The sequence below is a fragment of the Ictalurus punctatus genome, chromosome 23 (assembly GCF_001660625.3).
Source record: "Ictalurus punctatus breed USDA103 chromosome 23, Coco_2.0, whole genome shotgun sequence".
Lineage (NCBI taxonomy): Eukaryota > Metazoa > Chordata > Actinopteri > Siluriformes > Ictaluridae > Ictalurus > Ictalurus punctatus.
The window spans coordinates 8060001-8275000 of record NC_030438.2 but is presented as its reverse complement, the minus strand read 5'-3'; the positions used below and the strand labels follow the sequence as shown (position 1 = coordinate 8275000).

General features: G+C 41.5%; 3 protein-coding genes and 1 long non-coding RNA gene across 13 annotated transcripts in view; 2 read left to right on the top strand and 2 right to left on the bottom strand.

The window, feature by feature from the left end:
* Positions 1 to 22290, top strand: part of LOC108256608 (uncharacterized) — a 36883-nt gene extending 14593 nt beyond the window's left edge. The window contains exons 2-3 of the long non-coding RNA XR_001810331.3: positions 6026 to 6362; positions 22154 to 22290. This is a non-coding gene — a long non-coding RNA (uncharacterized LOC108256608). The remainder of the gene's footprint in view (positions 1 to 6025; positions 6363 to 22153) is intronic.
* A 39428-nt stretch (positions 22291 to 61718) lies between these two features.
* LOC108256606 (trichohyalin) lies at positions 61719 to 201759 on the bottom strand. 8 transcript variants are annotated; one of them, XM_017453659.3, is made up of 21 exons: positions 201592 to 201759; positions 197199 to 197362; positions 184295 to 184453; positions 180937 to 181068; positions 173545 to 173618; positions 160648 to 160783; positions 160146 to 160226; positions 125048 to 125131; positions 124086 to 124253; positions 123927 to 124010; positions 123392 to 123559; positions 121573 to 121794; positions 119792 to 120022; positions 118874 to 119050; positions 116049 to 116250; positions 110307 to 110430; positions 103459 to 103591; positions 81014 to 81123; positions 79643 to 79717; positions 69809 to 69899; positions 61719 to 63937 (listed from the first exon to the last, which is right to left on the bottom strand). In XM_017453659.3, the coding sequence occupies exons 3-21, from the start codon at positions 184451 to 184453 to the stop codon at positions 63695 to 63697; spliced, it is 2694 nt and encodes an 897-aa protein (XP_017309148.2). In that variant the 5' UTR covers positions 197199 to 197362; positions 201592 to 201759; the 3' UTR covers positions 61719 to 63694. The 8 variants fall into 8 exon arrangements, 6 of the variants coding, with proteins under 6 accessions (XP_017309148.2, XP_017309145.2, XP_017309146.2 ...); XM_017453656.3 differs by lacking the exons at positions 197199 to 197362; positions 201592 to 201759 and adding an exon at positions 185949 to 186449; XM_017453657.3 differs by lacking the exons at positions 197199 to 197362; positions 201592 to 201759 and adding an exon at positions 185949 to 186448 and having other exon boundaries at positions 184304 to 184453.
* On the top strand, positions 186610 to 192452 carry pex2 (peroxisomal biogenesis factor 2). Of its 2 annotated transcripts, XM_047150089.2 has the most exons (3): positions 186610 to 186713; positions 190971 to 191733; positions 191959 to 192452. In XM_047150089.2, the coding sequence occupies exons 1-3, from the start codon at positions 186710 to 186712 to the stop codon at positions 192164 to 192166; spliced, it is 975 nt and encodes a 324-aa protein (XP_047006045.1). In that variant the 5' UTR covers positions 186610 to 186709; the 3' UTR covers positions 192167 to 192452. The 2 variants fall into 2 exon arrangements, with proteins under 2 accessions (XP_047006045.1, XP_017309151.1); XM_017453662.3 differs by having other exon boundaries at positions 190971 to 192452.
* An 11087-nt stretch (positions 201760 to 212846) lies between the features above and the next one.
* zfhx4 (zinc finger homeobox 4) overlaps positions 212847 to 215000 on the bottom strand; it is a 74205-nt gene continuing 72051 nt past the window's right edge. For both annotated transcript variants that reach the window (XM_053674741.1, XM_053674742.1), the window contains one exon: positions 212847 to 215000. This exon is cut by the window's right edge and continues 2422 nt beyond it. The gene's annotated coding sequence lies outside the window, so the exon portion shown is untranslated.

The window sequence follows — 215000 nt, the reverse complement described above, 5'->3', positions numbered from 1 at the left end:
TGCTGCTACTACTACTACTACTATTATTACTACTTCTATTACTACTACTACTACTATTACTACTACTATTGTTATTACTACTACTATTACTACTACTACTACTATTATTATTACTATTACTACTGCTACTATTACTACTACTACTACTATTATTATTACTATTACTACTGCTACTGTTACTACTACTACTACTATTACTACTACTACTATTATTATTACTATTACTACTGCTACTATTACTACTACTACTACTATTATTATTACTATTACTACTGCTACTGTTACTACTACTACTACTATTACTACTACTACTATTATTAATACTATTACTACTGCTACTATTACTACTACTACTACTATTATTATTACTATTACTACTGCTACTGTTACTACTACTACTACTATTACTGCTACTACTATTATTATTACTACTATTATTACTGCTACTACTACTACTATTACTACTATTACCATTATTACTACTACTACTACTACTATTACTACTAGTACTACTACTACTATTATTATTACTATTACTACTGCTACTGTTACTACTACTACTATTACTGCTACTACTATTATTACTGCTATTACTACTACTATTACTACTATTACCATTATTACTACTACTACTACTACTACTATTACTACTAGTACTACTACTATTATTATTACTACTACTACTACTACTAATACTGCTACTATTACTACTATTGCTACTATTATTATTACTACTATTACTACTACTATTATTATTACTACTACTATTACTACTACTATTACTACAGCTCCACCCCTTTTTCTTGCCTCACAAATCCGTGTGACTTATGTCTGTTAAACGATAAAGGTTATGGGCGGGGCTGCTTTTCTTATGACTTAAGAATACTATTAGATATGAATTGTCTCTTGCATTTGAACGAATGGAACCGTGATGTGTCGTCCTCCTTGGTTTCGGGTCAGAGAGGGTCTGAGCGACGTGGTCTCAGTCTGCGTCCGAGCGAACTCGAGTGTGTGAAAGTGATTCAATTCGAAATCGACTCATCTGAAGTAAGTGAATCAACCATACAGTGCGTTTTGGGTTGCTGAGGTTTTTATTTATTTATTTATTTATTTATTTATTTATTTATTTATTTATTTTTGTGGATGTGATCTGATAAAATGAGACAGTGATGAGCTCCAACACGACACACAAAAAAAGCTCAAATAAATTAAAAGCTTGTTAGTTCTATAATTATCTGTTCATTTTATTTCGCACCAGCTCTTTGACGGATTATTTTTTTTTGTGTGTTTTCTGCACACTTGGGGTTACCATCGACGTATTTCTACCCAATCGACGAAAGAGATTTACAAGGAAGATTTCATTTCATTTTTGCTTTCACAAACAAACCGACGTTTCAAATTCGCTCTGTTTTGGTCTCGACAAACGTACTAATTCATGCGAGAGCGCTGTAAGAACTCGGCATGACTCAAGCGAAAACCCGTTATGTCGTCTCTTTTGTTCGTTCATTTGAATTTGTATGAGCGTTCGATGATCAGCATTACTTACTGTACTTACATTACTTACTGCTGTAAACACTACAAACTTGTCCTTTTAAAACCATGTATGGCATTTATTTTATAATACATAGATGCAATACATAGATGCAATAAAAATGAAGCAGAGAGAGAGAGTGAGAGAGAGAGAGAAAGTGAGAGATTAAGAGAGGGGCTCAGCTGTGAGCAGCATCGGGCCAGATGACAGTAAATTGAAGAAAGCACAATATGAGCAGGTTTGAAGGCTCTTGAGTGACTTGCAGAGACGGCCGAGATGTGTCGGCTCAGGAGCTCGCACGCTTCCATTCTCCTGTCACCATCAGGCTCTAATGACTGACAGGTCATCGATTTAGACTTGGACATTAGTCAAGAAATCATCACAACTGCGGCGCTGATTGCGTTCGAACCTGTTTGCAAACAGTGCAAATCAAGCCAGTCATATATTTTTTGTTAAAAAATAAAATTCTGGGTTAAACAGTTGAGCTTTAGCAGTTAATTAATGCATGTTCCATTAATAGACCACGTTTGAAATTCAGGGGGAAAAAAAAAGTTCAACTTCAGTGCTTGTGTTTCGCTAATTCCCTCCTGACAGCGCTGCCTAGGAACTCGCAGAAGATTACGGTTTTCTCTTTAATTATGGCAGCTCATTTGCATATCTTTATAAATCGTGATGTATGGTAATATGCGTTTCCATAGTATTGTGTAACTCGGGCAGTTAATGTGCCCTGAAAATGTCAGCAAATATTAGTTTTTTGTTGTTTTTTTTTTTTTCTGTCGTAGCACTGCGTTAAGGGAAAGAAATCTTTTTTTAAAAAGGATTAATTGTCTTCTTTTACATTTGATATCATAAATCAAGCAGTGCATATTTTGGATGTAGTGTAACCTCCTGAGCCGAACACAAATATTAGACATTATCCCTGGTTCTTTTGACACGTCTGGACGTACAAATGAAATTGGCGCGTAATACATTCTTAATAAACATATGAAATCCTTAAGGGTTCTTTGGTTGCCGCTTTGAGGGAACCCTTAAAGTTTCTATATAGAAACCAATTGAATGGCTTTTTAGAAGGTAAGGAACTCCAATGAATCCTTGAAGAACCCTTGAAGAACCTTCCCCCCTTAGACTGTACAGCAGGTATTAATTTGGGTAAGTATGTGGTATTAACTCCACATTACTGCTCATCATTTTCTTCATAATAACTAGAACCTGTCAGGAGTTTAAAGGAGACCTATATTAAGCCTTTTTTACAAGATGTCATACAAGTCTCAGGTGTATCCAGAAGGTGTCTGTGGCTCAAAATACCCCACGGATCGTTGGTTATACCGTGATGTAAATGGCGCTTTTTGGGTGGAAGATAAACCACGCCGTTTTCGTGTGCGTCTCTTTAAATGCAAATGAGCTGCTGCTCCCCATCCCCTTTCCAGAAAGGAATAGCTGGTGCTTTCAGATACCACGTCGACAACGTTAGCCGTGAAATCTGCTAACGAGCTTGTTCGGGAAAAGGTGATTTTTGCAAACGTTTACGAAATATAAAGTGCAATCCTTGTGTCTTCTGGATATGAAGTTGGATCACAACGAGTCGGTACTGGTCCATGCTTGAGAATCAAGTTTTTAGCGAATCCTGCATTGCATTGACCCGCGATCATACAGCAGTCTGGTGTAAAATGATTTATTTGGTATTTTATTTGGAGCACATTTTCCTTCAAAAATAAAACTTCTCCAGGGCGTCTTCAGTGGCTCTGGTGCCGGGAGAACATCGAGACTCTTATGTTCATTCTTAAAGCCAACAACAAAACACGTACGAAGCCGAGACGTTCTTCTTATCACCGTAGCTGCTCCAGCTGCCCCAGAGAACGTGGCTGACTGTGTGCGGCTCACCCAGGGGCAGAGCTATGCTAATAGGGCAGAGTCCCTGGACGGGGCTTGTTCCGATATGAAAACGGCTCATTTTGATACGGTTTATGATTTTATTGGGAATATAAAAAAGGAACGGATGGATTTTCACCATTATAGAGTGGTTGTGTACAAGCTCCGCTGACAGACGTTTATCTTTAAACACCGTTTAAAAGTGAATTTTGCATAATAGGTCCCCTTTAACGTTTAGCTCTTGGTACCTGGGTTCTTCAAAGGTTGGTTGAATAATTAAGGGTTCTCCGCCTCCTAGGCAGGTTTTAGGGTTTTGGAACCCTTTTACAGTAGAGTAGCTCATAGCTGCATGTATAATTTATGTGTAAGTACATGGGTATTAGAGGCTTTTTTTTAATGAATTATTCTACACAGTTAGTCAAAAGTTTTTTGGAATTTCTTATCTTTTATTACAGCTTAATCGTTATTATTTCTACAGAACAAACAATGAGGACTGTAAATCTGTGTGGAATTCATTACCTACTTGCTTTCAGATCCTAATGCGACTCTAAAGGAGAGCTTTGTTAAAGACGTGTGTGAGCGCTGCCGTGTGTGTGTGTGTGCGTGTGTGTGTGTCCTCTCGCAAAATATGGCGTAAACTCCCACACGACTTTAAGGCGTGTACATGTCTATAATGCGACTAAAACAGGAATACTCCACACGTCTTAATTCGATTTGTGTTTACTTCGAGTATGACTATAGCCAGATTAAGGTCATCAGAAATTGCTGTTTACATGCTAGTTTCTTAATCAGAGTATCATCATAATCGGGTTAATATCGGGATATCGTCGTCCGTGTAAACGTATTGATTGTCAGTGTGTACCGATTATAATTACTTTCATGGTGCAGAGTTTGATAACCATAAAGCATCACGTGTGTAAAAATGGCACTCGGGTACGTTTCATTAAAAAGCATGGCGAGCGAGTGAAACCAAGTCCAGCCAGAACGAAAAGGAACATCTCTTGTATCTGCTTTCATCAGTTCTGCTCCTTTTTGTACATGATGCACATCTTCGGGGTGGACTATTAGTCTCTGTCACTTTCAAAGGAAAGCAATGAATCAAACGACGACAAAAAGAACACGCTCTTAAGCTAAACAGGAAGCTTGAAATCCATCTGAAAACACAGCTCAGGTATCGACGTTACTTCAGCTCTCTGCGTCGGCTTTGATCCTTGCATTACGCTCCGTATTCACGTCCTCGTAAATGATTTTATTCCATAAAGGGACGTCGGAGTGGAAAATATCTTTAGATCAAGCGATTGCTCTGGATTGCTCTCCTCATTATGCATATCAAGTGCATCAATCTCGGGGAAGGCGCATTTCAAGTGGGAGACGCCGGAGAGGGCGTTTTGATGCCGCCGGGCCTCCGTGGCGCTTTGACCGATCACAATAGGGCTCTGAGGTAGAAAGGTTCAGTTCCATACCTGACCATGCTGGTTTAAGAAGGCCAAGTTTCATTTTCAGGAGGAGAGAAGAGCGCACGGCAGAATGTGATTTTGCACTCAAGTGCTCTCTCTGTATGGTGTTTTTTTGTTGTTCTCCGTACAGTTCATGTGACCCATCTGCTGTGCCATTGTAAGTAAATGCACCTCCAGCTCTGGAGTGGCCAGGTTTATTTTCTCCATCACTGCCAAGAAGGCCATCTTTAAAAAAAACCCAAAACAATGCCGTTAATAGAGATGGGCTCTATTCTGCCGACGACCCTTCCAGCGCAGGATAAATGGGTTTTTCCTATAGATCGCTACAGAATGAAAGGATATGTTCTCTTTTTAATTGCAGTTTCTTTTCATCTCTGCAAATGCTCCCTAACTGACTGCTAATTGATGTTGCTAGTCAAGATGACTCCCGGACAAGATCTACGACGAACGTGGAGAAAGTCAAGGCCGTTTCTAGCTTAAAAGCTGTATGAGCAGTCGCAGTCGCTTAGGGACTCCCGAGCCACCAAGGGGCTCTATAAGAATGTAGGATTGTTTTATTTATTTATTTATTTATTTATTTTCTTGAGAAAGAAGGAATTTTGGCTGGACATTGCTGAAGATTACTTTGTTGTACTGTACTGTTCCGGCCATTCTAGAGGTTATCAGGACGATTGCGTAATAATTGTGTTTGAACAGCTAATGTTCTCCCCGCACGCTTAGAATAAAGCGAATAACGACGTCTTGTAGTAAAAGCCGTGTGTAGATGTGTTTGTAGGCCAATCCGAACGGAAAATTCCCATTTATGTTGATAAATGCAAATCAGCTGTAAATTACCACGTAAGTGACTGGATTTACATTTAGCTCCGCCTACAGAGCTCACAGTGAAACGAATAAACAGTGAAAGAACGCCTTCTAAGCACAACATGCACTAATATTTTTCTGCTACGATTTATGAATGAATTCGTATCCAATGTGCGATTCAGTGCCATGATGATGTATATCTGGTGGGAAATAATTTGCATTAATCTACCTATGCTAGCATCATTTCTTTTGCTAGTTTAGGCTTTCAATGTCTGTTAGGTGACTTTTAATAATCTTGTCAACACTACATTTAAAAGAAATGAACTTGCTCGAACAAGTAGCAAAATCTTTTTATAATATCCAACAGAATTCAGAGCTCCTCGACCGCCTACAGCATGAGAACCGACCGCTCGTGGCCACAGAATCCTGCAGCTCTCCGGGGGCTGCAGTCCAGTGAAGCTATCGATCGGCATGTCAGGGCAAAGAGCGCATTTTCTAGCAGCCGCCATGCCGACGAAGCCAGCGGAGACACGAGCGTTATCTGTGGTGCAGACAGTGGCCTGGAGCAGACCTGAAAAATCCCAGAGCTAGAGCTAGCACAGAGACGGAATGCGGCACGAAGCCTCAACCTTCACCGCAGTTCTGCTGAAAACGAACAAAGCCATCTTCTAGAAATCTGCAGCTCGTGCTTCCTTGTGAAACAGGTAGCAGGTTTGTTTTCATACGCCTTGTAAAAGTTTGACATTTTTCTATTTGATATAGTTCTGAAAATTACTGAGCTGAATGCTGTTTCGCTTTTGCAAGTATCTCAACCAGAAATAACGATATAAAGAAGAAGAAAATCACCATTTGACAGATTTTATTAACATTCCACTGAAATACATCGTCCCTCCCTTTCTCTTTATAACCTGACCGGCTGATGGAGAAACTGTATTACCGATAAAATTGTAAAGAATCATGAAACGTCTCATCACTCGACTCGTCTCCATTCACGCTAATGCCGTGTGACGTTTAAAAACGTCGCCTGCTGTCGTTCGTGCAGATTGTGTAAGAGTCCGCGTTGGTGATGGTTTGATGCCGCATGTGCGTCACGGATCTTTTGCCACCGTGTTTGTTGAACCGGCTCTTTACCGGAAGAACATGCCAAATCAAGGTAACCTGACTAGCTAGAACTTTGACTAAATAGTTACGCTGGGCATCGAGTGCTTAACCTCGCTGTGGAAAACTAGCGATTTGAGGAGGACATGAACCTTTAGATGCTTTTACTTCATTCTAGTTCATATTTGGACTTCTTTCTTTTTTTTAATTCACCCTACAGTTCTTGTCTTTACTTTGCTGTCATGGTGTGAGCGTGCAGACGACTAGACGACTCCGATCTGGCTAAATACCGATTTCGACGACTTTAAAAGCGTGTATTTTTAATTGTGGGAAAAATAAATAAAATCTGAGCTCTGACTCCTAGCAAATTACACACAAAATGGGGGGGGGGGGGGGGGGGGGGGGGGGGGGGGGGGCATGAAAAAAAATCTGGACGTATTAAATCCATCAATTTTATTTAATATGATGTGTATACAATATATGTCAAATATATGACATTCATGTTCAGATACTTCCAAGCTCCATACGAACGGACGTAGGAGGCCGAGAGGGCCCGTATTATGAGTTTGGATACGGTTACAAATGGAAAATGGCGAGATTATGAGAAAACGAGTGTAAAAGTGAGAAACAGAGAGATGGAGTCAGGGCCAGGCTCATTAGCAGTCTGCAGCAAGTCACAGTTCGGCCATGGCCACGGTGGCACTGCTGATTATCCACACACAGAGCTGCAGGCTGGACATCACTGCTATAAAATGACTCTCTTAATAAGCCAAGCAGCTCGTCAACCCAGCCGAGGGGCTAATGGCGTCCTGCTGGTGGTGTGCTTTCATCACGTGTGATTGTTCTTTATCTTCCTCTTCTCCTCCTCCTCCTCCTCCTCCTCTTCTTCTTCCCTCTTCTTTTATTCCAAACTTGTGGATAAACAAGCCCTGGACCTTGTCTCCGCATCACTAGCAGCATCATTATAAAACTCCTAAAATGGGTTCTCATGCTGCCTCGACCGGCGAGCTGACCAACAGATGAAGTGTTAACTGAGCATGCGGGTTAATGGCATGTGCACCCAAAATGCTTTCACACTGAGTAAAGGAATATTTTTTTCGTTTTTTCCTCTTAACCGAATACACATTCCTCGCCGGATACGGATGAAAAGAGCGTCTGGGGAACTCGAGGCCCGGCCGATTCTGGGGTCGCGCACTCACTATTCAACCACGTCTTGTCTCTCTGAGAGGACACCAGAGATGCCACCCATTCCTAATGTCACGGGGACACGAGCTCGGCGTATTGCGAGACGATGATCATTGCCGAGCAGACGCGACGCAGCGCAGGACGAAGCAGGAATTTCCACACCAGGCTACAAGCGCAAACAAAAAGAAAAGCAAATAAGTGCTAAGAAAAGATATTTGAAATGACCATGATGGCATGATCCCTTTTTTTTTCCTTTTCTTTCTCATGTTTTTCTGCTGCATATATTCAATTCATCTAAATCCACAAATGAAACTCAGGTGAGTATCCTGCAGTGCCTGACCTTTATCTTCGTGCAAAAATAAAAACCAGATCGGACACACGGACAAATGGAAGCAAAAAAAACCAACCCATTCATCCATGGAATGTTAATGAAATGCAAAAGCAGACGATTCCTCGCAACATTACGCCGAAGAGCAATAAACAAAATTGTCTATACATAAAGACACCCCGTAATTACGGCATAATTTGGAGCCTCCTCCAGTCCGTGGAAATGTTTTGAGTGATGATAATGCGCCGCTCTGGACCTGACTTTCCTACACCGACAGTTCCACGCCGCATAAATCAACGCTGTGTTCTGTTTATTTGCAATTACGCATGCGATTATGGCCTGTCATCACCGTCGCTCCTTATCGAGGCCCAAACCCTGCCGCCTCTTCGCTAAACGCCACTAAAACGCTAACACGAGACAGCGGATTCCTTATTAAATTCATCTTTTTTCCATTTTCCAGAGTGCTTTTTGATGATTTGCAGTAGGAAGAAGAGTCAAACTCGTGTGTGTCTGTAATTAGCCGGAGTAATTAAGTTTAATTCGTACTTCCCATTAAAAAGGCAGCGGAGTTGTTGGGTTTAATTAACGCGCCTCTCCGGTTTTAATCCTTCTTGGTAACACAGACATGTTTGTGGCCGTGTCGAGCCAAACAGCACATGACAACAGTACCCAAAGGCAAGGAGGAATGGCCGAGGTCGCGCCTCATCTCCACTGCAGCATTAATTATTTTGCACACAGTGTTTAATAACCTCTCCAGTGCCCCCAAAAGGCTTCCAAAACCCTCTCTCACTCACCGTATCCACTTCTTCATTTAAAAAAAAAAAAACAACGTAATTTAAACGCATCGGTTCGAACGACGCGAGCTCGGGATCTGCGGATGGCGGACGAAACGGACGCCCTTTTTGTTTTTAATGTGCGTTAAAAACAGAAATGACCGCCCTCTACAATGCGAGTAAATCACTCGCTAGGCGACTTAAAAAATGTCTTTAATCAGCTAATGGCTAGTAAATTGTCAGATTTTACTCAACTGTGTTTCGAGTTAGATGCAAAGATGTCGTTTCAGTCCGCTTCACACACCGTCTCCTAGCTGCGAGGACCTGGACCTGGACCTGGAACAGACACTGCTGCTGAAGCAACCCTACAGAGAGGAGATGCAACGCATTCTTCATCTTGTTCAGATTCTTCTTCTTCCAGCTGCGAAAGAGCCTTCAGTGCCCGAAATTCATTTAGTCTCTAGTTAGGTTTTTTTTTCTTCCCATTTTGGTTAATTTAGTTTAGTATACTTTTTTTTTCTTCTTTCAATTTTAGTTTTTATTAGCGGTAATAATTTTGATTTAAAGTTGTGATATTATTGATAAATCAAATTTACTGGAAGTGGCTGCACTTCCTGACAGCATTTGACTCTTTTGTTATTTTCCTGCCATGTGCAAATAAGTATAAATAACACAAATCTATCCACGCAAGCTAATTCGCTCATTAGCCCGCTATGCAAGAGCTGAAAGTAAATGGATTTGTTATTGAGCGGGATGATGGTGTAAAGGGAGGTTAAGTGTTTCGGGCGGGTGAGTGTTAGTCTCTCGGAGCTGTGTGTAAAGCTGAGCATCGACTGAGGCGACTCCCGGAGGACCTGGGGTCAGCTGTAAGCACTCGTATACAGCTTCCTGCTTTAAACCAATAACAGTCACTGTTAAGAAACGGTGAGGGAACCTTTAATTACAACTCGACTCGGGTCGTGTTTAAACTCCGGCGTTTTTTAGCGGAGAAAACCGGCCGCACCGCACCACGCCGAAGATACTCGATGAATAGATCGATATAGATTTAGAGTGAAACGAGCAAAGCTTCAGCTCTCATCATGGAAAACACAACCGATATCTTTACATTGATCGACTCTAAAAGGTCAAGCGCTGCCCGGCTCGCGTAATCCAGTTACCCACACGCTCCCCGTGCTGTTCAGAGGCATTTCGAGAAGCACTAAGTCGAGCTTGCTTACGCGAGGACCCGTGCAGAATTTCCAAAGTCCCTCTCATCCTCTCGCCTCGCTTTGAACCCGTCCGTCTTGGTCCTCTCTCTGAGGCTTCTCGCTCTTCCTGCTCGCCGACTACAAAGGCCGAATTTTGATGTGGCTGCACAGCTGGAACACTGCAATCTGAACGTCACAGCTGGATGAGAGCGAGGCTATTGGCCATCCCAGCGTCCCTTCTTAAGTTTACAGTACGGCGTGGCTCAGAACACGTTCACGTTCACAAGGTGTCAGTGTGTACAGACACGTCCGAGATCCTCAAAAGCAATAAAGGTGACTGTAAATGAGAAAAGAACGGAAACGACACTCAAACAGTCCAAAACAGGACGATGTTGCTGATTGGCTGTAAGATTGCTGTGGTCTTGCGAGTCGTTTGTTCTCTTAGTACACTCGTTAAATAAATCAGCCATGTTATCTGATGTTCTTATCTTTCCTGAGCTCGTTCCCCTGAACGTGCCATTTTTAAACCAATATTAATTACCCAAACTGCTAATGAAATTAATCTAGAACCATCTACGTATGTTAAGCCTACTTAAGAATGCAGGGTCTATGAATATGCGTGAATATACAAATAAATTCCTCATTCATCCTGCCCTCCCAAATAGCTAGCTCTATACTATATTATACTAACTGCTATTAAACGTTCGCATTTCTCTCAATTTCAGTATCTGACTCATTTTCGCTTTTGCGTCACTTATTTTTTAAATAAAGGGGAGGAGCCCTGGAAAAGCACAACCTTGGCTAGCCAAAGAGCTTAGCACACAGGTTCTAGGATGTCATACCAGAATCGTGTGCGTATCAGACCCCCCTCCAAGAAAAAGCCTTCACATTTTTATGGTTACAGTTTGTGCGTCGCACGAGCCGTTTTTTTCCTCTCTCTAAGTTCTGTTTCATTTAATTCTTGCTGCAAAAGTCCACCTCTCTGTTATCTGAACTCTTATCACACTCTCAGAGCCGAACTCTACAAACTGAAAGAGGAAACTCCGTGGCCCTAGATGACCCTCCCACAGGAAGTGAAACGCAGGAGAGGAATTTTAGCTGGTCAGTGAAAGCCGTCTCATCCCCTCAGACAGTGGCGGGTTAGATGCGTAACACGACGTTTTAGGAATCTGATCGTGTACGGGAGTCTCACACTGAAAGGCCAAATTCTTTTACATTTCAGAACGCTTTGAGCGAGCACATTAAATAATAAGCGGCTTCTCGGACGGGCTTCAGCGCCGAGTGACTCGGACACACACTGTTTTTAAAGCCTTGTACACACACTCTGGGTCGGGTCAGAGGCCGGGCCTGTAAGCAAGACTGTATCGATTCTCCGTTATTCCAGCAGGGCAGGAATAGCATTAGCCTGGTTCTGCTCGAACACACACACACACACACACACACACACACACACACACACACACACACACACACACACACACACACACACAGCCTCCTTTTCAGAGGAAGTCCTAGTGAGGCACTAACAGCCAAGTATGATCCACGGCTCACCTTTTGTTCATCAGGTCATTTTCACGACCGCAGAATTGAGAATCTGCTCCAGTTTTGGAGAAAGAAATGACCAAGAAATGATCACGATTATATTTTTTATTTATTTAATTTTTTTCAAAACCAGAATAGTTTACTTACACAAATGAAGAAACGGAGAGATTTGTCTCGGCTGATTTTACAATAGAAGCCTGTATAAATCTTTGAATCAGAATAAATAAGTGTTTAAATTCAAATGAGTCCAATTAATCAAGCAGGAATTATTTTAGGGGTTTAAATAATAACTATACTCGCACTTCGACTCGAAACAAAGCCAGCTACCAGATGGAGGTGGAAGGAATTTAACTGTATTTTGTTAATCGACTTAAATATCATTTTATAGGTTTACATAATTACATTTCTATTTAAAAAGAAAAATATATAAAAATCTTTATTTCTCACATTTTCATTCAGGCTTTGTGGTTTTTTTGTTTTTTTTTTAACTCCAGAAATTATGAATTTGAATCATTTTTTACTAAAATTAGTACATTTAAGTACTAATCTGACTCAGTACAGTTTTAGAAATATTTAGAACACTTGAGAGAAGAGAGGAGAAACCCTTAAGTATCCAAAGAACCCGTGAAGGACCCTTTATTTTTTCCCCTAACTTAAAATACCTAATTTAGCTATCTTGGTAGCTGGTACACCCGTATTTTATTAAAGGTTCCGTACGGGTTCTTTAAAGGGTTCATTGGATAATGAAAGGCTTTTAGGTTCCACAAAGGAAACCTTGGAAACCTTTCTGACAGAGAAAGACTGTTTAAGGGTTCCAGAGATCCAACTGAAGAACCCTTCGGGCTTCAAACGTATTTCAAGACAGTCCTTTTGCTTACCAAATTATGATTTTGAGAGAATACCCTAAATTTCCACTTAAGTGTAATGTTCGTTTTCGTTCCTCAGAGTGAGCTTGTGATCTAGCGAGAGAAAGTCATTGAAATCCAATCTCTAACGTTAACCAGTTAGCTATGTCTGGCTACCGTCTGGCATCTTTCGGAAGCGACATGAGAGCCGGAGACATGCGAAATTGTTTTTATATCATCACCGCATGCATGTGCCACTTTTCAGGCCGAGCAGAATCCAGGATTAAACCACAACATGACCTCAGTCAGTCAGACGCGAGCCACAAACTCAGAGCGATCAAAAAAGCCCGTGAGACTCGAACACACAGAGGACGGTTCGGTTTTTCTCTACACGCCACCGTGTCAGAGCCGTGCTGCTTAATCACACGTTTCCACAATAACCATGCAGTTTTCTGTCTTTGGCTTTCTGAGTTGTTTTTTTTTCCTTTTTATAACCAGGCGAGTGTGGTGGAAAACGTTCCCAAACAAGAACTCGGCGTTTTCCCAAAATCTGGAGGAATACCGTCGCGCCACATGCCTCTCCACACTACTCCGCTTCCTGGGGGTCCTAAAGGAATCCTGTCTGAAAATGCTTGTGCTTTCCCCAAAGAGGCAAACTAATAAAACCTTTAGGGTTCTAGATTCAACCATTAAAAAAAAACAAAACTCCAGCCCTATTTGGACTGGATTAGTTTTACACGAGAATTTGTTGTATGTTGTATGAACGTGAGTTTTGGAAACTAGCCAGCGAGTTAGCTGCTCGATTTTTATTTTATTTATTTTTGTAATGTTTGCCATAACAACCACCATTTTGTTCATCATTGGCTAAACATTTCTAGGTATCACGTCCTCATCTAATTGTTTTGAATACGACCGGTTCAACATGTTTACTGACATGACAACCCATGCTCGGACGTAGCCCCGCCCCTAAATCATTTTAATTCAATACCATACTGAGAGATTTTCTGGATTAAATGGAAACCGAATTGGTCTGTAATACCAACGTAGAAGGGGGGGGGGGGGGGGGGTGAAGTTCAGGGGGTCTTTAAATAAATTTTCCACACTGAGACCAACTATCTACAAAAGTAAAATCGAAAAGTGTGGAAAGAGAAATGAAAAGTCTTTAGCAGAGGTTTAAATGAACTTATTAATTCAAATCAAACTCTATACACTTGATTATAGTTATATAATTATTAGCTAGAATGAAGTGATGATGATGATGATGATGATGAAAGGCACTACATTACAGTTTCTTTTTTTGCATGCGTGTGTGTGTGTGTGTGATCTTCCTTCTCTTTGATGTTGTAAGCTTTTTTTTTCAGATAATGTACAGAGGATAAAAATACGACAGCGTGTAATCTGGCACTTATCCCACGAGAGCAGAATTCCAACGTGTGACACATGTCAAGAGGAGAGACACACGTAGAGAGGGGAAAGAAAAATCTTAAATCTTGAAAGAAATGCGATGCTTCTTTCTAACTGAGCTCAGTGCACCGACTCATCACTTATCACTTAAAAAGAAAAGAAAAGCTGGAGGTTTTAAACGCGGAGTGAAATTCAGGGTTTTCATTAAAAATGATAAATACTGCGTGCGGGAGATGGGGAGACGGGTCGGAGATGGTGATTAGAGAACCGTGATGAGCTGTCGTTTACCTAAGGCTTTCACCTATTTTTATTTATTTATTTATTTTACTTTTTGAACAACTTAAACGATGTTCTCTGTGACAAATTCTTTAATATATGTGTATTAGAAACATGTGCTTAATGCACGAGTCTGAAATCAAGCCACTAATCCAGCTGACTTTTCGAGTGCTTGCAGTATACATTTGTCCAAATGTATAAAATGTGTGTGTACAGGATCTGTGGGAAAAAAGTGAGAGAGAGAGAAAGCGGTCGAGAGAGGGAGAGTGTGTTAATGATATATCTTCCTACATTGGGCCTGTGATTCCAATTTGGAGGCTGTCAGTGGAGGGTGATGGAGTGTCGGAGCTCGAGGCTTGATATGTGTGGAAAGGGCAGCATCTATAGAGCTCAGCAGTGCCTTTTATTACACACTCACACACACACACACACACACACACACACACACACACGAAATGTCATGAACATACACTGAGGCCCACACACGCTGTCATGGCCCACACACACACGCACGCACGCACGTCAGGCCTTTCACATGCTACACACACGTCCATTCGGAGAAAAGCAGCAGCCAAAGTGAACACAAAATAAACCATGCTTTGAGAACGCCAGTTAATTGAAATGTGGAAAAGGTGGCAATATTTTTGCTACGTGACGTCATTGGGTGCCCCAGGCTGGGCGTGGTCCGAGGCGTGTTTATAATTCGAGATGAGCAATATGAATATAATTATCGCTATCGTGATAAATTGTCACTGTGTACTGGGGTTATACTGTGGGGGGGGCTACATATGAGCATTTCTGTTGTGAAACACACCGAGCCAATCTCATCCAGTATGCAAATAATTCGATGAGGATATGATGCCTGCAAATTTTTAGCCGCGTGACCTGCATGCTAAGCTAGGGGGGATGTTACGGAAAAACGGTATGAATTTCGAGGCTAGTTTGCTAGCAGTTAGCTAGCCGGCTAGCTATTCGGGTTGTCTGAACATTTCAATGTTCCAAAATTGACGTGCTTTCTAACCGGGTAAATTTATGAACTTTGGAAGTGTGAGCCAATAGAAAACTAGGGCAGAGCTTTGACAACATATTTTTGGAGAAGAACGCAGAAGGTAGGAACCGCTAATTATCGTATTTTGCTCCACCCTGACGAAGATGCTCGCGAGACGGACATCACGTGTGCTCGCTGTTTAATAAAGGAGGCCCGGACGAAGCAAATTCGGCAAAACGTTTTCAACGATAATGTGACATAGTGACAGACGGAGCACGCCGTCCCTGCTGTCCGTATGGATGAGGGCGTGTCCGGGGAACGGCGGTGCTGACATGCAACGCCATGGAGTTTACTGATTTAATGATTCTCGTGGTGCGGGTTAATTGCAGCACATGCTCGAGGAGCTTCATTATGGAGGCAGATGAAAGGAGAAGACCTGGGCCTTGTGCGACACCTCCTCGTTCTCCTCCTAGTCCTCCTCGTCCTCCTCCTCCTCCTCCTCATCCTTGTGTGGCTGCTTGAGATGTTAATACAGCGGTGTTTGTTGTCTCTCTCTCTCTCTCTCTCTCTCTCTCACACACACACACACACACACACACACACACACACACACACACACACACACACACACTAAAATGGCTAACAAGTGGTGAAAGTTGAGCTAAGCTATCTCCCCCCCACCATTAATATGCAATCAAAGATTTGATAATCATCTCTGGTCACATTTTATTCTTCATATCTTTCTATGCGTTTTATTTATTTCCATATTAACATGACTGACTTTCTGTGTGTGTGTGTGTGTGTGTGTGTGTGTGTGTGTGTGTGTGTGTGTGAGCGCTCGTCAGTACAAATCGTATATTTATAAATAGGGTTGGCTGCTTTGACAAAATAATATCGATATTGTGATGGAATTAAATTGCAGCACACATTAATGAGAGATTGCGGGTCTCGCAGTGGCTTTTAATAACGTTTTCATATCTTCATAACAATTTAAAAACTGGAGAAGCAGTTGAACGGATCGAGTTTTCTGCTTTTTTTTTTGTAAAATTGTAAAATGCTACTTTTTTTGGTAGATATTAATGAAAAGTATCGTTAAAATAAAGTTTCAAGAATTGTATTTAAATGCAACAAATATTCGATAACGTACGATAAAACATCCGTCGTCATGTCTTCGAATATCACAATTACGATATTTTCAGATTCGCAGCGATAATATAAGCTTTGAAACGAAGATAACAGACCTTCTTAGGGTATATCATTTTGTGTTTTAATTATTAATTATTAACTATATAACTTTAATTATTAGTTTTATGGAGTAATCAGGACATTTACAACTTTACCAGTTTATGAGTTTATATTTTGGAGGCGGGGCCTAAGGGGCAGGATCATCATGTGGTCATGTCGTGTCCGTAATTTTCTTCCGAATTGCGTCTGCGGAGACTAACCTGACGCCTTGACGTCTTTTCAAATAGAAATTGAAAGCTACGCGTTTTTATTCCACACAGGAGGCCGGACGGAGCGAGCTAAAAAATTTTACGAAATGTTATTTATTTATTTATTTATTTATCTTCCATTCAGACTTCCTTGAATTCCAGCGTCATCTACATTTTCTACAGGAAACCTTCTGCCTCCTTCAGTACAAAATCTAGCATGTTTACGACTAGACTCTGCGTCTCTTCCACGTTCACACCAGACGAACATGATGCAGTTTTCCTAAGAAGTTCAACCGCAAAATCCAAAAAGAAAACGTAACCCCGTATTCCTAAACGTTTCTGAAACGAAAGAAAACGAGCAGCATTTTCGCAGAGACCTGTCAAAACCTCTCTCTCCGTAACAGACGCTCCTCGTTTAGCAATTAGTTCGGTGAAGTTTTTAGGCGGTGATGGGGAGGAGGAAAGGAAAGGAGAGGAGAGATGAATGAGAGAGAGAGATCTAGAGAGGAGGGTTGAAGCTCGTCTCTCTGGCTGTTGGGCCTCAGCAGTGCCCCGAGGCAGTGGAGACAATAACTGACACATTTCCTAAGCGGGCATAGTGATGCCCCGTCTCCTGCTCCACAGCCTGGGCTCGGACCTGATCCCCTAGAGCTCAACACACTCCCTTTTATCCCATATCCATCAGAGAGAGCTGACAGCCTGGCCCAGAGGGGCCTGCAGACACTCACTCACACACACACACACACACACACACACACACACAACCCAAACACCATCATCGAGTCGTGCTAGGTGTGCTGACATCTTTATGATAAACACAATATGCAGAAAACTGCATATTAAAGAATACAAATGATGATTATGTCCACAGGGCACTGGGACAACACTAACCGATATGATGGATGGGTGCGCAGGAAGGTTTTATGGGTTGTGCGGGGGGGGGCAGAAACAAAAGGAGATGAAATTGCAAAGCAGGGAAAGGGGAGGAAATCACTTTCGGGTTATGAAAATCATTCGCCGCTCGGCAGAGAGATAAGAGGAAGAGGAGGAAATAAGAATGGAAATAGCATTGCCTGGAATTATTTAATTGAAAAAAAAAAGTGGTGTGATAAATTCCCGCGAATCAACCATTTATCAAAAAGGGGGAAAAATACGAAACGCTACCCAGAAAAGCAGGTTTTGGGGCGCGTTTTCTTGGGATCGTCAGATCCTACACTGGCGTTCTGTTGAATTTCCGGATTCTGATTGGTCAGAAGGCGTTAACGAATCTTCTCTGACAAATCACAGGTTTATATTAATGCACTCATTCTAATAGGCTATGTTATCGTTTCTATAGCAACAGCTCGTTCACAGGGAATTAATAGGGAATTAATACTTATCATTTTATTGTTTGTTTTGTTGTTGTAAAAGTCTAAAATAAAAGAGCGGCCAGATTTCAGGTGGTGATGCGTGTTTTGACGTCACACACAAACGTCATGTTTTATTATAGACTTGTGTAACGTCACTTTGTTTTGCTGATCTAGACGGAGATGTACAGTTAACGTTTACGGAAAGAGTCTCCCAATGTCAAAGGTGAAGATTTCAGTTTTCTGATATGTTCAGGATGGCGGATTTTGTACTTTTGTGGGGTTACTTTTTGGTAACATGACGAGCTGCGTTTATAAAAATAAATAAATAAATTTTAAAAATCTCATTAAGGTTAATAGAAAAATGACGCTGGTCAAGGGGGATCGAATGTTTATAGCTGCTATAATGTAAGTGATAAGAAATAACAAACCCTAAGAGACAAAAAGTGTGGGTTTTTAAAATTATAACAAAAAAATTGTAATTGTTGGTAAATTACGCTGGTATAAGAGGAATAAAACACTTTGTGTTTCTTACTTCACAGCCGCTGCTACTGTATCCCGGGGTTCGGGGGGGGAGTAATGGGGGGGACGACCGTAAGAGCATTAACAAGGACAATTTAGTAACCGAGCCATAAATTGTACTCATGCAGGTCTCTCTTATTGCCAGGCTTTAACAGTGTGAATGAGTGAGTGAGTGAGAGAGGGAGGACACCGAGGCGCATGCACAGGCCTTATTTAACCCTCACCCCCCCACCCCCATACATTAATGATCTTAATGATGAGAAAGGTGAACATCCTCGCAAAGTCAGGCCACCCTAATGCACCTCCGAGGCTCGGCCGCCGCACTTTATGATGATGTTCTGTGCAATTAATCAAAGTGGCATTTATTGCTTATGCCAGACATATTAAATTGTTCCCTTGTCCTTTGGACTCAGGGGCTGCCGGAGCGCCATTACGAGCTCGACAATTGCTAAAGCTCATTTCCTGTTTTTGCTACAGGTCACAAATAATCTTTAAGAAATAAAAGAAGGTGCGTGCATTCTTTTTTTTTTCTTCTCCCCCCCCCGTCCCTCTCTGATTATAGCGTAAAAGTATATCGGATGCAGGACTGAATCGTTGGAATCCAAGGAATCATTTTTTTTGATACGATACATATACATATTCACACGCAAATGCGGACATGAGAGGGGAAAAAAAGAAGAAAACAACTGTAACGTATAACATTTGTTCCATGTGTGATGGAAAAAAGGGCTTTTCTTTTTCTTCTTCTCCTCCTCCTTTTTTATTTATTTTTTCCTCGGAGGCTCTGACGCTGCCGATTGTCTTTTTCACAGCCACAAAACAGCTCATTACGGGAGAAATCATGCTCCAGCGTGGCGTGTGGTAAAACAAGCCATTAGCACACAAACAACGAGATAATATATAATCACGCTCGTAAACGTGGGCAGCTGGGTTAAGCACAAAGGCTTTGGTGAGATGTGATGACAGCAGCGCCTCCTCTGCTCTTCTAATGCTGTACCTTCAGATCCAAAGTGTGTTTCTTTTCTTCTTCAAGATACTTCATGTAAGGAATACAGGGAAAAATCTTTACGTAGGGAAAATAATCAACGTTACTGTTACCACCTCGAAGTAGCGTCCTAATAATGGCATGTATGAAGTGTTTTATTCCTCTTGTACCACACCATTAAGCCAACGATCACGCAAAACAATTCGTTCCTGTTTCTTTTTTTACTTGTCTTATAGCAGCTATAAACGCTCGTTCCCTCATCAGCCTCTTTTTTTTCCTCCACAAAGAAGCACTACTGTCAGAGCCGCTGTTCTACAAAATTTAATCAACACCAGGCCCAATCCAGAATTCAGCCAGTGTTGTATAAGTACAGCAAGGTGATAACTACGGCGTTCTTAAAGCTGCAGTGTGTAACATCAGGGCGGTGTCATTTCAGACACGGTGTATCATTTTTATTAAATCGACACCACAACTTGAATTCTTCTTAAATGCTTTCTTTTGCTTTAGCATGCAGAAATGTTCTCCTGCGAGTCGATCACATTAACACTCTAACGAATTCCTAAATCTCTAAAAGTGACACACACGCTTTAAACTTAATTCAAATAAGGAACAATATAAACAAAAGTATTATTGATTTATGTAGCATAACTGTTTTTAACATGTTTTCTTGAACTCGATGCTCAATAATGACCTCGATAGTACATTTTGTAGGCAACGTATGCTCCACGAAAAAGAATCGTCCATCCTCGCCTTTTCTTAATGTTTTTTTTTTTTAATGTCATTTTTAAATCGCAGCCTTTAACGAAGTGTGGCTGAATCCCAAACAGCTCCAGATTCACTATATTTGCTCACTACACAGTGCACTATATGGGCCCTGTAGGACCCCATTTGAGCCATAAAACTGCATATATTTTTAGGATGCGCGCTTTCTCTTTAGTTTGCGAATTACGAATATTTAATTTTTTTATTGAACAAGTACAAAGAGATTCAGTGATTCTGATTTCAGCAGATATAAAAACAAACGAGTTTGCTTGTTTTTGTGTTAAAGTCTCCAATCATGAAATCCCGGAGGGACTGTCTGATTAACCCCAAATAAAGATCAGCTGTTTTCTGTAGGATTTTCTTGACATCATCTTGGCTTTTGTCTGCATTCGAAGCCCTGGTCCACAAAGAGCTCACAAAGCATGTACAGGATCTCCAATGTTGAAAGATATCGATCAGGAGACGGGGACAAAGGCATTTCCAAAAACTTTTTTAGAAGTACCACGGAACAGCATGAAGGCCGTCATCAACAAGTGGAGAAAATGGGGCAAACCAGTGACATTACCAAGAACTGACAAAAGGACAAGAAGGATACTCATCAGCGAAGCTACCAAGAGATCTACAGCAACATTAGAGGAGCTGCAAGAACATCTGGCAAGTGCTAATCACTCCCTGCCAATCTCTCCTGATCTTCACACATCTGGGCTAGGGGGTAGGAAGGCTAGACAGAAGCTCTTTCTCACAAATCACCTCAAACCATGTGACAAAATGTGATCTAAAATGTCCCTTTAGAGCAAAAATAAGGCAGTTTATCTTCTAAAATACACCATACCCATGGTGAAGCATGGTGGTGGCAGCATCATGCCATAGTTCTGCTTCTCTTCAGCTATGACTGTGGCTCTAGTCCAGATAGAGGGAATCATGGATATCTCCAAAATACCAATCTGTTGTAGCACAAAACCTGCAGGCCTCAGACGGATGAAGATGAAGAAACATGTCACCTTCCAGCATAATAACCACTCGAAGCACACGTTCAGGTTCAGACAGTGTCAGACCTGCAGACGTTCATCCTATCAGCATTAAATACGGATCAGAAGCATATGGATAATAAAAAATGACTATAGAGGTGGATGCACACCAGCGAGTATTTAAAATTTGTATTCCCCCTTCCTGCTACTCCATGAGTAGTTGGACTTCTATGATCTAACTTGCAGCTGCAGGCTTTTGTCGCGGGGGGAGACAATTATTTCAGCGGGACAGTCGGTTAGTTAGTCCAGCCATCAGGGTGGCATCTGCTGTCCTGCTGTGCTGCCGATTGTGTCTGATGATGAATGTCGCAATCAGGACCATCAAAATGGGGGACCCCCTGCTGTTTTTAATTGCCAGAGCTGAGCACTGGCCCATTTGTTATTACGCCGAGGTTATTACCTCACACCGAGTGTATTAACAGGTGAAGATAATTGATGAGAAGTAACCCCCCACCCCTCCCGCACCCCTGCCCAGCGCTCTTTCAAAGGGACCCGGTGTAATTATGACATAATAAATGTACAGGACGGCAGCAGTGGGGGGCAGCATTAGACAAGTAAAAAAAAGGACCCAGCATCAAGCCTTACCGAGAAGTGCAGCAGTGCTGAGAATAATACTCGCTTATCGGGTATCTGATAGGGGCTGCGTAATTAGAACTACAATGCGTGTAATTAAAAAAAGAATGCATTTTTCTCTCTCGCGCTCTCTTTTAGGAGAAATGTATGCCTACTGTTCCCACAATTCATTGATTTGCCTTTGTTTTTTTTTTCTTTTCCCTCGGTTGCTTTAATTAAGATCCCAAAGAACCAGAAGAGGTCAGGGATATTTCTGACGTGTGCGTTCTCCTATCAAGGAAATGAAAATCTGGGTGGTCTGCAGCACACGAGGAAGGGATTTGAATCTCTCCGTGGAAACGCCGCCGGGATGTCTGCTTCGCCTCACCCGACCATCAAAACAGACCAAAATAAAACTGGACTGACCAGATTCTGAGGGGGCGAGCACGAAGGCGTTGAGAGAGCAGGCTGTCGGCCCACGACTGGCGAGAGATATATTTATATATTTATATTTATATATACATATATATGAAGCGTCAGCAGCTTAAGAAAACAAACGTGATTTTTTCCAAATTATTTAGCAAGCGTAGATAATAATTACCAGCGGTGAGACGTGTGGTGCTGGAAGAGACCCAGGCACAACAGAATTCATGGGAGGATGTGGCCGTCGCCGCCTCCGCACCAAAATCCTGTAATTACTAAAGCTCAATTCTCTTCTTCTGCTTCCACCTTTTTATTTTACAGCCATCTCTGGCGAGAGCCAAGGTAAACCCAAGAGCTAATTGGCTGTGTACTGCACATCTTTTAACGCATTAAAGATGTGCACTAGACCGAAACGTGCTAGGCTATGCTATGCCGTGCTAGCACAGCCAAATAAACACGGTCATTAGTGCTCAGCCTGAGTATCCTCCTCCAGTTATCCTATCCTTCTTTCCTTTCTCTGTCTGAGATCTGACTGAGTGACTGCCGTGACTGTGGAGGGCAGGAACATGACAAAAGCAGCAGCGATGACAAAGTCTGAGGTCTTGTGCAGCTCAACGGGACGCCTAGCTGTCAAGAACCTCGGAGTGTGTCTCTGTGTGCACTCCACGTTAATGAAAGGAGCGCCTTTTCAGTGTGTGGGGGGGTGTAGCAGACGGAAGGACAGTCGAGGCCTCGACAGTCAGCACAGCTGTGTGCACTGGACTGGAAATCATTACCTTTGCTTTGTGTGTGTGTGTCTGTGTGTGTAGTATGTTTTCTATTGTCGCCTATACATTAGGCACAGAAATGGGCATTTCTTTTATATATATATATATGTACACACACACAGAGTACATCCATGTGTAACATCAGACAGCCATTTATGAGAAGTCAGACTCAACTAAACACAACACACACTCGGTATTTCACAAAATATGGATTTTGCATGCAATTTGTTTTGTGCCCTCGGTGTCAGCCCCCATGAGATCAGATCATCATGACCCGAGTGCCACGTTACATTTGAATATTTTTGACGAATCCTCATTTCCCGCAAGCAAAGTTCCTTCAGGAACAATTGCAGTGACCTTGACCGTATGAAATGTTTTTTCCTCATATAATTATCAGCTGTGTAACGTACAATTGCATTTGCACATCCACACGAATGACGGGTTACGTCTTTATTCCCGACAAGCGGACGTGCCTCGGAGTGATATCCGAGCGGAATTCATGAATACGTCCCGCTAATTATAGCGATCTTGCAAATGATCTCCTTAAATATTAATCCACATCACTTTACACAGATCGCTGCGAGTCGTTCTGTCAAGGAGAACGCCGCGTTCGCGTTCGGACTCGTCGCGTAAGCTTGAGGAAGGAACGCTCGACAGGAGCGGACGAAATCCGGGAACCGTATGGGGGGAAAAACGGTTACGTTTACAAACGACACGGCCTCGCCTTTTACCCTTTCATGATCACTCGTAAAGTGAAGAGATATTAAGGTTACGATAATGCGGGTTTGTGTGATACAGGATGTTTTGTTCAGTTCGGGGCAAGAAGATATCACACACATGTTCAGTTTCATGGTTAATATGTGCAGCTTCTCATCTCGCACTCGTTTGGACTCATCTCGCATTTAAGAAGCATAGGAAAGTTGCGTATAAATATGTTCATAGGTCAAATGGATGTCAAGATTTCCACAAGATGTGGAAAAGTTTCGGATTTTATGTTGATAAATGCCAGTTACATTACCAGTACATTACCAAGTGCAGTTAGCACCTGTACGTTTAGCCACGCTTTAAAAAAAAATCCCATAAAAGGCAAAGCTCACAGACAAGTGAAAAGCAGTAAATGACTACTAAATGGTTTAAGAGCACCTCATGAGCACGGCATGCGCTGAATCTTCCAGTAATGTAGCTCGGCCACTGCAGCGCGTCGCCTAACGTCAACACACACTAAGTTATCGCCTTATTGTTGTCCTAATAGAATGGCTAGCCTTATTTGTGTTAACTTACGGATTTGTTTTGGATGACTTTTGTTCACGTCATTAAGATGAACTGAAAATGGTGTGAAATCAATTTAAACTTCACACCGCAATCCAGTCAGTATATAAAACCACTCTGAGGTTGACGTTAGCGTTAGAGTTTACACAAACTCGAGAGAGGATGGATTTTCCTGGACATATAAACGCTTCTTATTTACAAATAAATTAGTTTGTATAAAGCGTGACGGATGAGGCACGCTCTCGTTCATTTCCAACATTTTTAAAACTTTTTTTGTGCATAAATTGTAAAGTAGAGTTACATTTTCACTTGTTTTTTTTTTTTCTTCCCTCCATTCCAAACCCAGAGTGGATTCAAACTTTTTTTTTTTGCACTCAACTGTAACGTTTCAGCTTTAACAACACTTTTGGTTTGAATATCGGATTCCGATTTACATGCGAGTGCATGAAGTGGCGATTTTTATGTATTCAGAGAGTTACACAGCGGTGTGAGTGAACGGAAGCGGTTCTGCTTGTCATCCTGTCCGTGATTGATAAGCTCGCCAGTGCAGCGAACAGAGAGAGAGACACGTCTAAACTGTTCAGCTACGCCTCGCACCGTCATGCGTACAGAATGGACTGGGCACAGACCGGTACTGCGCTCTCGCTCGGCACTGTGTAGCGAATATGTTTTGAAATGTTGTGCTGAAAAGACGCTTATTAGACGTCAGCATTCTGCTCGGGTGCGTTTTTTTTTTTTGTGCAGCCGCAAGAACAACTTGGTATTATTATTATTATTATTATTATTATTATTATTACTAATATGGTAGGAGATAAACTTATTTATTTATTTATTTATTTCTGTTCTTGGCCATATGCGAAATAAATAATTGCTGATGAGGGTAAAATATTGTCCCAGCATAATTTTCAAGCCACTTTAGTCCAAAATTACACTTACATCATTATTATCTAATTTATTTATTATAATTTGATTTTAATTTGTATTTATTGATATATTTTATATTGTGAACACTCTATTTTTCAATCTTTTAATGATTTATAAAACATAATTTTTCTATTTAGGAAAATTTCCCCCTTATACGCCCCACCATCCATCAACCCCCCCCCCCCCCCCCCCCCCCCCCCCCCACGGGCCCACCTGACTCTTTCTGGGGTTTTTTTCCCATTTTGTACTGATTTTTCATTTTTTATTTTGAGCATTTCTTTACATTTCTTCTTTTTTATTTTACAAACTCTATCGTTATGATTCGATTGACCTTTTTTTGTTCTGTTTCTCATGTTGTTTCTTAATGATTTTTGATTTTATTAAAATAATTACCATTGCTGCTCATATATCCGTACTTGATTCTTTTTATCTTTTTAATTTCCTTGTGAATAATTTTATAATAATACTTAAAAACGTTTGTAGAGTGTTTGTTTGTTTGTTTGTTTGTTTGTTTGTTTGTTTGTTTATTTATTAGATCTGAAAAGCCAACATGGATCAGGTACACAAGGATAAAACACTAAACACAGAAGGAGTCAGGAAGTAATAGTGTGTATGTGGGTGAACGGGGGCACTAAGTGTATTTTCTGCTTACCGGTAAAATGCATCAAAACATATTATTCTACATCAAAAAAGGCAACAAGTGCATGGCACATGACTTTTTCCCTCTTCTTAAGTGCCAATATTTTTGATGTCAGGCAATTATGATGCCATCAAAGCAACGTGGATTGATTTGATTCATCAGCGGCATTGAGAGAGAGCGAGAGAGTGAGGGGGGGGGGGGGGAGTGCGCTGGTGTACTTATTGAAATGAGGCCATCTAAGTTGCCTTGGCTGCTTTTCAAACTAAAGAGAAATGCAAATGCGGTCATAGATGAGTGCCTGAGACATCAGCGGGTTAATGGAGGTCTGAATATCGCTGTCCAAAACGATGTTATCCATGAAAGACTAAATCAATCATAAACAACGAGCGAAAAGAAAAGGCGCTGGCTTTAGAGCCAATTAAAAGCAGGGTGACATCACGAAAAAATACTTCTTTCCATAAATTAAGTGGCCTGCCATGATTGTTTTCTTGTTTACTACGTCGGCGAGGCGGTGTTTGATGTATGCACGGGGCACTGTGGGCGATGTTTTATGATCATTATTATTCAAATGAGCTACGCTGTTTTTGAAGGTCTCAAATCACTGCACATGAACGCCGAAGTCCAGAATTACAAATGGCTTTCCATGCAAATGAAGAGCACGGCTCACTCACTCGACCGACTTCATTTGGCGAAAAGCAGCACGAACGCAGATTGAACGTTCAACTATTTGGAATAACATTAACGAGACAAAGTTTCATGTTTACCCCTTCCAAAAAAAAACAAAAAAAAAACAACTAAATAAAAAAATAATAAACTGCTTTGGAAAGTGACGAGTAAACTGTGCTCTGGTCCGGGGGACGAAGTGTGAGAAAGCTCTGATGACTTGTTGCTAAAATGTATTGCTTTAATGAGCCACTGAACCCCTGTGACGCTGCAGCAGCAAAACACACCACAAACGAGCAAAGTTCAAGTAAAAGAACGGATTTATTGCAATGAAGTTGTGCCGGGATTAATGCCACCTCCACTGCAACACTCACTTCAGTATAAATAGATTGCTGCTCACGTGATTATCTAAAGGCCGACGCCGTGTGGAGGAAAAAAAAACCCTGTGAAAGTACAAAACACAATAAGCACTTTAATATTTAGGGGAAAATAGTATCTGATGTGTGTGTGTATATCAATTAAAAATAAAAAACACCTTGGCATTAGTAGTAGCGAAGTGCGAGGAAGTGGATCAAACGGCTAATTTCATCCAGCGTTTCTGTCCGAGGAGAACCTTCACCTCGGGTCTGACGGGCTTTTTATTTCAGAGATGATATTGTGAACACCTGATTGGTCCAGAGTTCCAGGCAGCTTTAGTCACCATCTAAAGAATGTAGACGAAACCACTTACGTTTACCGTGAAATCCTCCAATGTGCAGCAATTCCAAACAAAATGTTCTGAAAGACATCTGTACAGTACTTTTACAGAATTGATCAATGATTCTCATTTTTTTCATTGAAATGTTAAGAATTATTTGCTTTCTTTGATTAGCCCTTTTATGTATTTGAGTATTTCATCTGAATAAAGTTATTATACTTAGGTTATGATGTATATCTGCCAGGATACACTCATAACTGACAAGTATTTAAGACGTTTCGTTGGTTTGTTTGAGTCGGATGTGGTGGAATTGGTTGCCTGGTTGGATATTTTGCTGGATTGTTGGTTGGTGCATTGATTGTTTTTTTTGTATTGGTCAACTGGTTAATTCATTGGTTGTTTGATTTGATAGGTGGATGGATTGATGGTAGGTTGGTTTGATTGAAAGTTAGATGGATGGATGTTGGGTTTGTTGCATGGCGGGATGAATGGTTGGTTGGTTTGATGGTTGGATGGTGGATTGGGTGGTTGAATGGATAGCTGGAGGGTGGGTTGGTGGTTTGTTTTGGTTGGTTTGGTTGGATGGTTGGTTGGTTTGTTGGGTGGATGGTGGATTGGGTGGTTGAATGGATAGATGGAGGGTGGGTGGGTGTTTTGGTTGGTTTGGTTGGATGGTTGGTTGGTTTGTTGGGTGGATGGTGGATTGGGTAGTTGGATGGTTGTTTGATTTGGCTGGATGGATGGTTGGTTGGATAGATGGAGGGTGGGTGGGTGTTTTGGATGGATGGTTGGTTGTTTGGACGGATTGTTAGTTAGATGGTTGGTTGGTTGGATGTATGGATAGATGGCAGGTGGGTGGGTGTTTTGGATGGATGATTGGTTTGTTGGGTGTTCTGTTGGTTGGATGGTGGATTGGGTGGGTGGTTGGTTGGATGGATGGTTGTTTGGATGGTTGGTTGATTGGATGGTGGATTGGGTGGTTGGTTGGTTGGTTGGTTGATTGGATGGTGGATTGGGTGGTTGGATGGATGGCTGGATGATTGGTTGTTTGGTTTGATAGTTGGTTGGATTGATTGAGGGTGGTTGGGTGTTTTGGATGGATGGTTGGTTGTTTGGACGGATTGTTAGATTGTTTATTCGATGGATGGATGGATGGATGTTTGGTTGGTCCTGGCTGGTCTTAATGTGTCTATGAGTAAACAAAATGCACTATATATTGCTCCTAAGAATACCGTAGTCACTAATGCTATAATTTGCTAGAACACTTTCTCTGGCATGATATCCATACCACAAGTCATAATGCTGGAGCCTCGTTTAGAATGCATCACATCACCACCGTCTACAGTGTTCTTGTAAATTGACATTATAAAATCTTGTAGTTGTGGTATATACTATAAAGTGCTGTGCATGTAACTGTAATGACTTCTCAGCATTTATACAGACATATTCTAGACAGTATAACATCGTATACAGTACATAACATGTTTATAAAGGAGTTTATAACGCGTCATGAATACTGGATTCAGAGGATTCATGCAAGTTCCAGTACCGGTACATTTCAGAAAGATGTGTTGGTGAGAAATGACGTATCAGAACGGCAGAACCTGTCTGAACCCAGGTGTTTGACAGGAATAAGAGATGAGGTCCTAGTGCCAGCACTATGCAGCTCCACGGACAATCCGACCTGCACAATATAAGACCGTTATCACCGTCTGAACTCGCGCTGTCCCAATGTTATGCCTCACTTGAGCATTCTGTCTGTTTGTAGCTCATTTGCTAGCTGCAGCCTCAGTGATGCAGAGAGGAGAATCAACAAAAACCAAAAAAACAAGACTGAGATCTGTAATTACACGGCTGTGAGGATTTCAGCCACCAAAGTAAACGAGGAATCACACAAGGAGGAGATTTAACCAGTGGATGATAATCTTCCATCACCCCCAGTGCACACACGCACACACACACACCCTGACTAATTCAGCTCATATGTTGATTGGGTACTCATTGTGTGGCTTGAATGTGGTCTTTGTTCACGAGAGCGTTAATTGAGTTCGACAGCATGGCTTTCTGAATCCTATGGCTGTGTTATTCATTTAAAATTCTACACGGATAAAAAGCAATTAATTCCATTACACAGGGAACGATTTTCCGAGTTGTTTATTCCTTTCTTGTTGTAATTTTTGCCGGAGGACATACAAGAAAGAACAGCGTTAATATGGATTACAGGATGTCGAGGCGTCGAGCACGTTAGCTGGATCCTGTGCAGAACGCACAAACAAATGATTGTCTATTCCTACTGTAATTATACTATGTACCTACCGTTTGGTGCTCTAAATCTGCACAGATGAGTCAGTATCCTTAGGTCTAAACATCAGAATAGTAAACTCAACAGAGTGGTGAAAACGGTCAGTTGTGTAGTATGTCTAGCACCTCCATCTTTGCCATATCGTATTTTCTCAACACTACAGGCTACGCAAAGTGCACCGTCAAACTAGCGAAACTCGCTTCACGAACCTTTTGACACGTGGACAAACAAGGCCGTCTTCATCACCGAAACGGAAGACGTCTGTGACCGTCGAAACGCGTCACCGTGTGGACTTTACAAACTATAAAACGAAAGGAGGAACAAAAAATAAAAAGTGCTTTAAAATATAAATATTAAAAGCTATCTTCTGCGATGGTTGTGGGGGGAATACAATAATACAATATCATGAGATAAAAAAGTAAAAGGGAACTAGCGTGTCATAGACTGCTCTTTCAGTGAGAAATCTAAAAGGTAATTTCACGGATAAAAGGGACTCTAATGCATGGCAGTAATGTGGAGGCGATGGAACAAAGGCAAACTTTCATCTCTTTAAGCTTGGATGGAGAAAACCTTTGATGCTTTGAAAATGATAATAAAAAAAAAAGAAATCTCGGTCTGTGCCGCCGAACACAATGCAGCGCCTCCAGCACTTAATACAGCTGCACGGGCCATCGAGAGAAGGGGGAAAAGCTACAAATTGTGACACTTAGGGTGGCTAAATTATACCCCGAAAAAACACAGAGATGCAGGGTATAAAGAATCTCATTATAGTTAAGATTAGCTCAAATTTATAGAAGCTGAAAGAGAATTTACAATAAATTATAGCTTGTATTTCACGTTCGCGATGTCGCAACTCGGCTCTCACATACTGCAAACGAGTGAGGAATAAAACACTCGTGCGTCATGCCGTTACAGGACAATAATCAACACAGAGTGGTTGTCGTGTTGGTGAGAAACCTTAAAGAAGCATAAACTCCTCTGTCCTGAAGATGTCGGAAAACGTAAACGTTACAGAAAGTGCTGACACTGGAGACTCCTTCCATAAGTAGATGTCTCCTTATGGAAAATTGATTGCGTGAATGAGCTGTTACTATAGAAACGACAACGTATTAGAACGAGAGCTGTGATTCGTAGCTGCATTGCTGTCAGAGTTATTTAAAAAAAATTCATTTGTGACCAATCGGAATGGAGAGTTCAAGAGCGCTGCGGTGTGATAGAAGTAGAACCTATACATGATGTCGACATTCAGGTAGGAGGCCTCATGCGTATGATTTTGTATCTGATCTAAAGGACGGTCCATGTGTCTGACACGGCAGATGGTCTGAAAGTCTAAGTGCATTCCCTCGTGAACCCTTGACTCCGGCACGCATCGAAATAACCCATTAGCTGTGTAATGTGTTTAGCTAGCACGAAAGCCCCGATACCTTTTTCTTTTTTTTCTTTTTCACCCCCCCTCCCTCTCATAATTCACCTCCGTCCTCTCAGAAACACAGCCTAACGCTCCATTTCCAATTATTCAAACCATTTCCTCTGAGCGCCGTGTCCCTCCGCTCGATCTTCATCACCACCTCGCAGGGCCGGAGGCCATGGCTCGACGTAGCTTCGTGTAGCTAACAAGAGAGATGCCCGTGGCAGCGTCCCATAAGAAGGCCATTTAGCAAGTCTGATTTATCGTCATCGGGTTTGTTTTGTTGCTAAAAAGGAAAGAAAAAAAGGAGCGAAAAATTAACATCATAAAATGAAGAGGAAAGTGGAGGGGGAAAAAAAAACGAAAACTCTCCAGTCTTTTCTCAGGCTAAGAACAGAGCGGGTAATAGTTGAGTTTGGAATTTTAGACCGCGAGAGAGCAAGTGCTTATCGTGAAGATAAATGAATTAATATTCACCATTTGAGATGAAATTGGCTGGAGGTGATTTTATGATTTTTTTTTTTTTTTTGAGTTTAAATAAAAACGTCAAGTGCAAAGCTCTGTGCTTTTTAATGTTATTCCAATGGATCGACCCGCACATAAAAAAGAACAGAGCCACTTGTATTCCAGTCAAGGGCATTATCATCACGTCCTGTATCTCGGTGTTCAATGCAAATTTGGGGTTGAGTGATATTTTCAGCGCATACTGGCCATTACAGTAAGTGCTGTCTGAGTCCGGCTGAAAGAAAACGCTCCAGCAGCCTCGAAAATGTGCTTTATTCTTGAAAATGCACAAAAATAACGCGTTAACGAGTTCATATTTTAATAATAACAGCAACACACTTTTTTTGTCATTTATTACAAATACATATGAATAGAAATTCATAACAACAGCTTGGCTTTACAAGCAAACTGGTTAAACAACGTACGAGAGGGATTTGTTTACATTTTTTAAATGCATACAATACAGTGCTGTGAAAAAGTATTTGCCCCATCCTGATTTTCTTCTGTATTTGTGTACATGTTTCAGAAATTAAAACAGAATCTAAGATAAAAACAAAGGCAACCTGAGTAAACACACAAAATACAGTTTTTAAATGCTAACTTTTCTGCTTCCATATATAACGTTATAAAATACTGACTGGGCCTGTGTGAAAATGTATTTGCCCCCATAGTTACTAATTCCACAAATCTGTGAAACTGCATTCATAATGGGGTTCAGCTGGAGTAGACGCAACCAGGCCTGATTACTGCAAAGCGTGTTCACATCTACACTTAAATAGAACTCTCTCAACAGCATGAAGTTGCTTAAAAGGTCTTACGCAGTAACACACTATGGCAAAGTTGAAAGAAATTCCAGAAATGATGAGGAAGAAGGTGATTGAAATACATCAGTCTGGGAAGGGTTACAAAGCTATTTCAAAGGCTCTGGGACTCCAAAGTACCACAATGAGAGCCGTTATCTCCAAATGGAAAAACTCGGCATGGTAGTGAACCCTTTATGTTCCCAGAAGTGTCCGACCTTCCAAAATTCCTCCAAGAGCACGGCGACGACTCATCCAGGAAGTCACAAAAGAGCCAAGGACAAAATCAAAGGAAGGCCTACAGGCCTGTCTTGCATCAATAAAGGTCACTGTTCATGACGCCACTATCAGAAAGACACTGGGCAAAAATGGCTTCCATGGAAGAGTGGCGAGGTGAAAACCACTGCTAACCCAGAAGAACATTAAGGCTCGTCTGAATTTTCTCCTAAACATACCTTGATGATCCTCAAACCTTTTGGGAGAATGTTAAGTGGACTGATGAGATGAAAGTGGAACTGTTTAGAAGATAAGTGTCCCATTACATCTGGCGTAAACCAAACGCAGAATTCCACAAAAAGAACATCAGACCTACGGTCAAGCATGGTGGAGGCAGTGTGATGGCGTGGAGATGCTTTGCTGCTTCAGGTTCTGGGCAGCTTGCAGTAACTGAAGGAAACATGAATTCTGCTCTCTACCAGAAAATCCTAAAGGAGAATGTCCGGTCTTCAGTCCGTAAGTTGAAACTCAAGCGCGACTGGATTACGCAGCAAGACAATGATCCAAAGCTTAGGAGTTAGTTCTAGTCCTAGAAGTAAGTGAAGACTGATCTCCAGTTATCCGAAGCGGTTAGTTGCGGTTATTGCTGCTAAAGGTGGCATAACCAGAGTTTAAATTTAAGGGGGCACTTAGTTTTTCACATTAATGATGGGTGTTGGACAACTTTATTTTTGCGTCAATGAAAAAAAATGATAAATAACTGTATTGTGTGTTTACTCAGGTTGCCTTTGTTTTATGTTGTATTTTCTTTGAAGATCTAAAATTATTTAGCGTGTGAGACACAAAAACAGAAGAAATCAGGATTGGGATCACAGCGCTGTATATCAATGAAAAGTATTCGTACATATTTAATTGTTTAATACATTATTCTCATCTGTGGTTTATTAAACTGCAGAGAAAAGCCAATACTCAAAATATTCCTGAAAAAGAAATAATTTGTTGTATTTTGCCCAATAAGTGCTGGAGTAGAAAGAGGAAGACGAAGGTTATTTTACTTTGTTGGTTTAAAAAAAGCACGAAAGCAGCTCATATGAACTATTCCTTTATTTTCTTGAATAATTGCAGCTTTGAAGAGAGGAAGTGTATTTAAAAAAAAAAAAAAAAAATCTTCCTCCAACTTTTTAAAAACTTTTTCTAAGTTTTAATTATTGAGGATTTACAATAAAATTTGCTTTGGTCTACAAAGAGACACATTTTTAAAAAGGACCTGTGGATTTGAGTGGACCAAATAAAAAAAAAATATATTTTTTTAAAAGTTGAAAAAGTTCATGCTGGCTCTGATAGAAGGGAGTCAGAACACAAAGAGCATCACAGCTTGCTGAGTATGGAGCTGCGTAACTGCAGAGCAGTCAGAGTGTCCATGCTCACCTCCTGTCCACCACCAAAAGCATCTCCAATGGGCACGTGAGCATCAGAACTGGACCATGGTGCACTATGGGAAGAAGGCGAGCCGGCGGAGGGAGTGTGATGCTCTGGGCAATGTTCTGCTGGGAAAACTTGAGTCCTGAATTCATGGTTAAGACATTGGCCTTCTGACCAGAAGGTTGTGTGTTCAAATGTTAGTATCGCCTCCGATCCACGGAGGTCCCACCTCGCAACTTACAGGACTTGCTCCTGTACGTCTTGGTGCCAGACACCACAGCACACCTTCAGAGGTCTTGTGGAGTCCATGTCTCGACGATTCAGGGCTGTTTTGGTGCCTCAAGTAGGACCTACACGATATTATGCAGGTGGTTTTAATGTTGTGGCTTATTGGTGCATATAATATACTACATGAACACGAATACAACTCAATAACATGCATAGTAAGTACATACAAACACACTTTTACCATCGAGAAACTCCGACTCAAGTTAAAATGCATTAATCCAAGGCTTTAGTAGATATCAGTGCAAAAGTAACAAACATTGATAAAATATGTGCAGTTAAATAGAGATCTTATCCATGGAATATTTACCTGATTTATATTTCCCAGCATGAATAATAAAGGGCCCAGTGTCGAACCTTGAGGGACGACAGGAGATTCACAATGACTAGGAAATAGGAAAGTACAATTTCATGTGTAAATACTGCATATTTGCAACCGTGCACCTCCGAGACACAACTCGATCACTCACTGATACCATGCCCACACTCTGTCTGACACATTCTAACCCCTTTTAATTGTCCCAAAGGTGCGAGAGCTACAGAGGGCTCAGCCTAGTGAAAATAATGCATTATTTATTCCAATCTGCCACGTCCACTCCAGGTCTGCGAGCCCAGCTTATAGATTAATGAGGTCATATTAACATTCGCCTCACAGCCCGGAACAAGACGACTGTTGATCAAAATTAGATTAGGCCTTCCTAGATTAAGCACATTTACGCCAGTCCTTGCTCAGGTACTTTTCTTCTAGCAGCACATAATGGCATTGCACAATGCATAATGCGTCTCCCATTACAAGCTGCATTTAAAAAATCAAATAAAACCATGTAATTTTTGTCCAAAAAGTAAGAAACACTCACGAAATGCATCATTATGGCCAGAAACGTCCGCCGTTTAAGGCATTAAGGTAATTTACCAATGTCAAGTGGAAAGTGTAATGGCTTTGATGGATTTTTGTTTCGCTCATGGTCCATGGCTGCTAATATATTTTTACAGTCTTTTCTTGTGTACTTAAGCCATTAAAGAGTTGAAATGTAAGAAAATTGTCTGTCAATTTGTCAGTTATTTGCTCGCTAAATGTTGTAGCACTTACTGTCATTTGTAGTGATCAATACTTAATAAATTATGATTTTCACCTCAGTTTAAGACATGGGTGTTAAGCACCTACCCAGTCCCTAAGGAGCATGGCCTGATGGAGGCTCTAATTCGGCTAAAGTGAGGAGTTAAGCTCTGGACAAGTCCAGCAGAGACGTTTTTCTCCAAATTGCGTTTGTAAATTCACTTGGGTTGAAACAGAACTCACCCCCTGACTTTCATTAAAAACGCAGAGCTGTGAGCCAGACAGAAGGCGGTGAAAAAGGAGCCGGGTATTCAGACCGGACTCGGAGAGTTGTTTGTACGCCTCAGTCGAAGCATCAAGCGTCGTAATGCGGTGAAATGATCGCCGAATTGGCCGTAGTGAATTATAAGGGCTAACGTCAACGCGCTTGGCATTTCCCCTCCTCACCGAGAAACACCGAGACCGGTGTCGAATCCAATTAAACACATTAGCTAAACAGTATAATTATTGCTTAGCCATATTTTCAGTCCGGATCTGTTCATTACGAACACTAAAAACGCCATCGTGCAGTAGTTTGCGGAAAAGGTTATGCAGATTGATGGAACGTTATTTGTCCTGCTGGAGAAAAATGTCATGAGAACAATTAGATGACTTTTTTTTCATCCCCTTCGTTCTCCGTTAGCAGTATAGTGTTTTAATTTGTTGATTAAACGAGAGCACGGGAACCATGCTTTGGGATGACACGGCTGCTCGGTATTCTTGAGGCTCTTCCTCGGTCTGTTAATAAACCCTATATTTGGAACGACTGCTTCAAAAGCCTTAGTGTACCTTAGGTTAATAAGAGGAGGTTCTTAACATAACTGAAGCTGAACTTAATAATAATAGATTTGAACCAACTATGAAAACTTTTATCAGTTGGAAGCGAGGACGTTTAAAATCCAATGAATATCTCCGGTTATGTGTGAAAGAAAATGAGCATTTCGAGCGTACAGGATCCAGAGAGCGTGCAATTTCTCAGAGAGAAAGATTTTCAGAAAGAAAGCAGGTCCCCAGCTGTCGAGTTCTGCAATAACGTCATGTTCAGTACAATGTTATATCATCGGCTCTAGATCATCTTCGCTGCGCTATAACTGCGATGTCGTTGCTGTTCTTTTCCGACACTGTACGGCTGAAAAGTTTGCGCACCCCTGATCGTCACACCCGTGTGTTCTTGGAACGTCCCATTCCAGGTGTATTCCCGCTTTGCTGTTATAATGCGCTCCGGTCTTCTGGGAAGGCTTTCCACTTGATTTTAGGGCGTGGCCGTGGGGGTTTGTCTTCATAGAGCTACAAGAGCGTTAGTGAGGATGAGCTCAGGTACTGATGTTGGGATGGTGAGGAGGCTCCAGTTCATTTCCAGTCCATCCCAAACATGTTCAGAGGGGTTGAGGTCAGGGATCTGTGCAGGACACTCAAGTTCTTCTACCTTCTTCCAACCTCAACACACCACGTCTTCATGGAGCTCATTGTCATGCTGGAACAGGTCTGGGCCTCTTACTGTAGTTCCAGTGAAGGAAATTGTATGTAAAGGTACAGCGTTCAGAGATTCTATACAATTGTGTGCGTCTGATGATGCTGTTAAATACAGACATAAGGACAAGTGTTTTTTTTTCTGACAAAGTCAATGTAAACTGTGAACTTTGTGCAGCGAAAATGTCAGAAACGATGAGGTGTGAACTCTCAGTTATGACACTTAAGCCGCTATTAGTGGAAATGTGTTTTAACACGCAGCCAATCGTTGACTAATTTCTTTCATTTTTTCTGGGACATGTGACTTAATTTGCATAGACTAGCATACTTTCTGCCATGTGGACATTTTAAGAGGTGTTAAAATGGAAATTAAATCAACCCTCTAATGACGGCAGAGTGATGAGACCTGTTCCACTGTCGGGGGGGGGGACCCTTTCACACTATAGTCAATCATAACCTCCAGCATAGCTCAAGGTTCAAGATTTTCAGTGCAACACCATTTGGAAGTAATCAGAAACCTGTTCAGAGACAAGACCGTGCAAATAATGCTCCTGTGAGCTCCTATCAAAACGGCGTTGTTGTTTGGCAAGCTCGAAAAAGTGTTCGAATTGCAAAAGGAGGGAAGGAGAAATAACTGCAATTTACACTCATTTTCACCTTTTTGTTGCAAGTGTTGCTCTGTCCTGGGATTGGCGCGGCCGGAGAGACGGGGCTATTCTCCGAGGAGCGGCCATGTGTGTCAGGACAATGGCTCGAAGCTCACACCAGGCCCCGAGTGTCACACCTGCTGAGAGAAAAAATGACACACTTCATTCTGCTCTGCTGTCCGCCTGGCATTTTCACTGTCTCCTAAACAAAGGCTGGAGAGGGAGAAAAATAGAAATTGCCTGCTCCGAGGTGAGCAAGAGGAAATATTTCCAGCATTGGAGGGAGGACAATAACCTTTTTGTGCGCTCTATGCTGGTACATAGACAAAGCCTGCAAAACAAACGCGCTTTTACTCGGCAAGACGAACAGAGATGGGAAGACAAGCTAGAAATTCTGTTTCAGACGTGTTACACGGTCACATTTATTTATTTATTTTTTTGTTTTGGTACGATTCAAAACGAAGCTTCTTAATTTCCCAAAAGAGAGCAAGATAGCATCTCAAGGAATTCGCGTACAAATCTATCAGCTCCGAATATCAGAGACGGAGACGTGGGAATTTTAACGTGTGGGAGACAGTCAATTAAATTGTGAAGCCAGGCTAAAGAGGAGTGATTATGGCGTGACCTTTCACAGTGCATAAAAACGCTGAGCGTCTCCCCTGCTCTCGATAGAGCCGTGAGATGGCGGCGATGCGTCCCAGAGGTGGAATGAATTCCAAAAATGAGCTTTTGGGGGGGGGGGCGTGGACGCGAGATGCGGCTGTGTAAATTTATGTACAAACAAACGTTTAGGAAAGGAAAATGTCAGCCATATACAGAGCACGTTGTCATGCAGTTTATGAATCTTGTGAATTAGATAGCTAGGTTAGGACTAGTTCCGATGATACCCTTCTGTGGTTTTTAATTTATTTAGTTTTCACTCACTGGCTAGCTCTCCACGATGGGAAATCAGCTAGCAATCGAGAACGGGCAAAAGCTAACACGTACTTCCTCTGACACTAAGTTTAGGGCGTGCCATCTTGCTTCTGGTTGCCATATTTTCCGCACAATCCCTAAGACATAATACCCATCACTGTAATCTCTTTGCTGCTACGTTCACTTTTTAAAAAACATTTCACATTTTCAGCATTCGGCTAGGTTGTATGATCAGAGTTCTCACGTTAGCTAACAGTGTGTATTCCTGCCCCGACCCTGGTGTTCTCGGGAAAGGCTCCAGATCCACTGCGACCTTGACCAGGATAAAACGCTTACTAGAAATAAATGATTGTATGAATGAAAATACCATCATATGCTAGCTTTCATAACAGAACAGTACATTGTTGATCAGCATCTACATCCATCTTAGAGATGAACCAGATTCATGGTTTCAGTGTGTGTGTGTAAGAGAGAGAATATGCTTCAGGAAGTCCCATTTTAAAGCCTGTAACTCCATTCTTCTCGGTTCCTCTCTTAGGACGGAGAAAATCCTCACACATATACCCAACTCCGAGTTGTGTCTATGCTTAATCCTCCATAACACGTGTTCTAATAATATAATCCCTTTACTTAAATGGAAAAGCAATTTATCAGTATTGTTTAACTCTGTGGCAAGGGTGTTTTTTTTTTTCTTTTGGGGAGGTTAAGTTGTAGCAGAAAGCACATCGACCTCCGGGGACGTTTAGCTCTTCTTGAAACGAGCTGATTAGCGTGATATTGTTATGCAGATAAGCGCTGACTCCGATCTCCTTTCCTCTCCTGGTTTTAAGCTTTGGTGTTAAGTCTGAGAATGCTCGTCTGCGGCCGCTCCCCGGTTGTATGCGGACGCTTTGGGTTTCATCCGTCACTGCCACCGTTTAGGCTTCTGGTGATGGAGCTCCGTTTATGAGCAGATAGTCCGGTGACATTCAATGTGTAACCTATCTACAGCGGTACCGAGAGCAGGGAAGAAAAAAAGGGCAGTGGGTCAAACCTGGATGCTCAGCTTCACTGGTCACTCGAGAACAAGAGGACACACAAGAGACAGAAGCTAAGATGGAAGAACCGAACCAAATGCAGGCCTTCGCTTGTCGTGTGAGCTCAGAGGAAAGGGGGGGAAAAAAAAATAAAAAGAGAAGCCATGACCGTTTTGACAAATTCCTCCCCACTTCACTGTCATTTCACATGACAGGTAATTCATTACAGAGTTCTTCGCCAGCCGTATAGGCGGGCCTCTGTCCTCCATACCTCCTTGTCTCAGTTGGAGATGTCCGGCTTGGCAAAACTGACACGTTTGTAGAGGATGTAATCAGCGGCATAGTTGGTGGGCTTATTACTGGCTGAGCACATAATGGGCCTAAACGTCTATATTAACACATCATATCACTCCCCCTATCACGCCGGTAAATGATATATAAAAACCATGCATAATTATCCTGCCTGCAATGAACTGTCATTAGTACATTTCACATCGAGGAGAAATCTCATTTCCCTGGCCCTCCACCCCAAATCACATTCATAGCCTGGGACCGATGCGTACCTGAGGAGCAGCTGGGGGATGAGACGAAGTCCAGGAGAGGCAGCTAGGAAAAGATAGCAAAAAAATATTATGCTAATGCTTCCATGTCCTTCCACTGTGGGCTAATCAGAGCAGCCCTGAATTAAAGGGCCAGATAATTAATTCCGGAGTACTAGGTTATTGACTTCAGCTATTGTTTCTGCAGGGAAAAAAGTACAGAAAAGGATTCAGCCCTTTTTCAGTGTTTAACAAGACAGATAAGGCAGGCCTAGACTCGCCTGCCAAGGGCCGCTGGAAATTAGAGCACGGACTCGGAAAGGTGGGGGGTGGGGGGGGGGGGGGGGGGGGGGGGGGTGTGAGCGTGCTAGAAAGTGTGTCCTTAGAGTGTCCTTCCATTTTGAGAGAAAGAACTGCCCATGATTTGTTCGGGCAAGCAAAGTGGACTTGGGGAAAGGATGTACTTTTTTACACTTTCTATAAAAGGAAATTAGAGATGGAAGAGTAACACGTTAATTAAATCTCTTAATGATTCAAAGTGTAATTGCAGAGCAAAGCGATAGACCTGCTTCATCGTGGATGCTTCTCCATCATCCAGAAGTCTTTCTGTGTGCCTGACATTACCATAGTCAGTTGACAATATCGGCATCAGAAGACTTCTATATTATTAAAATTCACTGGGTCTGGTGCCTTTTTGATTGTGTGTGACATAAAGACACACACTGTGGCCGCAGGACTTGGAGCATCGAGTGTGTCTACCAGGAACTGGGCTTCAAAAGGTTGCGGATTGAAGTTCTTCAGTGAGCAACGGAGTGGGAGGCGGAGAGCACCTCCACACAATCCTATAATCCACCGTCCACGCTCTGTCAAATGCAAACCTGCCTGCGCCTCCCCAGCTGGGCAGCGCCAGGCTGAATTATTCATCTGTGCCAAGGGGTGAGAAGTCAAATAAGCCCGTTTTGTCAGCAGTGGGCAGCGGCGTTGATGGGAGGGGAAGAAGAAGCTGCTGGAAGCCACGACGGGCCACCGCTGCCCGAGTTCTGGCTACCGCCGACAACTTCGACATGGAGAGAGAGGTAGACGAGAGAAGAGAGAGGGAGACAGAGACTGTAATGAGAGCAGTTCTCATGCATTATTCAAGCAGGGGAGGACATTTCACAAAGAAATATAGAAACACCGGGCAGATTTTTGACAAGGCAGGCCTGCAATCATGCACACTGCTCTCCCAGAGGAGCGACGAAAACTCTGGCAAGTAGAAGAGACAGCGATACGGATGCCGGCCCCAACTAAAGCTGACGGCTTCTCAAATGAAATGACATTTACCTAAGCATCGCGCTGAGCTTAGCCTCGACAAACTCTCTGTTTACACCTGCTAATGTTGCTTAGCAGGTATTTACTCTGAGGCATCAGTGCTGCATTGCTACAGAAGGAGAAATCCCAGATTCAGGATATTTTTACCAGCTGTTTAAGCTGAAGATGCGCATTACCTGAAATATTTGCATATATTAAGAGCAGTGAATGCAGGATATTGCATCTGACCAAACTGAAAGCGGATTACAGGCTGAAAGCGTCTGGCGGCGTGAATGCTCGCTTAGATGCAATTTGCGCAAAATGCTTTCAATAGAAAAGCTGATTGACTACCAGAGGAAATTTAATAAATGGGAAAAAATGACAAACATAGTGGAGGAAAAATGCCAAAAATAACAATGAGCGAGAGGACAGGCGAGCGAGCTGTTTAAAGCCTGGTAGGAATGCAAAAGACAGAAATAAATAACTCTGTAGAAATGCTGAAATTTTATTTTCTGTCTGATTTCACCGTTTCTTGTATTTGAGCATCTATTATTTTAGTCATTTACAATGCAAGTTGGAAAACAGGCAACTGTAAAGGCACGTTGTGTTCCCCAGCGCACCTGCAGAGGTACTACAGTGGTTCCTAAGATCCAAAACGCTACAACGGACACTAGTCTTTTAACGTGGGCTACGAGTAGGACCTCATAGGAAGCCAAGAACCCTTCACTATCCAAATTTTCTAAGAGTGCATTTTTGTTCCCCATGGCACCTTCAAAAAGGCAACACAGAGGTCCCTAAGGTCTGGTTAGGTTCTATGTAAAACCATACAACCGACAACTTCCCGTCAAACACCGTTCCAAGAAGAAAGCCTCCGGAAACTAAATGTTCTAAGAATATATTTTTGTTCCTTGTGCCACCTTCAGCATGTACCACAGTCGTTCCTGAAACCCTACAAAGGTTTTCCTTTCAAAGTGGGTTCCAAGTAGAACCCCTTAGGAAGCCAGAAACCCTTAACATACCAAAGAACTCTTAAGAAACCCTATTTATAGTTTTTTTTCCTTCCCCATGGCACCTTCAGAGGTACCAGAGTAGTAATTATGTTCTAAGTAAAGCCCTACAACAGACAATTTAGTTTTCCAAGTCTGATGTAATTGGAGCCCTTTTTGAAAGGGAATAACTTTTCAAAGAAAACACCTTAATTTCTGAGTCCATTTTTGGCACCTTCCAAGGTACCACAGTTGTTGTTATGGTTCCAAGTAGAACCCCTTAGGAAGTTAAAAAACCCTCAAGAAACTCAATCTTCTACTTGTTTTGTTTCCCAAGGCAGCTTAAAACATTCCACAGTGGTTTGTAAAACCTGATTATTTATTACAGATGACGTTCCTCCTAAAGAAAGTTCCAAATAGAACTCTCTAGGGTGCTAAAAACCCTTAACTATCCCAAGAAATCTTAAGAGTATATTTTCCAAGAGTATGTTTTTGTTCCCCGGAGGCGCCTTGAAAGGTACTACACTGGTTCCCGTGGTCCAGTTAGCTTCTTTGTGAAACCTTGTAACAGATGACTTCCTTTTCAAAGAACTTGTTATAAAAATAGATCAGAATTCTTTGGGTAGATAATGGGTTTTTAGATTTCTGAGAGTACACATTGTTCCCTAAGCCACCTTCAAAAAGGTACCACAGTGGTTCCTAAGGTACAGTTATGTTCCACAAACAGCTTCCCCTTTCAACGAGGGTTCCCCTTTCCAGAAGAACCCTTTCCAGAGAACTCTTGAACACTATGTACTAAGAGTGTACATGTAATTTTCCCAGGTGAACCCTTTTTATACAGAGGTATAAATCATGTGGATTTTGCCCAATGATTAGGTACGTAGTGGTATGATACTTATCTGAATTCAGAAATATCTGGACCCTGATTGTGTACACGGGCTCATTTCCTGTTGCGTCACCGTACTGTGAGGGTAGGATGAGGTTCTCTGGAGGTTACATGACAGTAAGCAGCTCAACATTGGTTTTTATTTGAAAAGATCAAAAGGGGTCATGGATTTGTTACCGCACCACACGTTACTGCACCATGTGGTGGAAAAGAGCTTCGAGTGACGACTCAAAAAGGTACAGGTTAGTCAATTATTCCTGAGAGATAGATAGTAAAGGGGTCCCACCCTGGGGCATTTCGAATTCCTAAAAGAAGGAACAATATGACCGTATGAATTTCAGGGCGTCTTTATATAAAAATGGCATTTTGTCAATTTCCTCTCTTCTGTCTGTGGAGAAATGGTGGTCACATATCAGCTGGTTTTCTAATGGTGGGGAAAAGAAGCGCCCGAGTAGAATGCATCAGGATGCCATTAGGCGTTTCATTTCGCGTGGGTTGTTTAACGTGGGCCGCAACGCATACGTCAGTCGCCTTTACTGCAGAATAAAATACATCCATCCTCTGATAGATCACATGCATTCACATCCCTGCTAATACACCTGCACTTTAGCTCTCTTTCTATTAGTGAAGTGCGCAAGGAGATGGAGCTCCATCAGAGAATAACACACACACACACACACACACACACACACACACACACACACACACACACACACACACACACACACACACACACACACACACGTACGTACCTGTAGGCGAGGATGGAGATGAGGAAGGAAAAGTAAACAGTAATGCAATTATTCCTTGAAGTGTCCTATAGATATGTAGTGTGCTTTAATCATCTGCTGTATTAAATTGCTTTTTAATGTTAGAAAATCTGAATCCAGAGAGACTATAGTAATGAATCTGTAGAGGTTCTATTCTGCTCCCTTCCCCCCCTCCATTTTATTTGTCCTCCGTCTAAAGGTTTTTCAAGGTTAAGAAACAGTTGAGTTGTTAGGAGAGCATAATGTTTTCCGAAAACGTCTATTCCATCTACTTAGCAGCTGCCAAAAAGGGAAAAACGGGGATCATGAACTGAACTCGGAAAACCCAATGGGTAAGACCATATAGTGATTCTACACACACATGCTTATGCAGGGAGAAGGAGGGAGAGAGAGAGAGAGGAGAGAGAGAGAGAGAGAGAAGGAGGGAGGGAGAGATGCAGTTCTCATAGATAGCACCAACGATATGGCTAACATGAAACAGATTTTCTGCTGGATTTCATTTGGCGAATTATAAAATCAGACTGAAGAATGTCTACACTTCCAAAATATTATCGGTGAGCAGAAAACTGAGGCAGGACGAAAGCTGAAGCAGACGGTCGCTTGATAAGCCTCGTTCAGTTAATAATTAGTAATCATAACAGAGATTTTTTTTTTAACTTGTAGTCTGCAGGGTCAGGATGACGCATAGCAAGAGTATGGAGGTAATTAAATTGAATAAATTACTGGATAAAAGTGAATCGAGCAAAGCTGGGAGAAAAAAACCCCGAAACTTTCTTGGAGTCTGTCCATCTCATCCATCCATCCAACTAACCTCATCTATTCATTGAATCCCATTCATTCATCTATCTAATTCAATCCATCCAATCCATCCATCCAATCCATCCATCCATCCAATTCCATTCATCCAATTCAATCCATCCATTCATCCATCCATCCATCTCCAGTCATCCATCCAATTAAATCCATCCATCCATCCAATTCCAATCATCCATCCATCCAATTCCACCCATTCAATTCGATCCATCCATCCATCCATCCATCCATTCAATTCGATCCATCCATCCATCCATCCATCCATCCATCCATCCATTCAATTCGATCCATCCATCCATCCATCCATCTCCAGTCATCCATCCAATTAAATCCATCCATCCATCTAATTCCATTCATCCACCCATTCAATTCCATCCATCCATCCATCCATCCATCTAATTCCATTCATCCATCCATCCAATTCAATTATCCAATTCAATCCATCCATTCAATTGGATCCATCCCATTCCGTTCATACAACCCATTTTGTCCCACGGATTCCAGTTCATCCCTCCCCATATCCATCCCTTTCAGCCCATTCTTCTAATCCATCCATCCACCCCATCCCATGCATTCCACTCCACTCATTTATTCATTCATGCATTCCACTCCATCTACTGATCCCACCCCATGCATCCTATTCCATCCATTCATTTCATCTCATCTCATCTCATCTCGTCCCATCCATCCATATATCTATCCAGCCACATATGAAACTTTCCAAAAGAGGTGAGATCAGAGACAAGTCAAAGCTCCATGTTTTGTTGAAAGGTTTATCCAGCAGACGGGTTCATCAGTGTAAACATGAACCCCGGAAATCTCCCGCTGAGAGAACTCTGTATGTAAAATAATTAATTGTATAAAAAATAGTTGGCTACTTATTAAAACTTTTTGCTTTTCCTTCTTTTTTCTTCTTCTCCAGGTTGTAGGGCGTGCGATTGTGATTAAATGACCCTTTAAAGTGAACATGTGCCCTCCCCTGTTAGATTATTCTTGACATGCTTTAAAGCTGCTGTCTTTCCCTCGCAACGCTGCTTTGTTTTCCGGGGGGTCTTTGAGTAAACTCCCACCGGAAGAGGAGAAGAGGATCCAAACTGGAGGCGCACTAGACGTCAAACCACCTGACAGCATTCTAATTGAAATGACAGATTATTTAAATGTGTGGGATAATCATTAAAACTCTCTGCAGCTCCTCAGCATCTGTTATCGGTGCTGAAAATACCGCGACATCTTAAAGAGCGCCGCGAATAAGTATGCTACGAGTCTGTTCGATCATCACATATGCACTCGCAGGTCTTTGGGAATCTGGCTGGAAGAGAATAGTGGGAGTCGTCCAAAAGAGCAGGTCAAACCCTGATGATTCACTATGTACTGGAGCTCCAGTTCTGATAAACATGGTGGAACAGGGAACGTCTGAGAACGTCTGAGGAGTCAGAGCCTCGGGCTCGATCAGAGCAGAATTAGGGCCTATTAAACACCATATGTTTTTGTGCAAGCGGAAAACCAATGGAAAGCAGACTTCTCCTGGCTACGGGATCTTATTTGCCCGGTCGACCGACGTGAAAGCTCTGCTGAAAGATGTCCAAATAATGCATTTAGAGATCTTTCAAATATGAACTGACGGCTACTGATTACTTTAATATGGCACTAATCGCGGTGACCGTGCCCAAATCAAACTTTAGAGTGCAATCCGAGGCCATTAGACAAGGACTGGGTTATGTGCTCTGTGTGTGTGTGTGTGTGTGTGTGTGTGCGTGTGTTTTGTTGTGTGTTGTTTACTACCCAACTTGACAATAAATGAAAGGTACATTAGAATTCACTGGAGGCCTCAAAAGCCTCAATTTAAATGACCTACTGGGACACATTAAGCGTGATGATTGAGACAACAATAGATCTAACGAGCACGGAAATGTGTTTGATTCATTTCGGTCATTAGTCTATTATTGGTGCCTGCGCCTGTAATTTTTGTTTATTTGTTCCACATGCCTCTCACTGGGAGCTGTGCGTTTTCAGAGATTTGTTGATTTGTCTTTCATTATCTGACCCCGACACGTTCCACCACACAAATCTCACGCCGTCACAATTGACCCACCGTGACCAGCTGCTTTTTCCTGACGGACATTCGACTCGAGGCTCCATTTCTGATGGCGGAATTGCTTTTCTGCCTGCCTATCAATCTCTCTCTCTCTCTCTCTCTCTCTCTCTCTCTCTCTCTCTCTCTCTCTCTCTCCCTCTTTCTCTGTCTCTTAATTTAAAGTCTCTTAAACAATCCAACAGTATGGTGGCTGAATTACAGACATCGGCATTTTTGCGGCCTCACGGCTGTTGCTTGTGACTGTAAACGCTCCGGTGAGGGACTCGTCGTTTGGACGAATGTTCCTCAGCTTTTATTGTCATTCAGCCGAGGTAAATATTTCACCGTGGTATTGAGCGGCACACCGTGCTCTCCTAGACGCATCAGAAATGTATATCGAAGGGGGTATTTTATTAAGAGCAACGTCCATAATGTTGGTGAGAAAGAGGTGAAATCTGACATGGAATGGGAAATTGTAGGAAAATGCAATGTGTGTGATGCAATTCCTCAATATATAGCCATCAAGTGTACTGTAATTTTCCAGGATGGATGACAGTAGGAGAGAGCTCTATCTAAAACACGGCTGTTAATAGCCTGCTAGCACATTCACATTCGTAATTATGCTCGTCTCCCGGGAATCTGTCAGGCACGGGAATGTACATTGGGATTTTTACATTTATGCCATGGGGAGAAGAAAAATGACCTGAGGTTGGAATAAAGACAGGTGACAAATTAAAGGAAAAGTTGGTGGGTCTGTTCCGTTATACCATTTTGGGGGTGGGGGGGGGGGGGGGGGGGGGGGGGGGTTGGTTGTGGTGTTTATTTATTCTTGCCGGCTTGATTAGTGTCCCCTCTCTCCTTGATGCGTCACTGCAAATCAATACAAAGTTCTTCTGACCAATCACCTTTATCCTATGATGAAATGTTTCATCATGGTGGGCGTGGTCTCTTCCAGCATGGCTCCGCCCCCAGACACAGGGCATGAGTGATCATAGATGAGGATGTAAAATGATTAATGTAAATGATATGCTATGGCCTTCATATTCATGTGCTTATAACAGCTCGAGTGACCTTGGTGTGTCGTTGTAACACGCTTTAACCCTGTCCTGCCTGGGTGAAATTAGAACACGAGAGGTGTATTTACGCACACGTTTACAACACATTGTATGAAATATATATATATTTTTTTTATCAGTGCAGAAGTAAATAGTTAATGTCTGTGTATACATTTATTTCCAGCAGTTTTTACTTAAAATTCAATCGTTTCTCCGCTCAAGTAGATTTTACTTTACATTTAGAAGAAGCGTTGAGGAGCTTGGTTTATTTAGGAATTTTATTTAAAGTCTATTGAATGAAGCTCCTCATGAAGCTGGGTGAGAAGATGCCATGAGTCCTCATGGAATAATGTTGATGATTTTAATGCAAAATAGTTTTGATTTGTTTTAACACTTTTTATGGCCGGTGACTTGTTCCACTCCAACACTGTATCATAGTCTTTCAGTGTCACAATGTCTTTGTTATTGGTTAATGGCAAATAAATAAATAAATAAATAAATAAATAAATAGATAGATAGATAAATAAGGCCTCCTATGCACAGGGTGTACAAACCTTTGGCTGGTAGTGTTTACATGATTTGACCTGACAACTAATTACATCTCATTTTAACGCTTTAACAGCTGTTATATTAAAAAAAGTAAATAAAACAGAATAGGAGTCAGCAACAATTATTTATTTTTATTAGAACAGTTCTACATATTTACAAATTTGTACACAAGATAAAGAAAAAAAATATTATAATGGTAATTTAAATGATTTAGTGGCATAAAAAAAACCAAAATAAAAGCAAAACTTGTGTGTGTGTGTGTATATATATATATATATATATATATATATATATATATATATATATATATATATATATATATATATAAACTGGACCCCAAAATGTTATTTCTTTTAGATCTGACTAGGGCGGGACGATATGACAAAAATATCAAATCACGATACTCGAGGACGTTTCTACAGCAGTAACCTAAACAAAAAATTGTGAAGTTTGAGGATACTTTACTGCCTATAATAAAGGCAAAGAATATTAAGTAAAAAAAAATTAATTGCGTCAAATCAAAGACGTCCATTCAGTACAATTTAATTTGTAATGAGTAAAAATGTAAAAACATAAAAAAAAATTTTTTTTAAATGCATCACCATACCAACGATATCTCGGGAAAATGTTTCGGCGTGATCATTTATCACGATATCGATATTATAGCAATATATCGCCCAGCTCTAGGTTTGACCTACATTTTTACACAGTTACACACACACAAATGCAGGTAATGTGTAACGGCAATAAAAAAAAAAAAGGAGAAAAAGTGTATAAAAAATATATAATTAAAAAAACAGCAATTTTGAGATGCATGTGAAAAATGCAGGTTTAAAGAAAATTATTTATATTTTTATTTCGTATTACCCCGTCCTCCGTCCTTGTATAAAAATGTACAGAAGGCTAAAATGGTGGTTACGCGATATGCCTTTTTTTGTTTCTCCTCCCAAAATTAGAATGCACCACGAGGAATGATGTCACGGAGTTTTGTTGAAAGATTTCTCTAACCTTCACCTCGTGTCTGTCGCGTGTCAGAAGTGATTTTATCCAGACATCAGAGCGACACCGATCCTGCACGAGCCTGTCTCTCTGCTCACGCTCCAGATTATTACTGAACATGTTTCATACACTCTCCACAGTCACGACTCAATTCTGCTGAATTAAATCCTCATAACATAAAAATGTAGAATCGGAGAAGAAGAGTTATTTTGCTGTCCGAAGGAATTATGCGACGGGTCTCGGCGTGTGACGCAGCAGTGGTTCTACACCATTAACGGTATAAAGTAGAAAGACTGAAACGTCGTTTAATGAACGTAAGTTCCTGAGAAAAACGCACAACCTTGAAGAATCGAGTCTAAATCTCCACAATTGTAACGGTCCTCTCACGACCCCGGTCCGAACATTTACGCTTATGACTTCTGACTGAATGTTCCGGTGTCGTATCGTATGGATGTCATTACCGAATACGATTTATGATGAAACCCTAAACACACGGTATCGAATTTCACAAATAAAGGAACGCCAAATGGTTCGGGTGACTATTAGTTAAAGGTGTGCACTTCTCACAGAGGGTTAGACTTAAAATAAATAAATAAATAAATAAATAAAAGCTGAACAGTAAGTCATTATGCTCCATTATGCACAGTAATATGACGGTTGTCAAAGCTTTCATCGAGATCGGCAGGATAAATGGCGTCTCGGAGCACATTTACAATAATGCGCTTTTTATCTGCATGCTTAATGTTTACCATTTCTTTCCTTCTATTCAATCTGGAAGGTAATAAAGAAAACAAAGTATTCAATCTAGGAGATGAGATGAGGTTTAATTCAGACACTAAAATGGCAGTGTGGAGGCTCAGGGGTCCAATGAAGTGCTACGGGGAAGGGCATCGGGTTTAAACCTGGCTTCCGCTCCTCACCAATAGAGGGCAGCAGATGAGTGGAAGTGAAGGGAGGACTGGCGAGACGGAGGGAGAGAGAGAGAGAGAGAGAGAGAGAGAGAGAGAGCTGTTTTGAGACAGCTGACATGAACAAGGCTTCATTAGAGCATTTTGTATGTATTCATGTCATGTGACTTGTTTGTATAAAAACAGCAATTCCACAACAACAAATAAAACCAACCCTTGGGATATATTTGGTGGAAGTGTGCAACAAAGTCCATGTTGTAATGTCATCATTAGCCCTCTACTGTAGGAATTATTACATTTACCTCAAGAATGTTTTATGGATTTTTATTACTTGAATTAATTCAAGTAAGTAATTGGTAGTTGGGAAATTGTTGCCGTATGGTGGAAAGTATCATATAGTCAAAAATAACACAATCTATACAATTCCAATTACTGCATTTTTAAGAGTTTCTTTTTTTGCCACCTAGTAAGAATGTAACAGTTATATCTTTACAGGAATTACAGATGTAAAGTATGTGGATGGATTTAATCACTCAAAACACATACACAAATTAGATCCAAACATGTTAGGGGTGAAATATCTTTTAAATCTTTTTTTATTTCACTTGAAACATAAAATTTTGATAATAAGGTGCAAAATGTTTACAATAAGAAAAAGTTTTTCTTATTTTGGATGTTTAAAAAGAAAAAAAAAAGTAAATATACTATTAGAGAAACCTAGTGTGCGAAGCCTTTTTTACTATGTAGGCCTGTTTCAATTCAGGAACGCAGATACTACACGTCCTTTATCGCATGTTGTTGCCATATGGCAACGATTACATTTGACCATTTAACAGAATAATCAAAATATATAAACTTGTTTAAATGACAAAAAAAAAACACTATCTGAGATACGTTAGCATTTAAGTTTTTTCCTTTAAGTAATTTTGCCTAAATATTGAAAAATTCATCGTATTTTGAGAGCCCTCTGATGACCATCATGCCATGTGACTACTACAGAAAAGGAAATGCGAACAGTACTTCCTGGTCATGTGATCTGCCTTTTTTTATGTCAAGGCTAAAAGACCCCTTTTTCCAATTACATGGGAAAATAGTAGTAGTTTTTTATTATTATTATAAAATGTATTTTTTAAAAATTTTTAAGGGTAAATGTGCTTTTTTTATTATATGGGTCATCAATTATGGTGAAATTTTCTCAAGAATACATGAAAAAGTCCTTAAAATGAAGCGAAAAGACTCAAAAATATGTGAAAAGTCTTCAACAGGAAATGAAGCATCCACAAAAGGAAGTGTGACATCCTCAATGGGACGTGAAAACTCAATAAAAAAAATAAAATAAAGGAAGTGAAATGTCCCCAAAGGGAAGAGGAAATTTCCTCAAAATTAAATGCAAATGTCTCAAAAGGAAGTGGAACTGTCACAAAAAAAAAGAAGTCCTCAACAGGAAGTGAAGCATCCTTAAAAAAAGAAGAAAAAAAAAAGAAGTGGAAATGTCCTCAAAAGGAAGTGAAAACATCAAGGAGGCGGAGGTGAAGTGAAGTGATGGAGTTTTCCGTCTCTGAGAACCGCAGCGACGACATGCCCCTCTGAGACGAGCGGTAAAAAAAATACAAACAGGAAATGATGTCAAGAGCAGGATCACGGTCTGATATTCATCCCACACTCGACGTAAAAGCCTCCAGATGTCGGCGCGTCCCAGTCAGCGCTGCTCTTATTACCGCCCTGGCAATCCTTCAGAAATCTGGTGTAGCTTCAAGTCTTTTTCCATCACATTTACATAATTTCATACATATTGTATGTTGGCGTGCTACAACTTTTAGTAGTGGTCACATTTAATTTGAGGGCTTTTGTTTAAAAAAAAAAAAAAAAAAAAGTAGTAGTATTTGTTTTAATAATTCATTCCATTTCTACACAACTTCAGATGCATATTAAGCAAATCCTGAATCTTACATCTTGCATGTGAGACTTTGCGAAGGAGCTCAGTGTGCACGCCGTGTCGCTGATTAAAAATTCAATATTATTTGCACATGTTGCTATTGTCATAACGAGTATTTCATAAAGTGCCGTAATTAAAGAGGCTCCTCTACCTGGAGCTCCTCAGGCACAAAGAGCGGAGACTGGAGACGCACACGAAGCAAAACAGCGTGCGCTAATTCCCCACGGATAATGACTACGAGTCCTGGCCAGCTAATTAAAATGAACGATTCAAATGAGCAGTTCTGACTGGCATGCTAGGTTATGAGGGACACAAAAAGAAGGAAGGAAGGAAGGAAGGAAGGAAGGAAGGAAAGACGACACGAGCGGATAGAAAGAAATAAAACTAAAAACAAGTCAGTGCAAAAGGAAAGAAAGAAACAAGAATGAAAGAAAGATGAGCAAAGAAGAAAGAATGAGCGAAGCATGCAAGAAAGGAAAGACGTAAACATGGAAAAAAAATCAAAGAAAGGATGGATGCAAAGTAGATAGATAGATGACAAGAAAGAAATTGCCTGAGGTTCGCAAAATTGGTGCTTGGCCCCCTGCTTTTGGCCCTGATGAACTGTGACGAGATTTCGCAGACGATCTGCGTTCAGATGCCTCGTGCGAACAGAACAGTCATGAAAGTGAAGAAAGGAGACGGAGGGAAGAAAGAGAGGAGGGAGGGAGGGAAGGATGGAAGCATGGGGATGGAGGAGAGATTTGATAGCAGAGGTTGTGGTCAGGCATCCCGCCAGCGCCGACCGCCGCTCCCTTCAGCTCTCCTGGCGGTGCGAGTGCACCTTATTCATAACCTACACTTCCCTGACTATTAAGTCCTGGCTTCCTGCCAAGGCAAACTTCTCAAGCGTGCCAAAATCTAATGCCCCGCTCTTCTTCTTCTTTTTTTTTTTTTTTTGGGGTATGTTGTGCAGAACCCAGGGAGGGCTTCGGCAGGGTCTACTAAACTCCCATCATTCAGCAAGGGCTATCTGCAGCCTCGCACCCTTCCTCGCCCTCATTCGTATGAAGATGTCTGCGGCGCGCCACCTCATGAACCTTAAACATGCAGAGAGATACAGACGGTAAACAGGCCACGGTGTGAGGAGACCGTGTGGAAATGGGAATGCACGGGGCCTCGTCAGGGCTTTGATGACTATCCGAGTCACTGATGGAGTTCTCATACAGGGTCCGTCATCCGTCCTGCCGAGTGCAATTCTTCATGCTTTTACTTATTTATTTATTTATTTGACAGATCAGTCCAAATGAACTTTCAAGCCATCACTTATTTTTTCTTGTTGAATGTACCAGAGTGTTCGTAGAGGTCAGAGGCAATTTCAGAGCAGCCTGCTCTAATAGCCCGTGCTGTTGGAGTTAACCGTCTTTAAAAGTACGGGGGGGGGGGGGGTTCGGGGGTAGAAGGGCTCAAACAGCCAGCTATCACCGCTCGAGAGCATCAGATACAGAGATGAGCTCGATGAGATAGTGATCGCTTGGTTTTCCCCAAGATTGGAGCTGAACGCCACTGGATCAGAGCCAGCTGAGATACAGATTATAGTAACGCAGCAATGCTTCCAACCAAACAGTACTGTACTGTACGTTCGAGCCGAATGCAAACCTTTGGAATGAAGAAATGTACTTTATTTAGCGTGCTGGCTTTTCACACGTGTTCCTTCATGTTTACAAATAATACAAATACAGATATGGTCAGAATAACGTGTGCTTACAGTTTACATCGATTCCTATTGTATTTTCCGTCTGTTCTCACTCTGTCGAGAAACATATTCTCATGCTAGTACAAATCGGCTGTGCTCCAAGAATACACGGACACTAAAGCCCTAAAGACATCCAGCGGTGACGCACCTCACTCACTTTCTGTAAACGCCAATCTACTCTAACTAGTCCACCGTGTTGGCATGTGGAAGAAAACGGAGAACCCGGAGGACACGGGCAGAACATGATGACCTCCACGCAGATGGTAACCGAGCTCTGGCTCGATCTGGCTGACCCTGGAGCTGCGAGGCTATGTGCGAACAGCGTAAATGATTTAACGTACGGGTTGAACTGAAATCTGCGAAAAGGTTTGGATTTATTAAAGCAAGCAGGTCAGCGTATAAGCTTCTTGTACTCAGTGGATTCAAGATGAACACAAGCGCAGTCCAGGTAGCAGTCCGGCCCGTGTCAGATGCTGCAGATAATAATGGGCCGACTACATCTATAACGCGATATATTTACTGTTTGTAAACTTCAACAACAACAAGACAACCTCTTCACGGTTTTTATTCTGACACGAAAGGAAAACATCTAACAAATCAGACAACCTGCCTGCTTAAACAGGAAAATACTCTAGGTCTTAAAATAAAGAATATGATGATAGGCTAGGGTGCGCGTTTGCCTCGCTCCTCCAGGGTTCGATTCCTGCCTCTGTCCGATGTGTGCGGGTTTCCTCCGGGTACCCCGGTTTCTAACCCCCAGTCCAAAGACATGCGCTGCAGGCTGGTTGGCATGGCTGAATTGTCCGCGGTGTGTGAATGTGTGTGTGATTGTGCCCTGCGATGGGTCGGCACCCCGTCCGGGTGGGTCCGATGACTTGCACATGTAAACGTGACATTTTATCTGGAAAAAAAGCATGTCGCCATAGCAACGTGTTAAAAAGTGATACGGACAAAAACCGTATAGTAGATGAAGGACAGATCTGGAGACGAAACTTCTCCAATTTGTTTATCTATTTTTCGTCAATCTTTGCATTAACGGGATTACTTGATGCTTGAATACGACCGAGGGCCACCGGCATGCACAAACGTACATAAAGAAATAAACGTGCGTATAATCGAAACTCGCTGCTCACGTCCCTTCATTTTTTTTTTTCTTTCCTATCTCCGTCGTTCTGGCTTCTAAATCCATTTGAACACCCCGAGGCGCGTCAGAAACGCACAAACGGCGCACGTGTAAGCACAGATACTGTCTTAATAGGTGTGAGAATTCTCATCGCGACTCAAGAGAAAGCTTTATTGCTGCAAACGTTCAAATCATTTTAATTCCACACGCCGTCACGCCGGGTCGCTTTGATCGTCACGTAATGAAGCGAGGACGCGAGAGATGCGTAATTGCGTTTGCAAATACAAGACACCTTTCTAGCGGTGGCTGCTTTCTGAGGTTTACGGGTCTCGTTGGGACGGGTCTGATCAGAAAGATGCTGTTTTTACCTCACACTTTGAGCTGTGTGTAACTAACCCCTGAACAGTCTTGAGAGAAACGGTGGTATGGTGTACAAGCGAGTAGAAAAATCTCATTCGCTTTCGCTAGCGGAATATGGTTTTGCGATATGTCTAAATACCGGTATCGGTCCGATACGGTATTCGTTTACTCGTACACGTAAAAAAAAAAAAGAGCATCCGATAGAATGTAACGTAAACCTAGAGCGTGTCGTTGTGCTAACGAACAGCTGATCTGGATGTATTTAACGGCGAACGACCAAAGACCAAAAACTGTGGTCTGAAATTATCAAGAGGATAAACTACAGCAAACATCTTCATGTTGAATAGAAAGCTCGAAGATGGCCGACCTGAGCACGCGGCGCAATATCAGTGAGCACAGTCGTTTAAAAAAATAATAAAAAACGAGCGCAAGGTGCCGTGAATTGTGCACGCAGTGATATTTGATTGTGAGAGCAGTTCATGTCAGCGAGCACTGAAACACTTCCATTCACCAGCGTCTACGTTTTGCACGTGAATCAAGGTGTACATTCGTGGTGCTTATTTTTAACCAACACACTTGCCGATACAGCTCCGTGCTCTCAAGATGGCCGTCCTCGCGCTCTCTGTTTACGCTTTAACATCCTAAACGTGAAACTCGAGGAGTGTGAGGACTTCATTACTAGGAGAACACGACGAGAACCAACATAAACAGAGCAAAATACAATAGTTCCACGATGAAACGGGGTAGGTTACTCGGTATTCACGCAGCCCGAAATAATAGAAAGATTTTTCTCAGGTGAAATAGCCGATAATATTATTGCGCATAAACAGACTGTACTCGCAGACCTGCGAGATCTTTTAATGAACTGAGACTCCAGCCGAAGTCTTTTTACGTTCCAGCGTGGTTCGAGTGACTCAAATCAAAGACGGCTACACTCCGAAGCAGCTTCGCTGTCGTCTAATAGTGACATCAGAGGCGTCAGACAGGCTCCTGACCTCACGTGACACCTTTATTTTGTGGAGATTACTCTGCCACTGATGCCACTCTGTATGCTAATGAAGACGGAGAAGAACTAAAACGATGGCTCCCAGCGGCGTCGTGTACATCAGCAGCTGCGGTTTAAAAAGCGAGACGACGATGAGGAATCCGTCTTTGAGGACGCTTTTGCATCTCACACACAAACACTCCTGTACACGTACACACGTTTCTAAACACACCCTCCCCATCCCTGAATAACCCCAATTAGGCCCGACAGGGATGAATATCTCCACACGACCGAACCGAGCCCTTCTCAGCCCGTCATTAGCGCCAAATTGAATTTTACGGTTTTAATAACGTGAAGAAAGAACGGGACAACTCTGCGATCGTCATCTCTGTCGGGCCGCTCCCGTCTCCTCCGAGCGGCCTCCTGGGAGATTTCCGTATTCAGACCGAATCTTTCAAGGTTGAATAAAAGAAATGGCGGTGGGTCCCCGAGCGAGGGGAAGTGATCATCGCGTTCACCTTCAAACTCCTCTTTGATGTGGCAGAGTCAATTTTTAATCAGGCCGCATCAGGCCGGGGCTTCATTTCTCCTTACAAAGTCCTATTACTCGGCCACTTTCTGCAAGGAGGTGATAAGGACAATGCTCTCCTTCTCCCGTTCATAGAGCCCCACGTATGATGAGTCCCTTTGGAGAGGCTTGATAAAAAAGAAAAAAAAGGGGGAGTGAGAACAGAAAGGTCACCTCTCTTTCACGATTAACCCTTTTCTGTCTACCACGCCGTCTGACTCGTTTCGTGTGGACACGCGAGGGTTAAATTTCTGCTTAACGGCTAGCGCACCACCCCGAGTCGGTCTCAATCGAACACGCCGATTTCCAGACTTTCGAAATGAACTTGATCTCAACACGTGACCACGTTAAGAGCTTGAGTTTACCTCCAGAATGAGGAGGAGGAAGAAGAATCGGGAAGCATGCACATCCATTCCTTCACTCCACAAAAACATGGATGTGACCTGTGCAGGGAACCGGAGCATCTCTCTCCGCTAATCAGCCTCAGACAGCGTCTCCTCATACGCCTCGAAAACGGGCGGGGTCCGTGACCTGGTCTACGAGGTCATGCCGGGGGGAGAAAAAAAAAAAGATGCAGGAAGAGATCACGGAGGGGGATGAGACGCATCTCTTCAGCCGCATTAAGAATCCCATGGGGTGCGTACGCTTCCCACCTTCCCCGTCTGTTCACCTCTACGCCCCTTTAAAACCTTTAAAAAAATAAAGCCAATTTAAAAAGCGCACTAATGGATTTTGCTGAACTGCAGTTCAGAGTCCGGGCTCGCCGGTGGCGTTGCTTTATAACGGAGCTCTTAGAAAAAAAATTTAAAAATTTTTTCTTAACATTCCTTTTTCATTCCCCCCAACAATTTAACACGAGATATTATGTATTCATGTAACGGAGTTTCCGCAATGAGCTTCTTCGCCTCCAGGTCTTCCACCATCATCTTTATCACAAAGACAAATTTACATTTCATTTCTACAAGTTTTTTTTAAAATAATCCCAAGGTACTTTTTTTTTTTTTTTTTTTTTTAAAAAACAACATTTTATTAATAAACAGCAGTTAGAGTTAACTCTCCCTCTAATAATGTCGTTATTATGAATGAGGGACAAAAATAAAGCATTTACAGCAGCTGTACCGAAAAATTTTGATATCTTTTAATGCTTAACGATTAATGACTAGTTTATAGTTATAAATAATTTGAGGTGGTTATTTATTTATTTTATTTTGTAGTGGTGTTAAGACACATACCCCTTTCTGATTTTTATCGTCAACTTTTCTTTTTTCGTTTGTTGTCACTAATCGGATCGGAGAGGAGAAACAAAACAAAAAATCTACAAACGTCTGTGAAAACTCTTTCCTTTCCGAGCTAATATCTCTAGCCGTCTAGCTAGTCTCTGGTCCGGTGAGCTGCCTTCAGCTAAATCCTTTACAGAAATGCATTCTATTGGAGCGCTAATGCTAAGCACAACTATTTTATTTTTATTTATTTCCATATGTCGACCGGTTCTGCTACAGTATTACGTTTTCGGGTTTATCCGTCGGAGATTCTCGCTAAAGCCCCCATGAAATAAAAATGGTAGTTTTGTGGCTTTTAGTAATATGTCGGCCTTAAGCGTATCTATAAGCTAGTGCGCTCCAAAACAATGAGGAAATGTGCATTTAGAAGATATATACGTTCAAAACGTACAGCCTCTCTACTGATAGATATACGGATCGACAATTTCAATGACATGGGTCTGAACTTCGGCTTCTCGTCGGATTTTCCGTCCGATCAAACGCTCGCTAAGATCTGAAGTGTCCCGCCCACAACATATAGTATACGTGGTACTAATGGTCAAGTACGGCTTAGCCCGGGTTGTGAGGTAAGCCGAACGCTATTGGCTATTTAAAAAGGAGGAGGAGCAACTCGATGTGTCCCAAACTGACTTCCTGTTTCAGTGGAAATTACGTCAACACATCAAATGGCGCTGCGCGTTTCACGGGGACTTGAACAACGCAATCTCTCAACAAGGAGCGGCTGAATGTTTGTAGGATTTCTATAGAATTATCACTGCAACAAGCAGATTATTTTTTTGGAGCCAATCAAAATTCAATTGAAATGGGTTTTCCTTCATCTTTGAAGTATGTTTTAATGGTATTTTAGGTATACACGTTAGTAACAACAAGTACGAGGCTCGTTTGCGGCGGAGTCCTCGCGGTCAGCGCAGTTAGCGTCGAGTTGGACTTGTTTTTATTGCTGAGATGCTGTGATGGGTTTGACTTGTGCCAGTTGGTGAGTCCTGGTTTTAGTCGCTGGTTTGTTGTGAAGGTTTAATGTTTATGGAAATGTCTGACACTCGCACTGAGCACGCAGTGAGCTTGATAACTCGACACACTCTCTCTTTTTAAAAAAAAAAAATTTTGGCCAGAAGCAGTCTAATTACCTACAGAAATGGATTGGACTGCAGGGAAACACTTGACATAAAAAAAAAACCCACATAAACAAAATAAAAAACACGGAGGCACCTCCATCCACACGTCTTGTCTTAATCTCATTTGAAACAGGCACACCCGAGGTGAGAAAACGCACACGTGTGTAATGCAATTTGCACCAGGCCGTCTGGAGCAAGAGCCCTGGAGTTATTTTCATTTTCAACACGGAAAATAAACTAATGCGGCATAATCACGCGGGTAATTGTCAGGTCGTGGCTGCTGAAGGCCCGCGGTTCGGGTACGGCGTTTTTGAGCGCTGCGGAAAACAAGACTCGGGGTGCCATCGTGCTCGGAGAGACCACACACACTCGAAACCACATGTTCATTAACTCCAATTATGGGAGGATGTCGGAAAGATTGGAGACACCAGAAGCGAGCTCTGGATTCTTTTTGTACCCCCCCAAAAAAAAGCTCTGAAAATGAGCATTTGTACTCTGGTTGGAGGGGTGAGGTCTCGAATTAATCCCTACACTGAGCTCCAATGAGTTAAAAGCAGATCAAAAGCCTGCTTAACCTCTGCACGAAAAATAAAACCGAAGAAAAAAAAAAAAACGACCAGCTTCATGACAAAAACAAATGATGATTCCTCATCATTGTTTCCAAGGGAGCGCGTTTTTTCCTTCGCAGCGCTTCTGGCTCAGGCTCGGAGTCTTAAAAGCCTGCGGTTTTATTTTTAATGACTACGCCATGGATGTTATGTGAGGCTAAGATGTGCATTGCGTGCACACATTAAAAAGGAAGTATTTTTAACTGCGACAGTGCAAATGACTAATACCGCTAACAAGCCCTACCTTCCTTCATTAAAATGCATGCTACTTGGATAATGTAAAAAAAAAATATATATATATATATATATATATATATATATTTTTTTTTTTATATATATAAATATATATATATTTATATATATATATATATATATATTTTTTATATATATATATATATATATATATATATAAATTTATATATATATAGATGTGTGTGTGTGTGTGTGTGTGTATATGTGTGTGTTTGTATATATATATAATGTATGTTGCAGTGCATTTTGCAGATAAGAGCGAACGCCATGCTTTGACTCGTGCATCAACTACCACTCTCTCGTAAATACGTCGAAACAGACCCTCTTTCTTTCCTTGGAGAAGAGCGATTTCAAAGCGCGGCCTTCGAGGTCTCCTTGTTCAGCCAACACATGTGCTCTCCCTTCTGTGTGCTTTAAACCTCAGACGCACGTCTTCATTGCTGGAGAGAGACGTGCGAACGCAGGAGTCGAGTCGCTAAACAGAGACAAAGTTCATCTGTAGGATCAAATGGCAGGCGAGAACAATCCGCTCGTTTTCCCGATGAAGAAAAGCTCGTTACGGAGCAGAAATGCCACGTCTGATTACCCGTGCCCGCCACGTCTCCACAGAGCAACGCGCCGCTGATTATCACTCGTTTGTTTAATCGTTTTCACACTGAAATCTGCAGAAGAGACAGGAAACACTGACACTGTTTTTGTCTTTTCTTGTCATTTTCCATCGGATCCAGTCCGAGTACCCGTGTCCGTCCGTTTCCATCGCTTAACGCTCCGACACTCCATAAGCCATGGAAGTAGCAGGAGATCTTTTGAGAGTCTGTTCTGGTGGCATCGCTTCCAACAGTGGAGAAACTTCAAGGTCTGGTTCATCTTTAAGCCTTATATCACTTGGTTCAAGAGATTTAAAGCAGATAACTAAATGGGACGTTCTGGATTTTTCAAGCGTACCAGGTGGAGAATGTTAAAAAGATTTCCCAGAACACTTCTAACCCCAAACTGTTCATACATGGCACTCTGGAAAATTCTGGAAATGCCTTATGCGACGTCTGTGGTGCACTGAACAATGACCACGTGTTTATTTGACCTCGTTAATTTACGTAGTTGTGTGTAAATTGTTTGTCATGTGTGAATGGGTGTGCGGCCGTGCCCTGATGGGCTGGCCCCCTGTCCAGAGTGTCCCCCGCCTCGTGCCCCGAGTTCCCTGGGATAGGCTCCAGGCTCCCCGCGACCCTGTGTAGGATAAGTGGTACGGAAAATGGATGGATCGAAGATCCAGGTTAAGTGTTCCAGCTTTTCACCTCAAAGTTCACACACAACCCTGTCCCGGTAAATTGCCAGAAAAACAAACCAAAGAAAACACCTAGACGTTATTGACGGCTGCTGTGCCTTTACTGTCGTGTCCAAAAGCAATTCTAGCTAGTGTGTTTTGTTATCATTATTATTATATATATATATATATATATATATATATATATATATATATATATATATATATATATATATATATATATATATATATATATAAAAATCCCCAGAATGGTAGTTCAAATCTGTGAAGATTGAATTTGATCAATTAAATGTCTGCGGTTTTCCTATCCCTGCCCACATGTCCATGTTTAGTATTCCTGGTGTCTGTTATGGCTCACTGTGATTCTCCAAGAGGTTTCTAGAATAAATGGTATGTATTTAGGTTTGTTCATTCCCCAGCAAGACAGTATGGTTGTAAAAAGAATGAAACCTATTTGAGACCTAGTCCAAAATTTTAAGATCAAATCAGCTGCTTTCATTCAGTTTTTAACGATTAAAAATAAATAAATAAATAAATAAATAAAGATATCACGATATCTTGAAAAAAAAAAAAAAAGAAGCCTTTTGTGACGTAATTTATCACAACATCGATAAATTCACCCAGCCCTAGGATCACGGATACGTTACCGCACACATGCCATACCTCACTGTCCACATCTCTACACTCTAAATCCTCTTGGTAAATAAAAAAACAAAAAAAAACAAAACGTGCACGTGAGAGGAAAAAAAAAACCTCGCTCGTATTCACCAAAGTCAACGTGTCGGATTATTGGGATTCTCTCGGAGACGAGTGAGTGTGTTAAGTGAAGTCTGCCGACTGGCAGCGCTGTACAAATGGACCCAAAATAACAATGCGTTATCAACATGCATGGCGCAGACAGCAGGTGATTCATCCCCTCGCTTATTTATGAGCACAATCACTGCGCACGGATGAGGGCTCATTTTCGGTGTGAAATATACGGCCCTGGGCCCCTCGCAACTCTCATGCACACACAAATAAACACCCAAACAGAGGTGGAAAACACACCTTACTGACCGCTAACTCATGAATTAAAAATGCCTCTCTGCTCTGGATTTCCAGACGAGAGGAGAAAAAAAAAAAGAAAGAAAGAAAAAAGGACATGGCACGTCTGCATGAGCGCAGGATGTCATTATAAATCAACGACAATGTGATGAAACACTCAGCGGAAAGTTCAAGGACATTTTTCTAAGTTGTATATATTCTGTCCGGGCTTACGCTATTTATTTATTTATTTATTTATTTATTTATTTATTTATTTATTTAGTGTGTGAGAGAGACCGCGCAGGTCGGTGTGAAGCTGAGAACACCGATCCGAACAGGAGATTTACTGTTTCCTGCCGGTGATTGAACTCCTCCGCAGACTTCCAGACAGTTTCGCGGCACTTCGGGAGCAGAAGCAGACTCCGATGTAGTTAGCGTTTACGCTAGCAAGTGACGAGTCGCGTGTGTCACGTGCGCTCGCCGGACGCACCGGCGATCGCTGCTGCTTCCTTCCGAGCTTTCATTTTTTTATTCCTAACATCTCTATATGCGTTTAACGAGAGGTCGTACATGACAGGATGAACTGAAGTCATGGTTATAATCACGTTGCAACTAATTTGCATAAAATTTAACTTTGGTTCTGTTGCTGAAATCAATCGTCACTTGCTAGTACGATTATAGCGCACAGGCTCAGAGGCTCCGCCCACAAACCGTCTGATTAAAGCTTGTATTTTCTTTAGATCTAACGTACATCAGTCTTTAACACTGGACCTACAGTTTTCTGTTTTGAGACGGTAAATAATATTAAGCTGGCTAGATTTTGGTACTCGGACAGGACGATTAAAAAGACAAGTTTTCATAGAGGCATCCGTGTTTCTGTTTCTCTTTGTAGCTTGAAGGTGGGACGGACGAACATGACGTAATTCAAAGTTCTGTTTTTTCACTTCTGAGTTAAACTGAACGTGTGAGCTTGCCACAGCCATCAGGATCTCGACCGTTGCAGTCCAGATCCCTATTTGCATTCCCAACTGGCTTTTAAGCAACAATGAGCTTTTGTTCGGAGTAGTTAGTGGAAAGTAAGTGTGTGTCCTGATTGGTCGTTCGCAGCGTCCGCCATGCGCATGACCTCTCTGTGTGAAAGTTGTAGGTTCTTGGTAATGGATGAAAAGACTCTTGACGCTACTGTAAAGCAGACTTTGATCTCTTCTCACATATTCCCCTGAGCTGCGCCGAGAACCGCTCTGGAACCGACTCTCTCTGGTCAAGCTCCAGGTCTGAGGGCTCGAGGGATGGAGGAGAAAGGAGAGGGACCGAGCTCTGGTCGACCCTCAAGCCCAGCAACAGCTCCAGATGTGAGCGCCTTTTCCTCTCCTTCTCCAGCAGCTTCCTGTTCTTCTTGTTCTCCTCACTCATGCTGCTCAGCTGCACACACACACACACATTCTGTTAACAGTCCGCCATGCAAGTAATCCACTTCTGACTCATTGCATCAGTTACATGTGTAATCCCTGTAAAAAAAAATAAAATCCAAAACAATTACGCTAAACTAACTTATAATAGTTGTCTAAGGCCAATTGTTTGAATTCTGCTCATTTATACACATTTTGTAGCATACTTTCTTCTTACGTTTTTAGATCTTCTTATGAACTTTTATGTCTGAAGTATTCATAAATGAAGCTCTAAATCTGTATGTTTTTTTTTTCCTTTGAGAAACGGGATTACTTCCTGTGTCAGAGAGTCTATTTAGCAGAACTTTGCGGTTACAATGCCGTTCGGATACCCGAAATCCTTCTGAAAATATTTACCAGTGTTGGAAAGATGGATAAAATACTTTGGTAAGACTTTCTCCCATTTATTGTTCCAGTGTAATGGTTGCAGTTTTTTCAGTTAGAACTCTTGCGTATTGTGCGTATTGTGCACACACACACACACACACACACACACACACACAGTGTTGTTGGCATAACAATGAAAATTAAGACACTGGTGTTAAAATACAACATGTAATTAAAGAAAGTATACAGGCCGAGAATCGAGCCCTGAGGAATGCCTTGTGTAAAAGGTGTTGATGGCTGATTTGTGCTCACTAACAACATGTTTATAAATTATTCATAATTTTGGATTTAAGGTAGCACAGCGAATCTCAGGTCCAGGGTTCGATCCTTGACTCCATCCTGTTCTAACCGTCTCCGTGTGAGTTTCCTCCGGTTTCCTCCCACCTCCCATAAACACGTCAGTAAGTTGGCCCTAGTGAAGAGCCCTGTGATGGACTGTTGGTGCCCCATCTAGGGTGTACTCCTGCCTCACCAGGCCAGTGTTCCCAGGAACACATTTATGGACGAATGGGAAGCGATGTAAGCATCTGGGCGAAATGCAACCAAAGCTCATGTTCAGACCTCAGCTCTGAGACCCGGTCTTATGAGGGATGAGATGTGGTTGTGTTCCGGCAAACGGGTCGGGATTAGCTCATCACCTTTAGGACGAAGTAGTAAGTTTAGGCAGTTGATTCTCTGGAACCGTCATGTAGACCACGAGCATTGGGACAGATCTCTTCTGGGAAATAGTTTAGTAGGTAATTGGGATAGCGGTCGTTCTCAGACATGTCGTGTAGTGCGAGTCAGTAACAGCAAACGATCGCTCACTTGATGCCGGTGCAACCCTTCCCCCATGACTGGGATTTGCCTGAATGCAGCTTCTTTATGAACCGTGGCTTCCAGAAAGCCGTCAAGCACATGTTTTGGTTTGGTTTTAAGCACTAGGCCTTTAACAGATGTATTCGCTGTTGACTCTCTTCAGCCTCGGTGCATACACACAGAAGAATACGAGTGTGCGTTATAGTATTCCAGAAGCAATGTCCTTGTTGCTCTTTCTTTCTGCTTCCTCTACACTGCCTCACGCTTTACGATACTCCTCCACACGTGGCCTAGTCTGGGTCCGTTCTGAAGCACGGCTTTCACAGAGCTGTCTCGCACATGTTCGAGGTAGAAGTTTCTTCTGCAGTCCGTTGAGGCGAGTGATGTTTGCCAGGAAATCCCCGCGTGTCGGTGCTGTGCTTCTCAAATTCTCTCGTTAACCTTCACTCCCTTAATTAATTCCTTACCTTCACTCAACCGTGCGCAAGAAGCATATAGTTTATATACAGCCCTGAATTACGAAACCGTTGACTTGCACTCGGTTCTCTCATGTGCTCAGTTTCGAATGAAAACACTGATGCTAACTCGACTGTTCTAATCCCTTGTATTAGGCATATGGTGCAAAATAAATAAATAAATGAATAAATACGCCATTATATCACATCTAAGTAAAAAATTCCTAGAGCTTCACGAATTCTGCGGCAAGTATTCTGCAGCGCATTTGCATTTCCAAAGCCGAGGCACGAGTGACCGACGGCTTCTGTATCTTTAAAGCTTTGTGCTCTTGCAGTGTCTTCCTTCCGATTGTTCCTCCACGCTGTTCCTTCCCGAGTTGGGATTTTGAAAACCACAGCTTGGTAGCGATTCTCGAGCGCTTTCGCAAGCAATGAGACCCGTTCACTTAATTGCCTATTCAGACCTGCTACATGCCTGAGTATAGAGCGGCTTTAAACGCCGACGGTTCACGATACGTCTCTTTTGTTTGTTAAACGGTGCTGGACGTTGGAGGGAAAAACCCTTTTCTCTTCCTTCAACAAATGACTAACACCAGTATGTCGAGCAATACGCTGGTTTAAGATTTTAATTAATTTAATTTAAGTACTGTTTATTAGCATTTCACCTGCAGCAGTTCATCAGTGATGTTCATACAAACTCCAACTTCTTTTTCTCTCGTATCTCATCTTTTATTTCTCATCTGAAATCTGCAGAGTGTCTTTCAGTGCGTGTGTAAATACATCAGCCCATCTTCAGGTACCAGCTAAAAGTACTGAGAGCTAAAAGTACTGAGAGCTAAAAGTACTGAGAACTAAAAGACAAACTCATGACGAAGCCAACATGGTGCTCAAGCTATAACGCAACAGGTCGAGTTACTGTATGAGGTTAGATATAGCATGTCCGTTTCAGATTGTAAAGTACACACATGGTGCCTAGTCCTGTAACGATCATTACGTTTCGGAATTATTGTACGATATACGGACGTGACCTCGAGCGTTAATTGCCGACCTTGATATCGCCCGTCGTGTTTACACGCGTGTTTGTTTACATAAGAATGAAAAACGACGTTTTAGCCGTTCGCGCCGCTTCCGTCCGCTCCGCGTCTGTCGGATTAAAGTTCCAACTCAGATTATCCGTGGAATTTCAGATAAAAACGCACGTTCACAACCGCGACGCAAGAACCGTGCGCGTTCGATTTTTAAGACGTGTCGTGAGCGCTAGCGTCGATTTGAATCCAAACATACGGTTGAAAAAAATGAGGCGAGATGTTAACACCGCACTAACAGTGCTTTGTGAAGAGGAAAAATCTAGAAGGAACAGTTCTAGTGTTTGAGATAATCCAGTCGCAGTCAGTAAGATGAAGCTGAACAGTGAACGAACACTAACGCGGTAAACTGAAGCGCTTTACTAGCGGGTTAATGCACTCACCCAAACGCTTCCTGTACACACATGAGATTAATCAGACGTTTACACACGACATAAACACAATATTACTACTCGCTTCTGCACAAAATGACGCGAACGCACGAGTGAACTCGGACTTCAGTACGGCGCTACGTAGAACGGATGAGTCACGTCGTGAATACGCTGTTTCCGTAACAACGCTTTAAAAACATGCACAGTGAAGAACTAAAGCGTAAAGAACTCACAATACTGTAATGTTATTATTTTAGGAGATCGGGTTTTCGCATGTTTTTGTTGATACTGGTTTAAGTTAATATATAAAATGTGTGAATATTTGCTTTTGCCGTTGACTAATATTTGAGTAAAATGAATAAATGTGACGCGACGAAATTACAACAAAATTTAAAGGATATTTTCGTCAGAAGACAAAAGCTATTTTGTGGAATGTCTGAATAAATGTTAAGAATTAAACGTTGGTCACGCTTTGAAAGAGTGTACTTGCATTATTATGCTGTTATGTTATTATATCAGCGGCATCAAACGCTCTCAAAATGACAATAATATCGTTTATCGCAATTATTTCTGCGACGATATATCATCCGACTAAAGTAGATATCGTGACGGGTCTCATGGTGCTGAAGATGTACGAGGAAACAAAACTTCTTTGCAGTCTGCGTAGTTATCTGATTTCAGTTTGAACTTATCACCATCTGGTGACTAGCGAGACCGTAAGATAACCGCTGAGCTAACGGTTCCCTAATCAAGTCTACTTAGACATATATAGGAGTGGATTAATTCTCACCTCTCACGCTAAACATTTATTTAAAAAAGTCTCACCACGAAAGAGGCCTTGCTATTACTCGTACTTCAAATATTTGCAATTTACTTTAGCCCGCTGGCCATGCGAGATCCTCTGCGTCGCACGAGACGTCTGGTCTCGTTGGATTTCTAATTAACTTTGCATTCTGGAAGACACTCTAATGTTCGTCAGCTTAAGAGGATCACGGACATCATTTAATTATGAAGAGGCTAATGACGTTCTCAAATATTAACCCGGCTCTTTAAAAAGCCTCCGAATAACTAATCACGCCGAGTCTAATTTTCCGTCCGCCTGAACGAGTGAGATGGATGTGCGGAGACTGGAATGCGTTTTCTCTTAATCTCAAAAGACGGAGGGGAAAAAAAAAAGGCTAAATAAATTCAGTGTCAACATATTTATCTGAGAAATAATCACGAAATATTCTAAAATCTCATGCAGGCTCGCCGTTAAATTAGAAAGCCCAGCTTTGATAAGATACGTTCTCATTTGTCTTTAATAACGTACATGTCTTTTAAAAAGTCGGTATTTATCAAGCACGTAGCTGAGATAGCTTTCGAATTGAATTGCAGCTTTAATGAATTGTAGCAGGTTCTATGTCCGATGATAAAAATCCCGATCGATGGATCGCAGCGAAGCAGCGGCGTGATCTCGTTTGTCCAGAGAGCGTTCGATCAGGCTCACTTATATTTACAAAAGGATGTGAACGATAGCCTTTTATGAGCCGCGAGTGATGGATTTTATTCCAGCCCAGCAATCTATGCAGATTAGACAGGGGCAATTTAGTCTCCACTGCCACGCTCATTTTCTCACCATTACCCCAAAATGAAGTACGACATTGCATTATTATTTAGACTGCGAATAACTGTGTGGGGAAGTCGGCGGATATTACCTTGAAATATTTTCCCTTCAGTCATGGTTTTGTTTTTGTGTTCTTCCTCCTGACTTCGCAGTTGTTATGTGAATAATCTCAGTTTGAATCAACATCAGGAACGATTCACGCTTTTGATTATGGGACGAATCCGTCTGTACGTATCGGGTAATTATCACCATGACCTATAATGGGAATATTTCCCAAGTCCCTCACTTCCACGTCTGGCCTCTGTGTGATCTAATCATCACTGTGTCCCTATCAGCCTTAATCCACGTCTATCCATGCAGGACTGGTCACCACTCTGGTCACCACCACTCATCAGAATAAATATGGATTTGAAATAAACCAGTCTGAATGTCAAAAGTTCAGAGTTTTAATTAAATACCACAGTGCTGTTGAATGCTAGATAGTTAATTAATTTTCTCTAACAGCAGCTCTGACAGTAGTGAAGCTGCTCTTTCTTTATTCTTGCACTCATTCGAACATTTTTACTATGATATCCTTTTGTAAGGCAGGTGCTATAATCTAAAGACTAAGGTCTGGTTTATACTTGACTCGAGACTTCGCAGTTGCAGAAGCATGAGCGGCATGAGCAGAACCGTTCACACACGCGATCGCCTGTGTACTTTATATACATCTGGAGGATTAAAAGATGGCACAACGTCCACCAGATGGCGTGTGAGAGCCAAAACGTCCCTGTACATCAGGTTTCCAAATCCAACCGCGATGATGAATGAGTTAGCGGATACTGACGAGCTCTGGTCCTCTGCTGTCGTCGTGAATGTCGTCATGAGTCGTCTCTCGAAACAAGATCTCCTCATCTTGGAGTCAAAATTATTTACTAATCTAGAAGATTTAGAAGACGGGTATGAAGAACAGACCTTTCTGTAGTGTTGGTACTCGATTAGAGTCTAAGACGGTATACAAGTATGCGATTTGAGACACAACCCTAACTTGTTTAGTCAGTTGCCATGGGGCGATACAGACCCCTCTGTTCATACGACCGCAGGAAAGGTGTGTACGTGTAATTAAAAAGCAAGTATAGCAAATCACAGACTCTTAGGTCTTACCTGTTGATTCAGCAGCTCGACGGCCTGCACGTTGGACCTCAGCCTTGACTGGAAGTCGGCTATTTTGCTCAAATTATCGGCTAGTCGGTTCCTACACATAAAAGACAGAGGAGAGCAAAAGGGACGGTTAAGAGCACAGAAACACCAGATGTGTTAATGACGGCTTTCAAACAGCCGGAGCAGCGATTCATCGTCTTCTGAAAGGGAATCCGAGCCGACGCGTAGCACGACTTTGTTTGTAAGAGGGAAAAAAAAAAAAAGATTTAAATTGACATGTCCTTCTTTTTAATTCAAAGGGCATCGAAGTGATTAAGAAATGTCGGATGAGGTAAAACCGCTAGACCCAGGAATAACATTAACATAGCGACAGACATGAATAAGAACGAACATAACAAGAAGAAGAACAAGAATTCGCCGTCTATTAAAGAGCTTTCCGCGTTTTATGATGGCCGGCTTCCCAAAAAGATCCGTTTAAAAGAAACGGCCATCTAATTAACGATCTGTAGTGAGGCGCACGTCACGTAACACAGACTTCTCTTCCAGTTCTGCAGAAAATAGCCCATTTTCTGCCCAGATGAACTCGTCCGGTCCAGTTAAAAGGCGAATTCTCGTGCAAGTTTTCTAAACGCCGCTTTATGAGCAACATCAGCGCCAGACTTTATCGCTTATTAAACCATTTCTCAGGCTAATTTGGCTGTAAAGAAAAAACCCAAGTCTTTTATGAAGTTCTTATAAAAAGCAATGGATAGGAAGAGGTCCATCATGCTTCAGTTGCAGATTCATCTTTAATGAATTCCACACACACACACACACACACACACACACACACAGAAACGTCTCCAACCTATTAGTGATGAAGACTTACAAAAAGAAAGAAAGAAAGAAAGAAAGAAAGGGGGGGGGGGATCAAGATGTAACGTGCCCATTATGAAGATTTACATATAAAAGATCCTGTCTGACAAGTCATAACAGATCCATTCTGGAATAATAAGACGTGTTCGCTAATTTTCATCCGACTGCTTCTTATCAGTCAATATTAAAGACCGTGGGCCAGCAGGAAAAAGAAAAAAATAAAATAAATCAGAAAGATCAACAAAAGCTTCTTCTTAATAAAGAGCGCTAGACTAGGCTAGGCCCCGTGTATAACCCCGTAATCCACAGCACACTGTAATGAGCTCTTCTTTCCCAGCATACAAATCATACGAGAGCTCGGAAATGAAAAGGAAGGAAGACGACGGAGGTATTTGGTGAAGATCGGGACGGCAGAGCGCTCCCTGTTCCAACTCCTCGTCAAGCGAATATTAAATATCTGCAGCGGTTTTGCCAGGCACGATTGTAAAATACGAGGTTTGAGTATAATTACACCGTCTCTCTTTACCGGAGCTGGAGGAGAAACACACAGCAGGTTTGAACGTGCGATTTGTCTGTCCGTGAAGACGGCGAAACGTCTCGGCAGCCAAGAACCAAGCGTCTGGGTTTGCGTGGCGACCGACGATAAACAAGATGGAGAACAAGTAGCCTTTTAATTGGAACCATCTTCACGACAGAGAGAGAAACGATAAGAGACTCGGGCAATAATATGATGTTCGTAATGTCATTAATGGCACAGAACTGAGCACCGAGCAATCTTGGGTCAGTTGAAGATTGTTTTAATGACCAGAAATAAAAGAGTAGCATTACTTTATTACTATAGTTAGATTTGTTTTTTTGTTGTTGTTGTTCTTTTTTACTTTTATTTGATTTCTAGTTCTACTAGGCTGGAAGTCTAGTGGGGAAAGTTCCACATGTTCAGAGTCGTGTTACGCGCGTCCTTAAGTGGATTTTCTAGCCGTCCCGATGCGATCTCCTGTAAAGGAAACGTGCTCAGGGTGTAGACCTAGCCTTTATATGCTACGCTTGCAGCTCACTTTACATCAACTCATCATTTTATCCATAAAACAAAATCAGTCCTTTAGGTCTCTGAGTACCTCCGATGTCCTCCGAATATGTTTAAACAGAGTTTAAAGGGACGATATTGGACTTGATTGGCATTCCATAGTTTTGTTGTACATAGACATAAATATTACCGTGCCGTAGTGTTGTCGCGTCAAAGCATTTTAAGTTCAAGGATGGAATCGAGTGTAGTTTTGCGTGAAGTCTGATTAGTGAGCTGCACCATTTCACTATTCAGTAAATTCTCCCATCTTTTGTCATTGTTTATGGTGTATTTTGCAATTACAGATCAATTTTTGTTTAACGTTTAAGATGAATCAAATGTTTTCTGTATTCCACAATTTTAGGTGCTATGCAAGGCCAAAACATTTCATTCAGCTCGCATTTTAAACTAATCTAGTGTATAAAATTTTACATTTAAATGTTGAACATTAATCAAATCAAGCCCAGGTTTGATTATTAATTGTCACTTCATTATTATTAGTTGTTATTTCAGCCAATCAGCAATCAAGAAGTGACTGCGAACCTGCCGGTGAATGCGAATCTGATTCAAAAATGTGAAACGCCACGCCTTAATATAAAATAAACAATCAACTTCATTAGAGCGTTTGAAAAATGAGCTTTACTCGAATTAAACGATATTAAAAATGACTTATGTTCTTATTCGCTACAGTTACACAAGTTCTTATGAGGTGGGAATGAACTGAGGAATTATTATTAGTATTATTATTATTTTTTAAGACTCACTGATCCAGGGGAAATATTTGGAGCAGCACTACAAATATCAGTTCTCCTGAACAAGCTGCTGAAGCGCTCCTGTGCACCTCTCGGTCTTCAATTTCCAATCAGCAGCCCTGTAATTCCACTAATTAGCCAGAGATTTGTTGACGACTCGACTGGATTACGGGGCGGACGACGCTTTCTGGTGTCTGAGCCCCCGTTGCCAAATGTTTACAGTAATCCACAGCCGTAATCGCTCGCCGTTTGCTAATTAAGAGCAGATAATTGTGGCTTGATTTAACGAGCGCATGGTGAGTGCTGACGAAGCGAAGTGTTGGAGAGAACGCAGCTGGAAAGAGAAAGAGCGAGAGAAAGAGAGAGAGAGAGAGAGAGAGAGAGAGAGAGGGGCAGACGAACAGGACAAGCAGTGAAATTTTTCCTCATACGTCCAAACAATTTCTGATTGGTCAGAAGGTGTCGATTAATTTTCTATAACAGCAGCTCTGACAGTAGTGCAGATGCAAATCACGGTTTTATTTATAATTGACGCGCTTGTTCTAATACGTCATCGTTTCTATAGTAACGGCTCATTCACAGGGACTCGTACAGCGGACGCTCCACTTGAATGCACTAAAGAAAAAAAACACATGTATTACTGTTTATATGGTGAGGTTTTCTCTAAGGAGAGGTTTATTTAACATGCATGGAAGGAGTCTCCAGTTTCAGCACTTTGCAAGTCAGAGGTAAAGCTCTAAGTTTTACGACATCTTCAGGACGCACGAGTTTACGCTTTATGGTTTCTCGGTAACGCTAGTTGGGGGCTGGTGAGGGAACAATGGTTGGTGTTTATAGCTGCTATAACGTAAGTGAGAACAGGAACGGACTTGCTTTATGGATGCTTTATAACTTTTTAAATGTAACTATAAACGGATAAAATAAAAAGTATGTTATGTTTTTTCATTAATAAAATAAAATCACTTTCAGTGTACTGCTGTGGTATCAGAGGAATAAAACTCTGCAGGAAGTACTGTTATGGGAAAATAATCAACTTCCTAACGTAACCGTGGGAACGGTTATCACTCCGACGTGGTGTTGATTATATACAGGACAACAGCGTGACACAATGTTTTATTACTTACTTGCAGTTTAAATTCTACTACAATAGGACAAGAATGAACACATTTGAATGATTTTTTTTCAATTAAAAAGAGGAAACTAAACTAAAAATAAATCTCGTCCTGTATATCTTGACTGCTTGTACTATTTTAAAAGTTTTTTAAATAAATAAATAAAAAAGAGCAGGAGTGTCTGTGGTTTTGGCTAATTGTTTGGGGTTATTTTTGCGACACTATTCCGCTTTAAAGCAGACATTTACTCTTTGTTGAAGTCTGAGCTGAAGGGAAAGGTGCAGGAAAAGCACATGAGCAGGACTTTACACCTCCGAGTCCTTCATTCATTGTGTTCATTTCCAATAAATGTGCCAATTAAGAGCTAATTTTAGCAGCTGATTCAGGTTAGACTCAAATATAGCACCTTTCATTTGCGTGGATATGAATAATAAATGAACAGGTGAATGTACAGTCTGGAAATTCGGGCCTTATAGATCCAGCTTATGGGATCTCATCTACTAACGCTTTCTCTTCACGATGATCACGGTCACGTCGCTCCTGCATTAAGATTGTAAAATTACATAATCACACTAAACTGATGGATGAACCGCAAACTGACAGAAAAAATAATACCACTTACTTCCCCGTATACGGATAATAATAAAAAACAACATTTCAAGACATAATTATAATATGCAAAATGATCATAAATTCAACAAGGTGGAAATAAACACCCAGTTTAGACAATTACGTTCTATTGCTTCTATCAAAATCCAATCGCCGGATCTATACGAATAACGTCTCAATTATTAAAGTAGACCCTGGGAGCGATTCATCACGCTGTCGGGTCCTCTAATGCCGTCATTAAAATGATGGACAACTGGAGGGCAACATCTGAAACCAACTGGGAGTCAAAACAAACGAGTGGAGGTTCGAACACGACGTTTGAGACGCGCAGAAGCCAGAGCGTGGAGCATAACAAGGGTCAGGGACAGAGGCAGGTACTCTAACTGGTCCTGTCCTCTCTTTACTGTTTTATTCTCCTAATGAAACTAATAAAGGGCTCGCTCCTGAGCAACGGTGATTAGAGAAGTCCAAAGGGCTTCTTTTTCCCTCCAGAAAAACGGCAGATAAACCCACCGACACATGAATGTTGAATGATCGAGGGTTGCGTAGGTGTTTTGAATTCCCCACTATTCCGACACCTATGGAAGCTCCGCCTCCTCACCACATTTTCTCATTTGAAATAGTTCGCTCCCATTATTCTGACTTATTGTAACTTATTTATGTTTTAAAGCTCTCATACATTTAGATTTACATGCATGCTAGGTCAAAAAAACACTTTAACGTGCTCATCATTTAAACTGCAGCATTACCTCCACCCCCCCAGTGTCACAAACGACTCGTTAAATGATCCGTTCTAAAGTATTCGTTCTTAACTCCTCCTCTGATTGGTCAGATGCCAGTTAGTTGTGATTGGTCTACCACTGTCAGCGTGTTTCAAAAAGGAAACGCCCACTACCGTAACGAGTTTCAGCTCCTTCTGTCAGCGAGTAGCCGATGAAGACAAGAGGCGGGGCTTTTTGTCACAAACCTACGTAGGTTAGTATAGGAAGTGAGTCTGGAATCACTAACGACTCGATTCAGCTGTTCAGAATCGGTTCCTTCTTTTGGGAGTCGATAACTCCGTTTGTCGTGCGCTTTGATTTTTGAAACTTTGCCGACGTTTTTACATTCACAAACAGCTCTATAACACACTAAATGAAACGTAATACTAGAAAAACCATAATAGGTGCACTTTAATACTTACCAACCCGTTATACCAACTTACTAACTCATGACTAAGTAAGTTGTTCATTCAATATTATCTCATTGTTAGTTGTAATGGCAAGTTACTACACTGCAATAACCATAACCAGATAACAGTCTCTCTTAAAACTTTCGTCTCGATTGGGTCTCGAATTGAAAACTTGGACCTTACAGTCGAAAGTATTTAATAATCTAGAAAATCCAGACTGTAAAACGGCTCTCTCAGTAGGTTTTAAAGGCATGACACGAGAGGGTTTTAAAATGCAAACACTGGCTGTAACAGGAAATCCGGTTAACGCTAGTACTTAATAACGGTGGAAAATAGTCTATAAATACCTTATTTGAGACCCGCCGCTAATTTGATGCGGACGGATGGGGAAATTCGTCCGTTTTTATTTCTCAACTACACTACTGCAGCACCCAAAACATGTTGATTTAAACGTGGCGCGTCTGAATGTGACTCCCAGCAACATTTCAAAATATTAGCACCCAAAAATCAGTCTTCGATATTAATTCAATGAGAGATTGAGAGTCTGTCGGATTTTCTAAGCGCCTGGTGGTTACCGTAAAATGCCGTATGTCTTGTGTATATACTCGCTCTTGTTTCTAGCTTATACAAGCCATTTGTAAAAGAAGTACTTTGAAAATGTACGTTAAACCTGATATTTGCAGCTGGACTACAGTCAGAGCTTCTGTCATAGAAAACTAACCAACACCTTCTGACCAATCACAATCCAGAACTCAACACCAAGTTAAACTGATGCGACCGACTCCTCATGTTCAGTTTATATTCTACAGTATATATCTATTTCACACACACACACACACACACAGTGGTGTGCACACTCCTCCACCTCCACACGACCTCTTAGCTGATTAACAAGCGCTTGCTGATTAGTGGCGTGTCTGTAGACGACCCGAGTGGTGGAGAGAGACGGTGAGAGAGGAGACGATCGTTAGCTCTCGGTGCATAAACAGTGATGAAGTGCAATACAAAGCTCATCAATCCTTCCAGCCAATCGGAGCAGAGCAAGAGATGAGCGGTCGGTCGTAATGACTCGAATCAGGACATGGTAGAGGTGAGAACACACTCTAACACACTCACGCTAAGCGCTGCGTAGCTCACGCAGAAGTGTATAATCATACCTTGAGTAGATTTTACTCTCGCGTTCACGCTCGGTGATTATATTGCATTGTTGAAGTTTAAACGTTTGTCAGTGATTAGCGTGGAAGAAGTAAGTGTTAAAGGGTTTTTTTAAACCTAGGGTGAGGGTCGGTCTCTCTCTCTCTCTCTGTCCAGCTGCTGACCTAGTTGGTAGGCGGCCTACAGTATTAGCAGAGCAGGTATTTTAGCACAGAACAAAGCAAGAACAAAAAATGGCACGTTTAATAAGTAAGTAGGACATCCAGACCGTCTTGGGGTTCACCTTTGCTCATATGATTCCTGAATCTTTTATTCTAAACCTTTTTATTTTATTTTTTATAATAGGACAAAAAGAAAGCTGTCCACTTTTTACACAAACTTGACAACTTAATAATTCTACGAATCACAAACCCTGAAGTTAAAAGACCTATAGAAAAGACTTCTCAGACGGCCGAGACAAGAAATAATCTCAGGATTACGGACAGCTCTCGGAGCTCAGAAGACGGTAGACGTTGGGGGACGTTTCTTCGAGGAACCAGCAACGGTTACTGAGAGACCTACATCTGTCTTTCAGCCGAGTTTGAGAACCATTTGGAAGCAATTAATGGCATTTCATGATGAAGGGAAACAAAAAAACAAAAAAAAGTGCATCAGACACATCAGAGAGAAGATCGTCATTACTGCAGGCATACAGAGTGCGTCCTCGCTGCACCCTTTGAACGTCAATCTATACGTTGTTGTCCACCATGCCAACATACAAAGTGCCAGTTCTTCCAATGCTCTTAATGGAAAACAAGAGCTATTCATTTCCTTACAAACAGGTCCATTAGGGATGAGAGGGAGGTTCGGAAAAGGCTGCATGTCGGCGCCGGGCTTTTGAAAGCTGTAGGTAGGAAAGGCCGTACCGATTAACAAGACGAGCACGCAGACTCTCTCTCTCTCTCCTCCCCATCTCTCTCTCTCTCCCCCATCTCCCTCTCTCCCCCATCTCTCTCTCTCTCTTTCTCTCTCCTCCATCTCCCTTCCCCATCTCTCTCTCTCACTCCCCATGTCAGTCTCTCTCTCCCCATCTCTCTCTCTCTCTCCCCATCTCTCTCTGAGGTATAATTATCTTTTGGTGCTCTGCCACAGATGGTTCTCCTCGCTGGAGTTGAAGGAGAAAAGTGAACGAGTTCTTGTCTCAAATCAGCTCCGGATAAAAAGCGATTATGTTCTACATCATGTCGCGCTGGGATTTCTTCGTCATGCAAAGCAGTCGGTATGACAAGTGTTACGGAAAGACAAGGAAGAGCTGATGAGGTAACACAGACAGAGTAAGAGATAGAGATGCACAGCATGGACGTCCATTTAATGATAATTCAGCCATGTTATAATAACTCGGCTATTCCGTCATCGTGTGTAAGCACTCTAAATTCGAAATGAGCACAGTGATAAACTGGAGGCTGCACAACACATAAAGTCACTTTCTTTGGAACCGAGGTGTTTTTTTTAAAAAAGTCTCATTGCCGTCACAGTAGCTTGAGTGTTTTAAAAATATTTTTTATTTTATGTTAATAACACACACACGCCTCTGGGAATGTTTGTGGCCACATGTATTACGGATGGATCTCTTTCATTTCCTGTCCTTCAGTAGCAGATGAGGCATCTAATAAAGTAAAATACTTGGAGATCGAACGAACACTCGTCCCACTGGCTCCGATATCTGTGCAATGGCTACCAGATGATGATGATAAAAATAATGAAGGAAATATTACAAAAAAAAAATAGCAGCTCAATATGCAACATTTATAATTCACTTCGGGGAGAAAAAAAGCTCAATCACTCATTTGAAAACAAAAGGACGTGAGAAAGGAATCCGCTTCAACTTGATCAGATCTAGGCGAATGTCCAACATGGAGCTGAGGTTTCGCCGACTTCGGCAAGTCACGACGTGTTGATTCGAGATTTTCGCAATTCTATGCTAATTAGGTATGATGATAAAGCAAAAACACGAAGCGATCAGCTCGTACGATTCTTCGGACCGATACTACGGCACGTGTCGTATGACTAGAACCGGGCGATGTTACGATTATAATATTGATATCCTGATCAATTATGTAACAATACACTTCCCTGAGATATCATGCATATGGTCTCTAACAGCTGATAAATTTGCTGAAATATTAAAGGAACGCTCGTCCAGATTTCTGTGATCTCTATGCAATGGTTAGGAGATTGGATAGTAACAGTGTGAGGTCTATATTTATTGATAGAGTCTTTATTAATCACTTATACATTAGAGCAGAGTGAAATTCTTTTCTTCGCATACCCCAGCAGGTCAGGAAGTTGGGGTCAGAGTCCAGGGTCAGCTATGATACAGCGCCCCCTGGAGCAGAGAGGGTTAAGGGCCTTGCTCAAGGACCCAACAGTGACAGCTTGGCAGTGCTGGGGCTTGAACCCCCGACCTTCTGATCAGTAACCCAGAGCCTTAACCGCCAAGCCAATCCTCGTCCTGTGTTCACACGATCGACTGACAAAGCAACTTTGCGAGCGCTTGTTTTCCTTGTACACACCGGACACCGAGCCGTGATTTCAGCGACGTTTGAACACAGTATAATGTGGTGGGCGACTGTGGTTCAGGTGGTAGAGTGGGTTACTAATCGCAGGGTTGGCGGTTCGATCCCCAGTCCACATGACTCCACGTGCCGAAGTGTCCTCGGGCAAGACACTGAACCCCAAGTTGCTTCCGATGGCAAGTTAGCGCCTTGCATGGCAGCTCTGCTACCACTGGTGTGTGTGTGTTGGGTGAATGAGAACCAATGTAAAGCGCTTTGGGCAAAAGCGCTATATAAGTGCAGACCATTTTACCATTTACGTGGTGACCGATAAATCCAAAACGATTGTCTGGAGCGATTCCTCGGACCGATCCTATGGAGCGTGTGGTGTGATGCGATGTTTCTTCAGTTCCTACCTGCAGTAAGTTCCCATCTACTGTTTTACGCTCAGAAATGGAAAAACTTACAATCCTGTAAAAGAAAGTCTTTTAATTCTGTATGCTGAATATACTGAGGAACGGAAATGTCTGCGAGACTGCAGTGCAGGATGAAGCACACACTGTTAAACAGCTGATTAAACACGTACTCTCTCTCCAGACTGATGGCGGTCAAAAGCTCGTTCTGCTGTTTGATCCGTCCAGCCAGACTCTCGTTAGCAGCCCTGATAAAGATAAAAAAAAAAAGTTAGTTTCTTGACTAGTCCACCATTTAACCAAGTGTTAGCTTTTCTTTGTTATTTTTGGATATGTTGGTGTTTAAAAACAAATAAAAAATTGTATCAAAGAGCCAGTAACAGACATAGCGATCACATAAGCAAGCTCCAAGTGCCTAAAGGATTTGTAGAAAACACGAAAGAACAAAACGAGGCTCAAGGCGAAGAAGTGGCGTTAGACTGGTCTCGCAGAAAAATCCGGAAACTCTGCATCTCTGAGAGAAATGGTGAATAAACACAAGAGACGTAGCGCGGTCTCACATCATGTTCATTACACCTTCTGCAGAGAAGCACAGAGGAGGAGTTTTCACGTTTTCGCTCGGCACTGACGGTATCATTACACTCTAGCGCCATTCAGCCTGGAGAAGTGCGAGTAAATGTTGTTCAGGTCGGAAGGAGAAGAACGAGGACGATAATCCAGCATCGCTAAACAGCACGGAACAACAGCCATCACGGCCTCGGGGGCTTTCATCACAACTGATTGTGTCCTGATTGAGCTTAAATTACAAATCAAATACTGCAGCTGTAATCAGGGGGGGGGGGAGATGGAAAGAGAAAGACCGAGAGTGAAGCAGAGAAAACGAGAAGGACAAAGAGAACTTAAAGGATAGCGAGAACTTGAACAAGAGAGAGAGAAGTTAACCGACAAAACAGACAGAAAGAGAGAAAGAAAACTTAGAGAATGAGAGAGAGAGAGAATCTGAGGAACAGTGCTTCGCAATGTAAAGCCTTTTAGCATGTCAATAAAGCTACTTGGATCTTGTATCTAGAAAGAGGGAGGGATGCAGGGGGGGAGGGGAGGCAGACAGAGAACTTGAAGAATGAGAGAGAGAATCTAAAGACTGAGAGAACGTAAACGTGAGAGAGCTTGCCTGTGTGATGTTTGTTTTGTAAAGAATAACACGCTGCGTGTCGTGCTGTTACAGGAAAATAATCAGCGACAGAGTGGTGTGCTGAAGCAGAGATACTCGTACCATCCTGAGGTTTATCTTCCTGTAACAGCACGTCCTGAAGCGTTTTATTCCTCTTACAATTTTTAAGTCATTCATTGGAAGAAAAAAAAAGACATCCTACTTTTTATCCATTTACAGTTACATTTTATGTTGTAGCTTGTCCAGAAAACAAGATTGTCGTGCTTCAAGTGTAAACTCCTCTGACCTGAAGATGCCAGGACACAGAAAAATAGCGCTGTGTGTGTGTGTGTGTGTGTGTGTGTGTGTGTGTGTGGGCAGTAGGGGTGCTTACTTGTGCTCGGTGATCCAGAGGTTGATGTTGGTCACCAGCTGTTCTCTCTCCTGATGGAGGTGAGCGTTTTCTGTCTGGGTCTCCTCCAGATTCCTTTTCAGCTGCTGCAGCTGTGTGTGTGAGGAACAACAGGTCAAAATCACACACACACACACATACACACATATACACACACACACTTCTAAAGATCAAACCTTGACGACTTGGGTAAATACCTTAAGGTTTTACCCAAAAAAAATCTTGACATTTTTTTTCTAAAATAAGGTATCCACAAAACAACTTCGAAATGAAATCTGAATCATTTATTACTTTATTTATTACACAGGTGGGAATGTTCGTTCCTCGCGTCTTTATAAAGTCATATATTAAAGCTAAAATGAAACTATAATCTGCTATTAAATGATAGATATAGAAGAAGAAAAAACCCACTGCAATTAGTATTCTTTTGGTTTTGTTTCTACATTTTAACCTGCCAATGAGAGACGTTTACACTTTCCTCTGTGAGAGAGAGAGAGAGAGAGACAGAGAGAGAGGGACAGGCAGAGAGAGAGAGGGACAGACAGAGAGGGAGGGAGAGAGAGAGGGGGACAGACAGAGAGAGAGGGAGATAGAGAGAGGGACAGACAGAGAGAGAGACAGAGAGGGAGAAAGAGAGACAGGCAGAGAGAGAGGGAGATAGAGAGAGGGACAGACAGAGAGGGAGGGAGAGAGAGAGAGGGACAGACAGAGAGAGAGGGAGATAGAGAGAGGGACAGACAGAGAGAGAGACAGAGAGGGAGAAAGAGGGACAGAGAGAGAGGGAGATAGAGAGAGGGACAGACAGAGAGGGAGGGAGAGAGAGACAGAGAGGGAGAAAGAGGGACAGACAGAGAGAGGGACAGACACAGGGAGAGACAGAGACAGACACAGAGAGAAAGACAGACAGAGAAGGACAGATAGAGAGAGGGAGGGACAGAGGGAGGGACAGAGAGAGAGAGAGAGAGAGGGACAGACAGAGAGAGAGGGACAGAGAGAGGGAGGGACAGAGAGAGGGAGAGAGAGACAGAGAGGGAGAAAGAGGGACAGACAGAGAGAGGGACAGACACAGGGAGAGACAGAGACAGACACAGAGAGAAAGACAGACAGAGGGACAGACAGAGGGAGCGAGGGACAGACAGAGAGAGAGAGGGACAGAGAGAGAGAGAGAGACAGAGAGAGAGGGACAGAGAGGGAAAGAGGGACAGACAGAGAGAGAGAGAGACTCTTTATATCTGCTATAATATGGAAAGGAGATTGTTTTGTGAACATTGTTAAATGTATGATGTGGTTTTCTTTCATTAATAACGATTGTAAGCGTCGCTGTGGTATAAGAGGAATAAAACGCTTCGGGACGCGCTGTAACAGGAAAATAATCAGCGTGCGGGTGGAAACAGTAACTCCGTGCCACTGCTGATTATTTTCCTGTAACAGCACGACACTGAGACGCCGAGCGTGTCGTTCCTCACACGGAGGTCAGTATGAAAACGTTTCGGGTAATCACATCACCCTGTAGTCATTTAAAATCGCCTGTTAATTATTCGCCTGTTTAGTGATGTCACAAACTGAGCTCATCCGTAGCCCTGCCCCAGCCCCGTAGCCCCGCCCCTGTTTTATTTATACAGAAAACTGTATATGAAAGTGTGTTTTAGCAGGGGAACAAAAATAAAGTGACAAACATGACCTCGGTCTGTTTTATACAGTATAATCCTTCTCAAGGAAGAGTTTAAAAAATAAATTTAAAAAACCCAATAAAAACACTCAGAGTGCGCGCGCACACACACACACACACACACACACACACACACACACAGCCTTAACCTTTCATTCAGTGTTAGCTAACTATCATGTACAAGTCAAAATGGTGCAATGTGGCAGAATAAACATGTTTTTTTTATTTTATTTTATTATAAAAGTAGTCTAGATGGCAAACCAAATTCCTCCCACACACACCTGTGTCAGGAATCTGCTCATATTTATCTCTCCTTCCCCACAATCGCTCTTTCCCTCTACACGTGATTAATTGATTCAGTATGCCGAGAGAGACGCCTGCAGCTTTCCCACGTCTCGTGTTTACTACATTATTACGCTTTACGCTGCTCCCGCGCTCTCGACGGGACACACCTCTAATCATGTGACTTCAATTACACATTCCTTCATCCCCTTCTTAGTTTTCTGGGAGCCAACGTTTTACTCTCACAACATGAAAAAGAGGGATTTTCTTTTTCTGTCCAAAAGAGTGGGGGTAAAGAAAGAAAAAAGACAGGGAGCGAGACGCTAAAGCGAAAGCAGACCTCTCGGATCGCTCACGCTAATGTGTTACAAATGTGTCTGGAGGCCGCAGCTCTCGGGATGGTGTTTATGAGCGGACGAGCAGCCGAAATAAACACGGGCATAAAAACACAACGTGAGCGCTGGAGTGAACGTGCAGAGCACGAGACGGATGGATGCAAACACCTCAGCGAGGGGGTAAATAGTTACGGATCAGAGAGAGAGCGGTACGTAATGAGCATTGCGTGTTGATTGAGGGAGAACAAGAGAGAGAGTTACTGAGGGAGAAAGAGGGAAAGAAAACAGATGGAGCGAGAGAGAGGGACATAGACGGGGGAAGAAAGAAAGAAAATCTATGGAGAAAGAGAAAGAAAGGTATGAAGTTTGAGTTAATCGTGAGAAAGAAGAGAGAACAGAAGGAGAAGGAAGAGAAAAAGAAGGTGAGACTAGTGAAAGAAAGACAGAGAAAGAGGGGAAATGAGAGAAGGTGGGGAAGAAAGAGAGGAGTATAGAGAAAGAGTGAGAAAGAGAGGGAGAGAGGAATAAAGTACATAAAGTTTTAGTTAATCATGAGAGAAGAGAGAACAGAAAGAAAGAGACTGAGAAAGAGGGGAAATGAGAGAAAGAGGATGAACGACAGAGGAGAGAGTGGGAGAAAGGACATGAGAGGGGGAGGGCAAAGGAAAGAAAAGAGACGCAGAGACAGAAAGAAAGCAGAGAGCAAGACAAAGTTTTGAGTTTCTATTTTATTAAGAGAAAGCGTGACAGAGACGAAAAGAAAAGAGATGGAGAGAGAGAGAGAAAGAAAAGATGGACGAAAGCAAAGAGCAATAAATTAAGTGATAAAGGAGGGTGCAGAGATGTGACACTTGCAGGAAAGAAAAGATTAGTTCATTTAAAAATCTTTTGCAATACTGAACTCGAGCATCTGCCGATATCCGTATTCCTTCCGTATCCGTACCCCCGTATCCTTACTCCCCGCGTATCCCTACTCCCCCCGTATCCCTACTCCCGTATCTTACTCCCCCCATATCCCTACTCCCGTATCCCTACTCCCCCTGTATCCCTACTCCCCCCATATCCCTACTCCCGTATCTTACTCCCCCCATATCCCTACTCCCCGCGTATCCCTACTCCCCCCATATCCCTACTCCCGTATCCCTACTCCCCCTGTATCCCTACTCCCCCCATATCCCTACTCCCCGCGTATCCCTACTCCCGTATCCCTACTCCCCCTGTATCCCTACTCCCCCCATATCCCTACTCCCGTATCTTACTCCCCCCATATCCCTACTCCCCGCGTATCCCTACTCCCCCCATATCCCTACTCCCGTATCCTTACTCCCCCCATATCCCTACTCCCGTATCCTTACTCCCCCCGTATCCCTACTCCCGTATCCTTACTCCCCCCATATCCCTACTCCCGTATCCTTACTCCCCCCGTATCCCTACTCCTGTATCCTTACTCCCCCCGTATCCCTACTCCTGTATCCTTACTCCCCCCGTATCCCTACTCCCGTATCCTTACTCCCCCCGTATCCCTACTCCCGTATCTTACTCCCCCCGTATCCCTACTCCCGTATCCTTACTCCCCCCGTATCCCTACTCCCCCCATATCCCTACTCCCGTATCCTTACTCCCCCCGTATCCCTACTCCTGTATCCTTACTCCCCCCGTATCCCTACTCCCGTATCCTTACCCCCCCCCATATCCCTACTCCCCCCATATCCTTACTCCCCCCGTATCCGTACCCCTCCCGGAATCGGTACTCCTCCCGTATCCGTAGTCCCCCCATATTACACTGTAAATATAATAAACATGAAAAGTATTAATAGAATAAAATCAAGATAAGAAAAAGATAAAAACAGACAAATCTCTGTATCTGGAATTCTTTCCAGTTCTAAAAATACATTTCTTTTCCAAAATCCACTCTCTCCGTGCTCTCTCCACTCTCTCCGTGCTCTCTCCACTCTCTCTGTGCTCTCTCCACTCTCTCCTTCCACTCTCTCTGTGCACTTTCCACTCTCTCTCTTCCCGCTCTCACTCTCCACTCTCTCCGTGCTCTCTCCACTCTCTCTGTGCTCTCTCCACTCACTCTCTCTCTGCTCTCGCTCTCCACTCTCTCCTTCCACTCTCTCCTTCCACTCTCTCTGTGCTCTTTCCACTCTCTCTCTTCCCACTCTCACTCTTCCCATTCTCTCTCCGTTCTTGCTCTCTCCACTCTCTCTCTGCATTCTCTCCACTCTCGCTCTCCACACTCTCTCTAGTCTCTCTGTGCTCTCTCCAGTCTCTCTCTGTGCTCTCTCTAGTCTCTCCCTGTGCTCTCTCCAGTCTCTCTCTGTGCTCTCGCTAGTCTCTCTGTGCTCTCTCCAGTCTCTCTCTATGCTCTCTCCAGTCTCTTTCTAGTCTCTCTCTCTGTGCTCTCTCCAGTCTCTCTCTCTGTGCTCTCTCTAGTCTCTCTCTCTGTGCTCTCTCCAGTCTCTCTCTCTGTGCTCTCTCTAGTCTCTCTCTCTGTGCTCTCTCTATTCTCTTTCTCTGTGCTCTCTCTAGTCTCTCTCTCTGTGCTCTCTCCAGTCTCTCTCTCTGTGCTCTCTCTAGTCTCTCTCTCTGTGCTCTCTCTATTCTCTCTCTCTGTGCTCTCTCTAGTCTCTCTCTCTGTGCTCTCTCTATTCTCTTTCTCTGTGCTCTCTCTAGTCTCTCTCTCTGTGCTCTCTCCGGGGCAATCTTAGTGACAGTAATTGCCAGTCATAAAAAAGCTCATTTAAAATGAACATCTCTGCTTGGCCTTGATGGGGAAAATATAAATAGGCGAGAAGTACAGATGTTGTGATTAGACCCAAATTGCACAGCCTTCCTTTGTTTCTTTGTGTGTGTGTGTGTGTGTGTGTGTGTGTGTGTGTGTGTGTGTGTGTGCACACGTGTGTCAGTCAGAGTGAACAATGGGAGTTTTACAAAACCAAGGCGGGAATAATTTCCCAGAGCCAGAGTGCAGCGGGCCTCTTCACCAGCCTGGACACTCGCTGCTTAACATTTAGATTGTTTCTCTTAATAGGAGGTGGAGTGACACTGTGTGGGTGTGTGTGTGTGTGTTAAAGCAGGGATTGATATGATTCCAGAACATTTTGCAGGTATCATCAAGAAGAAAAGCGAGTCATGTTCAGTGTGTACATGTTTGAATTCAACTACGGATGAGTCATTTTGCAAACGATTCGAATCGTTAGAGTCGACTCTCGCATATAAACGGCTCTTATAGATCCTGTGATACGGTACATTTGCTGAAAATTCATCAGCAGTATCCACGATTCTCAAAAGCGTTTTTAACCGCAATAACAGGTGCATTTAATAAATCTTAACAACTCCTGCTTTGATAACTGTTGTCATGTTTGGGCGTGGCCTGTCCAGCGTTTCATTTTTAGATCTGGTGAGAAACGGCAGTAGCTATATTTACTATATTTATATAGCGATATGCTAGCTTCATTCAGATTAGCAACATCAGCAGAGGCACCAAGAAGCTCTGCTACTTCCTTTCAAGCTTTATATTTTCTTTGTAATGTCTCTATGCGCTTTTAATGAGAGGTTATATATGACGGTTTTTCTTCCTTTTTTTTTTGCATCAGACAGTAATCACAGGTAGGATATAAAAAAAAAACTGGTTGGACCACGCGTACTATAAGATTAGACAGAGGAATCGTTTGTTTTGGAATCGTCACTGTACAGCGCCATGCATCCTGTTTCGAGTAGAATTGACAAAATCACAATCTCTACGCTGAAGAAAATGAACGTTCGCCCGTCACTTGCGAGTGTGAACGTAGGTTCAGACTCATCAATTGGACGAACAGATATGAAAGCACCCCAAGCAACAAGAATATATATCTAGGTAGCAATATATGCAGTATTGTTATTGCTCATAAAGGCATTTGTTGGCCACATGGAGGTGTGATCAAATCGTTAACAAACATGGACGTTGTTTGTGCGCCAAAATACACTCGAGCTCGAACCGACTCTGTTCTGTGACACGACTGAAGACTGAACCTGCACAGCTCTGCTAGGATTCATTTCTCTCCGTGGTAAATAATATTAGCCAGTCTGTTAGAAGAGCTTTGCATGGGAAGGGTGGGGTGTTTTTTTAATGATTCCCCCTCCTCACTCTCAGTCTGCAGTCTACCGTTCACACAGAGACATTTAATAAAGGCAGGAGCAGTAATCGGACCGCCCGTGCCATCATCCCGCACCAACACCTGCCCCGCTGTTTGACAGCTTATTCTGCCATCGCAAAATGCCCCCCCCCCTCCTCCTCCTCCCCGCATCTCTTCCTGCTTAATAACCAAAGGCAATAACTGCGTTTCTGCGTGCACGACTACACGGAGAGAGTCGGCACGCCGAAACGGTAAGAGATTAAAGAGCAGCGATTATGAGGAAAGAGAAGTTGTCAGAGAATCACGTACACGTGCCACGGTTCACGCCGATGTTTCAATTATAAGCGCGTATTACAGAGCGAGAGCTTTCAAGAAGCCTGTCTCGTGCGTGTCAGAAACACAGGGGAGGAGGCTGAGCGGTTTTGTTTGTATATTCCGTTTATTACGGCGCTCTTCCTTGTCACACACACACGGTGTTACACGAGACACGCTCGCCCAGTGTGTTTCCACGGCCTCGTGCAGAGATCTGGAGAGAGATATTCAAATAAGAGTTCCAATCATCGCTCTGTCTCGCACACAGACAGGTGAATTAATCAATCTGGACGTCAGGGTGTTCCTCCTTTGTGTAGCCGCTGTGCACGTTCACAACCCGATCAGATATATTTACATATGTGTTACGCAATAGCTAAAACAGTCATTTATTCATCGGTCAGTCATTACGCGGTGTTTTAAATAAACAAAATCAGTGATTCAGTAGTGTATCAGCGTCTGAATCAGATCACGGTTTTTCCTGTGTTCTTGGGTATCGTGATTATCCACGTAGTAACGCTTCAGCGGTGAAACCCATTTAGTGTAAATCAGATTCCTTAAACAACTTCAGGGGTCCACGTTACACTCGGTCGTTTCCTGCGTCTTGTTTCAGGACCGGATCGTGAGATTTGCGTTTACGCTTGCAGTCGAACGCATCAGATTAGCATTCGCATCAGACATCACATCACATCGTAGTATCCTAATACATGAAGTCATAACTGACCGTGCTCTGCAAGTCCATCCCAATACAAAATCCAGCAAAGTCTGCAATATTCCGAGGAGCTCGCAATTTGTCAAAATTACCGCAGATTTTCCGCAGATTCGGGGCCAAGACGAGTCACGTGACATCCACACGCCGCACGTTCGGCCCAAGCGCTCTTCGATACACGTACGTCGAACATGGCTACAGCTAAAAGGTCTTGTTTACCAACAAACGTCACTGCGAAAGACAATTTTGTGCAGTTACGATTTTGCAGATTCGAGTAGTTTTCCGCAGAAAAGCACAAAAAACTGCAAGTTCTGAAAAAACCGCCGCAAAATCGAGCATTTTTGGCCGCAACAATCTAAAAAAAATAAATAAATAATGAAACCTGTGTGAAATCCTGTACAGACTGCTTTACAGCAAAAACTCCTCCCAGTGTGTGATGTCAAGATCAAAACTCCTTACAAACAAACGAGCAAGTCCATGAGGGTCTGCAAAAGTGCATCAGTGGCGACGCTGCAGCGCCTTCAACTCATTTCCCCAGTACCTTTCTGTATAGTAAACATCCCAGTGCATTATGGGAGCTGAAAGTGTACACACACACACACACGTCTCCTAAACTAGTCAGATTTAAATAAATAAATAAATAAAAATGCTGATGTGAATGTGAAGATTTCTATTTTCCAGAAACGCTGAAATAAAACCTGCGCTGTGTATAACACAACACTTTTAGTCCTCTGAGATCAGCGATTAGGCGGAGTCTCCCCCGTCAGGCCGAGACACCGTCGCTGCTGCTGCTACACTTCATATAATCTCACGATCTCACGGAGACGCAGGGGACGGATCAGGAACGAGAGACGAGGAGGAGAGGTTTTATTATTTTTGTCATTGAGAGTGCAGAGACGTTCATTTTCCTATAGATGGGTTTGTGTTATATTTAAGCTGAGTACGTGAATTTACGTGGGGAAAAAAAAAAAAAAAAAACACTCAATCAAAAGCAATAGCTATGAACGAGTGTGTCACTCAGGAACTGTACTTTTCCTTCTTGCACAGTGGTATCTTCAAGGATCTTTTGTATCTTAAATAATGGGTTTCTGTAGGGTTCTCCAGCAAGGATGTCTACGATGGGCAGAAATAAAACAGATCTGAAACTCTCGACGTTAAACGGTATTTCTACTACGGCAAAAAAAAAAAATGCAAGTTTGACGCTTTCGCCAAATGCCGTATCAATTTCACGTTTTTGTTGTTGCTGTTTTTTACGTTTTGAGAACGCCACTTGTACAACACTACAGCCACTTCCTCCGAGATCATCTTCCCTCCTGCTCCGTAAAGCTCTTCAGTTCTTCTCGCTTTATTAAATGACATTTTCTTAGCTAACAAAGACCGTCAAGTAGCATTAGAGTTGTTGCTTAGTGACCGGTTTCCATGGATACAGAAGGCCGTCCCCGTACACCGCTCCATACGTTTCCTACGAAACACATTCTAGTGTACCGTCAAACAGCGATGATGATGACGATAATAATAATAACAACCCCCGTGATTAAAGGATAATATAGAACCTGTTAGCCGGATTTTGTACGCTGAAGCGTGCTGCAATTTGTGCTTAATAAAAGTAACATTAAAAATGAATAAACGAGGCTAACGGAAAGCGTGTTAACACACGGCGCCGCGTTTTCTAATCGCTTAAAAGAAAATAAGAGCCTTCAGGCCTCGTGTAAAAGTACGCCTCATTCACCAGACCGGAATTAGTAATAACGCTCACATATATTGTTAAAGATGGCATTAAGAATTCATCATCGTACTAATTAAAATGTCCGGTGGATGATGTATCGGTTAAATATGTATATTTATTTTAAATGGGTTCTGAATTAAATATGCGAGTTTGACGAGTAGGAAACGTGATTGAACAAGGCAAGGCCTATCCCACTCTGTGTGTGTGTGTGTGTGTGTGTGTGTGTCTTTCATAACAGCAGCATAATTACATATTAAACCACCGTCCACCGGTGCACACGTGAGTCCTTATTAATAATACTAATGGATTCTTTAATTGCATCGGTACCGCCAACAATTTCCAGAGCGGCCACAACGAGTCGTCTAATGCCTTAATAACGGCACTTCTCCGATGACTAATGGCTTGTACGGAGATGGAGGATAAGGTATGGCTTGGAGGACGTTGGGGAAAAGTAATTAAGCATCCCCTATTTACCCAAAGTCCAGCTTGCCCTTCCCAGAGTGCTCTCCTCGGGGCCAGGCTCTCCAATCAGCCCTGCCGCTTTCATACAGGCGGCTCCTTTTTTTTTCTCTTTCCCCCGATCACTACAAGATGAGTGTTTTTCAATCAGGAGCGCACGGTAAACAGGCTACGGTAAAAGCTGGTCCGTGATTGCTGAAGGATGCATAAAGAACCGCGCTACAACAGGATTCCCGTAGACGAGAAGGATGGGATCGCGTTCGAACGCCGCGTGGAGCTTTCCGTCACACTGACCCTTGGAGAGGTGTTGGTGAAGAGAGAAAGATAGAGGGGGAAAAAAAATGTAAAAACTCTACGCAGCTAATCAGTGACGAATAATAACGATTTCATTCCGTTCTACTCGATCGATAAGACTCGAGGATGAGGAAGCCGAACGTGTCGGTGAAGATGATGGAGAACGGTCTATACAGGGCTCGAATTGAGACACGACCTTCACGTTCAAGTAAAAATGTCGCAGTACTTTGAAAAGAAAAAGAAATGTCAAGCTCGAGTGTGTGTAGAAGTGTGCAGAGGTGAGGGGTGAAAAAGCATAACGCTTAAGGTTTATTCAATTGGAACATGCGTTAAGAAGTGAAGCCACTTCAAAGTGAAGACGAGCACAATCCAGGATGAGCTGTTCAGGGTCACGGTCCTGACACGACAAACTCCACGTCAAAGAACTGGTGCCAGTCAGAGCTGGCTGAGGATAACTTCCTCAGTGAAGAGTCACCTGCAAAGATGAAAATACCTCTCCACACCACGAGAGGGCAGTGTTTCTTATTCAGAACCAAGAATAAAAAAGCTCTGAGGACCAAGCGGTGGCTCTCATTTGTGTAGCCGCTGTTCGTACGGGTCCTCATTTCCTTGTTTTTGACGTGACACGGAGCCGCGATTCCGACGAGGGGGGGGGGGGTTGATGCTGGCACTGTCTGCCCTCTTCCAAATATGTGAACACTCAGACTTCACCGATTGGTTAGATCCCATTTGTAAAAGGAACAAGAGGAACTGATTTGATTGCATAGCACAGCATAGCAGCTGACCACACCTCTTTGATGTATTCACTCTAGCCCCACCCCCTTTTTTTCCTCCAAATTACAGAGCTCTGTGGCACATTAGCACTTGTCACGAAAAACACTACGAGAATGTAATATTGAGTTTATGCCTTATTTTAGTGCTTAGTGTTCTGATCAGGACAACGGGTCGAGGGTCCTTCCCGTGTCCTGTGTAAGCGTGTGTCACGTATGTATCTGTATAAGTGAGTAAACGTTTAGCCGTGTTCCTCTGTCCGTGGAGGACGCAGGAGCCGAGGTTCACGTCAATGTCACACCGCTGTTCTTACGCCAAACAGAACATTGTTATTGATCTGAAGTGTGTGGAACACTGTGATGTAATTAGCTGAAGGTGAAAATACAGGTGTCCGCTACCAAGGACAATAACGGGTGAGGACAACATGCAGGATTTATCGTCCTTAATATTGAACAATAAAATATAAGTCTTTATACTATTACTACTAACACAACTACTATTACTACTACCACCACTACTATTACTACCACTACTATTACTACTACTATTACTACCACTACTGCTACTACTATTACTACCACTACTATTACTACTACTATTACTACCACTACTGCTACTACTAACACTACTTCTACTACTATTACTACTACCACTACTAACACTACTTCTACTATTACTATTACTACTACCACTACTAACACTACTTCTACTACTACTATTACTACCACTACTTCTACTACTATTACTACCACTACTAACACTACTTCTACTATTACTATTACTATCACTACTTCTACTACTATTACTACCACTACTAACACTACTTCTACTACTACTATTACTATCACTACTTCTACTACTACTACTACTATTACTACCACTACTAACACTACTTCTACTACTACTATTACTACCACTACTAACACTACTTCTACTACTACTATTACTACCACTACTTCTACTACTACTACTACTATTACTACCACTACTAACACTACTTCTACTACTACTATTACTATCACTACTTCTACTACTATTACTACCACTACTAACACTACTTCTACTACTACTATTACTATCACTACTTCTACTACTATTACTACCACTACTAACACTACTTCTACTACTACTATTACTACCACTACTTCTACTACTACTACTACTATTACTACCACTACTAACACTACTTCTACTACTACTATTACTATCACTACTTCTACTACTATTACTACCACTACTAACACTACTTCTACTACTACTATTACTATCACTACTTCTACTACTACTACTACTATTACTACCACTACTAACACTACTTCTACTACTACTATTACTATCACTACTTCTACTACTATTACTACCACTACTAACACTACTTCTACTACTACTATTACTATCACTACTTCTACTACTACTACTACTATTACTACCACTACTAACACTACTTCTACTACTACTATTACTATCACTACTTCTACTACTATTACTACCACTACTAACACTACTTCTACTACTACTATCACTACTTCTACTACTACTTCTACTACTACTATTACTACCACTACTTCTACTACTACTACCACTACTAACACTACTTCTACTACTACTATTACTACCACTACTAACACTACTACCACTACTTCTACTACTACTACCACTACTAACACTACTACTATTACTACCACTACTAACACTACTTCTACTACTACTATTACTACCACTACTTCTACTACTACTACTACTATTACTACCACTACTTCTACTACTACTACTACTATTACTACCACTACTAACACTACTTCTACTACTACTATTACTACCACTACTAACACTACTTCTACTACTACAATTACTATTACTACCACTACTAACACTACTTCTACTACTACTATTACTACCACTACTTCTACTACTACTACTACTATTACTACCACTACTAACACTACTTCTACTACTACTATTACTACCACTACTTCTACTACTACTATTACTACCACTACTAACACTACTTCTACTACTACTATTACTACCACTACTAACACTACTTCTACTACTACTATTACTACCACTACTAACACTACTTCTACTACTACTATTACTACCACTACTAACACTACTTCTACTACTACTATTACTACCACTACTTCTACTACTATTACTACCACTACTTCTACTACTACTATTACTACCACTACTAACACTACTTCTACTACTACTATTACTACCACTACTTCTACTACTACTACTACCACTACTAACACTACTTCTACTACTACTATTACTACCACTACTTCTACTACTACTATTACTACCACTACTAACACTACTTCTACTACTACTACTACTATTACTACCACTACTAACACTACTTCTACTACTACTATTACTACCACTACTTCTACTACTACTATTACTACCACTACTAACACTACTTCTACTACTACTATTACTACCACTACTAACACTACTTCTACTACTACTATTACTATCACTACTTCTACTACTACTACTACTATTACTACCACTACTAACACTACTTCTACTACTACTATTACTACCACTACTTCTACTACTACTATTACTACCACTACTAACACTACTTCTACTACTACTATTACTATCACTACTTCTACTACTACTACTACTATTACTACCACTACTAACACTACTTCTACTACTACTATTACTATCACTACTTCTACTACTACTATTACTACCACTACTAACACTACTTCTACTACTACTACTACTATTACTACCACTACTAACACTACTTCTACTACTACTATTACTACCACTACTTCTACTACTACTATTACTACCACTACTAACACTACTTCTACTACTACTATTACTACCACTACTAACACTACTTCTACTACTACTATTACTATCACTACTTCTACTACTACTACTACTATTACTACCACTACTAACACTACTTCTACTACTACTATTACTATCACTACTTCTACTACTACTACTATTACTACCACTACTACCACTACTTCTACTACTACTATTACTACCACTACTTCTACTACTACTATTACTACCACTACTAACACTACTAACACTACTTCTACTACTACTATTACTACCACTACTTCTACTACTACTATTACTGCCACTACTAACACTACTTCTACTACTACTATTACTACCACTACTTCTACTACTACTACTACTATTACTACCACTACTAACACTACTTCTACTACTACTATTACTGCCACTACTAACACTACTTCTACTACTACTATTACTACCACTACTTCTACTACTACTACTACTATTACTAACACTACTAACACTACTTCTACTACTACTACTACTACTATTACTACCACTACTAACACTACTTCTACTACTACTATTACTACTATTACTATCACTACTATTACTACCACTACTACCACTACTTCTACTACTATTATTACTACCACTACTACCACTACTTCTACTACTACTATTACTACCACTACTAACACTACTTCTACTACTACTACTACTACCACTACTAACACTACTAACACTACTTCTACTACTACTATTACTACCACTACTAACACTACTTCTACTACTACTATTACTACCACTACTAACACTACTTCTACTACTACTATTACTACCACTACTTCTACTACTACTACTACTACTACTACTATTACTATCACTACTATTACTACCACTACTAACACTACTTCTACTACTACTACTACTACCACTACTAACACTACTAACACTACTTCTACTACTACTATTACTACCACTACTAACACTACTTCTACTACTACTATTACTACCACTACTAACACTACTTCTACTACTACTATTACTACCACTACTTCTACTACTACTATTACTACCACTACTAACACTACTTCTACTTCTACTACTACTATTACTACCACTACTAACACTACTTCTACTACTACTATTACTACCACTACTTCTACTACTACTACTACTATTACTACCACTACTAACACTACTTCTACTACTACTATTACTACCACTACTTCTACTACTACTATTACTACCACTACTAACACTACTTCTACTTCTACTACTACTATTACTACCACTACTAACACTACTTCTACTACTACTATTACTACCACTACTTCTACTACTACTACTACTACCACTACTAACACTACTTCTACTACTACTATTACTACCACTACTAACACTACTTCTACTACTACTATTACTACCACTACTTCTACTACTACTACCACTACTAACACTACTTCTACTACTACTATTACTACCACTACTAACACTACTTCTACTTCTACTATTACTAACACTACTTCTACTACTACTATTACTACCACTACTTCTACTACTACTATTACTAACACTACTTCTACTTCTACTACTACTATTACTACCACTACTAACACTACTTCTACTACTACTATTACTACCACTACTAACACTACTTCTACTTCTACTATTACTAACACTACTTCTACTACTACTATTACTACCACTACTTCTACTACTACTATTACTAACACTACTTCTACTTCTACTACTACTATTACTACCACTACTAACACTACTTCTACTACTACTATTACTACCACTACTAACACTACTTCTACTACTACCACTACTAACACTACTTCTACTACTACTATTACTACCACTACTTCTACTACTACTATTACTACCACTACTAACACTACTTCTACTACTACTATTACTACCACTACTAACACTACTACTACTACTACTATTACTACCACTACTGCTACTTCTACTACTATTACTACCACTACCACCACTATTACTACTACCGCTACTACTGCTACTTCTACTACTATTCAATTCAATTCAATTTGATTTGTATAGCGCTTTTTACAATAGACATTGTCTCAAAGCAGCTTTACAGAAATATCAACGTGGTATACTGATATTAAAAGGTGTGAATTTACTACTACTAACAATAACAATAATTTTTTTTGCCACAATAATCCAACAGTAATTCTTCATTTTATTTTTATATTGTATTTTAATGTTTTAGATTTTTTAAAATTAAGTCAAGTGGTCCAACATTAATATAACAATAATGAAAATAATATAGTAAAAATAATAGTATGGTCTATTTAAAATATTATTTGCATGCTATTTTGTATTAATATATAACAAAATCTTCATCCAAACACAATAAATATTGTATATTACAAATTATTCTTACAAATGCTAAATTATTCTTTTCTTTGCTTCTTTATTTATTTAGCTAGGAAGTTAGTATCCAAACAGCAGTTAGCTGTGATTCTTTTATTTATTTATTCGTGTGTGAAATATTCAGCACAATTCAAGGCATTCACACGTTTCATAAACATTCCTGTGCCTGTTGTGGGTTTAAATATAAATCATGTTGAATAAAAACAGTCTTACATTCGCACAGTAATATTCACGTGACCTGATCATTAAAATATCACTTCAACAATTTACTCAGGAATGGTTTTCACTTTGATTAAACCTCACCAAAAAAAAACCGTCGAGCCAGCCGAGGTAATTCTAAAATAATTTAACCACACTCCGAATCCACTTATAAAATATATCAAGTAATGGCTTTGACCGGAGCAGATGAGGCCATTTCAAAGCCAATTTCCCTCAGATTCATCAAGCTTGACCATTTCTACAGCCATAATAATCCATCGGCAGGTCCGTTCCATCCTCAGAGAGAGAGGGAGGGAGAGGGGGAGGGAGAGGGGCAGAGATATAGACAGTGTTGGAGAGAGTGACAGAAAGAGGGAGACAGAAAGACAAGAGCGATAAACAGAGAGACAGGCAGATGGAGAAAGGCTATGTGAATGTGAGAGAGACAAAGATGAGCAATAGAGAGGGAGAGGCAGAGAGAATGTCGGAGAGAGGGACTGAAAGAGAGACAGAGAGAGAGAGAGAGAGAGTAGGACTGAAAGAGATACAGAGAGAGAGAGAGATAGGCAGAGAGAGAGAGTGGGACTGAAAGAGAGAGAGAAAGTCAGATAGAGAGAGTGGGACTGAAAGAGACAGACACAGAGAGAGAGAGATAGGGAGCGAGAAAGTCAGATAGAGAGAGTGGGACTGAAAGAGACAGACTCACAGAGAGAGAGAGATAGGGAGCGAGAAAGTCAGTGAGAAAGAGAGTGGGACTGAAAGAGACAGAACGAGAGAGAGAAAGTCAGATAGAGAGAGTGGGACTGAAAGAGACAGACTCACAGAGAGAGAGAGAGATAGGGAGCGAGAAAGTCAGATAGAGAGAGTGGGACTGAAAGAGACAGACTCACAGAGAGAGAGAGACAGAAAGAGCTCTTTCCTCATTTATATGGAGGGGAAAAGATTACATCAAAGCTGTTCTCCTGGAGTTTTATCAAATTTCCAAACATATAGTTAAAAGTAGTTCCGGTCACTTTACACTGTTCTAAAGGATCCCTGCATCCCAATTCACCTACTATCCATCCTCAACAGTATCCGAGATTAGAGTCAGGATGTCCCGAATCATAGTCTGCTGAAACGAGTCTCCCAGAGACACCCGGATAGTCTGCTGTTTCCGCTAGATTTCCCAAGTGTGGATCCGAGGACACTTTTTCAGCGAATATTACCCACAACTCCTTGCGTGACGATCGAGGAGGAGTTTTGTGAATTGTGATGGCGGCGGGGGTTATATCCGTACACCATCAGAGCCACACAACTCCAAGACAGGTAGATCGGCCAAACCAGTAAAACAGTCACGCTGCAACCATTGTCCTGTCTGTAGAATACCCTAATCTTTGTCCGGGATGTTGCTTAGCAACCTGTCAATAGACTACATAGTGTGGTGGATGAACTGGTTATTAATTAGTAATGATATTTAATTATATATTGTCTATAAACGCATTAGTAACGTTACACGTGTGATTAAAAACGTGCAGGGAAACGTGCCGAAGTTCACGTCGAGAATATATGGTACGCATAAAAATACGGATGGTTCAGCTAACCAGTGTTATAGTAACGTGTAAATTTACAGCTTACAACGTATGCATTTCATCACAGAAGCGTAAGAGAAACCTACAGCGGTAGATTCTAACTGGTAGCCTTGCAGTAAAACGAGCGAGCGAGCGAGCGAGCGTCTATGTGTCCTCGCCCGAGCGGTTCCTGCGGTGCTAATGAAAGCAATTAGATAAAGCTGTAGTGGAGGGAGAGCTAGTGTAATATTAACACCTAATAAAAGACTGATATAAAATTTTATTACAGTGAAGTCGGGGCTAAATTAAAACACCAGTCCCAGGGGTGTGTAACGAGACGAGGGCGGGTGGACGCCACCGCCTCCCGCTCGTCCGCAGAGATTTGTGAAATTAATATAAATGAAGACGGAAACACACACACACACACACACACACACATTAAAAGGGAGGGAAGATGAGAGACGTTGGCGTGGGAGAGAACACGACGTTAGCATGACTCCTCCCTGCTCAGGATTACGAGCCGACCTCCGGATCGCGTCTCTCTGTTTCGCGGCGGGATCGTTGAGCACGGTGCACGTCCATGTGTTACCGTTAATATAAGGGGGCTAATTAAAAGTATCCGAGGAAGGGGAACTCGGGAGGAGAACATCGCCGCTGTTAGGCGATGATTAAGGAGCACGCATTGCATGGCTACCGTATATTAAAAACACGTGGCGGTGGAGGTCTCGCTGCGCCGATTTGCAGTTAAGCAAGCTCTTAAACTGCAGGCCTTCTTAATGATCACCTCCGCAATAACGTTCTCGTATGAGAGCGATGCAAATGTGATGGTCTGGAGGGGAAGTTCGGTAAATTGGGTTAAAATAGGAGTGGATGAGGAGAGTCTCCGAAAAACGCTTTCATGTGCTTTAATTGGTCAAATCATCCCGATCGTTTTATCTATAAGCAGTGCTGCACTGTATTGCTTTTTTCCTGTGTGTGTGTGTGTGTGTGTGTATGTAATGAGTGTGGCTGAGGAGCTGATAATGGCCTTGTCGGTGGTCGTTTCACTGGGACTCGGTGGTTTTTACGATGCCCCTCGGCCTCATGGTAATAGTGGGCCGAAGGACGCAGGACACCAGCTGCCTAATAATGTATACATTCAGCTCGTACGTCTTCTCTCTCTCTCTCACCAACTCCTGCTGTGCATTTCCAAAGGATTTTCAGACTCTCGCAAGTGGCACCAATCAGGGCAAATGAAGATCAATAATGAGCCAATGGGCACGCTTTATTTGGCACATGAGGCGGATCATTAAAAATGTGGCGCGCTAATTTGATGGCTGACGCACACTCTTCACGGTAATGATACCATCATGAAGATAAAGCGAGGAGCAGAATGTGTGTGTGTGTGTGTGTGTGTGTGTATGAGAGAGCGAGAGAGAGCGAAAGCAACACATTCAGCCCTCCAGTTCATTTCCCATGCTTAAAAATCCTTAAAAATCTAATCAATTAATATCCGAATCAGATTCGGCTCTCCGGCGCAATGAGGCAACACAAACAAATGTACATCGCCGCTAATGTGGATGATCTTATAGAAAATTACACGTAATGAGCTCATCTGCACCAGCGCCTCATATCAGAAACGAGCAGCGAGAGATGGAGGGATGAGGAAATAACATGTAGGCAATTCATCACTGCGCGTTCGCAAACAAGAACAGGAACCAACAGAACCGTGCCTTTTAGTACTAGTTCGATTTCCGCTAACTTTAACGTAATGACGTCATCATTACGACCTTACGATGGTCTAATGTGACACTATTTATTATAGGCTTGTGTGATATCACGGTATCATCGCCTCCACGGTACACGTTATTACATTACCCTGATATATTAACAGAGATTACGCTATATGAACCAATCATAGCTGTTCTGGTTATTATACACTATATGGACAAAAGTATGTGGACACGTAACCATCACACCTGTATGTACTTGTTGAACATCTCATTCCAGATTTAGTCCCCTCTTTGCCATTATTAACGCGCTCCACTCTTCTGGGAAGGCTTATCACTGGATTTTAGGGCGTGGCTGTGGGGATTGGTCTTCATCCGGCTACGAGAGCGTTAGTGAGGTTGAGATCAGGCGCTGATGTTATGATGGTGAGGAGGCTCCAGTTCATCCCAAAGATGTTCTGTCGGGTTGAGATCACGGCTCTGTTCAGGACACTCGAGATCTTCCACCTTCTTCCAATCTGAACGTTCTACCACGTCTTCACGCACAGGAGCATGGTCATGCTGGAACAGGTTTGGAGCTCTTAGTTCCGGTGAAGGGAAACTGTATGTAATGCGACAGCGAACAAAGACGTTCTAGACGATTATGTGCTCCCAACTTGACGCCTTAACTGTAATCATTTGCTGCTGGATGAGTGGCTAATGGAAAATTTTAAACTTGAGGTTTGGGATGCTGACATTTTTGAAAATTGGAAACGGGTTTAAGAGGCAACACGGAGTGATGTGTTCAGTCTTCCTGTGTGTGTGTGTGTGTGTGTGTGTGTGTGTGTGTGTGTGTGTGTGTGTTGCTCAGTGAAGCTTGGTCCTGTATTGATCCTGTAGAGGATCAGTATCTTTTCCCCACTGTGGCCACTGAATGGGACAAAAGTTCAATACAGAAAAATCGGTGGCTCATCCAGAGCTCACAAAAGCAATTTGTAATATGGATTTACTCTTACCGCATACGACGCCTGCTGCTGTTTTTAGTATTTAAAACCTTTGATCGGCCACGTGGAGGTGCTTTATCTTTTTTTTTTTTTTTTTTTAAAGCTTCCCTACTGTGATTCATTTGCAATGTGGGCGGAAATTTTGCCTAAAATAAGCGTTATGGATCATGTTCGGAATAAACGAGGAGTAAATGGATTGAGCCGTTTACCGGAGGTTCCTGGAATATTAAAGTGCTTCATCTAGCCCAGATCTGACAACTGCCCCATGAAGTTAAACACAAAGTCTGGCTAAAGAGAAAGAATTCTCTTTATTTTTGTCTTCTTTTGGCCCACAAATGAAAGGCTAAGGGCTTTTGCGAGAAGGAGTAAGCGTCGGCGTGAGGTGAAGGTGTGAGGGAGTTGATTAGCCTTCCGTCTCGCGCTTTATTTCTCAGGTGACGGAGGACGAGGTTGATCAGAGCGCTGGGTGGTCGATGTGACACCCGCCGTAATTAGCCCGAGCTCGTCAGAGAGCAAACGACATGTGAAAATGATCCCGATGTCGGGCATCACTCGCGCTTAAGCTCCCTCCCTCCTGCTCCTCCCGCTCCGCGGCTTTACCGCTGCGAAGACGAGCCTGAATTATTCACCGTGCCGAGAAGAAGATAAAGAGGAAGTTGAGAGGAATTTAAATGATTTCAAAGGAAACTCGCTCAGACCTGGATTAATTAAGTCTCCGGGCTTTTGTGAAGTACCTACCTGACGACGTGTTATCCGATCTGATTCCCACGTACGAGATGTTCTGAAATATTACAAGTCGAAATCCTGTTGTATTAGAACAAGGTGCCTCCACACGACGCCCCGTGCTAACAGACGAGCCGGCATCGCTAACGAGAAAAATCCTAGCAGAGAGAGAAACCGGAATTTATTTTACTACAAAAAAAACTCTCCCGAGTGTCTGGTTTGATCTGCAGAAGTGTTTGGATTGAACTATCACGTAGAACGTATTTCTGCTTCTATGCACGTTATAAACAATAATCTAATCTAAACTGCACGCGGGCAACAGTTCGGTCTGTACCCTACTGCAGCGGCGCCGCCCGGTCCTCGCCTGTTTATCTTCTATATCGCATACAAGGCCGTTTGTGAACTCGCAGGTCAAAAGGTCAGCTAAATGTCAGCTAAAAGTAACCACAAACGTGTGCTTCGTACGTTTCCCTGTGCCAGATTTTTATTCGCTTTCGGGCTGAAGTCGGAATGAAATTAATTCTTCCCTGACCTGGAAGTAGAGACTTCAGTGGCGCGAATTTCAGAGAGCGTTCTGGACGCGATTCTCCGTATAGTTATGGTGTTTAACTTTTTAGTGGAAATCACTTACTTACTTACTTAGTATATAAGTTCGTAATTAACATTTCAGGTTTGGATAGACTCGTACGACTATTTATCCGAGATGAGCTCTCACGTTGCTGTCGATCCAAATCTTACTAGCCAATATGAGTAAATCGCTGTTAGGCCCCGCCCACATGAGAGGTTTGTGACGGAACGGCGAACGTAAACTAAATGGAAACTCCGGCAGCGCACTCGTAAACCACGCTTGGCGGAAACAAAGCTGTTATTAAAGCTTGCTGTTTATTTGAAGACCGTCTTAAATGTTTTCTCGCTCACCTTTTTGTTCGTTTCTTGAAAAGTTTCCTTCAGTACGTTTGGCACAGATTTTATTCCATACTGAATGAACTAAGGAAGTGGCATTTTCATTTTCTAATGCATCCCGCTGTCGCAGCCGGTCAGAAGCTGTAAATTATATAGCTAACCTGTAAATATTGGCACCTCTGAACTATAATGGGGTTTTCTAGTCTCGGAGTCTTTCTCTGTGCTTCGTGCTGGGCAATGACAGCGTTGAGTGCATGAATAAATAAATAAACAAGTACCAGTCAGAGGCCTGTGTGTGTGTGCGCGCGTGTGTGTGTGTGTTCTGAGAATGCTAGGCTTCAGACACGGCTGACCTTTGTGAAAAGTGTGAGAGCTGATTTTTCTGGCCTTTAAGCCCATTCATAGTGTGACGCGTGTTGTGAGGGGCTGGAGGCTATACGAAAGCGCGCGCGCACGCGTGTGTGTGTGTGTGTGTGTGTAAGACGGTTACCTGCTCTCCGACCTCGTGTCGTTCCCCCACCGCCTCACAAACAAGTCTCCGCTGCGTCGCTGCCTCTCCTACAGCGTTCCGCAGAGATCTCAGAAAACCGCCGGCCTCGGCTCGAAGCTTCTCTACAGTCAACCTGTTACACACAAATATCCCTTACAAAGCGTGCACTTTTAAAGACTTCTACAGATCCACGTCCTGTTCAGAGAAGATCCGCATTCTATCCGATTTACTGTGTGCGCTAATATACATATGTACAGCTGAGTGCAAAAAAGTTTGCACACCCCCATGGCTACAAATAACAGGATTCCAAGTGGTTAAAAATGAAACCTGGGTGAATCCTGCGACAATCAACACAAAACCTGTCTGAAGAGTAGATTAAGATCCATCACCGTCCTCTCAGTGACATTTTGATGCAGTTTTAAAGATTAAAATCAGCACACAAGTTAGTACTCAATATTAACTGTATTATAAAATTCAAAATCCTGAAAAGTCTTGAAATTAACAAACCAATTAAATTTATTAAATGAATGATAAATGACTGTTTTTATTCGTTTTTCTAGTAATATTTTATACACTGTTTGACCAGATACTGTATATTTTGTTCAGTTCTGTCAAACAGAACGCACTAAATGTTTTGAATTAAATTTCTTTCAAATCCTCGTTGTTTTGTCAAGGGGATACAAACCTTTGCACTGTAGGAGGCATACTGTGAAAAATGATCACAGAATTGGCTACACGGAATAAAAATATATAATTATAATACTGAAATTCTGAGATAAAGTAATTTCAAGCCATTCTGGCAGTAAATAAAGCGGACTACCAAAGTTAACCAATTTCATTTACTGATTAATATTTTAATTTATGTATTTAAGTTAAGTTTTGCCATGACCTTTAACCTTTAAAAAGGTTCAAAGTAGACATACGCATATTAGACATACTGAATATTAATTTTATTACAAACTTGACAAATTTTATTTAAAAATGAAAAACTTGTCTGTCCACTTTTAAATCTAATCCGAGTTAATACTAAATATTACGTTATTATAAAATTAAACAATCTGATCTAATCTCAACTAAAATCACAGGTGGTATTTATTTGAAGATTAATTTTAAAAATCATCACAATAAAAAAAACAACAACTCATGATTGTTCTGCTGTAGTCTCTACTTGTAGTCTCAGTCCAAAATATAACACACACACACACAAATTAGCTTTATGGTAATAAAATAACTGCTATTCACATGGCCTGGCCCTCAGACTGTAACTCCAGCACAGAAAACGAATAAAATCAAGCACATTAGATCAAGAAACCGAGCACGAAGCGGAGGCTTTTCTGAATTAAAACCTGTTTCCTTCCCACTTTTTAAATAAACAATAAAAAAAAAAGATTATTATTTTTTATCAGAGGTCATTTAAATCTCCAGGCGCGAGGGACAATGGGCCCTGCGGCGGCAGGAAGCGTCGTTCCCACGCCGGGAAGTGCGGCAGTAAAGAGGCAATCGATGAAGTGTCTATTTCTGCTCCGCCACAATGGGAACCGACTGCCGTGGCGAAAGGATCAATACGACAAATTATTACAATTTCCACAACCTCCACTGGACGTTCCGTGGGGTGCGAACACGCGCTCCTCTGCCTCTTGCCTGCATTAGTGCAGTCAAATACCGCACGCCTGAAGAGAGTTAAATACACACGACGCAAATGCCTATTCAACCACAATCAGGCCGCTTGTACCGCGGGGGAAAGGTTAAATCATAGCGTGTGAATAATTGCAGGAATGGATGTAATTTTGGCTTTGGGCGCTAACTTTGGTCAGCTATTGTGAAAGCCATGGAGAAGAGGGTTAGTTATATCAAACCATATTTCAGGACTGGGCGTGGACGATTCAGTAGCAGAGTTCGTCTCCAGATTTTTATAAGTACACTCCATATATATATAAAAAAATGTGTGTATATGTATATATAAGGTGTGTGTACACACACACACACACACACACACACACACACTACGATTACAATGTTTCATTTAATATTGAATGACATTTTAACACATTTTAACCTTTAATGTTCGAGAGACAAGTTAGTTCCTGTTCTCAAATGACAGCTCATCATTTTACGGAGAAGCGGCAAAGCGTAAACTCCTCTTTGTTAAACAACACTTTTAAAATCAAAAATCTGCCATTAGTCATAGCTTGCGTGACATGTCCACTGTACAAGTCCCTGTGAACGAGCTGTTACTGTGGAAACGAGCACGGAATTATAAACCTGTCATGACTACTGTCCGAACCGCGCTATTAAAAAGAAATAATACCCGCCTGCCGACCAACCAGATCCGAGGACTCGACCGTCCTCTGGTATAAGACGCAGAAACTGATGACAGATAGTCGTTTCAGAATGAAGGACATGCTGATTGTGTATGGAAACATCACACAAGCAATCAGATCCTGGTTCACATTTGAGCTGCATTTCATTAATACAAACTGATGGAGGGACACGAGCAAGGCTTCACGAGCTGCGGGGGGGGTTTGGGGTGGTGCAAAGGATGGGGGTTTCCCCAAACACAGCTGAAAGACATCTGGACTAATAATCGACATTTTGTGCACGGTAGGAGAACCCGGGACCCCGTCGAGCCACCTGTGGGTGCGCCATGTTAACTTCGAAAAAAACAGAAAAAAGTGAGTGAAATTTCAAATAAAACTGATTAAGTCAGCCAGCAGGCAAAGATCAAACTAAATACTCCAAAGGGCAAAGCGCTAGTTACATGAGCACATGCTGGTTTGGAGCTGACGCACACTGTACACAGATTACACACAGATGCTGTTTAAACACACGGCAAGACATGCGCCGCACTTCTCCCAACAAACTACAGTACAGCGGCGACCACACCCGAGTTCCACCAATCACAACTGGTCCTGCTGTCATGGGATTCGTTCTGGAGGGAAGATGGAGCTATGCTGAAAAATAATTTTCTCAAAACTGTAAAATATCTTTTATTACAGGATTATTATTTAAAAAATCCGAGATAATGAATCAATTTCTACATTTTTATTTTCATTTCAAGTACAGGGTTTTAGTGCATTTTACTCTAGAGGGTTAGTCGGTGGTTGTACGGCGTTACTGTATCTCGCTGTAGGCGGGCTAGTCGGGGGTTGTACGGCGTTACTGTATCTCGCTGTAGGTGCGTTAGTCGGGGGATGTACTGTGTTACTGTATCTTGCAGTAGGCGGGTTAGTCGGGGGTTGTACGGCGTTACTGTATCTCGCTGTAGGCGGGCGAGTCGGGGGTTGTACTGTGTTACTGTATCTCCCTGTAGGCGGGCTAGTCGGGGGATGTACTGTGTTACTGTATCTCGCTGTAGGCGGGCTAGTCGGTGGTTGTACAGCGTTACTGTATCTGGCTGTAGGCGGGCGAGTCGGGGGTTGTACTGTGTTACTGTATCTCGCTGTAGGCGGGCTAGTCGGGGGTTGTACTGTGTTACTGTATCTTGCAGTAGGCGGGTTAGTCGGGGGTTGTACGGCGTTACTGTATCTCGCTGTAGGCGGGCGAGTCGGTGGTTGTACGGCGTTACTGTATCTCCCTGTAGGCGGGCTAGTCGGGGGATGTACTGTTACTGTATCTCGCTGTAGGCGGGCTAGTCGGTGGTTGTACAGCGTTACTGTATCTCGCTGTAGGTGCGTTAGTCGGGGGTTGTACTGTGTTACTGTATCTCGCTGTAGGCGGGCTAGTCGGGGGATGTACTGTTACTGTATCTCGCTGTAGGCGGGCTAGTCGGTGGTTGTACAGCGTTACTGTATCTCGTTGTAGGCGGGCTAGTCGGTGGTTGTACGGCGTTACTGTATCTCGCTGTAGGCGGGCGAGTCGGTGGTTGTACGGCGTTACTGTATCTCGCTGTAGGCGGGCGAGTCGGTGGTTGTACGGCGTTACTGTATCTCGCTGTAGGCGGGCGAGTCGGTGGTTGTACGGCGTTACTGTATCTCGCTGTAGGCGGGCGAGTCGGTGGTTGTACGGCGTTACTGTATCTCCCTGTAGGCGGGCGAGTCGGGGGTTGTACGGCGTTACTGTATCTCGCTGTAGGTGGGCGAGTCGGTGGTTGTACGGGGTTACTGTATCTCGCTGTAGGCGGGCGAGTCGGTGGTTGTACGGCGTTACTGTATCTCCCTGTAGGTGGGCGAGTCGGGGGTTGTACGGCGTTACTGTATCTCCCTGTAGGCGGGCGAGTCGGGGGTTGTACTGTGTTACTGTATCTTGCTGTAGGTGGGTTAGTAGGTGGTTGTACGGCGTTACTGTATCTCCCTGTAGGTGCGTTAGTCGGGAGTTGTACGGCGTTACTGTATCTCCCTGTAGGCGGGCGAGTCGGGGGTTGTACTGTGTTACTGTATCTTGCTGTAGGTGGGTTAGTAGGTGGTTGTACGGCGTTACTGTATCTCCCTGTAGGTGGGTTAGTAGGTGGTTGTACGGCGTTACTGTATCTCCCTGTAGGTGCGTTAGTCGGGAGTTGTACGGCGTTACTGTATCTCGCTGTAGGCGGGCGAGTCGGGGGTTGTACTGTGTTACTGTATCTCGCTGTAGGCGGGCGAGTCGGGGGTTGTACTGTGTTACTGTATCTCGCTGTAGGCGGGCGAGTCGGGGGTTGTACTGTGTTACTGTATCTCGCTGTAGGCGGGCTAGTCGGGGGTTGTACTGTGTTACTGTATCTTGCAGTAGGCGGGTTAGTCGGGGGTTGTACGGCGTTACTGTATCTCGCTGTAGGCGGGCGAGTCGGTGGTTGTACGGCGTTACTGTATCTCCCTGTAGGCGGGCTAGTCGGGGGATGTACTGTTACTGTATCTCGCTGTAGGCGGGCTAGTCGGTGGTTGTACAGCGTTACTGTATCTCGCTGTAGGTGCGTTAGTCGGGGGTTGTACTGTGTTACTGTATCTCGCTGTAGGCGGGCTAGTCGGGGGATGTACTGTTACTGTATCTCGCTGTAGGCGGGCTAGTCGGTGGTTGTACAGCGTTACTGTATCTCGCTGTAGGCGGGCTAGTCGGTGGTTGTACAGCGTTACTGTATCTCCCTGTAGGCGGGCGAGTCGGGGGTTGTACTGTGTTACTGTATCTCGCTGTAGGTGGGTTAGTAGGTGGTTGTACGGCGTTACTGTATCTCCCTGTAGGTGCGTTAGTCGGGAGTTGTACGGCGTTACTGTATCTCGCTGTAGGCGGGCGAGTCGGGGGTTGTACTGTGTTACTGTATCTCGCTGTAGGCGGGCGAGTCGGGGGTTGTACTGTGTTACTGTATCTCGCTGTAGGCGGGCGAGTCGGGGGTTGTACTGTGTTACTGTATCTCGCTGTAGGCGGGCTAGTCGGGGGTTGTACTGTGTTACTGTATCTTGCAGTAGGCGGGTTAGTCGGGGGTTGTACGGCGTTACTGTATCTCGCTGTAGGCGGGCGAGTCGGTGGTTGTACGGCGTTACTGTATCTCGCTGTAGGCGGGCGAGTCGGGGGTTGTACTGTGTTACTGTATCTCGCTGTAGGCGGGCGAGTCGGGGGTTGTACTGTGTTACTGTATCTCGCTGTAGGCGGGCGAGTCGGGGGTTGTACTGTGTTACTGTATCTCGCTGTAGGCGGGCGAGTCGGGGGTTGTACTGTGTTACTGTATCTCGCTGTAGGCGGGCTAGTCGGGGGTTGTACTGTGTTACTGTATCTTGCAGTAGGCGGGTTAGTCGGGGGTTGTACGGCGTTACTGTATCTCGCTGTAGGCGGGCGAGTCGGTGGTTGTACGGCGTTACTGTATCTCCCTGTAGGCGGGCTAGTCGGGGGATGTACTGTTACTGTATCTCGCTGTAGGCGGGCTAGTCGGTGGTTGTACAGCGTTACTGTATCTCGCTGTAGGTGCGTTAGTCGGGGGTTGTACTGTGTTACTGTATCTCGCTGTAGGCGGGCTAGTCGGGGGATGTACTGTTACTGTATCTCGCTGTAGGCGGGCTAGTCGGTGGTTGTACAGCGTTACTGTATCTCGTTGTAGGCGGGCTAGTCGGTGGTTGTACGGCGTTACTGTATCTCGCTGTAGGCGGGCGAGTCGGTGGTTGTACGGCGTTACTGTATCTCGCTGTAGGCGGGCGAGTCGGTGGTTGTACGGCATTACTGTATCTCGCTGTAGGCGGGCGAGTCGGTGGTTGTACGGCGTTACTGTATCTCGCTGTAGGCGGGCGAGTCGGTGGTTGTACGGCGTTACTGTATCTCCCTGTAGGCGGGCGAGTCGGGGGTTGTACGGCGTTACTGTATCTCGCTGTAGGTGGGCGAGTCGGTGGTTGTACGGGGTTACTGTATCTCGCTGTAGGCGGGCGAGTCGGTGGTTGTACGGCGTTACTGTATCTCCCTGTAGGTGGGCGAGTCGGGGGTTGTACGGCGTTACTGTATCTCCCTGTAGGCGGGCGAGTCGGGGGTTGTACTGTGTTACTGTATCTTGCTGTAGGTGGGTTAGTAGGTGGTTGTACGGCGTTACTGTATCTCCCTGTAGGTGCGTTAGTCGGGAGTTGTACGGCGTTACTGTATCTCCCTGTAGGCGGGCGAGTCGGGGGTTGTACTGTGTTACTGTATCTTGCTGTAGGTGGGTTAGTAGGTGGTTGTACGGCGTTACTGTATCTCCCTGTAGGCGGGCGAGTCGGGGGTTGTACTGTGTTACTGTATCTCGCTGTAGGCGGGCTAGTCGGTGGTTGTACGGCGTTACTGTATCTCGCTGTAGGTGCGTTAGTCGGGAGTTGTACGGCGTTACTGTATCTCGCTGTAGGCGGGCAAGTCGAGGGTTGTACTGTGTTACTGTATCTCGCTGTAGGCGGCTTAGTCGGGGGTTGTACAGTGTTACTGTATCTTACTGTAGCCGGGTGAGTTGACGGACGTCCTCTTTCTCTTCAGGATTGTCACTGGGCTGCTGCTCTGCAATCTTGAGAAATGACGGTAAGAAAACTTCACTGTCTTCCCGTTCGAGTACAGTGTCAGCTAGAGAGATGAAAAAAGAGGGAGGAAAAGAGACGCCTTAAAATCTATGCAAATTCATGTTTAAAAAAGCTGTTGACCGACTACACTTTCAATTTTGTATTTAAAAATACATCGTGTGTGTACAGGTTGAATATTATTAGATAACGGAAATGAATACATCCTCGTTCAGATCCCTATTCACAACAAATATAACACACGATGAGATAAGAAATCGTAAAAAAGCAACTCGAGCTTTTATTTCAGTATTTTTGCTGTAAAACCTACACAGACCCACCAGCGATATATTTCAGGACAAAGACCAGAAGAGATAACTTTGTGCCATGGCGAAAACATTTTCCTTCACAGAAATGCTGTTTTGCATTTCATGCTCATACATTTAAGTCCAATTCTTTTGTCGTGCCTGCCCACAAAGCAGGAATAAATTCCAGTCTCCGACAATAGATGGCACTCTTTACTTTGAACCTGAACTCAAATGCTCAAGAATACAGCTGAGCCCCCCCTCCTCTTTTGTACATCTATCATGAAGAGAGAGAGAAAAAAGCACTGTTCTGGCTTTCCTATAGTGACTGCATCGAGTGTGTGTTTAAAACACCTACTTTCAGCCAACATATTTGAAGCAGCATTGTACCTTTACATTTGATATAAAATGAGGGATAATTTTTTTTTAAATAGATCTAATAAAACACAGACTCCAGTCGGAACCGAGTCTCAGACTATGGATTATTGAATGCAGAGATGATTGTGTTATTTTTGTAAGTAGAGCTCCCCTTAGTTTGAGCTGCTGAGTGTAATGGATCCAGCGCAGCAGAGCTTTAAGGGCTTTCAGTCTCTTCTAAATAGCGTGTTATATACGGCTGGTAGGGAGTATGGCTGCTTAAAAGTGAATGCTAAAAATCCACGGTCAAATATGATTAATTTATGGCGTTACAGGGTCCAAACTGTTTAAATTGGAGCCGCAGGAAATTGAACAGGCAACCGAAATCTCTAAATATTTAACAACACACACACACACACACACACAGCCTGAACGCTTGCAAGCCCACCTCAGCTAGATTACAGAACCTCAAGGTAAGAATAAAATGATCTTATACATCTAAATAAATCAATACCACGAGGTAGAGAGGTGTTTAAAATTCAGCTTTGGCGAAGAAAATAAATAAATTAAAATAAAGACCACATCCAAGGTATCAATCCAATATAACCCCGTTAACACTGGCCATCCTGGGAGAGAGTCCAGAGTTGGTGGAGGGCAATTAATCGTTGCCAGGGCACGTGGTTTGTTTATTTATTTATTTATGCTTCATGCAGGTAAGGTTGAGTTGAGAGTGCTGGAAGTGATGGAATAATGTCTTTTGACCGAAATCTAAAAGCTGGAGGCTGCCAAAGCTGGCGTGAAGGAAGGAAAGAAGGGAGGGGAGGAAAGAGGGATTTTTATTTTTTTTTTAAGGGAGAAAAAGTGGAACGTGTGCTTGTGGAAGGGTTTGAGTGGACATTTTCATATAGGACGTGACCGCTATCCTGTAGGTGTCATCGTGTGTGGGGGAGGGGGAGAGGGAGCGGGATTTTTTAAAATCTGCATCGTCTCGAGTTTACCTTCCGCCTCGGTTTTGAGCTCGACTTGATTCTAAGCCAGAGGCGCTCGCAGCTGCTGCCTTATTTACAATCCCTTTGGCAGACTTACAACTGCCCCGGGCTATAACACAGTGTACCTAATGTTCAAACTGGCAGGTAATCTTATGTCAAACATACTCCTTTGATATAAAGTGATCAATAGATTCTTGTAAAGAAGTAATTTCTCTCATGTTCCCGACCTGAGATTTTCTTTTATTATGATACTTCATAATGATAGAATTCATACTTTTTTCCCCCCATTCAGCTATCCATCTCCACTAAAACAGGAAAAAGAAAAGAAAAGAAAAATACAAAGGGATGTGTATTGTAGGATAGATAGCAATAAAGAGAGTCCAGAAATTGTGTGTTTAGATGTTTCCTGAGTACAACAATTTTTCGATCAATACTCCGTGTAACACAATTATCTGCAGTAATCTAGTTGTATTGGGGGGGGGAGAAGAAAAAAAAAGAAAAAAAAAAGAGAGTTTCCTCGGGTCCACTCCCGGGTTTTAAGGCGGAGAGATCTCGCTGAGATCTCGCCGATAATTCCATCATCTTTAAAATGTATACCTCTCAGTGAAAGGGATAGGATGTCACTGCTCGCTCAAAGGGCGGCGTTTCGGAGCAAAAGGAATGAAAATTTATGGCCTACTGTATTACTCTATGAGCACGAAGAGCCATTTATTACTCAAGAAAATGATGCGTAGTTTTTATTTATTTCATTCCTTTAAAAAAAAAAAAAAAGAATTGCACGATTGTCCAAATCTAATCGCAAAGAAAGTCCGTGCATCAAAAAAAAAAACCAGGGGGGTGTGTGTCCTGTCCTGGATTCTGAGCATTCAGCACACTCGGGCTTCACCACTCGGACTATAAGGCTTCCATTTTTCACTTTTCTCTGCATTAGCAGCATTTGCATTTACACATTTTTACACTAGCGCTAAGGATTCATCAATTATTTTGCAATGCATCATTTTCCAGAAGGTTCTATCCACGGCAACCTTCGCAACCCCGGCCTCGTAAATCATGTCGCTGCCAGCCAATCGGTGCTCGGCTCTCTTCTGCAGGGATAGACACATTGCTGCGTTAAGTTATATTCCGGGCGCACAATGCATTATTCCGCCTCGTCTTTTTTTATTTATTACATTTTTTTTAAAATCACAGATCTGCGTGTAATGGCACAAAATAAACTCCTCGAGCAGCCGCGGTGCAGGTCACCGAGGCCAAATCGTATGCAGCAGAGACTGACAAAACGAGGGAATGGTGTACATCATGCCACAGAGGTCATGAATTTGCAAATAAAATAAAAAAAATTGCATCTAGATGTAGGGAGCAGAAGAGAAGTAATATCAGCTCAAAGCGGACAACCCTGTGCAGGAGCGAATAGCTCCGTCCTTCATCGATTAGCCGTAGGACAGCGGTGACGTTGAAGCGGAAGTGTATAAGGGGGAAACACAATGCATGGCGAGGAGCTCTGTTCTCTTAAGCACTCCATTCATCCATGCCAAGGGCTCGGCTGAGTGGCTGAAGCGCAAGACGGTCTCTTAACCCCCGTTGTTGAAGTCTGCGAGGGTTTCTCGACAGGTCGCTCTCGTTTTTAATCCATCTGTCATCATACGGTTCAATCGGCCACTTGAACTCTCATGGTTCTTGGCACATCTTCCATTTTCTCCTTCGCATTACACCTCCCCCCACCAACAACAACAAAAAATAATAAAAATAAAAAAATTTGAAAATGAAATCCATCACTTATGCATGGTCAACACCGATTCCAATCAAACCCCACGGATACCTTTTTACATTTTAAGCACTCTTGGAGATCAATATGCGCCGGTGCGGTCGAGTAGACTTTAATGTTACGGAAGGAAAGGATGGAGGGATGTGCATCGGTGAAACTGTTGCCTTGACACCCGGGAATGAAGACGCTCTCTGGAAAATCTCGGATACGACGCCTTCCCCAGCAACCTCGGGGTGTCATACCAGGAAAGCCTCTTGGTTTGGGGGGGGTGTTGAGGAGGGAAAAGAAGTAGTAATGCTTGTGCAGCTTTTAAAACCTGAAGCATTTTGAAAAAGCTAGCACCCGAGCAGCTGGCGTGTTTAGCCGAGTGTTGGAGCTGGAAGGTAATGAGGAGGCGAGGGTGCCAGGTGAGGCCGCGGCAGCTCGGCATGCTTCAGAATCAGATCATAACCGGCACGGCGAGGACAAAGGGAGAGGAGGGGGACAGATAACTCCAGATAATTAAAGCGCTCAGGCTGGAGGGCTGTGTGTGTGTGTCGCAGGGTGATCTCTGCCTGTCGCCTGCTAAGGATGCCCACGTTAATTCTTAATGAGACATTCCAGGCTGCGTAACAACACTGTGCGCATGAACAACAAAGGCCTCCTAGACTGCAAATGAGGAGTTCTCTACAGACAGCCAAGCCAGGCAGCACGGCACCGCATCATTACCCCTCACACACACACACACAACCATCATTAAGGTGAGCTCTAGTTCCTGTGCGTGTGTATTGAACATGTACAGCCAAGCAGGGACATGTCAGCTTCAGCTAAACCAAACACACAAAGCCAGAAGCACAGCAGGGTGAAACATGTGCATCCTAAACCTGACGTGCCCTTAAGTAACCTCCGCTCTCAATACAACCAGGATATAACAGTAAATATATCCCAATCTAGCCTCACTTACTCACACGGTACTTTCCAAACTAACAGACGCGTCGAGCGGGAGCGACTGCAATCCTCCCAGCTCTGTTGCAATCAACTGGAATATTTATAGGACTCGGAACAATCTTCTGTTGGAGCTTAGTGGTGTTCCACGGCGTTGGCATTTTCCACTGTACAGGTACCGAATTTGGTCCCTTTTTGCCAGGGTACCGAGAGAACCAAACTTTGGTGGAGATGTGATGCAGACCATTCAAATTAGTCAAGTAGGAGCATGTGATAACGTTCGCGTTTCCGTCGAGTACACTGGAAAAACCCGGAAGGTTCCGTGTCGTTTCACTTAAACCCCGATGCTAAGTAACATACCATCGCATCCTGAATGTTTACGGTTAATAAAATGATCGATGCGAGTTGAAAACCTCGGGGATTGTTTTACTATTTCATTTTTTCTCTCTCTTATAATAATTACAATAAACAGACAAGTCTGGTGGATCGCTCGCTAGCCGTTTAATTAGCCGTCCGATTCGGCGTGGCGTAGTGCGAATCCTGAAGTGGGGAAAATCCTTTCCAGAGCAAGTAAGTGATCGTTTTTTCGGATAACTTTGCTAGTTAAATAAGTATTTAAAAGTCAGCGTGGTTATACAAATCTCTCGGACATTTAAACTTTGCGCATACGTGGCGTTTATTTGGCTACTGTCTACCAGAAATGCGTCACATCACGTCGTGTTGACCAACATTCTGGGATGATGATCTGATATCAGTTCTCCATCCTGGTCAACTGTGTTGCTGATATATTTTCCAGGCTAAAAATACACAAGACTTCTACGGTTCTTGGAATACTAATGCAGGAAACTCTAGAGAACGCGTGTGCTCTGCTAGGCAAACATTTATTTTTTCGTTCAGTATTTTAGTATGATGAACACAAGCAGCGTTCCGTTTGGTGTAAATGTGGAGAAAATTTAAATAATGGCACGAAATATTCATCCGGTACCTCGCTACAACACTGCTGATCTGACAGGGGCGAGGGGGTGGACAGTGTATCAGGCAGTGTGTCAGACTGTGTGTGTGTGTGTGTATGCAGAGTGGCATCAGGCCATTGCACCAGACTGACTTTATTAGCAAGCTGCTAATGAGGCATGCCAATCAGACTGTGATGTAGTGATCACACACTCAGAGTGCCAAGACAACTCGGTCAGCACACACACACACACACACACACACACACACACACACACACACACACACAAGCCCATGACTGTGCTTTTTGCAATGGTAAATAGTTGAATTCAGGATTCTGATTGGTCAGGTGTTGATTCATTTTCTATAACAGCAGCTCTGAACGTGCCATCCTCACCCGTTTCTGTGAAGAAGGAGAGGAGCTGCTGAAGTTCACGACCCAGCTGCTCGAGCTCGTTCCTCATGACCCGGTTCTCCTTTTCCTTCTGGTTCTTCTCCTCAGTCACTTTCCGCATCTCCTCACGGAGCTCCTGCAGTTCTTGGCTTCCGGTCTGGAGAGTCAGGAGCGTGTTCTGCAGCTCAGCCACCTCCATCTCGACCTGAAGGGGTACGGTGAGATGAGCGTCACGACCAACACGACCAACACGACCAACAGTAAGTGCGAAGACGTTTTATCCAGGACGGCCATACACTAGCGACTGGTTGGTTTGTCAGTAAAAATTCACTTTTTATCCCACGTTTAGAGAGTCACGTCCTGCTTCAGACCTACACACCAAGCTCCGTGATGGGCGAAATGGGTGAGCAACCCTGGGTTTAGGGTGTTAACAGGATGGATAGGTTCTAGGTTTGGTTAACAGGCTCTAGCTTAGGTTCTACTTGGAACCCCGTCTAAAAAGAAACCAAAAGAACGCCATCGAGTATTAGATTTTTGATTTTTTTTTTTTCTCTCTAGAAGTATGGCTAGGACATTAAGATTCTGAGACTGGTTCTAGCTGTAGGTGATTGGACAAAGCTATGGTTGCGTCTTAGAACTTTAAGTGCTGCCACTATGTTTAGCAAACGCATACTAAACAGGAATTACGCCCGGGGTCCACTTCTGTCAATCTGGAATTTGCATCTATATCCATTATTATGTAATTACCTTAATTACCCTCATGTATGTAACCATGTGGCTCATTATTGAACTTGGCTATGCGTGATCATGTTAATTCAAGCCTCTTAATGTGGCCCTGTTATTCAAAACCTTGACTATGTGCCAATGGCTTCTAATGAGACCTGACAACAACAACAAAAAAAAAGGAAAGAAAGAAAGAAAATGGCCCACCGGGGGCTTGTTCTCACACCAGAACACATGTCTACTGCTCGATGAATGAATGAGAGCCTATTATTTCACCTCAGGTGCTAATGAATGGGTGGTTCTTTCCACTGGCACCTCCATTCTCCGTCGGGCCGCCGATCACCCTCTCCACTCATTTAAATATTCAGCGTCCTTTCATACCTTAATTGGAGTCAATCGCATTGACTCGGCACATTTTGTTGGAATTAATCCGGCTCTAAAGCCTGAGCGAACAACGGGAAATGTTACAGACCCAGCTGTCGTGCAAAAGCCCGTTTATGTATTGAACATCAAACTTTTAATTATTAGTATAGTTCAGGAGGGCGTGTCCAGTCCATGTCTTAAGAACTGAGCAGGTAATATTGTTAACCCGAGTCCAGATGAGTCCAGTGTGCAGGCGGTCCTGCATTGTTGATTCCACCGAGCCTTCAAATATCTTTTAATACTGCGTAAACCAAACCGGATTGCACTTTGTTGAACACTCTTAATGTGCAGAGCGTGTTCCAGATGCAGCTCATGTGCATTTTTATCGATGCCCACAAAACTCCATAAAAAGGACAATTGCACAGACCGTTCCATCCTCGATTTATACAGTGCTGTTTCTTTTATCACAGTGAAATGATTAGTTTCATTTGTCTTAATTTACGGGTTTGTGTTTCACAAAATGTTCTCGCTGGTGCTCTTAGTCTTGAGTACGCTGTCGAGTCATCGGTGTCCTTACTAGTGCCCCAACTGTACTGATTCACCACCTAGGGAGCTGACCGAGACTCGCACACTATCTGTATCTGTATTCGGATTGAAATCTGAAGTGGGCGTGGCCTAAACCTCAAGGTTCTGACAGTTCATAAGTGGTCTGCATTACAGATGTGTGCGTGACAACAAACTAGTAGCCGAATTTAAAGCGCCATCACCCAGACCAGAACGTTACTAAGGATGAGTGAATGAACGCGTAGTTGTTGTAGCATGTTTGTTAGCGAATGTGACCTTTGATTAGCTTCGTATCTGACCGCTCATGTTAACCTGTACAGAAGAACGAATCTTTTTAACAGCGTCCAGCAGGATCCCAGTCCCGGTGCACACCTCTAGTCTCAACCCGTAATGTATTTGTATTCAGTTACAGTCTGAGACGACTGTAATATTAATAAAAAACATGTATAAAGCCTATTAACAGCACTATTATTAATTTCAGGACTATAATCAACTCGACACAACACAAGTGGGTGAATTAACACTGAGGCTCATCAGTTATCTTTCATCTAAAACACTTCAGAATAATAAGCGACTTTAATAAAAAGTCAGGAACCTAAAACAACACAGAAAGCTTTTTATATATATATATATATATAAATAATTTATTTATTAGCACTGGTATACAAACTCTCCAAGTGAGTAAGTCTGAGATTGAAAAACACAAGGCCCTCGAGTGAAAGGACACGCAGAGCTGAGAGGCACTCGGGTACCGAGCGACTCGGATTCGCGGCCTCTCTACAGCAGCTAGAGAATCAAACTCATTACTGAATGCAGTAAAGAATAAAATACAGTCATCCTTCAAATTGCTTTCAGAAAACACAAATAAAATGTTACTTGATTAAAAATTGAATTCCACCGGCTTGACCTTGTGGTTACGCTCGTACAAATTAAATTTGCGCACTCGAAAATAAAGGTTCGTTTCCAGACATCATGATCAAAAACGATGTTAAGAAACGGATGCGAGTTTTTCCTTACTTACTTCTGTTTGCTTTCAGACGATATCTGTTTCTGTTTGCCAACTGATATTAACGAGTCCTGATGAGGACACTAAACCGAACGTGCGGGCGATCTGAATGTCGGTGAGGAATACATTAGAAGTCATCCTGAGCTCAGGAAAGCACCTTCAGGAAACTGACCTGCAGGTTTCTCTCCTCTCGGCTCCTCAGGCTGTCCAGCGCTGCCTGGAGCTCGTCCGTGAGCAGCTCCATCGCCTCCTCCGAGAGCTCCGCTTGCCTCGCTGTCTGCTCGTAGCGAGACTCCAGACTGGACATTTCAGCTCTTACACTGCAAACTTCCGCTCGGGCCTCGACGACCTGCGAACACACACACCACATAACACAATTTAGTGCACGTTAACACATGCTATAAGAAAGTGAATGATCTTTGCCTGTAGAAAAAACATTTATTTTAAATGACTGTTTTTTTGTGCTTTTTTTTTTTTTGCGCAGAAAACTACTCAAATTGCACGAAACTGCAGTTGCACGCTCTTCACGGTGATGTCCGTCGGTAAATAAGACCTGTTAGCTGTACGCGTGACTCGAAGAGGGCTTCGGCTGAAATGCATGTTGTGAAGACGTCACGTGACACTTGGTGTAAATCTCCTCAGAATGTTCTGGAGTTTGCACGATTTCGCGTTAATTTCCGGGAAATCGTGAAATCCTGGAGGGACTGATCGACACCGCTAGATGAGACACGCGTCATTAAAACAATAAAAATCCACTAGTTTCGGAGGCGAGGCATTGATGTCAATTAAATTTAAAAAATAATTTTAACCATTATTTACCATTTTCTAATTTATTAACCAACATTTATTTCTACTCTCGCGATGGTTTAGAGATCAAATCAAATCAACTCGGGTTCTGACTGACTCAAACTGCATGTTCCATAGGGTCGGGGAGGAAAAAAATAAATACATCATTTTTTTTAAAAGGCACAAATGTAAAAACGTCCTTTAACTACATTAGAACCTGAATCCTGCGGCCTGTACATTCGATTGCAAACAAAATCCACGACATTTCATCAACGCACTCCTCCGCAATCTGTGAACGCCGTACCTGTTTCTGAGAAAGCTCCGCCTCTTCCTCTGATCTCTGGATCAGGACCTGCAGTTGTTGGACCTTCTCCATGGCAGTGGTGTATTTCTGTTTGAAGATGTCCAGCGCAGAACGGTGACTCTGGGACACGTTCCTGCTCTTTTGCACTTCGTCCTGGATCTCCTCCAGCTGCTGGTTCAGAAGTCTGATCTCCGTGTCCCGCTTCTTCAGCAATTCCTCATACTCTGTTACCTGAAGTTCAAACAAAATCATCACTAATCCCTAACAGACATCGCGGAGGAGCAGGGCGTCTGTCAGTGGAGTTCTATCCCGAGGTCTCCGGGCCTGAGAGGAATCTTATCATTTTTATTTATTTTATTTTAAGTGAAATGAAATTTAAATGTAATATCGCTTTTATTTGTCTTTAACTGTATTTTTATTTACTTTTATGTATTGTATATTTAATTGATAATTTTACTCATGTGTTGATATATTTTTCATCTTTTTAAAATTTTCTTTACTGCTAAAAACAAACAAAAATGTAATGTTATCCATCGTGGTTTTTTCCTTTTCTTCTTTATTCCTGATTAACTTGTGTGAGGTCAGGAAAGCAGGTGGGTTTATAAACGGTGGGGGGAAAAATCATCTTTACTTTATGCAATATAAACAAAATATATAAAAGGGAAAAAAAAGCATTAAAGGTAAAGACAGGTGAGATCTAACTTTAAAAGATCGAGAACCTTACTGTCGAGTATTATATGCTGACTTTTTAAAATATATATTTTTTAATTTTATTTTAAAAAGAACATCGAACGTTTTTATCCCCCAAAACATTTTCCGGATTGCTCCAAGTCTGGAAACGAGTACCAGACTTTTCCAAATTTCCAGACCTGTGCAAGAACCCTGACGTTTGTGAGAGATGACTGGTCCTGGCTGCGTTATTTGACCCATTTTTACTTCACAAAACATTGCAAACATTGGAAGGAAAGCACACAAAAAATGGTATTTTGGTGTAAATGATACTGATTGTGACCCAGGACTGATGTGCTGCACATGCACACACACACACACACACACACACACACTCTGCAAGGAGATGAATGCCGCTGAGCTAGAGTACACAAAACGGACACAATTAAAGCATATTTGAGTCAAACACAATCACAGTGGTCAAACATCCAACTGTCTTATTTTGCTTCTAATTTCGTTTTGAATATCTGACATTCCAGGCGTCGAAGCTGTTTTCGTGACCTCACAGGCTGATGCTGTTACAACATTATCGCCAAAATGTTTTCGTGCTTTTTAAAGAGCTTTTTATTTCCCCGCTTCCTCGTTCCTTTGATAAATGACTCAGAAAGTACATAATGGCTTTGATATGCTCCTCTTGTGACTGTAATAAAGAACCTGTGATTAAAATGGCAATTTCCATTGGCTGATTAACGGAGAGCGGCACCGGGCTGACCTTGGGGCTGCTGTGTCAAATTTGTCTGCCTTTTTATCTTTTTGTGCTGCGATGCACCAGCTTAATGACTGTGTGTCTCAGCGCCAGCGTCGGAACGTGAACGAGACGCGTCTGATTTTTCAGTAGCATCTATTAAAACCAAAATTCGCACCAAACCGCCCTAATTTCAGTCACAAAAACATCAGCTACTGCCCCAAAAATAAAGTAGGTTAAAAGGTTCCAGCTGTCTTAATCCTGCAGGAGAATATTCCACACAGAGTTCTGGTGAAGCTGTAAAGCACTCGGAGCTCAGGAGTTCTATGAAGTGATGTACACGCATTTATCTGTAGCGTAGGTTTACCTTCTCCTGGGCGAGGTGCTGTGTGTGCTCGGCTTCTCTGAGCTTCTCTCGGAGTTCTCCGAGGATCTGCGTGTGCTGGACGTTCTGCTCTTGGAGCTGCTGGACCTCTCTGTGCAGGAGAAGGTTCCTCTGAGTCCAGCGCTCGGAGTCGGCAGTGTGGTCGAGCTGTGAGGTGGTCATCTCCCTCTGCAGACGCTCCGCACGCTCGGACTGCCGTGTCATCTAAACACGACACAGAGTGAACGGGGTCTGGGTTACGGGTCTCAAGACAGTGTGAAGTGTTTAATAGCAGAAAGTAAACGATCTGAAGAGGTTTCAACATGACTTAAGAAGTTGATTGTGGGTTTATTTCAACATGTTTGATCCATCAATTTCAGAACCAAAAGTCCAGGGGGTGGAGCTGGACCTGATCCAACTCCTGCTATAACCCTAACTAGGAGACGTGAGATGCTCTACTACATGGAACACATACTTATCCAGCCTGAAACAAACTGACATGTCTCCCTGGACTTTTGGATCAACCCCGTCCAGACAGAAGGAGCTAGATCAGATTAGGCTCCACCCCCTGGGCTTTTATTACTGCAGTGAGGGGTACTTGGCTGGCTAACTAACAACTATCCAGGCAAATAACACAAACTAATGAAAGAAAACAAAATATGAACTTTGACAATCTAATGAACCAAAAAATAACTAGCTCACTAACAAAAACTATACATAATAAAATTAATATATAATACAATAAAAACTAACAATTAAACCAACAAAGAACTAATAACTAATGAAACTAACTAAAAAGCCCAACGTGCAGACAAACTAGTCAGCCAAAAACCAACCAGCTCCCTAACTAAACTAAACCCAATAATGAAACTACCTAAAAGCTAAACTTATAAAATACTAAAAAGTATAAAATGACTCAAAAAGGAGCCAGCTCTAACTAACCACATAAACAACCTACCAAACAAACGAAATTAAACCAATACTAACAAAATAACTGTCAAACTAACCAACTAAACAACAAGCATTCCTAACTAACCAAATCTAACCAAGTAGCTAACAATGTCATAAATACTAACAATTAACAAAAAAAAACACTAAACCAAATAACTATATCTATGATGATGATTAAAAACTAAAACATAACTACAAACACTATACTAACTAGCACTTCATCTTACAGGTTTATTGCTGTGGTATTAAAACCACAGAGACTATTATGTTTTAATATCCAAATGCAGACCATGCAACGTACATCGTTACTAAACAAGGACCGGGTTGTGTTGGATTTGGGGATGTTCCTAATTTGCATATTCATAGCATCTCGATTTATGAATGAGGACAAAAAGGTTAATCTGTCCCAGTTTCCTCTTTTTTTGTACAACCTCCTTAATTACATATATATACACATATATACACACACACACACACACACACACACACACACATACACATATATATATATATATATATATATATATATATATATATATATATATATATATATATATATATATATATATATATATATATATCACACACACACACACACATACACATATATATATACACATATACATACATACATACATACACATTATATATATTATATATTATATATATATATATATATATATATATATATATATATATATATATATATATATATATATATATATATTTACATACATATATACATACATATATATTAAATATATAATGTATTTAAATAAAATAAAAAATTGGGGCTAAACGCTACACAAATGGTCAGATGTGTGCCGTGGACAGTAGGGTGTGTAACCGGTGAACCATGGTGTGTGATGACCTGTTGCTGGGCGAGCTGTAGCTGACTCTGAAGCTGCTGTGTTTTCTGCTGTTCATGGTCCATCCGGGCGTTTCCGTGGCGACACAGCTCTCTCAGCTCCTGTAAGTGGGCCTGCTGCTTCCTCACCTTCTCATTAAGCCTGCTGACCTCGGCCTCCTGCAGCCCCAGCTACGCACGCACACACACACACACACACACGCACACACGGTACCGCAAGGCACAAAAGTTCAACATCATCTGTATTCATAGCCTGGCTAAATATTGAAAATTATTCTGCAGCTTCCAAACACGCACTCATGCATTTTTCATGAATCGGTAAACAAGCGGGTGGCGATGAGCTGCATGAGGGTCGAGGGAGATTCACACATTCCTCCTCCTCCATCCTCTTCCTCTGAACACCTCCTAAGACCAGCTCAGCTTTTTATACAAACAGCTGAAGTCAGTAGAACGATGACAAAACTGCTTCGAAAATTTCAACCTCTTCTCCTGTGGCTCCTGTCATTTATAAACCGAATTTACTCCCCCTCTTGCTCACCTCCTCCTGCACTCCCTGGTTCTTCTCCACCAAGACTCGAAGCTCCGCCCTCAGCTGCAGAATCACCCGATCTCGGCTGGACGCCTGAATGACGAAAAGCGTTGTGATGACGACGGTGTAATTCTGCAGTAATAAGTTTAGTGGTGTGAGCAGACAGACCTCTTGTTGAGCCACTCTGTGTTTCTCAGCGATTACGGCGAGCTGCAGCTCCAGGTTTCTCTTCTCAGAGATTACCGTCTGAAGCTCCTCAGCGTTCTCCTTCACCAGCACTTCACGCCTTGTGGTCTCTTCTCGCAGCTTCTCCACCTCTTTCTGTTTATGTTCACACTGAACACACAAACAAACACAGCCCAGGTGTAAGTCTGGTTTACAACAAACAATACTACCATCATGGATAGATGGATTGGACTAACTGGTGGAATTATAGGTGAACAGCAGCATGAATATAAGGATGGGTGGGTGAATGGGTGACTGGATGGATGGATGAATGGATGGATGAGCAAGGAGATGGCTGAGTGGGAAGTTTGCTGGATGAGTAGTGAGATGGGTGAGTGAGTGGATAGAGGAGTAGGGAGATGATTGGTGGATAGATGGATGTGTAGGAAGATGGATGGATGGATGAGACGGGAGATGATTGGTGGATAGATGGATGTGTAGGAAGATGGATGGATGGATGAGTAGGGAGATGATTGGTGGATAGATGGATGTGTAGGAAGATGGTTGGATGGATGAGACGGGAGATGATTGGTGGATAGATGGATGTGTAGGAAGATGGTTGGATGGATGAGAAGGGAGATGATTGGGTGGATAAATGTCATCAGTGTTGAGCTCTGATGGCGCTCTACGGCGCTTTAAGCCTGATAACTATTTTCATTTACATGCTATAATGACCTTTTGTTGCAATGCTGCTCATTTAACACCAACACGACACAAATGACATTATATTAATGAACAGCTGACGCATTTTTAACAGTGAACACAGTTCAGGAACTCTGTGCTATGCAGCATCTATCTACTAAACATCATCAGTGAAAGTGAAATAAAAAGGAAAGGTGACTATCCGGTGCATTGCTATAATAAATAACTGGTTTGCAGACTTTTGTTTATGAAGGGATCATCACCTCTTTTTTCAGCTCTGCGATCTGCTTCTTGTTCTCCTGCAGTCGCTTCTGGGCCACAGACAGCCTGCTTTCCGTCATGTGTATCTGCAAACACAAACCCAGGACAGAGAACAATCTCGAAAATCAATATTTCCTTTTGAAAACAAACAAACAAACAAACAGAAGTCATCCATTATAATTTTTAAAAAACAACAACAACAAAAAAAAAACAACAACCACCCTTTGCTGAAAAAAACCGTTACTGATGTTGTCCTTGAGAGCGACGCAGGCCTGGGTTAGGAACCGTTACTGAACGGTTCGAGCCTCTTTATATGCACATTTCTCTAAATCAGAGAAAAGAGAATGAACCATTTGCACAGATGTTGCCCCTATAAATAAATAAGTAAATAAATAAATAAATAATCAGCTAAAACTCAGAAAAATGTCACTCCCGCTCAGCGCACGTGGCCCCTCATGGAAAGTGAAAGGTCATTTGTAACTGTCCGCAGGATTGATGGAGTTAAGATGGCTTCTCGCCCTTCACCCCGCACTCATGAAGAACGGTTTCGAATGACAGAGCGGCGTCACGCCGGACCGTTTCTGCCACTTTCTTTCCTCTCGTGCCTGCTCGGGGCCACACAAAAGCCTCGTCCAGATTTAATTACCCCTGCTTTCTCCTTCATTAAAGGCTAACCTGTCATCCAATACCACGCGCCAAAGTCTGCAATTTGCGCTAATTCCTGGCGTTTCTGTCTGCTTTTGGCCGCCCGCTCAGAGCTATATTCAGAGAATAATTGCTTTTGTGGCCTATGCAAACACGGTCAGGATCAATGGTAAACCGGCCTTAAATGTTTTTGTATTGGCCATCTGTCTGGAGCCAATGCCTTCAACGCCGAGGCTAAGCAGCGAGGGCGTGCGGCCTGCACGTCACACCAAACAAATGCTCCTGTTAAAAATTAAAAAAAACCTGTAAAAATGAATACGTCTAAGCAGCTTAAATTTAAACGTGTAAATTCACAGTATCGGCAGAATTGTCATTCATTTATACAGCATTTTACAAGCAAATAAAAACCATATTGCGTTGTGTGTATTTTTACAGGAATACATATTTATAACAGTAATATATATTTACTACCACTGTTATACAGTGCTACGGTATATTGCACAATTCTCTACTGCGTCCTCCATGAGGACGAGAGCTTGTGCGTGTGATGATATGATGAAGTTTTGGAATCATATACTGCTGTTTTAACTCTCATTGTACATAATCTTTACATAAGAAATCATAATGATGTACATGATATAAATCTTTAATAAACTTGAGTCGAAGGATCCTAACAAACGAACGTGGTCAACCTTAAGATATCAAATTAAACAAGTAGAACTTGCTAAAATGGGGAGGTAAACTAAATAAATAAATACGATGCAGAAATAATTCACTTCAAGACTCGCAAAAACGTGTAATATGTAGAGGAACAAACCAGAGAATGAGGAAAAAAGTCAAAAGTGCTTGAAAAACGTACTTAAGTTCAGTCGAAAAGTGGCGTTTAAAAATAAATATCTCCAATTGACATGTAGGACGTATGCCGCGTCAACGCATGGCACGTTAGAGCGGTGCATAATGTTGCCCATGGCAAAGTAAATTTATTTATTTATTTATGTTAAAGGCAGGTGAAATATTTACGCGCATGAAAAAGCTCTTGAGAGACGTGTATCATATCAGCGGTGCATAATTCCATTGTGTTTGTACATTTCATGCATGCATAATATATTGCATTACACCCTTCCCAAACACATTTAACAGGCCGCGTCGTAGCATCGTCTCACAAAGCTGACATCTGATGTGCGCCGCTGCACAGCGGCTGACATTAACCGCATCGGAGCGACGCGCGGGGCCCAAACACGGCGAGGTGCGAGCGTGTCTGTTCGCAGAACGATAAAAACAAAGCAGCTTTTATAGCTCGTTAATAACGCGAGCGCGGTGGCGGAGCGATCGTAGTGCACGTGTAGGGCCGGGCGTTACACACCTCCTCATCGCCACCTTTGTGTTTAAAAGCAACGCTCAAATTAAGTGTCAAAGCAGCGGAAATCATTTAGAGCTGGAGATAAAGAACAAACAGGACGAAATTTGCATTTTAAAGTGAAGGAAATAGAAAGATGAGTTTGGGCTTCTGCAGCTATTGTGATGCTATAATACCTATAATAAGAGAGAACGGGAAGTCGGAACTTCGTGGACATAACGCAACATTAAACGCAGCTACAGACAGATAAAAAAGTAGGATGTATTGTTGCTTCATTAGTAAAAATGTGTAATCGTGGTAATTTTGGTGGTAAACTGCTGTTGTAGAAGAGGAAAGAACACTTTTTTTGAAAATAATCAAGTTACTGTTACAACTACCGTTATTGTTTTCCTGCATCAGCACGTCCAAAAGTGGTGTATTCCTCTTACACCACAGCAACCGTTTTATTTCTTATCCAACATCATATTTATCCATTTATAGTTACATTTAATGCTGTGAAACATCCATGAAAAAAGTTAGTTCCTGTTCTCACTTACCTTCAGCAGCTGTAAACACTCGCTTCCTCACCAGCTTCTCTTTCGCTCTCTCTCAGTCTTTCTCTGTCTCCCTCTCCCTGCCTCCCTCTCCGTCTCTCTCTCTCTCTCTCTCCCCCCGTCTCCCTCTCTGTCTCTCTCTCTCTCTCTCTCTCTCCCCCCGTCTCCCTCTCTGTCTCCCTCTCCCCGTCTCCCTCTCTCTCTCCCCGTCTCCCTGTCTCTCTCTCTCTCTCTCTCTCTCTCTCTCTCTCTCCCCCCGTCTCCCTCTCTGTCTCTCTCTCTCTCCCCCCGTCTCCCTCTCTGTCTCCCTGTCTCCCTCTCTCTCTCCCCGTCTCCCTGTCTCTCTCTCTCTCTCTCTCTCTCTCTCCCCCCGTCTCCCTCTCTGTCTCCCTCTCCCCGTCTCCCTCTCTCTCTCCCCGTCTCCCTGTCTCTCTCTCTCTCTCTCTCTCTCCCCGTCTCCCTCTCTGTCTCTCTCTCTCTCCATCTCCCTCTCTGTCTCTCTCTCTCCCCGTCTCTCTCTCTCTCTCTCTCTCCCCGTCTCCCTCTGTCTCTATCTCCCCATCTCCCTCTCTGTCTCCCTCTCCCTGCCTCCCTCTCTGTCTCTCTTTCCCTCCCCGTCTCCCTCCCCGTCTCCCCCTCTGTCTCTCTCTCTGCCCGTCTCCCTCTCTGTCTCTCGCTCTCTCTCTCCCCGTCTCCCTCTCTGTCTCTCGCTCTCTCTCTCCCCGTCTCCCTCTCCCTGAATCCCTCTCTCTCCGTCTCCTTCTCTGTCTCTCTCTCTCTCCGTCTCCCTCTCTGTCTCTCTCTCTCTCCCCGTCTCCCTCTCCCTGCCTCCCTCTCTCTCTCTCCGTCTCCCTCTCTGTCTCTCTCTCTCTCCCCGTCTCCCCCTCTCTCTCTCTCTCTCTCCCCATCTCCCTCTCCGTCTCCCTCTCTGTCTCTCTCCCCGTCTCACTCTCTGTCTCCCTCCCCGTCTCCCTCTCTGTCTCTCTCTCCCTCTCCGTCTCCCTCTCTGTCTCTCTGTCTCCCCGTCTCACTCTGTCTCTCTCTCTCTCTCTCTCCCCGTCTCCCTCTCTGTCTCTCTCTCTCTCTCTCTCCCCCCGTCTCCCTCTCTGTCTCCCTCTCCCTGAATCCCTCTCTCTCCGTCTCCCTCTCTGTCTCTCTCTCTCTCTCCGTCTCCCTCTCTGTCTCTCTCTCTCTCCCCGTCTCCCTCTCTGTCTCTCTCTCTCTCCCCGTCTCCCTCTCCCTGCCTCCCTCTCTCTCTCTCTCTCCCCGTCTCCCTCTCTGTCTCTCTCCCTGCCTCCCTCTCTCTCTCTCCCTGTCTCCCTCTCTGTCTCCCTCTCCGTCTCCCTCTCTCTCTCTCCCCGTCTCCCTCTCTGTCTCTCTCTCCCTCTCCGTCTCCCTCTCTGTCTCTCTCTCCCCGTCTCCCTCTCCCTGCCTCCCTCTCTCTCTCCCCGTCTCCCTCTCTCTCTGCCTCCCTCTCCGTCTCCCTCTCCGTCTCCCTCTCTCTCTGCCTCCCTCTCTGTCTCCCTCTCCGTCTCCCTCTCTCTCTCTCCCCGTCTCCCTCTCTGTCTCTCTCTCCCTCTCCGTCTCCCTCTCTGTCTCTCTCTCCCCGTCTCCCTCTCCCTGCCTCCCTCTCTCTCTCCCCGTCTCCCTCTCTCTCTGCCTCCCTCTCCGTCTCCCTCTCTGTCTCTCTCTCCCCGTCTCCCTCTCCCTGCCTCCCTCTCTCTCTCCCCGTCTCCCTCTCTCTCTGCCTCCCTCTCCGTCTCCCTCTCCGTCTCCCTCTCTCTCTGCCTCCCTCTCCGCCTCCCTCTCTGTCTGTCTCCCTCTCTCTGTCTCCCTTTCCCTCTTTGCCTCCCTCTCCCTGTCTCCCTCTCCCTGTCTCCCTCTCCGTCTCCCTGTCGCCCTCTCTCTCTCTTGCCCTCTCCCTGTCGCCCTCTCTCTCTCTCTGTCGCCCTCTCTCCGTCTCTCTCTGCGTAACTCCTCTGTCCTAAAGATGTCCGAAAACATTCAGCTTTACCTCTGACTGTTACAAAGCGCTGACACTGGAGACTCCTTCTCTAAACGTTAAATAAACTTCTCCTTACTTTATGAAAATGTCAAAACGTCAACAGTTTTTAACACCTGTTTAGTGACGCGTCCACCGTACACGTCCCCGTGAATGAGCAGTTACTATAGAAACGATAACGTACTAGAACGAGCGTGTTAATTAGAAATAATGTCAGAGCTGCTGTTCCAGAAAATGAATCAAGATCTTCTGACCAACGGATGACGCGCGGTTCTACAACGGCATTAGTGTGCTTCAGAGTCGAGGAACTCCGCGTGGAATAAAAGTAAACGTGGATTAGGTTTATATACCGTGCTCGTCAGGAGCTGTTGTGGTTTGGTGACAGGATCCAGACTCTGTTGATTATTTACCCACCTAAAGAAAGGAGTGTCAGGAGCAGCTCAGCGACTCGCAGCTCAACTGGCTCCGTCGCTCCTTAAGTTTCAGATGGAGGAAGAAATAAGCAGACTGGAGGAGCATTACGGACAGGAATCAAGGAGGAGGTATTTTTAAAAATCAATCGTTGCATACGCGTCTCCCCCGTGCGTCTCCACCCGCTTCAAACGCTGACAGAGAATCCCAACTGACGTGTAGTCGCTCCGTAAAGAGAACAGAAAGAAGAGAGGGAATGAGTGTGATATGAAACCAGCCAACAAACAAATCGAGCGACTGTCAAACACATCCGATATTGATGCCGGGAAAAAAAAGAGCGCCTTTATCACGAGCTCGCTGTGAGATATCAGTGTAGCGACAGTTAGACTGCAGAGATTTGGCGCTGTAGTGTGTATGTGTGTGTGTGTGTGTGTGAGAGATAAGTGCAAAGTCATCACACACATACACACAACTAGATCTTCTCACTCTGGCCACTAAGACAGGCGCAGTGGATTGTGGGTAGTGAATTCATCATGGCCGCCGCTGCTGCTACAGAAATGGAGCGGAACCCTTCTCTCATCTCACGTCAAGCCAACTTCACCGAACCTCTCGAATTATCGTCTTCTTCTGCCATCTGATAGAAGCCTGGGGGTTCTGATAAACACCTCTGAAGGACCCAAGTAGAACACAGTGTTCTCGTGCCAGGAAAGCGCTCCGTGTTTAACCCGATTTTGGAATTGACCATCCCAAGAACCCTTAAAAGACACAATGAAGAAACCATTTTCTGAAAGCTAAGAACCCTTAATTACCACAAGATACCTTCGAGAGCCTGTGAAGAACCGGAAAGATGACTAAATAAATGACACAAATAAATGAATGAATGCAGGCAGATCTAAGAAAGAAAGAACGGAAAAGAAGAAAGATGACTAAATAAAATGCGGGCCGGTGGAAGGAAGGAAGGAAGGAAAGAAACGAAAGAAAGGCAACTACACGGAAGGAAGGAAAGAAAGAAAGAAAGAAAGAAAGAAAGAAGGAAAGAAAGAAAGAAAGAAAAAGAAAGAAGGAAAGAGAAAGGCAACTACACGGAAGGAAGGAAGGAAAGAAAGAAAGAAAGAAAGAAAGAAAGAAAGAAAGAAAGAAAGAGAAAGGCAACTACAAGGAAGGAAGGAAAGAAAGAAAGAAAGAAAGAAAGAAAGAAAGAAAGAAAGAAAGAAGGAAAGAGAAAGGCAACTACAAGTAAGGAAGGAAAGAAAGAAAGAAAGAAAGAAAGAAAGAAAGAAAGAAAGAAAAAGAAAGAAGGAAAGAGAAAGGCAACTACACGGAAGGAAGGAAGGAAAGAAAGAAAGAAAGAAAGAAAGAAAGAAAGAAAGAAAGAAAGAGAAAGGCAACTACAAGGAAGGAAGGAAAGAAAGAAAGAAAGAAAGAAAGAAAGAAAGAAAGAAAGAAGGAAAGAGAAAGGCAACTACAAGGAAGGAAGGAAGGAAGGAAGGAAAGAAAGAAAGAAAGAAAGAAAGAAAGAAAGAAAGAGAAAGGCAACTACAAGGAAGGAAGGAAAGAAAGAAAGAAAGAAAGAAAGAAAGAAGGAAAGAGAAAGGCAACTACAAGGAAGGAAGGAAGGAAAGAAAGAAAGAAAGAAAGAAAGAAAGAAAGAAAGAAGGAAAGAGAAAGGCAACTACAAGGAAGGAAGGAAGGAAAGAAAGAAAGAAAGAAAGAAAGAAAGAAGGAAAGAGAAAGGCAACTACACGGAAGGAAGGAAAGAAAGAAAGAAAGCCAACAGGAAGGAAGGAAGAAGGAAAAAGAGAAAGGCACCTGCAAGGAAGGAAGGAAGAGAGAAAGAAAGAAAGAGAAAGGCAACTGCAAGGAAGGAAGGAAGGTTAAAAGACTAAATACATAACTAAATAAAATGCAGGTGGATGGAAGGATGGACGGAAGAAAGAAAGAAACTCAAGCGAAAGTATGGAAGATGATTAAAAGGACTAAATAAATAAATAAATAAATAAATAAATAAATAACTGCACACAACTTCAAAAAGAAAGAAAACAAAGTAAGTGCAATAAAGCGAGTGAATGAATGAATAATAAACGCAGCTAAGGTGCTGGTGATAACCAGAAGGTTGTGGGTTCAGATCCCCGAGCAGTCACAGAGCCGCCGTTGTTCCTCTGACCCTCGACTCCTCAGTTATAACATCACATTTCACTCCTCCTTCACTGTAACTCACTTTGACTTGAGAGAGGAAAAAATGTGTTCACTAAACTCAAACATAGTGCTTACGAATACAAATTTTTTCTTTTTTGCACGGACAATATCGCGTTAAAATCAAAGCTTTAAACACACAGTGAGTAAAATAAGTAAATAAATAAATAAATAAAGTAAAGCAGTTTAGCGTGAGAGCCTCGATCCAGATCGGCTGAAGCAATAAATATCTGCGCGCTTGCTAAACACCGCAGACGGAGGACCTCTTTCATACTGAAGTGTTAAAGCTATTTGTTCAGCTGCACTAACGCAGGAACTTCACTGGAACAAAACCTATTATTGTTCACCCTCCATCTCTCGTTCCCTCCCTCCCTCCCGCCCTTTTCCCCTCTGACAGGAAATGGACAGTGGCAAAGTTACAGTAGTTCAACATATGAGATCAGAGACGAGGTTTTTTTTATCTAAAGCAGAAGCAGATGTCGGGGCTGGAACATGACCGGTGTTCAGATTAACGACCGTGCTGCTCGCTTTAAAGAATTAAACTAATTAATCCAGACCCATCACAGACGTGGTTTATATATATATATATATATATATATATATATATATATATATATATATATATATATATATATATATATATATATATATATTCAGGGGTTACAGGGTTAAACAGATGTTGGGCTTCTCTCTGGTGCAGAAGAATAACAACATCTGTATGGACAAACATTTGAGATAATTAAATTAACCCGTCTTAAACCGTGCGCTCCATCCTGGACTGGAAATAATCTCCGAATGTTACATACGACAGTGTCGAATTAGCGTAATCAACTCTGCACTCTTCTTTTTTTTTTTTTTTTCTGCGAATCAGAAGAAAAGACATTAGAGAAGGGAGTAAAAGGAAAAAGAGGGACAGCGAGCACTCTCTGTACCTCACTGCCAGCTGCACTGCTGGTGTCTTTGAGACTTCTCCTTGCCCTACTTAAAGCCCCCCCTGCTGCTTGAGAATTTGATCTCGCAGCTGTCGAGATTGTTCCGTCTTTTCCTGTAATTCGGACCGAAGCGGGCCGACGTCTAAACCCGGGCTATTAACTTTCTCATCGCTGGTCTGCCGCTGAGAGGAGAGAGACGGGGAGAGAGAGAGAGAGAGAGAGAGAGAGAGAGAGAGAGAGAGAAGAGAGAACGACAGGAGCTGAGAGTCTTTTTTTAACGAATGCGTGACGGGGCTTTGAAGTTAAATATGATGCTGCATTTAATAATAATAATAATAATAATAATAATAATAATAATAATAATGTCATTTTGGGCCTTCATAACATTTAAGGAAGGAGTCTCCAGTGCCAGCACTTTGTAACAGTCAGAGGTAAAGTTTTCCGACGTCTTCGAGAGAGGCGAGTTTACGATTCTTCAAGAGAGAGGGGGGAAAAAAAAAAAACAGGAAGTGAAGGACGACTGTTTAGATGAAACCCGGAACTAACCAGAAAATATTCAACGTCGGGGCGGGTGGGTTAGGGGGTAACAATAACAGCACTGCTGATTATTTTCCTATGACAGCATGCCACGGAGCGCATTATTATTACATATCATGCGACTTTTGTTTAACTCCAAGCACAATCGCTCATCACTCCTTACATGCACGTGTGACGAGTGTACACAGCTGTTTAACGTGAATGACGCTTCGTTTCGCATGCAAATAAACCACACCTGGATCTCGGAAAAGTCCAGACTCCTGGATGAAGAAGACGGACACAAAGGATAAGATTTCAGGCGGACGTGCGGTTCGAGAAGACGAACACACGGGATAAAGGATTAAAATGCAAGGATTTATGCAACAAAAAAAGATATATGTCACCTTCAAATAGCGTTACCAGGCATCAGCAGTCGCTCTCGTTTACTACACATGTACTCTTATTTATTTATTTTACATCCTGCATGAATACGCAGCGCGTTCACGGATCCTGTGCGCGCTTTGTTTTCGGCGTCGCGGTTCCACGCAGGCCTCCGGTGCACGATTCAATACCGGGGACGATCCTGCAGTAACGCGCCTCCATCGATCCTTTCACACTTCATCGCAAATTGCACGGCAGCTGTTCCGTTATTCATACGACACGTATCAATTATTAAAGCGCCTTATTATTCGATTCAATCCACCGACTGCGCTCACGTTTCCATCGCGCATTAGTGGAGCAATTAAAGGAAAGGAGCTGACCGCAATTTCAAAGAAAAAAAAAGGATTAAGAAAGAGAGATTTAAAGGTTATCCTACGACGCACAATCAGCGGCAGTTAAAATCAAACGACTTTGTTTTGTCAAGGACGGAGCGCTCGAAACGAAACGTCCCTGAGAAGAAGAAGAAAAGAAAAGAAAAAAAAAACGCTTAAAGCAAGAAACCAAACCCAATTATATTCATCATTAGTACGCTTCCTTAATGTTCTCATTTATTATTCAAGGAGAGCCGTAAGAACTTAAATTCACCCTCCTCGCACGCTGACGCTAAACCGTATTCAAACGGACGCCGAGATCCCACAATCCTCAGCGGGAAATGGCTCGGCCACGCCGGGCGGGGCTTTACCTGATCTCACCAGGTGTGGAGTGTGTGCTGAGCTTTTCCCTTTCGCACCTGAAGATCAACACAGACGCAACCAGAGTGATGAACACGAGAGCACTTATTATGGGTGAGATTTAAAAAGGGGTGGGGAAAAAAGCCTTTAAAGTACAAATTAGTTTTATTAAATAATCTCTTTTTATTATTTATTAATATTTAGAGACATATTTCCCCGTCTAGATTTTGTGCCATTCTGTAGATGTAGTTTGGAATATCTTTACGAACAAAAGTGTGTACGTCTATTAATTACGATAAATAAATAAAACCAAACATTGTTTTACCTGCAAAAAAAAAAAAAAAAACCCAGCTGCATCATATTACAGTCTTGAACTCTTGACGTTTCTACATTTTGGCGATGAACCGTCAAACTTTCAGACTTCAGTGTTAACAGGTTTGATTCATAAACACATCGAACCATTGCTGTTTTTAAATTGCAGCATAATGTTTTACTATTCCTGTGTGTTTAAGCTCAAAATCCATGACATCAAAATGAAGACTGAAGTAATAAAAATGAATATAAAAAAAAAAAAGAATTAATATATAAAGAAAAAGAAAGAATGAATATGAATGTGTTTTGGAATAATTTTGACCAGAAAAAAAAATGTTATAGTTTTTTTAAAAATCTTTAAAAAGGTTTGTTAAAAAAAACAACTTTATTTTACTTCAGTTTTTATAGAAAGAAATTAACAAGAAATGATTTGTAGTCCCAGTAAAGCCCAGTTTCAAGTTTTTTAAACTGGATTTTATTTTCTTCACTTATAAAATAGCGATTTTAATCTAATACGCAATAACATCAGCCAGTGTCATATTTTGGCCAAAAATTAAACACACAGCCGTAGTTTTGGTTAAACCGGGCTTTGCTTTATAGTTTTAACCTAGTAAATAAATAAAAATAATAAAATAACAGTTGAAAAAATACATGTAAAAAAGTTTACATTTTACAAATACAGTAATGTATTCAAACATACCAAGTACGGCTCAATATGAAATTTGTTTGTTTGTTTGTTGTTGATGTTTTTCCAAAAACAATTTTAGAGCACTAAAAACATGATCAATAACATCTGCTGATTTTTGGTTTAAAAATTTGGGTAAGAACTGAAACAATTTTAGTTAAATTGAACTCGACAAACACCAAAAACTGAAAAAATAAAAAGTCTTATTATTTAAACAAACAAACAAAAAAAAAGGTCTTGAAATAAAAGTTAAGAGAAACACAAAAGTGCTGCTTATCGAAATATCAATTATAATCAACAAATAATATATCAGTCAAGCCCTAATATTACTCCTCATCCTCCTCCTCCTCCTCCTCATCATCATTATTATTATTATATAAAGTAAGGGGAAATATCTCTCTCTTTTATAAGAAAATGAATTCGCACAATTGTGACAGCGTTAAAATAAATGTAATAATATTTTTACGTCAAAGGAAGCAGCTCTGTTGACAAATACAACGCTAGTCAATTTCCCGTCGCTGTCAGGTCTATAGACCATGTCGAACGAAGAACGTCAGCACCGCTTTCAAACACTAGCAAGTGAACTGGGAATTCCAGGATAGGGGAAGAGTTTAAAAACGAAAAGAAAAAAAAACCCTGCACTTCCAAACAGCCCCCAGCTTGGAAACCTGCTCCTTCTGATAGCTAAAACAGCAAAACATTTCTGACAACAGCGGCTCGTTTTGAACACCTGCTTCTCTTTTAGTTGTGCCATGACACGGTAAAACTGCGCTTCTGTGACAATGCCATCTGTATGAACGAGAGATTAAAGCGTTCTGATGCGTTCTGTCCATTAAAGTGATGCTTATGGGAGTGTGTTTGAAAGAAAAAGAAGTAAAAAAAACACAAAAACAAGCATATATTGAAACACGGTGCAGGATTTGTCTTCACAAAACAGGCAGGATTTTAAACCTCGGTTCTGTCAACAACAACAACAACAACAACAGCAACAAAAAGAGGTCTCCTGTTTCATCAGAATGCATAGCGAAGATTGAACGCGATGCTTTTAAACACAGAGGTGGAATTTGCTCGCTTTCACACCTCTTGGTCCGGAGTCTGAATCTGATCACTGCGCCGCAATTAAACAAAATGAAATACTAAATAAATTAGTAATTAATGAAACTATATAAATAACACCTCGATGGGCGTGTGGCCCGATTCCTGACCAATCAGATGACGCAAATCGCTCTTTTACAACTTTTTGGTTTTGACCCTGCTAAAAGGGAGAACTCGAAATAGAATATCAGATTGCTCTATTTCGAAATGGTGGACTTTTTTTTTTAATCCTAAATATTATATTAGAGGACTTCAGCTGGAGGAAGAATCTACAAAAGGACATAATAAACTAATTACTTTGCCAATCAGAGTCTCCCTGGGGGAATTTGCTCAGGCTGGGCGTCCAGCTCGGTGCTGGATTGAGTCCCCTTTCTGAATCCTGAGACAGACAGACAGAAAGAAACGCTTAAATCCACGGCGAGGCAAAGCTCCCCGTCTTTTCAAGACATCAATCCGCAGGAGCAGGACAATGTGAATGGGACTAGCCTTTACAGTGTCTGGCAGAAGCCGAGGATGTGTGTGTGTGTAATAAATTAAGCAGACTTTTCAAGGACGTTCGAGTCAGCAGTGGTTTAAAGTGACAGGAAGTAGGTGGGCGAATTTGAAATTTCGATAAGAAAAGAAGAGAGGATGGAGGGGGGGATAAAAAATTAATGGGCTTTCCAAAAAGACAACAGCGTTTTGCAGATGAAGTTTGAAAAATGTATTAATTCGTTGTGATGTGAAGGTACTTACCGACTCGAAGGACGCGATCTAAAGGCATACAGTATAGAGCTCAACTTTATTATTATTATTATTATTATTATTATTATTATTATTATTATTATTATTATTAAACACGTCCAGCTTGAAGCCAGACTGAGCTTCATACTTCAACGGAATTAATCCAATAAAGTGTTATACATACGAATAAAGTGTTATATAAATACGAATTCAGTTTTTAAAAAAAAGTCCCCGTCACTTAACAAAACCGTAGCTCCGTGTCGCCCACGAACGCCACACGTTCTCCGAAAACTTTATTAAATTTATTACATTTTGCTCTTCTGGTAGTTCTCGCACGGATATTAATTGGATATTCGTTTCTTGCTTATAAAACCGCTGTATAAAAGCAATATCACACTCGCAATCGTGCTGCTGTGCTGAATATCAGCACGGCTGTGGTTACCTGCGGTTACCTGCGGTCCTCGTACCTGCAGCCAAATCACCCCCGTGCTGATTTTCAGTAGAACGCCACTCTCGCTCGTGCGATATTGCTTAATATTGCCTGTTGCTGTAACACTGGAATTTCCCAGCTGGGATTAATAAAGTGTTATCTTTTTTAAAAAATAAATATGTTTTTAATCATTTCATGCAGTTTATTATTGTCCATCCATCTTCAACCACTTAATCCTTTTCAGGGTCACAGGGAACCTGGAGTCTATCCCAGGGAGCATGGGGCACAAGGCGGGGTACACCCTGGACAGGGTGCCGATCCAGCACAGGGCACAATCACATACACACTCACACACCCATTCATACACTACGGACACTTTGGACATGCCAATCAGCCTACCATGCATGTCTTTGGACTGGGGGAGGAAACCGGAGTACCCGGAGGAAACCCCCGCAGCACGGGGAGAACATGCAAACTCCACACACACAGGGCCACGGTGGGACTCGAACCCCCGACCCTGGAGGTGTGAGGAGAACGTGCTAACCACTAAGCCACCGTGCGCCCCAGTTTATTATTATAAAATTCGTGTTCAATATAATACGTTTAATTAATTAATTAATTAATTAATTAATTAATTAAAGCGTATGTTTTAGGCCACACCTTCTCGTGTTTCTTATGCAAACTTATACAGATGTGACTATTTAGTGTAATAAATATACAGTTACACCCCTACTGTGCACACAGAGTATGACTCATCATGCTTTCCGGAGTGAACCGAGATTCATCCTGATGCCGGAGACGCCGATACGCACGGGGCGAAATGGGGATGGCGGTGGAAATTGCTCCTTTGAAAACCGGCATATTTTTTTTTTGTGTGTGTGTGTGTGTGTGTGTGTGTGTGTGTGTGTGTGTGTGTGTGTGTGTGTGTGTGTGTGTGTGTGTGTGTGTGTGTGTGTGTGTGTGTGTGTGTGTGTATTTGCGTGTGTCCTTACGTCGAGGGATAAAACAGACGCCTTCTGCATCAACAGGCAGGCTTCAATCCCTGAGCTGAAGAAATGATCGCATGGAGTTTGATGATCCATTAGCTTCCCGTGCAGATGGAGATAAAAGGGGGATTATTTTGGACACACAAGAGTCTATAAATGACAAATGTAATGCTTTTTTTCCCGGAAACCACAGCTGATGGCACTGTGAGCGGGGAGGGGGGGAGCTTTTTAAGCTTTCAGCAGCACAAACACAAGGTATCACTTGAATATATAATACAAGCTGAGCTGACACTGGAACCGGAGCCCTGGGTATTAGGCCCTATATCTCGGTTTCCTGAGCCCGGTCTGCACCGGACACACAATCTTAATCAATTTCTATCCAATTGCCGTTCTCGCTGCAACACCATCCTGCATCCACCTCCCTCCCTCCCTCCCTCCCTGTTTTTAGCAGAGGCTCGTAAAAGTGCAGTTAGCCCGATGTCCCCAGGACGTTAATACATCTGACTCAATACGGCACGCTAATGTCCGACACGAGCACGGTGCCGTGTTTATTCCGCTCGGCCGCAATGAAATACTGTCCTCCAGCTGGAGAACAATGCAAACAGATTAAAGAAGTTTATATACGCGCCTGGCTCATGCTTACTCGAGATGTGAATAAACATACTTGTGGGAGATATCGGTGGGGAGGACAACAACAAAAAAAAACCACTACATTTTTTAACAAATCCATGAGCAAAAAAAATATTCTACAAAAATACCTAACAATTATTGACCAATCAGATCATCAGAAGTTGCTCAGTGTTATAAAAGTTTTTAATACCAATCTGCGACATCGTGTCCATGGTAACAGCTCGTTCGCAGGGACACTTTCTGTAAGGAGACACTTATAAAGCTGTAGCTTTAAGGTATCGTTTTTAGTAGTTTGGCTACCAACGTTCTTCGAATTATCTTCTTTCAGAAGAAAGAAATTCATACGGAATTGGAACGACGTGAGGGCGAGCGAATAATGACCGGACTTTCATTTTTTTCATTTTTACCCTCGCTTTAAGTTTAAAAAAAAAAAAAAAAAAAAAAAAAGAGGACAGAAGAGGCTGGCGAGGGAACGATTACATCCGTTATCTTTATAGCTGCTATGACGCGGGCGAGAACTTTAAACATAACTATAAATGGGTAGAAAGTACGACGCGTCGTTCTTTAATTAGTTAAAATCGTAATCGTTGAGGGGGGAAAAAAATTAATCAATCCGTCACTGTGGTGAAAGAGGAATAAAACACTTCGTGACGTACAATTGTAGGGAAATAATCAACATTTTCGTAAGAGTGCTGATCGTATCCGCTAAAACCGTGGCGTGATCGCTCGTTAGTACCTCAGCGACACGTCTTTAATCACGTGGAACATGTTAAAGAAATGTGCTGCTGAGAATCATCACGCTAATACACCGTCACACTGACTGAAACGCTCCCCAACACACACACGATGATGTAGCAGCAGCAGGTGACATTTTCAACAGGTACCCGTGTGCAAACACGGCCATATGGCACCTCCGTGGCGCCCCATTAGCGGAGCATGACAAGGAGGAATTATCGCACGCTCGAGACTTCATCAAACATGCCAGAGCGCTGCCAAGGCCAGACATCAGATAATGAAGACGCAGCGAAAAACGGGATGCTGCTACAGACAATTAATTAAGTAATTAGGCTAATGAGTTCTTTACTCAAGTCCTCTTCTTTTGGCTGCAGATATGAATTAATTAACGCGGCTAATTTAATTAGCCAGGTTGTAATTTCCCAGCTGCTCCGGAGGTCCTCCCTCCTCCTCCTCCTCCTCCTCCTCTCTCCTCCTCCCTCATCCCGGCTCATCGCCAAGTTTGGACGGCTTCTTCAATAAAACACCACCAGCCACGCACCATTCACCATCCCAATGCAGCTGACGGAGTCCTAATCAAACTGAAATGAGTGGGTCCAGAATTATTGGCACCCTTCATTAAAAAACAAGCAAAAGTAACACATCCCACTAATGATATCTTAGACCTGTTAGTTATAACACGTTTTATTTGACATTTTTTGCAACTTTAAGTGGGTCAATTTTCTATTGCAGAATGCTGATTGCAAAAATAATGGCACCCCGATCCCTGAATACACTTGTAGAGAGATACCGAGATATATACGTTTTCATATTCGTTAAAAATTGTACGTTTGCACCACCAGTAATCCAAAGACTGGGGGGGGGGCTTTAAATCACATATACTTTCTAAATGCAGACATGTTTAGACTTCTATTTTACGAGGGTGTGACATTAGAAACGAACAGAATTTTGTTGGACGCTCGTTAAACGCACAACATATGAAACCGTGAGGTGGATGAGCTACAAAAGCAGAAGACCACACCAGGTTCCCCTCCTTTCAGCCATGAACAGGAATCCGAAGCCATCATGGATACCGCCTCGCCCAAACTGGACAAAAGTCCATGTGTTCAAATACTTTGACTGGTGTTGTATGTTTGTGAATCCGTCTAAACGTATAACATGCATACTCTCGATTATGAGTAATGAAATATACATGGTTTGTAACTGTAAAAGGGGACGAGAAAAAATAAAATAAAATAAATAAAAGATCTGAGTGACATCTGCTATTTATTTATCCAGGAAGGGCCGAGTCCGTATCTCTCTCTCACACACACACACAGTTTCCCAGACGTATGAATGGTGATGCATGAAATTTAGGAGGCCGAGGATTCCTCCAGATTTTCCTTCCTGCAGCTTCCCCATGAGAGCGCATGAACATCTGGACTTCACAGAGTGGTTGCGGCCGAACACGACTCGAGCGTCCACAAAGCGGCGCAGAAACATGAATATTTAAACTGAGCGTCGAGAGAGTAATCAGCGTCGGCCAGAGGAGAACTCAAAGTGATGGGGTGGAAGAGGGATAAAAAAAAAAGAAAGACAGGAGAACCGGACACAAAGGCACTTTCAGGACGTCACCCCCCCGCAGTCCTCCACACCCCACCCGTCCCTGGTAGCCCCGACCCAGCGTGTACCGGGGGCTCGGCGGGGATCTGAGTGGAAGGAACGGTTTGGAACCAAATTTGGTGAAAATGAGTGAGATGAATGAAGCTTGGTGGAGGGTAGAGGGGGACGGTAGGGGGCAGCGGGGGGGGGGGGGGGGGGGGCAGTCTCCTGGCAGTGATGCAGATAGTAAATCAAGGCTAAAAAGAACCTGTATTTTTCATCAGGTTACCAGATGGAGACTGGCCTCATCTTTCATGTGATCGTACGAGAAGAGGAGCGTCAGAGGGGGGGAGGCTGTTTTGTTTCGTCTTTCCTTTTAAAGCCACCAAACCATTAAATCAGTAGAGCGAGCAAGAAAAAGATTTCCTGTGTGTGTTTGTTTGCTAGTACACGTTCACCTACAGTAGCATGCTAATCGACAGCGTATGCTAACGTGCTCGTGTAAAATAGCTGGTAAGTAACGCATTACAGAGTTACGAGACCCATCTTGCTTCGCTACATATGATGTTAGTAGTATTCCTGCACGATAATATTAATATATTATAGGTTTATTTCAATTCGTTTTGAAAAATCTATTCAAGTCATTTTTATTGAGCAAAAAACTCGTCCTGTCCAGATTTGTCCTGTTGAGTTTTTTTCAAGTCCCGTCTCAAGTTTCTTTTTCCTTTCCGTGAGGAAATATGGTTTTATCGACTTTGAGGGAGATTCAGAATTCTGGTTTTTAAGAAATAGCTATGAACACTAACTCCGCCCCAAACCCATAGTTCATGGAGTGTGGGAATGCCAGTTTGTTTTGATGATTAACTTTATAAGGAAAGAGGGAATAACTATGTACAAGCTGAGGTCATATGTTTATATACGCCGTGCGTATAATAATAATAATAATAATAATAATAATAATAATAATAATCTGGATGATCAGCGACGGTGTTTATGCTTTGTGAGAGTTCTTCACGAGTCCCTCGTTCGTCCTGAGAAGTTAAACGGCCCACTGTTCTTCAGAAAAATCCTCCAGTTCCGGCACATTCTTTACTTTTCCAGCATCTTCTGCATATCCACCTCCTTTCCATCTTTTCACACTGAGCACAACTGATGGACTCGCATTTACACGACTAGTACAGAAGGTGCAAACGTTCACCGATGAACAAGAAGGCAACACGATACCGTGTATTAAGAGCCAGGGGGGTGTAAACTTTTGAACAGGATGACCGGTTATTTTGTTTAAAAAGACCTTATTTTCTTTATTTAGCACTGGCCTTCAGAAGCTACTCAGATGTTTCAGAAGCTACTTGGATGTTTCCCAGAAGACAAATGAATCATGTATTTGTTGTACATGAATTACAGAATCTGATTTGGCGCTGAGAATAAGTGAAAGTCTAAAGATTTAGAAACTCCTACTGGCTCCTGAATTTCCCTACGACCTCTCCGCGTCATCACACCGCATTGCCATCGATTATTTTGCCGTCGCGATATGACGACGCCGAGCGTTTCCATTCCGTATTCTCAGGGTGTGACGATTCGGTTTGACTGCCAAACCTCCAGCACGAATAAAACAATTCATCATGACGCTCTAGAACTTTGCATCGATCGCCTGCATGTGGAAAAATCCGGAAGCTGCAGGTGTGACGTCTTATGAGACGTCCCCCACAAACACGCTCGTTAAATAAATGAATTAATTAATATGGAACGGTTTGAGACGAGACGGTTTCAGATGAACCCTCGACACAATACATGTAATATTAATGCTGCTTTTTTTCCCACCTCCTCCCTTCCTCTCTCGCTCTCCCTCGCTCTCCCACACCTAAAATATTGTTAATCAAGGTTCCGTTTCAAATGACAAAATGCAGCGAGAGGGGGAGTGAGACGCTGTGATATGATAATTCGCAGCAGATATATCATTTTCTGAATAAAATGCTGAAGCCTATGATTAACTACGGGCTCGCCGTAGACAGCACGCTGATTAATTTCCCCTCTCTTCAGCCAACGCCAAGGTCTTCACTCTTCCCACCCCGTTTTTTTCCTTCTTTTTTTTTGGGCTAAAATCAAATCAGTTCATCTTTTTAAATTTATGAATAACCTTGTGCCATCTCTCTCTCTCTCTCTCTCTCTCTCTCTCTCTCTGAACTTTTTAAGTCTTTGATAGATCTCCGATGGTGTCGATGAAGGGGGAAATAAATAAATAAATAAATAAATAAATAAACAAACATCTCTGCATCCCGTGCTGGTGTGTAAACGCTTTTCTTCAGAGTAAACAGAACAGAAGAATCGCTCTATCGTTTAAACCTTTTTTTACTCACTCCTGACCCCCTGTGTAGTCGTCCTAAGTAAAAGCATCGAAGCGAGCTTTCTGGATTTTGTAATGACCAGCGTGGAGGTAACTGGGCTCTTCGATTTGATATCTCTCATCTCACTTGGGTACATCTTTGTCAATAAAGCCACACAGCAAAGCCGAAAACAAACAAAACAAACAAACAAACAAACAAACAAACAAATAAATAAATAGCCCATGCCTGCGTTTTGCTCCAAAAACTTGGATTTGTTTACGAGCGCACGTGAGAAGGGAGGAAAGGAACGAGAGATGATAAACTAATACCCCAGTCCCTGGTGTACTGGATCTAGCGATAGACGCAGGTTCCTCCTTGCTAAAATAATTTTAAAAAATAAAATTCTCTATGAATCAGGAAGTGTGCCGTCACAGCGGGCCCGGGGGGGTGGGGGTAACACAGAGGTGGGATTTCAGTCATGGAGGATAATCAACGTCTCGGATTAATCTTCCGAGACGTGAGGACTGGAGGACGTGTGGATGTGGTTGAGCCTCTCGTGATGAGCGAGTCACATGGTGTCATTAGGTCCCTGACGCAAAAAAAAAAAAACACACACACAAAAAAAAAAAAACAGGTTGTTTTTAGACCTTCATGATGTTTATGATGGTTTAATTGAAGACTGCAAAAAAAAAAACAAAAAAAACCCACCACCACACTAAGAAACATGCACGGTTGACTCTGCCGACTTGCCCCATAAATCATCCTGATGCTCAGACAACTCGTCCAGACACAAATTCTGATGATCGATGACCTGTTTAGCTTTGATTTTTGAAAGCAGCGAGCTCGCCGCTGATACGTCACGCAGAAAAATGGCACCGAAATGCTCACAAGAAGCAGAAGAGGGACAGAAATCACCGTCTGATCATCAAATAATCTCGGAAAGAACGAGCACGGCGTTGTTAAGGCCGGCCCCCTGGTGACCCCGGGACGCGGGAGGGGAAGAGAGCGAGGACAGGATTTGCGTTAGCGGCCCTGTAATGTGTGCATGATTTGTGATATAGAGCAGTCATCAACAAACTAATTCCTCAGTCCTGCGTGCCTAACACAGCGCTATAAATATTAGCCTAGCAAGACAAGCACGCACACGCACACACACACGGAGAGACACGGAGACGTAAATCAGAAGGGGAGCATGAGCAAATGAAGAGCAACGCGACTCTCGGGGACGGAATTAGCATAAACAGGGTGCGTTTTTAAATTCTGACTTAAAACCCCGAGCTCTTGAGCCGGATCACAATTAGAGAAATTAGAGAGGACGCGGGTGAGCTGTGAATTTTTCATGCGTCCTTTAAATGAGCGAGCGCCTCGGTGCTGATTGGAGACGTGAATTATTCATTCTGAACACGCAGAAACCGTTAGAGGAGACGGAGGTGAAGCGTCTCTCTGACTGACGCTGGGCACCACATGCAGCAAAACTCCAGCTGGTGGCTCTCTTCCCCTGTGTGTGTGTGTGTGTGTGTGTGTGTGGAGACTAGCGGATTCAGACTTTAAGCTTTGCCAGGAGAGGAAGGGGGAGAGAGAGAGAGAGAGAGAGAGAGAGAGAGAGAGAGAGAGAGAGAGAGAGAGAGAGAGAGAGAGAGAGAGAGCGCTTCAGAGAATCAACCTTATTTTTATGTCTTATTAATTTCGAGAGAGAGAGAGAGAGAGAGAGAGAGAGAGAGAGAGAGAGAGAGAGAGATGGCACAAGGTTATTCATGAATTTAAAAAGATGAACTGATTTGACTTCAGACCAAAAAAAAGAAGGAAAAAAACGGTGAGGAAACGACTGTTTACAGTTGCTATAATGTAAGTGAGAACAGGAACTAACCTGGCTCAAGAACAACATTAAATGCAACAAAAAAAAAAAAGAAACAATGTGGTACTCTATTTCATTTAAAAATCTAATTTATTAACAACAAATCATGAGCTGTTCCAAGAACTTTTTTTTTTTGGATCGTCAGTCACGTGTTACAGGAAAATAAACAGATTTAGTCGTTGATTATTTTCCTGTAACAGCAAGACACAGCACGAGTGTTTTATTCCAAACTGATAAGAGAACAAACAAAGAAAAGGGAAAGAAAAAAAAAAAAAGAGTGAAAGTGATGAAGGTCAGAGAGAAAGAGAGAGACGTGAAGGTGACACGAAGAGACAATTATGGATAAGATGCAGTGCTGGTGATGCAGTAAACGTAAAGGATGTGTGAACACACACACACACACACACACACACACACACACACACACACACACACACACGAAGACCCGAGTGTGAAAAATCCACGTCAGAGAGTGAGGAACTCCAGTCGGCCGGGAAGAAGGGAAGTAAGGAAGAAAAGAGTGCTGATATTTGGATGGATGAGTGCAGAGGCAGGAAGAGGAAAAAAACCCAAACGGCGAGAGCTAAAGCGCTCCCCCGTATTCACACGCTTGATTTCACCCCTTAATTAGAGTCATTCATCAGCGTGGAGGAGAGATGAGGCGGCCGCGTGCCACGACACACCTTGCCACCTGTCAAAATTACAGCTCTGGCGTCGTGCACCATTCCTCAAACAGTTATTTTCTACAAGCCTGGCTGCGTCTCACAATTCACTATTTACTACGGTCTTGCCCCTGTTGCTCTCCCTCTCTCTCTCTCACACACACACACACACACACACACACACACACACACACACACACAGCGAGGAGGAGGAGGAGGCAGTCGTAATGTCAGTGTCAGACAGTGCTAATGGTCATTAAGCTGCAGATCAATCCCAATTAAAGACCATTAGCAGTTTTATTACACACACCATTATTGTTTTCATAATTCAGACAAACAGTCGTGTGTTCGTCCTTGGCAGCCGAGCAGAAATAAATAAATAAATAAATAAATAGTGCCAAGCTTTTCGACCATGACCAAAAAAACACAACAACAAACACACAACACTCATTGTGACTCGAGGCTCGATAACACCGGAAAACAAAAATACATTAGTTTTTATTTCATTTCTCAATTTAGATCAAACTAACGTTCCGCACACTTACGCCATGCTGCTGAAGGAAAACACTCAGTGCCGGAGTTACTCTTACCATCCTGAAGGGGATTCCTGTTATTCTTTTACTACAACAGCACGTCCTGAAGCGTTTTATCCCCGTTATACCACGTTGACCTGACAACGATTCGTAACTTTTATTTACTAATTTACTTTAAGATTTTTATCCATGAAACAGGATAGCTCCTGTTCTCACTTACGTTATGGCAGCTTTACATTCCTTCCTATTTTCTCTTGAAGTTAACGAGACTAAAAATCGCAGCGTGTCCTGTTACTAAGAAACCGCAAAAAGCATAAACTCCTCCATCCTGAAGATGAACTTCACTTTCAGATTAAATGTTGGGGGAGGGGACAACGAAAAAACCCTCACGTCTCTCTACACTACACTAAAACTTCACGACAACGATTTTTCAAACCCGTTTACGTCCCTGTGAACGAGCTGTTGCTATAGAAACGGTTACGTGTTAGCAAGAGCGCATTAATTATAAATAACCCTGCGATTTGCAGGTGCATTACAGTCAGAGCTGTGGTCGAAAATGAAGCAACACCTTCTGACCAATCAGAATCCAGAATTCAAAAGCGCCGTGGTGTAATGATGAGCGAATGTTTTCTGTGCTTTTGAGGCTGGTGTATAAACTGAAACAGTAAAAATTAAAAAAAGACCCGTCACATGACGTCGACTCCTGATCGTCACGTGACCACGAAAAGTGAGAAACAAATTTAAACATGAATCTGGAAATTTCAACAGAGCGGCACCGCGTGTAACACACTTCACTTCCGCTCACGTTTATGGAACCGGTATCGTTTTCCCCGCCGCTTCTTGAGAAATTCTGTCGCGATGTTACGGACGTTGAACGCATCTTTCAGAATCCTGCTCTGATCCGAGTACAAGCGGCCATCTTGAGCGCCTTTCTGGTGCCCTACGCTTCGTTTCCACCTTGAACATGTGCTGTAGATGTGAAAGTATGCAGCTGAGAAAATAAATAAATAGATAAATAAATAAAACCAGAGTCGCTCTTAATTATCGGTGGATATTAATAACACGGTAAATATTCGTCTAAGGAGTAAGCATCCGATTATGGTAAATTAAAAAAAAAAAATAAAATCCTAACCAGTGGCCTACACAAGGGCGTATTTAAACCCCCCTGCACCCCACCCCCCCTGCCGCCTCAGATATCCATGTCTTTAGGTAGCAAGAAAGACAATTCATAGCTTTGGAAATACAAACATACTTTACCGTCAATTTCATTTTTTTTCCATAACTCTGGAAGCCCACAAAGGAGATTCAATTAGGCTTTCTGATTGGCGCGCTGGCATTCCGCCGGGTCACGCAAAGGTTAAAGAATTCGGTGCTACAACAAACACGATTATGCCACTGTAGCATTTGATCAGATGTTGTGTTTATCATGAGAGCCTGAGCCACGTCGAGATCTCAAAATAATCCCCTTCGCCTGCAGGTAATCGTAGGGCCGTTCCAACCCCCCAATCCCCCCACCTTTATTTCGAACACTTCCAGAAGGGAAAAAAAAAAAAAGAATAAAAATGGCGATGTATGCTGCACCGGAGCGAGAGTCAATGATGCCGAGAGCAGAGTGCACATTAAATCATTTTTATATAGTGAAGGTACGGGTAACGTAATGTCATTTCCTTCCCTCTTTCCACTGCTCTCTCTTTCTCTCTCTCTCTCTAAAGGAGTGACTGAGCGAGAGAGAAACGAGGGGAGAAATAATCGGATATTTAATTTGATAAGTCAGGAGTTCAGGGTCCGTCTCTGTGCCTGAGCTTCGTACCACGTACGACTTTATGCACTGTTCTGTACATTCAAACATCGCGCGTGCATCGGCGATCAGTTACTTACCCGAGATACACATTGGGAATAAAAAAAATAATAGTAATAAAAAATAAATAAATAAATAGATAGATAAATAAATAAATAAATAAAGTAAGTCGAGGCGAAAGATGCCAACTTCCACAGTGCATTCTGCATGGCATCGTACACACTCAAGATCACGTTAGCTTAGATATGAACTGAGATTTAGACTTTAAGGAGACTAGAATCTTCAAAATCATTAAAAAAAAATTATAAATAAATTCCACAGTTCATGTTTCCGAGCTGTAAATAGCGACTTTATTTACTTTCTATGCTAATGTCCGACTGTAAGCAACCCAGAAATCCTGTCTCTTCGCTCTAATCAGCGCCCGGCCCGAATACCAGAATGGGTGGTGGTGATGGTGTGTGTGTGTGTGTGTGTGGGGGGGGGGGGGGGGGGGGGGGGGGGGGGAAGAAAGAAGAAAAAAAAAAATACGCACTCCACAACAGGGAAAGGTGAGCATGTGAATAATGCATGAAGAGTTTTATATAGGGAGTGATGCTTGTCAATCAAGACCGCCTAAATCAAGACGACGCGGATCATTTCCATTCAGAGTGTCGGATATTCAGGTGAAGGTGCAGCTCCAGAACCGGGCATGCTTTTTAAAAAAATAAAAAATAAAAAAAAATAAAAAAGATACAAAAAGAGTGTTTAGACAGGAGGGATATCCCTCGCTGTGCTTTAATTACAGCCGGCGAGGCCTTCGGTCTCATCGGCGGAGCCCCGATAACTCGAACGCACGCATTCAATATCTGTATTTACATGCCGGGATCACTGAGCAAACAAGCTCATTTAAAAGTTCATATGCTAATGGATGACATTTAAAGCAAACTTTACACGAGAAAAGGACATACAACAAAAGGCTTGGATTCTTTTTTTCCTTTTTTCCCCCTCCCCTCTTCCCTGCCGTGAAACTTGCAGAGCTTTTCCATATTCATGAAAAAGCCTCTTAAACAAGAGGAAGCTGTCAGAGTGGCTCTTACCTTTTATCGTTGATCCACCCCCCATAACCCCCCCATCACTCCCCCCCCCCTCCCTCCTATAAATTGAGATCTGTACAAATGAGGAGATTTTAGGAGATGGTTAGTGAGGCTCAAGTGTGTGTGTAGTCGTGAGTCGATTGCACGGACTTGCTGTAGGTCATCTCAAACACGTCCACCGTCACGTAGTAGAAGTTACTAGCTGGAACTCTTAATGAGCTAATACAGGTAGGATAGATTAAAAAAAAAAGAAAAGAAAGAAAAGACTCGTCACATGTACAATCAAAACATTTCGTAGTTAACACAAACGGAGAATACATTCTTTCTGGCGTATTTAAAAAGTGACTTCTTTATTGCATTCATCGCAGTTTGACTGGTTTGTGAAACGTATTAATAATTTTTTTTTAAAAACAATAAAAAAATGTGTGTGTAATTGTTAATATGGTGGCGTTTTCTATTAAGAGACATTTATGGAAGGAGTCTCCAGTGTCAGCGCTTTGTAACGGTCAGACGTAAAGCTGCAACTAAGTTTCCAGAAGAAGAATAGTTTACACTTCTTACGGTTTGGGTTCTACCAAAGGAACCTTCTTCAGGAACTCACGCAGTAGGTGCATTTTCACTCGAGGTACTTTTCAAGAACTAAGAGACTGCCATGTTTCCACCATAGGTACCTTCTCAGGAACCCAGGATATCTACCACGGAAAGCTTGCAGGAACGAGTGCAATTCTATCAGAGGTAACTTTTTAAGAACTTAGGAACTTATAACAAATAAATTCTTGCACATTATTTACAAATGTAGGAACCTTTTCAAGAGCCCATAAAGTGAGGATCACAGAAACTCCAGGTGCGTTTCCACAACAGGAACCTTAATAGCGAACTCAGCAGGTGCAGTTTCTATTCAAGAAGCCTTGTCAAGAAAGTTGTTGACTGGTTTGTGAGAAGTAATAATTTTATTTATTTTTTTTTTTTAAAAACACCACCGAAACTTTTTCGTTTTTCCGTCCGAGACCTTTTCCGGATTTTCTCCTGCGGCTCTTTCGACACCCCCCCCTCCTTTTCCTTTCCCCGAGTTGAGAGTTATAACACAAAAAGAAAACCACAATGTCAACCAATTGGAGCTCACTTAAGCAACCTTGATGATCGATTGGCAGAGCAGTGGATGAAGCGGGGCGCGTATCTGCAGCATGCTGTTCAAACTGCTCGTTCATTAAAACATGCTCTCCCTTATTGATTTTGGCTTAAGTAATGAGAAAGCTTATCCGAAAATCTTTAGCGTTTGGGCTCAAGTTAAGGAAATCGATGCCACCGTTTCCCCATTTGAACAGCAGATGTGAATTTTATGTACAAAAGACAAGATAAACCCAGAATCGGATAAATCAATACGCGTTTGTCGATGCGATATAGAAGCCCGTGAATGGAATTTGGAGTTAATTAAAGCTAGATGTAAACATATCAAGGCCAATTAGTATAATCATATCTTTTTTTTTTTTTTTTAAATAATTAGTCAATCCTGAAAACCTGGACGAGTCGGCTGTGTAAAGCAGTGATCATGAAGCATGTTCCTGCAGATTCTTCTGGTTTAATCAACCGTTATTTTCATTAAAAAGAGAAAAGCATACGTTGGACAATTTACATTTTAATTGGAACCATTTTTAGGGGGGGGGGGGAGATAGATAAAAAAAATACCCCCAATGGCATTCGATTTAAATCACATGTTGGGTTGTCACCATGAAACAGAGGGCGTGGCTTATCTGATTGACAAAAAAAAAAAAAAAAAAAAAAAAAAAAAACACTACTAGTGAGATAGATAAACCAAAGATGTGAGGTTGGGAATTCCTACTCTTCATCCTCCTCCTCCTCCCTTCGGTGCCACCATCGGTGCTAAGATCCGACACTAAGCTACATTTCCCAGGGATCATTTCCTCCCTCATTAATATTCATTCCAGACTGATTTGGAGTACATGTGCGACATGACGCGGTTTTGATGTATGCCATGTCTCATGCTTTAACGCCACGTTTCCTGGAACGTGCACACGCTGAAGACTTTCTCTTGTCAATCTTCAAAAATAACACACGAGAGACGCATAGAGACATACGTGTTTTCTTTTTACCGTATCCCATCTTCCATCTCTTCCAAACTCCCCGAATCTCAAAACATTCCATAACGCAGGACTGGTTTAATCACATGTAAGGAATAACACCGGCTTCTCTGTGGAACAGTCACGCCTTTTCCAGCTGCAGAGATGATAAAGAGTATTTGTTTTTGTTTTGTCAGGCTTCCATCTTTTTCCAGGAGCTTACACAGCAGGTACATTTCCACCGTAGAACCCAGAAACGCAAAACTGGTACATTTCCACCAGTGGCGCCTTCTCAGGAACCCAAAACATCTACCTCAGCAAGCTTTTTCAGGATTCCAGGAATGATCGCATCCATTTCCATCACAGGAACTTACAACAGATGAGCTTTGGATTGGACGTTTCCACCATTTTCAGGAACTTCCATATTATTTCCAACATAGTGACCTTTTCAAGAAGCCACAGACTCAGGAGCACGGAAGCTCCAGGTGCGTTTCCACCACGGGAACCTTCTTGCGGAACTCAGACAGAGGGTGAAATTTTTATTCTTCAAACCGTATCAAGAAATGCAAAACTGGCATGTTTGCACCACTGGAACATTCTCTGGAACCCAGAAACGAGTGCATTTTCATCACAGGTTTCCACCATTTTCAGGAACTTGCACATTATTCCCACTGTAGGAACCTTTTCAAGAACCCAAGACTAAACGTGGGAATTTTGGGTTCTGATTTTAGTTTCTGGATTCACAGTTCTTGGCTTCTTGGAGAGTTCCAAGTTCTTCACTTCAACACTAAATAACGTTGATTGGTCTAGCCGAGTTACTAAACCGACGTAGCGCTCCTTTACAGGTTCAAGTCAAAGCGTGATTAAAGTAAGCTTCCTCTGAGACACTGGGATCACTTTTAAAGTAAATCACTTAGACTAATGCGATGCCTTCGAACGCTATTTCATCTTTCTCTTCCTGTCCTACGACAAAATCCAAAGTTAATCTGTTTTTCCCTTTACTTAAGCCAGACACCTCCATTTGCAATTCGGATGAGATGGATTGTAATTAGAGGCCAGATCATTTTATGCACACAATCAGACGATGGCGCAGGATTGACGAATCAGCAAATCTGATGAATTATCGTTTCATGGCGACGCGCTCCCATTAGGCCGTGTTGGTGTGCTTTTTAGCCTCTAATGCGTGGACCTCCAGCCTGGTTCCAAGCTCACGCTGCCATTAGTGAACGTAATGGACACTTCTTATGCAAAGTGGCCAGGAGCGAAGGCGACACGGCAGAAATGGGATTAAAATATTGCAACCTCCTCAAGATCTGAGTGAGATGGCACCATGGCGGTGCTCTCTCTCTCTCTCTCTCTTTCTGAGAGAATGGCACTCAAAAGCAGTCACTTAATTATACCGTTTTGTTTTTTTTTTTAACATGATTTTTTTTTAAACCTACGTACCTCTACTAATACGACCTAACAACTTTCCGCAAATGTTTTGCTTGTTTGTTTTTGCTGCTTAGCATTTTCACTCCTGTGTAATAACATTAAACATTGTGCTTCAGATCGGCAAAAGACCCGGCACTGGAGGCTCCTTCCATAAATGTTTATTAAAAAAAAACAAAAAAAAAAACAAAAAAAAAAACCTAAGAAAAACAAAATGACCATATCAACGATTACTTTTTTTTTTTTTAAATCCCATAAGGGATACAAATCCCTTTAAACGAGCTGTTTACTATATGACATATCAATATCATGGTAAATTATAATCAAACATAATTATCATAACAGACTTTTCTACGTCGTCACGGATACCATTAATTTAATTACAAACTGACAAGCAGCTGATTTGATGTTAAACCTTTGTATTCAATTTTTACCAAAAAAAACAAAATTTATTGACTAATTATTCATATATATATATATATATATATATATATATATATATATATATATATATATATATATATACACACACACATACATACATACATACATACATACATACATGTACACACACACACATATATATACACATACATATATATAAAATGTATGTGATGCTAATAGTGTGTCTTTTTCAGATTGTATTAAAATCTGCATTCATATTAACACCGTTTTGAACACTATTAAGAAACGGGGGGGCCCTAACTTTTGTGATGTAATGTTACCCGCATCAGGAACAGTGATCTTTTATTTATTTATTTGTTTGTTTGTTTGATTAAAACAAATCCAAACATTGAACATGTTTTTTTAGCTTGAAAATAAGCTTTAAATAAAAGTATTTTAGATCATATTGCTTTTTTCTTGACTTTATTTACATACGTGACCTTGAAGAAATCCAAAAATAAGTAATTACATTACTTTCATTACATTACATTACTTTTCACTTGTGATAAATAGATTACGTTATTGATGACATTTTTTATGAAGTAATTTAACTGTAACGGAATACATTTTTAAAGTAACCCTCCCAACCCCGTAATTAATATATACACACACACACACACACACACACACACACACACATATATATAATCTCATTATTCCACCTATGTTGCAAACTTTCCAGCATTCATCTTTGGATTTGTTATTTATTAAATTTTAGAAATAATAAAAATTGAATTCTTCTTTTCAGTGGTATAAAAAAGAAAAAGGTTTCAACAAACAGCATCTAACGAGCGCTTGCTAATAAGATAAATATATTCCTTGAATCGCTGCCCCTGGTGGCTCAATCATCTTCCAGCTTGATGAAAATTACGGCGTCTATTTAGATGCAAATACAAATTAGCTCTAGCTGTTGCCCAGATTAGAGAGCGCTCTTAGCGAAAAAACAAGAGCGTCTCTTCTGAAGAGGGCATCTGCGTCCCGCTCTCAACATCCTGCCGGGAAAAGAGCGACGGACTGAAGTGAAGAGAAAAGTGCGAGGTGGCGGTGCCAAGAGAAAAGCTGGAACCGTGACAAGCTTGAAAAAGAGTCCCGATAGGCCACATTATGGATTAATTAGCGGGTGAGTGGCACCTCTCGGAGGACGTCGCGACAGCCTGGAATTACCATAAATAAATAAACAAACAAACAAACAGACGTGGACCACCTGATGACGTTGGAGTGTAATGATATTCGCGCCTCGTTATGATTACGAGGTACACACACTGCGCACAAAAGGGATTCATTAGCGGTATTACGAGTTCATTTAAATGTGGGAATAAAAGCAGAAAACAGACGTGCGACAACATGTTGGCAAACTTCCAGGCGTTGATCCTGACACATGAGCGCGTTCGAGAGTCCCTGACGCGTTGCCAAGGTTAATGATATTATTGCGGTTATTTGCATATTTAATTACGCTCCCTGTTAAGGATAAGTGCTGTTTATTCAATTTGCGTCGCTTTGTTGCTGGCACGTTTTCAATAAGGCTCAACGAGCTAGACTGATATGGCGGGGGGTTGAAATTAGCACACATTCATCAATTCAGTACAACAGATGCTAACAATCAGGTTCTTTCTCTCAACAGGATCTCCTCAATCTTTCATTATCATTATTCCATTTTAGCGTAATTATCCGGGCGCCGTCTCGGGTCTCGGCTACCGCGAACACGTTTAATACGTCACCGTTATCGAGTGAACGTGATTCTCATAAAACACGGCCGAAAAACACTCAGAAATTAAGCATTTTCTCATTAGCCGAAGGCTATTGGACTTATAAATTATTCATCTCTTCTTCACAAAGGAACATTAATCAATTATGAAGATATATAAAGAAATTAAACACGGGGGACGACACAGGCCTTTTCATATTAATATGCAGACACGTGGCAGCGCCACCGCTTCCCGATCAATACGTTCCTGATTAATTTGGACAATTCGTCCGACGACGTGATCTCGGGTCCAGGCTGGCCGGCTTGTTTGTTTTGGCTCGGCTTTAATTTTTTATAACACGTTAGGGAAATATCACCTTTTCCCCGCACTGAAAGCCATGGCGTCATAAAATGCGTGAGGACCTCGAGGGATCGCCGCCGAGCGGAGGCATGCGATTGGTTTGAACCTCGTGGCACTCAAATTTGTTTTTAATGCATTTTTAAAGTTCTATTGGCATTCAGGTGCACATGGGGAATAGAACCCATCCATTCAATGTGTTGACCCTGTTCGTATTAACAGATGAGGCAAATCTGGTGCAACATTCGGCTACGAGTCGGGGCGCAAAGTCGCATGAAATACCACATGGCCAGAACTCTAGGCAGAGACTCTACAAGTGGAATATTATGGAGAAAAAAAATTAAGCAGGAAGAAAACAAAACTTTTATATTTTACCTGCCAGACATGAGCTCTCTGGGAGACGAAAAAAATTTTTTAACTGGCTTGATCCTTGCTTTTTTCTCATGCTAAACCTAATTAAATAATAAATAAATATATATATTTTTAAATGGTATTAATTGTATTGTAATAAATATTATTTAATATACTATTTTTATTTTATTCTTTTATTTAAAATACATCAGCTATTTTATTTGAAATATAATTGATTTACTTATTTCTTATTTTTATGTACGTTTTAGCACATATTGAGATTTGTGAAAAATTCACGTGTGGGCGGAGTTATATACGAGCACAGTTAGTGATGTCATTAAAAAATATATATATTTAATCCAACCACATCCGTAATTAGCTGTATCTGTAAAGTTTTAGCCCATTCAGGCTAAGCTAGCAGTCACCGCTACTGTAACTAACATGGCTAATGTTAGTGATGATGGATATTGGTGGTTGTCATGGTAACGCTATATTCGGATTTGAGAAGGAAGGATGTTGAAATGTAATCGTGAGTGCTGGTTTACTAGCAGTTAGCTAGCCAGCGGGTCAGTTATCAAGCTAATGTTAGAGGTCTATGTAGAACCTTTATATTATATTATATTATATTATGTTATATTATATTATATTATATTATATTATATTATATTATATTATATATTATATGTAAGTGAATGAAAACACACACGAAGTTGTTTTGTTATTGTATCACACTATACCGTGTCCTCCAGTTGGAGTGGTTTGTAATGCACAGATCCAATATACTGTATTGACGCACCTCCGACTTTTCCCCCAACTATTTACCTTCACTTAAGACGATGACATCTTGAGATTTCCCTCAATCGGAATAAACGTCATCGCGCCACGTTTTCAACCGTGGTCTGTTAAGAGTTTCTTTCAGGATGTCAGGTTCGTTCCCTGCTACGACACTAGTGATACGACGCACCTGTTATGAGCACTTATTTCTCTGCGCATCGTATTAGAACAGGCCGTGAAAGGAGCCGTTGATTAGGTCAGAAGAAGATGCATAAAAAGGACGCGGTGCTATTATTCACCTCCATTATTCCGGTCTTTCTGCCCTCGTTACCGTCCGAAGGCAACATTAAAATGTTTATCTGTTGGCCTTTAAAAACGTGCAGATAAATCCAGCCTGCGTCAAAGGTAGAGCGCTGAAAGAGAATTAGAGGGAGCTGAGAGAGGTCTTAATATTGCGTTGGTACTCCGCAGGTGATGCTTACGTGGCCCACCGCTGAGCCGTACGCTGATTCATCAGAAAAAGCTGCTTAGAGACACGGCTTGGTGTTGGAGAGACGATAGCACTGCTCAACGCCTTTAATGAACGTTTTGATGAAGAGAATTTAAAACTTTTTAATTTTTTTTTTTTTTAAAAGAGATGCTGCGAGTGTAAAAGCTGTGTATGGGGTTGATTCTGATTGGCTGGAACATTTATCAGATTCATGTTCTATGACATCAGCGATCATTCAAAGCAGGGCTGGGCGATATAATGATAAAATATCCAGATCATGATATTGTGTGTATCGCGATAACTTTTTACACAGTTTTTGGGTTTTTTTGTTACTAACAATAACACTGGAAGCAGATTTGAATCTCTAAAATTGTAAAATGTTCAAGTTTCTATTTCTCTGGCATAGGCAAATTATATGATATATATATATATATATAAAATATCGTCCCACCCCAAACCTTTGCCTTAACTACCGTTTCTATAGTAACGGCACGTTCGCAGGGGCTTTCGCGGCAGACGATTTACATAAACTACATAATCTTTCATCATCTCAGAAGTTCTGATAAAAGCCTTACACAAATCCTGCTTATGAAGGTGTTGCGAAGGCCCCTTCGAGAAACCGTGTGAACGTCTGCGTGGTACAAGTGAAATAAAACACTTCGGGACATGGCGTTACAGGAAAACAATCGACTCCAGTGCGCTCGTCTATACGCGCGAGGTTCAGTCCTGCTTTGTCTGTCACTTATTCCAAGCGTGAGCTATACGGTGTAGTAATGAGCGGTCCTCTGGGATAAATGACTTCAGCCTCGGTGCGACTGTCGTGTCCTTCTCCGAGCTCTAAGCACGCTCGTAGCGCGATATCTCATTACTCCCGTGTCCTGGTTCCTCGCCGCTGAAATACGCTTCAGCTAAATGACTACATTTAAATGTAAATGAGACATCAGTAGAAATTTGTCAACGGGGAGAAAATTTCAGATCCTGTTTCTATCGCGGTACAACTGCAATTTACTGTAAAACTGCGGCGTGCACGCGCATGTGGCGTACCGGAGAGAAGCGATCGCTTCCTTTAAGGTTTTAAAGGAAAACGCCAAATGTGAGAATCTCCTGAAAACAAAATTCCCCACCACCCCCTTCACGTCTCATTTTCCATCACGTTTATTTTCAGCATCGTATTCCGAGGTCCCAGAATGCACTGCAGTTAGCAATCTTTGAGGGTATTGGCGTGAACTTTGAAGATCATTTGAGCAGAGTGTATAGATGAGAAGGTGATCTGGACAGACTAAAGCGCCGCTGCATCGCTCTCTTTCGCTAGAGATGAAGCGAAAGCTAAATCCCACTGCAGTATTCAGAGTATGCGGAAGGCAATATTTCCAGTATTCCCTGTAACAGTATTCCTACAGCACTGTTCTTGCGGTATCGCAGAACTCCTATTCACTATTACATCACATCTGACACTTAGTACTGTCTGTCTTTGATTTATTTTACTCCACACTGTGATGATTTATAAATCAGGTGTCAGCTAGGTTTCTAAATCATCTCATTCTATGATCTAATTACTGAAATAAGGAGTTATATGAGGCCACGGTTCTCACAGTGAGGTCAAGGGTCCAGAATGTGTTCATTTCGTTAATGGTGTTATTATTGAGCTGTTCCAGAAATCAGCCTGTTCGACTCGTTGCTTGAATCGGATGGGTCTAATTCATTAAACACATTAATAACACAATAACTTCTAATCTAAATCACAATTGTTATTTTAAAAACTCGTTCTGTGAGTGAAAGGTTCATAAAATAATCAAATAAATTAAATTAAATTAAAACTCCATGGCTCCAATAAATAGTCTACGAAAATAAATAAATAAATAAATAAATAAATAAATAAAAAAATCACTGCACAAAATTAAATAATATTTATATTATTTAATATTTGTGTTTTTTGTGTTGCATTATTCTTTTTTTTAACAGCCCGTAGAACATTTGTGATGTGAGGAATACATCACACCGAGTCGTGGCATTATAGAAAAATAATCAACAGCAGGGTGGTGTAGAGAAGCGATAGACAGACAGACAGACAGATAAAATGATAGATTCTCAGTGTACTGTATCTGAACTGTAAGAAAAGCTGGTTTGGGAACAACTGTTTACAGCTGTTATAATGTAGGTGATGGATGGATAGATAGATAGATAGATAAATGTGTAAATGGATAGATAGATAGATAGATAGATAGATAGATAGATAGATAGATAGATAGATAGATAGATACTCAGTGTACTGAGTACTCAGTGTATCTGTATTGTTTTCCTTTGACTTCTCCCATCAGAGTGGGTGTAATTTTTTTTTTTATATTTAAGAGAGAAAAAAAGACTAACCTGCTCAGTGTGTTTTCGTTTCTGCACCACGCTCGGCTTACACACCTCCTCCAGAGCTTCTGCAACCCTTATGCCCTGCAACTGCACACACACACAGAGTTCTGAGATATAAAATAAAAAACATGATTTTTTCGTATCGAACAGGTTTAGATTGAGGAAAAAACACAGTTTATGTGAGGTTTTAATGCCACAACCGTCTGTTTGTAAACGCAGAAGCCGCAGACAGTAAAACAGCGGTGGGGTTTAATTTGGTGACACTTCATAAGGAGGTGTGGGAAGCAGTTATTTAAAAAAAAAAAAAAAAAAAAAGGGCCTGCTTGGGCACCACTTCGAACCTCCGGGGCACACGATGTTAGCAATTCGTCACATGCAGCGAGAGTTGTGTAATACATAACACACGCAAAGCTCAACGCAGCGAGTAATACTGCCTCCACTGCTGCTACAGCATGCCTCTAGAAGATAGGAGAGAAGATAACGAAAAAGCAGCCTGTAGCTCCTCTACCTCATTCTTCTCTGGGACTCTGTGGGACAAAAGCATCTTAATTTCCTCTTCCAGACGTCGAATAATCCTGTTTTTGGTCTTCAGCTGATTCCGCAGATCCTCCACCTGAGCCTTCATAAGGTCGCCTGGCTTCTGCCTGCAAGGGAAAAGGCCACAGAGAATATTAAACACGAACTGCGGATCTCAAAAAACACGCATGAAGACCCAAAAACACAGCCGCCCGAGCCCCCGAACCGAACCTTTAGCAAAGAAATTACAAGTTAAGAAAACAAATGTGCGTACACAGCAGTAACAGCTAAAACGAATAAGAAGTGTTCACGTTAATTAGAAATAGGATCGTTTTATCGCACTTCAACGCCCGTTTCTTTTAGACGGTACGTCATCAATGGATATTCCTTAAAATGTCCTGAATAAGTTTCCTCTTTCATCAACGTTACATACAAACAAACACGACATGACGTATGGACCTGATTTACACCACAACACTGCTGAATGCTTCTGATTGGTCAGAAGGTGTTGATAAATTTTCTAGAACAGCGGCTCCGATTAGTCACACGTCTGTATTATTATAACAGCCATTGGCACATCACTGTAGTACGATATAAACACTTTGGGACGTGTTTTCGTTGGAAAATCATCAACTCTGCTTTACGACACGAAACATTCTCTATACACTGTCCTTAGATTACGGTTACTGCTATACAGTTTTGTTTTGTTTTTTGTCTTAATTAACATTTACAATCTTATTGAAAGTAGCTTTAGTAGATAAAGATAGGGTGATATGACAATATCAAGATCGTGATAAACGATGTCACGAGAGACTTTTCTGACATATTGCTGCTATGGTGATTGCTTCTTTTTAATCAATTACAAACTTAATACACGTGAATGGAGGCAGCTGATTATTATCATTTATTTATTTATATTACTTAATCTTTACATTTGTAATAAATAAATAAATTGATGTTATATCGTCCATCTTTTCTTGGTTGTTTATTCTTGTAGAAGTTCAATAAAAGTATTTTTCAATGTAGAGACACAACGCTGGGCACAGAAATGTCATATCGCCCACTCGTGTTCTCCGCACTTGCAAAACAGTGTTAATTTTTTTTTTTGCTTTAAAAAAATGTTTTAAAAATTCCCCAAATTAAATTTGAACTTCCTGTTCTGACAGGATTAGTGTGAATTTTTAGTAGCTATGAAGCAAAAGTAACACATTATTTGCTCATTATTGCTTTTCAGTTAAGAAGAATGAGAATAATAATAATAATAATAATAATAATAATAAGATGATGATTTTCGAACTACATTAGGTGAAAATAAATGCAGATTTCTGTATCTGATGAAACCATTACTGATCGTGGACTCGGATTACAAGAACATGTCATAGATACCAAAAACTGAAGGGGGGGGGGGGGGGGGGTATCTGGGCTTGAAAGAACGAAAGTGTTCCAGATGCAATTTTATTTTATCCCTAATGACACCTTTCAAGACTAATTCAAGGCTAATTGTGGTTCCAGGACGTGATAAGCCTCTAATAAGAACGTCTTAATGAACCTCCCAGTCTGCGTTGTGTACTCGGGATGTTTTTTTTTTTCTTTTCTTTTTCCTCCCTTGCTCTTTCTTTTCTCCTCAGAACCTCCTGCTGAGAGCCACAATTATGATGCAGCGGCTGGAGCGTTCTTCACTCGGGCTAATTCTGTGTGGGTTCTCCGAATCTTTTCCCTCCATCCTGCATTGTTACTGTCACAATATCATACGCAATGTGTCACACACACACACACACACACACACACACCTAGAATAAGGGCTGTGACATGCAGTAAACACACGACACACTGAAATATAAAGGCGGGGTGAAATGATTATACAACACTGACATCATGATAAACACAATATTAACAAGACATCCGTCTGAAACATTGGAGATCTTTTTTTTTAATCGATAGCAATTCTTTAAAATAATTTTTTCTATATATTTGTGTTATTTTTCCTTATTTTCAATGTTAAATTATCTATTTGACAAATAATTACAATCTCTGCTTGCAGAAAACAAACAAACATTCTTGATGCTGAAATGTCATTCAAATGTAAATTACTTTTTGCAAATGATTTTGATCCCTCCTTTTACATGTTACATAATTTATTTACTTATTACAACAATTACCCACTCTGCTTGGATACAGCTTTTATTTAACATGGATGTTTTTAAATTCATGCTAAACTTTTGCGCATTTGTATAAATTTTCACCCTCGTTTTCAGTAGGATGGAAAAAATAAAGAAAGAACTTAATTCTGCATTAAAGCCACTTTAATTTGATGTTAAAATCCTGTAGCAAATCTTTAAAACTAATTGTAAGATGTTAATTTTACAGAAGTTTTTATTTGTCCATCTTAATTATTTAAATTATTTATTGTTAAATTATTAATTGTTAGATTGTTACAATCTCTGCTTACAATCAGCTTTGTCTATGTTTTAAATTTATAAAATGGGATTTTTCAAAAAATAGTTTTTTGTCCTTTTCAGTCTTATATAATGCATTTATTTCTTATATTTTTTATAATAACTTAGAAGCAGCTTATTTGATGTTAACATTTTGTACCAAGTTTAAATTGTGTATTTCGTATGTTTTTGTAGTTTACATTTTTTCCCCTCTTTTCAGGGCTGAATTCTTTCTTTATTTATTTAATTTATACAGAAGTGGCCTATTTAATTAAAACATTTCGTATTTAAATAAATATTTAAAATCAATAAAGTTCATTTGAACCGATTTATTCTCTCCTTTTCAGAGCTAAATTATTTATTAATTGGATTTTTTTATTTCTGTCTTATTTAATCTTTTTTTAAAAAAATACAAACTACTTGGATGCAGCTTATTTCATGTAATTGTTCTTCTGAATCTTTAAAAACTAATATACACACACACGTATACATACATATACACACACACACATACATACATATACACACACACACACACACATACATATACACACACACATATATATATATATATATATATATATATATATATATATATATATATATATATATATATATATATATATATATATATATAAAATGTGTGTATGTGTATATATAAATATATATATACACACACATTTTATATATATATACACACAGACACACACATATATATACACATTATATATATACACACACACACACAATATATATATATATATATATATATATATATATATATATATTAAAAAAAACAATTACAAACTATGATTAGAAGCAGCTGCCTTGATGTTAAAGTTTTATACCTTTGATTAAATTATTTTTTACTTATTCTAATAGCAATTATATTCTATACGTATAATTATTATTTGGTTAGAATAATGATCTGCTAGCAGAATTAATTACGGTGATAAATGTTGCATATTGCAGAAATGCCTTCAAGTATCGTGATATTAGATTTTTCGTCATATTGCCCATCCTTATGGATTTGTATGATGTATACTCAAGGTTAAATTGAAAAATGTGTAGGTCTGTGTATAATGTATAAAACATCCTCATATAGTTCACGGAGTTCATGTTTGTCTAGAAGAAGTCTCGAATTTTTCCTGCAGTCTGAAGCAATAAAACAGAAAAGAGGCATGGAGCTCATCAGCGGCGATAAACAGGGAGGTTTACGGGGGTTTTTTGGCAGGTTTTGGACAGCTGATCCTGCGGGGCCAGGCAGCTGGAGAGAGGAAAATGAAGCGATGGAGTGCTAGTTGAAGGTTGAGGAACCCGCCGAGCCCGTGTTCCTCATCTCCTGCCACGGTTCTGAGAAGTGTGCGGCCCTCGAGTCGCTCCTAAACTTCTCTGACAGAGCAGGCAGGAGGCCCGACTTCCTGACGAGATGTGCCGAGCTGCTAGCGACAGCTGTCACGCACCATGCCATCAGCAGTCACAGCCTATAAAAACGCCTGTCTAAACGCACGCCTGCAAAAAAAAAATCCCGAAAATTTCTAAAACAAATCCACGCTAATCCACGCTTTATTTGAATATGTAAATCCCACTTTATAAAACAAAGACTGTCGTCCTGCGCCATCAGACACATAGACGGATAAACGTGTGACGAGGCGAAGAAAGTGCCGAGGGACGACGCGCTGTACTCATCAGAAATAAGAAAACAGGAGCCGAGGACTGAGGAATCGGAGGTGTTGCTCGAAGCAGATGAGAGTCTGGAGGAGTTAAACAAAGAGGAAAGTTTGTAGGGACGCCGAATTCTTTTTAAATATTCTTTCAAATTACGGGAAGTGATGTATTTCAGAGTGCTTCATCAGGGGATAAAATCCTGCTACGTTCAAACAGAAGAATGTACGAGCTCAGTCAATAAAAAAGACAACGTTCTGAATCTCAGGGAAGGGTGGGGGGAAAAAACCAGCATATGGCACTGCCAGACTGTTGCAAGCTGGGTAAAAATAAATAAATAAATAAATAAATAAATAAATAAAAACAAAACAAAACAAAAAAAAGCTCATGTCTCTGTACTCAGGGACTCAAAAACTCCTCCACTTTCAGAATGTTCAGGAGGGGCAGGGAGCAGGAGTAGGAACCGTGTTAGGGAGCAGGAGCATGGGTAGTTGCTGGGGCAGAAGGAGGGAGCAAGGGCAAGGAGCAGGAATAGGATCAGGGAAAGGGAGCAGGAGTAGGGAGGAGGAAGAAGGAGCAAGTTTTGGGAGCAGGAACAGGGAGCAGATTGTCCCACCCTGGTGTGTGTTTAAAAAAAAAAAAAAAAAAAAAAAAAAAAAAAAAAAAAAAAAAAAGGCCAATCTCTGTACTTGGTGGGCAGACCGCCTTCACGGCACACAGTCCTGACAGGCAGTCAGTGGAGCTCAGGGGCCCAGGGAGTTGCGCAAATCGACTCCTGCACCCACAGGGCATCAATTTAGCCCATCTGTACAGTGTGTGTGTGTGTGTGTGAGAGAGAGAGAGAGAGAGTGTGAGAGAGAGAGAGAGCGCGAGAGAGAGATGTCAGTATGTGAGCAGTCATGCCGCCTCTGATGCCAACATGATACGCAATTAATCATTCATCATGACATGCATATGCTCACATCGATCACATCACACGCTAAAGCCGGCTAAAACCCTGACGCAAGACTGTTCCAGCTCTCCATACTGAGAAAATCTCACCTTTCCCTCCTGTAAACCTGTTAACTGTGCACTGCTCACCAGAAAATACAGAAATCAGGTAAATAACATTTACCATAGAAATCTAAATCATAGAAATTAACACAGCTTTTGTGCTTCACATTAAATAAATAAATAAATAAATAAATAACCGAACTTTTCTTGTTTTGTTTTTTTAATTTATAAAGAATAAGAATTAAAAATGTGAATAAACAGGCTCAAATAAATGAACGCATCACAATTACTGGCACAAATAGCTCATTTTCACACGTTAGTGGTTTAATGCGCTGTTGAAACATGAAACACAATTTCTCCGATATAACATGCCACGCTAAGTGTCGTAGAAAAAATGGCTCCGAGATAAAATTAGAGCACTTAATAAATTACATGGCGTCACCCTGACAGATGGTACAACCTGTTATATTTAGCAACTAAGTGTCTTAATGATCGCTGGCTCGGCGTCGTGCGTTGTGAGAAACGAGATGAGAAGGGGGGGGGGGGGGGGGGGGCACGGTGTGCTTCGCTGCCCGTGAAAACGCCGTCGCGATTTTTCATACTGTCACTCTGCTCTATTAGTGAAGCCTAACACAATTAGTTATGAATATGCAGTAATAACATGCAAATCATTCCCCCTCCGAGCTGCCCCCAGGCAGAGGTCCATGCCTCCCAAAACCCAATTCTTTCTACATCATTACAGCAGCTTGGCATAATTCATCAAAAAAAAAAAAAGAAGAAAAGAACAAAAAAAAAGAAGAAAAAAAAAAAGAGAGAAAAGACACGCCCTCAACTGAAGTGGCAGCGAACGTAACCAATCGGCAACTGTTAAGCGTGTGGCATTAACCGCGCAGTCACATCGCGCCGCCTTGCCGCTCTGCCACTTGTGCACGTCTCCCTGGGGTAATGTCAGACACGACGTCGCAGCCTGCCACAACAATTAACCCTCGTGTTAATTAGGAGGAAATGTCAGGAGCGCAGATGGTACGAGCTGGCACAGCGCCATCGCACCGACTGCTGCTGAACGAGCCTGACAGCTGCTCCGTCACTCCAACCATCCAACACACGTCAAAACTTTCCAGCTGGGAAACCCTCGATAAGCGGGGTGTGTGTGTGTGTGTGTGTGTGTGTGTGTGTGTGTGTGTGTTCAGGGGTGAGGGAATTGCTCAGCAGCACAGCAAAAGGATCCGTTACTTTTGATCACAATGTACGAACGTCTCGGCCTGGCATGCACGAAAATGACCCGGAGAGAGAGAGAGAGAGAGAGAGAGAGAGAGAGAGAGAGAGAGAGAGAGAGAGAGAGAGAGAGAGAGAGAGAGAGAGAGAGAGAGAGAGAGAGAGAGAGAGAGAGAGAGAGAGAGACAGAGAGAAAGTGAGGGAGAGAAAGTGAGAGAGTCAGAGAGAGACAGAGAGATTGAGAGAGAAAGTGAGGGAGAGAAAGAGAAAGTGAGAGAGAGGGAGAGAGAAAGAGATGGACGCCCGGTGCTAGAAAACAGGAAGCAGATGTGTCCACAAGGGAGTTAAAGAAAGGAAAAACGTGTTAATACATTGGAGTGATCCATCAGTGTGAAGTTTAAATAAATAAACCTTTATGATTCTAAAATTTTGTGGCGTGAGTTAATATTAGAAATATATTATTTACTTGCCACTGAGTACATGTCAGAACTTTTTAATAACAAAGATGAAATTTTTTTTTAAAAATCGTAAAAAGTAATGAGGACCAGTGTTACAGTTCAACTTAATTAATAATTCTTCATGATTCTACCTGTATAACTCAGTATATGTAATATAAAAATAATTATATTTTTAAGTTGAAAAGTGAGGACCGCTGTTACGTCTCAGTTGATTATGTAATTAATTCGACTGACAAAGTGCATTTTAGATAATGAATAATTAAATAAATAAATAGAGCCATGTAATTCAACGGTCACGAATTAAACTTCTGAAATAAAAGCACTTTTTTAAACTTCTTATAAAGGTTACATTGATCTGTGTATGGATCGAGTCAGAGTTCAAACCCAACACAAATGATTTATTCTTAACTGGGCATTATTTTGCATCGGATTCTGTGCAACTGCACTCGCACTGCCACTACGCTCTTATTCGCGTGACTAACGAGCGAAGAACAGCTGCTGTGCAACTCCAAACATCTGCAATGCAAATAACGGGGGGGGGGGGGGGGGGGGGTTGCTGTAGTACACGACCACCTTAAAAACACACAGTACAGACCGTAGACCGTGACCACCTTAAAAACACACAGTACAGACCGTAGACCGTGACCACCTTAAAAACACACAGTACAGACCGTAGACCGTGACCACCTTAAAAACACACAGTACAGACCGTAGACCGTGACCACCTTAAAAACACACAGTACAGACCGTAGACCGTGACCACCTTAAAAACACACAGTACAGACCACGGAACATGACTGGCTTTTTACCCAAACACTGCACCATCCACCACATCCACACACTCATTAACACACACTCATTAACACCACCATCAAAAACAAAAAGGGCAAAATCTTTCCTTGCTTTGAGGACTGTGAGAAGGCATTTGAGTCGGCCTGGCATGAAGGACCGATGTTTAAACTCATCCAGTCCGGTATCGGAGGGAAAGTCTACGATCTCGTTAAATCGATGTACCACGTTAATGAGTGTGCAGTAAACATTGGACAGAAAAGAACAGTTCTTTAAACACCCAAGCCCAGGCCCGCACACGGACACACACTGAAACACCCCAAAGCCAGACTGACTACATTTGAAACGATTGTAAAGAACATGCATACTGAACAGTGAAAAAAATGAAATTAAATCCCAAACCAATTTAAACACGTACACACCCCTAAACAAATCCATTTAGCTGAACATCTGAAGAACAAGAACCTGAGAGAAAGACACATTCTGACTAAATAGAGAGCGGGTGATCACAATGTAGAAACTGAAAAAGGAAGACACACTACAGTCTATAAACTCAGAACAAAGCCTCTGTAAACACTGTGAGCTACAGGAAGTAGAAATAGAGACACACTTCACTCTGATCTGTCCAAAATATAACCGCATCAGACAGGAATATTACCGTAAATTCACAGCCATCGTCCCAGACTTCTCCTCTCTGGGTTTTAGGGGAACATGAAGGAAGTGCACGGCTGCGGCTACGTTCATATCCACACGTCATTATACAAGAAACAAATCACCTCTAATCTGATCTAATCCTAACAATGTCTATTAGAATAGTTCATATATGTAAATTTATGTATGTGTATTTATATATTTTAATCAAACACATGTAGCTCTACCCATTTTATTCATATTTAATGTTTGTTTTATTCATTATTGCTTTTCTATTCCTTTATTTGTTGTTATTGATCGATTGTATATATGACCTCGGTATTAATTTGCTTTGGCAACATTGCTAAAACAGTCACGCCAGTAAAGCACTCCGTGAACTGAACTGAGAGAGTGAACAGACAGAGCAGAGAGAGAGAGAGAGAGCAGACAGAGAGAGAGAGAGAGAGTGAACAGAGAGCAGAGAGAGAGAGAGAGAGAGAGAGAGAGAGAGAGAGAGAGAGAGAGAGAGAGAGAACAGAGAGAGAGAACAGAGAGAGAGACAGAGAGAGAGAGAGAGAAGACAGAGAGAGAGAGCAGACAGAGAGAGTGAACAGAGAGCAGAGAGAGAGAGAGAGAGAGAGAGAGAGAGAGAGAGAGAACAGAGAGAGAGACAGAGAGAGAGAGAGAGAGAGAGAGAGAGAGAGCAGACAGAGAGAGAGAGAGAGAGAGAGTGAACAGAGAGCAGAGAGAGAGAGAGAGAGAGAACAGAGAGAGAGACAGAGAGAGAGAGAGAGAGCAGACAGAGCAGAGAGAGAGAGAACAGACAGAGCAGAGAGAGAGAGAGAGAGAGAGAGAGAGAGAGAGAGAGAGAGAGAGCAGAGAGAGAGAGAGAGAGAGAGAGCAGACAGAGAGAGAGAGAGAGAGAGAGAGAGCAGACAGAGAGAGAGAGAGTAAACAGACAGAGCAGAGAGAGAGAGAGAACAGAGAGAGACAGAGAGAGAGAACAGACAGAGCAGAGAGAGAGAGAACAGACAGAGCAGAGAGAGAGAGAGAGAGAGAGAGAGAGAGAGAGAGAGAGAGAGAGAGAGAGAGAGAGAGCACAGAGAGAGAGATGGTGAACAGAGCTGAGATAGAACAAGAGTGAGAGAGAGAAAGAGAAGGAAAGGAAGGAGAAAGAGAGAAGGAAAGGAAGGAGAAAGAGAGAGAAAGAGAGAAGGAAAGGAAGGAGAAAGAGAGAGAAAGAGAGAAGGAAAGGAAGGAGAAAGAGAGAGAAAGAGAGAAGGAAAGGAAGGAGAAAGAGAGAGAAAGAGAGAAGGAAAGGAAGGAGAAAGAGAGAGAAAGAGAGAAGGAAAGGAAGGAGAAAGAGAGAGAAAGAGAGAAGGAAAGGAAAGAGAAAGAGAGAGAAAGAGAGAAGGAAAGGAAGGAGAAAGAGAGAGAAAGAGAGAAGGAAAGGAAGGAGAAAGAGAGAGAAAGAGAGAAGGAAAGGAAAGAGAAAGAGAGAGAAAGAGAGAAGGAAAGGAAGGAGAAAGAGACAGAAAGGAGAGAGAGCGAGATAACGAAAAGGGAGCGAGAGAGAGACAAAGAAAAAGGGGGAGAAAGAAAAGGAGGGGAGAGAGAGAGAGAGAGAGAGAGAGAGAGAGAGAGAGAGAGAGAGAGAGAGAGAGAGAGAGAGAGAGAGAGAGAGAGTCATGCCTGCACTTTGGCCACACTGTACTGTATTGATCTGTTTGCAACCCCAATAACAGAAAGGCAGAACCTGTAAAAGTCAATAAAAATGAGAAACACTTGTCCGCCCACGAAGCAGACGTTACTGAAAGTGAAATTTCTCTTTCACACGCAGCCCTGCTGTAAAAGTTACTGAAATTAAACAACCATTCATTCTTATCACATCCTGTCATGTTGAATTTCCATTAGTCTGCTCTGTCCAACGTCTTGTCCAGTGTTGCTGCACTGGGAATGAATCATCATCATCATCATCATCATCATCATCATCATCATCATCACTACTCCAACAACACAACACTGTTGAATTAGAGTTTCTGATTGGTCAGAAGGTGTCGATTAATTTTCTATAACGGCGGCTCTGACAGTAGTGCAGATTTATACGAATGCGCTCGTTCTGATACGTTACCGTTTCTATACTAACGGCTACAGTTTCACACAAACCGCTTAAATACAGGTGTAAACATTGACGGGGTGAAGTTTTCTGTAAGGAGAAACGTGTTTTATTTAACTATAAACAGATGAAAAGTATTTTGTGTTGCTTAATAAGAACTTTAAAATTGTCATCTTTGCTAAATTGCTGTGGTAGAAGAGGAATAAAAACTTCCAGATGTGCTGTTAAGGGAAAATAAAAATCAAAGTAATAAAGAAGGGGAACTAACTTGTTTCCGGACAACGTGCAACATTAAATGTAACTCTAAATAGATTAAAAAAAAAAAAAACTTTTTTCTTTTTTTTAAACAATATGCTTTTCTGTAAGAAATAAAAAACTGCATTGTTGGCTAACCGCTGTGGAATAAAAGAAATAAAAACACTGGAATTTAGGGAAATAAATCAACAGTAACGCCGCTTCATCACTCTACCCCGTCACCGATTATTTTCCTACAGCAGCACAACATGGAGTGATAAATCCCTTTATAAAAAATAAAAAAAAAAAAAAATTTTTAAAAAACTTCGAACGATAGACAAAAAAAAAAAAAAAAAAAAGTTTTCCACAGCGCAAATAAAACTACTGTGCTAATTTGCATAAATATAGAAATCCCTGGTGGATATTATGATAGATATATATAAAAATCTAAATATATATAAAAAAGTGAATTTATTGACGAGTAGCTTAACTGAACCTGACATCAATAAATCATTATTTTGACTTACCCGAGCTATCGCAAATATATAAATAACTCTGTAGATAAACAAAACAAATAGGAAAGGAGGAAAAGAAAAGAAAAAAAAAAGAAAAAAAGAGGGAAAAAAAACCCCAGTGAAATTCCATCACCCAGCGCAGCGAAAGCACCGCCGGGGATCATTTCAATCTGTTCCTTTTAATGTTGACGCTGGTGGCAGGGATGCTGCCTACATTTCATATTTACATGATTTGATGCCATGGTTATTATTCGTATTATTATTTTTTTATTTATTTGGTGATGTTTGAAGGCGCCGAGGCTCTTCCTGGGAGCCGGCTGTGAGAACGTAAACCACGGGACACACGGGCTCGGGCTCACGTTCGGCAGCGTGGCACAGCAGCGTCCCGGTACAACACCTTCCTCTTTGAAGGTGCTCGTCTGTCCCTCGGGGTGGAGGTGGAGATGGAGGGGGTAGGAGGAAGGAGAGAAGCCTTTTTATCCGCGCGGTTTAGCGCTGCTGTGGCTCATCGAGAAGGAGAGAGAACTTCATGAAACTTTCCGTGGAGGGAAAAATAAAAAGGTTAATAAGAACCAAAGGTGAAGTGTTCCACGAGGAGACCTTCAAATGTAGTACAAATGAGGAGAGGGAGGAATTTTACTTCCTGCAGTTGAAACAGGAAGAGAAATAAGACATATTCTAAAAGGTTTTCTTTTTCATCGTTCCAATCCAGTGCTCGAGTTTGCGAGGAGTTGCTTGATGAGTGACGCTGTTCCTGTTACTGTGGTGTTGCACAATGCATTTAAAACTTTTTCACTACTACTCAAACCTCTTATTTTATTATTTAAATAGACTAGCACCATGTTGGTGTTGCATTATTCCCACACACACACACACACACACACACACACACACACACACACACACACGAGTATTTCAGTCTCTCCAGGATTTCAGCAGAAATGAACGCAAAATCCAGCAAACTCCGCAATATTTGGAGGAGCTTGCAATTTTTCAAATTTACCGCAGATTTGGGCCGAGACGCGTCATGTGACATCATCACAACGTGAAGTCAGCCAAAACCCTCTTCGATTCACATGCATCGGACATGAGCACAGCTAAAAGGTCTTGTTCACCAACAAACATCACTGTGAAAGAACTCCACAAATCCTGTATCGACGGATTACTTCACAGAATGGTGTCCGTTGTAGCCTTAAACTACAAGCTTTACTGACTTCTGATTGGTCAGAAGGTGTAATCTTCTACAACAGCTTCAGTTTATAATAAACAGAATTTTTTTTTTAATAAGTGTGTAACCATAACTATGGTCAGTTTTTCTTGAAAGGAGATGGAAGGAGTCTCCAGTGTCAGCATTTTGTAAAGCTCTGAGGTAAAAGCTCTGACTTTAAACGTTACGTTTCCCAACATCTTCAGGACAGACGAGTTTATGCTTCTTTGCGGTTTCTCGGTAACATGACGAGCTGTTATTTTTAAACGACGTCCAAGTAACTTCACGAAAGAGAGAGACTGGTGAGGGAACGAGTCTTTATAGCTGCTATAACGCAAGTAAGAACAGGAACTTGTTCTCCGCAACAACAAACGGATGAAAAGTATGATGCTGTTCTTTCATTAATTTAACAACTAACTAACTAACTAACTAAATAAATAAATGTAATACCTGGTACGCTATTGTGGAATAAGAGGGGGAAAAAAAGTGTCAGGATGTGCTGTTGCCACGGTAATGGTAACTCAGTCGTTGATTATTTTCCAACAGCAGCGCAACGCGTAGTGTTTTATTCCTTACGCAAGACTTTCTAGCATCCATACAAACTGAAACAATAGGTAACGTTCATTACTTACGATATCTGACTGCTGTGAGCTGATTGGTTTGTGATGCTCTGCAGTGTCTGTGTCTTTAATGTGAGCCCTGTGACCTGTAATAACCATCACACACACACACACACACACACACACACACACACACACACACACACACACACACTTTACTGTATGTTCCAAGTGACATGAGAATGCAGACTTAAACTCACTCTTTAAAAAAGCAGACCTAAGGGGGGGAAAAATTTTTTTAATTCAGGCAGACATGGAAGTAAGAGATAATTTGATGAAATATAATTAAGATAATTGCTTTTGCTTATGTCTCATTTCCATAACTGGGTTTTAATCAAAACTTTGACTCGGACACTGACACGGCCGTGTTCTCTGCTGATGAATGGAGGCCTTTGAGACGGCCGGCTGATCTCGTCGACCCTTTAACTAAATCACAGAGGGACGTTCATGTTCTCATTTATAACGACGCGAAGCTGAGATTTGTTTATTTATTTATTTTAAAATATATAACATTTTACGTAAAATTCTGATGTTCAAAGTGCATCGGGGACTGTTATTCTGAATGATTATGAACAAATCAGTGGAATGACATTTGTGTGTGTGAATTTTTTTAAAATACATTAACAAATAGCAAGTATAAATGCTGTGGTTTAGGGTTAGGTAACAGCATGATATCGATATTTATTTACTGTTACTGCGAACACATTAGTGTTTATTATTTTCCAGTAAGCACATACCCTGCTTTTTATTTCTCTTACACCATGGCCAGGTTTCAACTTATTAAAGAAAGACACGTCGTACTTTTTATCCGTTTATAGTTACGGTAAATGTTGCACAACCTGTCTTGAAGTTAATAAAAAAGATCAAATAAAAAAAACAAAGGCAGCATGTATTTTTCTACAACGTGTAAACTCCTCGTTCCTGAACATATCTTAAAGTTACTGCTTTACCTCCGACACTACTGTGAATGAATTGTTACCATAGCGACGATAACGCATTAGAACAAGCATGTTAATATCAATTGTATGTTATATAAGATTAAATAACGCTTTCTAAGCAAATGGAAGAGAGCATTCAGAAGCGCTGTGGTATTGAGAAATATATCAGCTTTTGTTAAGACGTCTCGCGGTATCATGATATATTTTCGCCATATCGCCCGGCCATACCGCAGCTCACGTGTCTAGGAACAGACCAGCTATAGAGGCACAAAACCCAGGCACATGACAACATGAAGACTTTCTGTCAGGATAATAAAGTCGCTGACCAAACACGGCAAGACGGATGGAAGAGACTTCACTGTATAAATAAATTCAGTGAATAAAACATACAGACGGCTCACATGGTCAGCGCCGTACGTCTACATCTAATTAGTCTTCCGCTGCCTCGCCTGGTGTTGTCTTTGGAGAGTTGGGGATTTGAGGCTGGCTGTGTTGCTGAAATATTGGGGGAGCTGGAGTGAAATATGGGGCTCTGTGTGTGTGCGCGCGTGTGTGGACTTGAAATATGGGCATGTGAGTGTGTGTTAGGAAGGTGCAGTGACAGAGGTCACTCTGGGGGGAAAAAAAGGAAATCAATGTAGATGTTAATTACTCGCAGGTCAAGTCCCTGTGCCATCATCAGGTCTATTTCTTTTCCTCCATGACCTGCCCGAGCAGAGAGGAGCTCTTTGTCAGTCTTTGTCAGTTCCTCCAAAATGTTTAGCAGCCCCACACACACACACACACACACACACACACACACACACACACACACACACACACACACACACACACACACACCCCATATGTGGCAATGTGAGATCTGATTCACTGGATGTGCATCCGTTTAAGCAGGTGTTTATTATTTGATAGATTTTATGCATGGTTCTGAGACGAAGGACCTCTTGTTGTTATGGCTCTTAACACTCGGCAACTTTGTCTCGACAAATGCCGTTGGAGAAATAAATAAATAAATAAATAAATAAATAAATAAATGAAAAGACGAAGGATACGGTTTTACTCCCTTAGCGACGCTGTTCTGTATGTATTTTAAACGGAAAAGAGACAAATCAAAAAAGTGAACGCTCATCACAATTTCATATGAGTTGATCAATATGCAGCATTACAGCTAGAGCAGGTGTAGTGTGTGCGCGTGTGTGTGTGTGTGTAGGCTAATTAAGCAGCATGCCTAAGCTGAAGCAACGCTTGCTCACTGAAGGTGCACAATTGCTATTAGTGTTGAGAGGAGTGAGCCAGTGTAGACGGAGCAGCAAGCACCGAGGGGAATTAACCGGCCAGAGAGGAACAATAAAAGCAAGCTGGAGGCCCGAGCCGTGAAACACTTGCTTAAAAGACTGAACGGAAGGCTGATCGGTGCAGCTCGTGTGCTGCCCATTATGTGTTCAGACTGTAACGAGGGGGGTAAAATAAATAAATAAATAAATAAATAAATAAAATATAAATCGAGCCAGTCGCTAGAGAAGCAATAACCGAAATTAAATTCCATACTCTGTTGTGAACCTGAAGTGAATCTACAGCTCAAAACAGGCACTGGCTCCGTAATTTGCTTTTTGAATTAGGTTAAACAGCTTAATTTCATTAAAAGAATGCACTTCTGAAGGGTCGCTGCGGCATGATTTGACTTAACCCGCCGATAATCTACTGAGAAACTGCACTTTCACCAAGAATGCTGCGGGAAAATAGAAACGCATGTATATGGGGTTGCACGACTATTAAGTTCGAGTTGTCTGTAGTTAAAGCCGAAGCAGAGTCGAGACTTTATTTCCGTTTAACTGCGCTAATAAAATAGCCTAAAAATAGCAACGACTGCGTCAAACCTTACTTCGATTAATACACACTGGCTACAAATTACAGTTACATTTCCAGCTTCATCGCTTCTTTATGCTAGAGGAAAATATAGACGTTTTAAAAACACAAACAAACAAAAAACAATACAAATGCTTCTTTGCACTAAATGTGTATCATGTGAGACATTTTAAGGATAACGTGCTCGTGTGGAAAACGTGACGGATGAGCTGAACTCGTTGAGTGTGCAGCGTGGAAGCACGTGTCCGTAAACAGAGCCCTCCGTACTGTACTGTAGAAACAGAACATTTTGGACAAACTTTCTTCATTAACTGTACGAGGAAAGTGCTTCTGAAGATGTAGGAGGTGAAATATATGTATTACACCTTTAACTACATTTCTCAACTCACTAAATATTTCATAATGAATCATGAGTACTTAAACATATGCTTCTACACGCAGCAGCCATCATGTCTCCAAAAAAGAAAAGTCAAGGAAGAAACACCGCAGAGGCAATTTCATAAGCGCATATTCCTCTTACCTCGAAGGTTACGACATCCGCAGGCCTGTAAAAAGCTTCACAAATCTGTGCGTTTGGCTCCTTCCAAAAATTGGGCGAAAATTAATAACACAAATAAAAAAACAACATTAGCTGATTAATAAACGTACAGGAAATTGAGGTTTTAATTTCCTAGCAGTGTCCGCGGTGAGGTCCCACCCGTGATCTGTCAATGCGGCTCTCGGGCTCTATGAAAGGCCATGCAATTTATGCTAATGAGCTTTTTGAAGGTTATGACCACAGTAAACTAATTTGTTAAAGGAATGGCAAAAGCTCACACAAACAGTACTCAATCATTAAAGCTGAAGAGGAGGGGGGGGGGATACTATTAAAGTAATGGTCAACTGCCGTATGGAGAGAAAAACCCGACGCGGCTCGGTATGGGTGTGCTAATATATAACAGGGCCATACATGGATGTTGCATCACGCAAATTACTTTTGAGGGCCATTTTGAACATTAATATGGTTGAAATGGGGAGAGGGATTATAACGAGGAGCGGGAAAAAGGCGTCAGAGCTCAGGCCAACGGCCAAAGCGACAGCCGACAGGAAAAAGTCTGCCGTCTGGCTGAAAATGGCGTGTCAAGGCTGACTGACACGTCAGATTACTACAAGAACCGAGCTCAGAGGTGGCCTTATAATAACGCTCTGTAATACCACAGAGCTGTTGAATTCTGTCAGTCGGAAAGAGTTGATTAATTTTCTACATCGGCAACACTAAAAGTAGTGCGGCTGCAAATCACAGGTTCATATTAATGCGCTCGTGCTATCCAACACGCTGACGTTTCTATAGCAACAGCTCATAAACGAGGACTTGTACAGCGGACGCTCCACATTAACGGAATTATAAAAAAAATTAACTACTTATATATAAATATATACCACATACACATACAATTGCAGATTCCAAGATCATCAGTTCTAACAGTTGTTTGCAAGTACATATTATTGGAAAGTGTAGCCACTTTGCCAAGATCTAGAAGAAGACCCAAAATGTCATGCTCAGCTGAGAGGAAAGTGGTTTGGATGGTCAGGAAAAACCCAGGAACCACCAACGCACAGGCCTGCCATGAACTGGAAGCTGCTGGAACATCAGCGTCACCGTCTACAATCAAGCGAGTTTTATGTCGCCATGGACTGAGAGGCTGCCGACCAAGAAAGAATCCCCTGCTTAAAAACGACACCTTCAAGCCCGTGTAAAGTTTGCGGCTGACCATATAAACAAAGAAAATGTCTTCTGGAGGAAAGTTTTATGGTCAAAGGAGACAAAGATTGAGTTGTTTGGCCACAATGACCGACTGTTAAGCATGGTGGTGGTAGCATTATGCTCTGAGGCTGTTTCGGAATTGTGGATGGAATAATGAAGGAGGTCTACCTTTGACTTATTCGGCATAATCTCAAACCATCCACCAGCCAGACAGTTGAAACTTGGACACAACTGGGTGTTCCAACAGGACAATGACCCCAAACACACCTCACAGCTGGTTGTGGAATGGATCAAGCAGGCGAACATTTAGCTTTTGGAATGGCCTTGCCAAAGTCCTGATCTCAACCCCATCGAAAATTTGTGCGCTGTCCTTAAAGGTCGAGTCAGGGCCAAGAAACCAAATGTCACCAAACTTTATCAATTCTGCCAAGAAGAGTGGTCAACTATCCACTCAGAATTCTGCCAGAAGCTGCTGGATGGCTACTAAAAGCATCTGCTCGAGGGGAAACTTGCTAAGGGACATTCAACTAAATATTAGGTGTGCTGTATGTACATTTTTGACCCTGTGTGTATAATTTTGTCCTACAGAAAACCCCAGATAAATGAAAACTTGTGCAGCAAATTCTTTTTCCTTTTTTTTTTATTTATTTTTTTTTTATAAAACAAAGATGCACGTTGTACGATCATTCTGCCCCAGAAAAACAACAATATTGAAGGAGTCTCTAGTTTCAGGTGTCAGGTAAAACTGTAACTTTTAGTTTTCAGACATCTTCAGGACAGAGGAGTTTACGTTTGAGGTTTCTTGGCAACATGACAAGCTGCGTCTTTTTTAATTAAAAAAAAGGGGGGGGGGTGCTCTTGAGGAAACAACTGTTTATGGTTGCAGCAGAATAAGTGAGAACCGGAACTAACTTGTTTTGTGGACATTACAATTAAAAATAAAAGAGAATCATTTTATTCATCCATTTAAATAAGATATATTAAAGATTAGCTTATACCAAATATGGGCATAAATGGACCATCAAAGGATCTCAGTAATTCACTGCACCTAAAAACAGCTATGAGGCCATGAATGAGTTTCTAGTGCAGCTAATATCCTGCTATTACTGCTTATTAGGCCTACTTTCCATAGCTCCAAGTGCGTATTCGGAGATACAGTACGTTGTCCCCCGCCGCTCTGACCTGATATATTAACAAGGGTTTACAAGGGCATTCCACTACATATGTAAGTTTGCCCTTATTGCTGACCTTACAATGCACTTAGTATCCTGCGCTTGAATAATGCTTTCTTGGCTCCTACGAGCAATTTATTCCGACTAACGACCATCGAGTGGCTGTAAATCAGCGCTAGGTTCCTTTACTATTGAGCTGGTGATTCGGGCTGGCGTGCTGATAGAGACCGGCGAGGAGCTCATGCCTAACCTCGTATTGGCACCTCTATTGATTTTAATTAGCCTAATTAGTTCATTATTTCAGAAATCAAACCCGGCATTAATTACAGCCGCGCTACTCTGTGTTACGGTCTTAATATGGTAATGAAGTAGGGGAAGGGAAGTAGTTCACGACAGTGCAAGCAAAGCACGGGTGAGTGACCCGGTGTAACCTTTTTCCCCGTCCAGCCTTGCCGGTCATCAGTCCTGACTCAGACGTGATGCTCCTGGAGAAGCTGCCATGACCTGGCTTTGTGCTGCCATGTGTACCACTTTAACAACAGAACCCGGCTTTAACGAAGCACGAACAACGTCCCGATATCGTCCGGGCGCTCTGTCGGAAGAGCGATAGCATGGTACGGGATAGGATAGTCTACATTAACAGGCTGTTATACAGCTGATATCACATCAACCATTGCATGGTGGCAGAGTGAATTTGGTCATTACCAGCACCGTGTGAAAGAGTGTGATCAGAGCCGCGGGTTGCGCATCACTATCCAATCCCACTCAGCAAGTTCAGGACACTCGGAGTGTTACGGCGTCATGGTTAGTCAGGGTCTATGATTGGACGGCTATCTCACCGGTGACATTCTCATCGTTTACTTTTACCCGATCGAGTTCCTTACTCCAGCAGGTCTCAGCCGTTTTTTGTCTGACTGCGACTCCGCAAAAACATAAGTTGGATTTTGCAACCCCGTCCCTCTGGACTCGCCCTAAATCACGTCACAGCACCTCCGTTTCTCATTACCTCCATCATACATGATGGCTGTCAAATGCAGCATTGACTACCAGAACGAAACCAAATTACGATCCATTTTTGGCTGAACAGAGCAGAACACCGCCATACGTTCCAAAATATTCCAAAGTTTCTCATCTGAGAAACACACAACCATTAGAAAAAACCCCAACAGCCATTAGTTCTTCTTAGCACCTCATTGGTGCACGCTTCTCCAGCATTCAGAGCTAGCATGCTAACACGCCGTCTTTGTCCTGCATTGATTGCGTGCAGAAGTGGAGCTACAAAGATCAAAGGCAAAGCTGTGGAGCTGGAGCAAATCCTGATTGGAAGGAGATTCTGTAGGTGTTTTGGAGAAAATGGGCTTTAGGGAGTAAAAGGGAGGGCGGTGGGGAGGAAAGGCTGGAGGATCCCTCCAGAGTGCAGGGGTCAAGTGGAGCCCGGCGAGTGGCATCGGGGCTAGAAATGAGGCCCCACGCCGGCTCGGTGGATCAAAGCCTCACCTCCGTTGATCCCTCATGCCCAAAGGCCACCAGTCAAGGTGAGGATGGAATTAAAAATCCTGAGCTCAAGGGGAGAAAATGAGCTTTGAAAAATAAATGAGGGGCCACCCTATGACTTCAGGGATGGCGTGGGGATTTATTTATTTATTTTTAGAGAGATGAGAAAAAAAATAAATCTATGACTCACGTCCAGGCCGTGTGCACGCTGAGCCTCTTGTATCACACGTGTAAGGGTCTGAGCATCAGCCTCCAGCTGCTGAATCTCGGCTCTCAGGCGCTTGTTGTCTTCCTCCAGGCGCCTCCTCTGATGGTCCAAATCCTGCAAGAGGAAATTTAAAAAAATAAATAAATAAAAAATAAAAAATAAATAAAAAAAATATTATGCTTCATCCTTTACACACAACTGTAAATCCAATCTGGTTTACCAACCAGGCTAATCCGAGCTTTGATCTGGAGTTCCACCAATTCCATCAAACATCCGGCCACCAGCAACATGGCGGTTATTAATGATTATCAAATTCACTTCGAGAAGAAGAACAACAACAACGTCTTTGACTAACTTCCTGTATACCGCAGCGCTGTCGGATTCTCAAACCTGATTGGCCATAAGGCGTGGAGTAATTTAACAGGTTCATATAAATACACAGGTTCTGTTTATGTAACGTTTACGGAAGGAGTCTCCGGTGTCAGCGCTTTGTAACAGTCAGAGGTAAAGCCGTAACTTTTAATCTTCAGGACAGACACATAGCATCAGAAGCTGCGACCCCCCCCCCCCCCAAACGCCCCCTCTTTTATTAACTTTAAGCGAAAGGGCAGAGAGAGGGCTGTTGAGGGAACGAGTGTTTATAGCTGCTATAACGTAAGTGAGAAAAGGGACTAACTTGTCTCACAGTTGTTTCATAACAATAAACGTAACTATAAATGGATAAAAGGTATGATGTCTTTTTTATTTTAAAAACGTACAAACTGCTGTGAATAGGACGAATCAAACACGTTGGAACATGTAGTTATTGGAAAATAAGCATCATCCAGGTTTGAACAGCAACTCCCCTTTATAATACCACCCCGTCGTTGATTACGTTCCTCTAACAGCACAACACGGAGTGTTATTATTCTGTATTTAGTACTTTTTCAATGCAAAATGACAGCAGAGACTAGTGAAAAACCCACTGCTTTAAATCGTAACCTGGCAATATAAATCCGAAACATTCTGCCGCCATTCAATCAGCGCACTTCTGCTCCTCGTGTTACCGAGTGCGACGCCTTTCCTTACATTTTGAGAGCCATATAAGCGGCGTTTAATCCTCTGAATCTATTCAATTTGCAATTATGTACATTACAGCAACGGTTACTACAGTCAAGGGACAACTGGCTAATGTGCTTGTGGGACAGAAGAGCAGCAGTTCTTACTCCAATCTAATTCCACTGATTAACAGAAAACAATCGAGCAATATGAACATCCACAATACGTCCATTCATACTCGTACTGATACGGAGTCGTTTAGCTAACGAACTCACAGGAACACAATAACGCAGTGTTCTTTATCATCTTGCCATCCATAGATGTGGATTAGTTTCTGTAAAAAGCACTGCACATACCGACATCGCTCCAAATATCATATTATTAATAATCATCAAATGTGTTTCGGTAATGGAGCTAACTATCAGAAGTCCGTGATGCGGTTTAGAACACAACGTGACCGTAAATTCACCATGTAGCGCTTAATAAAATAAAAATTATTTGACCTCAGACGAGGAGTTTATACTGTTATAATATTACTATATACTCAAAACTCATTTTACAATCTTCGTTTTTTTTTTTGTTGTTTTTTTTAAATCAGGTTTCAAAGCCGTAGCTTAAAAAATGGGGAGGAGAGGGGGGAGTGAAGAATTATAGATTTAAGTTTCCTTTAAATATATGCTTTGTGTTCCATTATAAAGAAATTTTAGGCTGATGTTTAAAGACCTAGTCACAGCGACAGTAGCCGATCATGGGTGTTTGTGAGCTCATGTATGCGGAAGAGGGCAGACAGCATGTTCCTCACGTGGCAGATAGCACGTTCTTCACGAGTCCCAGAGCAAGCACGTGTTAGCCTTCAGCTTCCAGGGACGGTAGCTCTCATGCGATAGTAAAACAAATAAATAATCCAATAAATATATAAATAAGATTTTTTTAAAAGCTCCATGTCCCTATTTAGTAACTCAAAACAGGAAGTGTGCTTATTGAAAGGAGAGAAAGAAAAAAAAAAACAGCCGGCCACGACAACATAATACAGTCAGTGTGAACGGTCTCGAAACGCGCAGCGCTATTTGATGTGTTGACGTAATTTCCACTGAAACAGGAAGTCAGGGTGGGACGTATCAAGTGGCTCCTCCCCCTTTTAAATAGCCAATAGCATTTAGCTTACCTCACAACCCGAGCTAAGACGAACTCGACAGTTAGTACCATTTGAACTATATGTTGTGGGCGGGACACTTCAGATTCTAGAGAGCATTTGATTGGACAGAAAATCTGATGAGAAGAAGTTTAGAACCATGTCATCAAAATCGTTGGTCCGTATTGTGGTAGAGATTATTACATTAGAGATTATACATTACGGTATGAATGCATACACCTTCTAAATGTGCATAACACTGATTTTAAACCTATGTATCAATAACAATAATAATAATAATAAATATATAAATAAATAAATAAATAAATAAATAAATAAATAATTTTATTTTTTTTTATTTGAGCATGGAGTTATTTTTTTTAATGACGTTGGGTGAGCGATCGCTTTCTTGTAGCGCCGGTGCAAAATTAACGAAACGGACTTCGGACACTAGTTAAACAGAAAACTGTGTATGAAAATCTTTTTTTTTTCTGCTAAAGGTTATATATACACAAGCGATCACCTAGAGATGAGAATTCAACGTGTACCTTTATTGAACTGTTTTTACGCAACTATGAAAACAGAGCATGTGACTCACCAAATCTATATCTCTATACGGTGAAAATACAGATCTTTATTAAGTTCTGACTACCGGATCTGAAGGAGCTTGGGTTTAAAAGCCGTGTAAAAGCAGAAAAATATCTATTTACGTCATATTAATTGGACCTTTTGATTGCAGCGATGTAAGGTGAGGGGAACATAGCTTACAGACTGTTCCTTTAATAAATACTTGTATAGTAACAGATTTTTTTAAACCTTGTAAACCAAACACAAAAGGTGAAGGAAGAAGGGACATGTTAAACTGTCCATACACTTGTGTATTAAAAAAAAAAAGAAAAGAAAAAAAATCATTAATGTGCTCGAGCACTCTGTATGATTAAATCTATCTAGAAGGCCATACGTCCATTTATTCCGATGCACATGAACACTTCAACATATGCATGAAATCTTTAGAGCCTTATTTATTTATTTATTTAAATGCATTGCTTTCCATTCCCGTAGCCTGTATGTGTCAGAGCCGGGCACGATTTTCATCCACACAAAGAGCTGTGATCCGACGCCACACGCTCACTCACTCACTCTCTCACACACACACACACACACACTCACACGTCTCACGTTAATGCCTTCTGCTGCAGTATGAAGTTTCGCTTTCAAATCGGCGACCTTCTCGTTTGCTTCTTTCTCCAGCTCTTCCACTGTGTGGACCAAGATTCGATTCTGGTCGCTCAGGTCATTTACATAACAGTACAGGATCCGGATCTTCATCTACAAAAAGAAAGACAGACGTAACCGAGTTCCTGCATACGAAGACTCATTTATGCCAACAACTGAGACGTCGAGTTCAAGGCTAAGATCACGTTTACATTTGAAAGTAAAAGCATGGTCGTGACATTAACTAAAAAGGTCCTTAGAAAAAAATTACTTTTTTTTTCTTAAAAAAAGAACACACATTGGATCAGTAGCAGTTGACTAGATTGATTTTCTTCACCTCACATAAAGATGTCAAAACTCGACAAAAATATATTTAATGCACTCTTTTTGTCCTATATCCATCATATATTCGTGAAAAGCTTGTTTCCTCATATTCACACACACACACACACACACACACACACACACACACACACCCTGTCAAAAGGTTGTGGACACTCAAATGAAACATTTCTCATGATCTTAAAAACCTTTTGATCTGAAGGTGTGATTAAAATGTTTGAAATCGGTGTCGTAGACAAAACTATAATCGTGCTGACATTAATTTTCCATTAGAAAACTAACGTTTTATTTACAAAAAAAAATATTGTTTTAAACCGACCACTTGGAGCGAAATATTCCTGAAAAGCAGCCGATAAGCTTCCAGCGTAGGTGTGCACTCCTTTAATACAGTTTAAGAAGCATCTCAGGGAAATTCCTCAAGAAATCGGTGGAGAAAATGCCAAGAATACATTTCTGGAAATCCTAGGCAAAACTGAACATGATTGGTTCATTCTGAACACAGCCACACCCCCAATTATTTAAAAAAAAAAAAAAAAAAAAAAAAAAAAAAAAATTGTGCACACACTTGCACAACCAGATTATTATAATTGTATTCTTTATTTTTCCCTAAAATATTTCATTGTTTTATACGTTGATCATTTTTATATGTTGTAATTTCACATTGAGGGTGGAAAAAAGTTCTGATATGATTTATCTCTGGTTGAATTTTTTTAAAGCATAAAAAACCTGCCATTTTAACAGGGGTGTGTAGACCGCTGTTTTAATATCCACTGTAAGCATCGATATGCTTCTTCTTGATTTGGCCATCCAAAAAACTTTGGTTGTAGGCAAAAAACCTCCTGAATAAACTCGACTCTTCTTTCACAGATCTAACTCTTCGTTCACAGATCTAACTCATCAAAACATGCGCAGGAAAAAGTGAATATTTCATCAATATATAAACGTTTAAATCATCCTTATTTTTTTTTTATAATAATCCTGACCACTGTTGCGTTTTATAAGAAATATTAAATATTCATATTAAAATGAACGACTCAATTTGAGTGAATCAGTCTGAAAAGAATCGTTCCAATCACTTTAGCGTGCTAAACTGAAAGAATCGAATCACTGAATCATTTGAGTTTTGCTGTTCTTTTTAAAGACTTGTACGGGATTTTGACATGGGTGTATTAGATTATAAATGTTTATTTATCTGCTTTCGTATCCAAAGGACAATCGAGACACAAAATACAAAAGGAAGTTGTTTGATTTCTGATATTCAACCTACCTGCAAAATCTCCTCTTGGGAGCCTTTAATTTCACACTCGAGGCGTCTGAGCTTCTCTCCGTACACACACTGGAACTCATTCAGCAAACATTTCACCGATTTAGTGACGAGACAACTGCGTTTTATCTCCAAAACCGAACTATTGTTTTTGTCCATCTTCATTAATACTTAGAATAGTCTAAAATTAAGCTGTAGTCATCCTTATTGCAACTTCTAAACGAAAACGAACTAACTTAGTATCAGAGTTTCATTCATCCTTTATAAAACTAATTGTAAAAAATAAAAAGACCTCAATTTAAACATCTTTACAAAGTTCTACCGTCTCCGTGCCTCTGTTTTTGCCGTTTGTTCTCTGTAACGTCAATATTTATCGTTGGCTAGTCAACGGCGTCCTTCTGGGTCTCGTAGAAGCAAGTCCCGCCTCTAATCAAATACGATTGGTGTAGCTTGCATTATGCGCCAAGGAACCTCTCGCTGATTGGATAGAACGTGACAACCTACCCTGATACCTCGGAGTGGGCGTTCGGTTGAGAAATCAACTCCGCCTCCACCGCACAGCTGCTCTTGTAGTGTATTGTAAAATCGTGTTTGCCTCGCGGACTCAGGCGCGACACGCGATTGGCCGCGTAAAGACGATCACGTGGATGGAACGCTCTCTACGATTGGTGCATTAGATTCAAGGCGGGGTTTGTGGGAAAGCAACCCGGAAATGGAGGAACGACAATTATTTCAACGTGTCGATTTTAGTTCGTGAGCTCAAAATGGGTAAATATGTTTAAATAATCTTTTAATACAGACATAACACCATGTTTTACATATTTAATGTATAATCGCTGACGCAATTATGTTAAAGAGTGCATGTTTTTCCTTTAAAGTTACAACCTTAAATGTTTGTATTTTTAATCTGATGGTATTCATCTAAACATTACCTGTAGCTCTTCCCGATCCAGTTATTATCAGTTTAAACACTATGATCCAGTGAAGTTAACGGATTTACACTGCTTTGCTCTTACCTTTTTAATTATTTAAGCAACTTGTTTCCTAATTCTCGGTGTGATTATAACAAAACAGTACCCAGGCTCTGCAGGCTTATAAATTTCAATTAAATCAGAATAGCTGGTCGTTAGAGCTCAGCTCAATAAAGCCCAAAATAAACTCAAAATAGTTAGTGACTTTCACTTTCTCCATCAAATTTACTTTGTATTTTTGACAGATTGGGAGCTAAATTTGTTATGTTTAGTCACTTTAGGAAATTATGGCTTGCCATAAGTGTCGAAATGGAGTCTGGAGACCCACAGAGTTCATTAATCATATAGGTCCTGGTTTATGTTTGTTTGTTTGTTTATTAGAAATAAATATCACAACCACCCTCTATCAGAGTTGTTATATTAGTAATAAATTATAATTAATATAAACAACTAGTATATAAATACAAATTGGCATACGTGATAAATTAATTAGCTAAATATTAGTTATTTACTTTTACAAATGCAGCAATCCCACTCTTTTCATTCATTGTTAATTATTATTCATCCTGCATTGTTTTATATAAATAATCAGCCAATACTTATTCAGCATTATAAAACTCCCATCTTTTTGTTCGCATCAGCTGAGCGTACGGAGTCTTTCCTCCGTAAAATCACGGCCTTGCCGTTTTCTCATTTATTAACTGTCCTTTCCAGTCATTCTTGCTGCCTCAGCCTTTAAATGTTTCATGAGATTTTAAGTTGTTTTCCTGCAAACTTCTGTACTTATTACTCGCCAAGGCTTTGCATCTTCCACCTTCATACTCACAAAATCAATTAATTCCCTTAAATAATTTATGTTCTGCGCAAACTAGATTAAGCAAAGCTCATATCTTTGTGTCAGACTCACTTTAAAGGCTGTTTCTCAAACATTAACTTTTGCTTGTGCGTGAGCTCGCACAATTAGGAATTAGGGAAATAGGGCCGCTTTGATAAAGCATGACGCATCGCCTCGGACCCCCACGGTACATTTGTACACATTCATATTTTATGATGGCACAATTAGTATGGACACACGGGGAGTAATTTACCAACCAAAGATGACATCAGCTAAAAAGTTTCAAATTGACCTATTTATCATTATGGAATTGATATGCTGCTGTGGGAGTCATCATGAATGCAGAACCCTGAGCTGAAATAAAATGAGCGCATTGCAGATTAAAAGGCACGATTGTGCTGATTAACAGCACATGCACAAACTGAAAGGTGTGATGCGCCCGCGTGTATTTCACATCCTTAGGTAAATCCGTGTCGTAAAGTCATATCGCTAAAGAAAGTTTTGTATGAAAGGTTTTTTTTATTTATTTATTTTACTTATTTTTTAAAACAAAAAATACGGGGGAGGTTTGAGTCACAATGGATCTTCAAAGTACAAAAAAAAAGGTAAACTTTTCTGAAAAGTGCCCCAGTGACTCCCTTTTTTATCTGCTATCCAATCAGGACACAAGTTGGAGGCCAAAACAGAAAAACAAACATGAAGGACAAAGTGCCAGTGAATGAATATGAAGAGATTCATGACATTGGTTCACTCCCAATATTCCAACTTTGCATCATGACTGAAAATAAGTGTGCACGTTACACCAGGGACGTTCACCAGTACGTGATGTGATGACTCACACGAGCAGCTTGGATTCTCTCGATTTTCCTTCTCTTACGCGGCGGCGAAGACGAACAACCTCCTTATCACCAGAGTTACAGCAATGTTTATTTTATTAGCATTAATGAGAATAATAAAGCTAATCTAGAGCGCAATAATTTGTTAATTAGCAATATTGTTGTTCATTCACCACTAGCTTTGTTTTTTTCTTTTAAATGGTCGATTAATGTTTTGAAATTGTTAGGTGATATTAGCCATGACTAAGAAAAGAGACGGAAGGTGCGTCACGCAATGATTTTTTCAGGATAAGACGCCTAGTGTGAAGGCAGCATTAGTTAGTAAGAAGCTTTCCGGTAAATGACCTTTTTACCTCGGGGGTGGGGGTGGGAGATCCAGGGTGTGTATGTTTACAGCCAAAGATGTGTTTCAAAAGGTTGCGGAAACAAGACTGCATATTGTAAACCGCAGGAAATCTGCAGCATTGTGACGCTCAAGGCCCGAGGTCATGCTGTTAGCTTTCTTATCAGTTTCAGAATTGCGAGTCGCTGCCTGGGGATGAGTCGCGCCGGTGCCAGTCGTTTGTCATTTAACGCCAGTTGTCAGGGCCTTGACTTGGCAGCTATAACCTAATAGATGTGCTACTCATCCATTTTGTCACCTGAAGCCTGCGTTTGCTTAAAATTCAGCATTTCTTTGTATCCAATTTGTTTGTCAGAGCCGAGTCACTTCTGCATAAATGCTAAATCACGTTCGTTCTTTTCTAATAAACATATTAGAAGAAGGGGAAAAAAAAGAAAAATGCCTTTTTAAAAAGGAAGCTGATTGCAGTTTTTGCAGAATTATTTCAATCTAATTTGTGTTCGTATTTACATTCGCATCACTTTAACAGAGTCCCCCCCCACCGTCTCCACAGTCATTTTTTTCCCCAGTAATCAATGCGTATTTATGAATCACAGCTTTCGTGTATGTAGGTCAGGTCCTCTGATTACAGTAGAGGTAAACACATCCATCGATTAGGAATTTTGATGATTACATAAGAATACATGGATTTTTTTTTCCTCTCTCTCTCTCTACAGTGCTCCAGATGAAGCCCTGTAAATTCAACTGCTTAATTTTTATAGGCAGCACATTGACAAAAGTGTCTAGTTGTTATATATTTGGCAACCGCTTTTGAGTCAGAGCGAACAGGTCAATAGTAATCCCCGTATTGATAGCGGGCCTGTAGGAGATGTTACTTGGCCCTGGCTAACGTCTGCGTGATCCTATAAATCATAATTATATTAATATTGACAGGCCCTTGACAATAGTCACATTACTATTGATAGGTGGCTGTCAATAATATGTTCTCAAACATAACATATTCATTCATAACTTGTAAACTGCTCAATAAAAGCCTCTGAAAAGATGATGATGATGACGACAGGGATTCCTGAGTTCCCAGAGTGGACTGAAGATGAAGAGCTAAACCTAGGCATATATTAATACATGTTAAATATTAAGGATGTAACGATACACTCCGTTCACGATTTGATTCTTCTTCTGAAAAAAAAAAATTTAGGCCTGACTTTTTTTTTTTGTCTGTGTAAAACTATATACAGGTGCATCTCAAAAATTTTTATTTTTCCCATAATTTAATTCAAAAAGGGGAACTTTCATATACTGCACATGAGTTATAAATTCCTTATTCTAATATTTTGAGATACTGGATTTTTTTCCCGTGATCTGTGAGCCGTAATAATCAAGATTAAAACAAAAAGAAAAAGGCTTGAAATATTTCACTTTGTGTAATGAATCTAGAACATATGAAAGTTTCACTTTTTGAATTAAATTACAGGGGGAAAAAAAAAAATTACTTTTCCACAATATTCAAATTTTTTTAGAAGCACCTGTACTTATGAATATGTAGATGACTATCGACAGTTCACTTAAAGCTTTTTTTTGTGTTACTTTTTATTTAAGATTTAGTCGCTTCCATGATTTCTATAAGCCAGTTTATGTCTGAGATTGTCCTAATCCCGTCCATTGATGCACACAAAGAGAAGAGGTGGCCACCTTGGGCACTGGCCCTCGTTTTTAAAGTGCTTCCGCTGCTTTTAAAAAGAGATAAACTCGCTCCAATATTCAGTAAAAAGTTCTTAGATCAAATAGAAAAGCTGTCAAAGTGAAGCAGTTCCACGCGGTGCCTATTTACCGCCGTGCCAAGCGTGCGCTGTAGGGATAATCTCTTGTGATGTGATTTTTGTCCTCAGCTTGAAGCTCCAGAGGGGACAGTGTTAAGATGAATTCAGGATGGGCTTTTTTTTTCTTTTTTTTTCTTTTTTAATAAACATATGAAAAAGCGATTTCAAGTGAAATGCAGAAAGCACATAACCTGAACTCATCTGCTTCTTCTGCTTGCAGCCAGAGCCGGAAGTGAGACCTCGTCACCCCGCGTCCTGAGGATCAGCCAGCTGGATGCTTTCGAGCTGGACGATGCCCTGGAACAGCTCGTCTGGTCCCAGTTTGCTCGGTGCTTCCAGCATTTCAAACCAGGCCTGCTGACTCGCGTGGAGCCGGAACTCAAAGCCCTGCTACAGCTCCTCGTCTGGAGGTTCACCGTGTATTCCAGCAGCGCTACCGTGGGCCAAACGCTGCTCAGCATCCGCTACCACAACACGCTCATCGCTGGACAGAAATACAGGTCTTTGAGCAGGCGCCAGAAACTGTGGTATGCTTTGCTCACGGTGGGTGAGAAGTGGTTGAAGGAACGTTCTCACAGCTTGTTCCTCCGCCATGGTGCGCATACGGGCCTCCAGAAAGCACGACAGGCTCTAGCTTTGATTAGCAGCGCGATTAAAGTGGCTAGCCTGCTCAACTTTATGCTCTTTCTTCAAAGCGGGACGTTTCCCACTCTGACGGAGAGGATGCTCGGAGTGCGGCCGGTGTTCGTCCGGGATCAGAGCGCCCGTCAAATCAACTTCCACTTCATGAACCGGGAACTGCTTTGGCATGGCTTTGCGGAGTTCCTCATCTTTCTGCTCCCACTGATCAATGTGTGGAAGCTGAAGACCCGTTTGTCCGCGCTGTTATCCGTTCCTGATCGTTCGAGCCAGAAAGCGGAGTCTCTCCGACGTTCCGAGTGCGGGATATGCTCCGAATGGCCAGTCATGCCGCACTCCATCGGGTGCGTTCACGTCTTCTGCTACTACTGCGTCAAAAGCCATACGGCCGCTGACGTGTTCTTTACGTGTCCCAAATGCGGTGCCGAAGTCACCGACATCCAGCCGGTCATGTTTCAAATAGAAATGGCGGAAATGCAGCAGATGTGATATTTTATTTATTTATTTGATTTTTTTCACAACACGTCGTCGACGGTAACCATAATGTGAACTTCTGTTCGATTCCCTAGGGACCGGCTGATGAAAGACTGCAGCTTGTGCCTTTTTGTTGGCATGAAATATGCAAGAAAAGGCCGACGAGAGACGAACTCGATGATGCTTAGTTTCAAATTAAAACGATTTCTGTCACTAATTTATTCCAGCTCATTAAAGTTTGATGGGGGCTCGAATATCAGAGGTCCACTTTTCCTCTCTCGCGTTCACAGACGCCGCAAATGAATAAACATCAAAACAGCTCGAGCGCCTGCACGTTCGCATCCCCAGTGAAGTGTGAAATTTGCACAAGATCAAGGAGAGGCCATGATGGGTTGGGATGTGATGTGTGTGTGTGTGTGTGTGGGGGGGGGGGGGGGGGGGGTATTTTGGGTGTACGGATTGACAGAAATCCCAGCCTAATCTCCTTGGCCTTCTTAAGACACCAGTAAACTGTAACCAACCCTACTAGGTCTGTGCACCTTTTTTTTTTTTTTTTTTAACCCATATTATGCACTAATCCTAGTAATAACAGCAAAGACGGTTATTTATTCTGGCGTTAACCTTCTCCAATGAGCCATGCCTCCAGCAAAATGCACCCAAGTGGGCTCAGGCCTGCTGGAAACTCCCACCTTGTTTTGATCGCATGGCCTTAATTGCTGATTTCAGAGGCAATCAATCACAACTCCAGGCGTGATGCAGCCCGTGGTCTGTTTTGTGCATCTTTTTGAAATGATTCTCCTAAAAGTTTCTCGACAAAGACGGCGTCGAAGTCTTGCTTTGAGCTTGTTGTGCTAATTTGCCGTTGCCAAACACTACACCGCACCCTTTGTTTTCATTCAGGATTAAAAGACGTCCACTGAAATGTCTCCTGCCATCATTTACATACTGTACAAAACTGCAAAAATTCCTGGGGGGGGGGGGATTATATATATATATATTTCTTACAGGAGGTTTTCCCCAGCAGTGAACACTGCTATGTTTTAACAGGTATAAAAAGGTTCGACTGTAACACGCTCGCCGCTGCGTACATTACGTTAATGCGCATTTATGCAGCCTCTACGTGAAAGGATTACTGTAATTCAACACTCATAAAGATGAATCGCAAATGTCTTTGACATTTCGCATTCTTTTCAGCGCAGGATGTACACGCCGCTCGACTGCTTTTATTTTTATTTTCTCTTGTATACTTGTATAATACACGATTACACAATGATAGCTCTTTTTAAGTTGGCTAAGTGTGTGTTGTGTGGGTGAGGACACTGCAGGTGAGACTGGAGAAGAAGAAGAAGTAGTGAGTAAGACATGGAGGCGTCAGAGCCAAGGATAAATTCATGCCGTTTGTCATTTATTTAACCATTGCTCCACTGTCTGTAACGCGTTATGACTCGTGTGTGGCGTCCGTTTTTGCTGCGTCCCAATCCGCGTACAATCCGCCCTAATTAGTATCCGAGATTAAAATTAGCGTGTACCAAATCGTAAATCCAATCTCGCATACTGTTTAGGACGAGTAGTAGTAATGATATTAACACTTCATTTCAAAATGTAATGGAAAGCTTGAAGAAAAATAAGCTGCTTCGGGGTCTAAAAGTGACATCTGTAGTTTTCAAAATGTAAAAAGTTTTATGTTATACTTCTTATATAATGTCAACTGGAATCCATTCTTAATTTTAAAAAAAATTACTACTTTTATTACACGTTCTATACGACACTTCAGCCACATCTACTAGCATGAGACAAGTAGTCGTGGCTTGTAGTTATGTCTCTACTGTTGCTCTTTTTGGGCGTGGCCTATCCGGCATTTTTAAAGTTCCCATGAGTAACCCTCTTCGCAATACATCACTTCTAAATCAAACTAGTTCCACACACGAAATACGCAACGCCTTAATCGGTGTGAAAATCGGTTGTTCGGACTAACTTCGTTTGCAGATTCGATGAGAGAAGTACAGAACTAACGCTCGTCTTCAGCGGTACGTTCTTCCGACAGTTAAAGGTTCTTATCTTTTTTACTAAAATTAGGGTTTGGCTTGGAATTTTTTTTCCTAAGCGTGCAGTGCTATATACAGGACAGACTACATAATGATGGAGTGATTTGAGGGAACGAGTTCAGACAGAACTTGTGTATTTTTAGGATTATCAGTTTGTCACGGCTGATGAGACAAGGATGTCAGGTTCTGCTCAGGATGGGGGGGGGTTTTCGCTAGTATTTGAGTATGAAATTCAAGAACTCCACAAAGAAAAAAAGAGAAAAAAAACTGTTTCCACGAGATCACCACCTTGACGAATAGATGCGTTCATCCCTGCCTACATTCTTCATCTGATTTCTTTTAGAGGCTAAAAGTAAAGCGGATCTGCTTCAGTCCTGGTAGTGATGGCATTTAGCTTTTGTAGCCGAGCTGAACTGAATTTTGACTTTACCTGCACTAAATATAGATGCCCTGTGAGGATCTCTGAAAGTTTGATGTCTTGCTTGTTTCTTCACCGTTTCCTCCGGTGTTTGAGTTTCTACACATAGCACAAACCCTGAAGCACTACATCGCCTTGGCAAAACCTTACACCTCCTAAATGCCAAAAACTATTTACACAAGATTGAAAGAAAAAAAAAGAGAGAGAGAGAGAAACAGAAAAAAACTGAAAAATACGAAATAAGTAAAGAATGAAGCCGTTACAGGATTGGAGATGCAGCGGTGTGATGAAGCGGAGATACAGATTATTTTCCCCATAAAAGCATGTCCTGAAGTGTTTTATTCCTCTTATATCAGCAATTTACAAACCATTACAATCTTCTTTAACAATATGAAACATTTATCCATTTATAGTTATATTTAATATTGTAGAATGTCTGCAAAACACGTTTGTTACGTTATAGAAGCTATAAACAGTCTCGCCCTCTTTTTTTACCCCCGTCATAAAAATACCCGAAAACAAGCAACAAAAAAAAAAAAAAAAAATGCAGCTTCTGATGCAGTTAAAAAAACAACAAACAACTCCCCCCCCCAACCCCGCGCACACTCTTGGAGGAACATGCCGTAGCCGAGTGAACAATGTCTTCTGCACTCATGGTATAGCAAGGAGGAAAACTACAAGCAGGGAATTATGGGGGATTTACGAGTCCGTCTGCGCTGTAATGAGCCCGAGGTGAGGCGGGTTCCAGCCAGCGCCTCAGCTGCCCGCTCATTGATGTCTAATGCACACAAAATTGCGAATAATCTGCCGACATCCTTCCAGATGTCCCCTTGAATTTCCTGCGACTTAAGATGATTTTGTGCGCTTTGAAAGTTTTGATAACTTTTCCGCATTCGATTGAAGCCTTACGCGTGGAGGAATGTGGCATTTTCTCAGTCATGCCATCTTCCAGAAACCATACAGCATCAACTTGGCATTTTTAATATTCCCATAATATTAGCAGAGTAATAATATTTGATTTCTTTCTGATTATGCAGAGTAAGAAATCATTTAATCAGTCAATCAAACACATTCTAGTGTGCGTGTGTGTTTATTTTGTCGGCCTCTGCATCGTTCTAAACAACATCAGCCCAGATTAACGATTGATTTGCAGTGAAAAATTCATGAATGGAAGTCAAACGGGCGAGGCGCGCGTACATGGAGCAGAGAATTAGCGCAACCGCGGTAGAGGTTGATGATATTATGTCGAGGCAGGATGCTGGCTCAGTGTGAGCCCAAAAGAAGAAGACAAGAAAAGAGGGGGAAAAAAAATAAAATCACTAACCCACAGTTCACCTGAAACATAATGACAACATCCCGCTGGATGTTTTAACGCAGAATCTTCGGCTTTCCGAGGAAATCATTTCCCCGTTTCCATGGAAACCATAGTGCGAAAGGTGCCCGTTTGTGAACTCCCTGCTGGAAAGCGGTGAAGTAGACGCGTTTGCACGACATTAACCCGAGACACCGGGGGGGGGGGGGGGGGGGGGGGGGACTGTTCTGTTTGCAAATTTTTCACCTCGCAAAAACATGCATGAGGAAGGAAAAAATCTTCTATATAAATCTTCTGCCCAGAGATGATCCAATGTTAGTTATTTATTTATTAGTGTGTGTGTGTGTGTGTGTGTGTGTGTGTGTGTGAGTAAATGGTGAACCGAGCCAGGGGTTCTCCTGCACATGTGATGTCTCATACATCATGTGTTTCACCATCAATTCCGCTGGACTGAATGGAATGAAGTCAGCACAAAAACTCAATTTGCTGATGTGGAGGAGATGTGGGAGAGATGTGAAAATTTGTAGATTTGGAGGAGACGTATAGGAGATGTGGAGATTTGAAGGAGACGTGGAGAAGATGCACAGAGGACGTGGAGATGTGCAGGGGATCTGCAGGGAATGTGAAGATGTGCAGGGGATACGGAGGTGTGTGGAAGATGTGAAGATGCACGAGATGTGCAGGACATGCGCAGGTGATGTGGTGGAGACGTGCAGGAGATGTCCCACATGAGGAACACTGTTCCACCCTCTGTGTTTTAAATCCTACACCTGAAATCTTTAATCCGTCTTGGTTGTAATTCATAATCGCTGGGTATTTAATGATTTATAACCAATTCATATAGATTTATGATGCAGAATCTTTCAATAATGTGCCTTTGTCTGAAATAAAAAGTGCTAAATTACTACTACTTAATATTTATTAGTAGTAGTATCATGATGGTAATATCAATATTGTTATAGATTTCTATTATTTTATTATGATTAGTAGTATCATCATCATCATCATCATTTTATTTGTTTAGCTTTTTTGTTTGTTTTCATTATTAGTAGTAATTGCACCATTACCATTATGATTATTTATTTATTTATTCATTCATTTATTTATTTAAGTAGTGTCATTATGGTAATAAAAGCATCATTCTAGTTATTTTTATTGCATACATTTATTTATTTTAATTTTATTAGTAGTAATATTACCATTAAGATAACTAATAATATTTCTAGAAATCATTAACATTTTTCTTCTTTTGTTTTTATTTTTATTACTCATAGTGCCTTTACCATAATGATGACCATGATGATTTTTAACTATTATAATCTTTGCTACCCTTTTCTTTTTTTGGATTTTGTTTATCGTTAGTAATAGTAGTAGTATCACTATCCAGATGATAATAGTTGTTGTTATTACTGTTAATAATAAAAATAAACAAAATCAAGTGTGACGTTAAGTTATTTTTACGAAGCTTAAAGCGGTGTAAGACGATCACACTTTTACAGATTACACTCCCAAACCTGAAGCTCAGCAGCACTTATTAATACACCTACATGAAAGCTGTACCTAAAAGTCTTCTAATCCTCCGTGCACAGGCTTGTCCTTTAGCGTGTGGTGACATTGCGCTCGTCAGTGCCCTTGATATTCTCCGACTGATTGCTTTCCACACCACAGCTGCGTCTCTGAGCCGAGTTCCGAGGCCCGTCACACACCTCAACCACTTCCTGTTTCTGTAGCAATAACAGATTTATTATTAATAATCTTAATTACTACAACCCGCATTTGCTGTTCAAACCACATGCAGTCCAAAGCGACACAGATTGCACATGCTAAGTGTTTGCATGTAATTATTACACTAATCAATCAATATATGCACCTCTCAATATATAAAAGAAGATAATATATGTATATTTATATACACACACACTTGTTTATTTGGCTATTGTAATTCAATGCATATAAATGCATTATAATGTTATTATACTTGACAAATTTGTATTAAAGCCTTATTTAGTGTGCATTAGTTTTCTTTCATTTTGTTAGTCCTTATAACCAAAACAGATGTTTACATTATGCAGATATACATATATATTATGCTATAGATATACATTATGCACATATTCTAACTACTGGCATTTTATACCTTATATTTTGTACTCTAATATTTATTGACGATTGCCATGTCCATGTCCCTCATGCTGAGTTCTGTGCTTGGGTTTGTGTCGCATCCCTGCATGCATTTCTGCATTTATCTCTTAAGGAGCGAACAGCGTGACCCAGAGCTTAAAGCGCAGCCGCGTCAGGGACTGCTATTCCCCCAGGGGCTCTCATCTTTTACTGTGCCATGACAGAAAATGGAGGTTGCGAGCGCAGAGTGCTGCATTAAAAACCCTTTACCCGTCCGTGATTTATAGTCGGTCGCCCTGCCGAGCCTACCGCACCGCTGCACCATCTTTCCTGCGTCGAGCCGTTTGTGAAGTGCAGGAACACCACACAGCCAGGGTGCTTCATCAAAAATAAAAAAATAAATAACCAACCCAGGCCACAAGATGGCCGCACATCTGGCAATTTAGCATTTCAGTGCTTACCCTTACCTCTTCAGGTGCAACACTCTTCACAAACAAGAGTCTGATGATGACGGAGTGCTACAATTGCAGGATTTCCTCCTTCACCCAATAGTCGTGTCAATGAATATTTAAATACGACGGTTATACAGAACAGGGAAAAGGGACGGCCGTCATTATGTGACTCCGTCTCGAGGAGTCTGGGTGAGACGACACAGAGGAAGGCCTAATTCCCTCCAGCCTTTTGTCCTTGAGACGGCTCGAGCCTTAATAGCAATATTCATTCATTTATCCGGCAGAATTAATCTGCTCTCGCCCGCTCACGTCGCTACATGAATGGTAATCGGACCTTTTGAAAAGCCTGATCGGGGACGCAGCCTTCAGAGGAAGAGAGGAGGGAGGGGGGGAATCAGAAAGTTATTTTGATATTGATGAAAGACTGTAATAAAATTGACAAGATAACCTTCAGTGCGGCATCAAAGAACATGTGAAGATCGGAGATACAATGTTTTAAATGATGGAGATAATCTCACACTCACTCGATGCCTTTAGTTCGACAAGAAAGCGAACAGGAGAGAAGATCGGAGTAAAGCTATGACCATTTAATAATATTCATAAATTGAGGGTGCACATAATTTTGCCTCAACAATAAATTCATTTATTCAGAGTCGAGCTAAGCGTGCGTAGTGAGGAGTTAATACTGAAATTGCCCACAGCAATTGGTATCGGTAACTACATCAGTAGCTACAGATTATAGCTGTAGCTATAGCTATTCAGTAGTGACATCACCTCCAGTGAGAAGCAGTATTAAGTCCAGCACCACTGTCTGACAGTTTGATGTTACAATGCATCACTCTAAAATTTATATTTAGGCTGTAAATACACTAAAAAAAAAAATGCTACAGAATGCCATTCAATGCTAATATTATATGGATGAATATGACTTGATTCATTATTGTATTGTCCATTTAAAGTCCACAAAGTTGGAGTTTTCTCCCCCATACACACTAAAAGACATCAGAGGAGGCACATCTTCATCAGAGACATTTTCACTCTCAAGTACTTAATTGTTTCATGGATAAAATTATGAACACCACTTAAAATGTGCTGTAGGTGTAACATGAGTGCTTGGTCAGCTTATCCTTCAAACCGTCAGCAGCGGTTTTATTGAATTAACAACAACACTGTATACAAGATAGTGGATAAAAAGCTTTTAAAAAAAGCTTTCAAATACATGGCCTTGGTTACACTTTTAGTAACTCATCGTGAGCACATTAACTGATTGTTTAAAAAAAAATAACGTTGTGAGCATATTAGCTTATTACATGAATATAAAGGAACACACTCGCTAGGAGTCCTATTAGATTTCTTTCAATGCTCACTATCTTCTCACTTACACAACATTAGTTATGCATATAAGTTTTCATTTTAAAAATTGTCTCCTGCTTTTGTTCCGTCATATCATATTTGACAACAAAGGGGGAAAAATAATAATTTGGTATCTCATTCTTCAGTCCATATTTTCTATCCCTGATAGTTTTGGGGGGGATTAAAGGCAGTGGTTTGGACGCTATTGAAAGACCCCAGCTCGGACACTTGTACTCCAGATAAATCTGCAAACCTCGGAGGCATGGACCACACACACACACACACACACACACACACACACACACACATTTGCTTTGCATAATCTGAATGCAGAGCCCTGAAATCAACTGATGGATGTGTGGAACCTGACTCTGAATACAAGGAACTTTCCCCAAGACAATACTGACGCAACGTTTGAACTGAAGGTCAACGATTCTGAATAGAGCTGGCCATGTACCAGGGATTAAGTTACGGTCAGATGTAATTATATAAAATAGACAATGTACTGTTAAATATGCCTGATTAATTATTCCAGATTTAACATTATAACGTGATTAACAAGTACAGAGTACTAGAGTTTCTGCACAGACACGCCACAGAAAACAAAAGCAGTGGCTTGGTTATTTATAGCTGCTGCACTATTTATCTGTCTCACAAAATCAGCATCAGGAAGTGGAAGTGAACCTTCTGAGAGCGATGAGAGCCAAGTGTCACTATTCACCATGGGACTGGCAGCCAGCCATCATGTCACGCTTCAGCTTTACTAAACACACAACCTATAGATAAACCGAGCAGCAGAATAACTGAACGTCGGGTGTCCATGCTGCACTGGAGAGGTCATGTGGAAAGCCGTCGACTTTATCCAGCCGGTCGACGCTTGGCCGATGATGCATGATGCTACAGCCGAGTGACTGAGGGCTGCAGATATACTTAAATGCCATACGCGGCCGTCTTGGGGTTTGCTCTTAAAAAAGACAGATGGGTGTCGTGCGAGATTGCAATCTGATCACAGGGGTGGAAAAGATTGATTGATTTGGACACACACACACACACACACACACACACACACACACACACACACACGCGCAGCAATCAAACACAGAATATGCAGCACTGCTTTTTAGACCAACAAGCCGGCTGGATGTAATTGTTGAGCCGCTTTATTAAGGGCTTATCCCAGGTTTATTGTGGTCATAATACAGAGGAAGGTTCTAGCTCACAGTCAGAGAGTAAACCGAGCAAATGCAGAACTGGAGTTAAAAGAGAAAATGTTCAAGTCACAATCAGAAACGAACAAAACCGTAAGATTAGAAGCCTGGAGGCGTAATATCTCTACTTAATCATTTTTAATGGTGTCAAATCCACTTTAGCCGACTGTAGATGTTTATTTAACACGTATGTAAGGAGTCTCCAGTGTCAGCACTTTCTAACAGTTAGAGGTAAAGCCGTGACTTTTTAAACATGGCACATGACACTTCTGTGGTTTCAATGACATGACAAGCTGCAGGGTTCCCCACCCCCACCCTTATTAAAATTGTTTTGTGGACATTCCACACCATTAAAAACGTAACTATAAACGGATTTAAAAAAAAAAAAAAAAAAAAAAAAAAAAAAAAAAAAAAAAAAAACACAACATACTATAACACCTGCTTAGCAGAAGACATGCAACAAATCATTCAAAGCCTTATATAATGAATGATATTTATACACATTGTACTGTTTTGTTCAAAGCTTTAAATAATCAGAGATCTGGATGTAAACACTGGCCAAGAGCAATAAATAAATAAATAAATACATACATACATACATACATACATACATACATACATACATACATGTATAAATAAATAAATGCAAAGTCACTTTATGTGAGTAAAATGAGTTCATTCACTCACATATTTAATAGGATTTCGTTCAGCAAATTGTGCTGTTTAATTCTGCTGCAACAAGACAAACCAATCCCTCACACAGTAAACTGTTAGCTAGCTAATTAGGTGTGTTAAAGATGCTAAACTGTTAGCACTCACCTGACAGAGCTCCGTGTTGAGTGGTGAAGCGAAAATAAACCAGTCCTGACACTTCTGTCCTGTTCAATTCTTTCTCTTTCTACTTTCTTCGTGTTCAGGCTCCACTTTTACATTTATAACCGCAAGACATTTCTGATATTCTGTGCTTGCTTCGCCGTGAGAGGATAAAAAACAACAACAATTCATTTCAATTAAGCAAAGTAAGTTAATTAGACTGATCACGTGATCAATTTAGACGCATCCGATTGGGTAGCCTGGAAAACTGTGGCTCGTCTTTTAAATTCCACCTAATAGTAATATCTGATGAGGAAAAAGTTTAAGTTAAATGTAAAAGTGGACATTTATTAGGTATAATACAGTTTTACAGTTAACAAATAGATTGTAACAGATAGTGACGTCAGTGCCCGTAGCTCCAGCCCATGAATTTACACTGGAGCTTACAGTCCTACAGTAAGAGTTAAATGTTAAACTGGAGGTGGTAAGTGTTTATAAGTTGGTTTGGGTTGTTTTAAATGTACACTAGCCTGATAGAAGTGCACACAGGACTCTTCTGACTGTTTTTCTTTACACGTGCCGACACCCATCCTCATTTTTTTTATTTCTAACAAACTTTGTCATTTCTTTTCTTTAATATTATATACCTATTACTAATTTCAGCTAAAGTGACCATGATCAGGATGAATTGTTCATGCTCCAATGTTAATGAACTTCGCCCACCAGCTTCATGACAGTAAAAACCACACACACACACACACACACACACACAAACGTGCTGACAAGTTATTGACGGTTCATGTAAAATCCCGGTCCTTATACACACGTCTACCGAACAACCCCAGTGCGAAACTAAAGAAGCTAGATGTTTTCTGTATTGATATGGACTCGTCTCAGACTTACAGGTGTTTGTACTTGGACTCCTCTCAGACTTACAGGTGTTTGTACTTGGACTTCTATCAGACTTACAGGTGTTTGTACTTGGACTCGTCTCAGACTTACAGGTGTTTGTTCTTGGACTTCTATCAGACTTACAGGTGTTTGTACTTGGACTTCTATCAGACTTACAGGTGTTTGTACTTGGACTTCTATCAGACTTACAGGTGTTTGTACTTGGACTTCTATCAGACTTACAGGTGTTTGTACTTGGACTCGTCTCAGACTTACAGGTGTTTGTACTTGGACTTTTATCAGACTTACAGGTGTTTGTACTTGGACTCGTCTCAGACTTACAGGTGTTTGTACTTGGACTTGTATCAGTATTGGACACTGGTCACACTATCTATGAACTATGTCTCGACTGAGAGTTTGAAAAATAATGACCATTTTGTCTTGAACAAGTGACAAGAAGTAGCTCCTTCTTCTAGAAAACTAATCAATGTATGAATGAAGCTGACCAGTTGAAGTAAAAGCTTGACTCCATAAAGCATTTGATTTCAAAAAGTTTTTGGACTCGTTTTCACTTGGACCCGACCCTCAAAAGACTCAGTTCCGACTTGATCATGCTTAGTCCTGGTCATGGATTTGTCTTAGACTTGACAATAGCAGTTTCGACCACAGCCCTACCGTAGGTTTAAATTGATGTGCTTGGCTCATTATCTTTATAGAACAAGAAAAAGGACAAATATAGAAATACCTTCTGGTACATCGACTAAACCTGCCTTCCTATTTATATTACACTGATCATCACAGATCATGTTCTGGTCATTTGAACCCAAGAATAAAACGGATCATAAAAAATGGGGAACTATCAACTGACAAACTGACAAACTGTTATTTAAACAAATAGGTGAGTTTTAATGGCACTCATACCTGATTACACACATCTGCTGGTAGGAGCTTCCTCATGCATTTCTGCTGTTCCCCAAAAACATAAATGCGTTCAACACTGGTCATTTGAAATATCATCTTTTTCTGTCTCAGCCGCCCGAATTCAATTACGATCCAAGCAGTGACCAGAACGCAAGAGAGCAGAAACATCATCCAGGTTCTGATTCTCACACCGGAACCATTTAATGATATTAATTATCAACGTGGATAAATAATTCTGCAAGCTGGGAGCAAAATCAGGACACTATTTCCTAGATCACACACACACACACACACACACACACACACACACACACACACACACACACACTTTAGAACGATGAGCAGGTCAGCAAGGAAAAATATCCACAATCAAAAAGCTTCATGTTTGCAAATCAGGATCTTTTTTTTTGTAGGAAGCTCAGCGTAAATATTCAGCAGGGAATCAGAAAAGCTTCCACTGCTTCAGATAAGACGAGAGCGAACCTCGGCATCGTTCCTCCGGCGAACAGTAGAGCTCAGCTTGTTCTACACCTTTCCAATGAATAAATGCATAACGTTTTACCCCATCGCAAGGCAGATGTATGCAGATGTGTACGGTTCTAAGATGCATTTTATGCTTGCAGTTTTTTTGGGGGTGAATGGCTCATGAAATAAAGATTAAGACATACAGTTCATTCATGAATATGCCTATACACCTTTCTCTAACACATCTCAAAAGGGTACTAAACTGTATGGTTACTAGTGGGTGGAGTGGTACCCTTACCTTTTGTAGGTTTAAGCTGTACCTTTCACTAAAAGATAAAAAAAAGAGTTAAGGTAGGTCATTGTCGCATAATGACCTTAAAGCTTTAAAGGTACTTTCTAGGTTAAAGGTAGAAAAGGTGTAGGCTTGAGGGTACCATCTCTTAAGTGTACAGTTTAGTTAGTACCCTTTATTTCTGAGAGCTCTTACGGTTTTCACACATGAAAGTGGCCATGAAAAGAGAAGAGAGTAATTAAGGACAAGGAGACTGTGAAGGCTGAGATGATACTAGATCATTACACAGTTTTGCAATCTCTCTCTCTCTCTCTCTCTCTCACACACACACAAACACAAACACAGGTTTGTTTCCATCCTTTGCGAGGACCTAAATCAATCCCAAACCTTAACCTCAGTAACCAAAATTAAACCCTGTTGTCTCTTTTATATTATTATATTATATTTATTTATTTATTTTTAATAAAAACTACAGATTTTTGGGGGCAATTTTTTCAGAAAACTCTTTTCCTCATGGGGACTAACCAAATGTTCCCACAAGGTCAAAACTCTCAAATACATATCCCTATCTTAAGAGATATATATATATATATATCCCCCCACACGCTTATGTTCTTGTGTGTCGTCCCTCAGTTTGGGGGGTTTTAAAGGACACTTGGGTGAGGACAGGACCGCGTCCACCTCCAGCTTTATTTCCCGAACGCTCGAGCGCTTGTAAAACTCCTAGCCTGCTCTGGAGCGCTATCGGAACAGAGCAGAGATATAAAAGCTGACATGTTTACTGCTGTTGATACGGCTTTGTTTAGAGACTTAGAAACAATTAACACTACATCGTCTAGAGTCTTATTTTTTCGAATGCACTCCGGTGTCAATAAAACACAAGATTTAAGCAGTACGTAGGCCTTAAAATACGAAGTAGAAAAGCAAAAACAACCCCACCACACATTTGGATTTTAGTCTAGCAGCGTACATCATGAATGGGAGTTAATTATCTCAAGGAAAATGGAGAGTGCAAAAGTTTGTGCCCTCTTAAGTTCTGGGGTCATAATAAAATGCAAAAGAAAAACATACATTCTATACAAAAGTATATTTTCACTTTATCCTAGTCAGGAACATTGTGGATCTGGAGTCTATCCCAGGAATGCTGGGTGTGAAGCAGGAATACACCCTGGAGACATTATCCCGTCACAGTACTGTGTATGATATCATTTTGCTTTTAACATACACCATTTTAGGAGTTATATCACTTCTAATAATAAACACACACACACACACACACACTACATTTTGACCAGAAACTTTTGCACCTGACTGTATAGAGACAGCTAATCAGCAGTAACAGACATCAAAATTCACAGAATGATAATAATAATAATAATAAATAAATAAATAAATAAATAAATAAATAAATAAATAAATAAAAACATTGCTTGGTCTGATGACGTTGGGTGACGTGTGCCACGTTTATTTCAACGCACTCTCGTTTATTTCTGTGGAAATCTATTTCTATAAATTGCACATATTAATGAAATAACACAGGTTTATTGGAGCATCTAGCAGATGTGTCGCTGTTCCCTGAAAAAAAACCCACACAATATAACTGGAACAAAAATAAAAAAAATCTCTGTATATCAAACACATCTCACACAGAGCCAAGCATTTCATCTCTGCTGCAAAATTGCTTCCTATATATCAAATATGACTAATATTAGGTAATTCACACATGTACACAATAATGCATGCATTCCTGACATTCCTGACACGCTACACTTAAATTATTCCAAAACGTGCACCTAAAAAAACCCCTTCATTCTTCTGTAAGAGGAAATCAAATCTGCCAGCCTGAGCTGCATGCACATGATGCATTCCTGAAATAAATGTAAAAAACGATCCGTACACGGAGATACAAAGCAGAGAATGCAATTTAAAATCTACAAAACAAAGTGCTGCCTAAATGTAGCTGACACTGCAGGCGTTTCCGAGGCTTCGCTGTTTGTATTTAGATGCACGGCCTCGGTGAGCGTGCGTCGAACATCACAGAAACATGGAGGGAATAAGATGTTTCTGTGTGAGCAGAGGCAGGATAGAAGTGTATCTATCTGTCTTAAGCAATAGCATCCTCTCAGCCTTCATCCTGATTCATTTGGGATGTGGAAAACACAACCGAGCAATCTGGCTGGAAAAGTCCCAGAAGGAACAGAAACAGCTTCCTTTGTTCCCTGTGTGTGTGTTTCCTCCATGTCGCTCGGTGGACACCCCCCCCCCCACACACACACACACACACACACACACACACACATACACACACACACACAGCTTTCATTTCTCACACACACACAGCTTTGTTGAATGTGGTCTGTGGTGAATATTGGTAATATTACGAGTAGGTCTCGTTCAAAATGCAATAATTTCTCAGGTATCGTATGTATATCTTTATCAGCTCTTCTTTACACATTGCTCGTTCTCATTCTCTCTCCAGTACAGAAGGAATAAATTTCACCCTTGTGGAAGCTTGTTGTTTTTTATTATTATTATTATTATTATTATTATTATTATTATTATTATTGTTATTATTATTATTATTATTATTATTATTATTATTATTATTATTATTGGCGTGTGGTGGCTTAGTGGTTAGCACATTTGCCTCACACCTCCAGTGTCGGGGGTTCGAGTCCCACCGTGGCCCTGTGTGCGCGGAGTTTGCATGTTCTCCCCGTGCTGCGGGGGTTTCCTCCGGGTACTCCGGTTTCCTCCCCCAGTCCAAAGACATGCATGGTAGGCTGATTGGCATGTCCAAAGTTTGTGAGTGTGTATGTGGATTGGCACCCTATCCAGGGTGTACCCCGCCTTGTGCCCCATGCTCCCTGGGACAGACTCCAGGTTCCCAGTGAGCCTGAAAAGGATTAAGCGGTATGGATGGATGGATTATTATTCTTATTATTATTTACACCTGAAATAGACAGGAGGATGCGATTATAGTATAGTATAGCATAATATCATATAGTAGAAATGATTAGCGTCGTTGTTAGGAATTTCATTTCAAGTCAATAAAATGCAAACAGTCTAAGGCTTGGCTGAATTTGGGTAAAGGAAAAGAAAAGAATGGTTAAAATAAAAACAATAAAATTCGTTCACAGTGCACGTGCGGTTTAATTGTTCTGGAACAAGACGTACAGTCGAGCGATATCTCACGGCTAACTGAACGTCGGTAAGGTACAGGTAATGTAGCGAAAGACACTACTCGGTGTAAAGCGGAATTTTTAAACGTTCGTACGTAATAAAGTTTCATTACGTACAATGTGAAGTGAAAAGGTCAAACATTTAGTGCCTCAAGTGTTTGGAGGTATGAACCACGTGATGACATACAGTACCTCTCTCTATATCCAAAGCTGTAACTTCATGTTTTCCAACATCTTCATGACAGAGGACTTTGTGGGTTCTCTGTAACATGACAAACTGCGTTGTGTGTCTGTGTGTGTTTTGTCTTATTAACTTCAAGAGAGAGAAAAAAGAAAGCTCGGTGATGGAAAGACCGTTTATAGCTGCTATAACCTAAGCGAGAACAGGAACTAACTCATTTCATGGACCTTCCATAACATTAAACGCGACTATAAACAGATCAAATGTATGATGTGGAGTTCTTATGAAAAAAATTGTTGTCATCGTTGGCAAATTGCTACGGTGTAAGAGGAATAAAACACTTCAGGATCCTACAGTTGATTAGTTTCCTATAACTGCATGTCTACAGAGCGTTTTATTCCTTACAGGTTTTATAAACCTTACAACTCAACCTAAATCTTATGACTCATTCTTTTTGACAACGTACCCACATCACCCAACTCGTGACATACCGTCTGTCTGAGGGAACGCATAGAGGTTCTATCTGTGTAGAACCGTACATCCGAGCGTTTCCATACCGCAAAAGGGTTCTACGTCGAATGCATTTAAGTGGCAAAAACCTCAAGCTAAGGTTGCTTTCCTGTACGCAAACGTCCTGCTAGTGACAACACTAACTAATTAGCAATTACAAACTGTTTATATGAACCGGTTTGTGTTTATACGCTCACTAAATCCACAAATCCATATCCACTAGTGTCAAATAAATAAATAAATAAATAAATAAATAAATAAATAAATAAATAAACAAACAAACCGTTCTAAATAGACACAGTCATAAATAACGAGTAGTTATTTTGTGCTCAGGTGCATTGTGCTAAATGAAACACAGGTGTTTGGAGCGGCGCAAGTTTATGAATCCAGGACTGGAATCTAAAATAGCTCTCAGGACAAAGTGGTTCGGAAACACGGAGGAACAAGATTAAAAAGTTGCAGAAATAATGCGCGTCTCAGCTGGTGCTGCCATTTTGGGATGAAATAGGCTAATTAAGAGATTACAAATTGTATTATTGCTGTTGTTATCGTTGTTGTTATTATTATTGTTGTTGTTATTATTATTATTATTATTATTATTATTATTATTATAATAACACAAAGACGAGACGAGACGAGGCTGTGAAGATGTTCAGGATGTGTTACTCGGTGATTATGCCTTAATTTGCTTCTTAGCATGTTTTTGTTCTTACACTCGTCTTCTTTCTGAGGTTAGTTTTAGAAAATGAGCGTAATTGCTGACTGACAGCATGTGGCATATCTCACAGTCACACTAGGCCAGAGAAGAAATGCGCATGGGGTTTATTTATATATTTATTTATTATTATTATTTTACTCTTTTTTTCTGGCATAGCCTGCAGCTGATGGATTTTCTCGGGATAATACAATGTTTGGACCAGTGAATGAGGGATTAAGCAGGAATGATACATTCCCATGTGAGGAATTTAATTAGAGTGGGATCTGTGTAAATGAAAGGCCCGGGTTCGGGGAGCTAAATGCAAGAATTAGTATTCTACACATGGGAATTCAATGCCAAGAGAAAGAAAAAAAGAAGAAGAAGAAGAAGAAGAAGAAAGAATCCAATGCAATCACTTTTCATTAAGTTTACTACCCCGGATCTGGCGCGAAAAAATATCAACAACATGTCGATAGGCATTAACGTCGACGACACAGGGCTACGGTTGTGTATGAGACTGTATAAGTGCTATCATAAGGCAATGTAATGAACTTTCAATATGCGCAAGCTAATTATCTGTTTCTCGGTGAGAGCTGCGTTATTGATGGATTCATTTAGAGAAAAACACACCGTGCATGATTAAACGCTGTATCATCGTGCTGTCACGCCTTCAGTCACAACGCAACAGGACAAAACATCCTAAATCTTTTCCACCAGACGATGCGGGTCGAAATAATACGGACACGTCGATCATTTTTCGTTTTGTTTTATCAGTCTAGTGTTTTTTGCGAGCATCTAATTGTGAAATGGAACAACTTGTCTTGTCGTGTATTCCTGAAAAACGTGTTTATTTGTCAGTGTATTTTTACATACGACAGCAGCTCTGGCAGTACTGCAGCTGCAAATCACAGGTTTATATTAATGCGACCGTTTCTATAGCAACAGCTTGTTCACAGGGACTCGTACGGAAAATGCTCCACATAAAGTTTTCCGTAAGGATATGCAAGCTTTATTTAACGTTCAGGGAAGGAGTCTCCAGTGTCAGCGCTTTGTAACAGTCAGAGGTAAAGCTGTAACTTTAAACGGAGGGGTTTCTCATTAATGTGACAAGCTGTCAGGGTTTTTTTGTTTTGTTTTGTTTTACGAGTGAAGAAAGAAAGACTGGAGACGGAACGACTGTTTACAGCTACTATAAAATATAAAATATATAAATATATATATAGTAAATATATAAATAAATAAATAAATAGATAATATATAAATAAATATATAAAATATATAAAGTGAAAACATGTTTTGTGGACTTCCCACAACGTTAAATGTAACTATAGCGGGGAAAAAAAAAAAAAGTATGATGTGTGGCTCTTTAATTCTTTAAAATTGTAACTGTTGGCAAATCGCTGCGGTGTAAGAGGAATAAAACACTTTGGGACGTGCTGTTATAGTAAAATAATCAGCATGTCAGGGAATGTTTTATTCCTTACAGGTATGCCGGTATACCCCTCATAAATCACACTTCCTAACGTGGATACACATAAAATGACATATTTATATATATATATATATATATATATATATATATATATATATATATATATATAAAACCCAAAACATCAGTTTCCAAATAATTTTTATGTATGGAATTGTTGATAATGGTTGGATTTATGTCAGATCTGTCCTGTAAGAACATTTCTCTGTAGAGAGTTTAATACTAATTTAGCTCTAACATCATTTTTAAGATTTTATCAGGTATGTAAAGGTATGAATATTTACTTAGACGAAGCATCGTTAGCCCGGATCGTTTTTGTAAACAAAACTTTTCAAATGTTATTAAACAGTTACAGTGATTCACTGTGAAACATACTGCATTAAAGAACAACTCTGTTCACGTCACATCTGCCCTGAAACTCAACCTCATCATCTGCAGCTCTCTGATAAAAACATGATGACATTACTGACGACTGAGGTTTCGAGCGCGTTTATAAGCACAGATGTCTAAACATTTCTTACAGCTCAGACGCACAGCCGAGGCCTCTTTAGTGCCGCGTTGGGAATTAACTTCAGCTGCTCTTTTCTCACAACAGAACAATCATGCGAGTTCTGCACAGGATGCATACGGAGCGAGCAGGATGAGACGCCGCGGTATAAAATGTCAGCAAACAACTGTGGAAGGACAGGAAGGCCGTTTTCACATCATCGGGAGAGAAGACAGAACTGAAATGCCTCTTGCTATTGTTCTCACAAAAGGTCAAATCCGATCTAGTCACAGAATACTGAGGGAATTTTTGCGCTGAACAGGGGAAATGTAGTCTAGTTTGTGGGAACAATAACGGAGGTGTAATAACGTTAAGCTTTTTTTCCTGAAAATGAGAGTGCACTAATGCAGATGTGGAAACGGCGAGTACGTTTCTTCCGTCTCGTCTCGGATAAATTTCCAAACAAGTCCAAATTTCTGAAATGATGTGAAATGTTATATATGTTCCATCTACAATTCCAGAAGATAAAATCAATATTGCGACGATCTGAAGATAAAGGAATCTGAGTGAGGAATAAAAGACACTGTCGCGGCACTGTGGTGCCGTGACGGGAAAATAATCAACGACAGAGCGGCGTGAAGAAGCTGTGATACTGTTACTACTTTGAGTCAATTATTTTCCTACAACAGCACGTCCTGAAGTGTTTTATCCCTCTCACATCACAGCGATTTATCAGCCATTCCAATTTTTTTGTTTTTAATCTAACAAACATGTCATACTTTTTATCTGTTAATAGTTGCATTTAACGTTGTGGAACATTGACAAAACGAGTCAGTTCCTGTTCTCACTTACGCTATAGCAGCTATAAACATATCGTTCTCTCTCTCAAAGGTAATAAGACGAAAAAACAAACAAACAAACAAACAAACAAACACAAATAAACAGCTTGCTATGTTACCAATAAACGCCGCTGTCATGAAGACTTTCCCACTGTTACAAAAACCTAACACTGGAGACTCCCTACGTACACACTATATAAATGTCTCCTTGCAGAGAACTTCAACAACGGCGCATCGGCTATACAAGACCCCGTGAATGAGCAGTTGCTATAGAAACGATAACGTATTAACGATAACGAGCGCGTTAATACAAACCTGTGATTTTTAGCTGTGCTACTGTCACAGTTGCTGTTATAGAAAATGAATCAACCACCTTCTGACCAATCAGAATTTAGCAGCTCCCTGATTCTAATTACCATAACACATGGTGGTGTTTTCTACATAATCCATTTTTCATCTCTCTATCTATCTATCCATCCATCTATATTTATGTATGTATCTAATTATCTATCTTTCTATATGTATGTATGTATGTATCTATCTAAATTTATGTATCTATTTATGTATGCTTGTATGTATGCTTGTATCTATCTATCTATCTATCTATCTATCTATCTCTCTATCTATCTACCTACCTACCTACCTACCTACCTACCTACCTATCTATCTATCTGGAGGAGGAGCTTGATTATTATCTGGCACTCCTAGGGATAATCCACAGCATCATGATAAATCAAACTTAATAACACCTAAAAGAGGACAGAATGTGAAATGAAAAGTGGGTGAACGTAGTGGTCTCCGAACTTCTGCAGTAAAGATACTGTGATGCCAACCTCACTAACAATAAAATTACATAAAGAGACAAAAAAAAAAAAAACCTCCCAAAACAAGAGAGAATTTTACCTCAAAAACCCTCGCATATGTCAGTGGATGAAAAGACTATTTATGTTTTCTATTTATGTTTCTAAACTGTGTGCCAAGCGACAGTAAAAAAACAGCGATGAAAAAGTCTGATATGGTTAGTAATAATAATAATTAGCAGCAAAAATCCCAAGCGACCACAGTCCCGCCCACTCGATTTCTATTGGCTCACGGCAGAAGTGAAAGTCCCCGCCTTTCACATCTCCTGTCTTTTCCCTCTCAGCGATTTGCCTAAAATTTTTGTCGAATATTATTGTCGTGTATTACTCTAGCAAAGTGTAGAAACAAAATCGTAAACGCTACAGCTAAAGCGTAAACGTTAGCACGTCTTTCTACAGAACGTCGTGTTAAAGAGATGTTTGCTTTTTTTAAAGGACACCCAGAAATAGTTTGCAGATACAGTTTTTAATGTATCACAACAATGAGCAACAAACATACTTGATGAACTATTTCCAGAAGAAGTTGTTCAAATACCATCTACAATAAACGTCATTTCAACTATGACAACAGGTCTGTGACAAAATAAAAAAAGTTCCAAAACCATGTTATTTTACCGTAATACGGTACAGCTGAGACCTCAAACATTACAGTAACAAAAACTAATGAGACTACTCTCTATATATAAAACATCAATAACATTTTTGGTTTAGTTTATTTAAAGTTTTAGCCATAGGGGCTTCTTTTTTATTAAAACCTCAGGGTGCATTTCCTGTGTTACCCAGGCGTTGTAGAGTACATATTGTGAAGAATATGATTGCGCCGTGTGATGATCCCTTTGATATCCAGAAGAAACAATCCTAATTTCAACCTTTAGAAGGTGTCCTCTTTTGCTTCACGCTATCCATCCGTAAAAAGTTTTTTTTTGTTGTTTTTTTCTTTTTTGGCTGCTGTGCAGTTGCAACATTTATGTACAGTTATATTGTTGGACCATCCTTAAGTTTTTGTTTGTTTGCTTTACCAGTCCTTGTGTGGGAAGCATTTCTAGTCCAGGCTAAACACCGTTAGCACGTGGTGCCAGCCGACAGCTCAGTCTCGTAATGCTGCTCCACATTCAGGGAAAGGCTAAAGCACGTTTGTAAAGCCTTTGGAATCAGGACAGTCGCTTAGGATTTGGACAGAGGCAGGATTGCACCTTAGGAGGCCAAGATGTCTCTTATGAAACACAATCGAAAAGTGTCTTCAGGATTAAAATAAAATGTAAAAAAAAAAAAAAAAAAAAAAAAAAATGTTAAAATACTAAAAAAAAAAAATCTAAATAAGAACATTAAAAAGTTCACGTAAGAGTTAATTAAAAACCGTGACCTTTGTGTTTCAACTTTTTAAAAAAACAAAAAAAACAACTGTACAATAATAAACATGAAAAAACCCAGAAATGTTATGTGATTTCATCGTTTGAAACAATTTAAAGCATGATTTGATTTAACCTGTCAAACAGTTGCATTACATGCTACTTGTTCATCTCAGAATAGGAATACCAAAAAGCAATACATTTTTGCATTTCTTCATATTAATAAATTTTTTTTTAATTTTTTTTTTTTTTTTTTTTTTTTTTTTTTTTACCATGCACAGCCAACTACGAATATGTACAACAGCTTAGCTTTCTTTGTTCACAAGCCTTTTACTTTCATACAAACAGCCTTCTGTTACTTTGGAATGAATCACATTATCCTACTTACTTTTTTTTAATTATTATTATTTTTTTTAAACCAAACAAGAAAAAGTGTTTCGTTAAAAAAAAAAAAAAAAAAGGAAAAAAAGAACACCCTTTCACATTCTTTAAGTTCCACAAAAAAAGGAATAACAGGAAAAGAAAAAAAAATAAGGAAATCCCAACAAAAGCGAAGCGGTTTATGATTTCTGCATGGTAGGAAGCCGTGTGTGGTAAGAAGAGGATTTATGGCAAGCAAAATAAGGTTAGCAGCAAAACGGTGTTATAAGATAATACTTCGTAATGCATATATGACTAAAATGTGACAGGAAATCAACAAAAAATAAAAAATAAAAAATGATCAGTATGACAGAACAACAGAAGTGCCCAGAGTAGAATGGAAGTAACGTAACCTATGCACTAAATGGCAGTGTATAGGGCTAACACTGTATTCAGTCCTACAGGGAAAAGTTTTTATTATACAAAACAGACGCTTCGTCCCAAACCCCCTTTGTTGTTTAAAGCAGCTTTCTTGCTTACAAGAAGCAAAATGTTCATACCTTTTTTTTTTCTTTTTTAAAATTTTTTTTTTAATTTAGTTTTTTTTTGTTTTGTTTTAAATATTTCATCCAACTTGCACTTTAACAGTTTCAAGTATACAGTACTACTTTCATGGATGCACCAATTGATAAATAGGTCTCTGGATTGTTAGGCACCACAACTTCTAACAAATGTGGACCAAATCTGTTGCTGCACTACACACAAATAATAATAATAATAATAATAATAATAATAATAATAATAATAATAATAATAATAAACCAAACAAACGAACGAACGAAACGAAACTATTAAATTAACACATGGCCTATGAAAATGATTTTAAAAAAAA

Coding starts and splice junctions, on each gene's coding strand:
- pex2 (XM_047150089.2), top strand. Junction 191,734..191,958: donor GTCATGCCGCACTCCATCGG/GTGCGTTCACGT, acceptor TCGATTCCCTAG/GGACCGGCTGATGAAAGACT.
- LOC108256606 (XM_017453656.3), bottom strand. CDS start 186,110: ATGAAGATGGACAAAAACAATAGTTCGGTTTTGGAGATAAAACGCAGT. Junction 125,132..160,145: donor AACGAAAACACACTGAGCAG/GTTAGTCTTTTT, acceptor TTGTGTTTGCAG/ATACACATGACGGAAAGCAG. Junction 121,795..123,391: donor TACAGCTCGCCCAGCAACAG/GTCATCACACAC, acceptor TGTCGTGTTTAG/ATGACACGGCAGTCCGAGCG.